The 288,358-nt window shown below is 38.3% G+C and overlaps 1 protein-coding gene across 1 annotated transcript; it reads left to right on the forward strand.

Annotated features, from left to right (window-relative positions):
• Positions 1-97,406: 97,406 nt before the first annotated feature.
• GRXCR1 (glutaredoxin and cysteine rich domain containing 1) lies at positions 97,407-226,843 on the forward strand (the record flags this gene model as incomplete). Its single annotated transcript, XM_079704255.1, has 4 exons — positions 97,407-97,790; positions 165,684-165,926; positions 217,752-217,817; positions 226,664-226,843. The coding sequence occupies 4 exons, from the start codon at positions 97,407-97,409 to the stop codon at positions 226,841-226,843; spliced, it is 873 nt and encodes a 290-aa protein (XP_079560381.1).
• Positions 226,844-288,358: the final 61,515 nt, after the last annotated feature.

Consider the following 288,358-nt stretch of genomic DNA (forward strand, 5'->3'; position numbering starts at 1 on the left):
TTCAACATATTAATTTTGGGGGGGCAGTGAGAAACAATGTTCAGACCGTAGGGTCTGTAGAGAAAGGACACTGTAAAGCCCAAAAGCATTATAAAGACTCTCTTTCAACTGCCTCATTTTCTCCCCTCCCTAAGGGGGACTTTATCTTGGCTCTGGTTGCTTCAAGGATGGTGGGTATGATGTAGCTCTGAGATACCTCCTCTCCAAACTCTTCTTAAAGTTCAGTTTCTCCATTTCATTAAAGGAGGAGGAGGAAGAGGGAGAGGAGGTAGCTACCTTAATTGGTCAGCAGTGATGTCCTTCTTTTGCTGCTTTTCTGACTAACAGTAATTTACAATCAATGTCCTTTCCATGGTGGGTGACCAAACACTGACTCCTCATGGGACACACATATAGGTTTGGGGGGAGGCTTTGGAGGATGACACTGCACATTTCCCTGCACTGTGAGCTCCAGTCTAGCCCTTCTCCTTGCACTCCCCCTTGACTCTGGCCAAAAGAAGCCATCTTTTAGCCTCTTATTGGTGGGATTCTGTCACAGGTGAACTGAGTTCTTGAGTGGGGTCCTGCCAAGATAGCTCAAGCCCAGCTGCCTTCTCTGTTGGTCACACGGCCTGTGGGAAACTCTGGCATCATTTCTAGGGTTGTCATGAACAACTCTGTCCGTGTCTTCAGGGACTTTGTGAGAATGTCTTTTGGACATACACCCAGGTACAGTATTTCTGGGTCATATGGGACATGCATTTATTTTGACTAGTGCCCAGTTGCTCTCCAGGAAGTTTGCACTGGTCTGTATTTTCACCAGCAGTGGACAAAGGTTCATATTTAACAACATCTCTGCCAATAGTTAGCATTATTCAGCTTTCCAATTTTTGCCAGCCTACAATAACTTAACTTGTATTTCTGTAATTGCCAGTTGTTTTGATTTGTCATCTGTTTGTCAGCATCTTGAGTTTCTTCTATATTGGATATTCATATTTCCGACTCATTTTTCTATTTGGGTTGTTGTCTTTCACTATACATTTGTAGGTGTTTCTTGTATATTCTAAACATTAATCCCTGGTTGGTTTTACACTTTGCAAATATCTTCTTCCATTCTGTCAACTATATATTAACTTTATCCATAGTATCTTTTATGGACCAGAAATTCTTCACTTTGATGTAAACAACTTAATTACTCCTTTTTCTTTGTTTGTGCTTTCAAAGTTTTGTTTAAGCAATCCTTCCTTCACCTCAGATCTATAGCTATTCCACATTTTATTCTATTAGCTTTCTAGTTTTATTCTTCATCTTTAGATATTTACTCCTTTGTAGTTTCCTTTGGTATGTAGGGTTAAGCTGGAATTCACTTTTTGAAAACCATTTTACTAAATAATTCATTGTTTCCCCATGAATTTGTGATGCTATCCTTATCTTATATAAAAGTGTCCCCTCTACATGGTTTATCCCTGAGCTTTCTATTGTGTTTTTTTGGTCCATATGATTGTTCTTATGACAATATCTTTTTTTTATTATTATCAGTTAAAAGTATGTATTTATATCTGGCAGCTTGCCCTTCTTTTTTTCATCTTTTTACAGTTTGGCTTCCTATTAAATAATAAAATTAATTTATTTAATTCTTTAAAAATCCAACTGGAAATGTGATTGGTATTACATTGAATTTATAGAATAATTAGGAATAGTGAATATCTTTGTAATGTTAAGTCATCTTATCTAAGAGAGTAAAATGTCTATTTAATTTTGTAAATCAACTAGTATGCCCTTTATTAGGGTTTTTATGTTTTCTCCATACCATGTGTTCTTATGTGTTCATGTTGTGTGTTCTTGGTTAAATTCATTACTAGATACTTTATAGCTTTTTTCCTTTTCTTTTTTTTTTGCTATTGTTATGTTTTCTAGTTGGTTATTGCTGGGGTAAGTTAGTGCTATTGATTTTCTAAGTTGTTATATTCAGGTAAATTTCTGAACTTTCTTATTTCTGATTGCTTCATTTGGTGATAATTCTGTGGTTTTATTCGGAGATGGTAACATCTAGTGCAAATAGTGATCATTTTTCTCTTTTTCTTAATTATTTTTCTTTCCTTTTAGTATTGGTAGGACTTCTAGTACTGTATCAATCAGTTGTCATTTATTGGGTATGGTTCTATAATTTGGAGGGTATGCTATCTGTGTTTTTCCACTAACTGTAGTGTTTGCTATAAGATTTTGGTATATAAGGTTTACCAATGAGAGGGAGTTCTCTTCTAGTCTTAGTTTGCTAAGATTTTTGAAAAAGATAAATAGGTCCTGAACTTTATTAAAATCTCTTTGCCTCATTTAAATAATAATATAATTGTTTCCACTCTACTAATAAGATAAATGGCATTGATGAGTTTCATGGAGTGTAACTAATTTTGCGCTTCTGGGATTAACCTCATTTGAGCATGATGTCAATTTTGGGTTTTTTTTTTTTTCAAATGAACTGTTGGATTCAATTAGCTGGCGGTATGACCTTGGGGAAGCCATATGACCCTTCTATGCCTAAATTCCTTATCAGTAACATGGAGATAATAGTCAAAGAGTTGTCTTTGAATTACATATGTTCAGGGCTTAGGCAAGTTCCTGACATAATAAAACCTATGTAAATGCTTATAATATAAATTTTTTTTTGCGATCAGTTAAATGAGCTTCTAATTTTCTTTTCTTCTGTACTATCTGATTTTGATAGCAAAATGATACTAATCCCCAAATGAGTTGGGCACCTTTGGACTTTTTCTTTTTTTTTAAATTAATTTTTATAGGAGTATAGTTGCTTTACAATGTTGTGTTAGTTTCTGCTGTATAGCAAAGTGAATCAGCTATATGTATATATATATCCCCTCTTTTTTGAATTTTCTTCCCATTTAGGTCACTATAGAGCATTGAGTAGAGTTCCCTGTGCTATACAATAGGTTCTCATTAATAATCTGCTTTATACATAGTAGTGTATATATGTTACTCCCGATCTCCCAATTCATCCCACCCCCCTTTTCCCCCCTTGGTATCCAAAGCAAGCACATTTAAATAGAGTGCTTACTTACCCTCCTGGTTTGAGAGGGTTTTTTCGCCCCTCTTTTTCAAAAAGACAATAATAACTATTGAATATGATGTTAGCTGTGGGTTTGTCATATATGGCCTTTATTATGTTGAGGTGTGTTTCCTCTGTGCCTACTTTCTGAAGAGTTTTTACCATAAATGGATGTTGAATTTTATCAAAAGCTTTTTTTGCATCTATTGAGATGATAATTATGGTTTTTATTCTTCAGTTTGTTAATGTGGTATATTACACTGATTGATTTGCGTATATTGAAAAATCCTTGCATTCCTGGGATAAATCCTACTTGATCATGGTGTATGATCCTTGTAATGTATTGGTGGAGTCAGTTTGTTAGCATTTTGTTGAAGATTTTTGCATCTATGTTCATCAGTGATATTGGCCTGTAATTTTCTTTTTTTGTGTGATATGTCTGTCTGGTTTTGGTATCAGGGTGATGGTGCCATCATAGAATGAGTTTGGAAGTGTCCCTTCCTCTGCAATTTTTTGGAATAGTTTCAGAGGGATAGGTGTTAACCCTTCTCTAAATGTTTGGTAGAATTCACCTGCGAAGTCATCTGATCCTGGCCTTTTGCTGGTTGAGAGTTTTTAAATTACTGGTTCAATTTCAGTCCTGGTAATTGGTATGTTCATATTTTCTATTACTTCCTGGTTCAGTCTTGGGAGATTGTACCTTTCTAAGAGTTTGTCCATTTCTTCTAGGTTATCCATTTTATTGGCATATAGTTGCTCGTAGTAGTCTCTTATGTTCCTTGTATTTCTGTGGTGTCAGTTGTAACTTCTCCTTTTTCATTTCTGATTTTATTGATTTGGGCCCTCTCCCTTTTTTCTTGATGAGTCTAGCTAAAGATTTATCAATTTTATCTTTTCAAAGAACCAGGCTTTAATTTCATTGATCTTTCCTATTGTTTTCTTAGTCTCTATTTCATTTATTTCTGCTCTGATCTTTATGATTTCTTTCCTTCTACTAACTTTGCATTTTGTAATGTGTATGGGGAAGGGTCAAAGACTAGGCCCTGATTCATGATCATCTTGGTGAGTTTAAGGAGAGGGGAGGATGTGATCTCCAGGTATGAAAAACTACTGCTGGTATCACTCCCATTTGCTATCACTTCACCAAGCAACTCAGAGTTTCACCTTTAAATTAATAGAGACATTATGCTAAATGAGATAAGTAAAATGGTGGTTACCAGGAGATGGGGATGGAGGGTTAGGACAGATGTTTGAACAACAAAAACAACCCTTAAACAGGGTACGGACCTATGAGTAGTAAATCTAGAGATCTAATGCACAGTACAGTGAATATAACCAACAGTGTTGTATTATAATCATCAAACTTACTAAGAGACTAGATCTTAGTTATTCCAGCCACTAAAAGGAAATGATAATGTCATGTTATAGAAGTGTCATGTTATAGTGTAGCTAATTATTGCTACAATGGCAATCACATTACAATATATAAATGTGTCAAATTATTGTGCTGTACACCTTAAATTTACACAATCTTGTATGTCAAATATATTTCAATAAAAATATTAGATCTAAGGGCTTCCCTGGTGCTGCAGTGGTTGAGAGTCCGCCTGCCAATGCAGGGGACACGGGTTCGTGCCCCGGTCCAGGAAGATCCCACATGCCGCCGAGCGGCTAGGCCCGTGAGCCATGGCTGCTGAGCCTGCGCGTCTGGAGCCTGTGCTCCGCAATGGGAGAGGCCACAACAGTGAGAGGCCCGCGTACCACACACACACACACACACACACACACACACACACACACTATATATATATATATATTCTTAAAAAATAAATACAATAAAAATTATTAAAAAAACAACAAAGAGAAGAACTAGCTTTGGAAAAACATGGTATCTTTTTAGGTTGAAAGCTAGCAGTCTAGGAGTTTGAGGGAAGAGGGGTTGGAGGAGTAGATTTTCCAATTCGTCCAGGTAGCTCACATGTTTTCATCTACTCTTCGCCCAGCAGAGATTTTGCAATGCTTTCACCAGGGCGACTGGAACTCATGTTGCTGATTTCTATAGTGGAAGGCCAGGCTTTGATCATCCCAGACTATTGTAGAGAGATGCGAGAACTGGCCTGGAAGGGTTTCTTCTCAAATGAGTGGTTTTGGCTCTCATTAGCCCCAGGCTGCAGTTTTCTACCTCTAACACCCACCCAGTAAGAAAAAGCATTCTGTCCCCAGGGTTTCATAAGCCTATGCATTTTGTTTGTGCATTAGTTCCTGTAACCCATACTTCTATATTGCTCTCAGACTGTGTAGAGGAACCCAATAGCCCATGCTCTTTGCCATCTGTTCTGGACTAGGACACCATGATTGTACTTTCACTTTGGTAGTGTGCTGATTTGACTTAGTAGTCCTGACATGTCCAGGGAGCATTGAGACTCAGAGAAGAACTTTTCATCTTTGGCACATTCTCAATGCTGTGACAAAGGACACAGCCTCAGGTGATTTCTCTGCTGGACTTTGACTGGGGGCCTTGTTATTAACTAACTTCAAATGAAATTTTAAAAAAAGGATATTTTTCACATTGGCATTTGAGAAATTGTGCTACAGGAAGCAGTACATACTTGTCCTTTCACTTGACAGAGAACACAAAGTACTTTGGATTGTTCATGGCTCCCTCAACGCATTTCAGCAAAAGAAAAGCTGACATTTTAAATTTATTGCCAATCCTAGAGAAGAGCTTACTAAATTCTTCACTCAGCTGAAATGTAGCCACGAAGCTACCATTAATTATATTAGTTATATAAGTAGACTCTAATCAGTCACTAAATTAAATTAAAACATCCTTCTGAATTTCTTTCATTCTGTTATATTTGGTTTAGACCTGAAGGGTATATGTAAAATATTGGTCATCATAGCCGCTAGCAGTTATCAAATGAAAACAATACATTATTTCACAGAGGGTCTTAGACCTTGTGTTGGGGTATGTATGGAAGTACAAAGCAAGTAGTATAATGCGGTTGCATTTCACATCGGCCTAATCTCTCTCAAGTATAGATATTAGAGTTTTATCTCTCATATAATCACCATTACTTTTGACATCAAGGACTCCATTTCGTATTTTGGGTGCTTTATGGTTCTGTTCATCACTGCACAGGGGAATCTGTCCATCTGAGGCAGTTGAGATTAAGTTTAACAAAGTCTCAGCTACAAATGGACATCACTTCTGCCTGCAATTGTTAAATGTGAAATTCAATCATTAAATGACTTATTCACACCAGTGAATACCCTCAGCAGATGACAAGAAGAACAGCTAACGTGGATCCTCAACAAAGATGACATTAAAATATTCTCTTAAACTTACTAACTTAATAGCACAACACATGTTTATTGAGCATCTTCTAGGTGTCAGGCACTTTTCTACACTCAAGGAAGATACTGCGGGGAACAAGTTAAGTCAAGTTCTTCCCCCATTATTAACAAGGAGACAAAAATTAACAAAGTATGAAGCAAAAGTAAGTTCTATAAACATACTAACAGTGTGAGATGTCACTGACTGGGGACCTACTTCTGCTTGGGTGGCAAAGGAAAGGCTTATGCAAAATGACATCTGAGCCAACGCCAGAGTGGTATGCAAAGATTTGGAGACAGAGCTTCCCAAGTGGAAAGAAGAGCAAATACAGAGGCTCAAAGGCTTGCATTTTCCTGAAGAGATCTAGGGTCAGTGTGGACTGAACTGGGTGATGGAGGGAGAGAGCAGTATGGAATAAGATTGAAGAGCTGGATAGAAGCCAGTTCATTCAGGGATTTTGAACCCTGACCAAGAGCTTGGATATTATTCTAAGGGTAATGGGAAGCACTTCCCATCCAATAGCAGTCCTGCCATCTATGCCTTTAAAATGTATTCAGAATGTGACCACTGCTCACCATTACACCAACACTTTCACTTATTTCCAGGAAAATGGCAGGATCAAATTCAAGTAAAAAAACAAACAGAACTCTGCTGTGTACAGAATGGTACAGAATGGATTGTGGAGAGGAAATTATTTTATGGTCCAGATGGGAGATAATACTGGCTTGGACTAAGGTGGCAGCAATGAAGATGGTAAAAAATGGACACATTTGGGGTAGATTTTGAAGGGGTAGTTTGACAGGGCTGCTGTTGGATTGGATATGGGACATGAGTGAAAGAAAGGAATAAAAGATAGCTTCTAGGTTTTGGAATGAGCGGTTAGGTGAATGGTGGAACAATTTACTGAGGTGGGAAGATTGGAGGAAGAACACATTTGGGATGGAGAGAGCCAGAGTTTTGGGTTTTTAAAAAAAATTTCTATTGGGGTATAGTTGATTTACAGTGTTGTGTTAATTTTGGGTGTACAGCAAAGTGAATCAGTTATACATATACATATATCCACTCTTTTTCAGATATTTTTCCCATATAAGTCATTACAGAGTATTGAGTAGAGTTCCTTGTGCTATACAATAGGTCCTTATTAGTTATCTATTTTATATATAGTAGTGTGTATATGTCAGTCCCAATCTTCCAGTTTATCCCACCCCCCGTAACTGTAAGTTTATTTTCTTCATCTGTAAAAGAGTTTTTTTCTGAGATACAAATTAAACATTCTGATGGTGTTGTCAAGAAAGCAGTTGGATATACAAGTCTGGACTCCACGGAGTTGAGAGCATATATGTGGTATTTAAAGCCATCTGAATAAATGATATAACCTATGGAGAGACTGCAGATAGGCTGGAGAGGACAGCCTGGGTACCAAACCCTCCCTTGGGAACTCCAATATTTAAAAGTTGAGCAGAAAAAGAGGATCTTGCAGAATAAACTGAGAAGGAGCATCCAGTGAGGTAAAAGAGAACAAGAAGAATGTTATGATCCAGACCCTAAGAGAGGAAAGTGCTTTAAGAATAAGAGAATAGGCAACTATGCCAAATACTCCTGAGAATTCATCGAAGTGATGACCCAGAAGTCCATTGGGTTTGGTAAGATGGAGAACGTTATTGACTTTGATAATAGTAAGTGGAGGAGAGAATGAAAGGTGAGAAAAAGGTGTTAGCAACTATAGAGAAATCTCATGAGTTTGCTGCAAATGGAACATACATTTAGGTGAGGGTTTCTTGTGTGTGCTTGCGTGCGCACGCGTGTGTGTTTTCCTTTTAAAGGAAGGGAATAGCAGAGCATGTTTGAGAATGATCCAGCAGAAAGAGGTCATGGTTACCAGGGTCTTTGAGAAGGCAATCAGGAATGGGATTCAGAAGAGCTGGCCTTGCCATTGGCAGGAAGAGTTTGTTCACTGTAACAATAGAGAAGGCAGGGTAGGTAGAGATGCAGGTAGCAGGTAGATTTGTTGGAAAACGAATGGAATTTCATTGTGGTCGTTTCTTCGTTCTCAATGAAATATGGGACAAGCTGAGAATGAGGAGGGGGAGAAATAGTTTTTGAGTGTTTGTACAAGCCATCACGCTACTGCTTTAAAGATGCCCATCACTGTGGTAGGAGAGAGGAGTTGAGGATATCTCAATTAGAGATGGAAAGATGTGGGTGAGGTTAGATACATTCCATATGAACCTCCACTGTCAGAAGTCACTGGGAGATGTGCTGTTCTCCCATGATAAAGCTTACGAACTCACTGAAAATAGCATGAGACCTAAACAGAAGTGTGAAGGAAAAAAATGAAGATTGCTTTAATCCCTCTATCCTTGTGTCTAAACTGCTCAGACCACATATACCAGGATCCCAGAGCTTTTACAGTTCCTCTCATTCTTTTGTTCCCTGACCTTAAAGCACTTATAGTCTATACAGGGAGACAGACACTAAATAATAAACACACAAAAATATAATTATAGCAGCCTGGATAGGAGGGGAGTTCGGGGGAGAACGGATACATGTATATGTATGGCTGAGTCACATTGCTGTGCACCTGAAACTATCATAATATTGTTAATCGGCTATACTCCAATATAAGATAAAACGTTTTAAAAAATGCAAAAAAATATAAGTTGTTCCAAGCATCATGAATGGAAAGAAGGAGTGCCATCGGAGAATCATGGAGTTTTAGAGGAGAGGCTTAATGTGAAGTGATGTTTATATGAGCATGAGAACGTTGAATAGGGCTTGGACAGGCAAAGAGTGGGAGGAAGAAAAGTGTAGGCAAAGGTCCTGAGGAAGCAGAAGGCCTGGTGTGTTAAGGAAGAGAAAGAAGCATGGTTTGCTTTAGGCAGATTGAGTGATGGGAGAGTGATGTGCTTGGTGAAGTTGGAAAGGTGGGCAAGGACCCAGGACTTGATTAGAAGTTGGGCTGTTATTCTAGGTGCAGCGGAGAAACCACTGAAGGGTGTTATGGTGGTGGTAGGGTTCTGACAGGTTCAGATTTATATTTTATAAAGATTAGTCTGAAAAGTAATCTTTTCCGAGAAAAGATTGAGCGGGTAGGGGCCCAGAGTGAAGGAGGTGAGAAACTACTTAGGAGATCACGGAAGGAAGAAAGCCAGAGAGGGTCATGCATTGGACCAAGGTACTGGCAATAGAGACTGAGAGAATTGGACACATTCATGACATAATTAAGGGCAGAGTTTTAAACCTTAACCCTATTGACATTTTGAGCTACGTGATTCTTTGTTGGAGCTTCTTGTTCATTGTAGGATATTTAGCAGTATCCCTGGCCTATTCATCTGCCAGGAGCACTCTCTGATCCCCACCCTCCCTCCACCCCCATTGTGAAAACCAAAAATGTCTACAGACAAAGCAGGTATCCCTTTGCCAAACATCCCTTGGAGGGCAAAATCTCCCTGATTGAGGACCAGTATTTAAGAGGGACAATTCATAGGAAAGGATAATGGATTAGATAAGGGATGAGAAGTTCATGAATGACATTCTTTTGAACAAGCAAGTAGATGGATGTTTAGCTTATGGAACTGCAATGACTTGAGGAGGAGACTATTTGGGGTGTGTATGTAAATGGCAGGAGTTCATTTTAGGCGTGGTAAATCTAGGTGCTTGGAAGACTTCAAGGGAAGTCAAGGGGAGAGATTTTGGCTGGAGATATGAAGAGCAATGGGGTTGGATGTGATCACTGATGGGGAGAATGCACATGAGAACCAAAGAGGCTGGGTTCTGAACAGAGAGGAAATCTAATACTTACAAAGAATAGGGGACCATGTTACAGAAAGGGGAAAAAAACCTCAGCATGTTTCGAGAAGTGGGTAGTAAACTATATTGAATAGTTCTAGTTATACGAGGTTAATAGTTCTAGTTCTATGAGGTTTGAAAAGTGTCCATGGGTGTTGTCAAAACTGAAGGTACTTGTAGGGGCTGAAGCCATAATCGAGTGGGCTGCAATGAGAATGGAAGTTGGAAGTTGGACCACACGTGCAGATAACTTTCACGATTTTTTTCAAGCATGGAGGGAAAAGCAGTTAACTAGAAGGTGTGAAATCAGGTGGGCCTTTGTGAAAGAAGGCACAATAGTAAACATGATTAAATGCTGCTGGAAAATCCATTAAAGAAGGAGAGAGGTGGAAGGTAAAGGAGAGAAAGGTATCGATACTGACAGATTCACCAAAGTCCTCTGGTGTGCAGGCCACTATTGGCCTTAACCAGGGAGAAAGTTAGTTTCTTCATTGTTACAGAGAGAATGAGAATATTATTGATGATGATGATGATGAAGGATGATGGCTGACATTTATCGAGGGCTTATTGTGTGCCAGACTTCTCACATGGATTATTTTATGAATTCTTCCAGCAAACATGTGAAGTAAATCCTGTTAGTATTCCCACTTGAGAGATAAGAAAACAGGATTAGACAGGTTAAGTAATATGTTCAAGTGGTAGAACTTAGAATGTAAGAGAACTCACTCTAGAACTCATGTTAAAACACTTACTCCAGAGCCTAAGCCCCTAACAGAAGCAGAAAAAGGAATCAAACCAATTAACCTACCAAAGAATTATTTAAATCAGTGAGCTCTTGGCTATTACCATAAAGTTTCAGACCCAGCTTGACTTGAATGAAGATTACCTCTCATAATGAAATACTCCATGGTTCCCTACACTTGACCCTATCCTGAAGCGGTGTTTTTGTTTCTTTTATTTTTATTTATTTATTAAATTTATTTATTCATTTTTAAGGAAATCTCATAGACTAATAGGGGTGCTGGTCTTGGCTCAGACAGGAAAGACTGAGCTTGGAGTGGAAAGAGCTACCAAGTTCTTGAATTGGCTTCTTTCCTCAAGCATCCTTTTTTGGACCAAGAGCAAATGTGTTTCCTGCTCTGGGCTCTAGGCTGTGCTTGCCAGACCAGCTGTGAACTCTCGTTACAGCCATACAGAGACTATTCACAGCATCCCTGTGATTGGTTGGTATAGAAGAAAATGCCATTGGCTTGCTTGACCCCACTCTTTTTGTTTTGATGATTCTGTCCTAATAAGCCCATGACACTGATATTTGAACATGGTACCAATCAGGGCCTGATTTATCTTGACTTTTGGTTTTCTTCTTCTTTTTTTATTCTTGAAGTATAATTGATTTACAATACTGTGTTAGTTTGAGGTGCACAGCAAAGTGATTCACTTATATACATACATATATATTCAGATTATTTTCCATTATAGGTTATTACAAGATATTGAATATTGTTCCCTGTGTTATACAATAAATCCTCGTTGCTTATCTGGTTTTCTTCTTAAGATTTGAATGAATGACCTGTGTGTGTGTGTGTGTGTGTGTGTGTGTGTGTGTAAATATATATGGTTGTGATCATAGTTTAAGGGTGCCTTCCTGACGTCCAAGACCTGTTATCACAAACTGTAACCCTTGGCCATTTTTTGAAGTTGGGTGAAAAGACGTAAAGAGTGAAAAAAAATAGAGCAAAGTTTTATTTGGACAAATAAATTTATAGTGGTTCCTTTTTATGTTATAACGTTCTGGATAATTTGGTTCCTTTTTTAGTTTTCAGAGTGATGACGCACAGATAAATTAGCATTTCTACCTCAGCTGCCTCTTTCAGCAAGAATAAAGGTACTCAGGTCAAGGTGAATAAAGAGGTAGGCTGGGACCCAGAGAGAGTGGAGAGATGGGAGCGAACTGTGCAATTTATCTGGACATGCTTGGCACTTCCCTTTTCATGTTAACAGCAACAAAAAAGAAAGACTAAGAAAAAGAAAAAAACATTGCTTCAACATGAACGTGAAAAAACAATTGTGTGGCTCAAATGTTAAGTACACAGAAGTACTTTTCACTAATACCTTTTCCGACCTAATCTGCTGAAGGATCTGAACTTTTGAGATATCCCAGACTCTGTTCATGTGTAAATGCAGCTGTAGGCTTCCAGAGGTGAGACCTTTCCTTTGTTTTGAGCTCCCTGCGAGAAACTCCAATTACTAGATCAGAAGAGAGAACAAGCAAAGTGAGAGAAGTATTTGGATGTTATGGGGTAGGTGGAATTGGGAGTTTCTCAAGTCTTGTTAGCTAAAAGGCTTCTATGTATAAATGCATATTTATATGTATCTGTATATATGTGTATATGTCTAGATACACACACCCCTGAGACTCTGCGGTCCCATTTACAGATCTGTTTTTTAATACTGAAGGAGATTGATCTGATCAGAGGGCTTTGCTTTCAGAAGCTGTCACAGGGCCCAGGTGACAGAGCCACTTGTCTGCCACGTGGCAGTTTCTGAGTACTGCAGCCACAACCCTGCATACAGCACCCCAGCCATTCAGAGCATGACGGCTCCGAGTCCCAGGAGAAAGCATTTCTCATTTGGTATTAAAACCTGATGACAAAGGTCATGAAGAACCTAGGGGTAAGACGGGAATAAAGACACAGACCTACTAGAGCAGGGACTTGAGGATATGGGGAGGGGGAAGGGTAAGCTGTGACAAAGTGAGAGAGTGGCATGGACATATATACACTACCAAACGTAAAATAGATAGCTAGTGGGAAGCAGCCGCATTGCACAGGGAGATCAGCTCGGTGGTTTGTGACCACCTAGAGGGGTGGGATAGGGAGGGTGGGAGGGAGGGAGACGCAAGAGGGAAGAGATATAGGAACATATGTATATGTATAACTGATTCACTTTGTTATAAAGCAGAAACTAAAACTAACACACCATTGTAAAGCAATTATACTCCAATAAAGATGTTAAAAAAATTAGATATATACAACACTATGTATAAAATAGATAACTAATGAGAACCTACTGTATAGCACAGGGAGCTCTACTCAATGATCTGGGAAGGAAATCCAAAAAAGGGGATATGTACACACATAACTGATTCAATTTACTGTACAGCAAAAACTAACACAACACTGTAAAGTAACTATATTCCAATAAAAATTAAAAAAAAACCTGATGACACACAAAAGGAGATGCACGATGTTTATAAAGCTGAATGTTTGGAAAACCCAGCGCTGCCACATCAAATGTTTGGAGACACCCAAGGAGGTGAAGAGTGAAGCATTGTGGCACATCCAATGTCGACCTTCCTTTCATTGGGAACCAGAGCTTTGCACCATGCTGAGCATTTTGATATCCATGAAATCCACGTTTGAATCAATCACTGGGAGCAGAGCCAGTTCAATCATGTGGCTCTCTAATGCCCAGCTGAGTGACGGACAGTAATATGTTTTGTAACAACCTAAGGAAACCCAGAAGACTGTTGACTAGCAGTGCATCCCGACATTATTAGCTTCCTTCTGATATGTCAGCGTTGCCAGTGAATTTTAATTTTCCCCAAGGTTCTTTCTGATCTTGAAGGCAACAATGGATGTGCTTCTGGACTCTCAGATTTGCACTGAATTCAACTGATATTTCTTTTTAAGACTTGAAAGGATCATAAGTTACAACAGGCTTTTTGGCCTCAGAGCAGTCATGGCCCTCAGCTGTGGCAAATGTGGGCAGTAAATATGCGCTTTGATGGACTAGACTTTTGTAACCGGCCCCCTCCCCTCCCCCCGTCTTGGAAGGAGTAAAAGGAAGCTTTATAGACATAAGGAGATAAAGAATATGCTTTATAAAATCAAAGTATCATTTATAAACAAGAAAAACATTCCAATAATTTGGGCTCAAGTCGGGACTTCCAGTTTAAAAAGTCTTAAATTTCATAGTGCTTTGATAGTGTTTTTGTAAAATTTCACATGATCCTCAGCATACAGTACCATTCCATTTGACCTCTATTTGCTCAGTGATAACATTTGATTGAAGTCCTGGAATTCTTGTCTCAACAGGTTTATTAACCTCAGTGTTCCAGGTCCTAACTCTTAACAGTTCCTATAATCAGTTGTTGCTACTACCAATTTAGCAATGTTCAAACTTTTATCACGTTAAGAAAATGACAGCGTAGTCAGAAAAGTATGTTAATGTTGGTTCTAAACAAGTTATTTAAATTCTCAGTGAAGTAGTGGAAGGAACACTGGCTAAGTTTGATGACATTAAGTGTTAAAATGTGGATTTTCCTGCAACAAGCTAGAGGACCTCGGACAAATTTTTTTAAACCTCTTTGATTCTCAATTTCAGCATCTGTGCATTGGGGATAAAAATATTAACCTTCTAGTGCATCATTTATTCACTCCAGAAATTTGCTGAGCAGCTACTCTGTGCTAGGCACCATTCTAAATGTTGGGATACAATGTTGAATAAGATACCCAAAGTCCCTGTCCTCATGAAGCTTGCCTTCTAGCTGGGGAAGACAAACAGTATGTAATTAAACAGCTCTGATAGTCTTAAGTGTTATGTAGGGTACACATCAGGATAATGTGGTAAGAATGCCTTGGCTGATGGGGCAGCCCAGCATCACACCAAGTGATCGGGGAAGGTGCCTCTGAGGACGTGAGATTGAGGATGACCTGAATGACAAAATGGCACTAGCCTTGTGAGGGGTCAGGGTAAGTGCATTCTATGGACAGGGAGTAGAAGTACAAAGGACTTAAAGTAGGTGCAAATGTGGAGTGTTTTAAGTACAGACAGAAGATGGGTCTAGAGGAAGGCAGGGGCCGGATCACGACATAATTCATTTCAATCATAGTAAGGATTTGGATAGTCTCTAAGGGCATTGTAAGTCACTGGAAACTTTTAAGAAATGTAATGCCATGGTTTGATTTGTATTTCAAAAAGTTGACTGCTGTGTAGAAAATGGACTATGGAGAAATTCCCTGGTGGTCCAGTGGTTAGTACTTGGCGCCTTCACTGCCGAGGGCCCGGGTTCAATCCCTGGTTGGGGAACTAAGATCCCACAAGCAGCACAGCCAAAAAAAAAAAAAGACTATGGGATAGATGTTAAGCATGGTAACAGGAAGAACAGTTAGGAATCTATTCTAGGTACGAGATGATGGTGGCCAGGACTAGTGAAGTAACAATGGAAATGGAAATGATGGATTGGGGATGTATTGTAGAGGAAGAAATGTCAAAACTTGCTGATGGATTGAATTTGACGGGTTTAAGAGAGAAGTCTGGGATAAGTCTTAGGTTTTTGGTTTGATGGAAAGAACCAACCAAATGGTGTAAGACTTGGGAAGAAACTGGTTTGGGCAAAGAAACTGAGAGTTCCGTTTTGCATATGTTAAGTTTAAGTTGTATTTTAGGCTCCAAGTAGGGATATCAAAGAGGTATCTAAAAATAAGAAGTACAATATGCAAACTAGAGCTCAGGGCAAAGCTCTGGGTTGGAGATATAAATTTGGGAATCATTAGCTTTGTTGATATTTAAAGCCATAGGCCCGGAAGAGGGCTCAAGGAGAAAGAATGAACAGAGATTAGGAGACCTGGGGCACTCCAGCATTTAGATGTCATATTCAAAAGAAAGAATCAGCTGAAGAGTTTGAAAAGGAGTAGCTTGCAGATGGAAAAACACAAGACAATGTTTTATGTCTAGGAAGGGGTTATTTGTATCTATTGCTGCTGAGAGGTAAGTGAGGATAGAGACGTGGCCTTTAGGTTTGTTCACAGTGACTCAAAACAAGTGCACTTGCATTGGAGTGATAGGGACAAAAGCCAGACTGGAATGGATTATTATGAGAATTATAATCAACACAAAGCACGTGTCTGGTACACAGTGTGTGCTTAACATATGGTAGGTATTATGGAGAAATTATAATTTGGTGACAGATTTTGTGGGTTGCCTATAGCAGCCATTCTCCTTGCCTCCTTCTTCCATCCCCTACTTCATTTTTCTGGCAGAGACCCCCACCTCAATTTGTTCAAGTTTTCCACTCTCCCGTATGCCTAGGGATGAGCCATTATTAGTCTGGGTCACTCTTGGTGGTCTCTTTCCTCTTGTCAGTGACCAGTTTTGGCACAGGAAGGCAACTCAATCCTGGCCAGTGGGATCTGAGAGAAGTCTGGCGAGGGCTTCTGGAAAAGGTGTTCTTTGCTAATAAAAGGATATTCATGGGAAGAAATGCCCCTCATCTTCACTGAATTACGTCTGTTGGGGATATCTGGAATTGTTGCAGCCATCTGCATAGCAACTGAGAGAGACAGGCTGTGGATGGCAGTGTGGAGATAAGGAAGGCCATCTTTGTAGACCTAGTGCTCAGTCTCGTGGGGGTAGTAAGGCACTCTTTAAGTCAGTGCTTCTCAGGATGTGAATCCCACAAAGCTCTGTACGATGCTGATTTTACTTATAAATTACCTAGTGCCAGACGGTCTAAGCTTTACTTAATATTTTATAGATGAGTAAATTGAGATCAAATGAAGTTAAGTGATTGGCCTGGGGGATTCAAACCTAGGTTCCCTACCTACCGTGTGAATGCTGTATCTCTGTAGGTCACAGTAAGTAAGTAGGGCGTCTGTAAATAAAGGTGTATTTATTTGGTATCTGTTTTTAAAATGATGGGTTGTTTTTAAATTTATTTTCTAATAGTGCCAACTGGTTTGAGACTGAGTTTCTCCTTTTGTCAACTAATGAGCCTGGAAATGCTGAGGAAATGTGTATCAGCAATCCTTGGTCCATGTATACATTGGGTGACAATGTTCTTGACTAGAGGTACCAGAATCCAAGTTTCCAAAGAGTAACTTGGTACAAATTAACAGTCGAGTTGTTTACATTGCTAATTTTAAAACACATATAAAATTTCAAAAAACTATTATTAATTTAAGGCTTAATATATGATCTATCTTATATTCAGTGCTTTAATTACATTGTTTCACCAAATCTTCACTGAATCTTGAGCTCCAAGAAAATACGATTTTCTGCATTTTTATGATTGAGGAAAGTAAACCGTGGAGAGTTTTAATGTATGTTGTTCCAAACTACTGGATTTTAATCCAGGTTTGTCTTATTCCAAAGGCCATGCTCTTAACAATCCAATGACTACATTAAATTTTAACTAAAATTGTGGCATAAATGTGTAGGCTACCTAGTACACTGAGGTAGCATGTTGTCCCTAAAAGGGTTTGTGCATAGAACAAGCCTGGGAGGAAGTAGATCAGATCAGCAATAGTTTTTTTTGCTGTTGGGAATTACAGTTAATTTTTATTCTCTTTGATAGATCACTGTTGTTAAAAGAAAAACTTGTATGTGCTGTTTTTAAAAAGTCAGGATTTTTAGTTTACAGACCTGATCACCAGATGCTGGACAGAGATGGATTTACCAAGGTAATGTGGGACCACTTTGCTACCAACCACCGGGCCAACTGGGCAGTTGTCCCTTTCTTTTTGTCTTTCATTCTAACTTTCACTGTAGTGCTAAGGGAAGAGACATCAGTCCTCTTTTTGTTCACCAAACTCTTTCACGCTTCTTTCTATAAACCACGGATGTCTTCTTTCCATCTCTCTGGGCAAGACTGAAAAGTCGGAGTTTTCATGTTCTAAAGACAAACAGAAACCAGTTGTCCAAATATTTATTTTGTGTTGGATTGATTGGTACTTTAGATAAGTGAAAGCAGTATTTTCTTTTCACATCATCTGTAGATAGAGGCTTTCTTATTGAGTCATTGGGGTTCCTTTTCTATTAACTCTAGCTAAAGCCACGTACTCAACCACAGGACAGTGGGTGATTACTTAGTAAATAACCCCGATCACCTCTGAGATTCCTCCTTCATCAATATATGTAGAGCAAACAGAACCTTGATAAGACCCTGGTTGATTGCAAAATGAGTTTCCTGTATATGTTGCCAACAATTTTTTTTCCTGACGGCTTAGTTATATTTTGCAGGTTTATATGCTTTTTAGAATTTGCGTTCTGCCACCTTCATATAAAACTTTGAGCGATATTTACAGAATGCTGTGTTAGTAATGTAAAATACAGGTGGCCAGGTTAGAATTGAAATAACTCTGCCAAAGATTGAGGAGAAAATTTTATAACTTAATAAGTATTTCAGCCAGGAAATGACAACCATTCTTGTGATAAGAACCGAAATACTGTCAAATTCAAGTGAGGTGTTATAAGAAGACATTAAAATTTCATGATATGTCATGAAATTTGAGTTATAAAGTAGATATGTAATGAATGACACTGTCCTTCACTGCCATCTGTCCTTCAGATTTACTCTGTTGTGTTAAATCCTTAAGCGCATAAATTTTTTTACAGTTAAATTCGAGCTCCAGTAACACATCGCCTATTTTCCTTCATCGATACATTGCCAATTTTGGTCGTTGCACTGCCTTCTTTCCCCATCTTTCAGTTTGTAGTACGACCACAGTGGCTTTCTGAATCACATGAGGAAGAGCGCTATCCTTTCTCTTCCTCTCCCAGATTTTAGGCCTAAATCATTTTCAAGGTGAAATGGTTAACAGAGAACTCGAACAGTTAGCTCTGTCTAAAGTGCCTGATTGGACTGCCTCACTCAGAGGCGATGACCTCGTTCTTCATCCCCTCAGGGAAGAAGGGAAATGCCTGCACATTATCCTACAGAGACAGTAGTATGATGCTGTGTGTAGGGGAATGTCTCAGAGTTTAGCTCAAATACTTATGTAAGTTCACTTTACATTGTGAAGGTAGAGAAATGAACTCTTGATTATGTGCACTAGTTTTACAGTGTCAGAAGTATTGCTGAACCTGTAGAAGACAAAAGAAATAGGCATATATCTATGTTAAACCAACAACAAAATCTTCAGTACTTAAAATTGTTGGTACATTTTCTTTCAAAAATATTTTATTCATATAAGCACACAAATATATCTATGTATGTAATTGAGGAATTTACTCTCTATAAAATTTTGTTTTCTTTTCCCTGCATGTAATGCTACTTTATAAACATTTCCTTATTTTATCAATAGATATTCGGAAATATTTTTAAATAGCCAATGTATTTAACTATTTATAAATTTTAGGGCATTTAGGTGTTCACAATTCTTTTTCTGTTATAAATAGTACTGCAATGTATACTTTGGTTCATAATCTGGCATTTGTATGGCACCAACTGAGTGCCAGGGACCTTTCTAACCACTTTATATGTACTAAGGATATGAATCCTTCCAACAGGCCTTAGAGATGGGTACTATTATGACATTCATTTTATAGTTGAGGAAACTGAGACATAGGGAAGCTAGTTTCCAAGACCACACACTGGCAACTGGTAGGGATACAATCCAGTCCAAGCAGTCTGACACCAAGATCTCCATAATCACCATGAGATTTTCGTTTCATTTCTTAATATTTTCTTAAGGGTAGACTTCTAGAAGTATAATGAATGGACTAAAGGGTATGAACTTGTTCAGGCTCTTAATTAGTTTATACAAAGGATGCACCAATCTGTATTTTCACATTGCTTTATGGGGAAGCTTGTTTTACTATGTTTTTATCAACATTGAGAAATATGAGCAAAAATCTTTGGTCAATCTGATAGGTGAAATTTAATATTTCATGTTGCTTTATTTGCATGTCTTTGTGCATAGTAGCATGGGCTCCAGTTTATCTGTGCTTGAATCCCAAGGGTATCTCTTTATAAGATGGTTGTGAGAATTAAAAGAATCAATACATGCAAGGCTCCTAGAACAGACCTTGTATACAGGAAGCAATAGATAGATGCTGGTTATATTAGTATTTATTTGGTAGTGATGGGGTTCAGAACATACTGCCCCCAAATATGGCATACTTAATATCTTAACCTGAAAGAATATAAGAAAACTGCAGGTCCTGGAAGGACTCTCTGACCTTCCCCTTCTCCCCTGAGCAGGTCATAAAACCCTCTTGTGAGTGGTGCCCTCCCTATACTGGAGGAAATGAATACCCATATCTCCAAAGATGAGGGACACCAATAGGAATGTGAACACACAGCCTTGCTAAGTTTCTCCCAGTTTATTACCTTAGCTCATAACTCTTTGTCCTATCATATCTTTCCATGACTTCCTTCATCAGACCTCGTATTAAAACGCTCAGGTTTAACCATTTCTTTGGGTTTTCATTTCCTTATGAAGGTTCCCATGTCAGGTAAAATTTATATTAAATAAACTTTTATGCTTTTCTCCTGTTAATCTGTCTTTGTCTGGCCAGTTATAGAGCCCCAGCTGGAGAACCTAGGAGGCTAGTAGGAAAAGGAATCTTTCCTCCCTTACCGCAGTAAAGGTGAACTTCTTTCTTGTGTTTCTTGGCCACTTGTGTTTTTCTTTTGCAAATATCCTATTCATGTACTTATTTTCAGAAAGTTCATAGAAAAAAGATTCCCTACAATATTCCTTTAAGATAGTATTGCAGTATTTTGTCTTTATTAAGGAAGGAAAAGAGACAGAGTATTGATTGAATCACACTTAACATTTGAATGAAACTCTTAAAATCTATAGAGTGCATTTAAGAAAAACAATACTGGGAGAGAACACCTTCTTTGGCTTCAGCAGTTGATGTGTAGACCAGAGCATGTATTGCTTTTGTAATTTATCAGTAAAAAGAAAGATAATGGAAAAAGCCAAGTTTCAGTGTAATAAGAAACACAACAAACACATTTCATTACAGAGCTCAGAGGACTATGCAGTAATTCATATCTTTGAATTACAGAATACATTTTGAGTTTGACATTTTGTGATGAGAACACTGAAATGTTGCAGCTAGTTTGGGGATAAATGGGCTTAGTGTATAATTAATGGAGACAAGCCATTACAGAGAACAAAAAAATAAAATTAAATAAGCATACGTGTCAACTGCTGGGGAGAGGTGGAATAAAGTGTGAATCATTGTATTTTGGATTAAAATAGCATGCTTTGATAATTGTAGTGTGGGGCTTTATATCCATTCTCCTGCGGTGCTAAGCATCCTCACTAAGTTAAGTAACATTAGCTGTGACATTAAAGCAATCAACAGAATTAGCATGAACCTAGAGCCAGAACATTTAAAGCAGAAAAAAAAAAAATAGCACAGATCTGTAGGTCTGCAGAATGCTCATGAAAGCTAGCAGGCTCACCAAATTCTTATTCTAGTTGGCACAAGTCCACTGGACTCACAGTGAGCAGGAAAGCCAAGGAATGGGAAAGGGTGCACTAACCCAGGTTATTAACGACATTAACAGCAATAGTCAGTGTTGAAGTGTATACTCTGTGCGTGCCCAGTGCAGGGCCCTTCGCATACAGCTCTTCATTTCATCACCACAACCCATTAGGGAGGGATTATGATCCTCACAAAAGCCTATAGCTGTTAAGGGGCATCGCTGATATTCAAAGCCAGGTCTCTTTCCAAAGCCCATGTTCTTATTCACCTGGAGATGCTGCCACAGTATCTCTTCCCTAACCCCATTAGTTTTTGCTGTTGTCTACTTCTGTCCCAATTTTTCGTTCATTCATGCATTATATATCAAATAGCAATGAGATTCTTAATATGCGCCCTGCCCTGTGCTAGATGCTCTCGATACAGCAGGGAAATCAATGCCTGTTTCTTCCATTCATGGAACTTACAGTTGATCAGAGGAAACTGAGAGTTACTAATCATCATCATCAAACAGCATTTATTAAGTACCTAGAAAGTGCAGTCTCTGTCATTTTTGCAGCAGTACTTTACTTTGGTGTTACCACCTCCACTTTACATATAAGGAAAGGGGCTCAGATACATTTGGCAGTTGGTTCAGATTTCAGCCAGCTGTGAAGTGTCTGGTCTGGGATTCCAGCCTTGGCCTGCAGGATGTTCTGTTGCTTCCTCACGACATCACCCTGCCTGATTACTATGCCTCTTGATTCTCCAACGCATTTCTCATAAGGAACATAAGTCCCTGTGCCACCATCTTTTGCATTTTTTGCCGCTACCATCTTGTCACCTTCCCTCTAAGTCACTTCCCTTGTCAGAATTTCCCACAGATAGGATCATTTCTGTACAAAGTAATGTGTTCAAAGTAATGTGCTAATACTGTCTCTAATAGTCTCTCCCATGAGAAACACACATGCACATGCACACACACACACACACACACACACACTTTAGCCATAGGGGCATATATTAAATGAACTAATATTCAACATGATAATTAAACATTTTCTGGAAAAGTCAGATTATAGTAGCTTTTTGCTTTTCAAGGCACAGGTAGTGCAAATTCAAAGCAAGTTTCAGCAGCAATCACATTAACCGTATTGCCTCTAAATCAGTCTTCTTTTAGGATGCTTCATAATCTTTGGTGATGTGACACGATTTAGACACATCATCCCAAATCATTTCAATCACTCCTATAAATGTGTCATAACCATATCCTAGCTCTGACAAAGTGATAAATCTCCCCCCTACTGTAAACTATCTGCTCTGACTTGTGGAAGTATGTCTAAGGAATACATGGGCTATAGGAAGCAGCTCTCTCTTTATATATTGGAAGTTCTTTGAAGAACATTAAAAGATTTCAACACAGAGTATCTTAATTAAATAAGTAATACAGGTGCCTTCAGGGCCCCTACCTTGGACTGTGATTGACGGATACCCTGTCCAGGTGTCACTACAGTTGACCTGCTGCTTACTGTATGGCAAGTTTTCAATCCCTCTGTTAGTCTAAGTTTACTTCTTTTTAGAGTTGGGATAATATCTGTAGTGGCTTTAAAACTGACCCAAAATTCTGTGACATACCTCCCATCAACAGGTTGGGTCTGTGTCCCCTCTCCTTGAAATGGGTGGGCTTGTGACTGCTTGACCAATAGAGTACACTGAGGTGATGCCATGTGACTTCCAAGCCTAGGTCATAAAGATCCTGCAGCTGCCATCTTGCTCAGGGAACACTTGCTCTTGGAACTTTATGCCTCCATGCCGTAGTCTTATTACCCAGAGTGCACCAAGCACTGCAGTTGACAGTCTCAGATGAGCCCAGCCTTCTAGCCATCTCCACTGAGGCACTAGACATGAAAGCAGGGTCATCTTGGGTCCTCTAGATCAGTACATCTGGCAGCCAAATAACACCAAGTGACTGTCATCGACATGATGTAGAAATTTCACCTCTCCAAGTCATGACTAAATTTCTTACGCACAAAATCATGAAACGTAATAAAATTGTCGTTGCTTTAACCCACTATGTTTGGGGTAGTTTGCTATGCAGCAATAGGTAAGTAAAACACTATCTCATTCATCGTGAAGGATGTAGCAAGACTCTTAGCTTAGGGCCTGACCTCTGGTAAGCACTCAGTGAATGCTATTTTTATTTCTTGAGCATCTACTATGGTCACAAACACATAAAATATTTTGAGGCATAGGAAAGAAGTGTAAGATATACTTTTTTCTTTTACAATTTTGGGAGTGGCAGTAAGGATGAATACACATGAAAAGATAATGTACATATTGTTAGAGTAATAAATGCTATAATTGCTGTTAAGTGTTTAAAGAAAGGACAGGTAAGTCGCTGTGAAGAAAGTGGTTCTTGAAATCTGAAGCCCCCATCTTCCGGAAGAGTAAGGGAATATTTGTTCCAGAGACTGTGCAAGATAATTGATCTGATTTTAATTAACGTTGCATAGATTAAAAGACAAGAGAGGTGATGCATATGTTTTGGTCACCTCTTATTCACCCTGTTGGTGAGGGAGGGATTCCTGCACTAGGGTTATGGGGATGGGGATGGCTGAATACAAGTCACTGGACAGTGGACAGATGAGATTGATAGCAGTTCAGTAGTTGCATATATCCACAGTGAGGGGAGGAAGACATTGTATGCGGCTATGCAGGGTCACACAGGTTTGTGCTCAGGAACAGAATGAACAACCAGGGGCTGTGGGGGGCAGGCTTTATAGAATCAGGAGGGTGGAGTGACCCCTGGTTTCCAGGTGAGGATGTGACTTGGCTTGAATACTTCTTAGGACTTGGAACTGAAACTCGATACTCAGGGATAAGTATCCTCTGCCTAGTCCTTTTGATGAAAAGTGTTGTCTGGGTAGGCAGCCTTACTCACAGAAATAGACTGAAAGGGAGACTTGCTGTCGGGCCCTTGGAGACCCTCCTGGTTTTATCAGTTACATACATAAAAAAGTAGCACATGATATTGAGCATTCATTTTTGGCCTTAAACTACATTATAATCTGCTCAAGATGGCAAAGCCAATGAAAAGTGCAGCTTGGTTTTGAATCTGAGTGTGTCTGGCCCAAAGTCCTTCATGAGCTCAATGTCTGTGCACTGGATACAAATGAAGGAGTGGACAAGTTCATGAATACCACTGAGTGTGTGTCATCCTCCTCTATTTCACTGAATTTAATCTAATCGCAAGGCACCCAATACCCTAACAATGTTCATGAGTATTTTATTACAGTTATAAAAGATGTCACCATTGGCAGAAGTGAGGTAAAGTGTACGCAGGGGTGTTTTTACAACTTCCTGGGAGTCAATAATTATTTCAAAACAAAATAACATTTAAAAATGCTCAGGGACCTAAGGTTCCTGGCTTTGGAGATGGTCACTGTAGTCACTATAGGGCAGCAGAGTCATGGTCAAGCTTGCCATCTACAAGCGCACTTTTCACTGTTTCTCACCCCACTTCATGTCCTTAGTCTCTCCATATCAAGCCTAATTCTAGGTAATTATTAAAATCACTCTCTTGCACTCACTCCCAGTTCCTTGTCTCTCTTGTTTCGGCTTCCTTGTGTTCATTGGCTAAACTGCAGCTCTGGTTAAATCCAGCTCTGCCTCCACTGTGTCTTTACCAGGAGACCTGGACCCTGCTGGAGAAGAGCACACAGCCAGGCTGACTGGTGTTTTTTTCTTACATCTCGTATCTTCAGTGCCAAGAATAGTGCCTGACACATAGTAAACATTTAATGTATATTTGTTCAATGAGTGAGTGAATAAAGGGTCATCTCTTGAGGGCTTCAGGCATCTAGGTAGCCATAAAGATGGCTGTATTAAGGACAGTAGACACATTCTCCCCTTCTCTTCTTTATCTTTTATTCTGTTTACAGTGTCTCCCAAATTCAGTCTGAGTAGAGCCAGCATTCAACAGGAAACTCTAAAGAGGGCTCTGATATTTATTAGTTACTGAATGAAGTCTTCTTATATGTCACTCTAAGAAGCGACATATAAGAAGGAGGAGACATTCATTATAGACATTATCTGATTTGAGGATACCTTCCACTTAGGTAGAGAATCCAATTGTGTAAGTGAAATGACAGAAAACAATGAAGATGCCTCTGTACAAATGTCTTGATTACTTTCTTAAAACTGAAATCCGAGAGACCTTCAGGGTGGTGGAGGAGTAAGACGTGGAGATCACCTTCTTCCCCACAAATACATCAGAAATACATTTGCTTGTGGAACAACTACAGAACACCTACCTAACGCTGGCAGAGACTTCAGACTTCCCAAAAGGCAAGAAACTCCCCACGTACCTGGGTAGAGCAAAAGAAAAAAGAAAAAACAGAGACAAAAGAATAGGGATGGGACCTGCACCTCTGGGAGGGAGCTGTGAAGGAGGAAAAGTTTCCACACACTAGGAAGCCCCTTCACTGGCGGAGATGAGGGCTTGCAGGGGGGAAGCTTTGGAGCCATGGAGAGTGCAGCAACAGGGGTGCAGAGGGCAAAGCGGAGAGATTCCCACACAGAGGATCGGTGCCGACCAGCACTCACCAGCCCGAGAGGCTTGTCTGCTCACCCACCAGGGTGGGTGGGGTCTGGGAGCTGAGGCTCGGGCTTCGGAGGTCAGATCCCAGGTAGAGGACTGGGGTTGGCTGCGTGAACACAGCCTGAAGGGGGCTAGTGCACCACAGCTAGCCGGGAGGGAGTCCAGGAAAATGTCTAAAACTGCCTAAGAGGCAAGAGACAATTGCTTTGGGGTGAGAGAGAAGAGGGGATTCAAAGTGCCGCTTAAAGGAGCTCCAGAAACAGGCGCAAGCCGCGGCTATCAGTGCAGACACCAGAGACGGGCATCAGACGCTAAGGCTGCTGCTACAGCCAGCAAGAAGCCTGTGTGCAAGCACAGGTCACTCTCCACACCTCCCCTCCCGGGAGCCTGTGCAGCCCGCCACTGCCAGGGCACTGTGATCCAGGGACAACTTCCCCAGGAGAACACACGGCGCGCCTCAGGCTGGTGCAACGTCACACTGACCTCTGCCGCCGCAGGCTCGCCCCACATCCGTACCCCTCCCTCCCCACTGCCTGAGTGAGCCAGAGCCCCTGAAGCAGCTGCTCCTTTAACCTCGTCCTGTCTGAGCAAAGAACAGACGCCCTCAGGCGACCTACAGGCAGAGGCAGGGCCAAATCCAAAGCTGAGCCCCGGGAGCTGTGCGAACAAAGAAGAGAAAGGGAAATCTCTCCCAGCAGCCTCAGGAGCAGCGGATTAAATCTCCACAATCTACTTGATGTACTCTGCATCTCTGGAATACCTGAATACACAACAAATCATCCCAAAATTGAGGCAGTGGACTTTGGGAGCAACTGTAGACTTGGGGTTTGCTTTCTGCATCTAATTTGTTTCTAGTTTTATGTTTATCTTAGTTTAGTATTTAGAGTTTATTATCATTGGTAGTTTTGTTTATTGATTTGGTTGCTCTCTTTTTTTAAAAAAAAATTTTATCTTTTTGTGACTGTGTATTTGTATGTTTCTTTATGTGATTTTGTCTATATAACTTTGCTTTTACCATTTGTCCTAGCGTTCTGACTGTCCGTTTTTTGTTTGTTTTTTATAGTTTTTAATGCTTATTAGCATTGGTGGATTTGTTTTTTGGTTTGGTTGCTCTCTTCTTTCTTTTTCTAAAAATTACTTTAAAATTATTTTTATTTTTAATAATTTTAATAATTTTTTATTTTAGTAACTATTTTATTTTATTTTATTTATTTATTTTTTCGTTCTTTGTCCCCTTTCTTCTGAGCCATGTGGCTGACAGGGTCTTGGTGCTCAGCCGGGTGTCAGGCCTGAGCTTCTGAGGTGGGAGAGCCAAGTTCAGGACATTGGTCCACCAGAGACCACCTGGCTCCACTTAATATCAAACAGCAAATGGGGATATATGTATATATATAGCTGATTCATTTTGATTTAAAGCAGAAACTAACAAACCATTGTAAAGCAATTATACTCCAATAAAGATGTTAAAAAAAAAAAAAGGGCAAAAGTTCTCCCAGAGATCTCCATCTCAATGCTAACAACCACCTCCACTCAACGACCAGCAAGCTACAGTGCTGGACACCCTATGCCAAACAACTAGCAAGACAGGAACACAATCCCACTGATTAGTAGAGACCCTGCCTAAAATCATAACAAGGTCACAGACACCCCAAAACACACCACCGGATGTGGTCCTGCCCATCAGAAAGACAAGATCCAGTCTCATCCACCAGAACACAGGCACCAGTCCGCTCCACCAGGAAGCCTACACAACCCACTGAACCAGGCTTAGCCACTGCAGGCAGACACCAAAAACAACAGGAACTACGAACCTGTAGCCTGTGAAAAGGAGACCCCAAACACAGTAAGTTAAGCAAAATGAGAACACAGAGAAATACACAGCAGATGAAGGAGCAAGGTGAAAACCCACCAGACCAAACAAATGAAGAGGAAATACTCAGGCTACCTGAAAAAGAATTCAGAGTAATGATAGTAAATATGATCCAAAATCTTTGAAATAGAATGGAGAAAATACAAGAAAAATTTAACAAGGACCTAGAAGAACTAAAGAGCAAACAAACAATGATGAACAACACAATAAATGAAATAAAAAATTCTCTAGAAGGAATCAATAGCAGAATAACTGAAGCAGAAGAAAGGATGGGTGACCTGAAAGATAAAATAGTGGAAATAACTACTGCAGAGCAAAATAAAGAAAAAAGAATGAAAAGAATTGAGGACAGTCTCAGAGACCTCTGGGACAAGATTGACCTCACCAACATTTCAATTATAGGGGTCCCAGAAGAAGAAGAGAAAAAGAAAGGGACTGATAAAATATTTGAAGAGATTATAGTTGAAAACTTCCCTAATATGGGAAAGGGAAGTCAATCAAGTCCAGGAAGCACAGAGAGTCCCATACAGGATAAATCTAAGGAGAAACACGCCAAGACACATATTAATCGAACTATCAAAAATTAAATACAAAGAAAAAATATTAAAAGCAGCAAGGGAAAAACAACAAATAACATACAAGGGAATCCCCATAAGCTTAACAGCTGATCTTTCAGCAGAAACTCTGAAAGCCAGAAGGGAGTGGCAGGACACATTTAAAGTGATGAAAGGGGAAAAACTACAACCAAGATTACTCTACCCAGCAAGGATCTCATTCAGATTTGATGGAGAAATTAAAACCTTTACAGACAAGCAAAAGCTAAGAGAATTCAGCATTACCAAACCAGGTATATAACAACTGCAAAAGGAACTTCTCTAGGCAGGAAACACAAGAGAAGGAAAAGACCTACAATAACAAACCCAAAACAATTAAGAAAATGGTAATAGGAACATACATATCTATAACTACCTTAAATGTAAATGGATTAAATGCTCCAACCAAAAGACATAGACTGGCTGAATGGACACAAAAACAAGACCTGTATATATGCAGTCTACAAGAGATCCACTTCAGACTTAGAGACACATACAGACAAAGTGAGGGGATGGATAAAGATATTCCATGCAAATGGAAATCAAAAGAGAGCTGGAGTAGCAATTCTCATATCAGACAAAATAGACTTTAAAATAAAGACTATTACGAGACAAAGAAGGACACTACATAATGATCAAGGGATAAATCCAAAAAGAAGATATAAAATTGTAAATATTTATGCACCCAACATAGGAGCACCTCAATACATAAGGCAAATGTTAACATCCATAAAAGGGGAAATTGACAGTAACACAATCATAGTAGGGGACTTTAACACCCCACTTTCACCAATGGACAGATTATCCAAAATGAAAATAAATAAGGACACACAAGGTTTAACTGATACATTAAACAAGATGGACTTAATTGATATTTATAGGACATTCCATCCAAAAACAACAGAATACACATTCTTCTCAAGTGCTCATGGAACATTCTCCAGGATAGATCATATCTTGGGTCACAAATCAAGCCTTGGTAAATTTAAGGAAATTGAAATCATACCAAGTATCTTTTTTGACCACAACACTATAAGACTAGATATCAATTACAGGAAAAAAAATCTGTAAAAAATAAAAACACATGGAAGCTAAACAATACACTACTTAACAGCCAAGAGATCACTGAGTAAATCAAAGAGGAAATCAAAAAATACCTAGAAATGACAATGAAAACACGACAGCCTGAAACGTATGGGATGCAGCGAAAGCAGTTCTAAGAAGGAAGTTCATAACAATACAATCATACCTCAAGAAACAGGAAACATCTCAAACGAACAAACTAACCTTACACCTAAAGCAATTAGAGAAAGAAGAACAAAAAAAAAAACACAAAGATAGCAGAAGGAAACAAATCATAGAGATCAGATCAGAAATAAATGAAAAAGAAAGGAAGGAGACGATAGCAAAGATCAATAAAACTAAAAGCTGGTTCTTTGAGAGGTAAACAAAATTGATAAACCATTAGCCACACTCATCAAGAAAAAAAGGGAGAAGACTGAAATCAATAGAATTAGAAATGAAAAAGGAGAAGTAACAACTGACACTACAGAAATACAAAGGATCATGAGAGATTACTACAAGCAACTCTAGGCCAATAAAATGGACAACCTGGAAGAAATGGACAAATTCTTAGAAAAGCACATCCTTCCATGACTGAACCAGGAAGAAATAGAAAATATAAAGAGATCAATCACAAGCACTGAAATTGAAATTGTGATTAAAAATCTTCCAACAAACAAAGGGCCAGGACCAGATGGCTTCACAGGCAAGTTTTATCAAACATTTAGAGAAGATCTAATACCTATCCTTCTCAAACTCTTCCAAAATATAGCAGAGAGAGTAACACTTCCAGCTCATTCTGCGAGGCCACCATCACCCTGATACTAAAATCAGACAAAGATGTCACAAAGAAAGAAAACTACAGGCCAGTATCACTGATGAACATAGATGCAAAAATCCTCAACAAAATACAACAAACAGAATCCAACAGCACATTAAAAGGATCATACACCATGATCAAGTGGGGTTTATCCCAGGAATGCAAGGATTCTTCAATTATACTCAAATGTGATAAATCACAATCAGTGTAATACACCATATTAACAAATTGAAGGATAAAAACCATATGATCACCTCAATAGATGCAGTTAAAGCTTTTGACAAAATTCAACACCGATTTATTATAAAAAACCCTCCAGAAAGAAGGCATAGAGGGAACTTACCTCAACATAATAAAGGCCATATATGATAAACCCACAGCCAACATCATTCTGAATGCTGAAAAACTGAAAATATTTCCTCCAAGATCAGGAACAAGAGAAGGTTGTCCACTCTCACCACTATTATTCAACATAGTTTTGGAAGTTTTAGCCGCAGCAATCAGATAAGAAAAAGAAATAAAAGGAATCCTTTCAGAAAAGAAGAAATAAAGCTGTCACTGCAGATGTCATGATACTATACATAGAGAATCCTAAACATGCTACCAGAAAACTATGAGAGCTAATCAATGAATTTGGTAAAGTAGCAGGATACAAAATTAACGTACAGAAATCTCTGGCATTCCTATACACTAATGATGAAAAATCTGAAAGAGAAATTAAGGTAACACTCCCATTTACCATTGCAACAAAAAGAATAAAATACCTAGGAATAAACCTACCTAAGGAGACAAAAGACCTGTATGCTGAAAACTACAAGACACTGATGAAAGAAATTAAAGATGATACAAACAGCTGGAGAGATATACTGTGTTCCTGGATTGGAAGAATCAACATTGTGAAAATGACTCTACTACCCAAAGCAATCTACAGATTCAATGCAATCCCTATCAAACTCCAGTGTCATTTTTCACAGAACTAGAACAAAAAATTTCACAGTTTGTATGGAAACACAAAAGACCCCGAATAGCCAAAGCAATGTTGAGAAAGTAAAACGTAGCTGGAGGAATCAGGCTCCCTGACTTCAGACTATACTACAAAGCTACAGTAATCAAGACAGTATGGTACTGGCACAAAAACAGAAAGATAGATCAATGGAACAGGATAGAAAGCCCAGAGATAAACCCACACACATATGGTCACCTTATTTTTGATAATGGAGGTAAGAATATACAATGGAGAAAAGACAGCCTCTTCAATAAGGTGTGCTGGGAAAACTAGAGAGCTGCATGTACAAGAATGAAATTAGAACACTCCCTAACACCATACACAAAAATAAACTCAAAATGGATGAAAGACCTAAATGTAACCCAGACACTATCAAACTCTTAGAGGAAAATATAGGCAGAACACTCTATGACATAAATCACAGCAAGATTCTTTTTTACCCACCTCCTAGAGAAATGGAAATAAAAACAAAAATAAACAAATGGGACCTAATGAAACTTCAAAGCTTTTGCACAGCAAAGGAAACCATAAACAAGACGAAAAGACAACCCTCAGAATGGGAGAAAATATTTACAAATAAAGCAACTGACAAAGGATTAATCTCCAAAATTTACAAGCAGCTCATGCAGCTCAATACCAAAAAAAGAAACAACCCAATCCAAAAATGGACAGAATACCTAGACATAGACATATCTCCAAAGAAGATATACAGATTGCCAACAAACACATGAAATGATGCTCAACATCATTAATCATTAGAGAAATGCAAATCAAAACTACAGTGAGGCATCACCTCACACCAGTCAGAATGGGCATCATCAAAAAATCTACAAACAATAAGTGCTGGAGAGGGTATGGAGAAAAGGGAGCCCTCTTGTATTGTTGGTGGGAATGTAAATTGATACAGCTCCTATGAGAACAGTATGGAGGTTCCTTAAAATGTAAAAATGTAACTACCATATGACCCAGCAATCCCACTACTGGGCATATACCCTGAGAAAACCATAATTCAAAAAGAGCCGTGTACCACAACGTTCATTGCAGCTCTATTTACAATAGCCAGGTCATGAAAGCAACCTAAGTGTTCATGGACAGATGAATGGATAAAGAAGATGTGTCACATATATACAATGGAATATTAGTCATGAAAAGAAACGAAATTATTTGCAGTGTGGTGGATGGACCTAGAGTCTGTCATACACAGTGAAGTTAAGTCAGAAAGAGAAAAACAAATAGTGTATGCTAATGCATATATATGGAATCTACAACAAAAAATTAGTTCTTAAGAACCTAGGGGCAGGACAGGAATAAAGACGCAGACGTAGAGAATGGACTTGAGGACACAGGGAGGGGGAAGTGTAAGCTGTGACGAAGTGAGAGAATGGCATGGACATATACAGACTACCAAATGTAAAATAGATAGCTATTGGGAAGCAGCTGCATAGCACAGGGAGATCAACTTGGTGCTTTCTGATCTCCTAGAGGGGTGGGATAGGGAGGGTGGGAGGGAGATGCAAGAGGGGGGAGATACGGGGTTATATGTATATGTGTAGCTGATTCACTTTGTTATAAAGCAGAAACTAACACAACATTGTAAAGCAATTATACTCCAATAAAGATGTTAAAAAAATAAATAAAAAGAAAATAAAAAAATAAATAAATCTTAAGAAAAAAAAACTGAAATCCACTAGCAATGATACATAAGCATTGCAATTTATGCTATAATTTAGTATCTGAAAATAAAACAAGCAATTAACAGTTATTTCCATACCTTTTTTTATGAGTTAATTTGAGTAATATTTCTATCCTTGTTTTTACTACATTTATTTTATTTTAACAACTTTAACACAGTGGTCTCTCTTAACAGATTGCCTTTTCTTCAAGGATAGTGAACACAGACTATTGCTTTGTACTTTGCTAGTGCTTAACACAGTGCCTTTGGGACTTCCCTGGCAGTCCAGGGGTTAAGACTTCACCTTCCAATTCAGGGGGTGCAGGTTCAATCCCTGGTCAGGGAGTTAAGATCCTACATGCCTCTTGGCCAAAAAAACCAACACATAAAGCAGAAGCAATATTGTAACAAATTCAATAACAACTTTAAAAATGGTCTGCATCGAACAAAAAAAAAAAACTTAAAAAAAAAAACCCACCACAGTGCCTGAAACATAAGAAGCAGTTCCTAAATGTTTCCTGGAGAAAATAAAGATGTGAATGAATTTGTACACAATCACATTTATCCCACAGTACTCTCAGCAATCCTCCTACATAGGCACATAGTAAACTTTGAGATGGGAGGAAGTTATGCCTTTTTTTGTATGGTGGGAGAAAGATGATTAATAGGAAGTGGGAAAAGATCCATCATGATAACTGGACCACAGTCATGTTCTCAGCACAATTTTCTTAGAATGTATATGGAAGTCAAGAATCTAGAAATTGATATTTTGTATTGTTGTTTAAATGTTTTATTGTGATAAGAAAATAACATGAAATCTGTCCTCCCAACAAATTTTGTATACATTATTGTTGATTGTAGGTGCAATGTTGTACAGCAGGTCTCTAGAGTTTATTCATCTTACTTAACTGAAACTTTATATCTGATGATTAATAACTCCACATTTCCAGCTTCTCTGCAGTCACTGGTAACTACCAGTCTGGTCTTAGATTTTATGAATTTGACTATTTTAGATACCTCTTATAAGTGGAATTATATAATGTGTTTATTTCTGTGCCTGGCTTTATTTTACTTAGCATGATGTCCTCAAGGTTCATCCATGTTGAATGTTAAAATAAATTTCTAGGCCCAAGATGGAGGCACTCCTGTTCAGGGTGCCATGTTAGCAACCCAAAACTTAGATAACGTCTGTGTACCTGTAAATGTTCCACTTGACTGGAAGCATAGTATATCCGTCAGCCAGTCCCCAAACACCAAGCCAACTCTGGGCTCTATACTTACCTCCTTATTCCTTGATCATTCTAAATAAGGTCATATGTGCAACCACAGCCAATCACCTTAAGCCCAATACTTCTTGTTTCCTGCTTGCCTTTTTCTATAAAAGCTTGCAGCCCTTTTCCCTTACTTTGTTGTTCTTGGAACTCTTGATGGTGGAACCTGCCTGCTTCAAGAAGTGTTAAATAAAGTTTGTTTGTATTACCTATATTATCTTATTTAATTATTTGACATGTTGCATATTGCAGAATTTTCTTCTTTTTTAAAGGCTGAATAGTATTTCATTGTATGTATATGCCACATAATTAATTTTTAACTTTTTAATATAATTTTTTATTGAGTTATATTTGATGCACAATTATATGATTACAGGTGTACAATATAGCAATTCACAATTTTTAAAGGTTATACTCCATTTGTAGTTATAATAAAATATTGGCTATATCCTCTGTGTTGTACAACATATCTTTTACCTTATTTTATACATAATAGTTCATACCTTTTAATCCCCTACTCCAGCTTGCCCCTACTCCATCTTGCCCCTCCCCCCATTCCCTCACCCACCTAGTAACCACTAGTTTGTTCTCTATATCTGAGTCTGTTTCTTTTTTGTTATATTTACTAGTTTGTTGTATTTTTTAGATTCTACACGTAAATCATGTCATAAGTATTTGTCTTTCTTTGTCTGACTTATTTCACTTTACATAATACCCACCAAGTCTATCCATATTGTTGCAAATGGCAAAATTTCCTTCTTTTTTATGGCTAAGTAGTATCCCATTTTATATACATACCACTTTCTTTTATCCATTTATCTGTCGATGGACACTTAGGTTGCTTCCATATCTTGGCAATTGTAAATAATGCTGCTATGAACATTGGGGTGCATGTATCTTTTTGAATTAGTGTTTTTGTTTTTTCTGGATATATACCCAGGAATGCAATTGCTGGTCCTAGGGTAGTTCTATTTTTAGTTTTTTGAGAAATCTCCATATTGTTTTTCACGGTGGCTGCACCAAGGTACATTAGTACCAACAGTGTGCAAAGGTCCCCTTTTCTCCACATCCTTGCCAACATTTGTTATTTGCGGTCTTTTTGATGATAGCCATTCTGACAGGTGTGAGGTGATATCTCATTGTGGTTTTGATTTGCATTTCCCTGATGATTAATGATGTTGAGTATGTTTTCATTTGCCTGTTGGCCATTTGCATTTCCTCTCTAGAAAAATATCTATTCAGATCTTCTGCCCACTTTTTAATTGGGCTATTCGGTTTTTTGATGTTGAGTTGTATGAGCCGTCTATATATTTTGAATATTAACCCCGTTGATCAGATCATTTGTAAATATTTTATCCCATTCAGTAGGCTTTTTGTTTTATCAATGGTTTCCTTTGCTGTGCAAAAGTTTTTAAGTTTAATTAGCTCCCATTAGTTTATTTTTGCTTTTATTTCCTTTGTTTTAGGAGACAGATCAAAAAAAATATTGCTATGATTTATGTCAGAATGTTCTGCCTATGTTTTCCTCTAGGGTTTTATAGTTTCTGGTCTTACATTTAGGTCTTTAATCCATTTTGAGTTTCTTTTTATGTATATGGTCTGAGAGAATGTTGTATGATGCCAGCATCACCCTGATGCTAAAACCAGACAAACATATCCCCCAAAAAGAAAATTACAGGTCAATATCACTGATGAACATAGATGCAAAAATCCCCAACAAAATATTAGCAAACAGAATCCAACGATACATTAAAAAGATTATACACCATAACCAAGTGGGATTTATCCCAGGGATGCAAGGATTTTTCAATATCTACAAATCAATCAGTGTTGATACATCACATTAACAAATTGAAGAATAAAAATCATATGATCATCTTAAAAGATGCAGAAAAAGCTTTTGACAAAATTCAACATCCATTTCTGGTAAACACTCTCCAGAAATTGAGCATAGAGGGACCTTACCTCAACATAATAAAGGCCATATATGACAAACCCACAGCTAACTTCATATGCAGTGGTGAAAAGCTGAAATCATTTCCTCTAAGATCAGGAATAAGACAAGTATGCCCACTCTCACCACTTTTATTCAACATAGTTTTGGAAGTCCTAACCATAGCAATCAGACAAGAAAAAGAAATAAAAGGAATTCAAATTGGAAAGAAGAGGTAAAACTGTCATTATTTGCAGATGACATGATACTATACATGTAAAATCCTAAAGATGCCACCAAAAAACTACTAGAGCTCATCAATGAATTTGGTAAAGTTTCAGGATACAAAATTAATATATAGAATTCTGTTGCATTTCTATACATGAACAACGAAATATCAGAATGGAAACAATCCCATTTACCATCACATCAAAAAGAATAAAGTACCTAGGAAAAAACCTACCTAAGAGGTAAAAGACCTGTACTCCAAAAACTACAAGATGCTGATGAAAGAAATTGAAGATGACACATACAGATGGAAAGATATACTATGTTCTTGGATTGGAAGAATTAACATTATTAAAATGACCATACTACCCAAGGCAATCTATAGATTCAGTGCAATCCCCATCAAAATACCAATGACATTTTTCACTGAACTAGAACAAATAATTTAAAAATTTGTATAGAAACTTAAAAGACCCCGAATAGCCAAAACAATCCTGAGGAAGAGGAACAGAGCTGGAAGAGTTATGCTTCCTGACTTCAGACTATACTACACAGCTATAGTCATCAAAAAGTATGGTACTGGCCCAAAAACAGGCACATAGATCAACAGAACAGAATAGAGAGCCCAGTAATAAACCCCTGCACTTATGGTCAATTAATCTATGACAGAGGAGACAAGAATACACAATGGAAAAAAGACAGTCTCTTCAATAAGTGGTGATAGGAAAACTAGACAGCTACATGTAAAAGAATGAAATTAGAACATTCTCAAATACCATATGTATATACCACATTTAGAAATTAATATTCTTAAAACTACCCATGCCCAGGTACCCATTGAAAAATGATCCTCCATTCTCAGGGCTATGATACACTAGGCCAAAGACTGCTCTCTAGAGGGTAAGCTCTGTAAGAGCTATCTTGGACACCACTAAATCCTCTGAACTTATCATAGTGCTGGACCCATAATAAGTACTCAAAAAACATTCATTGAATAAATAAATGAATGAGATAGGCCCATCACTGTTGTTGCTGTTTCTTCAAATCTTGCTTCTTAACTAAATCTGATGCCTGATTAAAAGCCACCTTCACTAACTCATCTTAATCCTGTTTATTTAAAAAATTTTTTTTGCCAAATCGCATTGTATGGGGCACAATAGGGACTCTTTATTGGTCTTAATGATCTAAATGTACTTAGGATAAGTCCACGTAAGTAGACTACCCACTAAAACATCCAGGACTTGGTTTTGCTGTTCTATATTTACTTGGATGACATGCTAGGAATTATTTTTCAATTAAAATTATCTTTTCTGTCTGCTTATAAATTCTTATTGTCTTAATGCCATCCATGGCTAATTCAAATAACCATTGAAAAAGAAAGTTCATACCACTCTTCCCCTTGAAAGGTTACTCTTTTTAGTTTAATTGCTATTGTATTTTAGCAAGGTATTGCTGCAAACAAAGCTAAGATTTTTTATAGTGTAACTTTTTTTTAAAGCTACAGCAACCTTATAATCTCAATTGGATTGTCACAAAATCATTTGTATTTATAATTAAATTTGAACATTATAGCCAGTACTTTGAGTCCGACTGATTTGAGATATATTTATTTAAGCTGACAAAATGAAATTATATTTAAGGCAGGACAAGAAATATTTAACGTAAAATTTTCTCTGCTGTTTGAGCCACTATCTGCTCCTCTTTAGTGTGCATTTTGCATCTGCATTGTACCTTAACTAGATCCCCTTAGAAAACACAGGAATGCCTGCTCACCAAAAAAAGCAATTAACTCCTGGTGCCAGCAAGATAACTCCTTAGGAGATAACATTCCTCCTCAATCCTGTAAGGGGTCACGATGACCTACTGCTCACCTTGTTGGACTCTGCAAGCTGTCATTATGTTACTTTGATGTATGACCCTTTGATGTGTAACCCTTTGTCTCGACCCTTTGATGTGTAACCCTTTGTCTCAAAAACTTATATAACTGTGCTTTGACTTCTAATGGGGAAATAGTCCTCGGTAGTTCCTGAAAGACTGTGTCCTGCGTTATAATCCTCAGGTTAGCCCGAATAAAATTCTCTATTTCTTTCTTAGATTGACTGTTGACTAAGTTTTTTTCATTGACAAAGCCTTCATACTATCTGAGGCATATTCAATTTTTCATTTAAAATAACTCTCTCAACATCATTTACCATTGACTGGGAACTTCTGAATTTGACTTGTTTCACTAATCCTGGCCTACTTTACAATGCATTCCAAGTAACTTTATTTTATACAGGTTACATGTAGTGAATGAAAAGCAAGTATGATTTATTTTTTTTTTAATTTTTTTATTTTATTTTATTTTATTTTTTTTTGCGTTACGCGGGCCTCTCACTGTTGTGGCCTCTCCCGTTGCGGAGCACAGGCTCCGGATGCGCAGGCTCAGCGGCCATGGCTCACGGGCCCAGCCACTCCGCGGCATGTGGGATCTTCCTGGACCGGGGCACGAACCCGTGTCCCCTGCATTGGCAGGCGGACTCTCAACCACTGCGCCACCAGGGAAGCCCGCAAGTATGATTTAATGCTTTGGGGGTAGAGAATATTTCAGAATATAAATATGTTTTCTTAATATGTGATTATAATGTCTTAAGGTATAAAGACAGTTGGTCTAACAAATGCTAATTTTTCTTAATGGAGGTAGCATGTAAAAGCAACATCATAAAAATACCTTAGATATGTGTGTATCCCATAATTCTACAGATTATGTTAACCTTAGAATTTCCACATAAAAATACTAATAGTGTTCATTTAGACTCAGGTCTCACTCACTATTTAGCAGGGCACTCATACCCAGATCTTTCCATTCAGACTGGGGTTTATGTGAGTTTTTCACCTGTGCTCTGAACACTCTCTTTCTAGACAGAGAATAGTATAAGAATACCCCCATTGAGAGGAAGGCAGAAAGAGAGGAACACATTCCTAGAAATGGGAGCATTCCCTGATCACTGCTGACACACCTATTCACTAATAAACATGCAGTGTCTTAGTAATACAATTGCTATTACTATTACCACCACGTATCTTACTTCTCTTCTGCTTCCCAATGACCCGCGGTTCACTCTTCAACTTTATTTTAAAGGGACATCATCCTATCCTGTATTTGGGGTCAGGCAGTGGTGGCGGCAGCTAGTGAAAGGTAGAGTTAGAAACTAGGAGCAGGCAGCAGGGGGAGCCAGGTTGCAAGAAGCCAGGTGAAAACTGGTGGAGAATGGTCAGTAACATGAAGGCCATAGAGCCAAAAAGTTCAAACCAGCAACAGGTTGTCCTGAAAACACAAAGCCTGAACGTGCCAAGGCAACACTTGGGAAGTAGGCAGAGATAGTGATATCCATGTTCTTCTGACCCTGTCTCCTGCCCTTTCTGGGACCATCCTCTTGAAGCTCTTCTTTTGTGCATCCGTGTCCTTTCCCCACCTGCAGTGTTCACGCCACCTCAGAGCGGCTTGTACTGTTCTGGTCCCTTTTTCTAGTATAGATTTTTCCTGCTCAGGGCTCTAAACCTTGAGGAATTTGTTCTAGGTGATCTGGTGACCAATATATGCCAAGGGGGTAGTAGGTGCTACAGTGTAACGTCACCTTTTCCAAATTAAGTTCGTGAAACTTACACTGATGCATCTAGAAGAAATAGGAATTTCAGGCAGATCAGAAAGGAAACAATTTGGCGGAATAATTTGCTCTTTGATGCCTCCAAAATTTCGTCTCCTAAGAGGTCTTTCTAAAGTGTTCAGCGTTCATAGATTTGCCTCAGAATCATAGGATTTTATAGCTAAGGAGGGATTATCTCTGCCGTTATTTCCTAATGGCTCCCAGGACAGGTCTCCACAATGGGTGCTCACACAGTGCTTGTCAATAAACAACATTAACAGAGAAATAAAAAACTTCTGTCCTATAATGACATCTGCTGTCACTATTTGTGACATGCACAAAATACAGTGGATGAAATCCATAATCGAAATATGAAAGCAGGTTTTCACAGATGTCCTGGTACTGAATTAATTGTTACAAGATAATGGCACTTCGATTGGTCTGTTTAATTCTAATGTGGTTGCTATAGGTGAAAGCAATTTTAGAGCAGTCTCTGTCTATGAATGGGAGAAGTAAATTGACTACTTCAGGGATTTTAAGGCTGCTGAAAAAGCCCTCTGCCATCTGCTCCCTAAAATATCTCCCTTGCTTTCTGTTGCCTGAAATTATGCAAATGGTGCTCCAGATTTTCCCTTCTGTTTCCTTTCTCCATGAAAATAAAATGACAAAATAGATTCACCCGGGGAGATACTAGAAAATTCCCCATGCTTGGACCTGACCCCCAGAGTGCCTGATTTTATTAGTCTGGATTAGGGGCTGGGTATTGGAATTGTTTTTAAAGGTCCCTGGTAATTTTAATATGCAGTCAGTGTCCATAAACACCGTTAGTGAAACACTAAAATGTACTCATTTGCACCTGAGTGTGGGCATTTTGTTCTTGTTTTCTTTTCAATCATATCTTCCTCAAAAACAGGTTACTAGAAGGGAGAAAGACAGTAAAGAAAACTGTGGATTCTAAAGGAAATTGATGGTCAAACTGGAGAGACTGGAGTGGAAGACCTGGGGATTCCAAAAACCTGCATTGTCCATTTCACAATGCTTGAAGGTTAGGCTTGCTAGGATTTATGACAAACAATGGGGAAAAGACAAGCTGTAGCCTCCCCTACCTTCCCCGGGGCATTTAAGGAGCCCTCCACAAGTAGGTCAGGGGAAATGGCACACACACTGATCTGTAGGCAGCAGGAGAAGTTTTAAGATGTTGCTGTCACAGTTGCTTCTGCCCTGCCAACCCATCAGGGAGCTGCATCGTCTCTCCTTTGAGTTGAAATTCCAGATTAATGGGCCTGAAAATTGGATTAGCTCAGTGACTGCTCAGAGATCCGTGGTGAAATGAAAACAAGTCAGAATAGAAACAATCTGTGGCTAGGTGCTACAGAATCTTTTCAGCTTGGCGTTTTCAGGGTTAAAGTGAATCTGAATTGGTAATACAACATGGGGAATCAAAGTTAGGGTTAGAGCGTTCTAAAATGTTCTCAGGTGTCAAAATGTCATAGGGTGAACAACCAATACATAGACATGTTTTCTTTCTGGCTATGAATCCTTTGCTTTTCTTTGCCTAGATGTTCCTCAGATTTTTCAAAGCAAAAACACTGGTCCAAGAGAATAAATAAATTAAAAGGGGCATAAAGGTAGTCTTTGTAAGGAGTTAACTTATCTTTTTGAACTTCTTGAGAATCCTAGAAGTATTTTGCCTCTTATAAACAAAAATGGAGGCATCTGATTAAGTTGGTTCCCTGGCATTGCTTTGGGGATGGATCTGTGCAGAGTTGGATTTCCTTCTAAGCTGAAGCCCCAGGGCCCCTCACTTGCACTAGCCCCATCTCAGACCCTGCAAGGAGGGACCCTAGCAGTGGGTTCTAATGGTCATATGTTTCATAAATTTGAAAAAATATATAATATTTTAATAGCAGTCAGTTAAGGCTATTTTCTCTACTCCAAATTTTCCTGTGACATGTTTTCTCTCATGGTATGTGGCCTTGGAGGGACCGTAGGCATTTTGGGGATATGGCTAAGGGATTTATGAGATAAGTTGTGTAGTTTGCAGTCACTTTAGTATACACCTAAGTAATTGCTAGATGTTCTAGTGTCCACATAGTTTACAGGGACACTCCTCTGCTCCCTATCTATATGCTCATCTGGCATCCTCACCTAAAGCTACAGTATCATGATATAAACTAGCTCCAGAAGTATGTTGGTAGGAAAAGGGGTGAAACAAAGCTTGGAATGTATGGAGCCAGAAACTAGTCCATGGAAAATTCTCTCAACTATCAGACATGTAAAATTATAAATGGAGAATTCAGTTCGTATTGATACCTAATTAAAGCAGAAGTTCTTTCTAGTCAGTAACACTCCATCTTTTTTTGTGTGTGTGGGATATACATGAAATAGAATTGATCAGAATTATTGTGTTTATAGGACACAGATCTATAGCAGTAGGGCCAACTGGTGAAGTTGCATATTTTATGTACTCCAGCACATCAGATGGCACCTTAGAATATCTGATATATCTTGCCTTAATAAAGTTGGCAGTTTCAGACCAAACTGCAGGTAAAATTGTCTGCAATAAAGTGAAGCAACCAACTGTGCTAGAAGAAAACAATGACTTATTCTGCTAGTCTCTGTATTGGAAAATGTGTCAAAATGATTATATGAAGAAGTGGTCAAAGAGTATGCAAAAAATGGAGGAAAATGTTATTATAGAGGTGTTTTTGATAGTTGATAAATGTTATCTTTTTGGTTTTGTAATGTTTTCATTTTTAGTATGCTTTTTTTAAAAAATAGATCTTTATTGGAGTATAATTGCTTCACAATACTGTGTTAGTTTCTGTTGTACAACAAAGTGAATCAGCCATATGCATACATATATCCCCATATACCCTACCTCTTGAGCCTCCCTCCCACCCTCCCTATCCCACCCCTCTAGGTGGTCACAAAGCACCGAGCTGATCTCCCTGTGCTATGCTGCTGCTTCCCACTAGCTAACTATTCTACATTCAGTAGTGTATATATGTCGATGCTACTCTCACTTTGTGCAAGCTTCCCCTTCCCCAGCTGTGTCCTCAAGTCCATTCTCTATGTCTACATCTTTATTCCTGACCTACCACTAGGTTTATCAGTACCATTTTTTTCTTTGTTTAGATTCCATATATATATATATGTTAGCATGCGGTATTTGTTTTTCTCTTTCTGACTTATTCAGTCTGTATGACAGACTGTAGGTCCATCCACTTCACTACAAATAACTCAGTTTCATTTCTTTTTATGGCTGAGTAATATTCCATTGTCTATATGTGCCACATCTTCTTTATCCATTCACCTGTCGATGGACATTTAGGTTGGTTCCATGTCCTGGCTATTGGAAATAGTGCTGCAATGAACATTGTGGTACATGTCTCTTTTTGGATTATGGTTTTCTCAGGGTATGTGCCCAGCAATGGGAATGCTGGGTCATGTGGTAGTTCTATTTTCAGTTTTTTAAAGTAAACTCTATACTGTTCTTCATGTTGGTTGTATCAATTTACATTCCCACCAACAGCGCAGGAGGGTTCCTTTTTCAGCACACCCTTTCCAGCATTTATTGTTTCTAGATTTTTTGATAATGGCCATTCTGACCAGTGTGAGTTGATACCTCACTGTAGTTTTGATTTGCATTTCTCTAACAATAGCAATGTTGAGCATCTTTTCACGTGCCTCTTGGCCATCTGTATGTTTTCTTTGGTGAAATAGCTATTTAGGTCTTCTGCCCATTTTTTAATTGAATTGTTTGTTTTTTTGATATTGAGCTCCATGAGGTCTTTGTATATTTTGGAGATTAATCCTTTGTCCATTGTTTCATTTGCAAATATTTTCTCCCATTCTGAGGGTTATCTTTTCTTCCTGTTTATGGCTTCCTTTGCTGTGCAAAAGCTTTGAAGTTTAATTAGGTCCCATTTGTTTATTTTTGTTTTTATTTCCATTACTCTTGGAGGTGGGTCAAAAAAGATCTTGCTGTGGTTTATGTCAAAGAGTGTTTTTCCTGTGTTTTCCTCTAAGAGTTTTATAGTGCCTGGTCTTACATTTAGGTCTTTAATTCATTTTAAGTTTATTTTTGTGTACGGTGTTAAGGAGTGTTCTAATTTCATTCTTTTACATGTAGCTGTCCAGTTCTCCCAGCATCACTTATTGAAGAGGCTGTCTTTTCTCCATTGTATGTTCTAGCCTCCTTTGTCATAAATTAGGTGACCATATGTGTGTGGGTTTACCTCTGGGCTTTCTATCCTGTACTGTTGATCTATATTTCTGTTATTGTGCCAGTACCATACTGTCTTGATTACTGTAGCTTTTCAGTATAGTTTGAAGTTGGGGAGCCTGATTCCTCCAGCTCCATTTATTTTTTTCTCAAGGTTGCTTTGGCTATTCAGGGTCTTTTGTGTTTCCATATGAATTGTAAAATTTTTGGTCCTAATTCTGTGAAAAATGCCACTGGTAGTTTGATAGGGATTGCATTGAATCTGTAGATTGCTTTGGGTAGTATAGTCATTTTCACAATATTGATTCTTCCAATCCAAGAACATGTTATATTTCTCTATCTGTTTATGTCGTCTTTGATTTCTTTTATCAGTGTTTTATAGTCTTCTGAATACAAGTCTTTTGCCTCCTTAGGTAGGTTTATTCCTAGATATTTTATTCTTTTTGTTGCAATGGTAAATGGGATTAGGGGATTTATCCCAGGGATACAAGGGTTCTTCAGTGTATGCAAATCAATCAATATGATACACCATATTAACAAATTAAGGAATAAAAACCATATGATCGTCTCAACAGATGCAGAAAATGGGCATAGAGGGAAACTCCCTCAACATAATAAAGGCCATATATGACAAAACCACAGCAAACATCATACTTAGTGGTGAGAAACTGAAAGCATTTCCACTAAGATCAGTAACAAGACACGGATGTCCACTCTCGCCACTTGTATTTAACATAGTTTTGGAAGTCCTAGCCACGGCAATCAGAGAAGAAAAAGAAATTAAAAATTGGAAAAGAAGAAGTAAAACTGTCATTGTTTGCAGATGACATGATACTATACATAGAAAATCCTAAAGATGTCACCAGAAAACTACTAGAACTAATCAATGAATTTGGTAAGGTTGCAGGATACAAAATTAATGCACAGAAATCTCTGGCATTCCTATACACTAACAACAAAAATCAGAAAGAGAAATTTAGGCTTTTTAAAACTTATAATTTGTTGTGACTTCTTTTCTCCTTCTAAATAAATAGCACTTTTATACCCTAATCTGATATTCTCAGTTTTGTATTCTTTTTTTTTAATACTTACTGAATAGATATTAAAGTCAGATTTTTTTTTAAGAAGATATTGGGGGTAGGAGTTTATTAATTAATTAATTAATTTTTGCTGTGTTGGGTCTTCGTTTCCATGTGAGGGCTGTCTCTAGTTGTGGCAAGTGGGGGTCACTCTTCATCACGTTGCACGAGCCTCTCACTATCGTGGCCTCTCTTGTTGCAGAGCACAGGCTCCAGACGTGCAGGCTCAGTAGTTGTGACTCACGGGCATAGTTGCTCCGTGGCATGTGGGATCCTCCCAGACCAGGGCTTGAACCCGTGTCCCCTGCATTAGCAGGCAGATTCTCAACCAGTGCGCCACCAGGGAAGCTCAGTTTTGTATTCTTATAGAGCTTCCAAATTAAGTGACAGGCTGCACAAAACTTGGATCTGGAGAGAAATTTTCACATTATGGACAAGTCATAAAGCATAATTGTCCAAGGGACTTGTGGACCTTGAGCTTCTATTTTTCTACTTGCTCAGGAGTCAGAAAGTTGGATTCTCTTCTGAATTTTGCCATTTATTGGCTGAGTGGTCAGACCCAGATCTCTGAGGAAGGGAAAAAGTGAGACTCATGCTATTTATTGGACATCCAGTAGTAAAATGCCATTAACATACCAGTGCTTTTCATCCCTGATCCCATTTAATCTTCACAACTGGTTTAAGAGATTGGAGGAAACTAAGATGAATGGATGAAGAGCTCACACCAAGTGAATGCACTGGAATTAGAATATGACTTTAGGGGCTATGATTTTTGTCATCACCTACAGATTTAAGACTCTCATATTTCTCAGTTATAAAATGGTGATAATTATGTCTTATTTACCTGTTTCCCAGGGTGGTGTCAGCCATCAAATGAGGGAGGCTGGGAGAAGGGACTTTAAATATTATTCTATAAACATGAAACAGTGCTTGTGGTGTGCAGCTCTGTATGCAGCCCATGTGATTTGGGGTATTAAATTATTTAACAATAACAGCTTTGAGATATTGCAGCAAATGGAGCTCCTCAAATGTGTTTCAAAAGTAGTGACCCTGCAGGCTTTCTGTGCTCTCTGGGTTAGTTGTTTTCTGCTTGGACCCCAATAGAGATATGTCTCTTTTTACCATAGGAGCTCTTGGCTCCACGCTGAGCAGATAACAGAAGCATAGAAGGATAATCACGATGGTAAAAAGAAACAAAGAGCTTAGAGCTAAGTTTGCAGAAAGAAATGACCTTTAATACAAAGCATATTAGAGAAAGTCATCATCCACCAAAAGCAGTTATTAAAGTTTTGTTCATTTCAGTGAACCTTGTGCTTTTGCAGAGTCTCAGAATAATATGTTAAATGTATTACAGGCTTAAATTACAAGGTTACTAGTAGAATTTGGAAGATGATAAATCCAGACGAGACCAACACAGAGTCTGTTCTCTTGGCCAGGCTGGGTAAGGGAGATTAATTTCTTATTGAGAAGGAACTTTTCGTTAATATCAGGATAAAGTTGTGGAATTATTTAGAGAAAGTTGTATATGTCAATTCAGGGTAAAATTGTAGAATTATTTAGAGACAGTTCAAGTTAACTGTATATTAATAAGTACAGTTTCTTCATTTCGAAGAATATGATTAGTAGTTCTCAATTAAGCCATTTTTTCCTTCAAATGATATGAATTTAAAAATAATTCTAGGTATTTTTATAGATAGGTACTTGAATGAGGTAGATCATACATTATTATTGTAGTCAAGATTCTCTTTTCTGGAAAAAGGTAAAACTGGGTTAGAAGAACTGCTTTAAAAAGGTTTATTAGTGAGGCTTCCCTGGTGGCGCAGTGGTTGGGAGTCTGCCTGCCGAAGCAGGGGAAACTGATTCGTGCCCCGGTCCGGGAAGATCCCACATGCCGCGGAGTGGCTATGCCCGTGAGCCATGGCCGCTGAGCCTGCGCGTCCGGAGCCTGTGCTCTGCAACGGGAGAGGCCGCAGCAGTGAGAGGCCCGCGTAACGCAAAAAAAAAGGTTTATTAGTGAATGGGCTACATGTAAGGCCACACTGAGATGTAGAATTTGATAGGCAGTTTAAAAACTTGATATTTTTCAGACAGAAATTTTAAAAATATATTTTAAACTTTTATACAGTGGAGGTGAGGAGAAACTTTTTTCTAAGAAGTTTTGACAGACAGAATCGTATACAGACATCCCATGGAAATATTGCAGGTTCAGTTCCAGACCACTGCAATGAAGTGAATATTGCAATAAAGCCAGTCAGATGAGTTTTTTCATTTCCTGGTGAATATAAAAGTTATGTTTACACTATACAGTTGCCTCCTAAGTGTACAGTAGCATTATGACTAAAAAAACAATTACATACCTTAATTAAAAAATACTTTATTGCTAAAAGATGCTAACCATCATCTGTGACTGTGCAGAGTTGCCATAAACCTTCAATTTGTAAAAAATGCAGTATCTTCAAAGCACAATATAGGAGGTAGGCATTAATACTATGCAAAATAATTGTCAAACTATTTTCTGTTTATCTAGTTCTTATCTTTGCATTTTTTTGTTATAATATTTTTAACTTGTAGATGCTATAGAGTTCCAAGACAACTTCTTAGAAGTACAGTTTTTAACTTTAGTAAACTGAACTACTCACCCTCATAAGCAGACCTAGGTCTGGCTTTAGTTGTTTTTAGAACCTCAGTTCACTTTGCTGACATCTAACTCACTAAAATTATATATGGGTAGGGAAAAAATATTCAAAAGATAAAGTAGTAAAGAGATCATATTTGTGGTTACCAGAAGTGAGGGGTTGGAGGAAGGAGAATTGGATGTAAGCAGTCAAAAGGTACGAACTTCCAGCTTTAAGATAAGTAAGTACCTGGGATGTAACTTATAGCATGATAAATATAACTAACATTGCTGTGTGTTATACATGAAAGTTGTTAAGAGAGTAAATCCCAAGAGTTCTCATCACAAGAAAAAATTTTTTTTCTTTTTCTTTTATTTTATATCTATATGAGATGATGGATGTTTGCTAAACTTATTGTGGAATTATTTCATGATGTATGTAAGTCAAATCATTATTCTGTATACCTTACAGTGCTGTATGTCAATTATATCTCAATAAAACTGGAAGGAAAAAAAGAGATAAAGTAGTACAGTAAGGGGTGTTTTGAATTTTAATTTCATTCTGTCTACTTTAATGGGAGTGGGACCAATTTACGTTGTGTGATTTTATTCCAGTGATGTTTTATTATTCATTAGACATCAGTGTCCCAAGCAGCCTCCTGGCTTATCTGTCCATTAATCCAGCTCAAGGTAAAAGTTACTTATTTTGTTTTTCCTTGTCTAGATCTCCTTTTCTAAGTTATGTTTTGCTTGGTTCTTATTTTTAATCTCTATTTACATTTTGCTGTTTTATTGCATATACTCTGCCATTAAGTCATATTAAATCTTTTGTGGAGAGTGATAAGGCATAAATCAAATAACATTGGCTGTTTCCATCTATCTTACCTGTCTCCTTTGTTTTCATCTCTTCCATCTGCCTCAAAGTGATCAGAATTCTGATGAGATGGTGGCCTGACACATCCACTCTCAACTCTAATCCAATTATTAACTCTGTGTCCATAGAGAAACAGGTGCTTAGGCTGCAGGGTGTGTGCAAACACTCTGACCTTTCCAGGGGCTGGATGTTTAGGATGGTTCTTGATTCTGGGCCTGGCAGTTGACCTGGGAGGAAAATCTGAATTCTTTTGTTCCTGAAGAAAGATTGTACCTCTGAGTTCTGTGGATCCCTCGGAGGAAGAGCCCTGTCATTCCATTCATTGTCATTCTAGGAAGACCTGCTGATTGTCAGATCTTTGGAGGGGCCTTGATTCTCCTTATGTCAGAGATCAGCAATCAAGCTTTTTCCTGTGTTTGCAGAAAGAACTGAAGCGTTTCCAGTTTCATGTCCCTGTATGTGAAGAGCAGTACTTCCTACCACTTGTGGGTTCCCATCACTCCCAGGTACCCTAGTAGCTTGTTATGTAAATAAGCTCATGGGTATGCTAAGGAAATCATCACAATCTAAGGGGACCCAGCAGCAGTGTCTTTGAGATAGAACAAGTAGAAAGAGAGAGAGAGACAACGAGAGAGAGAGAGAGAGAGAGAGAGAGAGAGAGAGAGAGAGAGAGAATGGATAAAAAGAATAGGAAAGCTTCTAGTATAGTAATAAAACTGTTAGAGGAGACAAATGACGATTAGAATAACCACAACAAAATGTTTTAAAAGAAGGCTCGAAGAGATTCTATTATAGCTTTATAAGACTTTCTGAAACTTAAAAATCTGATAATTTTTAAATTGAAAAACTGAGTGTATGAATTGAGGAGAGATTAGTCACTATAGAGATCATCCTAGAGGGTCAAGTAGAAGACACATTGTAAAACAACAAAAATACAAAGAGAATGAAATCATGGGGAAGAAGCCGCAAGATTTGGAGGCAGCATCGGGAGTTCTGAAACATGGAGAATAGAGATTCTAAAATGGCGAAAAAGGAACAGATAGAAAGAAACATAACCGTTGAAATAACCACTGGGAAAAACAAAATTGGATTGAAAAAAAGACTTGTATATTCATATTGGAAGTGCCCAGGCAGGATCGATTTCCATAGCTGAGGGCTGGAGATGAGAGAGAGAGAGAGCAAACAGGCTGTTGGATACTGACTTGGCTTTTCATTCTGCTCCCAGTGGTACCGCTTTGGGAAGAACATAATGCTGTTGTCATGTCATGTGATGGAGGAACCTTGATATTCTCTGATAACACCATATGGTCACACATTAAACTTCTCATGTGACATATCAGTTCTTGTTCCATTGGCTTCCATATCAACTACTGTTATCTAATGAATGAAAAAGTTGTGTATAAGCACCACTGCCATATAAGAGAGTGGTTCCCGTTACGGAAATTATTTTGAGTTGCTGTGCATGCTGGTCGGTTTGGATATACATAATGGGCCTGAGAACTAGGTTTGGGTTGGGAAATGAGGAGAGTGAATTTCTCTGCGATTAGGGAGAATTTGGAAAGTCAGAAACAATCTAGAAAGGAGGGGTGAGATTGCATGTGGCTGGGATTTTATCTGGTGTAAAGTATCCATGAAAAATCCCACAAGGAATTCATCCAAAGAAAGTAATAAAGATGTCCAAAGTCTAATGCCTAATGCTCAGTTTGAAATTGCCATAAACTTTTCATGACTCTGCCCCATCCCTCATATTCATTTAAATCTACTGTAAGTATGAATAACCCTCTATGTGTCTGAGGCAGAAAGAAGTTTACTTCCCCAAAATTGGTGCTTTAAATATAATTAGGCTTAAGGAAGCGAGCTAGGTTGGGTTTCAAGAAACATCTTTAGGAAGACAGCATCACTGTCCCACTAGGCAAGCCACTGAGTCTGAGGCCTCTAATGCAGCCTTGCTGGGAGCAAGAAGCCCCTGCTCTCACCAAACCCACCTCTCAATTCATGGAACCAGAGAATGGACACTGGAATGCTGGTGTAGGAAGAACGATCTTATATTTCCATGACTTTCTTGACAGCAGCCACAGCTGAGAGTTTCAGGAATATGGAGCTTACTGTATTTCTGCCTTTGGAATCTTATGAAAAGGGCTTTGACTCACAGAACCTAATTTGCTTCCAGACTATAGCACCTGGAAGATAGTTGGTGCAAAAGTCGAGAGAGACAAACCAAAGAATGAGGCACAAGGCTGATTTTCAAGAGCCAACAAAGTGGGGACAGAGATTGTTAGTATTAGTAGGACATTAGATAGTATGGGGGCAGGAAGATAATTCATAAACAAGAAATCAGGGGGAAGCAGGATCTAAGGGACAGAATAATCGTAACACCTCAATCTAGGTTACAGTTGTCTTTGGGGGACTTGGATTATCTTGCGTGCTTTATTGTGACTTAGAGCCAGGGTGATGGGTCATGTGATGACTAAACTACCTCTTATATCCCAGCTAATAGCAAACATTAAGAATCTACCATAACCTGCTATTTCCTGGGCATTAGAATTTTCAATTAAGCTGGTTAGTAATTCAATTTACCAATTGACTAGAGTTGGCACTAAGAGAGAAATGAAACCTATTTGCTACCCTGCTTGTCAATACTTGTGAAACAGGCTTAAGTAGTCCCACTTGCTGCATATCACAGAGCTGTTATTGTTTAAAACTTGATGACCAAAACCAGTGAGCTGTACACAGAGCTAGAGGCCGTACATGTTATTTCATTTTTATAAAATTAACAGGAGGCAGTGTCTATCTATGTATGTCTACTGTTAGAAAAGAGTAACCAAAAACCAAAAGATGCTAGGTAAGGGTGGCTGAGCATAAACTAGAGGGTCTGTAATTGAACCATTGGTTGAAGTGATTTAACCTTAGTATTTCTATCTAACTATTATATTGTTCCATATTGTTGATGGTCTTAAGAAACTTGTTTTCATCTTATGAAAACAGACACGAAGAAAGCAAATGTAAGTATGCTAATGAAATGCTAAAAACTTTCATATGTAGCAAGGTATATATATATGTCTGCTAGGGGTTTAATTGTGTCTCCCCAAAATTCATATGTCCTGACCCCAGTAGCTGAGAATGTGACCTTATTTGGAAATAGGTCATTGCAGATGTAATTAGATAAGATGAAGTCATTAGGGTGGGCCCTAATCTAAAGTGACTGGTATCCTTATAAAAAGGGGAAGTATGGGCACAGATACCCACACAGGGAGAACATCATGTGACAATGAAGGCAAAGATTGGGGTGGTGCTTATACAAGTCAAAGAATGCCAAAAATTACTGCAAACCACCAGAAGCTGGAGGAGAGGCATGGAACAGATGCTCCTTGACAGCTCCTAGAAAGAATAAACTCTGCTGACATCTTGATCTCAGACTTCTAGCCTCCAGAACTATGAGATAGAAACTATCTGTTGTGGGAATTCCCTGGTGGTCCAGTGGTTAGGACTCCATGCTTCCACTGCAGGGGGCACGGGTTCGAACCCTAGTCAGGGAACTAAGATCCCACAAGCCACATGGCATGGCCAAAAGCAACAACAACAAAAGCCTACGAAAACTACCTGTTGTTTGTGCCACCCAGGTTGTAGTACTTTGGTTGTTATGGCAGCCTTAGCAAACAAATACAAATTATAAGAATTTTAAAAAACATATAAAGAATATTGAATTAATAAAGTAAAAATTAAGAAAAATGAACATAATGACATTATGTAAACTGTTGCATACACTCAGGGGCTGATCAACACCTTTCCAGATGGTGGAAGCTTTGGCCACAAATCTCAGCATGACTGAACCAGCTATAAGAAAATTCTATGCTGTTATAAATCAATGAATTAAAAAAAGATATTTAGCCTCTTAGTAGTGATATGACAATTTTTGATTAGAAATGGAAACTTTGGAAGCATTCTTTACCAAAACAACATGAGGCAGTAAAGGAAGATGAATCAGAAATAGAAGGTTAGTGTCATTTCATAAACTGTATGTGGGTATATTGCTTCATTTCTGACCTAAAGTGTCCTCTGTGGTATTATAATAAAAAAGAGAATCAACTTTAGAGGAGTGTCGAGAATGAAAATTACCTAGACTTTTGACATTTAGATTTTCATGTGAAATGGGGCCTGCTTCCAAGTTGATATAAAAAATAGGCTTGTAAATAGATCTACTGGTGCATATAATTCAGTGATGTCTGCCCTAGAGAAGGTATAAAGTGGCCACATCACTAATTCCTCCTCCAGGGGAGCACACGTTCAGTCTTCTCTCTTTCTATCCATAACCAAGTCTTATACCCAAAGCCTATAGTGTTTTGTAGCAAGTCTAAATACAGGGGAAAGCATTTTTATTAATGTGTAAACCTCTAACAGTTATAACTAAAAAGGTTTTTTTTTTAAATTTTGTCCTTCTGGAGTCTGCACATTTCTGAATATTTTCTTTGTGTATTTTTTCTACTAGTGTTCATACTTAGTAAGAATCTGGCAATTTCAGAAATGAGAAGGCATTTTAACTTTCCCTATCACGCAGGAAAATCAAGATTATATCTCAACCCCTTGGGAGAGTTTACATACTGCTGAAAATGACCACTTCAGTGCAGTCAATAAAGGTTTATGTCTAAGTAGGAAATTATTATCTACAGAACAATATGAGGATGATTTTGCAATAAGGCCAAGATAGAAACCAAGAACTCTTGGTGTTAATTTGAACTAGGACTCAAAAATCTTTTGAAAAGTTAAGTATTTGTATGAAAATAGCTACTAGTAGCTATTATTTGTGGAATGTTTACCATGTGCCAAGCACTGTATTAATGCCTCATTCACCTATCATACATACAGGATTTTTGTGAGGACCAAAATTCTGTATGTGAAAAACTTTGGAAACTTGAAAGTTGCTGAGCTGGGTGAAGCTCAAACCCAGGGCTAGAGTCTGCTGTTCACCAAAACACATATCACAGGCTGTGCTCACATATTTGAAAGTCCTAACTCACCAATAAATACTATTATTAAGAAACCCTAAAAGGGTTTTATCTATTAAAATTAATTCATAATGGCAAACAATGAGAATTGCAATGTTCTGCTTTGGAATGTAAAAACGTTTAGTTTAGTTATTACAGAAATTGGGGCAGGTGGGCTCCTCAGTTCAGTTTAATTTAGGACTTAAATTTAGATGCGTTGTTTCAAAACCACAGGAACTTCCCTGGTGAAATGTGAAACTGTCTCCACCACCAACCCCGGAGGGCAAGGAGAGACTGAAGAAAGGGGCAGGCTACTCCAGACTGGCAGGTGGCAATTTTTTGCTTTTGTTTTTAATTAACATATATATTTATTTTTTAAATTGAAGTTTAGTTAATTTACAGTGTTGTGTTGGTTTCAAGTGTATAGCAAAGTGATTCAGTTACACACACACACATATTCTTTTTCAGATTCTTTTCCATTATAGGTTATTATAAGATATTGAGTATAGTTCCCTGTGCTATACAGTAGGTCCTTGTTGTTTACCTATTTTATATATAGTAGTATGTATATGTTAGTCCAAAACTCCTAATTTATCTCTCTCCCTGCCCTTGCTATCCCCTTTGGTAACAAATATTTTGTTTTCTATGTCTATGGGTCTATTTCTATTTTGTAAATAAGTTCATTGGTATCATTTTTTTTTAGATTCTACATATAAGTGATATCATATGCTATTTGTCTTTCTCTGTGTGACTTACTTCACTTAGTATGATCCATCCATCTAGGTCCATCCATGTTGCTGTTAATGGCATTATTTAGTTTTTTTTATGGCTGAGTAATATTCCATTGTGTATATATACCAGGTCTTCTTTATTCATTCATCTGTCATTGCTTCCATGCCTAGAAAAAATTTTTTTTAAATTTGTATGGAAACACAAAAGACCCTGAATAGCCAAAACAGTCTTGAGAAAGAAAAGCGGAGCTGGAGGAATCAGGCTCCCTGACTTCAGACTATACTACAAAGCTACAGTAATCAAAACAATATGGACTTCTTAATTTTTGCCAATCTAATGAGAATAAAATGATATATCATTTTGCTTTAAAAAAACCAATATGGCAGTGGCACAAAAACAGACACATAGATCAGTGGAACAAAATAGAAAGCCCAGAAGTAAACCCACATACTTATGGGCAATTAATCTACAACAAAGGAGACAAGAATATACAGTGGAGAAAGGCAGTCTCTTTAATGAATGGTGCTGGGAAAACTGAACAGCTACATGCAAAAGAACGAAATTAGAACATTCTCTAACACCATATACCAAAATAAACTCAAAATGGATTAAAGACCTAAATGTAAGACCTAAATGTAAGACTGGCTATAGAGGAAAACATAGACAGAGCAGTCTCTGACATAAATCACAGCAATATAATTTTGGATCCGTTTCCTAGAGCAATGGAAATAAAAGCAAAAATAAACAAATGGGACCTAATTAAACTTAAAAGCTTCTGCACAGCAAAGAAAATCATAAACAAAGTGAAAAGACAACCTACGGACTGGGAGAAAATATTTGCAAACAATGCTACAGACAAGGGATTAATTTCCAAAATATACAAACAGCTCATATAGCTTAATATCAAAAAACCCAAAAACCTAATCAAAAAATGGGCAGAAGACCTACATAGACATTTCTCCAAGGCAGGTGGCAGTTTTAATAAGCAAGGGAACTTACATATGAAACTTGTCTTGGGCAGCCCCAAGTTGAGTAGATCTCCATACGCACCCACCGGAATCTTAAAGATATATATAAAGGTTTTAACTGGGTTCAGTCAAGTATACCATCCAGATAGTCTCAACAATGTATTACTGTCTCAAGGCTGCATTTGAAATGACTCCAGCAGGGGAGGGGATGAGGAGCATCCAGTTGCCTGGGTCTAGCTCATGGGTCAGCTGACAGTCATGTTCTCTTGATGACCTCCTCCAACAAGATGACAAGTAGATAATCACAATGCATAAATGTGTGCAGACTATAAGAATATTAAATCATTATTTATTCCATTAGGTTTATATACATGTTTACTAAAAAAAAGAGGTGGCAACATAATCATTTTGAAATTCATTCCAAGTTGTTGATGTCTTGGTAGTTCATTCTTTTGCTACTGCCGAGTGGTTTTCCATTGTCTAGATAGATGAACCACAGTTTTTATATCCATGAACCCAGCGATGGACATTTGGATTATTTCCAGTTTTTAGCTATTACAAATAAAGCTGCTGTAAACATCCATCTATAAGTATTTTTATGTACATATACTTTTATTTCTTTGGGGTAAATACCCAGGATTGGAATGGCTGGGTTATCTAGTAAGTGTATGTTTAACTTAAGAAACTATCAAATGTTTTTTCAGAATAGTGTCAGTTTACATTCCCATCAGTGGCATTTATTCTCATAGCCCCCCAGTGCTTGGTATGACCAGTCTTTTTATTTTAGACATTCTAATGGGTGTGTAGTAGTATCACATTATGGTTTTTGTTTGCATTTCCTTAATGATGGATAATGCTGAGCATCGTTCATGTGCTTATCTGCCATTAGTAAACCTTTTTTGGCAAAATGTTCAAATCATTGACTCTTTTTTTTTTTTTGTGGTACGCGGGCCTCTCACTGTTGTGGCCTCTCCCGTTGCGGAGCGCAGGCTCTGGACGCGCAGGTTCAGTGGCCATGGCTCACGGGCCCAGCTGCTCCGCGGCATGCGGGATCTTCCCGGACCAGTGCACGAACCCGTGTCCCCTGCATCGGCAGGCAGACTCTCAACCACTGCAACACCAGGGAAGCCCTATTTACTCTTTTAAATTGTTTTTTACCTGTTATGTTCTAATAGTTCTCTTTGTATTTGGATAAAAGTCCTTTATCAGATATGAGATTTTCAAATATTTTCTCCCAGTCTGTGGTTTGGTCTTTTTTTTCTTTTAATGGTGTCTTTTGGAGAACAGAAGTTTTTCATTTTGTTGAAGTCCAAATTATTAATATTTTATTTTATGGATTGTGCTTTTGATATCTTATCTAAGAAATCTTGACCTAACATAAAGCACAGAAGTTTTTTCTTATGCTTTGCTTTATAAATTTTATAGTGTTATATTTTACATTTATATCTGTAATCCATTTCTGAGTTAATATTTGTCTATGGTGCAAAATTCAATTGAAGTATATATATATGTATATGTATATATGTATATGAATATCTGTTTGTTAAAAAGACTGTCCACTGAATTGTGTTTGAAGCTTTGTGGAAAATCGATTAATTATATATGTATTGGTATATTTCTGTACTATCTATTCTATTCCATAGATCAATCTACCTATTTTGGAGCCAATACTTGTATCTAGATTACTATAGTTTTATGCTAAATTTTTAACTAAGGCAGAAGAAATTTGTTCTTTTTCAAAGTTATTTTGGCTATTTTAGTTCCTTTGCATTTCCAAGTGAATTTTATAATTGTCAACTTCTACAAAAAAACTTTTGGGATTTTGATTGCAATTATTTGAATCTATACATCCATTTTAGAATAATGCCACCTTAATTAAGTCTTCTGATCCACAGACATGACGTTTTTCCCTATCCAGTTAGATCTTCTTAATTTCTCTTTTCAATATTTTGTAGTTTTCAGTGTCCATATTTTAACAGATTTATCCTTAAGTAGTTCATATTTTTACCCTATTATAAAAATATATTTTAATTGCAATTTTCAATGGTTGCTAATAGAAATACAGTTGATTTTCAAACATTGATCTTTTATCCTGAAACCTTGAAAACTCACTTGTTAGTCTTAGTAGCTAGATTTTCTGCATAGATAGATTATCAGGGCATCTGTGAATGACTAGTCATGTGTATGGGTGGTAGGATTATGGAGGAAATTTGGGATGACCATCATGTTTGATATCACTATCATTAATAAGGATTAGAAATGTAGAATTAATAATATGTTTTTCAAGAAAAAAATGATTAAATTTAATGCTAGATATGTTGAATTCTAGGGTCCCATGGGAATTCCAATGGAAACATTTATCTATTCTTAGGGGAGCAATCAGGAATGAAGATATGTATTTGGGAGTCATCACTATAGATGATGGTCTGCTTTGTAGAAATATATAAAATAAAAATAAAAATAAGAATATCAAGGATAGAACCATGGGGAGCATCATGTTTAGTTTAAGATGGAGAGACTTGGATATTTTCATGTGCTGAGATAAGAGAAAGGAAATTAATTTAGAAGGAGACTCTTTAATTTCCTTTTCCTTAGTGCTTTGTTCAGAATCACTAATATCTTTTTAAATCCAAGAGAAAGTATGTTGATTCCCATAAGGGGTCATATCTCTATCTCTGGCTTCTGTCTGGATTCAGGGTCCATGAAAATAAATTTGTTTCTCAGTCTGACATTGCATTTCTGAAATTGTAAATCTGAGAGACAGTTTCTATGTGATTGTGAGCCTGCCAGTATGACATAATTTTTTTAAAGGTTTTTAGTAGAATAACTTTTTTATAGTTACAGAAATAATGCAGATGCATTATAGAAAATTAGAACACAAAACGAGCAAAATAAAATGAAAACAAACATTACATTCCCACTCCCTTAGGGATCATCACCATTAATACCTTAGTACATATTAATATTGTACATCCTGTTTCATAAGCTGCTTTTCCTAGTCAATGATCCTCATCTTTCCTGTTCAGTAAATTTTTATCTCATCTAATACCCAGATCACATTCAAATTTCCACAATTGGCAAAAAAAGTCCTTTACAGTTGATTTATCTAAGTCAAGACCACACATTTCATTTGGTTATTATGTCTCTTAGTTTATTTTAATTTGGCACCATTGCTTTTTCTAATGATCCTGACTTATCAAAGAGGCTGCCATATATCAAACTCCTAAAGATTTAGTTTCTACAAAGCAGATAGCCTGTTTTCATAGAGCTGTTCATGGAAGAATACTGTCATAACAAAAATCAGTAATCTACTCATCAATTTACTAGTGTACCAGTCAGTACTTTGTCAAATCAGCCATAGTTATATAAGATGCAGGCAACAAGAGCCAATATGTATGATGGAATAATTAGGATTGTTTCTGTGGGATCACTGGGCCTGGAAGGGCAAGATCTAGATTCCCCTTCCATCCCTCTTTGTGATTCCAGCACATACCTCCAGCACTGGTCTTTATGGCTCTGACTCCACAGTCCTTGATCCTTGTAATATTAACTCTTTCTCTTCTCCCCGACAGAGGGATGGTAGCTCCTTCCTCTGTCTGGTGGTTTTTAAACATGTTCACAGATTCTCTGACCTTCCTCCCACTAAGAGATGGGGGCTATGTATTCTTCCCTTATATCTGGACCAAACTTACTGACTAATCAACCAACAGAATATGGCAGAAGTGACACTAAGTGATGTTTGAGTGTCAGTTTTAAGGGGATGGATTTTCTAACCTTTCTCTTGGATTACTTGCCATTGAAGTCTGAGCCATCAGTAAGAAGTCTGAGACTGTTATGTTGTAGGGAAGGCCAGGCCACACGGAAAAGCTCTATGTGGGTGTTCTAGCCAACAGCCCTTGCTGAGGTCCCAGCCAACAGCCAGCATCAACTATCACATGTGTGAGCAAGTAAGATTTCAAGGTGACTCTAACCTCCACCACCATCTGACTATAACTGCATGAAGGAATCCAAGTGAGAGTCACCTAACCGAGTGCCCCCCCTGCCCCCAGATCCTAGAACTGTGAAAGATAATGATTTAAAAAAAATGATTGTTTTGAGCTACTGAAGTTTGAGGTACTTTGATATGCAAAAACAGAGAAATGGAATACTCAGTTACTCGTTTCTGAGTTACCTCATCACCCCTGGTTTTCTCTCTTACCTCATCTATCATCTGTGTGTCCAATCCCCTCAATTAAATTTCCTCTCTTTGAAAAACCTAGAATTGTTTCTGTTCTCCTCACAAGAACCTTACTGATAACCCTCCCAGGCAGGGCCTGCACAAAACAGCCAGGAAAGATTGAAAAAAAAAATCCAGATCACATGTTGATCTTTTTTAGTTACATGGCTTATGATGTTTATTATCAAGTGGTTTGTAAAACCAGCATCCTAAAATGTTTCTGTTCTCTCAGAAATTATAAATGTAACCTTTTGAGCATGTGTAGAAACCTGCCCTATATTTGAATAAGTACAAGATAAGAATTTCAGAATTTGTTGAAGTTCTAAAAAAAAAAATGTGATTCTTAGTGGTATCTTTTTCCTTCACTACAACCAATTGCCTTTTATTTTTGTGCCTACCAACAAAAAGGGAGAGAGCTTTAAAAACACACCTTTAATTTTATTTTTATTTTAATGTCTTTTCCTTAGGAAAGTTATAATCTTTCTTTGTAATATGAGGAAGTATAGTGAAGACGATCCTGGCATAAAATGGCTTTCACTACTTAAAAGCTGGCTTTGCTTGTGAACTGCAGCACATGTAGTAAGAAGCCTGCTGCTCCCCAAGCATTGTAGGGTGCTTAAAACTAGGGACTTAGATTTATGTAGATGGAGGCGGTAACTCCAAAACTTCATGGGAATATTCCTCTCAGGGTGTCAGGCTCTTCTGGATACTCCAGGGAGTAATTCCAAAGTGAATCACAGGGAGTTACATTTTACAGCCTTGGAGTGTGTGGGTCCTGAGCTGGTCAGAGTCCAGGAAGCTAGCCTTTGGTGCCTGTTTCATGGAGAAGGAAACTTCCCAGAGCAGGCTTTGCCACAGTTTCAAAGATGTTTTTTAATGGACAGCAAGTCTGCTTCCGTAGTTAGTACTGCAATATTAGTTCTTCTCTCATGTTTCCCTTTACCATCAATTTCTTTGTCTCCTCTGATGTCATTCTGCATGCTACACATGGCCTGGGTCAGCTTCAGTTTTCTCTAGCTCAGCTTTGGGAACTGAGGTCTCACTCATTTTCTGACACAGTAGAGACTAAAGTAGGAGACTCCAATCTGTCAAGCAGTAGAAGAGAAGACAAGTTTTGCTGCCAAAAGCCACGAAACCAATGCTAGCCCCATGAGGCACTGAGCTTCAGCCTTTCCTTAGGATCTGCATTGCTGGTCCCCTCCACATGGCTGGGTTTCTACCTGTCTCTGTCTCATTGCATCAGGTCCTGCTGGCACTGGCCCTTAGTCCTCAACCCTTACATACTCCGATGGTTCTCTGACAACCTGCCCAGTTCTGACCTAGCTCTTTTGCTAGCTCTCTCTTTACCATCCATGGCTGAAAACTGTCTCACGTTTACTTGGGCAGGTGATGGCGTCTGTCCCCAGAGAATGATAACTCACAGCCCTGACCCAGTCCCCTCACCCACCTCACCTTAGCCTTGCACCGAAAGTGACCCCTACCTGGACTCTGCTGCTGCCATGCCCCAACTTCCCTACCACCCAATGAATTCAGGCACTCATCTGATTGGAAGGTGAGTTTGCCATACTCTTCTGGTTATGGATTATTCCTCTTGGTCTGTTTTCTTGTCCCTTGTTTGAGCCTGCCTGAATTATGACACTGTTCTTTGGTCTTGACCTTTCCCCTGGTCTCTATCAGCCTTCACTTTCATTCTTGTCATTCCAAATAAAAGCACATAAAAGGCTTCGCGTTGAAATTTGAGAGGGGAAGAAGACAAATGCCGAAGTAAATTTGTAAAGCCAGAGGCTGTGGAGCCCAACAGGTGTGGAATAGCAGGGAAAATAATGGAGAAGCAGGTGATCAGCACTTATCAGGAGAAACTCATAGGAAGGCGGATCCAAAACAATACTTATAGCCTCAGGTGGCTGTATGTTTAACAATGTACAGAGCATAACAATAAAGAAAGTGAACTTAAAACTCAACCCAAGAGTGTGAATATGATCTCTTAGGCATTATTGAGACCTGGTAGCATGGAACAGTGGTAATGGAACATTATCTCCACTGGAAGCCAGTCTTCATTTGGGTGAAGTCCCTAACTATCCATGTGACCACCCTGATTCTCTCCTTTGAAAACTGGTGAAATTGATGAAACTAAACTTTATCTCCAAGTTTCTTTCTTGGTTCTGACAGTCTGTGAGCATGGCCCACGGCCCATTCTCACAGTTGAGTCTATACATTATGGGTTCAGCCAAATGCTGTTTTCAGGTTCTTTAAATAGTTACACATGTCCCAGAAACAGAAGAAAAATTATAGTTGTTGGGAGATGATGGCATATGAACCCAGCTACATCAATTGTAAAACATGAGTCATTGTTGTGCAGTATTTAATTTTTGGTTTTATAACATTTTGACATCCAGTTCATGAAAGATCTATCACTGGTTACATGAGTTTATACTACCCTCTGGGGACATTTTTTTTTTCCCTCCCACTTGTTGCTTCTAAAAGGTTCTTAAGAGATATTTGAGTGAAACCTCTCTACTGTGCAGAGCCTGTGGGGATTACAGTCATAGAATGATGAAACTTTAAGGATAAGGAAGCTTTTGTATTTTCTGAACATGGAAGCAGGAACCCAATTTCAGCCAGAAATGTGAATGAAAGGAACATCAGTGAGTTGGTCTTTGCGTTCTGATACCATGATGTCTATAATATGAAATGCAAGGTTCAACCAGATTTGCATTTGAATCCCAGCTCTGCCTTAATGAGTAAGGTATTTAGTGTCTCCAAACGTCAGTTTTCTCAGTAAAATGGGGACAATATTACATATTTCATACACTTATTTTAAAGACTAAAAGAGGTAACATATGGAGTATTTTTTGGCACATAGGAAATACTTAGTAAATGTTACTTTTATCATTGTTATCTATTATTTATGAAGCATCCAAAATGGAGACTATCCAGTAGGAAGTACACCAATATAAGCTAAAATGAGTTTCTCACTTCAAATTACACTTTCTAAGTATCTGAATTCTTATTTTCAGTTAGACTTCACAATTTAAAATGAAAAAATTTGGTTTCTGAGAAATTAAGAAAAATGTAGTTCACAGATGAAAAAGCAAGAATATTTTGGCATTCAAGGCAGTAAACAATCTAAACCAACTAGATAGACCGTGACAATGGAATATGCTTTTGTACTTTCCAAGTATGAAAAGCAACTTCTCAGTTTCATGTTACAGTTATGATATTATTTTCAAAATAGCAAAAGAATTTGCAGAAACATTTCTATTTAAAGTATTAATTCTATTTTTTGAACAGCAAGTTACCACCACTGAGCTTTTTGTTTGCCCTCTCACTTTGTTTGAAAACTGAGTAGACAGTCAAAAGAAGTGGTGAAATCATGCCTTCAGATAAATAGTGTTTCTGAAAAAAAATTTTTTTTATAAATGTATTTTATTTATTTATTTATTTATTTTTGGCTGCGTTGGGTCTTCGTTGCTGCGCGCAGGCTTTTCTCTGGTTGCAACAAGTGGCGACTACTCTTCGTTGCGGTGCGCGGGCTTCTCATTGCAGTGGCTTCTCTTGTTGCAGAGCATGGGCTCTAGGCACGAGAGCTTCAGTAGTTGTGTGGCACGTGGGCTTAGTTGCTCTGTGGCATGTGGGATCTTCCCGGACCAGGGCTTGAACCCGTGTCCCCTGCATTGGCAGGTGGATTCTTAACCACTGTGCCACCAGGGAAGCACCCATGTAGTGCTTTTGGATACCCATGCTCTGAACTGTAGCTATTATACATATATATGTATATATGTATATGTGTGTGTATATATATATATATCTCCTTTTTATAAAGAAAGTGAGGAAAACCCAGGAAGCATCTGTGGATTGTTAAGAACTCTTGAATAGGAAATATTTGGGTAGGTTTTCTAATCTAAAGCCTAGTTTGGGAAAAAAAATAATAAAAATAATGACTTTAGAATTATATGATATTTTATAGGTATTCAATAAACCTGTATTTACAGGTGTTCTAAAAAACCATGTTTTTAAATGAAGGGACTGCTATCCATTTTTCCTTCCACTGAGGATGAAACTAACAAAGGAGTAAAAATTTTTTTCTTTAAATGTGCAAGCAATTATTTCTATTTCTATTTGACTTTACTGCATAAAGGCTTTTCTTCAACATTCTTGGGAATTGTAACAGCAGTAACTATTACTAATTTTTTGCAGAACCTCTCTCTGAACTTCTACATTGGAGACTAAGCATCCTTTCTCTCTGTATTCCTCTGTACTTCATTTATCTCTGTTGTACCGCTTGTCAGACTATACTGGAAATTCTTTGAGGGCAGGAGTTAAGAAACTTTGAATCCCTGCTGTTTGACATGACATTTGCTCAATCACATGGGTTGAATGAACAGTTGAAAAATTAACGGTACAAATGTCTTGGGGAAGGAGCGGGGTAATATGCAGGCCCACAGACAGAATTAACATCCATGAGATCAGGATTCCTATTTAGGTGGGACTAGCTGGGAAGGGAGGTATCTGAGAATTCTAGAGTATTAGAAGGACCTGGGTTAGGATTCAGTCCCTATTCCATCTATTTTCCAAATCCCCATAATACTAGTGTGGTTTGGGAGAAACTGAAGATAAATTAGTTCAGTGGTTCTTAGGCAAGGAAGTACTCCCCCGTAGGAGGCATTCTGGAAATTGTGAGGGAGTGTTTTGGGGTTGTTAAGTATTTGGGGATGGCTCTCTACTGTCATTTAATAAAGTTGGATCCAGGGATTCTAGTTGCCTTGCCATGTGTGGGAGAGCCCTGCGCAACAAACGTATACATATCCTGTGCACATTTCAAATTACCTTAGCCTGGAAATGAACTCCAGCTGACATGTGAACACAGGTGTTTTTTATGCAGTTTTAATATGCAGTTTATTTTCCAGGATATGCAACTGATGTGTAAATTGAGAAGAGTAGGGTATTTTGCTTTGTTTGGAAATTTCTCAAAAGTTATTCATCGTTTCAGAAAATTATGAAACTGTGTTGGTTGTGCATTTGAGTGGTTGACAGGACCCCCTGCCAGTTTGCATGTGTGTCTGTCATACCAGTGATGGATGCTTCTATGTCCTGGTGCAGGCACCAGACCACTTCAACACATCTTCTACTATGTCAGGTCTAAGGGCTTACATAATGAAGTATGTGTGGTTTCTTATCAGGTAACATCCTTTTATTTCTTATTCATGCTAGAGTTAGAGTGTTATATTGAGTTTTTGTGTGAAGGTAGGTTACATATAGTTCCAAAAGTCATTTTCTGAGTCTCTTAGCCAGAAGTGTTTTCAGTCTTTTTCAGATTTTAGTAAGCCAATGAAGTACATACACCCAATAACATGTGACACTCTTGGTGGATATGGGAGAGCCCCTGTAACCAAACACATTGATTTTGCTGTAGCAAATATTCATAATAGGCAGGACAAATAGAAATTTACTCTAATTAGTTCAGGTCAGGGGATGCAGGCATATGAGGTTAGGTGCCAAAATTTCAGATTTCAGAGCTTGTTGGTCTTTAGAATTATGGAGAAGAAACTGTGGAATGAATGCATTATTTCTGTATAGATGGATTATAGTGACTGTGTATTTTATTCCAGGACAATAAAAAGGGTATTAAAATATTAGGTGTAAAAGGAGATTTGGGGTGTGATGCAGTTAGGGATCATTGATGGAGCTGAAGAAACTCAGACTTCTAAATAACCATATGCAGTGAATCACTGACTGAGTTATGGCCTAGACTTGATTCTGAAATAGTTCCTTGAGGCTAGAGTCCATTCATAAAATATTGAAATGTACAAGCCAGGTTATTTATCTTTACCTGCTTTTACAACAAGGGATTGCACTCAGGACCACTGGTGCTTTGTTGATATGAGAATGTTATGTACTCCTGTGAAAAATGAAACATAAAGCAACAGTCAAAAAAGCCAGATGCGCTCTCCAGGTTGTTAAAAAGGGGTTTTGTCCTTTTCCATTTCCCATAAAAGCACAGCTGTGCCTTCTAAAATTGGAACTTATGTGCTCACCAGGTGCCAGTGCATAAAAATCAAAAGTGGAGAAAGCTGAAACAAGATATTTTTAAAATAGAAGCAGGAGATGAGAATAGGGAAAGAGGTAAATGAAAATAAAGTAAACGAAAAGGTAGAAAGGAAAGAAAAAATAGCTGTATGGAAACACGTTGATGGGGTAAAGTGCACATAGAATTTTATTAAACAGTGAATTTATTGGATAAGAAATGATCATTCATCCACCTAATTGTTTTAGTTGGGTTAGGTGCTTGGGCTCATCCATTCAAATTCTTTGGCTTATATTTTTTACATTTAAAAACACAGGATCCAAAGGCAGTTAGTAGAGAAGTTTGGAAGAAACCCAGACCTGCCAATTCTGAGTGCAGTTTTCTTTTCACACTAGAACTTGGGCTTAAGTGAAGACGCTTGAGAATGAGGAGAAAGGATAGACCTGGGGTATGTTTCGAAGGGAGCACAAGCAGTACTTATGGATTTGGAGACTTTGTAGAGAGAGACAAAGGAAGGAATTCCTTTTAAAAGGAATCTTTTAGAAAGAGGAGTGCTATCGGCAGAAGTGGAGATGATTAGAAAGAGGAGGATAGGAATAATGAAGTTCTATTTTAGATATTTTACACTTAAGTAACAGAATCACATTTTATTGAAAATGCCTAGTGGGCATTTGGAAATAAAGAAAAGTCATCAAGTGGCTTTGAACCATCAATATATTTTCGTTCAAATGCTCCATTTTCCGAAAGCCGAACTGTATACAAATCAGCTCCAGAGAGTTAAAGATGTCTGGAATTTTGGGTTCCAGGGAAGTGAACACCTGGGAGTTTTGGCCTGGATGGTATTTTGTAGTAATGAGAAGAGACAATTTTGGTGAATTCCCCCAGTGACTCGGGGTTGTTGGTTATAAGCAACATAAAGTAAACAGGTGGCTTAACTAAAGGTATACATGGCAGGACATTATGCCAGGCCTCTTGAGGAGGCAAGAGCTGGAAACCCCCAGGAATCCAGGGGGCTGCTTTCTCCACCTTCTCTGCTGGAAGCTCCTACAACTGTTGTGTTGTAATTCCAGGTAATGTGACTGGGCCAGCCAACGGACAGGGTCATATGACCTTCTGCTCACTTGGTAGAGCTGCTGGAACAGACACTCTGTATAGGGGCATGGCCACAGCAAACAATTTGAAAATATGCCTGCTAAATACCATTGGCCAAGCCCTTCACTGAGTATGCGGAGGGTGGTTCAGGAAGAGGGAATGCTTGACCATTCCGAAGACTTGGGTCATGGGCATTTATAATTTTAGAATTTTTAAAACTAGGAGAAGAGTGCACCATGGCATTGCCTACTCCAGGAATGACACCTCAAAGACCAGCAGTGTGAGGACTGGCTGACCTGTCCCGTCGGAGCCTGACCCCTGATACAGGTGACTGTCAGTGTTGGAGCAGAAGCATTGCTTGTGAGTTGGGAGCCCTTTCCACACTATGGTCACAGGAAGATGGCGTTATGGTGAGGCTGCTTTGTAGAAGGCTGGGCTCAATTTGTGGCTCTATTTTGAGAAGTCCTTACTGTCTGGAGACTTGTTGCAACCAAAGCCAGATGGCTGCTGTAGGATAAACCACTGCCTCTCTTTTCTGGGTGCACCCTTTGCCTCACACAGGGGCCTCTGCTTCTAGGTGTCCTCACAGAGCTTGGGCGCTCACCCTGCTTCTGTGGGCTGTCACAGTTCAGTTCCTTGAGCACCCTGCAGCTGTCTTCTTATTGCACCTGTTCTCCATGTGCCCTGCTCAGCTCAGTAAGGTCATATTCTGTCAAAAAACTACACTCTGGGGTTAGTAAGCCAGGGAGCCTAGCAGCTTGGGGAGGTTGGACCACTTATGCTGTATTAGCTTTTCCTTCTCTTCATAAAGTACCTATGGAAACAAAGATACTGTGCTGGATAACAGCAGCGACAGCACATTGAGATTAATAGCTGTTACTCATTGAGGCCAGATACTTTAAAAAACTGTTTTAAAATGTCAAATCTTGGGACTTCCCTGGTGGTTCAGTGGTTAAGAATCCGCCTTCCAATGCAGGCGACACGGGTTCGAGCCCTGGTCCGGGAAGATCCCACATGCCGTGGAGCAACTAAGCCCGTGCGCCACACTACTGAGCCTGGGCTCTAGAGCCCGTGAGCCACGACTACTGAGCCTGGGTGCCTACAGACCGTGCTCTGCAACAAGAGAAGCCACCGCAATGAGAAGTCCGTGCATTGCAATGAAGAGTAGCCCTCGCTCGCCACAACTAGAGAAAGCCCACGGACAGCAACGAAGACCCAACGCAGCCAAAAAAAAAAAAAAAAAAAAAAGACCCCCAAAACCCCCCCAAAACTCAAATCTTTACTCAACTATGAGACAGGTATAATACCGTTAAGTTTATCCATATGAAGTTATTTATACTTTATCATTTTGTCCTACAGAAATGACAGTTTCATCTGGTTAGACCTAAGGTTTTACAGGTAAAGAAAGGGAAGCTCAGGGAAGTTATAAAATGTTACTAAAGTCACACACCCTGATTCAGAGCTAGCATTTTAACACTAGGCAGTTGGCTTCTGGGTCATTGGTACTTGCACTGTGCCTGCCTGCCTGCTGGATCTTGTAAAAGGTACACTAACTGGTTCTTTCTTCGGAGAGCTTTCCGGATAGAACATACAGCTGCAGAGGGATTTGTAGAACCTCCAGAATCCCCTAATCCTGCAGAGCACTGACCCAGTGCTGGGATATTTGAACCTGAGAGTGAGACCCCAGTACCCAAACTCATGAATACTAAGATGGCACTGTGAGGTTAGAAGTTGAAAAGGGAAGTGGGCAAAATTGTCAACTCAGAAGGAGTCTGGATGGGAGGACCTGATAGGACATTGCTATGGTCTGAATATGAAACAGGAGGCTTCCGGAAGCCGAAAGGCAGAAGCCAGCACTGTTTCCCAGTGGGGTTCTACCAAGCCCACCAAGAGATATCTGGAGGCAAATAGTCTCGGAAACTGCATTCTCCTGTACACTCTCTAAGGAGGAGACCTGGTACAATAGGCAAATTGACAGGCTTGTTATAGCTGGTATTAAGCCAAATTGAGAAGCTAGCTAGAAGTTTGTTTTTATGCTTTTTTTTTTTTCTTTTCTGGTGTGTCTGTGCTCACTCCCGAATCTTCACAGCTTACCCCAATGTTGTAGTCTTCCTTCCCTCATCCCAAGCTTCCATGCCATAGGAGGCTGTGTTGGCCTGTTTCCATGCTCCCCTGAAGTTCCTTTGAAAATTTCCAGAAGAAAAATAAGTCAAACAAATGAGGGTATTGGTTCTAGTATAAGGTCTGTTCTGATCTTAGGTAATGTGAGAAGGAGTGGTTATAATCTGTAAACTTTTTTAAGGTATGAGCATATAAATTTAAAGAATAATCCCTTAAGATTTGTAAGAAAAGAAACATTTGGAGAGATATCATCAAGTCAGCCATCCCTTTTAGTCTAGGACTGTACCTGTTTTAGCACTGAAAGTCCCTGGCCCCAGGGAACCCCTCTTTCTTCCAGGCACACTGGGACTATTTGCCACCCTAGAAGTCCAATGAATGCCTTTTTTACCTTTCTAGAGTAGTTATCAAGGGTGAAGAAGCCTGTTTTTCTTCTCCTCCTCATAAAGTGATTGGGTTAATCCACACTGTTTATCTATACTAGCTAAAAAATTGTGTATTTCTTTGAGCTAAGTTTCAAGAAGCATCCAAATTTGACAGATGTGGATTTATTCCAGAAGGTATGGGTGTAAGAAATATTCTATACAAATATAAAAAATATTCTGTTTTACTTGTTCCACAGCAGCACTTCTCAAACTTGGATGTGCTTTGGAATCCCCTGGGGATCTTGTTAAAAGGCAGATTCTGAGTCAGTAGCTCTGGGTGGGGTCTGAGGGACTGCATTTCTAACAAGTTCTCGAGCCATGTGATACTAATGCTTTGAGGACTATCCATTGACTAGAAAGTTTCTAAATCATAAAATCTATTGTTCAGAACCCCCAGTTTTGGGTAGACAGAACTTCAGTTGGACTCTTACTTTGGGGTATCCCCCTCTTGAATTATATAAGAATTGTGAGGACTCATTTGGTGATTGGAAAATGGAGAGGTGGGCTTTGCTTACAGTTTCCCAAAGCAGTGGCAACAAAAGAGAAACTGATGTCTTTATACATTTTCCTGCATCACAAATATACCTCTTAGGCGTTCGATTTTAAACTTGTGTATTTTTAAAGCTGGAATTTGATGTACTATGCATATAGAACTTGCTGTGCTTCCGGTAATAGATGTCTGAGTTTGCAAATAATTACTGATGGAGTAGCTGACCTCTTTGGCTGCCAACATTAAAATTTTCTCTCACTAAGAAGCTATGTGGGTGATCATTTTGCAAAATCAGCTTCTTCAGATGCTATTTCTTTGATCTGATGTGTAAGACACAGCATGTGAGAGCCATTGGAAACTAAAGCACTGAACGAATGCAAAATCTTATTCTCATAGATTTTATCATGGGTTGAGTGCCAGCTTAGTAGGAATGCTTCTCAAGGTGTAAGCTTAGTAGAGATGCTTCTCAAGGTGTCCTTGGTCATCTTTTAGATTATAGATCATCACGTGATGATCTTTGCACATTTCTGATAGGAATAAGAAACCTGAGGAAGGAGTAAACATAGAAGTGCTAGTCCATTTTCTGTGCCCCCTAATTGATACTCCTTTGGAGTGTGCGTACAGTGCTGGCTGAGCCTGGGCAGACTTTGATCTATCATAAGCAGATGCCTGTAACAAAAAGTTAGCTGGGCTTTAGGGACGGCTAATGTCTCACAGGCTGCAGAGTGTTATTAAGGCTTGATTGCAATCTCTTGACATGATAAAACTGAATTGAAGAACAGGAACTAGCCGCTTGGCAGCTCTGATGGCAGTTGGAAAGCTCAGAGAAGACACAAACATTAAGGAAGAAAGAACGCTGACAGAAGCTGGGCAGGCAGACAGGGCTATTTAATTCAGAGGGGTGGGTGTTAATTAATTTATTTGAGTTGAAGGAGATCTGATTTCTAAGCCAGACTACAAGCTGTTGCCTGTCTAGCTGGGGACAATGTCCCCACAGCTATAGGAATATCATCCATCATCTGGGTGGCTGATCTCATACCATATCCATCTTCCTGGGTCCAGACTCACCATGCTGTGTCAGCTGGACGCCAGCAGCTCGTTTTTCTTACGCTTCAATGTTACTCTTACTGTGCGTGCCTGTCTAGCTGCTTGTCTCTGCTTCTCATTTCTCCCAGAACTCCCTTAGAGCCCCAAAATGATTCATGGCAGGTGGACAGAAGGAAACCAGGAGTGAGTTGGAAGTTATCACTCCTAAAATGGCATTATTTTAAATGTATGAAGTTTTTGGCTTCTTATACTTTTAAGATGGGTCAAATGTTATCCAGAAAAAAACGTTAGTCATTAAAATTCACTAAAGCAGATGGTGTCTTGATTTCCTGTCTGGTCTCTGCTTTCTCACTACCCAAAATTATTTTCTCTCAATTCCATTGTTTCACATAACAAAGGGCCTGTCTGATGATGTCCTCCCACATGCAGTTCTATGGAGGCGTTTATTATAGTAATTAATTTTTGAAGGCAAAAAATTGGTATGATGTATTATAAAGTGCAAACAGAAATCACTGAAAGTTTGGGGGTAAATTTTTAAAGTATTTTAATGTAGTGGAAAGAGCACTGGATTTGGGTCAGAGGGTCTGATTCAAGCAAGTCAATTAAGAATACAAGGAGCCCTGTACATGTTTGTCAAAATTCCTCAATCTGTGACATTAAAAGGGTGAAATTTATTGTATGTAAATTAAACCTGTGTAAATATAACTTGAAAAAATCTGAGGAATAACTATGCTTTATTTATTAAGTATGAAGGTAACACATGCTCATCTGAAAATATAGAAAAGCAAACACACACACACACATACAAACACTAGCCATAATATTTCAACCATGAGATGATCACATATCTATCTTCTGGTGACAGTGGGGTGAATTAATCATATCCTGCCATTCAGGGTACCTCTATCACCACTGGCCCATGCAAAGCCTCTCCTTCCCCCTTCATCCCCTCCTCCCATTTCGTTCCTCTATCTTGTGTGCACTTACAGAATATACTTTGTTTTATATCACCCTTATAAAATAAGCAGTGTTGTTTGTGCATACATTTGTTTTTATTCTATTTACATGATATGTTATGACAGCAGAACCCATTCTATTTCTGAATTAGTTTACGCAATACTTATGTATTAAAAATATATCGGGATTATGTGTAAATTTAGCTCATTGATCCCAATTTCTACAGAGCATTTACAGGGCTATTGTTTCTAGTGTCCCACAACCCCACACAATATTGAAATAAACCTCCTTAGACACGTACCCTCATGGATATGTGAGGTCATGTCTCTAGGTTATATACCTGTGAGTGGGTTTGCTGGATCATGGGATCCAGAATGTTTGTATCAGTGTATTCACCCACTAGTTATTTTAGTTATTTTTTCCACACATCCTCTAGCATTTATGTATTTAATTAGCTTTCTGAATATATTTTTTAAAAATGAAATTTTTTTGTCATATAATTTACTTTCAAAAGTGTTCTACGGTGGACATTTTTTTTCAGATTTAAAATAATATTCTAATGTTATATTCAAAGGTAGGCCTTAATTATTGGACTGTCATCATTTGTTTAACTGATACCCTATCTTGTGATATTCAGGAAAAATATGCTTCCAAGATAGGACATAAACAAGTCTACAGTTGAGGAAACATGATTATCAAATTAATAAATTGAATCACTGATCTTTGGACATGGGTAGGGACCTACTTCTTACCAACCTTGGAGTGTTGCTAAATGTAATATTTTGTTTAGAGGAAACTAATGAAATTTCGAAGGTATTAAGAGAAGTAATTCAATAAGTAAAAGGATAAACTGAAAAGAAATGAAAACCTGACTTCCAGAGCAATACTATCCATCATACACTCTTGACAATCAGGTTGCTATGCATGCAGTTAGTTAATGGAAATAAAAAAACAACTATGAGGTATACCATATCCCTTATGTAGAGGGATACCAAATCTAAGTGCCTAAACTCATTGGTGGGAATTACCTTAGGATAGAATGTAATTAAAAATAATAAAATTCCCCAGTTTTAACAATATACTGACTTTTCATATGCTAAACTTCCTTGCAAGTTTCCTTATGAAGTTGAGTAAAATTAAGCCAACATTTACGTTGCATTCTTCAGTGATGCAATATTTCGGGTGTTTGATGTACGTATTGATTATTCCTTCACCACCCCGACACCTACCATCTCTGATACAAATCTTCAAGTGTGTATTGAATGTTAGGATGATACTATGATACTTTGAGATCATCAGTGATTTGCCATGAACTGGTTTTGGAGAATTCAATATTGATATGTCGAGCAAGATATCTGAGAATAGAAGGGATTTATTTCAGCACACAAAAATTAAGTAGATCCACAGCCTTTGATTAAGATGCCTTCTTTGAGGGCTTCCCTGGTGGCGCAGTGGTTGAGAGTCCGCCTGCCGATGCAGGGGACGCAGGTTCGTGCCCCGGTCCAGGAAGATCCCACATGCCGCGGAGTGGCTAGGCCCGTGAGCCCTGGCCACTGAGCCTGTGCGTCCAGAGCCTGTGCTCTGCATCGGGAGAAGCCACAACAGTGAGAGGCCCGCGTACCGCAAAAAAAAAAAAAAAAAAAAAAAAAAGAAGTCTTTGAAAGAGAGTCGTCAACCTTTTCAACTAAGCATTTTTAGGCATAGAGTGTACAACGTGATATATGTAAAAGGAATTTCAGAATCCCTAGTGTAAGAAAAGGAAAAATGAGTGCTGATTGTGATTCTTTTCTAAAATGTAACACTCTGCATCTGTCTGACATTTAGTTAGACTTTTATGTAGGGGGTGAGGAAAACTGCTGAATAAAATGAAATAACCTTGCATGATGATGTTCTTTTTTGATGATAGGATGTTATTTACTATGCATTGTGCTTTATATCAGGACAGCATAATTTAAGTTACTTATTTATGAAGGGTAAATATATCCATACTAAGAGAGCTCAAAGCAGAATTTATACTAGGAAATGTCTCACTTTTTTTGTCTACTTACTTGGAGCAAAGAGAATTATTTTCTATGAAGAACACTATTTTTAGAACACTACCATTTTAAACACAAATAATTGCAGGTACCTTGGGAACTTTCGGAGGTTAAAATATTCATATTCAAATTGCTGTGTGTTGGTATTTGAACTGGATGACAAGTTGAAGAGGAAGAAGTAAAGCAAGTCACTTTCTGTATGAGTGAGGATTAGCCTTGTTCATATTTGCATGGGCAGGGCCAAAGCCAATGCTGGGTACATGAAACATGCTAAAAAGTATTTGCTGAATAAATTAATGAGTTGGGAAATAAAGCAATTGGGTTTGTAAGGGAAAAAAGTGAAAATATAAAGGTGGGGATTGACTTTCTGAAAGGTTCCTGGCATTCAACTTGAATTCACATGTTTCATTTACATAGGACACACAATTGTGGGATAAACAATGAACTAGGAATAATTTCATCTTGTGCCTCACTTTCTTCAGTCTGGAAAGTGGATATATTAATATTTTCTTCCAGTCTTTATTTTTCCTATGCTTCCCTTTTCGGAGTTGTTTTAAATTTATTTTATGTTGCTATATTGTATGCATTTCTGTAGGCTTCTTTTAGTCTCTATAAGAATTGGGTAGACATAAGTTGAAGTGATGATAGGTCTTTTGTTTAAAATCAAGTAAGAGCCCCTCTAAGGAAGGATTCAAAATTTCTTCATAAACAAGCATTTGTAAACATATATGAAGGATCATTTTAACACACACACTCTGCTTATCACTCTTCTAAGTAAAATATAGGATTATTTTCCCCCATGTCAGTCACCGCTAATGGGCTGCTCTAGCTCCAGAATCTATTGGCCCATGTGAGAGTTAGTGCTTGACTTACTATTTAGTCCCGTCCATAAAATGGATATTTCATAATCCCCTGTTCTCAGGAATGTTATGAGATTAAATAAGGTAACAGGCAGTGTTCTCTGTCTATTTAACCCAGTTCATTTCTCCCCATCCTCACCCTGCTGGCAGGAACTTCCCCTCCAGCAATAACAAGTTACATTTATGCCATAAGATGTGATCAATATGGGCAAGAGAAATCTTGGTGGTTTCAGAGATGCTCTATTCTGAAATATCTTAAAGACCCGAGACTGTCCCCATAGAGGAGTAAGAGGGGCCAGAGTCAGTGGCTTTGACCACATAGAGCAACACTCAAATGGAGCTTGGATCCTGGGAGGAGAGCAGAGAGGCAGAGGAGGAAGAGGGAAGGGAGGAGATGGAAATGGGGAGAAAGAAGTCTCGGATGCTCCTCTGAGGCTGACTTTATTGGTTAGAAAGTTGACCCTATGGAGATAGCAAATAAATGAATGGCCCATTTTCTGGATCCCAGTGTGTTCCTGACAGACCTCTAGTAAAACTACATATGTTCTGATAATGAAGTTCTTTTTTTTTTTTTTTTTTTTGCAGTACACGGGCCTCTCACTGTTGTGGACTCTCTCGTTGTGGAACACAGGCTCCGGACGCGCAGGCTCAGCGGCCATGGCTCATGGGCCCAGCCGCTCCGTGGCACGTGGGATCTTCCCGGACCGGGGCACGAACCCGTGTCCCCTGCATCGGTAGATGGACTCTCAACTACTGCACCACCAGGAAAGCCTGATAATGAAGTTCTTGTTGCCTATTCCTCTGGATGTTAAATAAAAGTTATATGTATATGAATATTGTGACATATGCTCATATTTCATTGACTCTAAGATGATATCAGCTGGAAGATGCATCTTTATTTTATGAGCCACTGGGAAAGGAAAAAAAGAGAACTGCTAATTTAACAATGGCACAATATTTTGTCACTTGAAATTTTTAGTTTAAACATATGGAAAAAGCTTTTAAAGATGTATTTACACATAGATTGCTCATATATATCACTCTTGAGCATACATATAAAGGCAAATAAATACAAAATAAATTGATTTGGGTGTTCCTAAATGCGTTCATACTCAGAGTTTAATTCTCATGAATCACCTTTCCACTCAGAGTCGTTGATATATGTGCTTTTTCACACAGGGCGGTTCGTTCTTCCTGCAATCAAGGGCACCGATGATGCAGTGTTTCTTAAAAGTGTGCTTTGCTATTGTCTTGGATTTTCTTCCAAGCTGGTGACACCAGTCAGCAAGTTTAATATGCAGGCAATGACGGGTACGTCATGACTGTCAGGGAGTGATCCGATGGTCAGATGCCCAACAATTTCAGATATGTTAACACATGTGAAAAGTGCATGTCTTAGAATGAATGAAATACTCTAATGTCCTAGGACCCTCAGGTCCATCTATAACTACCTGGAGGTTGAGCCATTCACATTTAGTGCACTGGCGAATATGTGTTGCAGCTTCCACAGCCTGAGGGAACACATGTTTCCTAAGTTACAGTGGCTCTAGAGTTCAACGGATGGATGGCTGGACCTTGAGGTCCCCAACTCCACAGCCCCCAGAATTATTTCAGAAAAGGGGGTTCAGTGAGTCTCACATGAAAAACTACACAACTGACTGTGAACCCAGCCCTATGTGGCATGTTTTCTCCCTTTGGCTTGTACTGATCAATACCCACTACACCTGAAGCTGCCTAAATATGCCTGACAAATGTCAACTGCTGCCCTGCCCTTTGTGAAGCCACAATGTCTATGCCCAAGGGTACTGTCTTCTAATGCTCCCAGTGATTTTTATCTCCAGGATGTCAGAGATGTAGGAGTTTTTGTGCATAGTGGTCCTTGTCTCATTTTATCCCCTGGGTGCCAAAGGAGTAAGGCTTATCCCTAGAGTCCATTGAGTCTTCCAAGAGACTCCCAGCTTCTGGTTGTCATCCTTGCAATATTAGGGCTTCAAACCATTCCAAGGTTCCAAGAGGGAGACAGATACCAAGATATCATTTCCATTGTTCCCTCGTATCCCTCACCTATACACTCTGTTGGGTTCCCTGCCAAGACAAAATACAGCAAATAATTATCACCCACCCATACTTCTTTTAGCCACAAATCAGGAATGAATTGCAATTGTGCATTGCACACTTGTGCAAAATAAAGAGACAGTGGAGGTATGATGATCCATATTGTATCACACTAGTTTTAGCCCAGTAGGAATGATGTTTTACTCTGTTTGCACACATATTCCCTTCTTTGTAATGAATTTAATTTTAATCGTAGTTTGTTCCTCTCAAGAACATGATAAACTCCTTGAGAGCAAGGATTATCTCAAATTTCCTTTGTGAATATCTTCTAGTGGTGGGCAGTAAATAGAAATGATTAATTATTTTTTTTTCAGTTTCTAATATGACATATATTCATACTGGAAAAATGTTCTATTTGCAAACCAAACAGAACAAAGCCCAAGTTAGCTAGATTATCTTAGAGTTTCAAGTTTATATATGCAAAACTCAAAAGCTTTGGAAACTGCAGTAACTCATTTTACAAAAGATGCTGCAAATATATGTCTGCAAATGCCGTCTCTTCAATGCGTAATTGGTACTTTGGGAGAGTTGACTGAACTCCGTGCTTTCTGGGGTGATGTGATTTTTCATCCACAGAGCTCACAATCCATATCCCATCATACCTTCTTTTCAGGGAAACTTTCTTGGTCTTTCCCGGACACCACTGAGTGCTCTTTAAAACTTTCTATTAGTTTACTTTTGGACTCAAAATTACAGTCTCACCAGAAACACAAAAACACCTCTAGATCTCTATGTGAACACAGATTTTTTTTCTGTCTTGCTGGCTCCTTGTTTTTCCTCTCCTTGTCAGTTTTAACCTTCATCTCAGACAGTAGAATCAACAGGCACCTGTTACCTTGGCAACGATGATAGGATAATAGAATTAGAATGTCCCAGTGCTTCATTCTAGCATCATGCTCCTGGAAGAAAAAGACAACACAATTATGAAATATAATTTGTGGTACTTCAAAGTGGCAGTGTCCATGCATTTTAAGTACATGCCATGTATTGATGAAAGGTACTGTATGTTGAAATTTCAGTGATTTAAAAACAATTCAACCACAAGAATAAGACAGGAAGTCTGTCTCAGGATAAGGATATCTTTTATATACTTTTTTTCAGTCAGCTTTGCATGTTTCTTTTGGCAATTCTACGTTTTCATCAATTTAAGAATAATGACCAAGAAATATTTATCAGCAGGGTAGACTTTGAGAGAGTTGCCATTTTATCTGAATAGATTTGAAAATTCTTGAGGCTCTTTATACTTCCTACAAGCACATTCTCACTATAGAAAAATAAATTGACACTCTGGGGATTTACACTACCAAGCTACCACATTCCGCACTGATACTCTCTTGAAATATGCTGCTGATTTGGAAAAGTAGCTTTTGCTGATGTTTCTAATACTGTGACTCTACTTCCCTGTTCTCCTGTTTCTATCCTGATTCTGGAAAATCTCAAACATAAACCTTGGTCTTTATGATACCAAGAATACCTTGAGTATTTCTGGGTCTGATTCAGTATTTTTTTATACTGACATATAGTTGATTTACAATGTTGTGTTAGTTTCAGATGTAGAGCAAAGTGATTCAGAACAATACATTATAGATATTATTTTTCAGATTCTTTTCCATTAGAGGTTATTACACAATATTGAATATAGTTCCCTGTGCTATAGAGTAGGTCCTTGTTGTAAATCTGTTTTATATGTAATAGCATGTATCTGTTAATCCCAAACTTCTCAAAACTCCTAATTTATCCCTTCCTCCCCTCCTTTCCCCTTTGGTAGCCATAAGTTTGTTTTCTATGTCTGTGAGTCTATTTCTGTTTTGTAAATAAGTTCATTTGTATTATTTTTTAAGATTCTACATATAAGTGATGTCATATATTTGTCTTTCTCTGATTTACTTCACTTAGCATGATAATCTCTAGGTCCATCCATGTTGCTGCAAATAACATTATTTCATTCTTTTTTATAGCTGAGTAATATTCCATTGTATGTATATACCAAAATTTCTCTACCCATTCATCTGTCCATAGGCATTTAGGTTGCTTCCATGTCTTGGTTATTGTAAATAGTGCTGCTGTGAGCATTGGGGTGCATGTATCTTTTTGAATTAGAGTTTTCATCTTTTTCAGATATATGCCCAGGAGTGGGATTGCTGGATCATATGATACCTCTATTTTCAATTTTTTAAGGAACCTCCATACTGTTCTCCATTGTGGCTGCACCAATTTACATTCCCACCAACAGTGTAGGAGGGTTCACTTTTCTCCACACTCTCTCTAACATTTATTATTTGCAGACTTTTTGATGATGACCATTCTGACTGGTGTGAGGTGCTACCTCATTGCGGTTTTGATTTGCATTTATCTAGTAATTAGTGATGTTGAGCATCTTTCAACGTGCCTGTTGGCCATCTGTGTGTCCTCTTTGGAGAAATGTCTATTTAGGTCTTCTGTGCATTTTTTGTTTGGATTGTTTGCTTTTTTGATATTGAGCTGTGTGAGCTGTTTATATATTTTGGAAATTAATCCCTTGTCAGTCGCATCATTTGCAAATATTTTCTCCCATTCTCTAGGTCATCTTTTCACTTTGTTTATGGTTTCTTTTGCTGCACAAAAGTTCGTAAGTTTAATTAGGTCCCATTTGTTTATTTTTGCTTTTATTTTCATTACTCTAGGAGACAGAACCAGAAAAATATTGCTATGATTTAGGTCAAAGAGTGTTCTGCCTGTTTTCCTCTATGAATTTTAATAGTATCTGGTCTTACATTTAGGTCTTTAATCCATTTTGAGTTTATTTTTGTATATGGTGTTAGAGAAGGTTCTACTTTCATTCTTTTACAAGTGGCTGTCCAGTTTTCACCACTTATGGAAGAGACTGTCTTTTCTCCATTGTATATTCTTGCCTCTTTTGTAATAGATTAATTGACCATAAGTATGTGGGTTTATTTCTGGGCTTTGTATCCTATTCTTTTGATTTATATGTCTGTTTTTGTGCCAGTACCATAATGTTTTGATGACTGGAGCTTTGTAGTATAGTCTGAAAACAGGGGGCCTGATTCCTCCAGCTCTGTTCTTCTTTCTCAAGATTGTTTTGGCTATTTAGGGTCTTTTAAGTTTTCATACAAATTTTTTAATTCTTTGTTCTAGTTCTGTGAAAAATGTCATTGGTAACTTGATAGGGATTGCATTGAATCTGAAGATTGCCTTGGGCAGTGTGGTCATTTTAACAATACTGAGTCTTCCAGTCCAAGAACACAATATATCTTTCCATTTGTTTGTGTCATCTTCAGTTTCTTTCATCAGTGTCTTATAGTTTTCAGGCCTTTTGCCTCCTTAGGTAGGTTTATTCCTAGGTATTTTATTCTTTTAGATGCAATGGTAAATGGGATTGTTTTCTTAATTTCTCTTTCTGATATTTCATTGTTAGTGTATATAAATGCAACAGATTTCTGTATGTTAATTTTGTATTCTGCAAATGTACAAAATTCATTGATGAGCTCTTTAATAGTTTTCTGGTAGCATCCTTAGAATTTTCTATGTATATTATCATGTCATCTGCAAACAAGATGGTTTTGCTTCTTCCTTTCCAATTTGGATTTCTTTTACTTGTCTGATTGCTGTGGCTAGGACTTCCAAAACAATGTGGAATAAAAGTGGTGAGAGTAGGCAACCTTGTCTTGTTCCTGATCTTAGAGGGAATGCTTTCAGCTTTTCAGCATTGAATATGAAGTTAGCTGTAGGTTCGTTATATGTGGCCTTTATTATGTTGAGGTAAGTTCCCTCTAAGCCAACTTTCTGGAGAATGATTATCATAAATGGATGTTGATTTTATCAAAACCTTTTTCTGTATCCCATATGGTTTTTATTTTTCAATTTGTTAATGTGGTATACCACATTGATTGATTTGTGGACACTGAAAAATCCTTGCATCCCTGGGATGAATCCCACTTGATTATGCTTATGATCCTTTTAATGTATTGTTAGTGTCGGTTTGCTAGTATTTTGTTGAGGATTTTTGCATCTATGTTCATCAGTGATACTGACCTGTAATTTTCTTTTTTTGTGGTAACTTTGTCTGCTTTTGGTATCAGGGTGATGGTGGCCTCACAGAATGAGTTTGGAAGTGTCCCTTCCTCTGCAATTTTTGGAATAGTTTCAGAAGGATAAATGTTAACTCTTCTCTAAAAGTTTGGTCAAATTCACCTATGAAGCCATCTGATCCTGGACTTTTGCTTGTTGGGAGTTTTAAAATTACTAATTCAATTTCAGTCCTGGTAATTGGTCTGTTCATATTTTCTATTTCTTCCTGGTTCAGTCATGGGATTGTACATTTCTAAGGATTTGTCCATTTCTTCTAGGTTGTCCATTTTATTGGCATGTAGTTGCTCATAGTAGGCTCTTATGATCCTTTGTATCCTGTGGTGTCAGTTGTAACTTCTTTTTCATTTCTGATTTTTTTTTTTTTTTTTTTTTTTGCGGTACGCGGGCCTCTCACTGCTGTGGCCTCTCCCGCTGTGGACCTCAGGCCCCAGATGCGCAGGCTCAGCAGCCGTGGCTCACGGGCCCAGCCGCTCCATGGCATGTGGGATCCTCCTGGACTGGGGCCCGAACCCGCATCCCCTGCATCGGCAGGCAGACTGTCAACCACTGCGCCACCAGGGAAGCCCTCATTTCTGACTTTATCTGTCTGTGTCTGTTACCTTTTTTTTCTTGATGAGTATGACTAAAGGTTTATCAATTTTGTTTACCTTTTCAAAGAACCAGCTTTCCGTTTCATTTACCTTTTTAATTTTTTTTAGTCTCTATTTCATTTATTTCTGCTCTGATTTTTATTTCTTTCCTTCTACTAACTTTGGGTTTTTTTTGTTCTTCTTTCTCTAGTTCCTTTAGGTGTAAGGTTAAGTTGTTTATTTGAGATTTTTCTTGTTTCTTAAGGAAAGTTTGTATTGCTATAAACTTCCCTCTTAGAACTGGTTTTGCTGTATCCCATAGGTTTTGGATTGTCATGTTTTCATTTTTGTTTGTCTGTATGTATTTTTTGATTCCTTCTTTGATTTCTTCAGTGATCCATTGGTTGTTTAGTAGCATATTGTTTAACCTTCATGTGTTTGTGTTTTCTGAAGTTTTTTTTCTTTAGGTGGTTTCTAATCTCATAGCGTTGTGGTCAGAAAAGATGATCGATAAGATTTCAGTTTTCTTAAATTTACTGAGGCTTAGTTTGTGACCTAGCATGTGATCTATCCTGGAGAATGTCCCATGTGCAGTTGAAAAGGATATGTATTCTGCTGCCTTCAGATTGAATGCTCTATATATGTCAATTAAGTCCATTTGGTCCAAAGTGTTACTTAAGGCCTGTGTTTCCTTACTGACTTTCTGTCTGGATGATCTGTCCATTGATGTAAGTGGGGAGTTAAAGTTCCCTACTATTATTGTGTTACTGTAGATTTCTCCTTTTATGTCTGTTAATATTTGCCTTATATATTGAGGTGCTTCTATGTTGGGTGCATATATATTTAAGATTGTTATATTTTCTTCTTGGATTGATCCCTTGATCATTATGTAGTGTCCTTCATTGTCACTTGTAAGAGTCTTTATTTTAGAGTCTATTTTGTCTGATATGAATATTCCTACTTCAGCTTTCTTTGGATTTCCATTTGCATGGAATACCTTTTTCCATCCGTTCACGTAAGTCTGAATGTGTCTCTAGATATGAAATGAATCTCTTGAAGGCAGCATATATACAGGTCCTTTTTTTGTATCCATTCAGCTACTCTATATCTTTTGCTTGGAACATTTAATCCATTTACATTTAAGGTAATTATTGATATGTTTTTTCTCATTGCAATTTTGTTAAATATTTTGGATTTGTTTTTGTAGATCTTTTTCTTCTCTTTCTTCTTTTGTTCTCTTCTCTTGTGATTTGATGTCTGTCTTTAGTGTTATGTTTGGATTCCTTTTTCTTTTTGTGTGCATATCACAGATCTTTTGTTTGTGGTCATGGTGAGATTTTTGTATAGCAGTCTATATAAACTCATGATTGTTTTAAGTTGCTGGTCTCTTAAATTAAAATGCATTTTAAAAACCCTGCATTTGTACTCTCCTCCCCTCATGATTACTATTTTTGATATCATATTTTACATCTAACTGTTTTCTATATCCCTTAACTCTATACAAATGATTTTACTACTTTTGTCTTTTAACCTCCCTATAGCTTTGTGTGAAAAATCAGCTGATAGCTTTATGGGAGTTCCTTTGTATGTTATTTGTTGCTTTTCCCTTGTTGCTTTTAATATTCTCTCTTTATCTTTAATTTTTGTCATTTTTATTACAATGTGTCTCAGTGTGTTCCTTTTTTTGGGTTAATCCTATATGGGACTCTCTGTGATTCCTGGACTTGGGTGACTGTTTCCTTTCCAGATTAAGGAAGTTTTCAGCTATTATCTCTTCAAATATTTTCTCAGGCCCTTTTTCTCTCTCTTCTCCTTCTGGGATTCTGAGACCCCTATAATGCAAATATTAGTGCCCTTGATGTTGTCCCAGAGGTCTCTTAAACTGTCCTCATCTCTTTTCTTTTTTCTGTTCAGTGGCAGTGATTTCCACTACTCTGTCTTCTAGCCCATTGATCCATTCTTCTGTATCATTTAGTCTACTATTGATTACTTCTAGTGTATTTTTCATTTTAGTTATTGTATTCTTTATCTCTCTTTTGTTGTTCTTTATATTTTCTAACTCTTTGTTAAAATCTTCTAACTTCTCACTCTGTGCATCTGTTCTCCCAAATTCTTTGATCATTTTTATGATCATTACTCTGAACTCTTTAATTGGGTAAGTTGCCTATCTCCACTTCACTTAGTTCTTCTGGTGTTTTATCTTGTTCCTTCATCTGAAACATATTTCTCTGCTGGCTCGTTTTGTCTAAGTTGCTATTTGTATTTTTATGTATGTGGTAAGTTAGTTATGTTTTTCGACCTTGGAGAAGTGGCCCTCTGTAGCAGATGTCCTATGCATCCCAGCCGTGCACTCCCCTCTTGTCACCCAAGCTATATGCTCTAGTGGTTCCCCCTAAATGGGTTTCTTGGGTCCCTCTGTTGTGGCAGGCTGTTATATGGGCAGTCTGGTAGACTTGGTTGGTCCCTGGTCCAGTTGGCTGCCAGGCTCTGCCTTATGAGGATGTTGCTTGCTGCTATTTAGTGTGGCCTGGTTATGAGGCAGCTGGTTGCAGAACCAGTGGCTCCCAGGGCCCTGGGCCTAGTGCTGGCTCACTGGTGAGTGGAGTCATGGTCCAAATACTCTAGGAATGTTGCCCACTCACTGGCAGGTGAAGCCAGATCTTGGAGTTAGTGCCAGTTACTGTCAGGCACAGCTGGTTCCTGGAATCTGACTGCAGGGCCCAGGGATCCCAGAGCTCATTTCAGATCATTAATGGAAGGGGGCAGTTCCTGACACAGTTGGTTATGGGGCCCAGTGTGTCCTGAAGGTTACTGTGGCCTGCTAGTGGGCAGCACTGGGGCCCACCTGGTCCCAGGGTAGGGTCTGGCTTGCTGTTGGTGGGCTTAGGCTGCAGGATCATAGTTTTCTTGCTTCTAGTGTTTGCCCCCTGGTGGGTGAAGCTTGTCCAGAGCCTAGTGCAGGCTTCCTGTTGGGAAGGGCCAGTGTCTTTCCAGTGGTGGGTGCAGCTGAGTCTTGGCCTTCTGGTAGGTAGGGCCATGTCTGGGGGCATGTCTAGAGGTGACTGTTGGCTCAGGAAGTCTTTCATCAGCCTGTCTGCTGTTGGGTGGGGCTGGGTCCCTGAACAATTAGTTTTTTGGTCTGAGGCTTTCCAGCATTGGTGCCTATAAATTGTTGGGTGTTGGCACTAATGAGCCAATATGGCAGTTGCCAGCAGCAGCGTTCACGTGTTTGACTGGTCTACAATATTTCTGCCACCAGTGTCTATGTCCCTAGGGTGAGCCTCAGCCTCCCCCCACCTCTCCATGAGACTCTCCAAGACCAGGAGGGATGTCTGGCCCAGGATCATATCAAATTACTGCTTTTTCCCTGGGTCCTGGTTCATGTGGAATTTTGTGTGTGCCCTTTAAGAGTGAAGTCTCTCTTCCCCCAAGTCCTGTGGGGCTCCTGCCATTAAGCTCAGCTGGCCTTTAAAGCCAAATGCTCTGAGGGCTCATCATCCTGGTGCCAGACCCCTGGGCTGGAGCCTGACGTGGGGCTTAGAACTCTCCCTCCCGTGGGAGAACCCCTGCAATATAATTATTCCTCAGTTTATGGGTTACCCACCCATGGGGTATGAGATTTGATTATATTGTGAGTCTGCCCCTCCTACCCATCTTGTTGTAGTTCCTTCTTTATGTCTTTAGTTGTTGAAGAGCTTTTCTGATAGGTTCCAGTCTTTTTTGTTGATGGTTGTTCTGCAGGTCATTGTGATTTTGGTGTTCTCATGAGAGGAGGTGAGCTCAGGGTCTTTCTACTCTGCCATCTTGGCTACTCCCCCCCAGTTCACTATTTTTGATGCTTTATTCATTAATTGTTTTTGAGTGCCATATTCATTCATCCTATCTGACCTTTTCTCCATCCTGGGGGGGGCAGTTGGATTTGTTTTTGTTATGGTTCCATGCAGAATTTTGAAAAGCATATGTCCCATGTGTAGGATAAATGTATACTTAATTTTATTCATTCATTTTTCTCTTTATTGGTAATTAAGAGATGTCAGATCCATACACCAATATCCTGAAGTAATAATGAAGGTAGTTCAAAATCTTTTTATTGATACTATAAGACATATTTATAAGTATTCTACATAGTGACAATATGAATGAACAAGGACATAAAAGTGATCTTTCTTCCTTCCAATTTGAAGAAACTTACTACAAAATACACAAGAAACTCCTATTCAAGAGAAAATAGCAAAATCCTCATTTCATGCTCGAGAATGAAGCTTGAGCTTGTAGCTACTTGCTGCTAAGTGGACTGGACGTTTGAATCTCTTGGCTTTTATAAGTTGAAGGCAGCCAAGTTAAGGTTTCAACACCTAAATAGGTAGACTTGATTCATTGCTCTTTGATTTCTTCTGGGACTTGGATTCTACAGTTAGAGTATACTGTTTACTCCATAGCATTCAACAATTTTTAATGTAGTGTAGATGTTGCCTTTAATGACACCAATAGCATTATATGACTTAGATTTTTGCCTGGAAAGTAAATAGACATTATATCCCACCTTGCATATAGACTGGAAGCAGGATAGAAAGAGATGAAAGTAATCACGTTAGTCGTTATTTACCTGTCTCCTAAATGTGAGGTCAGTTTGTTCTGACATTAAAATCTAATTTAGCTAATTTTAAATCAGCAAATATCTCTCTGGGTGCTATTTATATGCAAAACACTCTACAAAATACAGTAGTGAAATCAAAGATGAGAATTGAACTGTGAACGTCTATTTTGGGAAGCTGCTCCTCTGGGACCTCTTTATTGGTCCTCCTTCATTGGTGGCTATGTTAATTTTATAGTTGAGGTAATTATGTAACAGAAATGCTGGGTGCATGTTGAGTCCACAGTTGAGCAGCCCCGGGACTCTGAGACAACCATGCCCTCTCAGAATCCAAGGTGACAGGTATAAGCCAGCGCTGAAACCCCCTGCTCCCAGTACAGCACTTAGTATATAGTCAACAGTCCAGAGTGGTATAGAGCAGACAAGCTCGTGCAAACTGGAGCTCTTCTCCTAGGATCTAAGTGATGACAGACTGATTCAGCCTCCAAGCCCTCGAATCAGACCACAAACAAATTGCCTTGATTCTCTGTCAGTTAATTATGCTCACCTGGCTCCATTCTTCTCACTGTCCTCCAAAAGGTACAGTCGGCATTCCACATCCATGAGGTTCCACATCCATGGTTTCAAACAACCATGGATGGAAATATTTGAAAAAATTCTGGAAAGTTCCAAAGAACAAAACTTAAATTTGGCACACACTGGCAACAATTTAATAGCATTTACATTGTGTTAGGTATTATAAGAATCTAGAAATGATTTGAAGTATATGGGAGGATGTGTGTACCTTATATGCAAATACCATGACATTTTACTTTAATTCTTTCTTTAATAGATCTTTCTTGGAGTATAATTGCTTCACAATCCTGTGTTAGTTTCTGTTGTACAACAAAGTAAATCAGTCATATGCAAACATATATCCCCATATACTCTCCCTCTTGGGCCTCCCTCCCACCCTCCCTATCCCACGTCTCTAGGTCATTGCAAAGCACTGAGCTGATCTCCCTGTGCTATGCTGCTGTTTCCCACTAGCTAACTATTCAGTAGTTATATTCAGTAGTGTATACGTGTTGATGCTACTCTCACTTCGCCCCAGCTTCCCCTTCCCCCACTGTGTCCTCAAGTCCATTCTCTACGTCTATGTCTTTATTCCTGCCCTGCCACTAAGTTCATCAGTACCATGTATATTTTTTTTAGATTCCATATAAATGTGTTAGCATACAGTATTCGTTTTTCTCTTTCTTACTTAATTTACTCTGTATTACAGACTCTAGGTCCATCCACCTCACTGCAAATAACTCAATTTCGTTTCATTTTATGGCTGAGTAATATTCCATTGTATATATGTGCCACATCTTCTTTATCCATTCATCTGTCGATGGACACTTAGGTTGCTTCCATGTCCTGGCTATTGTAAATAGAGCTGCAATGAACATTGTGGTACATGACTCTTTTTGAATTATGGTTTTCTCAGGATATATGCCCAATAGTGGGATTGCTGGGTCATATGGTAGTTCTAATTTTAGTTTTTTAAGGAACCTTCATACTGTTCTCCATAGTGACTGTATCAATTTACATTCCCACCAACAATGCAGGAAGGTTCCTTTTTCAGCACACCCTTTTCAGCATTTATTGTTTCTAGATTTTTTGATAATGGCCATTCTGACTGGTGTGAGGTGATACCTCGTAGTTTTGATTTGCATTTCTCTAATAATTAGTGATGTTGAGCATCTTTTCATGTGTCTCTTGGTCATCTGTATGTCTTCTTTGGTGAAATGTCTAGGTCTTCTGCCCATTTTTTAATTGAATTGTTTGTTTTTTTGATATTGAGCTCCATGAGCTGCTTGTATATTTTGGAGATTAATCCTTTGTCCATTGTTTCATTTGCAAATATTTTCTCCCATTCTGAGGGTTATCTTTTCGTCCTGTTTACGGTTTCCTTTGCTGTGCAAAAGCTTTGAAATTTAATTAGGTCCCATTTGTTTATTTTTGTTTTTATTTCCATTACTCTTGGAGGTGGGTCAAAAAAGATCTTGCTGTGGTTTATGTCAGAGTGTTTTTCCTATGTTTTCCTCTAAGAGTTTTATAGTGTCTGGTCTTACATTTAGGTCTTTAATCCATTTTGAGTTTATTTATTTATTTATTTAGTTAGTTAGTTATTTGTTTGTTTTTGCGCTACGCGGGCCTCTCACTGCTGCGGCCTCTCCCGCTGCGGAGCACAGGCTCCGGATGCGCAGGCTCAGCGGCCATGGCTCACGGGCCCAGCCACTCTGCGGCATGTGGGATCTTCCCGGACCGGGGCACGAACCCGCGTCCCCTGCATCGGCAGGCGGACTCTCAACCACTGCGCCACCAGGAAAGCCCCATTTTGAGTTTATTTTTGTGTATGGTGTTAAGGAGTGTTCTAATTTCATTCTTTTACATGTTGCTGTCCAGTTTTCCAAGCACTGCTTATTGAAGAGGCTGTCTTTTCTCCATTGTATATTCTTGTCTCCTTTGTCGTAAATTAGGTGACCATATGTGCGTGGGTTTATCTCTGGGCTTTCTATCCTGTACCATTGATCTATATTGCTGTTTTTGTGCCAGTACCATACTATCTTGATTACTGTAGTTTTGTAGTCTACTTTGAAGTCAGGGAGCCTGATTCCTCCAGCTCCATTTTTATTTCTCAAGATTGTTTTGGCTATTTGGGGTCTTTTGTGTTTCATTATGAATTGTAAAATTTTTGGTTCTAATTCTGTGAAGAATGCCATTGGTAGTTTGATAGGGATTACATTGAATCTGTAGATTGCTTTGGGTAGTATAGTCATTTTCACAGTGTTGATTCTTCCAATCCAAGGACATGGTATATTCCTACATCTGTTTATTTCATCTTTGATATCTTTCATCAGTATTTTATAGTTTTCTGAGTACAAGTCTTTCACCTCCTTAGGTAGGTTTATTCCTAGGTATTTTATTCTTTTTGCTGCGATGGTAAATGGGATTGTTTCCTTAATTTCTCTTTCTGATTTTTTGTTGTTAGTGTATAGGAAAGCCAAAGATTTCTGTGCATTAATTTTGTATCCTGCAACATTACCAAATTCATTGATTAGTTCTAGTAGTTTTCTGGTGGCATCTTTAGGATTTTCTATGTATAGTATCTTCTCATCTGCAAACAGTGACAGTTTTACTTCTTCTTTTCCAATTTGTGTTCCTTTTACTTCTTTTCCTTCTCTGATTGCTGTGGTTAGGACTTCCAAAACTATGTTGAATGAGAGTGGCAAGAGTGGACACTGTGCTTCTCTGGTGGTGCAGTGGTTGAGAATCTGCCTGCCAATGCAGGGGACACGGGTTCGAGCCCTGGTCTGGGAAGATCCCACATGCCGCGGAGCAACTAGGCCTGTGAGCCACATCTACTGAGCCTGCACGTCTGGAGCCTCTGCTCCGCAACAAGAGAGGCCGCGACAGTGAGAGGCCCTTGCACCACGATGAAGAGTAGCCCCCGCTCGCTGCAACTTGAGAAAGCCATCTGGTCTTGGACTTTTGTTTGTTGGAATATTTTTAATTACAGTTTCAATTTCACTTGTGATAGGTCTGTTTATATTTTCTAATTCTTCCTGGTTCAGTCTTGGAAAAGATACCTTTCCAAGAATTTGTCCATTTTTTCGTGGTTGTCCATTTTATTCGCATATAGTTGTTTGTAGTAGTCTCTTATAATCCTTTGTATTTCTGCAGTGTCAGTTGTGATTTCTCCATTTCTAATTTTATTGATCTGCATCCTCTCCCTTTTTTTCTTGATGAGTCTGGCTAAGGGTTTATCAATTTTGTTTATCTTCTCAAAGAACCAGCTTTTAGTTTTATTGATCTTTTCTAGTTTTTTGTTCATTTCTATTTCATTTATTTCTGCTCTGATCTTTATGATTTCTTTCCTTCTACTGACTTTGGGTTTTCTTTGTTCTTCTTTCTCTAGTTGCTTTAGGTGTAGGGTTAGATTGTTTATTTGAGATTTTTCTTGTTTCTTGAGGTGAGATTGAATTGATATAAACTTCCCTCTTAGAACTGCTTTTGCTGTGTCAAATAGCTTTTGGGTCATTGTGTTTTCATTGTCATTTGTTTCTCTGTATTTTTTAATTTCTTCTTTGATTTCTTCAGTGATCTCGTGGTTATTTAGTAGCACACTGTTTAGCCTCCATGTATTTGTGGTTTTTACAGTTTTTTCCTGTAATTGATTTCCAATCTCATAGTGTTGTGGTCAGAAAAGGTCCTTGATGCAATTTAAATTTTATTAACTTTACTGAGGCTTGATTTGTGACCCAAGATGTGATCTATCCTGGAGAATGTTCCATGTGCACTTGAGAAGAAAGTGTATTCTGCCGCTTTCGGGTGGAATATTCTATAAATATCAGTTAAATCTATCTGGTCTGTTGTGTCATTTAAAGCTTGTGTTTCCTTATTTATTTTTTGTTTGGATGTTCTGTCCATTGGTGTAAGTGGGGTGGTAATGTTCCCTACTATTATTGTGTTACTGTAGATTTCCCCTTTCATGGTTGTTAGCATTTGCCTTATGTATTGAGGTACTCCTATGTTGGGTGCATAAACATTTATGTTGTATCTTCTTCTTGGATTGATCCCTTGATCATTATGTAGTGTCCTTCCTTATGTGTTATAACAGTCTTTATTTCAAAGTCTATTTTATCTGATATGAGTATTGCTACTCCAGCTTTCTTTTGATTTCCATTTGCATAGAATACCTTTTTCCATCCCTTCACTTTCAGTCTGTATGTGTCCCTGGGTCTGAAGTGGGTCTGTTGTAGACAGCATATATATGGGTGTTGTTTTTGTATCTGTTCAGCCAGTCTGTGTCTTTTGGTTGGGGCATTTAATCCATTTACATTCAAGGTTATTATTAATATGTATGTTCCTGTTACCATTTTATTAATTGTTTTGTGTTTGTTTTTGTGGGTCTTTTTCTTCTACTGTGTTTCCCGCCTAGAGAAGTTTCTTTAGCATTTGTTGTAAAGCTGGTTTTGTGCTGAATTCTCTTAGCTCTTGCTGGTCTGAAATGCTTTTGATTTCTCTGTTGAATCTGAATGAGATCCTTGCCAGGTAGAGTAATGTTGGTTGTAGTTTTTTCTCTTTCTTTACTTTATGTGTCTCCTGCCACTCCCTTCTGGACTGCAGAGTTTCTGCTGAAAAATCAGCTGATAACCTTATGGGGATTCCTTTGTATGTTATTTTTTTGTTTTTCACTTGCTGCTTTTAATATTTTTTCTTTGAATTTAATTTTTGTTAGTTAGATTAATATGTGTCTTGGTGTGTTTCTCCTAGGGTTTATCCTGTATGGGACTCTCTGCGCTTCCTGGATGTGGGTGACTATTTCCTTTCCCATGTTAGGGAAGTTTCCACTATAATCTCTTCAAATATTTTCTCAGACCCTTTCTTTTTCTCTTCTTTTTCTGGGACCCCTATAATTTGAATATTGGTGTGTTTAGTGTTGTCCCAGAGGTCTCTGAGACTGTCTTCAATTCTTTTCATTCTTTTTTCTTTATTCTGCTCCTTGGCAGATATTTCCACCATTTTGTCTTCCAGCTCACTTATTCATTCTTTTGCCTCAGTTATTCACTTATTGATTCCTTCTAGTGTAGTTTTCATTTCAGTTATTGTGTTGTTCATCTCTGTTTGTTTGTTCTTTAGCTCTTGTTGTTCTTTTTTAAACATTTCTGGCATTTTCTCAACCTGTGCCTCCATTCTATTTCTGAGATTCTGGATCATCTTTACTATCATTACTCTGAATTCTTTTTCAGGTAGATTGCCTATTTCCTCTTCATTTATTTGGTCTTTTAAGTTTTTACCTTGCTCCTTCATCTGTGACATACTTTTTTGCCATCTCATTTTTTTTTTCTTTTTTCTTGAGTGGTATTGTGTTCCTGTCTTAGGTTGTTTGGCCTAAGGCTTCCAGCGCTGCAGTTTGTAGGCTGTTGGGTAGAGCTGGGTCTTGGTGCTGAAGTGAGGACCTCCAGGAGACCTCACTCTGATGAATATTCCCTGGGGTCTGAGGTTATCTGTTAGTCCAGTGATTCGGACTTGGTGCTCCCACTGCAGGAGCTTTGGCTCTACTCCTGGCTGTGAACCAAGATCCTGCAAAACACATGGGGCGGCAAAAAAAAAAAAAAAAAAAAAAGGTGGAAAAGACCTTGGCTGTGGAGGGCATGGCCTATGCAAGGGTGAGGTTTGGGTGGTGGGCAGGGCCTATGCTTAATACTCACAGGGCTGGAAAAGGTGGGGTGGGGGGGCTTAGGCTCAACAGAACAGAAGTGACCCATGCCCAGACCAGAAGTGGCCTCTGGTCTCAGAGGGTGGGCAACCCCACCTGGGAGCCCAGCAGGCTTCCTGGGCTCGAGTGGGCAGGGCAAACACCCTCCACTCTTCTCCTGCTTCTCCTGTCCTGGAGACCCCCTCCTGCAAGTCTCCTGGCCTCCCTCCTATGTCCCCAGGACCCACTCAGCCTGTAGTGTGCTTCGGAGGGTGGGGATCTTCTTGGGAACTTAGCAGGCTCCCTGGGCCTGACTGAGTGGGGCAAACGCCCTCCACTCCTCTCCTGCTCCTTTCATCCTGGAGTGTCCCACCTACCTGCCTCTCCTGATCTCCCTGGCCTCCCTCCTATGCCCCCAGGACCCACGCAGCCTGAAGTGAGCTTTGGAGAGTGGGAGATTGACCTGAGAGCTTAGGGCCCCAGTGGGTGGAGCAAACGCCCTCCACTCCTCTCCCACTCCTCTGGTCCTGAAGGGCCCCTCCTGCCTGCCTCTCTTGTTCTCGCCCGGATTTCCTTCTATGCCCCCAGGACTAACCCAGCCCGGAGGGGACCTCTGAGGGCATAGGACCCGGCCTGAGAGCTGGCTGACTTCCCCGGCGGATTGGGTAGGGGAAATGCTGGGCCTGCTCCCCCCTGATCAGAGCCCCTGAGGGTCCCTCCAGGTGTAGGAACCCCTCCCCCACTCTCAGCCACCCTTCAGGCGTTGGTCCTGTCTAGCCTCCACTTCTCCTTCCCCCTCAGTCCCCCCACACCCTACTGGTTCGCCTGGGGGTTCTTCCTGTCTCCTTGGGCATTGGGGTCCCCCACCAGTGTCCAGCAGGCACCCTAGTTGTGGTGAGATGCGAACTCTGCATCTTCCCACACCGCCATCTTGACTCCTCTCCCCATGCCATTTAATAAGGGACTTGAGCATCCATGGATTTTAGTAACCATGGGGGTCCTGGAACCAATCTCCCAGGATACCTAGGGATGACTATATGTATGTTTAGCTATTTTAAGTAACTGTTGGGAATTTATAGCTACCCTCTCTCTGTTGATCAACATTTGAAGCACTTCATACATATCATTCTAGTCAATCTTGCCAAACATTCTATGCAATAAAAACTACTATTTGACAGATGAGGAAACTGAGGCTCAAGGTCACTTAGGGGTGGCATATCCAAGGTTTAAACCCAGCATTGTGTACACCCACAGCCCCCGTTCTTAACCACTAATCTATAAACTAAGAAATCATGCATCTTTCTTGTTACATAATAAAATAATAGTCCTGTTTTCAAAGAATATTTTCTTTAATGCACTCAGTTTCTTTTCTGATTAGAAGTTCTCTGCCCTTCAAATGAATAACTGAGCTGTGAATTTTGATTTGCAAATTCATGTTTGTTAAGAAAAGTTCAATATTCTATGAGCTGAAAAGTTTCAGGGATAGCTTGTTTTCCCCATTTTACTGATGGTTAGTAAATCTTTTTTTTCCCCTCTAATCACCAATGTAGTTAGAAAATAAAAATTGATAGGTACTTTCCTTCCAAACAAAAGTTCTGAGAACAACACTTGGGGAGTGAGTCATGATTTATTGCTTCTCTAGAGACAAGTGTTGCTGGAGAAAAGACCATTACCTTGCCAACGACTGGCAATATTTCTGCAAGACCAAAAAATAAAGTAGTGAATATGATAGCTGTAAAGTAGCAGCAAATGGAGACATTTTGCACATATTTACTGTGACCCAAGGGATTAAAAGCTTATGCTCCAAATGCTAGAAATGCTAGAAATATGGTTAAAATTACTTCTCACCATGCAGTGATAATCACACACAGAATAGTATGTGGGGCAGTATTTGGAGACAAGATGAGTAAAAGAATAATTATATTTTTATGTCATACTTTCTCTACAAATAAGGAAATAATTAGATATTCTGATTAAAAAACTAATGATGGGGCTTCCCTGGTGGTGCAGTGGTTGAGAGTCCGCCTGCCGATGCAGGGGACATGGGTTCGTGCCCCGGTCCGGGAGGATCCCGCATGCTGCAGAGCGGCTGGGCCCGTGGGCCATGGCCGCTGAGCCTGCGCATCCAGAGCCTGTGCTCTGCAACCAGGGAGGCCGCGACGGTGAGAGGCCCGTGTACCGCAAAAAAAAAAAAAACAAAAAACTAATGGCAACAAGAAATATCCAAGCCTAGGTATAGCTGCTAGGTTATTGTTTCTACTGGGAATTGAGCAAGGAGTATTTTTTTCTTTGAATACATCATTAATGGTAATTTCCAAAATAGTTCTAGTTTGGTTAATGAAACATTTGACCCTCTATAGCTTCTGGAATTTTTAACTTTCTATTTTAAATAAATAGATGCCCATTGGTAACAAACTTCAAATATTTCTGTATTGGTAATATGGTTTATCATGTTAATGGGGGTTTTGTTCACGTTTTGAGGGATTGCATAAATCAAGGGTTAGGTTAAGAAGGAAAGGTCTTGCTATTCTTACCCTCTTTTGAGAAGAGCTTTGTAGAATGGGAGTTATACTTGTCTTTGGCCACTCTGTCTTTTTTTAGTTCTTTCAACGAACCTATTGTTTTCTGCCTCAGGGCCTTTTCACTTGCCACTCAAGTTTAGGAACTATCTCCAGCTACTCCTCCCCACCTCAATCAATCTCTTCTAATTTTGCTAGATCCTTGTTTAATGTCTTCTCTTCAGAGAGGCTTACTGCGACTTTTCTAAATAGGCTCCCTTCTTATATCGTTTCTGATTATATCCACTTTTTTTCACTTGGTCATGCTTGTTACAGTTTTTATTTTTATCTTTATTTGTTTATTGAATGTTATCTGTCTAACTCTCAAGGCAGGGATCATGCCTAATACATTCACCTGCATAGATCCAGCAAGTTTTTGACATTTAGTAGGTGCCCAATAAATATTGTTAAATGAATAAATGATGGTAAGCATACCTCTGAAGGAAAAGAAGGAAATTCTTGCTCAAGGGAGGATGCTAGACTGGCAAAGCAATTATAATGTAGGGAATAATAAACTGATACTGGGAAAAGGTGGCAAGTGGAGTAGTTAGAAAGTGCTATGTTTACACTGAGCAGCTGGGAACAAATTGTAAACAGAATGATAGTGGAGAGTGTTGAGAATAACATTGGCATGTTTTATTGGCGATGACTAGAAATTTTGTTATTTCAAGAAAGAGGGATTCTGTATGTGCTTAAAATACACTGTGTTGAACTATAGCTATTTTGTCTAAGCATTATGTTACCAATGGAAGGTATGAGACATAATTTTATATATCTTTATATTAGCTATAGTCTCCAGCTATGTCTTACTCCTGGGTGGCACTCAGTAGATGGTTGTGGAATACTCATTGCCTGAATGAAAAATGAATTACAAAGATTTATCCACTGAAAAGAACAGCTTACTTTTTTATTTTAGCTTAAGACAGGTGTGTGAATTATAAATATCTAGGGCATACTATACATGAGGGCACATATCTTCTTACACTAGCATATACTTCCTTTTACTTGTAGTCCAATGCAGTGGTCGTGGCTGTGAGTTTCTCTGTGATTCTGACAAGCTCAGCATATGACAAGATTGCTGGGGCCGTCCAGGTAGCAGATGGGAAGAGAAATAGCATGGACAGGACACTGTCAACTGCCTTGGCCCACAAATGACACGTCACTTTTGCTCACATCCCCTCAGCAAAAGCTAAGCATTTGCTTCCTCTCCCTTAAACACAAGAGGCTGAGCAATGTAGTTATGTGTGCATCAGAGCATCTCACCTTCATACACACTGGAAGACCTTTCACAAAGTTACTAATGTCTCTAGTGACATTAGTTGTGACTTTTATTTTCAACTTTAAGCTGTTAAGTATTTTCTGAAGTAAGTATAAATTGAGCTTATAATCAGGTAAAGACTTATAAAGATAAAAAAAGCTTGAAGCTCAGTATGAGAGCCAGCTAAGTATCCTCTCTCTGGAGTTTCAGACAGGTTGGGGCACTTACTATGGTATAAGTTCCAATATGTCCTTGTATCTTAAGAACTTCAGGTGCTTGCCAAAGTGACAGAAAATCCACTGAGCACAGCGTAAGGAGGACCCTTCTCTATGCATGGGTGATTTGGATATGATATTTATCAATGCTTATCACCTGGATTGCTTTGGCAGATCTGGCTGGCTTGGAGGATTTTCCATTCTTCCCTCGCTGTTCCATGTTTCCTATCCAAAACCTTTCCCTTTGTCAAAGAGAGGAGTGTTTTCTGCTAGCAAAAGTGGGAAAGCAACAAAAGAAATGATATTCCTTGTTATAACCTGTTAAAAAGCTGTTCTTCAGTAAAACTACTTGTGCATGAAGATGAAGGTGTAGATTGAAAATTCATCATATGCAACATGGATGAAGTCTAACTGATGATTTAGTAAGAGCTAATATTGATAGCTCTATGCAGGCATGTAATATGTTCACTACCCTTTTTAAAGAGCATGAAAGACGGAAGGAATAAGCACTGTGAGAAGACTATGACACCTCCCATCCTACACATTTGATTCCATATTTTATCCCTGGTCTCCATTCTGAGCTGTTAGAGGTATTTCTGCTGCTAAGATCCTTTTCAACACTCACCACTGGCTTCAAAGTTCAAATCTTTAATTTCCTTGCCCCATACTTATTTTCTGTTTCATTGCATGCTACTTTCTTGCACTTGTCTTGTTAAAGCGTCCACCATGGCTATTTAATATTTAAAGGCTCGGATCACTTTGCAGGTTTTAGTTTAAAGGTAACCATAGCACACACACACACATTCATTATTAATAGCAGAGATGCACTGTAAGTTCTTGGGAATCTTCTTTCGTTTTGATGTTAGTTTCATATGAGTGCTGCTGTCACTAGAATTAAGCTCTGGTATTGTTATATGGAAAGTGGACTAATGCAGTAACCAGGGAACCAGAATTATGTGAACAGCTTATTATGTGGATGGGACCATGCTAAAAAGGGAGATGAAGCCAGAAAATGACAGGTCACGGAAAGTCCGGTTTCGGATCGCGTCCTCTCACAGTGGGCGAGTTCTGAAGGAGGTATATGAAGATGGGCGACCGGCAGGCTCTGTGGATTCTGAATGTGCCAGTGTCTGTGGCATAGATGGACTCAGTGAGTCTGATGGACAGCAGAATGGCCACATAGGATCGGAAGGGGACGAGCAGGAGAATGACCAGGATAACTTGCTGGTGTTAGCAAGGGCTGCCAGCGAGAAGGGGTTTGGTACAAGAAGAGTCAACATTTTAAGCAAAAATGGCACAGTAAGAGGTGTTAAATATAAAGTCAGTGCTGGACAAGCTCTATTTAACAATCTGACCAAAGTATTACAGGTAAGTCTCTGTACTTTGTACTTCCTCATCTTTGTTTCTAATTCACCATCTCAACACATCTCTGTTATCCAGTTTAAAGCAAACCTCTCTTATTCATGTTTCCTACATACTTCATGAGTCACTTCTACGTCGAGGATATTGTCTCAACAGTTATTGATTAAAAATAAGGTCATATGCTTAGCAAACTAGATTGACTTCTCAAAGCCAAATTCCTAACATTTAGGTAGTCATCTTCTAGGGTGTAATGACTAAAACAATATATCTGTTTCTTAGCCAAGGAAGGGAAGAAGACAGACTGTAGTCTTCAAAGCGTTTGAGCAAAGCTTAGGAGTTAATTTCTAGTTAATCATCCTTAAGACACCAGTTTAGCATTTATCATCACTTGTATAGATATTTAAACCAGAAAAGGCTGAGTACTGCATTCAGTGGAGTTGGATTCAGCTGGAATGTTATGCAGATATAAAGGCTTCCTCCCGTTCCTGGGGAGGTTGCAGATTTCATCTGAGGTGGATTTCTCCATTAATTTGCTTAAGAACTCTAGAGCAGCACTTGAAACAATTATTCTATAAATGTACAGATTGAGATCCAGATTTTATAGTAAAAAATTAGCCCTTAAGATATGATAGATTCTGCGCAGTAATGTAGGAATATATTATTCAGGTCCTGGGCCTTTGACAGTGATCTTATGTTAAGTTTTTGAAATTGCCTGGAAGCATTGGTGAAATGATTTTCTGTTAAAAACAGGCATCATTATTTCAGGAATGGAATTCATAATCACTACCATTAAGGTAGCAAGCCAGTATTTTTCATTGTAATATCATTTTATATTATTCTCAATATTTAAATAAAATAATCTCTTGTGATGAATTATTCAATGCCTTGACATTATATAACAACACGGGAGTGGTGGGGATTTTAACCAGACACTTATTTTTCATTTAAATGAAGTATTTGAAAAAGTCACATCATGAAGATTTAGAAAAGAAATCAAAGGATAAAAGCAGTTAAAAGCAAAGGATTTTTTCATTTATAGAATTTACCCATGAAGGATTTCACAGATTAGGGGAGGGGGTTGAGAACCAAAAATCAGAAACTGATGACTGCGTTTTACTAGGTTGGATGGAAGCAATCCTGTGTGGATTTCTAGTCATTGGGTTGAGTTCATCTTAGTGGCCTCTGTGTTTCACCCAATGCAGAAATTGTTATTGCTAAAGTGTAGACCAAGACTCTGTAACAATTGTTTAAAAATGTTTGCATTCTTGTAATTAATTTAGCTTGTCATGATTTCAATTGCTGTATGATTTGGAGGATTATTTACAAAACTGCTGTACCAATTTTAGTACTTAGATTTGAATTTGTTGTTCAAATCTCTCAAGAAACCTATCATTTATGAGTAAATACCTTAAATCTTCAAAGCCTATGAGAGAAGAGCTTTTCCTCCCTATGGCTTTATCCTGATACTGCTGTATATTCACAAGGAGGAAATAGAAGAACTTCCAAAGTCCAAATTTAGTACTAGATTAGGTTACAATATTTACTTATATTTTTATGCATAATTCCATCCCACCCTTTTTTGGAGAAGAAAAATCTGTCATTTTCTAATAATTTAACCACATCCCATTTACCCCATGCTTTAAGAAAACAATCATGGTTCCTAGCAGAGGTCCCTCAAAGTCTGATATTTAATCAATTTCTTTTGGTCATTCTTTTTTAAAAATAATTGTACAGTAATCAGCACATTGTAGGTATTCACAAATTTGGGCCATCGTCATTAGTTTCATCATCATTATCATTGCCATCATCATCATGGGAATATTCTCCCATCTCTCCAGGATAAAATGTTAAAGGAGCTCCTACCTTGGATCAGGCTGCCAGCTGCACTATTCTAAGGGGCTCCATTCACATCACTGTGTGAGCAGCACCGCTTAGAGTTGTGCAGTGCAATCTACACAGCGTTATGTTGAGAGCTGACTTGGATACTTGCTGCTTGCTAAGAGATGTGTATGTCATAACGGATGACAAATAACTTAGGCATATGTCTTAGGATGACTGAGTAGGTCACGCCCACAGGCATCCCACAATACAGTAGCAGAGAAGCCCCAGGGGGTAAAAGCAGAAGTTACCATTCAATTACTCCCCTAAGTGTGATATAGGGGCCAGATGTGACTCTTCCCTGGATCTCTGTATATTTTCCGAATTCCTTGGAAAGTAAGCAGCAAACTTAATTAGATGTAGCTGTAATGTAGCAATTTCTTTCAGTGAGGAAAAGTGAGGAGTCAGGAGTCATATCTTGGATATTTGATTAAGGTTCCAATGCACAGCCAATCTTATTGAAGAAAGGAACTGTGATTGAAGAAACAGTCAAGTTTTTCTTCCCTTTTTAGGTTATAAAATCTTAAAGCACTCAATCTGAAACTTGAGAGGGAGCCCTAAATACAAATAATATCTTTCAAAGACCCTGTAAATCACTTTGCTTCCTCTCTGTTAGTTTTCCATTATGTTATTGCTGTCTCATAAAACATTGGCATGTGCTTTGCAAAAATTTCAACTGTACAGAGAATAGCCATTGAAATTATTTGCTCCAAACGTTTACACTTCTTAGCAGCACTTATTTAGAAAGTTGTCTGTAAAAGAGACATTAGAACAAATTTTCATTTCGTTTGTCAATTAATTTACCCTATAGAATTCTGGGTAATTGAGAATATGCAGTATTAATCAAGGTTTTTAAGGGTACTGATGGGCCAGGAGAGAAAAGGTCACCTGGATGATCAGGTGGCCCTTATAGACTGTGGTTCGTTGGTGAATCACTTAAGAGCCTGGAGCTGGTCTAAGTTATGGCTTTTCAGATGCCTGACTTTTTCATTTCTCTCAGAGATGACAAGAATGTAATGCTTAAGAGAGGCCAATTTGGAAATCTGAAAACCTAGAATCTAGTCATGGCCTGGAAATGGGCATGTATTAGAAACTGTTTAGGTTGTTCTTACGTACAGTAAAGAGAATTATTGACCTAGATGTAAAAGGAAATTTTAATAAAAAATATTCCTTAGTGTTCTTTATGGCTTCAATGTTTAATGAGGAAAATGAAGAAGATATGTATTGATCTATGATTTTTTTTTTTCTGATCAGGTTAGATCACCAGGAGGGTATTTCCTGAGGCAAAGATAAATACAGGTATACTGATAGGCATGTTTCCTATTGGTATCCTAATTTATCCATCACTAGTTTGTTTAGAAACAGGCCTAGAAATCTTACCATTATTCTCTGATATAGGTGTTCTTTTTTAGTTCTCTTTAAGAAATTGTGCTGTAATGATGTTTCTATCTGATAATAACTTTACCCATTATTTGAAAATTTTAGAGAGATTATTTTTTATTTTAAAAAATTATTCCTTTTTATCTCATGCAAGGCAAATTGCAAAACAACTGCATAGCTCATAGCTCTCCACCCAGTTCACATGATTGAATTTGAGATACACCTTGCTCTTAGCAGCAACATTATTTCCAAAGTCTCTTAGGGTGGGTCAATGATACAGACAATTAAGGTCATTAATTTTTCTAATTTATTTTTACGAGATTACATTTCAGATGGTAATCTTTTCTTGACCTTATCCTCAAACTTTGTAAGCATACTCTGTTAGAATCACGTACTATAATTTCCATAATTTTAGTTCCCTCTTTTTCTACAAATTTAACATTACTGTATTAGAGAAAAATAGATGCAAAGAAGGAAGGTAATTACAGCACATACTATAATTTGCTGGCTCCTTTATAAGAACTTGAATTAGACATTAACCTCCATCTATGTATATACATGCATACCTCTGGCCATTGTGCTCATATTTATGAGCATTCTAACATTTCAAGAAAAATAAAATAAAAATAATAATGCACTTGCAGAACAATTTACATTATGCAAAGGGTTTTACAGACATTATTTTACTTAATTGTATCCAAAATTTTGTGAAATAAACAGGATATTATTATTATGATGATGTCTGTTTTAAAATAACTGAATATCAGAGAAATTAATTGTTTGGCCCAAAGCTAGAATTCTGCCTTTTGCTGTTTTGGCTTTGTTAGTTTTTAAAAGTATAATGCTCTATAAAATTCCCAACTTTACCTTTTGAAATGTTATAATAATAACGAATATGAAGATTTACAAGACTAAATATATCATGTTATGATATCATCTGGTCTTATGAAACTTCAGCATTTGGTTAGCAGCTTTGAAAATTTATCATTTATTGAATGTTCAACCTTCACCTAGGGGAGGTTTTTCTGCAGTTAAATAGCTTCCATCCAGTTTTAAATTATACTTTTAAAATTTATCAAAACATCATTTCTATAGCATCATTTGATTGAAGTGTCATGAGATTGGAGGAGTTGAGACTACAGGGGGATGGCTAGGTTCACTCAAGGAAGACAGCTGCTCAGCTTTGCTCACTGACCTTAGCATGCAGCCATTAATCTGTATTAACAGAAGTTTCAGGTCATACTTCTTATCCATCTCTGGTTCACTGAATCTAGCTTTGGTAATAAGATAATATTCCAGAAAAAAGGAAGTGATACTCTTGACTCTTTAGTCTCAGTGGTTTATGTGGACCACTCTGGAAAAACAACAGCAAGAATAATAGTAAACACTGCTTAAGTACTTCCTGAATGCCAGGCACTGTTCTCATTATTTATGTGCATTGACATATTTATTCCTCATAACAACTCTATAAGGTAGTATCGTTATTAATCAATTAACTACAATTTGAGCTCTTTTCTGTATATGAAACATTAAGTTGTAGGATTTAAAATCACATTTATCCAGGGAAATTCTTATGCAATAGTCTATCAAAGCAAGCATCTACTAATGGAATATTGCCTTCTTAGCTTAGTAGGCAAGAAATCCTAGGATTTTTTGATACAATTTCAAACGATGCAGAAAGCTACATTAAGAAATTAGGTGACATCATCCAAGAAGCAGAAAAAGAGCACCAAAAAATAAGTTGGTACTACTGCTATATTATTTGTGTACAATTAAAGAATTGTTGTAAACTACAGAGTACTGTGACCACCTTCCACATACCATCACTTTGCTACTCTTTATCACAGCATTTGACATTGACACTAATTAGGACCTCAATAAATATCCTTACTTTGAGTTAATGAATTCAGTGACATTCTCTTAGTGGTTATTTCCTTCTTTTCCATCTCTTTATCTTTGGAGATTTCCTGTATTGAATAGGAATAGAGTTTGCATGGTGAAGTATTGGTAGCTTGCTCCAATAAATTATTTCTGATGTGAGTTATCTTTAATATTCATTCAATCATTTATTTAATAACCATTTACTGCATATCTATTATGGAGCAGGCACTATGCTAGATAAGATGAGGAATAAAATCCAATTCCAGCCTTCATGGAATATTCAGTAGTGTATAATGAATGGTTGTGTAAAGTGATTCCTGGAAGAATTCAGATACTACACTTGACTTTGTTTCCCATCTCTAGAGGATTCCCCTCCTCTGTTTTCTTGTTGGCCTATCATAGCCTCTGCCACCCATTTTTCACTTCTCCAATGCTTATATTTTTCTCGGTTTTAGTCTTTCTCTTGTTAGACCATCATTATATTAGATTCCTTTCTTCAGCTTCTCTTGTTTTCTTTCTAATGTTGTTCTGATCTAGGCCCAAGAACTGAAGGGTAATCTGTTCCCAAGATTACCTAAAAGTCCCCTAAAGTCAGGAATGGTGACTCTGACTATTAGCACTCACTTATCCAAGTCTTGTGAATCTTATTAAAATTTTCTCTCCTTAGTGCAAGAAATATCTAAATTGGAATATCTCTCATTTTCATCAACTTATCAGAATTCTTGTATCATCGTGATATTTAAATTTGTGGAAGCTTTGTTTTAATTGCTGGAAGATAAATCCCATGAATCTATCTTAATTTTGACTTTAGAACAACATGCTGAGCAAACCCACAGATTCCACAAGATGACTTGAAACAACTTAATGAACTCTACTGGCAGACCATGGTTACCACATAATTAGGAAATTAGTACCCAGTGTTTCCAAACTTCATAAAAACAGTATAAGAGTAGGACTAGAAAAATATCATCTGCTGGCCTATTCATGCTTGCAGATTTCTGATCATTCTCCTAAATCCAGTATTCTGAATATTGTATAAAGCAATATAAACATTTAATAGTCTATAAATTGACACACTATAAAAATATATCAATCCTTCAGTCATTATTGCCAGGAAGGAATTTTCAAAATGATACAAAGAATAAAATACCATGCAAAAATTTTTGGTTAAGGAAATTTTATTTATGTGTACAAATCCATTCAACTAAGAATTTAGATCTCTTTACTTAATTTTATTTTTCTAATCATTCATTATCTCACCTAACTGCTGACAAATTTTTTTAATGTCTTTATGGGAGTATAACTGCTTTAAAATATTGTGTTAGTTGCTGCTGTATAACAAAGTGAATCAGCTATATGCATACATATATATCCCCATATCTCCTCCCTCTTGCATCTCCCTCCCACCCTCCCTATCCCACCCCTCTAGGTGGACACAAAGCACCGAGCTGATCTCCCCGTGCTATGCAGTTGCTTCCCACTAGCTATCTATTTTACATTTGGTAGTGGATATATGTCCATGCCACTCTCTCACTTCGTCCCAGCTTACCCTTCCCCCTCCCCATGTCCTCAAGTCCATTCTCTACGTCTGCATCATTATTCCTGTCCTGACCCTAGGTTCTTCAGAACAATTTTTTTTTTTTTTTTAGATTCCACATTTATGGGTTAGTATACGGTCTTTGTTTTTCTCTTTCTGACTTAATTCACTCTGTATGACAGTCTCTAGGTCCATCCACCTCATTACAAATAACTCAATATTGCTTCTTTTTATGGCTGAGTAATATTCCATTGTATATATGTGCCACGTCTTCTTTATCCATTCATCTGTCGATGGACACTTAGGTTGCTTCCATGTCCTGACTATTGTAAATAGTGCTGCAGTGAACATTGTGGTAGATGACTCTTTTTGAATTATGGTTTTCTCAGGGTATATGCCCAGTAGTGGGATTGCTGGGTCGTATGGTATTTCTATTTTTAGTTTTATAAGGAACCTCCATACTGTTCTCCTTAGTGGCTGTATCAGTTTACATTCCCACCAACAGTGCAAGAGGGTTCCCTTTTCTCCACACCCTCTCCAGGATTTATTGTTTGTAGACTTTTTGATGACAGCCATTCTGACCAGTGTGAGGTGGCACGTCATTGTAGTTTTGATTTACATTTCTCTAATGATTAATGATGTTGAGAGTTCTTTTGTGTGTTTGTTGGCAACCTGTATATTTTCTTTGGAGAAATGTCTATTTAGGTCTTCTGCCCATTTTTGGATTGGGTTGTTTGTTTTTTTGATATTGAGCTGCATGAGCTGCTTGTATATTTTAGAGATTAATCCTGTATCAGTTGCTTCATTTGCAAATATATTCTCACATTCTGAGGCTTGTCTTTTCATCTTGTTTATGTTTTCCTTTGCTGTGCAAAAGCTTTGAAGTTTCATTCAGTCCCATTTGTTTATATTTGTTTTTATTTCCATTTCTCTAGGAGGTGGGTCCAAAAGGATCTTGCTGTGATTTATGTCATAGAGTGTTCTGCCTATGTTTTCCTCTAAGAGTTTTATAGTGTCTGGTCTTACATTTAGGTCTTTAATCCGTTTTCAGTTTATTTTTGTGTATGCTGTTAGGGAGTGTTGTAATTTCATTCTTTTCCATGTAGCTGTCCAGTTTTCCCAGCACCACTTACTGAAGACGCTATCTTTTCTCCATTGTATATTTTTGCCTCCTTTATCAAAGATAAGGTGACCATATGTGTGTGGGTTTATCTCTGCATTTTCTATCCTGTTCCATTGATCTCTATTTCTGTTTTTGTGCCAATACCATACTATCTTGATTATTGTAGCTTTGTAGTACAGTCTGAAGACTGGGGGCCTAATTACTCCAGCTCTGTTTTTCTTTCTAAAGATTGCTTTGGCTATTTGGGGTCTTTTGTGTTTCCATACAAATTTTGAAATTTGTTGTTCTAGTTCTGGGAAAAATGCCATTGGTAGTTTGATAGAGATTGCATTGAATCTGTAGATTGCTTTGGGTAGTATAGTCATTTTCACAATATTGATTCTTCCAATCCAAGAACATGGTATATCTGTCCTGCTGTTTGTGTCATCTTTAATTTCTTTCATCAGTGTGTTATAGTATTCTGCATACAGGTCTTTTGTCTCCTTAGGTAGGTTCATTCCTAGGTATTTTATTCTTTTCCTTACAATAGTAAATGGAAGTGTTTCCTTAACTTCTCTATCAGATTTTTCATTATTAGTGTATAGGAATGCAAGAATTTTCTGTGCATTGATTTTGTATCCTGCTACTTTACCAAATTCATTGATTAGCTCTAGTAGTTTTCTGATAATGTCTTTAGGATTCTCTATGTATAGTGTCATGTCATCTGCAAGCAACGACAGCTTTACTTCTTTTCTGATTTGTATTCCTTTTATTTCTTTTTCATCTCTCATTGCTGTGGCTAACACTTCCAAAACTATGCTGAATAAGAGTCGTGAGATTGGGCAACCTTGTCTTGTTCCTGATCTTAGTGGAAATGGTTTCAGTTTTTCACCATTGAGAATGATGTTGGCTGTGGGTTTGTCATATATGGCCTTTATTATGTTGAGGTAAGTTCCCCCTATGCCTACTTTCTGGAGGTTTTTATCATAAATGGTGTTGAATTTTGTTGAATGCTTTTTCTGCATCTATTGAGGTGATCATATGGTTTTTCTCCTTCAGTTTGTTAATATGTTTCTCGTTGATTGATTTGCATGTATTGAAGAATCCTTGCATTCTTGGGATAAACCCCACTTGATCATGGTGTATGATTCTTTTAATGTGCTGTTGGATTCTATTTGCTAGTATTTTGTTGAGGATTTTTACATGTATGTTCATCAGTGATATTGGGCTGTAGGGTTCTTTTTTGTGACATGTCTGGTTTTGGTATCAGGGTGATGGTGGCCTCGTAGAATGAGTTTGGGAGTGTTCCTCCCTCCTTGTAGAATGAATGTGGGAGTGTTCCTCCCTCTGCTATATTTTGGAAGAGTTTGAGAAGGATAGATATTAGATCTTCTCTAAGTGTTTGGTAAAATTTGACTGTGAAGCTATCTGGTCCTTGGTTTTTGTTTGTTTTAAGATTTTTAATCACAGTTTCAATTTCAGTGCTTGTGACTGGTCTGTTTATATTTTCTATTTCTTCCTGGTTCAGTCATGGAAGGATGTGCTTTTCTAAGAATTTGTCCATTTCTTCCAGGTTGTCCATTTTTTTGACATATAGTTGCTTGTAGTAATCTCTCATGATCCTTTGTATTTCTGCAGTGTCAGTTGTTACTTCTCCTTTTTCATTTCTAATTCTATTGATTTGAGTCTTCTTCCTTTTTTTCTTGATGAGTGTGGCCAGTGGTTTATCACTTTTGTTTATCTTCTCAAAGAACCAGCTTTTAGTTTCATTGATCTTTGCTATTGTTTCCTTCCTTTTTCATTTATTTCTGATCTGATCTTTATGATTTCTTTCCTTTTCCCAACTTTGAGGTTTTTTTTTTCTTCTTTCTCTAATTGCTTTAGGTGTAAAGTTAAGTTGTTTATTTGAGACGTTTCTTGTTTCTTGAGGTAGGATTGTATTGCTATGTACTTCCCTCTTAGAATTGCTTTTGCTGCATCCCAGAGGTTTTGGGTCATTGTGTTTTCATTGTCATTTGTTTCTAGGTATTTTTTGATTTCCCCTTTGATTTCTTCAGTGATCTCTTGGTTATTTAATAGCAAAATGTTTAGCCTCCATGTGTTTGTATTTTTTACAGATTTTTTTTTCCTGTAATTGATATCTAGTCTCATAGCGTTGTGGTCAGAAAAGATACTTGATATGATTTCAATTTTCTTAAATTTGCCAAGGCTTGATTTGTGACCCAAGATATGATCTGTCCTGGAGAATGTTCCATGAGCACTTGAGAAGAAAGTGTATTCTGTTGTTTTGGGGTTGAGTGTCCAATAAATATCAATTAAGTCCATCTCGTTTAATGCATCATTTAAAGTTTGTGTTTCCTTATTCATTTTCATTTGGGATGTCTTTCCATTGGTGAGAGTGGGGTATTAAAGTCCTCTACTATGACTGTGTTACTGTCAATTTCCCCTTTTATGGCTGTTATCATTTGCCTGTGTATTGAGGTGCTCCTATGTTGGGTGAATAAATATTTACAATTTTTATATCTTCTTGTTGGATTGATCCCTTGATCATTATATACTGTACTTCTTTGTCTCATGTAATAGTCTTTATTTTAAAGTCTATTTTGTCTGATATGAGAATTGCTACTCCAGCTTTCTTTTGATTTCCATTTGCATGGAATATCTCTTTCCATACCCTCACTTTCAGTCTGTATGTGTCCCTAGGTCTGAATTGGGTCTCTTGTAGACAGCATATATATGGGTCTTGTTTTTGTGTCCATTCAGCCAGTCTGTCTTTTTTTTGGAGCATTTAATCCATTTACGTTTAAGGTAGTTATCGATATGTATGTTCCTATTACCATTTTCTTATTTGTTTTGGGTTTGTTATTGTAGGTCTTTCCCTTCTCTTGTGTTTCCTGCCTGGAGAAGTTACTTAAGCATTTGTTGTAATGCTGGTTTGGTGGTGCTGGATTCTCTTAGGTGTTGCTTTTCTGTAAAGATTTTAATTTCTCTCTCGAATCTGAATGAGATCCTTTCTGGGTAGAGTAATCTTGGTTGTAGGTTTTTGCCTTTCATCATGTTAAATATGTCCTGCCACCCCCTTCTGGCTTGCAGAATTTCTGCTGAAAGATCAGCTGTTAACCTTATGGGGATTCCCTTGTATGTTATTTGTTGCTTTTCCCTTGCTGCTTTCAATATTTTTTCTTTGTATTTAATTTTTGATAGTTTGATTCATATGTGTTTTGGTGTGTTTCTCCTTGGATGGGACTCTCTGTGCTTCCTGTAGTTGACTGACTATTTCCTTTCCCATATTAGGGAAGTTTTCAATTATAATCTCTTCAAATATTTTTTCAGTCCCTTTTTTTCTCTTCTTCTTCTGAGACCCTTATAATTCGAATGTTTGTGTGTTTAATGTGTCCCAGAGGTCTCTGAGACTGTCCTCAGTTCTTTTCATTCTTTTTTCTTTATTCTGCTCTGCAGTAGTTATTTCCACTATTTTATCTTTCAGGTCACTTATCCTTTCTTCTGCCTCAGTTATTCTGCTATTGATTCCTTCTAGAGAATTTTAAATTTCATTTATTGTGCTGTTCATCGTTGTTTCTTTGCTCTTTAGTTCCTCTAGGTCCTTGTTAAACATTTCTTATATTTTCTCCATTCTATTTCCAAGATTTTGGATCATGTTTACTATCAGTACTCTGAATTCTTTTTCAGGTAGACTGCATATTACCTCTTCATTTGTTTGGTCTAGTGGGTTTTTACCTTCTTCCTTCATCTGCTGTGTATTTCTCTGTCTTCTCATTTTGCTTAACTTAATGTGTTTGGGGTCTCCTTTTCGCAGGCTGCAGGTTTGTAGTTCCCAGTGTTTTTGGTGTCTGTCCCCAGTGGCTAAGGTTGGTTCAGTGGGTTGTATAGGCTTCCTGGTGGAGGGGACTGGTGCCTGCGTTCTGGTGGATGAGGCTGGATCTTGTCTTTCTGGTGAGCAGGACCATGTCTGGTGGTGTGTTTTGGGGTGTCTGTGAACTTATTATGATTTTGAACAGCCTCTCTACTAATGGGTGGGGTTGTGTTCCTGTGTTGCTAGTTGTTTGGCATAGGGCGTCCAGCACTATAGCTTGCTGGTCATTGAGTGGAGCTGGGTATTAGCGTTGAGATGGAGGTCTCTCAGAGAGCATTCACCATTTGATATTACATGGGACTGGGAGATCTCTGGCGGACCAATGCCCTGAACTCAGCTCTCCCACCTCAGAGACTCAGGCCTGACACCCGGCCAGAGCATGAAGACCCTGTCAGCCACACAGCTCAGAAGAAAAGGGAGAGAAAAAAAGAAAGAAAGAAAGAAAAAAGTAAAATAAAGTTATTAAAATTAAAAATTAAAAAATTTATTAAAAATTAAAAATAAATAGTAATTTAAAAAAGCAAGAGGAGAGCAACGAAACCAAAAGACAAATCCACCAATGATAAAAAGCACTAAAAACTATACAAAAAAAAAAAACGAGAATAAACTCCCAAACATACAAACAGAGAAAGAACGGACAGACAGAACCTTAGGACAAATGATAGTATCAAAGCTATACAGACAAAAATCACACAAAGAAGCATACACATACACACTCACAAAAAGAGAAAATGGAAAGAAAATAATATATATATATATATATATATATATATATATATATATAAAATTTAAAAAGGAAGAGAGCAGCCAAATCAATAAACAAATCTACCAATGATAATAAGCTCTAAATACTAAACTAAGATAAACATAAAACCAGAAACAAATTAGATGCAGAAAGCAAACCCTAAATCTACAGTTGCTCCCCAAGTCCACCACCTAAATTTTGGGATTTTTCATTGTCTATTCAGGTATTCCAGAGATGCAGGGTACATTAAATTGATTGTGGAGATTTAATCCGCTGCTTCTGAGGCTGCTTGGAGAGATTTCCCTTTCTCTTTTATGTTCGCACAGCTCCCGGGGTTCAGCTTTGGATTTGGACCCGCCTCTGCGTGTAGGTCGCCTGAGGGCATCTGTTCTCCGCTCATACAGGATAGAGTTAAAGTAGCAGCTGATTAAGGGGCTCTGGCTCACTCAGGCCGGGGGAGGAAGGGGTATGGAATGCGGGGCGAGCCTGCGGCGGCAGAGGCCGACGAGACATTGCACCAGCCTGAGGTGCGCCATTTGTTGTCCCTGGATCACAGGACCCTGGCAGTGGCGGGCTGCACAGACTCCTGGGAGGGGAGGTGTGGGTAGTGACCTGTGCTTGCACACAGGCTTCTGGTGGCTGCAGCAGCAGCAGCCTTAGCGTCTCATGCCTGTCTCTGGTGTCTGCGCTGATTGCCACGGCTCGCGCCCATCTCTGGAACTCGGTTAGGCAGTGCTCTGAATCCTCTCTCCTCATGCACCCCAAAACAATGGTCTCTTTCCTCTTAGGCAGGTCCAGAGTTTTTTCTGTACTCCCTCCCGGCTAGCTGTGGTGCACTAGCTTCCTTCAGGCTGAGTTCACGTAGCCAACCCCTGTCGTCTCCCTGGGATCCGACAGAGCCTCAGCTACCAGCCCCCGCCCGCCCCGGCGGGTAAGCAGACAAGCCTCTCAGGCTGGTGAGTGCCGGTGGGCACCGATCCTCTGTGCGGGAATCTCTCCGCTTTGCCCTCTGCACCCCTGTTGCTGCGCTCTCCTCCGTGGCTCCGAAGCTTCCCCCCTCCGCCACCTGCAGTCTCTACCCGTGAAGGGGCTTCCTAGTGTGTGGAAACTTCTCCTCCTTCACAGCTCCCTCCCAGAGGTGCAGGTCCTGTCCCTATTCTTTTGTCTCTGTTTTTTCTTTTTTTTTTTTTTTTTTGCCCTACCCAGGTACGTGGGGAGTTTCTTGCCTTTGGGAAGTCTGAGGTCTTCTGCCAGCCTTCAGTAGGTGTTCTATAGGAGTTTTTCCACATGTAGATGTATTTTTTATGTATTTGTGGGGAAGAAGGTGATCTCCACGTCTTACTTCTCTGCCATCTTGAAGGTTCCCCCTGACAAATTATTTATGTCTTAGAACCTTTCATTAGAAGGGAAGAAATAGATGTAATTTTTGTCCATGTAACTCTCCCCTATAGTTAATAGACCAAATTAGAGGAGTATTCCTTATTTTATTGATTCTTAAACAATAAAATTAGGCCATGAAAGAATTAAGTTGCTCCTTTATGTATCTTTTATGTAACTAATGATACGGAAATTAAATATCTTTATTATATGAAAACTCTGAAAGCTTGACTAGTCCACAGGTGGATAGAGGAATGAAAGCCAAGGTATTGATTTGCAAGAGACAGTCTGTGTTAGAAGAGTAGGCGCTGGCGAATTATGCTCTAACAGGTCAGTGGAAAGAGAATAGGGAGAAGTCACAGTCCCAAACCAGTGGAGACTAAATGAGGGTCATCTTAGGAAGGGGAGAAGAGGTGGATGGGCTATGACCTTAGAGGAAGTCAGTGGGTCTAGAGGTTGGGGGTTGGGGCTTCATGGATTAGAACTGGGTCAGCATGGAGAAGCTGCAGGCAACCCTGCTTACAGGGGCCCTAGAAGCAGCCCATGCTTGCAGAGCAGCTCTCCTCACCTGCATGGTGCTTTTGGTGTAGAGCCAGGTTCACATGTCCCTTTTGGCTGTCTCCTGAGCACCTTCCTTTGACAGCTATCAGCACATTGCTTATGGAGCATCTGGCAGAAGTGATGTCCTCTCATGTCCCAAGATTCTGCTGTACTTCTTCCAAACGGTCCCAAGTAAATACTTCCCTTTTCAATGACACAGGACTCATAATTTTCCTCTGAAATGAAAAGCAGGGCTTTTGACATCCAGATTAGTCATGCTGGTTATGTGAAAAATAAAGCCTGCAGTATCCATATTTAGGAAGGACTGAGCAATGATAATTACCTAATGTATTAGTTCCCTGTTGCTGTTGAAACAAATTGCTACAAACTTAGTGGCTTAAAACAACACAAGTTTATTGCTTTGCAGTTCTAGAGGTCAGAAGTCTGAAATGAGTCTTAGGGAGCTAAAATCAAGGTTTCAACTGGGCTATATTCCTTCTGGAGGCTTTAGGGGAGAATCCATTCCTTACCTTTTCCAGCTTTTGGAGGCTCACATTCCTTGGCTCGTGTGATGTCTGCTTCCACTGTTACATCTCTTTTCTAACTCTTCCACTTCCCTTTTTCTCTTATAAAGGTATTTATGATTATGTTGTGCTCTCCTGAGTAATCCAGGCTAATCTTTTTTTTTTTTTTTTTTTGCGGTACGCGGGCCTCTCACTGTTGCAGCCTCTCCCATTGAGGAGCACAGGCTCCGGACGCGCAGGGTTAGTGGCCATGGCTCACGGGCCTAGCTGCTCTGCGGCATGTGGGATCTTCCCGGACCGGGGCATGAACCCGCGTCCCCTGCATCTGCAGGTGGACTCTCAACCACTGTGCCACCAGGGAAGCCCCAGGCTAATCTTTTTATCTTAAGATCCTTAACATAGTCACTCTGAAAAATCTCTTTTGCCATTTATGGTAATGTATTCACAGATTGTGGGGATTAGGGCATGGTCATTTTGGGGTGGCTATTAGTCTGCCTACCACACCTCGTAGGTGTGGTAAGCTTATTTTGTCTATGAGAAAACTAGGGCTTTGTGGTAGATTAAATTATTGGCTGTTTTTTCCCTTTCCCTGTAGTACACTGACACACTTCTGCCATGGCTACCTGAAGACAGGAGTGACTTTAGTCTGGCCACATGACTCCCATTGGACAATGGGATGGTAACAGATGTAGCACATGCAGAGGCTTGAAATGTGCTTGCATTTTAGGGTTTGCCTCTTGCACTCCTTCCATCACCAAAAGAAGGACATGCTACAGGAGTCTGGCTGGTCCTAGAAGAGTGAGAGATACAAAGAACAGACCTGGACCCAACAACAGCTTGAAGCCAAGCCCTGCAGAGCTTAGCCTAGATCCTAGATTGTTAGTCCCCACTCAGACTCATGAGCAAGCAATAAGTGCTTATGTCTGTATTCCACTCAGTTTGGGGTGGTCTGTTAAGCTGCAGAAGCAAACTGGTCCAAGCTCATGGATATTGAGTACCTTCATCAAAGTCACAGGATGATAAGTGATATAACTACCAGAACGTTTGACTCCAGAGATTGAGCTCTTATCCACTGAGCAACTAGTGTCCAGCCTTTAGTCAGATGCCTGAATTTTCTCTATAATATTTCTGCAAAGAAGACCTTATCTTTTTGACTCACTTAATCATCTTTTCTCAATGAAAAGATTCATGAAGTTTAAGCTTTCAGTCCCATAAAACATGTATTTTTCATTTAATGTAATACTGTTTTGTTAGTTTCCTTTCTGTATATATGTACAAGACTCTACTTTCAACAGAATATAATTTTATTGTGTTAGTCCAGGCTGTTAAAATCCTTTTGGACTCTGGTGTTATACCACCACCACCCCCCACCCCCCCATATTTCAGTACCTTACTGAGTCAGCAGAACACAGTTTTGAGCATGGCACATTATCAGCATGGAGTAATATCAAGTGAGTGAAGAAATAAATTTAAAGAATATTAAGAATCCTTAATGAAGTGGCAAGTGTATTTTACTAAGTATTAGGAAGCAATAAAATTAAACTAGTAGTCTTAATCTAATATGAAAAGAAGAGAGAGACAAATGATGTATAAGTGTTTGTGACATAGACTATGTCAGCCTTAGAGGATGACTCCATGGGTTTCTTCTTATTACGTTTTTTAAAAATGATCCTTGTACATAACTCTTATAGTGCCAGAAACTTTTTATCAGTAGGGGAGTCATTTGTCCTGAAGAGGTCATGCATCCTAATTCCTATAATCTGAGGGCAGTAACTATGATCTCTGGGAAGGAGATAGCTTGTAGTCATGGTACAACATTGCATGTTGAATCCATTGAATTAATATTCAGCAGTACTGGGCTTTTAGAGTCATGAAGCTTCAAGCACAATTCAGATGCAGCAGTAGGAGCCTGAAGGCTGGAGTTTGCCTCTCTGAGTGCCTGGTGCTTTTACCTGTAGGTTTAGTGCATACAGTTATGCATATTTTTCAGTTAAAAAAGTATTAGGAAATCTGAGACTTCCCTGGTGGTCCAGTGATTAAGACTTTGCCTTCTAATGCAGGGTGTGTGGGTTTGACCCCTCTATTAATGGGTAAGAGCACTGTTCTCTGGAGGGAGATGGCCTGGTTTCTGATGCAAAGTCTGAATATCCTAGGCGGGTATTCTAGGGAAATTTACTTAACTTTTGTAAACCCTAGTTTCCTCATCAGTTAAGTGGGGGTAATGATAGTGACTAGTTCTTGTGAAATAAATGAACTATTGTGTATAAAGCATTTTATACAATGCCTGGCACATTGTAAGAGTTCAATAAAACTGTTATTATTTTTATTTTCCATCCCACAAACTGTGAGTCAATCGTTGTTAAGTACTTTCCTTGGCAATGAGGGCACAGATATGAATAAATCATGATTTCTGTCCTCAGAGGAACTAAATTCCTTCTCATGAGGAAGACAAACTCAGTTACTGTAAAATATGGTGAATTCTCAGGAGCTTACAAAGGGATAGAGGCAGGGCATCTGACCCAATTCTGTAAGTCTCATAGCCATCCTGTTCCCCTCATATAATATCTTTTAAAAGATGCATAGGACTTCCTGGCCCACTCCTGAAAAGACATCGTGGTACTGCAGGTTTTATTGGCTGCAGTCACTTCCCTTCAGAAAATCTCAACTGCTGCCTCTAAACTTGGCTTAGCCTCTGCTACACAAACCTGTTTTCCTGAGGCCAGTTCCTCTGTTGCAGCTCCTGTCCTGGCTCTGGCGCCTACCTGGTCCTTTTGTCTTTGACTCACTTGTTTTAACCTCCCGTGGCTGCTAGACCACATGGTTACCAGCCTGGCTGCGCACCTGTGAGCTCAGCCAGCTGCCTACATGCCTTGTGTTTGAGCATTCCTCTACAACACCTGTCATCCTAAAAGCTTGGCCCACTCCTTCCGGGTAGAGATGGACTCCATCTCTTCCTTAGTAGTAGCCTGGATTGACTTGTTATGCCTTTCAACACTAATCAGGGAATTATTTGTATTTTTATGGGATGCACTCTGCTGTAAGCCACAGAGTAGACTACTAGACATGGCTTAAAATACAGACATTTATTATTATCAGTTCAGAAGAAGTTTAGAAAAGGCTGTTTGTTGCTGAGGTTGTTTGTTGGTTGTTAAGGTGATAAACAACCCAGTTCCTGTTGTTCTGCTCTATCATCCTTGGCTTATTGGTGAAGTTCCCTCATGGATCCAAGATGGCTGCCAGGCCAGAGCCCAAAACAGAAAGGGAGGGGTGGCAAAAGAGAACGTTCTTTGTAGGTTTGCCTCTCCTATCAGAAAAGAAAAGAGAATTCCAGAAACTTCTCAGAAGCATTCTCTGACATTTAATGGCCAGAATAGGCTCTTATGGCCACTGTTTGCTATAATAGAAGGCTGGGAATGTGAGGTCATGGCATTGCCTCTATGGCAGAGGAGAGCTTGGAGCCTGGGGTTGGAAACAGCTGCTGGGTAAGCAAGCCACTGTGCCTGCCACACCATTATCCAAGAGCTTTGATGTGACTTAATTTTTATTTTATGCAATTTGACTCACAGTGGCCCATACAAAAGCATTTCAATAGTGATCTTATAGTATAATCTGTGTACCTTTTTCTTTTTTTGGCCTGTCCTTGTTTTTTTCCTGTCTTTCCAGGTTTACTTCTTTCTAATTTTTTTTTTTTTCAGTATTCATTCCTTTGGATTTCTGGATGCCATCCTTGTTTACTCAGGCCTGGAGCTTTTTACCGGATGGCTTTCATTATTCTAACACTAGAACTTCAGAAACCTCAAATAACATGAGGGATGGTAAACAATTTATTATTAACTAATAACAGTAAACGTGTAAGGATATTAGTTATCTATTATATCTAGAGTAGGGTCTAATTGTGTAATTTTAAAAAGGTGCGTGCCACACTTGACCTAGGCTGAGCCGTCTAAAACAGAAAAGGACTTCCCCCAAACAGTGCGTATTGCTTTATTTTTTTCCCTCCTGCTTGCCTACATTAAATCAAAAACAAAATAAAATACAAAACAGAGTGACTACGGAGTCACAGGGCTCCTTCCCACAGCTTCTTCCTCCACACCTGCCTTGGAAGCTGTCCCCTCAGGGCTCCGCAGGCAGTGAGGTGGAACTCATTTTCCATTTGAGGAGAACGATGATAAAGCAGCTCTCTGCATGCAGAGCAGGGCAGACCCTCTCTCAGCAAGCCTCTTAGCAATGCTGTTCCAGCTTTCCTGATTCTGCTAGTCATAAACAAGGTTTAAAAAATTATTTAAAGGAATACTATTAGTATTAGGAATAAGAGCAGCCCTTTTTGAATGCCTACACTGACAGAAATTAACTTAGGTACATTTCTTAGAAATACTGTTTCTTCGATCCTCACAGCAAATTTGCAAGGCGGATATTAATTTATTTTGTATGATATAAACTGACAACATCCCAGTTCGATGAAAGAACAATGAAAAAACAATTGTACCCAAATATTTTGACCTTCATTTTGATCTGCCATCTGAATTTTTTTCCCATTATTTTTCTTACTCCAGAGAGATCCTTTGTCCATTTTTCTTAAACGTTCTGTCTCTCCATTTATTTAGATCTCTTAAAATTTCTCTCATCAGCAAACTGTAGTTTTCAAAATACAAGTCCTGTATACGTTTTGTTAGATTTGTAAGTATTTCATGTCCTTTGGAGTGATTATAAGGGGTATTGTTTTTTTTTATTGAAGTATAGTTAATTTACAATGTTGTGTTAATTTCTGCTGTACAGCAAAGTGATTCAGTTATACATATGTACATATTCTTCTTTTTCATATTCTTTTCCATTATGGTTTATCATAGGATACTGAATATAGTTCTCTGTGTTATACAGTAGGACCTTGTGGTTCATCCATTCCATATAGAATAGCTTACATCTGCTCACCCCAGCCTCCCACTCCATCCCTCCCCCAACCCTCTCCCCCTTGGAAACCACAAATCTGTTCTCTATGTCCATGAGTCTGTTTCTGTTTCATAGATAGGTTCATTTGTGTCATATTTTAGATTCCACATATAAGTGATATCATACAGTATTGATATTTGTCTTTCTCTTTCTGACTTACTTCATTTAATATGATAATCTCTAGGTCCATCCATGTTGCTGCAAATGACATTATTTCATTCTTTTTTATGGTTGAGTAGTATTCCATTGTATGTATGTACCATATCCTCTAACAGAGACACAGATGTAGAGAACAAACATATGGATACCAAGGGGGAAAGGGAGGGGTGGGATGAATTGGGACATTGGGATTGATATGTATACACTATTGATACTGTGTATAAAATAGATAACTAATGAGAACCCACTAAATAGCACAGGGAACTCTACTCAGTGCTCTGTGGTGACCTAAATGGGAAGGAAATCCAAAAAATAGGGGATATATGTATACATATAGCTGATTCATTTTGCTTTACAGCAGAAACTAACACAACATTGTAAAGCAACTATACTCCAATAAAATTTTTTTTAAAAAAGAAACATATACCCCTATGTTCATAGTACCACTGTTCACATCAGCCAAGACATGGAGACAAATGTCCATTGACAAATGAATGGATAAAGAGCTCTTTTGTCTTAAGTCAAGTTCCCTAGAAGGAGAACCTGAGATTGGATTCTTGTGACAAGTGATTTATTGAGGGAGTACTCTCAGCAGAAAAGGGATGGAGGAAACAGGCTAGGATGGCAAGAAAGCTAAGCAAAGAAGTGACCTTGGCTAGAGACCAGCTTCAGCCTGGATACTTGGAATACAAATTGTACCATGGATTTGTTCCCATCTTGCAGGAAGGGGCTGGCATTTGTCACGCCTGTGTTAGTCTGTCTTTGGCCATTGGCAGTCTATGTGTGTGTGTTTATGTTTGTGTGTAACAAGGCGTCATCCATTCTGCTGAGACATTTATCCAGAGAAGGGGGAAGCTGTGAGTTTTTAGCAGCCAATATTCACAGTGGCTGGGGGCTTGGGTGAACCAACATTGTGGAGTGAGTGTGGAGCATCCACAACAGTCCACCTCTTGCACTGTTCAGATTTACTTGCTTCTCCCATAGAGTTTATTTCATCCAGGCACAGCCATGCCCCAGTTAGTGGGAGAGTTAGTGGGACAAATTATAGCCCGCACACTGCAGTTTGTCTTAAAGTGATTTTTGTTTTATCTCTCTCTTACTTTCCATTGTAGACCTCCTCCTCCTCACTAACCCTTCTGCTTGTCGAGGTGTCTTGCATGGTTGGGTGACCCATATTCTCAGTCCCTGTGGATTCTGAGCCTCTGGTCACTATGTGCTTATCAGGCAGTGATTGCTATACTTGCCCATTTACATTTAAAACCAAGTGAGTACCAAGAGCGGCATCTGAATACCAGACATATTTTTATCTGCCCCTAATATATAGTGGAAGTTTACCTCCTTGAGACAATCAGTGTTAGTTACTCCTGCCAGTGCGGTAGCTCCTTTTTATGCCACTTGGATCACTGTCATGATGAGCCCAAGGGGACCACATGTCAACTATAGCTTTAATTTTAGTGGGCCTCTTCCTGTGTTGCTTAGTGGAATATTCCTTTCTGGGAACACAGGAATTAGATTAATGATGTCTAAAATTGCAGGAATGGAAAACCCAACTCCCCAGGTGGGTCACTGGGAGTGATGGTGAATGGGATCATTCTTGCATCTCCCCATTGGTTCCTGGACCCATGAATTCTAGATATTGGCAATATAGCACCGTATGATGACTATTGGGTAAAGGTATAATTGGCATCCTGAAGAATGACACCCTTTCCCACAAGGTGCCATCACCAAACTGATTCATCATCTCTGCCTTCAAGCTGCTGCTCTACAGCTGTGTCAGGTGGCAGGTTCTGGATGATGTGGGACATGGTAGGGCCAGTGCTCCTTCTTATTCAAGTAGCTTACTTGAGCCCTGAAGCTACTTGAGCCTGTGGCTCAAGGTAAATCACTTTCATTTTAGGTAAATCACTTTACCTAAAGTGATTTACCTTTAGGTAAATTTACCTTTAGGTAAATCACTTTCATTTTAAGATGAATTATTGCTAGGTATACTTGACCTTATGACTTTGTGGATGTGACAGTATATATCTACAAAATATACATCCAGAGTAGTTCTGATGGTCTGGAAGGGTAAATACTCAGTCTCTACCAGGGCCCTGGCCATGCTGGAAGCTGCTTTTCAAATACTGTAGTTTCTCCTGCATACAGCATGGTCTTGAGCCCGAACCCTAGGGGTTGTTGCTATGTCTTTCTTACTGAGGCTGGCCAGAGATTTGACATAGTGCTCTTCTCCACTACAGGTAATTCTAGTAACATGGGATCTGTTGGGTTACATGAATCACACTTCAGGGCTGCTTGTGCCTCGGCCTGCAGCTGTTGCAAAGCCCTTCTTTTTGTGAGCCCTACTCTAAGACTGGCAACCTTCTGTGCCACTTGATAAATGGATGTGTGTCCTCTAACACCTGAAGAGGTCCATCCAGCACTGTGCTTTTTACTTAGAGATAGAAGGTGCAAAATAGAATAATTTGTCCTTTCCCTTTGAGGGGAAGTTCCAGCATGCCCCAGGCCACCAGACTCGTAAATAATTCACCAGGAGTTGCAAATTCTTGGGTCTTTGTGGGGTTTTTCTCCCACACTCTGAAGCAGATATGTCTTACCTCCAGGCATTTAGTATTCCTTGCTCATCAGGTCTTACTAAGATGAGTTATTAATACTGGTGGACCACTATGTGGTTCTGGGTAATGTCCATAATTGCCCTTCCTCCCTCCAGTCTCCTGGATGAAGGGAGTAATTCATTTCTGGATGAAGTCTTGATGAAGAGGCAGCTGAGAATGGTTAGCAGCCACCACCCATGACAACGGAGATAACGTACCAACCTGGTGAAGGGAAGGGAGGGGTGGGGACACACACCACAGCATCCACTACACCCTGGAAACACACAGTGATGTTATCTGGAGATAGAGGAGGAATGGTGCTGCGTGGGGAAGGGATCAAAATTCAGGATACTGGGATCTCTCACTAAAGCATCGCATTGAAAAGCAGTCCCGTTTTGATAGAAAGGAGATTTTGTTGGGAGAGCTCTGAGTGGCCAGGGACCTTTTGCTGTGGGAAGTGGCAGTGGTGTGATGGGGAGAGGATTTTTAAGTATTCATAAAATCTGCAAGTCAGTTGTCAAATCTTGGCAGTTCGAAATTGGCCATGGTGGGAGTATTCCTAGCACGGAGATCAACAAATACTACAAATTACAGCTTTTTTCTCTCCCTTGAAAGTAATTTACCAGCAGATCATAGCTACTAAAAAGGTTTTGAAAAGAATAGCAAAACAGGAGAAGGTGAATAGCAAGAGAGCCCAAAACATCAAACTCTAACTAATTAATATTTTTTCCTGGAGCCAGAGCTAGTCCCTGCACATTTTCCTTTTCCTAAAATGCAATCAGGAAGTGCCATCTAGTTAGCTATTTTTTAAAGGTCATTAACTGTTATTTTCTCATTAAAAAACTCATTTGCTTCTGGGGATTGCTTAGTGAGCTTATGTTGCAGTAGACATGAAGAAACTCTTCCTATTTCATTTTCCAGCCTCCAGGCTTACCTTTGGCTGATGCTTTCCTCATACAACTGAAAATCTTATCATGTTACTCCCCTGCTAAAAGCAAGCCAGTTGTTTTCTGTAGCATTTACATATAAAATCACACTTCTTAGTCTGGTATATAAGCCTGAGTTTCTCTCAAAATCAGAGTGTAAAATAAGGATCTGTGTGCAGGTGGTTTACTGGGGAGGTAATCTCAGGGCACGAGGAAAAGAGGGAGGAATGTGGAAGAGGGAAGGAATATTTCTTTTCTTGAAATGCTGCCACTTTTTTCTCTCAGTTAACTCAATCTTTTGCACTAATCTCAGATGTGACTCTTTCCTGGAAGCTTCCATGGTTCCCCCTAGTTAGTGTTAAATGCCCCTATAGCTCTTGAAACATCCTTATTATAGCCCTTATTACAACACATACTAGTTCTAACACACATATCTGTTTACTTCTAACACACAAATCCTCCACATAGGTTTATAAGGGGCTATATTTTAGATTTCCGTATCCTGAGTACCTAGCATAGTACTTGGCTGTATAAAAAATGTTCTGTAAATACTTGGGTATGAAAAGAATGAGTGCATTTTGATTTTGCAATGGCCTGCTTTTACCAAAAAAGAATATCTAATCTAAGCCCATTCCAAAGAAATTGAAACATGAATATATTTTGAAAGAAGTGTGCTAGGTATCCAAATAGGTCTCTGACTATATATATACTTGTGTGTGTATATACATACACATATATATATACATATTTAATCAACAAAGCAGTAACAATGGAATGTAAGGAAATCAAGCAATATATCAATAATAATGACCATGTGGCTCCTGCTCTCAAGAATTAGATAGGGAAGACATGAGCACATAATGAATAATAATAAACACATAATGAACATAATGAATAATAATAAAAAAGGGGAAAACAACACACTGAGATATAAAATATTATAAGATATTATGGGTGAATGGGGTAAATAACTAGTAGAAAATATATTTGCTATGATATCAGAGGATTCTGACATCTTCTGGGGATAGAAAGACAAGGGGGTTTCTAGGCAGCAGATAAGATTTGAATTAGGCAGTGTGTGTAGTGGTTTATAGCAGTGACTCTGGAAAAGAACTCTTAGGCTCAAACTCCTAAGTCACGTATACCTATTCCTGTGTAACTGTGGGCAAATTTTGTTGGTTCATCTATAAATCAGTAATTAATGTGGTTATTGGTAGGATTAAAGAATACTTAATACACATATAGAGATTAGAACAGTGCTTGGCATATAACTCTTCTGTTACATATGATATACTTACCTTAAAAAAATGAGGAGGTTAGTTCTTCGCAGAAACATAAGATACATTTGGGAACCAGAGAAAATACTAGTTTACTTGTAGCAGAGTATTTATGTGGAAAATGGTGGAAGATAAAACTGGAAAACTGTTTTGAATTCCTACTGAGGACCCAAAAAGTCAGCTATAGCCAGTAATGAGAACAAAGAAAGATAAGATGATTGTATGTTTTGGTTTCTCCTGGATAACTGTGGTTTAAGTATTGTCTTGAAATAGTTATAAGAGCACCTTTCACGCTCAAAAGTGTCTTGTTTGGGTTAAAGATACCCCAAAGTGATATTTTGACAAGGATCATGGGGATTTCTTGAGATTATCTGGCAAAAATGTGTAAAATGCACTGGAGAAAAGCAGTTTATAGGTTGGTAGCCACCCATGGTGTGTTTATATAAAATCATATTAGTTTCCATAAATTATAAAACTCAGTACTGAAAGGGACCTGGATATAATCTGTTAGACTTCATTTTTTATTTTTTATGTTGGCACATTGTGATTAGCTTTCAGTGTATTTGAAAATGTTCAAAGAAGCATGTAAAACTGAAATCTTTTTAATAAAAACAAAAATAAACAAAATACAAAAAAAAAATAGGGGAAACTCAAAATTCATTGCAAATAAACTACATACATACATGTGTTTAGGATGTCCTTTACTTCATTTTGAAATAACAGCCCTGAACTATTTTCATATGCTAGATTTGGAGTTGCATACATTAGTCAATAGTTTAGTTTGAACAGCGATGACACCATTATACAGCAGTGTTCGTGCAGTGAGTTCTTCTGCTTTTTGCCCTTATTATCTAATAAATGTAACTGGGAAATTGGGAAACAAAAGTACTGATACTAGTGATAATGAAACATAGATCTCATCGTTTTAATAAAGCAAAATTTGAAACCATTAGTTGTGCTCATAAAAGCATCTCAATCTAGTGTTAAGTGGACCTAAGTCCACTCCCTGGGCAGGGGTAAGAGGTGTGGGGCAGGCCTTTGGTGAACCCTGTTAGATTGCACCCTCTTGAAGTTGGTTAGAATTCATGCAAAGCTGGTATCCCAGCAGGGAATGGGGTATGAGAGATGTGAGGCCACGAGGATCTGAAGTGGTATGTGGGAGGCGTCTGAGGCAAAGTATTTTTCAGATTTCATTAGCAATTCATTTCACCTGTACTATTCTTCTTAGAGTTAATTTTTTTCACACATTTGGAATTAGGGTATGCAGGATCATCTTGAATGGAAGCATATTTTTTATTTTATTTTCTCCTCTTCCCTGTTTAATAGTTTCTTGTGCTGTCACTCAGTCTAAAACCACCTCTTAAATGGTGACTTACAACCTGTTCTCCGGTGATACTGGGTATATCTTAGATCCGATTTCAAAGCCAAGGGGATAGTTTGGCTCGGGTATTGTTTGCAAGGCTTGTTTGTTTCTTGCCATGTTTCCTATAAGTTGTATTTCCAGACAAAGAGGTTATTATTATTATTTTCCATGTACCTGTTAAAAGATGGGAGCCCTAGCCTAACCTCATTTCAAGCAGTGAGTCTGGCTTCAGTCTATTGCTGTGGGAGGTCTATGACTTCATCCCTGCCTACTACATTGTTTCTGTTCTATTTCTGTTCCTTAACATGAATATCTTGTTTCGATTTTTTAAAAATCTACTCTTTTTTGTTTTAATCCCCATACTCCTAGGAACATTGAGTTGGGGCACATCTAAACCTAAAGTTACAATGCCATCTTGACTGGACATCTCTTGGAAAAAAAAGATTTTGAACAGATAATTATACTCCCAGCCAAATCAAGTGTAAGTGTAGAACTAATCAAGTATAAGTGTAGAACAAAAATATTTCCTTATGTGTAAAGTTTCAAGAGAGTTTACCTTGCTCGCATCATTTCAGAAGAATAAAATTGCTTAAGCATGTACTTTTGTAAAAAAGAAAGGTACAAACCAAGAGATTTGGAATTTAGGAAACACTGGATCCAACTTAGGAGAGCAGTAAAGGAAGATTCCAGGATAAAAGTTTTTTTAGCAGACCTGGAAAGCAATTGGTCCAGATTAGATTAACAGAGTAAATGATAGTAAGAGGAAAGTCCCCCTGCTTCAAGAGGGCTACCTGAGATACACAGGTATATTAATCCAGAGAAAAGAAAGTAAACTATGAACACTGGGGAAAACCACAGAAGCTGAAAAATAGTCGTGATACAAATATGTAGCAAAAAATTTGTCATTTTTTTTTTTTTTTTTTTTTTTTTTTTTTTTGCGGTAGGCGGGCCTCTCACTGTTGTGGCCTCTCCCCTTGCGGAGCACAGGCTCCGGAGCACAGGCTCAGCGGCCACAGCTCACGGGCCCAGCCGCTCCGCGGCATGTGGGATCCTCCCAGACCGGGGCACGAACCCGCGTCCCCTGCATCGGCAGGCGGACTCCCAACCACTGCGCCACCAGGGAAGCCCAAAATTTGTCATTTTGGATATGATAGTTCCTCAAGCCTTTTTTGGTCTTTCATGCCACTGACATTTTGAAAAATATTGGCCAGTTACTTAATAGAATACCCCTTAATCTGGGTTTCTTTGATGTTTCCTCAGGATTAGAGCCAAGTTATGCATCTTTGGCTGTGATAATGTTATCATTCTGGGGGTATTGTATCTGAAGGTTCTTGGTATTCATTTGCTCCCTATTAGTGATATTAATTTTGATCACTTTATTATGGTGTTTTCTAATTTCTCCACTATTTAGTCATTTTCCCCACTTTAATTAATAAATAATTTGTTGAGAGATACTTGAGGCTGTGATTATCTTGTTCCTCATCAAACTTCTACACCCAAGATTAAGCACCCATTGATGATATTTGCCTGCATTAGTTTTTAGAATTATGTTTGCAAAATGATAATGTTTTTCCGTATGGTAATTAGTCAACATTTTCCCGTAAGGAAGATTCTTTGTTTCTCCTTTGTTTATGAATTCATTTATCCATCTATTTATATCAGTATGTAGACTCATGGATTCTTATCACTGAGTTATAATCCATCACTATTTTTATTTATTTTAAAATTTTAAATATTCCAGTTTTGGCCGGTGGGAGACCCTTACAGCTGGTGCTGGTGTCTTTTGACATATCTCCAGCAATTTTTTGAGCATTTCCTTACTTTGTGGCATAAGGTGTTCCAGGATCATCATATAGTTTTCCTGCACATCCCAAGGATCAACCATTTCTCCAAAGAGCTTTGGTACCTTTTGGTGCAGAATGGTACTAGGAAACCAAAATCTGGGTGGCGGGTTTGCTCACTGCTGCTGGCATGTTGGTCCTTTCAGTGGACAAAGCTGATGATAGTGGTAGAGAGAGGGAGAAATGTTGTAATCTGCATTTATTTTAAGCTCATGCTATTCTCTCCCTTCTAGTAATGCTCAAGACATGGGACACGTGTGGTTTTATTTTTGATTTTTGCGTGTGGTTTTATTTTTGCTTTTTGTTGATCTCATTTTGGTGGGGAGGATGTGTAGAGTGATTTGGATTCAGGAAACCACCATTATCTGAGTGCTGACAAGAACCTTTGAGATCCAAGATCTTCTGGTGTTTCGTATATCCAGGGTACTCTCAGTCTCCATGGTAATTAAAATTAAAGTAAAGATTTTCAATGAACCGGTGTATGTGCTGATGAAGACTGGGAGAATAGAAATTTCTGCTTTATCTCCATATGATCTTTCACTTTAATAGTGTGTGGTTGCTTTAGGGTCAAAGAAGGCAGCTTGAGAGGAAACCAAGCCAAGAATACTCCCTTAAAATGAACACTGATAGGAGGATGGCTTTTGTAATTTGCTTTTATGCCTTGCCTTCAGAAGCTGTTGATACATTTGCCAATTTTTCTTACATATTATATAAATCACATATAATATATATAGCCATGTTATATATATCATAGATACATATATGTATAGCCAAAAGTGTAACCCTTGGCATTTATAAAAGTCTAATCCGATTTTATTGCTGAAAGCAGAAATATCTGGAGAAGAAAAAAGTATCCTATTTCCTTCATTATTGATAGCACAAATGAGAGCTTAGTGTTTCATTCCAGTGAGCTTGTGGCTTTTATTAATCTCATGCTCACAGCTGATGAATGAAAATTGTTTTGTCGCCCTAGGCAGACTGCTCTTGCAGAGTAATTAATCCCAGATGAAGGGTTGGAACAACTGCCAATGAAAATGCTGTGTGTCTGCAACTCAGCTGGGACTCACCAGCGAGGACTTCACTGGCAGCGACTTCACTCATGACTTCACTCATGACTTTCTGATTCCTCTCACTTACATAGGGAGTGACAAATGGAGCCACTGACACTTGCTTTAATCAAATAGTCTCTGAGACAGGTGGCCAGTCAGGATGAAGGAGGTACAGAGGGCTTGTTAGATGAGAGCTTCTTAGGGTGAATGAATTTTACATTGAAAGAAGCTGTCCTGAGCAGAAAAGCTACCTTAGTATTTCTGGGTAGAACGGGATCAACTGGGATTATGAAGCATAAACCATAGTCCTCTCATAGGGAAACAAAATGAGAATTAGACATGATGATAGGAAGAAAGGAAACCCATGAAATATTCATCTTAATCTTTAGTTTGTCAATATTCTGAGATCTAATATGGAACCTAACAGGTGAATAGGCATTTTAAGACTCCAGCACAGCCAGCACTTACTTATATCTGAGTGTGCAGTGGTTTGAAATCAGTTTTATATGCATAAAATATTTCTCAAAACTCCTCTGGTGGGTGTCTCCCTTGCCACACCAGCCTCACTTTCATGAAGGGGTGAACCTAGAATCACAATCATGTATTTCTTGAGCAGCTCTATTTCTAACAAAGTTTTCTTTTTTTTCCCTGGGGCACTAAAATTCCCAGAAAGAGTCAAAAGCCTCCTTGCTTCTCAACATGCCATCTAAGAAACAGCAGCATCAGCATCACCTGGAAGTTTGTTAGAAACAGAGGATTTGGGGCCCAACCCAGACCTACTGAATTGGAATTGCATCTTAACAAGATGCCCAGGTGATTCCTTTGCAAATTACAGTTTGAGAAGCCACGCTGGTGAGGACTAGACCTCGCCATTGACCTTATGGTGTCCCTCCATTCTCCTCTACATTCCAGCTCCGTTTTCTGCCTCTGACTGTTGTTGAGGCTCCTGAACACACTCTGCCTCTGCCCCTGCAGGTGCCCATGGGGTCTGTGCTGATGCGCTCTGTGCTTTGAGGGAGTGGGTGACAACCCAAAAGATGCTTGCTTGTTCCCATCTCTGTGGCCTCGCATTGATTTTGTAACAAGTTCTTGTGTTTTGACCATCCCTCTTCTGTTACATGAGTTCTTTTCCAATAGGTGCCTCAGTTTACTCACATGAATAAAATGCTAGAGGACTCTCCCCTTTGGTCTACATACTAAATCCTAGAGTGAATCTATCTTAGGTTCAAGCTGGGAGCTCCACTGGCCATCATTTTAATAATAGCTAGCATAAGGATTTAATAATACTCTGGGTTAAAGAGAGCCTATATTAGCTTCTAATATTTTAAAATCAGGAGATTTTGCATAAATCTGTATCAGGGGCATCTCTTGACAAACCTGGGTCTGCATTTCCTCTTGTGATATCAGCTAGAGCTGTGTAGTGGCTGGACTGTCAGACAGGGTTACATCTTCCAATATGCCACTGTCTTTAATCCTTTTTATTATCTCCCTAACTCCAAGTCCAGGGGTCCTTGGTATTTATCCTCTTATCTACTCTGTTGTTTTCTCATGCCTGGCCCAAGTACCTCATGTTTACATTGCCTGTTTATCTCCCGTGGGCATTTGGATTTGGGACCATGAGCCAGCTTCTTAGTCTACTTTCTTAAACATGGTATTTTTAAAGTGTGCCATTTCCTTTTGTTTTCCATTTTATAAAGGTGCACTGTAAAATTTTCATACCTTTTTAGGGTAAATCTGGATTCCAAACATAGAACATAAATCTGTGATTCCAAACATAGGAAGATTTGGACCTCTCAGGTCAGTGCCTTCAGAATTGAGAGCTCAGCAGAATGTGAAATGAATATATTTGGATGATAAAGAAACTCAGCCATGTTTTCTGGTTGTTTTCACCGGACCCTTTAGAATACACTGCAGCAGTGGGCATAAGGCCATTTCCAAGAACATGTCACATACTGGGTAAAAAAAAAAAAAATTTCCAGAACTCATTTTTTGTTTTCTATCTGGAGCTTAAAATTTTAATTTCTGCCGATGTAAATTTCTATAAGAGTTCCTCTCCATTTATATTATTGATTTGGAAATCTACCAGCTGACTTCTATATCTGTCAAGGAGTCTGATGCATCCTACTATGTGGTTTGCTATAAAAGATATGGGAATGTGTAGAATTATGTATATCTCCAGCCTGCCTGCGGAGGGCCTGCTCTGTGCAAGGCACGGTGGTCTTTGTGGCACGAGGGAACGTGCCAGACCTGGCAGTCTGTGTCTGTGGCACAGACCTCAGAGAGGTAAGTAACAAGTCTGGCCCGTGTCTGAGGCGCAGGCTGGGAGTTTGCATTGCTGACCATCCAGTAGCAGAGCTTTTCCACAGTGTGTTCCTTCTGCATCACTAGCAGAGAATTTATCGTAGGACAGTGGACACACTGGCAAACTACTTCTAGAACTAGCTGCCTTTTGTGGAGTCAGCAATATTGGAAAGGTGAAGGGGGAGGATGGGGCAAAAGCACTGAACATCTCAACTAAAGAGAACTCTTTAACATGTCTAATCATGTACTTGCGCATTCGGCCAAGAAGCCTTTTACTTCATAACTTATGACGAATTAGTTTCTGAACTGATTTGCTACCCCTGCCGTCTGCAATTAATGCACATGTCAGGAATGATGGCTTTCAAAGCCAATTATGAAATTATGAAACATATGTTGGGACAGGGCATCACGTAGAAATAGCAAATAGCAGTGTAATGTGTGGGAAACACACCGAGAGGAGCTGGAAACCTAGAGCATGTGTCGACATGGTATGCGCCAAGCACCCATTAATAGGGCACAGAGGTTCTGCTTCATATCCCGGCTCTGTGCAGTGTGGGAGAGCGTTCCCCTCTGTCAAACTGGATAAATCCTGCAGGGTTTAAGACTCCGTTTCTTCCCTCTTCCCTCCTTCCTTCTCTCCTTTCCTTCTCCTTCTTTTTTTGTCCTTTTATATTTCTTAAAAAATTTCTTTAGAACATTTTCAGAAAATCAAATACTTTTCACTCTTCTCTCATTTCCCACACTGAGCTGTTACACTAATCTTGATAAAATGCTTATTTTGGTGCCCTTAATAGTTTTTCTCTTTGGTTTTTCTCCTTGAGTCTTCCTTAGTAAGCAGAGGCCAATAAATTATTCCTAGTTCACTTCACTATGGGCTTATCATTCACTATGGGGTTATAATAATTTCCTTTTAAATCTCTATCCCAGAAAATGAATGCTTTCAACACAAAGCTCATTTGTACGCACATCCCTACTTTTATCCATTTCTAGATTTTTTTCTAAAGATGTTTTTAATTTTGAAATTCAGAACTGCATCATGCTTCTGGTTACTGAAGACCCACACAGGGAAACACTGTGATGGAGGGTGGTGGGTAAATTTCTTCTGAGCATTTGGGGCAGGGTGTGTGGTGCCCAGAAAATCCTGTAGCTGCACACACATATACATACTCAGTCATCTCTAAACAGTCCATTGAATAGTCTGAATTTGATGAGATTCAAACAATAAATTGTTCTGCTTTTTTCAAATCACTGTTCTTAAACATGTTTCATCCAATCTCTTTTTTATTTCATCAACATCTCAGGCAAATCCCATAATGATTCCAATTTTTTCCATTCTTAAAACATTCTTTGTCCCACTCTATTCTAGGATTTTCTTTCCCCCATTGCTGTTGTGACTTAGGGCTGGAAAGACTTGGAGAGATGAGATGTATGGTCTGCTTGTAAAACATACCACATGCCTTCCTTTCCTTCGCCCCACTTCCTTTCCTAGGTCCCCATGCCTATTTTGCAGGAAGGAGAAAAGTGATTGAAGGTGACAAGTGTTTCTCGTTTATCTCATGGCTGACACTGGTTGGCTGCCCCAGGTAGTGCTCTGTTGCCAGGTACCCCTAATATTTTGGGGGCCTGGGGCATGAGTATGGATGGAAGCACAGACATCCTATGTCTAAATATTAAGAAGTTATATATCAAGCTAACAGAGTATTGAATAAATATACTACTCCATGTACTTATCTTGATAGATATATTTCATAATGACCTTCAAGGCCAGGATGGAATTTAGAGTCCTTGAACTCCTTGTAATTTTGTATGTTAACATGGTGGCATGGGATGAACTGTCCTTGCCCTCCTCCCCACCCATGGCCCAAGGCATACTCTCCTTATCTTTCCTGGATCTCACACTGATAGTGGCCTTGTACACCTGTGTGTAGTCACTGCAGTCAACAAATTCAAGCTCTGTTTTACCTCCTGTCACCTGCTGCAAATAGCCACCCCATGGCTACTTCTTGGGCATAGGGGTTTTGTTCCTCAGGAGAATGAGCCCAGGAAAGAAGTCTATGTAAGATCTGAAAACAGGCTTAGGAACATTTGGAGAAAGAATTCTAGATTACTCAGAGCATGATCTAGAAGAGGGTTCAGGCTTCAGACAGGCAGGTCCCTTCGCACCTCACCTTGCAGAGATGGACATGGCTATAGGAGGGTGAGAATGGGGTCCTCTAGAGAGCAGGCTAACAGCTACCTCCTCCAACGATTCTCTGCTCCCTTTTATCTCCTGCTGATATAAGGTAGGGGGGTGAAAGTGGGGTGGGGATGTAGTTGGAGGATAGCAGAGTTTATTTGTTTCTTTTTTTTTTTTTTTTTGCGGTACGTGGGCCTCTCCCGTTGTGGAGCACAGGCTCCGGACGTGCAGGCTCAGTGGCCATGGCTCACGGGCCCAGCCGCTCCGTGGCATGTGGGATCTTCCCGGACCGGGGCACGAACCCGTGTCCCCTGCATCGGCAGGCGGACTCTCAACCACTGTGCCACCAGGGAAGCCCTATTTGTTTCTTAATAAGCTCATGAAAAACTGTCGATCCCCCCATTATTAGGTAATTTATGCTCTGTGTTCGCAGCTTACAATCTGAGTAGCCCGTTCCAGAGGCAATAAGAATTGGCTCAATCCTCTCAATATCCTAATATACATGCAAACAAAATATGTCTCCTATTAGAGTAGGTAACTTTGTCAATTAAGAAGAAAGAGGACTATTTAGCCAAATATTTACCTTTGCTTTTTGTGTATAGAAATTTTCTTTTACTCTCAGCTATACAAATAGCATACTTGTGATTTGGCTTAAAAATGTGTTTGGGCAACATGCAAATTACCAATTTAATACCTTCTCTTTCTAGCTTCTCCCCACGCTTCTACGCCTCCACCTGTCACCAGGCTAGGCAATGCATATACACAGTATTCCCACAAATACCAATTCCATCAAAATTTCTAAAGGTGCTCCAACATTTTTTTCTTCTGAGACATAAATAATAGATATTGCTCACTTACCAAGCGTTGTTCCATGTGCAACAGGGAAGGTGATGTACAGCCTCTGATATGGTACCTTTATTCACTCACACATCCTCTCTCACCAAGGAGAACATTTCAGAATGCTAGTATGTGAGCATGAAGTTATTATGAGGATAACCTTGAACTCACTCTGTTCTATATTAAAAGATAAATCACTTATAAATAACATAGCTATTATCAGTAATAAATTACCTGCCACAAATTGCACAACTGACTGTGATAATAAAGTTGACAAGCAATTCCCTAGATGATTGAAAATACAAAAAGCAATAGAGAGCAGGATGTTATAACAAAGAGAGAGGATCTGATTCCTGAGAAGTACCCTAATTTATGGAAGGCCTTAGATACATGGACCAGGTTCTATAACTCACTTTCAGATTCATCAAGCACTCATTAGAGATGGACGTGCTTCTACATAGTTGTCATGCTTTTAGAAATATTTATGTGAAGGTAAGAGTTGTATATTAAACACGTGTGTGTGTATGTGTGTGTGTGCAGACACACATGTAATGAACCAGGAATAATAATTGATGGAGTGATGATTTTATCTTTATTATCACATTTAATCCTTAAAACAACTCTGTGGGAGAGATAAAGTCAATTCCATTTTATATATAAGGAAACAGATGCTCAGAGAACTTACATAATCTGCCCAAGTTCATACATGTAAGAATCAATGAACTGGTACAGGCACTATGGAGAACAGCATATTTTCCCCAAGAATTTAAAAATAAAACTACCATATGATACAGCAATTCCACTTCTGAGAACATATCCAAACGAAACAAAATCAGTATCTCAAAGAGATATCTGTACTCCCATGTTCAATGCAGCATTATTCTCAGTAGCCATGGTATAGAAAAAATCTAAGTGTCCATCCATGGATGAACGGATACATAAACTTAAATGTTCTCACTAAAGAAAAGGTAAATATGTGAGGTGATAGAATGTGTTAATTAACTCAATGAGGGGCATTCTTTCACAGTGTATACACAGATCAAATAATCATGTTGTACACCTTAGATATCTTACAGTTTTGTTTTTCGTCAATTATACCTTAATAAAGCTGGAATAAAAAGACAACCAATACAATAAAAACAGCAACAAAAGAAGCAATGAAGCTGTGTTGCAATTCAGGACCTTCTGACTCCAAGACCAATGTTCCTAACCACTATTTCCTTCCGTCCTTTTGATTTTTATTTCTTTCTTTTACTTAACAGAAATAAATGGAGCACCTGATATGTGCCAGGTATGTTTCTAGGAGCTGGGTATACAGCAGAGACAATACAAATTCCTGCCTTCCTGGAACTTACAATCTACTTGGAAAGGCAGGTTATAATCAAGCAAATAAATAACTAAATAAATACACAATGCACCTTCAGGTAGTGACAAATGCTATAAAAAGAAATCTCCAGAAGGTGAGGAGATTGAGAACGAGGGACGGGGTAACAGGTGGGAGCAGAGGCAGGGTGCTTTTTCAGGTATGGAGGTCAGGAAAGTCTAACAATTGACATGCTTCACAAGATACTGCCTGTTTTATTGAAGGATCTAAGTTCCACTGTGGCCCTGTAAAAAATATGCATTTGTTAGCAGAAACCCTTTGGTGCTTTCTACAATTTGTTTGTAGTTTATGGTTTGTTATGTAGTATTGGATACATTTGCTCTGAATATACCCAGTGAAAGAGAAAACTTTGTGAGCTCTTTCTAAAAGCAAGTTAAATGTCTGAGTATATTTAAAAACATTAAGTTTTTATATGGCAAGCAGATAGAGATCCTGTATTTAGGTTGGATGCCCCTTTAACTAGGACCAATATTACATGTTTTGGAAGGAGGAAGAAAATTAGACGGATGTGAAAGGGTGAGTGAGGAATTTGGGTGGGCGTTAGTAAGGACAAATTGCTAATGGAAGCAGAATGTGAAAACTATAGATCCATAAATGAAGCCTCACTTTTGTTTTACTCAAAGAATGGAAAAACCTTGGAGTAATTCAATCCTAGAAGCAAACAAAAAGTAAGTCATTTTACAAAGTGCATCAGCACGCTAATTAGAGGTTCATTTTAAGAATAAATCTCCAGACACTATAAAACTCTTAGAGGAAAACATAGGCAGAACACTCTATGACATAAATCACAGCAAGATCATTTTTGACCCACGTCCTAGAGAAGTGGAAATAAAAACAAAAATGAACAAATGGGACCTAATGAAACTTCAAAGCTTTTGCACAGCAAAGGAAACCATAAACAAGACCAAAGGACACCCCTCAGAATGGGAGAAAATATTTGCAAATGAAGCAACTGACAAAGGATTAATCTCCAAAATTTACAAGCAGCTCATGAAGCTCAATATGAAAAAAACAAACAACCAAATCCAAAAATGGGTAAAAGACCTAAATAGACATTTCTCCAAAGAAGATATACAGATTGCTAACAAACACATGAAAGGATGCTCAACATCACTAATCATTAGAGAAATACAAATCAAAACTACAATGAGATATCACCTCACACCAGTCAGAATGGCCATCATCAAAAAACCTACAAACAATAAATGCTGGAGAGGGTGTGGAGAAAAGGGAACCCTCTTGCACTGTTGGTGGGAATGTAAATTGATAGCAATCACTATGGAGAACAATATGGAGGTTCCTTAAAAAACTAAAAATAGAACTACCATACGACCCAGCAATCCCACTACTGGGCATATAGCCTGAGAAAACCATAATTCAAAAAGAGTCATGTACTACAATATTCATTGCAGCTCTATTTACAATAGCCAGGACATGGAAGCAACCTAAGTGTCCATTGACAGATGAATGGATAAAGAAGATGTGGCATATATATACAATGGAATATTACTCAGCCATAAAGAGAAACGAAATTGAGTTATTTGTAGTGAGGTGGATGGACCTAGAGTCTGTCATACAGAGTGAGGTGAGTCAGAAAGAGAAAAACAGGTACTGTATGCTAACACATATATATGCAATCTAAAAAAAAAAAAAAAAAAAAAAAAAAAAGAGTGGTTCTGAAGAACCTAGGGGCAGAACCGGAGTAGAGATGCAGACGTAGAGAATGGACTTGAGGACATGGGGAGGGGGAAGGGTAAGCTGGGACAAAGTGAGAGAGAGGCATGGACATATATACACTACCAAGTGTAAAGTAGATAGCTAGTGGGAAGCAGCTGCATAGCATAGGGAGATCAGCTCGGTGCTTTGTGACCACCTAGAGGGGTGGGATAGGGAGGGTGGGAGGGAGACGCAAGAGGGAAGAGATATGGGGATATATGAATATGTATAGCTGATTCACTTTGTTATAAAGCAGAAACTAACACACCATTGTAATGCAATTATACTCCAATAAAGATGTTAAAAAAAAGAATAAATCTCAGCAGACCAATTAACCAAATTTTGCCAATTTCAATCCCCTATTATTTTTTCCAGCAATTTGTTTATCATTGTAATTTATTTCAGCAATTTCCTTAATAACCTTCTCAGGATGGCACTCTCAGATATAACTGTCTGCAAAAAAATATGCTGAATCCATTCATGTAAAAAATTTACAGTCAATTTACTTCTTCATAGTTATAAATGAAATGGAATCATCTGGACTTGTGCCCTTCCACCATCTTTGCAGGGGGTTTAATGAGGTGGAGAAGAAGGGCAAGGTGGAGAGAAGAGAAAGCACTTGCTTTGATAGAGGCAAAAAGTGGAGGAGGAAGGGTTGTACTAAGAGACAGCTGATTCATTTTATCCCCTCATTTTCATCACCTCCAAAGATCAGACGCTGAAGCTGAGTTAGTTAGACACTTCTGAAAGTAGACAAGCAAGAACTTCTATATAGAATACCTCTGGGTGGGAGTTCAGCTCACTCTGACTCATTAATTTCTTCATTCAATACTGCCATAGGATAAACTGCTTTCATCTAACATTTCATATCTCCTTGAGAGAAAAGGTTTCTTTTATAAATGGGTTCCAAATTTCTCTTTCCACCTGAAGATACACTTTTATAACATTTAATTTATTTATTTTATTGAAATATAGTTGATTTACAATGTTGTGTTAATTTCTGCTGTACAGCAAAGTGATTCAGTTATACATATATATGCATATATATAATTTTTCATATTCTTTTCTGTTACGATTTATCACAGGGTATTGAATATAGTTCCCTGTGCTATACAGTAGGACCTTGTTGTGTATCCATTCTCCATATAATAGTTTGCATCTGCTAATCCCAAACTCCCACTCCATCCCTCCCCCAACCCCCTCCCCCTTGCCAACCACAAGTCTGTTCTCTATGTCTGTGAGTCTGTTTCTGCTTCATAGATAGGTTCATTTGTGTCATACTTTAGATTCCACATATAAGTAGTATCATGTGGAATTTGTCTTTCTCTTTCTGACTTACTTCACTTAGTATGATAATCTCCAGTTGCATCCATGTTGCTGCAAATGGCATTATTTTGTTCCTTTTTATGGCTGAGTAGTATTCCATTGTATATATGTACCACATCTTCTTGAAGATACATTCTTGATATTTTTTAATTATTCTAGCTGCCATACTGCTGCTCCTGAGGAAAGAGCAATTCAGCATGGCAGCACTCTATTCTAGGTTTTCATAAGTTCAAAAAAAGTGCAATTAGTTCTAGTGGAGAGTTAAACCTATTTTGATGTTCCCCTCGTTCTGAGTTTTTTTGAGCCCAACTTTGGGTAATTATGGGTGAAAATGCTCAAAGTGTCCACTAGAATGTTATCTCCATGGGGACAGAAATTATTTTTTGGTCTGTTTTATTCACCACTGAATCACCAGTTCCCAGAACACTGCTTGGCATATAGCAGATGCACTTTAAATACTTTTAAATAAATGGACAGTTGAGCTGGTATCACCCAATTTATGCTTTTGAAAGTCACCATTCCCAGATTTTGTGATTCTGCTTTGTTTTTGTTTTTGTTTAACTTTTGGAGAACAGTCACTTGACTAAGAGATAATATAAATTTTTCTGTTACATCCTAATGCTTCAGTATATTGTGCTGGGCAATTTTAGTATTCAAAATCAATGTTAGACATAGTTCATTTGTATTGTTTTGTAAAATTGTATATTATTTCTGATGCTTTGTTAGTTGAAGATCATTTTTGATGCCGAAACTTCTAGCCAATTGTTCTTTAATTGGAGTTATAGCTAAAATTGTGGTTAAAGATTTTTTTCCAGCTTTACTGAACTATAATTAAGAAATGAAGTTGTATGTATTTGAAGTGTAAAATGTGATGATTTGATATTTGTATACATTGTGAAGTCATTACCACAATCAAGTTAATTGCACATCCATCACCTCACATATTTACTTTGTTGTTGCTGTTGTTAAGAATGCTTAAGACCCACTCTCTTAGCAAATTTCAAGCATACAATGCAATATTATTAACTATAGCCACCAGGCTGTGCATTAGAGCCTCAGAACTTATTCATCTTATAAATGAAAGTTTGTACCTTTTGATAAATATCTCCCCATTTTCTCCACCACCCCCAGCCCCTGTCAACCACCATGCAATTCTCTGTTTCTATGAGTTTGACTTTTTTTTTAGATTCCACGTATAAGTGATACCATACAGTATTTGTCTTTCTCTGTCTGACTTTCACTTAGCATAATGCCCTTCATTTTTGTCCATATTGTCACAATTGGCATAGTTTCCTTCTTTTTCACTAGGTGAATTATATATATATCATATATATATATATATATAATCACATTATCTTTATCCATCTGTTTGTCAATGACACTTGATTGTTTCCATAACTTAGCTATTTTGAATAATGCTGCAATGAACATGGAACTACATATATCTCTTTGAGATAGTGACTTCATTTCTTTTGGATTTATAGCCAGAAGTAGGATTGCTGGATCATATGGTAGTATTATATTTTGTTTTTTGGAGGAAACTCCATACTGTTTTCCATAGTGGCTGTACCAATTACATTCCCACCAACAGTGTGCAAGGTTGTAAAACGGTTCCTTTTTCTCTACATGCATGCCAATACTTGTTATCCCTTATCTCTTTCATCATTGATATCCTAACAGATGTGAGGTGATATCTTATTGTGGTTTTGATTTGTATTTCTTGATGATTAGTGACGTTGAGCATCTTTTCATATACTTGTTGGCTAATGTTAGGAAAAATATCTATTCAGGTTCTCTGCCCATTTTTTTTTTTTTTTTTTTTTTTTTTTGTGGTACGCGGGCCTCTCACTGTTGTGGCCTCTCCTGTTGCGGAGCACAGGCTCTGGACGCACAGGCTCAGCGACCATGGCTCATGGGCCTAGCCGCTCCATGGCACGTGGGATCTTCCCGGACCAGGGCACAAACCCGTGTCCCCTGCATTGGCAGGCAGACTCTCAACCACTGCGCCACCAGGGAAGCCCCTCTGCCCATTTTAAAGTTGGATTATTTGTTTTTTGTTATTGAGTTATAAGATTTCCTTAAGTATTTTGGATATTAACCCTTTATCAGACATATGGTTTGCAAATATTTTCCCCCATTCTATAGGTTGCCTTTCGATTTGTTGATTGTTTCCTATGCTTAGCAGATTCTTTTTGGTTTGATGTAGACCTACTTATTTATTTTTGCTTTTGTTGCCTGTACTTTTGGTGTCAGATCCAAAAAATGACTGCCAAGACCAATGTTAAGGAGCTTTTCCCTTATGATTTCTTCTAGAAGTTTTATGATTTCCAGTCTTACAATTAAATATTTAATCAATTTTGAGTTGATTTTTGTGCATTGTGTAAGATAAGGGTGGTCTGGATATTTTAACAATATTAATTCTTCCAATCTATGAACATGGGATATCTTTCCATTTATTTGTGTCTTTTAAAATTTCTTTCATCTATGTTTTATAATTTTTAGCGTACAGATCGTTCCTCTCCTTGGTTAAAGTTATTTATTTTATTCTTTTTGATGCTATTATAAATGGGATTTTTTTTCTTAATTTCTTTTGTGGATAGTTTTTAGTGTATAGAAACACAGCTGATTTTTGTATGTTTATTTTGTATCCTGCAGCTTTACTGAATTTATTTATCAGTTCTAACAATTCTGATGGAGTCTTTGGACTTTCTATATGTAAGATCATGTCATCTGCAAACAGAGACAATTTTTCTATTTCCTTCTGGATTCAAAAGCCTTGTTTTTTTTGGGGAGGGAGGGGAGGCCAAATTGCTCTGGCTAGGACTTCCAGTACTATCTTGAATAGAAGTTGTGAGAGTGGGCATCCTTGTCTTTTTCCTGACCTAAGCTGAAAGCTTTTCTTCATTCAGTGTGGTGTTAGCTGTGGATTTGTCATATATGATCTTCATTATTTTGAGGTACATTTTAAATTTTCCATCAGAAAAACCAATCTCCAAATAACATATTTGTTTTCAATGATTTTCTTCTCTCCATTTCTCCTGGAGTTATTCTCCATTTATTAATTAATTCAACTCATGCTTATTGAGCATCTACTATGTTTTGCAGTACAGCTCTCATTTCTGCATGCAAAACTGATCCCTATATATATAGGCATTTGGGGGGAAACAGAAGATGTTTAATATTCAATTCCTTCCCTCAAATTCTTTACCTGTTACTTGGGAGTGACAAATATAGGTGAAACAATAGTAATAGCAAAATATGGTTTAAATGCCTGGATTCAGGGTAGAGACGGCTGCAAGTAAACAGAAAAAGAATGATTTTACTAAGATCTTTGGAAAGCTTGGAGACCTAAGATTACATTGCTTTGAAATCTAGGAGATGAAAATAGAATAAAAATGCGTTTGGGGAGAGGGGAATTTTCCCATCAAGGATAAGTATTTGTTTTAGAATGGGTTCCCCCGGCAAGGATTTGAATGTATGTAATGTATTTGGGAAATGATCTCAGGAAGCCCCAGTAGGAGAGACAGAGATGGCAGGAAGAAAATACAGGGTGATATTGAGGAGTTACTGCTATAGACAACTAGAGCTCAATCCTACAATACTGAACACACTTCAGAGGGGCAGGGAATCTGGGATATTCATCCTCCAACTCCCATTAATCACTGGCTGAGAGCTGCACCCAGGTGATGGTAAATGACTTAGAACTTCCAGCCAAAAGAAAACTAGCAGTTAGAGAGTCATAGGTGTGTATTGTAGGGTCTGTGGACCTGAACACTGTGGGGATATAGGCAGGTCTCCTATTCTTGGAGCTTGTAAACAGAAATAGTCCTGAAGAGGCTTGCAGGCTGGGCATTAAAAGCATCCTGATACTTCAGTCTATCAGAAGTTGAATTTGCTGCAATAAATGGAGAAGGTACACACTTGGTAAATGGCCCTGGAAGATATTGGGCCTGGGGATATTCAGGAAGCTTGGTTTCTTATGTCTCTCAATTTTCTTTCAAGAGATATGTGTATATTAGCAGCAATGTTCTTCTGCCTCCCTAGAGTGAGATCCTGTTGGGTAGAGACTTTCTACAACTTCTCTACCAGTAACTGTACTATTGTGTTTCAGATTCTTTTATGAGATCATCAGTCAAGTGTGGCCATAAGAGAAGTCAGAGGCTCAGGAAAAAAAAAAAGTTTATTATACTCACAGGTCCTCGAGACGGGAGCATGGTGAGCCATGCAGGGCCACCAGGAGGGACATGGGCAGAAGACAGGAATGAGGGGAGAGCTTGGGCTACAAACTTTAGTAGGGTTTTTGCAGGAAAGATAAGGCAGGACAGGTTAAACAGTTTAGGCCTGGCTAGTTTGAATAATTTTGGCAGGCTGTAAACTATGGAAGTGGTTCCTAGTTGCCTGGTACTGGGCATTGGGATGGTTAAGACAGAAGAATATTGCTTCTTGAGGTGCATAGACCAGATAGAGGAAGTAGGGCTCTAGATTGGTTAGCTTGCATATTAAAGACCTGCTCCTTGCTGAATCCTTTGCCATCTCTAAACATTGGCTAACACCAGAAGGGGTAGTCTCTCACTAGCCAGAAGGTTCTTTTTTTAAGATGCCCAAACATAATTTATAGGAAAAACAACAACAACAAACAAACAAACAAACAAAATTACACTCTGGAACTCCAGATACTACCTTATCTGGTTGCAGAAATTGCTCACCTAGATTTAATATCTAGGTTCCAGGTATAATTTTTTCCTGTGCCACCAGCACCCTCTGACCATATTGTCCATAGGTTATATAATAACAGGCACCTATCATGTATATGCAGGTACTTTGCAACTATGAAAATGATGACCACGCTGTGAGCAAGAGCTACCATTTTTGTCTTGGATGGCAAGGACTTAGAAGGATCCACCCCAGTAGGCAAGCACTTTCAGTGGGCACCAGTGAGTCTGAGCAACAGTGATTTCTTAGAGTTCTCAGCAGAAACCTTGTCAGTGGACAGGAGAGACAAGGAGAATCGTGGCAGGCTCAGAGCAGCTACTGGGAGAATTGTACTCATTAGCATATGTGAGTTCCCTTAGAAACTCCTAGATTTGTTTGAGGGGAAATTTGGAGGTTGGTTCTGTGTGTGTGTGTGTGGGGTGGATGTGGGGAGGTGAGTGTGTGGAGGTGCAAAGAAGAGAAATGCTATTTTTTACAGTAACAAAGAGTAGGCTGCCTGGACATCTCAAACTATCTGTATTATGTAGACTACATTTTCATACGGGATCCAAATAGAATGATTCAGCCCCCATCTAATGAATGGTAGGAAACCCAACTCCAACATAATCACCAATACAGTAGTAATAATAATAATAATAATAATAATAATAATAATAATAATAATAATGACAGTCACAACACCAGAACCACCAAAAGTGTTGCAGGCATTTTAATACTCTTTCTCCATATATTATCTCATATATTCTCATAGTAACTCCATGGAGTAAGTTCTATTATAATTTCCATTTTAGATGAAATGAAATTGAAATATAAAGAGGTCAAGTACTCATCTAAGACCACTGTTTTTGTCCATTTGGGCTGCTCTAACTGAGTGGCTTAAACAACAGCATTTATTTCTCACAGTTCTGGAAGCTGGGAAGTTCAAGATCAAGGTGCCAGCAGGTTTGGTGTCTGGTGAAAGCCCACTTACTGGTTCATAGACAGCCATCTTGTTACCATGATGTTGCCATATTGAACGCATAGTTTCTTCAAGCTACTCTATCAGCCTACCAGTTAAAATTTACAGAGTACCTGCTCCGAGACAAAAGTCTTCGAGAAGTAAAGATACAGTTATGTTGTGATATTCAGACAGCAGTCTAGTTCATTCTTTTAATTCTCCACTCCGTTTTGGAAGGTCAGCACCAAAGAGCTGGTAACCAATTCCTTCCTGATTCAGTATCACCTATGGAAGCTTCAGATGTGGTTAAGAACATCTCTAAATTGATAAAGACAAATTTAAATATAGCTTAAAGTCTCTTTCTGGATTGTAAAGCATCACACCAGGTGACCAACCTCAGGATGCAAGGACTGTGTCACCTTGTTAAGTATCAATACAAGTGGCTCTAGAATAACTACACGATTTTTTGTTTTTTTGAGTGGTGGCACAGGGCACTGCACTATGTGCAGGGCCTTAAAGAAATGTGAAGCGTCTCTGTCCTCATAGTTGTTTGCAGTCTATTTGTTGCAGTTCTTTTTGCCCTGGAATTACAACTAAGAGCAAAGCTAAACATAAATGGAGTTACATGCTCCTGAGTTTTGGAGAGCTGGAGCAGTTGGGCATACCTACCTCTCAGAAGGTTTACTGGGAGAACTTATTACTCTACTGGCCACTATCCTACCCCTTAAGGTGCACAGAGAATAAAGGGGGCTAGTGTTTCCTCTTTACTAAGCTAAGGAAGGTCAGTAGGGTCAGTGATGAGAGAATCATCTATGATTCTAGGGAGCCTCAAAGGAGGAGAGACAGCCGCCTTACTCAACCACTGGACGTGTGCTTCACGAGAGAGCCTTATAACCTGCCAAAGTGCATAGGAAAACATAGGAAAGAGAATTAGGGAGAGATGGCATGGTGAGAAATTCAAAAGCGGAGAGGAAGGCGGGACACATCCCATGTTTAGCTCTCAGTTTAAATAGGTATGGAAGAGTGACCCTCCTCATATGCCTTGCTACTGATACTGGTGATACTGATGGCTGCAGGTTTTCTGGAACCAGTGCTTTATGGGGGAAAAGAGGCACGTGAATCAGAGGGATGCTGCCTGAATCCTTGAGCTGCGGTCCACTGGAAGGATGGCCACATCTTCCAAGGGACCTGCCAAAGTCCAGGGGCACCACGCAGCTTGTCAGAGTCAGCGGTGGGCCCATCAGCCCATGGTCACGGAGCTAGGGGGACCGCCAGGGCCCTTCCCGGGGGACAGCGTGCTCACACAGCGAGGCGAGATGTTTGCCCCCGCCTCACCTCCAAGAACGAGGAACCTGTGCTCTGACGGGGGAAAAAAGGGAATTAAACAGCAGACCACACGGCGGCTCTACCTTCTTCTCCCAAGTGTGCTAGAAGCAAGGAGAGATGTAGCCGAACAGGGAGGAGGAGAGGAGAGCTCTGCTTCAGGTTTGAGACTGAAGTTTAAAAGTTAATAGTATTATTTTAAATATCCAAGCGAGGCAGTTCTAAATCAAAAAGGAGCAGATCAGTTATGGAATCCTTAAGGAGGCCTCTTTTCTTAGTGGGATTTGAGAAAGCACAGTTAGGGGCAGTTAACTGAAAAACGAAAACAGTTTCATGCTGTTTTATACCTGTTCTACATGTATGTTATATATCTATGAAATGACATCATACATATGACATCATAGATATATAAAATTACCCACAGAGTTTAGCATATCCTAAGTGATATTTTAGTAGTAAACAAGCAATGAAAAAGGGCAGAAGAGATACATTGGACAATTTGATAATGAAACAAATGGTAATTCAATTTAACACCTTGCCCCTGCACACCACACACACAAACACACACATGCACCCACAGAGTCTGTTTTTTTATGTCTGAACACATGGATTAGCACTTCTTTTCATAAAATTCGTGTAATTTCTTGAGAATGCTAATCTCCCGTAGCGAGAATTTTGAGGTTGCCCAAAAAGGAACAAATTCTTTCTCCATCTTAGCTAACAGATACCACACATTTTCCTAGTCACTTGCTCTGTCTCTCAGTAGAGTGTTTTTTACTTGACTTCTATTTGTTTTTTACCAAATATTTTCACTTATCTGTTGTATTAGACCCGCTATGTGAATAAACTTTGCAAGAATAAGAGTCACATATGTAACAGCTAAAACTAGTGCCTCATACAGATCCACGTACAGAGACTTGCATAAGAGCTGATTGTTGATAAGGTCCCATGAACGAGCTCAGTTAAAGCTCAGGAGCCTGGACAAAGATTACTCTTATGGTTAATGGCACTTTTCTTTGGGATATAATACATTTTGTTACGAATGTTTCCTCCCCAGGATCTGAGTGTGGGATTGTGATTCTGGTTAGAGATTGCAGTGAGGACTCAATACTCTTGTCTTCTGGTGAGGGGAGAAAGTTTCTTAAACAAGTTCCTTGAAGAAGCAGATTAGTTTGGAATGCCTGAAACCCTGACTGCTCAGGAACATGTCAAGGCAACAAGTATTTATTATTCTCCATATGTTCAACATGGCCATCAAATGATAGGTCACCATCAAATGAAAGACTTGTTTTCTACTGTCAAAGAATTACATAGAGAAAAAGACACACACGTGCATTCAGAGACACACAAACAATGGTAAAGTTTGTATTTTCTCCACGGAGGTAGATAGAGTTCTAGTACTAAGAGATGGTCAGGAAAAAAAAAACTGAATAAACACTGGGTGGTCCATGGGACACATTTGGAGAAGTGCTGAGTGAAGTACTTGGACATTGTGCAGTAAGCAGCAAAGTCAGCATCACAGAGAGTAGCAACTAGAAGAAGAAAGAAGAAAAGAATGGTCAAGGTCAGGGAAGACCAGGGAGGGCTTTGTGCAACAGTGTGATTTAAGCCGGGCTTTGGAAGATGGGTAGAATTTGGAGAGGAGGGAAGGGAGGAAGGAAGGAAAGAGGCATTTCAGATAGTCTGATAGGCACAGACTTAAGCAAGTCTCAGAAATGAAACTAATCTCCATGAAGAGAGAAGAGCTTTGTGAGAGCAGAGGTTCATGGTGAAGGAGTCTGAGATATGAGCTGGACATGCAGTGAAGGATAAATAGACTGTATGGTAGAGGGGCATGAATGCCAGGCAGAAGCATCTGGCATGATTAAGAAAGCCGTTTTATGTGGCTTTTCCAAATGTGACCTATTACAGAATTTTCTTCCATGCTATTTTCCCTGTCATTTATGTCATTCTATTCAAGAATCTCAGAGGGCAGTTTGTTTGCTCCATTGGGAGCCAGGTATTAACCACTCTTAAGAGCCTTATTTGAAGAAAGTAAGGGTCTACTTTATCATTCTGCTGATGGCAAAGAGTTTATATTTTGTTATCCTGATCTCCTAAACAGTGATTTTAAATTCAGGTGGTGAATAGATGCATCATGGTTGTCAGAGAACACACTAATAGAATTTACTTTTGCTTACTTTTATGAAATGGTCATATTCATCAAAATATATTTTCTAATAAAATAATATATTGTCACAGTAAAAAAGGAGGACATTTAAAATTATCTAAATGAAATTTCTTCTTCCTGAACAATCTGAATGCACTGTATTATTTGGAAGTCTAGTGTTCCTTCAGATGTTAACATGTGCTTTGTGAAAATTATACAATGGTCATATAAAGTGGGATAATATGTTTCTTTAAGACTTCCCGGTCTCTTACGTTAAAGTATACTGTGGTTCTTCAAGAGGAGACTGTAATATTTTATGTGAGAACTCCTATCCTACTTTTGTTTTCCCTGTGAGGAAAAATTTGTCATTTTATGGAATTCAGTCTGGAAAATGTTCCACCAGGTATTTACCTGCTCTTCTCTCGGGATTTGTAGTCCTGGCCTGTGTTAATTTGGGTGAGGGGAAGGAACAGGGTGACAAGTATCCTTCTTTGGCATGACTGTGCTTCTTTGTCAAATGATACAAATATTAGAAAATAGGATTTTCATTTTATTTTCTAATATCATTTCAATAAAAATTACAGTAGGTCAGAACTTGCTGATATTTAAGACCACATACTAAGCTGAAAATTGGTCTTTAATGAGGGAACAGCATCCAGTTCTCTAATTTTCATTAACAATTACCTGAGTTTTAGCAACTAGTGATATTTTTACATTAATTTGTAAGCTTTTCATTACTAGTGTTAGATTTTTTCACGTTTATCAGCCTTTGTTTTTTAAAAATTAAATGTTTTATTTTAGAATAGTTTTTGATTTACAGAAAAATTGTGAGAATAATAACAGAGTTCCCAAATATCGCACACCCAATTTCCCCTATTATTTACAGCTTTAAATTAGTATGGTGTGTTTGTCACAATTAGTAAACCAATGTTAATACATTATTATTTTTTTATTGAGGTATAGTTGATTTACAATATTATATTAATTTCAGGTGTACAGCATAACAATTCAGGAGTTTTACAGATTATACTCCATTAAAAGTTATTACAAGATAATGGCTATAAGTCCCTGTGCTATACAATATATCCTTGTTGCTTAACTATTTTATACATAGAAATTTGTATTTCTTAATCCCATACCCCTAATTTGTCCCTCCCTCCTTTCCTCCCCTCTTTGGTAACCACAAGTTTGTTTTCCATATCTGTGAATCTGCTTCTGTTTTTCATTACATTCATTTGTATTATTTTTCAGATTCCACATATAAGTGACATCGTACAATATTTGTCTTTCTCTGTCTGACTTATTTCACTGAGCATAATATTCTCTAGGTCCACCCATGTTACCACAAATGGCAGGATTTCATTCTTTTTTGTGGCTGAGTAATATCCCATTGTATGATATATACCACATCTTCTTAATGCATTCATCTGTTGATGGGCACTTGGGTTGTTTCCATATTTTAGCTCTTGTAAATAGTGCTGCTGTGAACATTGGGGTACATGTGTTTTTGTTTTTTCTGGATATATACCCAGGAGTGGAATTGCTAGATCATGTGGTAGTTCTGTTTTTAGTTTTTTAAGGAATATCCATACTGGTTTCCCCAGTGGCTGCACCAATTTACGTTCCCACCAACAGTGTACAAGTGTTCCCTTTTCTCCTTATCCTTGCCAACATTCATTATTTGTAAACTTGATGATTAAAGTCCATAGTTTATTCAGATTTCCTCCATGTTTACCTAATGTCTTTTTTCTGTTCTACAAACCCATGTAAGATAGCATATTACACTTAGTTTCTCAGACTTTCCTTGGTTTCGATGACCTTGATAATTTGGGGGTGTATTGCTCAGGTATTTTGAAGAATACCCCCAACTGGAATTTGTTTGATGTTTTTCTCATGACTAGACTGGAGTGATGTGTTTTGGGGAGGAAGATCACAGAGGTAAAGTGCTATTTTTACCACATCATATTCAGGGTATAGGCGATCAACCTGGCTTATCGCGGGTGAAGCTAAACTTGATCACCCGGCTGAGATGGTGCTTGTCAGGTTTCTCCATTGTACAGTTACTCTTTTCCCCTACTCTCCATCCTGTACTCTGTAGGAGGAGGTCCCTACGTGCAACCCACACTTAAGGAGTAAGGAATTAGCTCTGAGTGCATTTCACAGGGGTTACTCTTCCTTTCCTCCTGCCAGAGCCTGGGGCATCTTTCTTGGTTCTTCAGCGTGAGAATCTGTTGTAGTTCCTGCAAATAAAACCCATAAAAGTGTTGGGGCACCTCTAAAACAGCAGTCCCTTGTCTGTGTCATGCTAATCCACACTCCATCTCCATCAGTTTATCAAAATAACCATAGAAGTGTCCAAGGACCTGGGCTCCAGGTGAGCCGAGTTCAGCTATGTCTCTCTGAATGCATGTCTCCAGGTTTCAGGGTGCTGGTTTGTTCTGCGACCTTAGTTCTATGATGGACCCAAGAAAAGTCATTGATTTTAGTTTTGTCCAACTTTTTCTAGTTACAAGAAACAACGTCCAAACTCTTTACATGTTGGAGTTGAAACCAGAAATTAAAACTATTAAATTTTAAGGATTATCAATCTCATTTGGTATTTTGGATTAAAATAAATTGTTAATTCCTATGATTATATTGCAACTATAATATAGTCTAATAATTGGGTCAAGGAATAGTAATCATTGGTTCCTATAAACATTTTCTAGTTTTATTATTCTGAGTTGATGACTATATTAACTTTCAAATACATTGACACACCACTTTTTCTTTAATTTTAAAAATTATCAACATTTTAGAGAAATGACTTTTTATAAAAAAATTTTGCCTATTCTTACTCTCTAGCTTTCAATAACAATTAGTCCTCTAAGCATACAATGCTATTTCATTAATATAAAGACATTAAAAATAACTTTATTTGTTATTATTTTTAATGGAGTAGAACATTAAATAATGTTGGATATGAAATATTTCCTAACTTTTAAATATTACTTTTATCCTTCATTGAGTCTCTTGATTAAGGTTTATAACTTAAATATTTAATTAATTATGAAATTGATTAAACCTGGTTTGCTGCATTGTTTGGTGGTATTATAATTCTTATATATACAGAACTGTCAGTGGATTAGCTTGGACAAGTTATTTAAACTCCCCATGCCTCAATTTTTCCCTCTGGAAAAGAGGGATTATAATATACCTACCTCATTGTGGAGTTATGAGAATTAAAATGAGTTACTCTAAAGTCTTTGGCTAAGAGATTCACATATAGTAAGCACCAGATAAATGTTAACAATTATTATTATCTTGGTTATAAGGTGGTTTCAATTACCATTACTTGCTATTTTAGAATCACATATAGTTAGAGCTGGAAGGTACTTGGAAAACTATCTAGTTCAGGGATCTTAAGTAGCCTGTGGGCTGGATTTAACTTTCAGAGGTTTGGTTAACACAGTGTTTTAAAATTATTTTTAATTTAAATACTTTTTGAGAGAGCATAAAAATCCAATTTTTCATAATCCCTACTATTCCCTGTTGTCTTACATTACCATTTTGCATTCCACATTTGCTTTACCTGCTTGGCTTCTAAAAACATTTGAATATGTAGCCCTTGACCTAGTCCCTTCCTCTCATTTAATAGAGAAACAAATGATTTCCAGAAGGATATATAAAGGCCTCCAAGTTGTGACCAAACTGGAAATAAGATCCAAGACTTCTGATAAACCAATGTTATCCCCATTACACCACGCTGTGTGCTTTAGTTGGAATCACTTAGATCAGGTCTCTCTTGAATGACAATACACTGAAGGGCCTAAAATTGAGTTATCATCTTATAATACATGTCCGTGGGGAGAATGTGTAAATTCTTGAAGATAAAGTAACCCTCACAATTGAAAAACAAAAAACAAAACAGACTTAAGGTATGTGGCAATATCCCTCTTCCCTTTTTAAAATGATACAGATGGGTCAAGTTTGGAAACCACCAGGAGGCTTTTTTCACCCTATTAACTAGGCATAACTCCTAAACTAAAACAGCAGCTTGAGCACATCATTTCAAAATCTGCTCATGAGGTTTTCAATTCACAGTTTGTTCTTATGCTGTCTGTAAAAGAGGGAGTAAAGCTAAAATTATTTGTGTGGGACTAGAGCATCATAATAGGAAACTCTTCTGGTAGTGGGCACGGTAACAACAATGAAATCACTTCTACAAAATATAAGAGGAAGAAAATGATATCATTAATTTTGAACACTCTAAATCTGGTAAATTGGATGCAATGTGCAGCATATACAAATTGAAAAGTTAGGGAAGTTGAGGTTCATTTAAAATGAGATGAGTGCTTTGACAGTAAGTTGGATTTTTGTATAAGATTTCACTCTATCTTTTGTCCCATTTCCTTCACAAAATCAAGAAGGGAAATAAGACAGTGTAGGTACCTAAGCCTGACTCCCTGTCAGTTCAATGGGAGGTTTTAATTAGGAACTCTTCTTTCAGTAAGAATGAGAAAATGAAAAAAAGGTGACAAGTCTTATCAGTTGACAGTCATAAGAATTAGGCAAGTCTCCTATAGAATGTTTGTTTACTCTCCATGGGGACAAATAGAATATGCTGTTTAGAAATTCTGTCTTATGGCAAGTACATCAAGAGACTTTAGGTTTCAGTTATTTGCAATCTGTAGTCTGCATAAGAATCGTCTGGGGTTCTTACTGCAGGGACAGGGCTACTGCATTAGAATCTGTGGGGGTGGGGCTGAGGGGCTGGGACTGCATCCCAGGAGATTTGATGCAAGTTATTTATGGACCATACTTTGAGAAATGATGATAATGTGTCTTGTCTCCTATAAGAATTTTAAAAGAGTTCATATTGTTCTCTCCTTACTTCCTTTCCTCCCTACCTTCCTTTCTCCCCTTTTCTCTCCTTCCATCCTTCTCTCTCTCTCTCTCTCTCTCCTTTTTTACTCTCTCTGTATGCTCAACACTATTTTAGTAGCAGACAATAATGGAAGACTTGAAGGTCTGAACTTTGCCTCCAAGGTATTCATGACCTACTTGATAGATATAATGCCACTAATAAATGACATAAGAAAGCATAGATTGAAGCATAAGGGGCAAATAGGAAGATGCTTGAGTGCAAGAGGAAGCCACAGAGCCCATGATGGAAGGGCTGAGATGTGATCAATTAGTGATAAGCATTGCATTATCATTTTGGGAGGTAGAGTTACTAGGGGTCAATTCAATCACAATACAGTTGTGATTTTTCCACATCACAACTGTATAATCTAGGGCAAGACATTTTGTATCTCTGAGTCTCAGCTTCTACATCTTTCTAAAAAGGAAAAACATTCCATATATATATATATACATAGATAGATAAATATTTATATTGCATAATATATAGCTATATATTAAACATATATTTAATCAGTAATTTACTAGGAGGGAGGAAGTTTAGAAGAAGATTATTCTGACATTGGTAGAGAAGAGATATTGTTGGAGTTAGAAAATAGAATTAGGTTGGTTAGGCTATAGCAACCTAGGCAAAAGGTGGTGAGAGTTTGGTGTTGCATAGGGCAGTGAGAAGAGAGCAATACAGATATGAGAGGAGATTTATGAGGGCACTGCCCCAACAGAAACTGGTTTATGTTTGGGTCTGATCAATAGAAAGGAAGGATGGAGACTTCAGGACCCATTAGAAGATGGACAGACAAAAGCCACAGAGGGAAAATCAGAGAGATCATGGATTAGGGGAAAAGTCTGATTTTAGACTTGCTGATCTTGAGGTTATGTCAGGATTTAAAAAAGGAAATGTTCATTAGTCTAGCTCAGATTAGTAGAAAGGAAAAAAAGTATTGACTTGGGAGCCAGGAGCAGGAAGGTGGTAGTGAAGGCAGTCAAATAGGTTAGTCCTTCAAGAGAAGGAGTTTATAGAAAAGATATCAAAGGTTCAAGACTTAGCCTTGGGAAATATCAGTAATTAAGAGCAGTTACTTATGTATAGTTGTAAAAAGTATAGTAACGCTGTGCAATTTTTTTTTTGATCCTCACAAGAGCTGGGTGATGTAGATGCAAGAGGGTTTTACCTGTTTTACAAATGTGGGACTCAATCTGTTATAGGTCATTTTACTACAGACTAGCACAGATGGGAGTCACAACTTAGGTGTTATATCTCCAAATTCGGAATCTTGAAACCATGCAGTCAAGAGGAAGGAGATCAGCCAAGCATTCCTGGGGTCTTCAGTCCCTCATTCTGTTCAAGCCTAAGTGATATATGAGTGTAGAAATGGGCTATGTCCCACGCATGTGGAAACTGCTAAAAAGGCTGATTTTCTCTACAAAAGATTGTTTCTGGAAAGGATTTTATTTCTGGAAAGCAAGAATGTAATCACTAAAGTTTATGGAATCTGCTGAAATCTGGGGTGCTATAACAGTATCTTTGATCACAGCAGAAACATGACCAACTCAAACAAAAAACTCAGAAAGAGGAATTTATTTGTTGACTCGTGTAATAAACCGTGGTCATTTCACGGACGGAGATAGAAAGAAAAGTGGAAATACTGTCAAGAATCTTTCTTTCATCTCTGCTTCTTTCTTCCTTTCTTCTCCACATTTGGGGGCAATGGGAACCATGTTTGTCACCTTCTATACTTAGATTCTTAGAGCTTGGGAACCAGAGAGAAAGATGCTTTCTCTCTCCCGGGGCTGGCTGAGGATGTGACAGTGGAATGCAGGTTGGGGATTGTAAACTGGTCTCTTCAAAGGGCGGTTGTTTCTTAGATTACCATTTCAGTAGGTGCTACCAGGTAGACGGTGGATGTTGATGAAAGACCAACAGGCTAGACTTTCCTCAGGCATGGCTAACATCTGCACAGGCATTTAACCACATCTTACTGGAGAATAATGATGCTCTCTATTTTATTTTAAAGATGGTTATCGGTTTTTATCCTACCTCTTGCTTCACAAATATATATTTTGGAGTACCACTTCACAGAATCATCATTAACTTGAATAAAACTACATTATTTCATTTTAATTGTAAGTACTAGTCTTTTGGTCTTTTTCTCTTCCATATGTCATTAAAAACAATAAAATGAGGACAAGTGAAAGAGGCCTTTGGTGATTTGTTTGAATGTATCCAGTTGGCTGCTGTGCAACTCTCAACTTGCAGCTCTTGGCCTGGCAACGTAGTTTCAATTTAATCAGAGACAACCATTATTAAATCATTCTAGCCAGACTTATCTACACCTATTGAATGGCCAAGCAACAGCAACAACCTGCATTTTTGCTTTGGGCATTTTGCTAAGAACAAATTAGTCATTATTATGTCAAAAATTTGTTAATGAGATAGAAAAAATATACACTGTAAGTGTTCCCCTAAGTTACAATTAGTTTGATGATATTCTAGTGAGGTTTTATTGATTTGCCTATTTTAGATGAAAAGCATCCAATTTTTTTTTTCTTAATTTTCCCCTGTATTATGCTGTATTGTGTTATTATAGTAGGAAGTGCATAAGCTTTAGGATCTGACGGCCTTAAGTTCAAATTTTGGTTTGTTCTTCATTCAACAAGCATGTGCTTAGTACCTCTTAATAGACATTCTATTAAGCGTAAAGGATGTAAAATAACACAAACACTGATCCCAGCAAGTTCATAGCCTCATGGTAAAGGAGAAAGGGGTGGTGCAGAGTGCATGATGGGATGCAGAAGATGGGCAGCACCCAGCCTGTTGGAGGGAGGGGTGGGAGAGGCTCCCTAGAGAGATGCGGCTTGACCTGACTTGTGTTGGTTGAGAAGGAAGGTGGAACAATGGAGGAAAGTGTTCCATGCACAAGGACTACATAAGAGAACGAACATCAGGGGTACTAAAGAACATGGCGTGTTTTGGTGTGTTGGAGAATTTGGCACATAGTTGAAACTTATAAATATTAGTCAAATAATCAGTACAGGGCAAGGTGTGACATGGGAAAGGAGGCTAGGGGGAAGATAAGAGCTACAACACAGAGGGCTTTATAGGTGAGCATTTTGACCTTATCCTGAAAGCTATGGGAAGCAGTCATTTATTATTATTTTATGTCAAGAAATGACATGATCAGATTCTTCTATGCATTCTGGAGAATGGATAGAAAGGGCCTACTTTAGAGGCATGGAGACAAGTTAAGAGATTGTTGTAATCCAGGCGAGAATAGTGGAGTCCTGAGTTAAAACTGTAGGAGTGGGGACAGAGGGAAAGAGACAGGCTTGAAACATAAAAAGAAAGCATTGATACTTGATTTATAGAACACAGGGGGTGGTGAGGGAAAACGCTGGAGAAATCAGGACCTCCCCAGATTTTCAGCAGCTGGTTGAATAGGTTTAGTGGCAATGATGAAGTTAGCTTCAGGCATCCTCAAAGCAAGGTAGAGAGGGTGTGTTTCTCTGGGTGGAGATGTTACATTGATAACTGGACCTTCAATCTGGAATGCTGGAGTGCAATCTGAGCGGAGGATATACCCTTGGGAGTTCACAGACTTCAATTAACTATTGAAATTTTGGATGAGCTCATCCAGAGAGAAGGAGGTAGACCAAGCTGAGAGCCCATGAGAACCAGAATTCTTAGGGAAAGAGAGAACTTAGCTGAACATGGAGAAGGGATAACTAGACATATAAGAGGAAGTCTAGGAGAGAAGGATGTTATATATGCCAATGGAAAAGATTTTTGTGATTTTGTGCATTGAACAAGTTTGCAATCTCCCTGTGACTCATTTACTTTGTCAATGAAAATGGAATAATAATATCTATTGCATTGCATATTGTGATGATTATAGTGATAATAAATCCATTCATCTGCTATAAAGCCTGTAGCATGAAAATCATCAATGAATATTTTTTCTGCTTCCAATGTTGATTGAATTATGGATAAAATTTTTGATAATAAAATCTTCCACCTAATGAGACTTATTATTTCCTTCAGTAATTTAAGCAGATCTCTTTCCTAATGACTGAATCTCCAAAATCTAGTAATCAGCTCCAGTAAGGAGTTCTGGTGTCAAAGCCAGCAGTGTCTGGTGAAGAACATTTCCAGAAATATTTTTGTTTTCTTCCTTCTGCTAATACCGTGATCAATGTTGTTTAAAAACACCTGCATTTATTTCATATTTGAATATACAATCAATATGAAGTGTTAAACTTCCTTTACAAAATTACATTGATCATCCCAAACAGTACAGTATGTATTTGAAAAAATACGTTTTTTAAGGTTTTGAGTATTATTCTTCACATCTGCTTCTGTAGGTTTCATCTGCCTCATAATTTAGTTCCTTTTATTAAAGCAACCTAATCTGGGGAAATCTGAGAAGAGATGGGAAGGCAACGTTTTCTTGCTTTTGAAATCTTACGGTTATTCGTTTGTGCGCTTTGAAGTTGAACTGAAAGACTTAGCTAGATTCCTTTGTGGAGCACACAGACAAATTCAACCTCTGGCTTTATGCAGACATTTCAAACATTTTCATTTCTGTTTTCCTTTTCATGTAACACAAAGTACCTCCCTCATTTGATCATGCTTAGTGTCTGGTTTTCAGAGCAGTTTCTTAGGCTTGTTTGACATTTGGAGGCAAGGCATATTGCAAGGTAAGTGGTAGGAAAGAGTAGAAAAGAGAGATGAGACACACTAGATTGATTAAAGATCAGGCAAATCTTTCTTTTTTTTTTTGCGGTACGCGGGCCTCTCACTGCCGCGGCCTTTCCCGGTGTGGAGCACAGGCTCCGGACGCGTAAGCTCAGCGGCCATGGCTCACAGGCCCAGCTGCTCCGTGGCATGTGGGATCTTCCCAGACCGGGGCACGAACCCGTGTCCCCTGCATCGGCAGGCGGACTCTCAACCACTGCACCACCAGGGAAGCCCAGGCAAATCTTTCTTTAATGCACTTACTTCTTTTTATACTCTTTCCATTTCTTCAGCAGAAACCTGGAGAAGAGTCCTGCTCACAAGTGACTGTATCAAGGTCTTGAAAGAACAGTGTGTTTCATGCCTGCCTTACCCTCATTTTGTGTTTATAGGAAGTCAATAAGCACAATAGTCCAATTACCAGAGGTTTGAGTGTACTCTTGACACTGTCATACATTTGTTCAAGTTGGGCTAGATGATCTCCAAGTTTCTTGTCTGTTTTAAGATTGTGTAACCTGAAGTCCTTTAGCTCCTAAACCTGTGATCCATGACCTTAAGATTAATCTATCTCTATTTGTCTGTCTATCTATCTATGTATCTCTCTGTCTCTCTATAGGCTTGTCACCTACTTCTCTGTTTCCTCATCTGAAAAGCTAAGATAATGATAGTATCTATTTCCTTACAGAATTAAAGGACTTGATGCTCATAAAATACATGTATCAGCTTCATGTGCCAACTTCCAAGCTTCCCATCAGTGCTGTCTGGCAGCTTCTTCCCCTAAATACAGTGTTTAGAATCTGGAGTAGAGCATATTTAGCAGAGGTTGAGACTGACATTCAGGAGAGTCAGAGGGACATCAAGGCTTAAACCTGGAAACCTGAGGAGGAGGCAGGAATGAGGGATTTGCCTGAGGCTGGGTCCACTTTTCTCAACCTCTGAGTGTCCTCTGCCTTTGAAATAGACTCTCAGTCTACTCTGGGAGTTCCACAGAGACTGAGATCACTTCTCTTCATAACACTCTTCAAGAATTTGTGAAAGCATCAAGCTGAGATGAGATGCATGTATTTCAAAATCCAAAGTAGACTCTTATCACTTCCTAACCCACTAAAAGGGATTGACTACATTTAGCTAATTATTCAGGGATTTTCTTTGATGTAGAAAATCCGGAAAGATTTTAATCTTTTATTGTTTGATTTTTATTCATCATATGTATATATTTGGGAGAGTGGAAGAAAAAGGGCACCTTTCCCTTTAAGAAAGCACAAGGGTTTGTATAAAGTAAAAAGATGAAAGGTGTTATGAAAATGATCAAGGCAGAACTAAGCACTTATTATTCTGATGCTATTGTTTGACATTTTGGTCCAGTTTCTTCTGGTTTTGCAACTTGAATCTTTCATAGGATGAGAGGGAAAATATGTTTTTTCAATGCCTCCATTTGTAGGATGTTTCTGATTCATTTGCTGCCTGGTTTTTCACTGTGGTAAGTGCATCACTTTGGGATTGGATGCTCCTGAAATGATGATTTTGTTGTTCCCCTCAATATTAGTGTTATCTGCAGAGATGAGTAGAATTGCAAATGCCAGTAAATCGTGCTTGTGACAATTTCTATAGAAACCGAAGTATTCATATTGGAAGACAGATGCTTTTGTTTGGTAGGAAGGTGGTTTCCATGAGATCCTAGTTCCTCTTCTCCCAGCTGTGTGACTTTGGGGGATAATGATGGCTGGTGTGTTTGTAAAGTTTTATAATTTACAATGTCTTCAGGTGCATTTTACCTGTGATCCTACAACTCCCTTATGGGCTAGATTATAGCTACACTCATAAGAGAGAAGAGAAAAAAGTAGTCCCAGAAAATTAAACTGATTTTTCCAAACTTATGCAGCTCCTAAGTGCCAAAGCAATGGCTCCAGATGGATTTTCTTTCCACTGCAACATGTTGCTTCCTAAAAAAGTTTGATTCAAATACTTAAAATGTGAGTCTCAATTTCTTCCCCTATAAAGTGTGCATATGGACTAGATATGACATCACTAACTCAGATCTAAAGGGGCAATGCAGACAGTGTTAATGAGAGATGTTGTCTAGATATAAAGGAATGATATTAAATGTGGCAACAGGAGACATGTGTCATCTAAAGGGAGTTGTTGCTGTCAAGCTCCAGGTATTATTTTTGCAGAGGAATGCAATAAAACCAGTGTTATCAAGTTTTCTGCTTTTTAAAGAGAAGACAAAAATTTAGATGTTCAAGTGAAACCTCCCTGTACTTGAATAATGCTGAATTGACAGAACTGCGACCCTTTTCTAAGGTCTTCATGAGGTGGGGAAAACCTTCATTTCCAATTAAGTCTGATGTGGTGGAAAGTCAGTATTGTTTCAGTTTAACTTTCTGGAAAAATATATTTCTTTGGTCTGGAGGATTCATTAAGTTCATTAACTTTTCAATTAATGTCTAGGCCAACTCAGTAATTGATTTGGACAAATAGATAATTTCTAAAGCATGAAAGGAAATGAAATATAATGAATGATATAAAATGAAATCCATAATCTTGGAGCATTATGAAAACAGAATACTCTCTACAGAAATCTTTGCATGCAGAGATTATTACCCAAGTGTTTCTTTCATGCCACCCAGAGGGCAGCTGAACTTAGACAAAGAAGGATTTTTTCACATCTTATATGCATGGTCTACTCTATTGTTTTCACTCTCAGAATTGATGGCACATCCAAACAAATGTAAGTGGTAAGTTAAGTCATTAAAGAGATGTATTTTTTCATCATCCTGTAATTCTGAAGTTAAAATTTTCCATTCAGACTTCTGAGGTTGATAACGTGTGAATTTGGACTTGTTGGTTATAATCATAGTGGTGATAGTGCTGCTGCTGGTGTGTGTCCAAAATTTTGTACTAATGATATTAATAATAAAGAAATGGCATTTGTTGAGTGTTTATTATGCATCAGGCTTCATGTTAAGGGTTTTTCTATTCATGAAACCATTTAATCCACACAAATTCCCATGAAGTAAGCATTGATGTCTATTTTACAAATTAGAAAACTGCAACTTAAAGAGGTTAAGTAACTGGTCCAAGATTACTCTGTTACTAAGAGGCAGATTCAAACCAAGTTTTAATTAAATGTATGGAGAAGAGGTCAGGAGGTATTTCCTGAGCATCTACTATGTACCAGGCAATATTCTGGGTTCTTGTGTACAAAATGAATTCCTGCTTTATTTAGGTTATATTTTATTTTTGGAGATAGACAGTAAACCAATAAATGTACACAATAATGTCCAGCAGTACTAGGTATCCTAAAGAAAAGAACTGGGTTGGAGGATAGAGGGTCTGTTTTACATGGGGTGATGAGGGAAGGTCTGTCTGAGGGGTGACACGTAACCAGAAATATTAGAATAAAGTAGAGGGATGAACAATGGGAATTTCTAGGACAGTCCTTTTGACAGTCCCTCTGTGGTATACAATTCACTACTCAGGTCTGGAATGGTATGACCCATCAGTTGGTTGTATTTAAGAGGGTTATGTAGTATCTTCCTAAGGCACAAGCAAGGACTTAGGAGGCAGACCTAGGTTAAAATTCTGGTTCTGCCCCATTTTCCTCTGAGGTATTTAGACACCTTAAGTTTATCTTCAAGCTTTAGTTTCCTCATCTATAAAATTTGGATAATCTTATCTCAGGATAAGTGAACATTGCACACATAAAGGTCCCCTTTGCAGCCCCGGAACTACATATGTATATATGCAGGAGTTGTGCAACAAATAGTAGTTATTGTAATTATTTTTATAACCTGTGTCTTACAGAGGTACATGGAGAAGTTCTCTGTGGTGTTTTGTGGTCAATGTGTGGGAGGGAATAAGGCATAGAACAGGGGTCCCCAACCCCCGGACCACCAACCGGTACCAGTCCGTGGCCTGTTAGGAACCAGGCCGCACAGCTGGAGGTGAGCGGCAGCCCAGCGAGTGAAGCTGCATCTGCTTCTCCCCATCGCTCCCCATCGCTTGCATCACCGCCTGAACCATCACGCCCCCGCCCCCCGGTACCGTGGAAAAATTGTCTTCCACGAAACTGGTCCTTGGTACCAAAAAGCTTGGAGACTGCTGGTCTAGAAAATTACCATGTACTCTCAGAACTGAATAGGGAGTGTGGTCAGAATGGAATCAGATCCAGGAAATAAGCTAAGAGAGGAGCCTGGTATGGATAAAGTAGGTTTTCACATCACAGTAGTTAAGCGCAAGAATGAGAATTCAAAAGGCGATTTGAAAGCAACGGTGGGTGGAGGGTTATTTATTTATTTAAATTTAATATTAAGAAGCATCCCAGAATATGCATACGGCTACAGAAGTTTACAGTAGAGTAGCATGGAGAGGGAGAGAGAGAGAAAAAATTCCCGTCCTTTACAAAGCCCCACGGCCCTGCTTCCAAAGGCATGTGTCTTCTGTTTAAAATGGTGGTCCCTGGAGCCAATGGGTTGGCCCAATGCCTGATAATCAAGAAATAGGTCTAGTCCCGGTTTGCCTTCTGATATGCTGCATGGCTCTGAGCTAATCACTTCACCTCTTTGCCTTCAGTCAGCAGAGAAAAGCTCTCTATACTTTGTCCATTTCAAAGGTATCCTTTCAGACAGAAAAACATTTACAGTGTCCCTCCTGTAATGTTACTTTCTGTTAAATGTGGGTGCATAATTTAAGGCAAACCTCTTTAAATAGCCAACATTATCTCATGGGCACTGAATTAGGTCTACAGCAGTCTGTTTTGGCAACAACCTGATCCTGCGGCAGCGGTAGCAAAACAACCGTGTGGTTCAAGGGTTCTGCTTGACTCAGTAGAAACCCACAGACTTTGAAGGGTGTATATCTGGGCTCCAATTTTCTAACTTTGCTGTAATTTTAACTCTGTCACCTTGTCTAGGACACTTATCCCATCTGAGCCTAGGTTTCTAGATCTATAAGTAAAGACAGTTACAGCATGTAAGTTATTGGGAGGATTAAGTGAATGTAAAGTTATTAGCATTATGTCTGCCATCGCCATTTAAAAATGTCACTTTTTATTATACTTTTAAGTTTTGTTTAAGACCTGAATTCCTGAAATTGTCTGGAGGCCCAGATTTCAGGAGGCCTTGTCAAACTGGTACCAGGATGTACAGTCAAAGGGGTCAAGTGGAAGTAACCCACTGGATCTGGATCTGCTCCAGCCTGGGGAGCTGGGTCTGCACAGAGCTGATCCTCTGTCGGGGAGCCATAGGGACTAATCCTTGGCCTGAATCAGTGGCGGTTCCAGTGGATGTGAGGCCTCCAGAAGTGTTCCTGGATGCCTAGGTGACTACAGAACTTACTGTTTGACAGTGGCTATTGCCGGACAAGGTGCAAGCTGAGGACATACGTTGACAACAAAGTAATCCCTTAGTCTTTTTTTTTTTTAACATCTTTATTGGAGTATAATTGCCTTACAATGGTGTGTTAGTTTCTGCTTTATAACAAAGTAAATCAGTTATACATATCCATATATCCCCATATCTCTTCCCTCCTTAGTCTTGTTCAGAGCAATTTCTGTCCCTTACCAACACATCTACGTTTGCTGCAGGTTGTTGTGAGGCTTCGGGGCACCCCAAAGAGTCATCTTTTTTAATCAATGGAAAGGAAGAAACGGCTTGTCTTTATTAACATCTAGGTCGGCTCTCTCAGAACAAGTGGGCTGCAAATCCCAGTGGCTTCTTAGCGCTGTCTCAGATGCCTCCATCCTTCATTACGCTATTCCCATGGTAACTCTCAGGAAGGGAGAAGAGGGACAGCTAACTACTGAGGGGCTATTTTTAGATTTCTGGCCAAATGCTCTGACAAATCTGTTGAGGGAAAGAAAATGAGGCAAGTATAGAAGAGGATTACTTTTTCCAAAGACAATATCATTTAAAACTGATATTATGAAACTGGAAACAACCTTGAGGAATCATTTAACCCACTTCTACCTCTAGAAAGATCTACTTTCAAATCATATCAAAAAATTGTTCAGTAATATTATTTTTAGAAAATTTTACTTAATAGCTTATTCTACTAGATAAACTATATTTCCTACCTTGAATTTACCCTGGATTCAATCTCAGTTTTCAGGCCAAGGGAGTTGGGAATGAGACTGAGTATGATTGCTCAAGTTGTGGAATCACACAACCCTGGGGGCATCCTTCCTTTATTCTTTGCTAATAACGACAGTCTCTAGGTTTGTGCAGTGCACATCCTGTGCAACTATCTGCACTGGCCCTGCTTCACTTATTTATTATTATTATTATTATTTTTGCGGTACGCGGGCCTCTCACTGTTGTGGCCTCTCCCTTTGCGGAGCACAGGCTCCGGACGCGCAGGCTCAGCGGCCATGGCTCATGGGCCCAGCCACTCCGTGGCACGTGGGATCTTCCCGGACCGGGGCATGAACCCGTGTCCCCTGCATCGGCAGGCAGACTCTCAACCACTGAACCACCAGGGAAGCCCTGCTTCTCTAATTTTTAAAATATGTAAACCCCTCCCATCCTCCTTAAAAGCCTTCAGGAATTTCTCATTGCTCTTAGGTTAAAGGCCATAGAATGGCTATAAAATACAACATGAAATTGATCCTACATGCGTGTCCAGAATCATTCAGTATTATTATAATTCTCCTTTGTGTTTCAGCAAATACCTTCTTTCAGAGTCTCAAACATGCCATCTTCCTCCATCTCAACATCTTTGCACTTATCTGTGACTTTTTTCCCCATGCGCTCTGCCTAGTTAATGCCTGTAACTCTTTCTTATCCTTTAAATCAGAGCTCAAATATCAGAAAACGCTTTTTCGACCTCTAAAACAGAAAAGGCCCTTCTGCCATAGCCTCTTCTAACAACTTGTACATTTCCTTTGCATCACTTAACAGTTTGTAATTGTATATTGATTTATGTAACATTTTAGTTTTTTTATTACTTTAAACTATGAGCTCCAAGTCGTTAGGAATTATATTTTTTGCTCCCCATTAATATATAGTGCTTAGCATATGTTTGGCAAATTATTCTAATGACTGTATAAATGACTAGCAATTATTTTAAAAGGACATAAACCCAGTTTCTCTGACAAATCAAGCTGCCTCTGTGACTTCACTGGGGTTCCTCAAAAATATAATGTGCACCCAGATTTCCCAGAGAACTTGTTAAAGTGCAGATTCTGATTCAGTAGATCTGGGGTGAAGCTCATGATTCTGCATTTCCAACTGGTATCTAACTAGCTCTAGAACTTGGTTGCACATTGGAATTGCCAGAGGAGCTTTCAAAAAAAATCACCCTGGTGATTCTGATTTAACTGGTATGTGCTTGGCCTGCGCTTTGGGGATTTTTAAAGCTCCCTAGTTTATTCTAATATCCAATACTCTTGGAGAATCACTGATTCCAGGCAAAGCTCATCCTCAACAGTAGGCAAAGGGATATTTTTTGTTACCCTTTGCACTGGACAGCATTTAACATGGCCACTTGATAAGGGTTCATGTTATTACTATTTTTTAGATGTCTGTCTCTTAGAGATACACAGAAAAGTGGTACCAAGCATATGTTGTACGAGCAGAGAGAATCCTGTGTGAGAACAGAATGGTCCAATCTTAAATGTTTCCACTTCTTCATATGGGGAAATGTATTTCTTATAAAATACTTCAAAATTATGTGTACTATTGAAAAAAGTGGAACATTTTGGTAGAAATAAATGCAGTTATAGCAGTCTTTGCAGCCAGAGGAACAATGCATAATTACTCAGATAATATCAGGAAAAAGAGAAGTTTGGTGCTCTTCCAAAAGCTGCAACATTTACAGTGAGTTCCTTGATTCCCAGCTTGTTCATAATTGTGAATATGAAGAGGAACCAGAGGCTCTTGGGCATTTGGTTACTCTCTTTGAAGATCAATGCTTCTTAATCTAAAGCCTAGTAATAATCCTCTTTTCTTATCATTAATTACATTGATGTTTTCCATTGATTTATTTTTGCTTGTGGTTTTAATCTTAAAAATTCCACAATGTGGAGTGTAATATCTTTGCAGTGTATAACTCAGCACAGTACTATGTTTTAGGCCCTACACTAGTTGTTTTCTTAATCTTCTCAGCAAACCTATTAGGTAGCTACCACTACTATTATCACATTTTACAGATGAGAAAACTGAGGCTAAACAGCTCATTAGCTTCCCAAAGACAGAGATGGTCAGAGGCAGAGTCCAGGTATATCTGATATACCTCCCTGGGGCTCTCTCCTTTCCAATGTTATAAATTAGCAGTATATAGGCCAAATTCAGCTTTCAGATATATTGTCCAGGGGTCTCAATACATTTTTTAATGGGGTGCCACTATTTAGAATGCAGAAAATTTCCTATAAAAATCCAGATTTCAAGTTTATATTTACAGTAATCATATCTGACAACACTGAATGACATGCCTGAAATCCTGAAACTTGCCTGAAGCTGAGTTATGTTTTTCCCTTTCAAATGACACTCTCCCTGCTTCTCACTAATATCTCATTTACTCCTGGTCTGCTCCAGCATTTATGACACCTGCTTGACCCCTCCAGGCCTCTGGTTTTCAACTTAGCTTCTAAACTCTATTGAGGAAAGAAAAGATTCTTACGTCTCTAATACATTTTACCATTAGGAAAAAAAAAAATGTCCGGTCTCTCGGTGAAGTGGAGACCATTGCATAGCCATTTCCATCACTTCATATCTTTCTAGGACTATCTGTGTTTGCATCTGGCAGAGTGGTCTGATGATTTCTTTGAGGACAAAGTGGTGAAGCTTAGTATCTTACCTTCTGGTTCTAGTATTTAGCCATCTGGAGTGGCTTCAAATCAAAGTTTTGATTTCACAGGAGTTTATAAGTTGTGTGGTTGTCTTTCAACAATTGTAGAATTGTGGGGACTCACGTATCCCTTGATCTCATGGTATATAGTTGGGTTCTTTTCAGTCTCCTTCAAATAAGGCTATAATAAAGAGGAAGAGGGTGATGTCACCCTGGTGATGTCAGGACCTAGCTGATAAGCCCTTGCAGTGCTGGCAGGGTTTGAATGCAGTCACTGATTTCTGATGCAGCAGGAAACATAGACAAAAAAAGATTCTCTATTTAGGAGTCTTCACCTTGGTTTTGAGAGTTGCTTGTCTCCATTTTGAGAGTGTAAGCCTCCAATTGCTTACACTCCATTGCAGTGTACTGTTTCCTTGTTTCCTTTTTATTCCTGGCTTTGACCTGCTGCCCACCTTGATATTGGTTTCTATGCACTCTTTCTGAGCCACTATATCTTCTGTTTCTCACGGCAGAACCTTCTCACTGCACATGGGAGCCTGTCATTCAAGAGAGCTCATGCATACATTTTATGCCTCTTAAACCTCAGAACAATCCTATGATATAGATCTTGTTATTCCCAGTAAATTTTGGCTCAAAAAAGCTGTAAAATTTGGTAAGTTGATGAGTAGAAGAATTTTCAAATGGTTAAATACTAATCTTGTCTATTCTGTTCCATGTTTTGCTTTGGGTACAAGAGGCAGCTATTGTAGTTGAATGATGTCTAGAAAACATGATAAAAATAATTCAACCATTCCTTATTTCACCACATGGCATGCCATGTGAGGCATCATCAATTTTAAGATATGCCAATTACAATGGAATATTACTCAGCCATAAAAATAAATGAAATTGAGTTATTTGTAGTGAGGTGGATGGACCTAGAGTCTATCATACAGAGTGAAGTAAGTCAGAAAGAGAAAAACAAATACTGTATGCTAACACATATATATGGACTCTAAAAAAAGAAAATGGTTTTGAAGAACCTAGGGACAGGACAGGAATAAAGATGCAGACGTAGAGAACAGACTTAAGGACATGGGGAGGCGAAAGGGTAAGCTGGGATGAAGTGAGAGAGTGGCATTGACATATATACATTACCAAATGTAAAATAAATAGCTAGTGGGCAGCAGCTGCAAAGCACAGGGAGATCAGCTCAGTGTTTTGTGACCACCTAGAGTGGTGGGATAGGGAGGGTGGGAGGGAGATACAAGAAGGAGGGGATATGGGGATATATGGATATGTATAGCTGATTCACTTTGTTATACAGCAGCAACTAACACAACAATGTAAAGCAGTTATACCCCAATAAAGATGTTAAAAAAAAAAAGATATGCCATTGGGAACAGAAAAAATACTGTCAATTAAATTATGTCATTTAAATTATTTGATTGTCATCCTTATTGCAATTACAGATGTTCTAAAGTGTAAAGACATGTCTTAGAATTGACAAATATGGTGCTTATTCAACTTTTATTGCAGGCCTTTAATGTGTAAGACGTTGGCTGAAATGGTAATTGTCTTAAAATAAAGAGATGTAAAGAAAGCAAATGCCAAAATATTTACACTATAATGTTTTCCTTCAGCAACCATCAACGGAGCTAGAATTTGACCGCGTAGTGATTTATACCACTTGCCTTCGTGTGGTACGGACAACCTTTGAAAGGTGTGAACTGGTAAGAAAGATCTTCCAAAACCATCGGGTAAAATTTGAAGAGAAAAACATAGCTCTGAATGGTGACTATGGAAAAGAATTAGATGAACGATGCCGACGGGTTTCTGAAGCTCCTTCGCTTCCTGTCGTGTTCATTGATGGCCATTATCTTGGGGTGAGTATCTGCTAAGGAAAATCTTCTTTTTTATTGAACCCAACCAGTGTTGATAGAAAGCTATAAGGCTGTGACAAGGCAACTTGCATGATAGCTACCAGCATACTAGCTATTTTTTTGAGTTCAATCCAAAGGGTTTGAAGCACTTATTTCTATCCTAAATGATGTGTTGCCACAGTGTTCATCCCTACAGAGTCATGGTGAGATGAAATCAGCATGAAATTGCCTTTTTGAATAGAAATACATTTTTTAAATGTTTAGTTGACTTGAGTTTTGCATTGTGAAACTTGACATGTGGGATAAAAACTTTTTTTTTTTTTTTTTTAGTGCAGGCAAGAAAAATGGAATATATGAGATATGCATTTGTGAATTCTCCTATACCCCATTATCAAACACTCAGTTTCCTACTTAATGAAACTAAGCTGACAGTCGTGAAATGAAATCAATAAGAAATGGGGCCCGGAGCCAGAATTTTATCTGCTTGTTTAAAATGATTCTTGATTTTGGTAATGCAAGAACGTGAGACACAAATGCAGGCTTATGGGCGAGCAGAGAACTCCCAGAGCAGCAACAAAACATGACTGCTTCATTGCTCTTTGAATAGCACTGTTAGCATATTTAACCCCCACTGATCTATGAACAATCTTCATCAGTACGAAGCCCAAGAAAGGGGGCTTTGGAGAGTGCAGTTTGGAAAGAGAGAGAGCAAAGAGCCAAGGGACACCAGCAGTTGAGGGGGCTGGGGCTGACTACAAGGTCGCTGATCAGAGAACAAAAAGCGGCTGTCAACCACAGATGGATCCTTGCATCTTGGTTTCATTTCAAATCTGGTCTTAACCTTCAGCTTCTAGGGAAGATTAGAAAAAGCCAGAGCAGGAAATGCTCCTGTTTGTTTCAGGGAGCTTGTGTCCTGATATCCTGTCTAGAGCCATGGCTGTTAGAGGCCACCTGTCATCTTATGGAAAGATTAATGCAGAGAAGCCATGATTCAGTAGCTATGATGTTATGCAATCTTACTTTTAACCAGACCTGCACATAGATAGATTCTGAACTAGAAGTAGTTTGATTCAAGTATTGAGCCTCTTATCTTATACTTCAACATATACCCGGAGGTCCCAGAAACCCATAACAATGGCAGTGATAATAATGACAGAATGAATGAATAAATAAATAAATTTTAAAAAGTACTATACTATGCTCTCAGCTTATATGTGTCATCTCATCTAGTCCTCAGGCCCTAGAAATCAACTCTCTGGTGCACTGGTTAAGAGGCAAGACAGCTTTGAAGTTGGGCAGCATTGTTTCAAATTCCTGCTCTGCTTCTGATTCTGGGAAATTTATAAATCACTCTGTGCCTGATTTCCTCATTTGTAAAACGAGAATGATAATGATAATAGAACTTTTCTTAGGCTAATTTTGAGGATTTTACTGATATGTACACTGTATATAGTGTCTGTGTGTGTATATGTATATGTGTGTGTGTGTGTGTGTGTACATATATATATATATATATATATATATATATATATATATATAGACATAGCTGGGTAATTGGCAGGACTAGGTCTGTCCAATTCCCCAGACCCTTGCACTCTGACACATCACCTCAAGGAAAGTGATCTTTGCTAGTTTGTTTCCTGGTGGGTTCTTAGCACCTAGAACAGGGTTTGGCATAAAGTGCTCAAAAACATATGCTGAATGGATGTAGGAATGATGCTATATTGTCTCCTCATATTCTCTCCTTCTCTCCTAAGACATTCTTCCACAAGGAAAGAAAATCTCATAAACTCATCCACACTGCTGAGAAAATCACTGATAAGGGTTGTGGGTATTTGCATTGTAACCTGGGGGAAATTCTTCTGACAATGTAAGATATTTTTCATTGTGGAATTTTAAGTTCTGTGAAGCTACACAATTAATCTTAGTGGACGACTGCTTACTTACACAGGTACAAGGTGGGCCCCACCTGCTACTCTGCTCTTGACCAGGCTCATTTTCTTCCTTCTTTTCAATGTAACAGGCAAAATGCCTCTCTTGCTATTTGTCTTTCAGTTTCAGGGATAGAGGGAGAGTGCAACAGAGGAGGTAGGGTGCAGAGTTCTTTCTCGATTGCTTTGTCTCTGTGATCACTTTATTTACACACATGCCTAGAGGCAGAGGGATCACAGAGGTGCTACCTGCTGCTTCTGAAATTTGAAGCTAATTCCCCAAATCTGGAGAGAGGCCAGAGATGAGATTTTTTTTCCTTTTTTTTTTTCTTATGAAAGGGGAATTACTTCTAAATTTATAATTCAAAATGGAGATAAACACCCCAGAACAACTTATGTAACAAATTTCCCTACTACTACAGTAGCCCCTTTATTTAGATTCCAGTGCACAGTTGCAAATGGAGTACATTGCCAGATTATAGAGTCTTTTCCCTACAGTGTTTGCACAACTGAAATGGAAGGATGCCCTCTGCTGGGTTTTGGCATGTGGTGAAGCAAAATTTTGGGAGAGGAAAAGAAACTGATGTTGGTAGTTTCCTTAACATCTGTGATGCTTTAAACAGTTACATGAAACCATTTGATTTAGTTTAAATTTAAATAAATGAGAAAAATCAAGATGTGTGAATCATCTGCACAAATACAACTGTCTTTAAGGATGGAGAGAAAGAAATACACAAATAGAGCCAGAGAATGAAATAGAGACACAAACAGAGGCATATGGAGGCAGAGTTCGGGAGACAGTGAGATGGGATGGAGAGAGGATGAGGACATTTCACAGCTCCCTAATTTTACTGCCGTCACTGCCATCAGACCCAGGGTGGGTGGTGCCAAAGGAATTCAGTTATTTTCACTGAACGGAAGCTAATAGGACTCCTTCTATGGGCAAGAATGGAAGAATTGACAAGGATGCTCTTTTTGCCTGATGACTGTCTTCCCCAGCCAAACTAAAAACTCAAGATGGAAACATTGGAATAGTCAAAGGAAAGAAATTACTTTAGAAAACAAATCTACACTGCCCTGGGATGCTCAGTGGTGGAGGGGGAGAGATGGGGGGAGGAGCAAGTTCAGCTTGGAACTTACTTGGGCAAGTGCCCTATTGTTTTGGCATCAGAAAAGCTTTACACAAAAAGATTGTGTTCCAACAGTTTGGACATAAATAATCTTAGAAATACCCGTAGGAAATGAGTTAGAAATAGTATCTTGATTATGGACCAACCATAAAACTCTACAGTAAGAGTTCACAAAATCCACGTTGGAACTGAGCTATGAAACGTGTAGAATGAATCCAAGTGTGGACTCCAGTAACAGAGAGAGGAATGGAAAGGCTGGTGATCTAAAGGGGTCTCTTAAATTAGCTGATATTGAGTTGTGACTGCTTGATAATTCTATATCTATTTAAAGTACTGTTTTATTCAATTTAAGAATGAAGGAATTATTATTGAGCATAGCTAGTAGACACACTAGAAATACAGACTCTAGGCATGTTTCTAGGGACTACTTCAAAAATTTCTCCAATTTTCCAATGATTTCCAATTTTCCCAGAAATGGGACACCAAGGAAGCCTCTGCCACAATCTGGAGGTGGTCAGCTCCAGTAACTTGCTGTCTTTGCCATAGTCCACACCAGCAAAATGGATGACTTGTTCTCTGCCCTTCTTTCTACAAAATTCTCTTCCTAATAAAGTCTTGAGTGAGTGCATCTGTTTGTGGTTACTAAATAAGTCACATGTGAAAGCAGTGAGGGAAAATGGGAAATATGCTTTTTAGGTTTCTAGCCTCTCTACACTGCTATACACTCTATAGCACAGGAAGACATTCTAGAAAGAGACTGGATAGGTTACTGAATGAGACAAACCACAGTATCTGCCAGATATGCTGTTTTCATTTATTTTGTTTTGTTTTAACCAGCTTTATTGAGGTATAATTTACATATAATAAACTACACATTTAAATTATATAATTTGATGAGTTTTGACAGATGTGAACACCCATGAATCTACCAGTACACAAAATATAGAGCATTTCCATAAGCCCCCAAATATTCCTCATGTCATTTAGCAGTTAATCCCTTCCTCCAACCCCAGTCCCCTGGTAAACATTGATCTTTCTGTCAATATAGTTTTCCATTCTTCTAATGTCTTTGTCTGGTTTTGGTATTAGGGTAGTGATGACCTCATCAAGGGAGTTTGGAAGTACTCTACCCTCTGCAGTTTTAAGGTCTGGTTCTGTTTAATCCTTGGTGCAGAGCATCATATCCATTTGACATCAGTTTTCTTTTATGTGAAGGCCTTATTACATAGTACTATTGTAGTGTGGCTCTTCTGTGGATGAATTATTTCACGTCTGAAAAGTTTTTCCTTCATTTTTATTTTTAAAAGATATTTTTGCTGGGTATAGAGTTCTAGGTTGAAAGTTTATTTTTTCTTTCAGTACTTTAGAGATGTTGCTCCTCTATCTTCTCATTCACATTACTCTGATAAAAAATATGACCCCCTCCCTTATCTTTGTTTCTTTGGTTGTGACATGTCTTCTCTGCCATCCCGAACCCCACTACTTTTAAGATTTTCTCTTTAGCACCAGATTTGAGAACTTCAATTATGATATGTCTTGGCATACTTTTCTTCATGTTTCTTTTGCTAAGGGTTCATTGACATTCTTGGTTCAGTAGGTATATAGTTTTTTATCAAATTCAAAAAACTTTCAGCCATTACTTTTAAAATATTATTTATATCTTCCTTTCTTTCTCTTCTTTTCAGAGGCTTTAATTACATGCATATCAGGCTGTTTGAAGTAGCTCCATAGCTCACTTTATTTCATTTGGGATAGTTTCTATTGCTGTGTCTCCTGTACCCCTAATCTTTTCTTATATAATATCTAATCTTCTGTTAATCCCATCTCTGTATTTTTTATCTCAGATATTGTAATTTTTATCTTTAGACATTTGATTTCTTTTAAAAATGTATCTTCCATGTCTCTACTTAATATGTTCAATATTTCTTCTAGCTTTTTGATCATATAATAACTTTTAATCTCCTTGCGTGACACTTTCATTATCTGTGTCAGTTCTGGGTTGGTTTCAATTAATTGAAATTCTGAGTACTATTTTCCACTTCTTTGCCTTCCTGGTAATTTTGATTGAATTCCACATACCTGGTTGGATAAAAGTATTTGTTATTGGGATATTTTTGTATTCATATAAATATTCTTGGGCTTTTTGCTGAGATGCAGTCAAGTTACTTGGAAATCATTTGCTATTTTGGGTTTGTTATTAAGATTTTCCAGGCAGGGCCAGAATAGTGTTTAGTCCAAAGCTAAATATTCCCCAGAATGGGGACATGATCTTTTGAAAACTCTACTCAATGCCCCATGAATTATAAGATTTTCCAGTCTGGCTGATGGGAACAGGCAGTATTCCCAACTGTGCCCCAGACACTGTCCCTTTTCATCCTTTCATCCAGGTTCTTTTGCTGGCCTTGAGTAGTTTCCTCACATGCATGTAATGATCATTACTCTATTGAACACAAGCTGGACCCTCTGTCTATCTCCAGAATTCTCTGTAAAGCTGTTTACTTTCTGTCCTGTGAACTCTAGCTATCTTAGTTTCCTAGGCTCTCAGATCTATTTCCTTAACTCAGGGAATCTACCAGGTTCTGCTTTAAATTCCCCTTTCCTGTATATAGCTTGGAAAAGCTATCATGATAGTAAGCCTGGGAAACTGTAGAACTCAGCTCATTTACTTCCTTCCTCTCAGAGGTCACAGTTCTTCGTTGTCTAATGTTCACTATCATGCAGACTATCCATTAAAAATCATTACTGTTTATCAAAGTGAATCATCAAGTGGTCCACTTTTAGACAGTATAACAAAGTAAAGTGAAATTTTTCAGGCTGAGTGTGTATGGCATTTGTGAATTACATTTTTTTCTGAACAACAATGATTTATTTCTAAAAAAAAAAAAAATCCCTAAACAAACCACAACAAACCTTGAAGCCTTAAAAATTAAGGGTATTATCTTTTCTCACATTAAAAAATGTACAGGAAGATGCTCCTGGGAGGGTATAAAGTTCCATGATGTCACCCAGGACCACTTTCTATTTTATAGTTCTTAGCACATGTCTTCTACCTTGAAGGTCTCCTGGTGGACCTTATGATCCTAATAGTTGCTGAAAGTATTGACATCATGCCTGCATTCCAGGCAGGATGGGAATGAGAAAGAAAAGGAAAAAGAGAAGGGCATCCTAGCTAGAGGAGTGCCCTTGTAAAGAGTTCTTCCAGAAATCTTACCCAACTTTGCATTTTATTGTTCACATTTTGTTGCAAAGTAGACTGGGAATTGTGCTCTTCCAGAGGGACACATTGATATGTTGAAAAAAACCCAGGTTTTTCTTAGAATAAAAGAGGAATCATGGATATTGGGTAGGAAGTTAGTGTCTGCCACTCTGAACAAAACTCTTTTTGAGTAGTTGACTAGAATAAGCTCCTTCATGCTGTGTGATTTACACTAATTGTTTCCTTGCACCAGACAACTCCGTAGTATTCAGTCTGTTAATGAAGGCTGCAGAGATGGTGGGAGGACTAGTGGGAGGGAATCTATGGTAAATTTGGTGTTTCTTTATGGGAATGTGTTATATGAAATTATAACTATTGTCATAAACCATCAACATAAAGTTAAGTGTTTTGTTATGTCTTGAAACTACTCTGTCTCAAACCTCTTGAAAATATTTACCATATACTTGTGAGAAGTGGTTTTTAAATGTTGGAGTCATATGCTTCTTTGAAAATCTGTTGAAAGTTATAGACCTTCTCAGTGTACATAGACACAATCTTCTTTAAATATCGGGGCTTTCTGAGTATATATCCCTAGGTAATTAACTTTTCATTAAAAGGAGTACTTTGGAGATGGTGCCTACTGAAGTGTACCCCACTTCTTGGTTGCCTTTGAGGATTTGTCTGGCTATTGTAAATAGTGCTGCAATGAACATTGGGGTGCATGTGTCTTTTTTTTTAACATCTTTATTGCAGTATAATTGCTTTACAATGGTGTGTTACTTTCTGCTTTATAACAAAGTGAATCAGTTATACATATACATATGTTCCCCTATCTCTTCCCTCTTGCATCTCCCTCCCTCCGACCCTCCCTATCCCACCCCTCTAGGTGGTCACAAAGCACTGAGCTGATCTCCCTGTGCTATGCAGCTGCTTCCCACTAGCTATCTACTTTACACTTTGTAGTGTATATATATCCATGCCTCTCTCTCACTTCGTCCCAGCTTACTCTTCCCCCTCCCCATATCCTCAAGTCCATTCTCTAGAGGGTATGTGTCTTTATTCCCATCTTGCCCCTAGGTTCTTCATGACCTTTTTTTTTTTTTTTAGATTCCATATATATGTGTTAGCATATGGTATTTGTTTTTCTCTTTCCGACTTACTTCACTCTGTATGACAGACTCTAGGTCTATCCATCTTACTACAAATGACTTAATTTCATTTCTTTTTATGGCTGAGTAATATTCCATTCTATATATGTGCCATATCTTCTTTATCCATTCATCTGTTGATGGACACTTAGGATGCTTCCATGTCCTGGCTATTGTAAATAGAGCTACAATGAACATTTTGGTACATGACTCCTTTTGAATTATGGTTTTCTCAGTGTGTATGCCCAGTAGTGTGATTGCTGGGTCGTATGGTAGTTCTATTTTTAGTTTTTTAAGGAACCTCCATAGTGGCTGTATCAATTTACATTCCCATCAACAGTGAAAGAGTGTTCCCTTTTCTCCACACCCTCTCCAGCATTTATTGTTTCTAGATTTTTTGATGATGGCCATTCTGACTGGTGTGAGATGATATCTCATTGTAGTTTTGATTTGCATTTCTCTAATGATTAATGATGTTGAGCATTCTTTCATGTGCTGGTTGGCAATCTGTATATCTTCTTTGGAGAAAGGTCTATTTAGGTCTTCTGCCCATTTTTGGATTGGATTGTCTGTTTTTTTGATATTGAGCTGCATGAGCTGCTTGTAAATTTTGAAGATTAATCCTTTGTCAGTTGCTTCATTTGCAAATATTTTCTCCCATTCTGAGGGTTGTCTTTTGGTCTTGTTTATGGTTTCTTTGCTGTGCAAAAGCTTTAAAGTTTCATTAGGTCCCATTTGTTTATTTTTGTTTTTATTTCCATTTCTCTAGGAGGTGGGTCAAAAAGAATCTTGCTGTGATTTATGTCATAGAGTGTTCTTCCTATGTTTTCCTCTAAGAGTTTGACAGGGTCTGGCATTACATTTAGGTTTTTAATCCACTTTGAGCTTATTTTTGTGTATGGTGTTAGGGAGTGTTCTAATTTCATACTTTTACATGTACCTGTCCAGTTTCTCCAGCACACCTTATTGAAGAGGCTGTCTTTTTCTGCACTGTATATTCTTGCCTCCTTTATCAAAGATAAGGTGACCATATGTGCATGGGTTTATCTCTGGGGTTTCTATCCTGTTCCATTTATCTATAGTTCTGTTTTTGTGCCAGTACCATACTGTCTTCATTACTGTAGCTTTGTAGTGTACTGTGAAGTCAGGGAGCCTGATTCCTCCAGCTCCATTTTTCATTCTCAACATTGCTTTGGCTATTCGGGGTCTTTTGTGTTTCAATACAAATTATGAAATTTTTTGTTCTAGTCTCTGAAAAATGCCAGCGGTAGTTTCATAGGGATTGCATTAAATCTGTAGATTGCTTTGTGTAGTAGAGTCATTTTCACAATGTTGATTCTTCCAACCCAAGAACATAGTATATCTCTCCATCTATTTGTATCATCTTTAATTTCTTTCATCAGTGTCTTATAATTTTCTGCATACAGGTCTTTTGTCTCCTTCGGTAGGTTTATTCCTAGATATTTTATTCTTTTTGTTGCAATGGTAAATGGGAGTGTTTTCTTAATTTCACTTTCAGATTTTTCATGATTACTATATAGGAATGCCAGAGATTTCTGTGCATTAATTTTGTATTCTGCTACTTTACCAAATTCATTGATTAGCTCTAGTAGTTTTCTGGTAGCATCTTTAGGACTCTCTATGTATAGTATCATGTCATCTGCAAACAGTGACAGCTTTACTTCTTCTTTTCCAATTTGGATTCCTTTTATTTCTTTTTCTTCTCTGATTGCTGTGGCTAAAACCTCCAAAACTATGTTGAATAATAGTGGTGAGAGTGGGCAGCTTTATCTTGTTCCTGATCTTAGTGGAAATGGTTTCAGTTTTTCACCATTGAGGACGATTTGGCTGGGTTTTTCATATATGGCCTTTATTATGTTGAGGAAAATTCCCTCTATGCCTACTTCTGCAGGGTTTTTATCATAAATGGGTGTTGAATTTTGTCGAAAGTTTTCTCTGCATCTATTGAGATGATCATATGGTTTTTCTCCTTCAATTTTTTAATATGGTGTATCACATTGATTGATTTGCATATATTGGAGAGTCCTTGCATTCCTGGAATAAACCCCACTTGCTCATGGTGTGTGATCCTTTTAATGTGCTGTTGGATTCTGTTTGCTGGTACTTTGTTGAGGATTATTACATCTATGTTCATCAGTGATATTGGCCAGTAATTTTCTTTTTCTGTGACATCTTTGTCTGGTTTTGGTATCAGGGTGATGGTGACCTCATAGAATGAGTTTGGGAGTGTTCCTCCCTCTGCTATATTTTGGAAAAGTTTGAGAAAGACAGGTGTTAGCTCTTCCCTAAATGTTTGATCGAATTTGCCTGTGAAGCCATCTGGTCCTGGGCTTTTGTTTGTTGTAAGATTTTTAATCACAGTTTCAATTTCAGTGCTTGTGATTGGTCTGTTCATATTTTCTATTTCTTCCTGGTTCAGTCTCACCAGGTTGTGCATTTCTAAGAATTTCTCCATTTCTTCTAGGTTGTCCATTTTATTGGCATAGAGTAGCTTGTAGTAATCTCTCATGATCCTTTGTATTTCTGCAGTGTCAGTTGTTACTTCTCCTTTTTCATTTCTAATTCTATTGATTTGAGTCTTCTCCCTTTTTTTCTTGATGAGTCTGCTAATGGTTTATCAATTTTGTTTATCTTCTCAAAGAACCAGTTTTAGTTTTATTGATCTTTGCTATCGTTTCCTTCATTTGTTTTTCATTTATTTCTGATCTGATCTTTATGATTTCTTTCCTTCTGCTACCTTTGGGGTTTTTCTGTTCTTTTTCTCTAATTGCTTTAGGTGCAAGTTTAGGTTGTTTATTTGAGATGTTTCCTGTTTCTTAAGGTAGGATTGTATTGTTATAAACTTCCCTCTTAGAATTGCTTTTGCTGCATCCCATAGGTTTTGGGTCATCGTGTCTCCATTGTCATTTGTTTCTAGGTATTTTTTGATTTCCTCTTTGATTTCTTCAGTGATCACTTGGTAATTAAGTAGTGTATTGTTTAGCCTGTGTTTGTATTTTTTACTGATCTTTTCCTGTAATTGATATCTAGTCTCATAGCGTTGTGGTCGGAAAAGATACTTGATACAATTTCAATTTTCTTAAATTTACCAAGGCTTGATTTGTGACCCAAGATATGATCTATCCTGGAGAATGTTGCATGAGCACTTGAGAAGAAAGTGTATTCTGTTGTTTTTGGATGGAATGTCCCATAAATATCAATTAAGTCCATCTTGTTTAATGTATCATTTAAAGCATGTGTTTCCTTATTTATTTTCATTTTGGATGATCTGTCCATTGGTGAAAGTGGGATGTTGAAGTCCCCTACTATGAGTGTGTTACTGTCGATTTCCCCTTTTATGGCTGTTAGTATTTGCCTTCTGTATTGAGGTGCTCCTATGCTGGGTGCATGAATATTTACCATTGTTATATCTTCTTCTTGGATTGATCCCTTGATCATTACATACTGTCCTTCTTTGTCCCATGTAATAGTCTTTATTTTAAAGTCTATTTTGTCTGATATGAGAATTGCTACTCCAGCTTTCTTTTGATTTCCATTTGCATGGAATATATTTTTCCATCCCCTCATTTTCAGTCTGTATGTGTCCCGAGGTCTGAAGTGGGTCTCTTATAGACAGCATATATACGGGTCTTGTTTTTGTATCCATTCAGCAAGTCTGTGTCTTTTGGTGGGAGCATTTAATCCATTTACATTTAAGGTAATTAATGATATGTATGTTCCTATTCCCATTTTCTTAATTGTTTTGGGTTTGTTATTGTAGGTCTTTTCCTTCTCTTGTGTTTCCTGACTAGAGAAGTTCCTTTAGCATTTGTTGTAATGCTGGTTTGGTGGTGCTGAACTCTCTCAGCTTTTGCTTGTCTGTAAAGGTTTTAATTTCTCCATCAAATCTGAATGAGATCCTTGCTGGGAAGAGTGATCTTGGTTGTAGGTTTTTCTCCTTCATCACTTTAAAATGTCCTGCCACTCCCTTCTGGCTTGCAGAGTTTCTGCTGAATGTTCAGCTGTTAAACTTATGGGGATTCCCTTGTGTGTTATTTATTGTTTTTCCCTTGCTGCTTTTAATATGTTTTCTTTGTATTTAATTTTTGATAGTTTGATTAATATGTGTCTTGGCATGTTTCTCCTTGGATGTTTTCTGTATGGGACTCTCTGTGCCTCCTGGACTTGATTAACTATTTTCTTTCCTATATTAAGGAAGTTTTCAACTATAATCTCTTCAAATATTTTCTCAGTCCCTTTCTTTTTCTCCTCTTCTTCTGGGACCCCTATAATTCGAATGTTGGTTCATTTAATGTTGTCCCAGAGGTCTCTGAGACTGTCCTCAGTTGTTTTCATTCTTTTTTCTTTATTCTGCTCTGCAGTAGTTATTTCCACTATTTTATCTTCCAGGTCACTTATCCATTCTTTTGCCTCAGTTATTCTGTTTTTGATCCCTTCTAGAGAATTTTTAAATTCATTTATTTTGTTGTTCATCATTGTTTGTTAGCTCTTTAGTTCCTCTAGGTCCTTGTTAAACGTTTCTTGTATTTTCTGTTTTCTATTTCCAAGAATTTGGATCATCTTTACTATCATTATTCTGAATTCTTTTTCAGGTAGACTGCCCATTTCCTCTTCATTTATTAGGTCTGGTGGATTTTTACCTTGCTCCTTCATCTGCTGTGTGTTTTTCTGTCTTCCCATTTTGCTTAACTTACTGTGTTTGGGATCTCCTTTTCACAGGCTGCAGGTTCGTAGTTCCTGTTGTTTTTGGTGTCCGTCCCCAGTGGCTAAGGTTGGTTCAGTGGGTTGTGCAGGCTTCCTGGTGGAGGGGACTAGTGCCTATGTTCTGGTGGATGAGGCTAGATCTTGTCTTTCTGGTGGGCAGGTCCACGTCTGGTGATGTGTTTTGGGGTGTCTGTGGCCTTATTATCATTTTAGGCAGCCTCTCTGCTAATGGATGGGGCTGTGTTCCTGTCTTGCTAGTTGTTTGGCATAGGGTGTCCAGCACTGTAGCTTGCTGGTCGTTGAGTGAAGCTGGGTCTTGGCATTGAGATTGAGATCTCTGGGAGATATTCACCATTTGATATTACATGGAGCTGGGAGGTCTCTTGTGGACCAGTGTCCTGAAGTTGGCTCTCCCACCTGAGAGGTACAGCACTGACTCCTGGCTGGAGATCCAAGAGCCTTTCATCCACACAGCTCAGAATAAAAGAGAGAAAAAATAGAAAGAAAGAAAGAGGATAAAATAAAATAAAATAAAGTAAAATAAAATAAAGTTATTAAAAAAATAATTATTAAGAAAAAATATTTTTTAAGTAAAAAGAAAAACAAACAAACAAACAAATGGACAGACAGAACCCTAGGGCTAATGGTGAAAGCAAAGGTATACAGAAAAAATCACACACAGAAGCATACACATACACACTCACAAAAAGAGAAAAAGGGGAAAAAATAATATATCTTTGCTCCCAAAGTCCACCTCCTCAATTTGGGATGATTCGTTGTCTATTCAGGTATTCCACAGGAGCAAGGTACATCAAGTTGATTGTGGAGATTTAATCCGCTGCTCCTGAGGCTGCTGGGAGAGATTTCCCTTTCTCTTCTTTGTTCGCACAGCTCCCGGGGTTCAGCTTTGGATTTGGCCCCGCCTCTCCGTGTAGGTCGCCTGAGGGCGTCTGTTCTTCGCTCAGACAGTATGGGGTTAAAGGAGCAGCTGATTCGGGGGCTCTGGCTCACTCAGGCTGGGGGGAGGGAGGCATACGGATGCAGGGCGAGCCTGTGGCGGCAGAGGCCAGTGAGAAGTTGCACCAGCCTGAGGCGTGCCGTGCGTTCTCCCGGGGAAGTTGTCCCTGGATCCCGGGACCCTGGAAGTGGCGGGCTGCACAGGCTCCCGGGAGGGGAGGTGTGGAAAGTGACCTGTGCTCGCACACAGGCTTCTTGGTGGCGGCAGCAGCCTTAGCGTCTCATGCCCGTCTTTTGGGTCCACACTGATAGCCGCGGCTCGCGCCCGTCTCTGGAGCTTCTTTAAGCAGCATTCTTAATCCCTTCTCCACACGCACCAGGAAACAAAGAGGGAAGAAAAAGTCTCTTGCCTCCTCGGCAGGTCCAGACTTTTTCCCGGACTCCCTCCCGTCTAGCTGTGGCGCACTAACCCCTTCAGGCTGTGTTCACGCCGCCAGCTCCAGTCCTCTCCCTGGGATCCGCCCGAAACCCGAGCCTCAGCTCCCAGCCCCTCACGCCTCAGCGGGCGAGCAGACAAGCCTCTCAGGCTGGTGAGTGCAGGTCGGCACCGATCCTCTGTGCGGGAATCTCTCCGCTTTGCCCTCCGCACCCCTGTTGCTGCGCTTTCCTCCGTGGCTCCGAAGCTTCCCCCCTCCGCCACCCACAGTCTCCGCCCGCAAAGGGGCTTCCTAGTGTGTGGAAACCTTTCCTCCTTCACAGCTCCCTCCCACTGGTGCAGGTCCCGTCCCTATTCTTTTGTCTCTGTTTTTTCTTTTTTCTTTTGCCCTACCCAGGTACGTGGGGAGTTTTTGCCTTTTGGGAGGTCTGAGGTTTTCTGCCAGCGTTCAGTAGGTGTTCTATAGGAGCAGTTCCCCATGTAGATGTAGATGTATTTCTGATGTATCTGTGGGGAGGAAGGTGATCTGCGTGTCTTTCTCTTCCGCCATCTTGAAGCTCCCCTCTCGCATGTGTCTTTTTGAATTAGGGTTTTCTCTGGGTATATGCCCAATAGTGGCATTGCTGGGTCATATGGTAATTCAAGTTTTAGTTTTTTAAGGAATAGCATATGATTTTTAATGACTGTCACTCTCTTTCTCTAAGCAATTCATTCTGGTGCTAGTACCATTCCTTAGTTCAGGAAGCAATGAAGTTACCAGATATCTCATTCTTCCATCTCCAGAGAAATATGGTCATGAGACTGGAACAAACCATAGCCAAAGTTTGGGCACTATGATGGAAGTAGTTGTATCAGTTAGCTTTTCCTATGTAACGAACCAACCCAAAACTTAGTGGCTTTAAAGAACTGTTTTGTAGACTGCAGTGTTGCCTGGGCTTGGCTGTCTTTTGTGGTCTGCTGGTGGCTTGGCTAGAACTGGGTGGTCTAAGATGACTTCCGTTACATATCTGGAAACTGGCTTCTCAGATTTTCTCTTTTCTAGAAGACTAGCTGGGGAATGTTAAATGGTGGCAGTGGGGTTTCTAGCAATGAAAGAAGGCAAGCCCTAATGCTCAAGCACATTTCAAGCCTTGACTTGAATCATGTTTGCTTTTGTCCTGTTGACTAGAGCAGGTGACATGGTCAGGTTCAGATATAAGACTGTGAGAACAGACTCCACCTATTGATGGGAGAACCACCCACATCACATTGTAAAGGGTGTGCATAGAATGGGGCATGAACAAACTGGTGGCAGTTACCTTAGCAATCTACCAAAGTGCAGAACTTCAACATCATCTAACCCTGGCTTTTTCCCTAAGTCATGTGTGCTCACTGATATTTTCATGTTGGAGTACTGCATACTTTTGATATCCTAAAGCTAGTTAATTATGCTTTAGCACTCCATGTGCCCATGAAATATTTGTAGAGCAGTTTGGCATTCACTCACAGCTGTGTGGAACTAAATCAACATACCAAATCCCCTTCAAATTTCCAGAGTCACACACCATCATCTTGTTCCTTTAATAATCCTGTAGCCTCACCAGTAACACCTTGTGATGTCCTTGGTCCATTGACCAAATCTTTGCCTTTTGCCTCACTGATTTGTCTGTCACTTATTCTCACAGAAGAAATGCAGAAGTGCTATGATTATAATTTCTTCATCTCATATTTTGGTGCTGAAATTAATTCAATGACATGAAAAGTCATATAGTAGTAAGTACCTTGAAATATGTTTATGCACAATCAACTTTCACTCCAACACTTAGAATCAATTAAAGAGAGGGAAATTTTGAGGCATACTGGCACTAAGTATTCCTAAATTATAGGCCCAAGGAACAGCTTCATCCATACAGTCTTTTCTTAATACGTATCCTGGCTTTTATACTCAACCAAACTTGGGTCCACTCATCTGTGTGCAGTAAAGTCAACCTATTGACACTGAGTTGTGGTGAAGGAAAGTGCAGCATTTATTGCAAGGCCAAGCAAGGAGTATGGGCAGCTAATTCTCAGAAGACCTTGCCTCCCTGATAGCTTTCAGGGAAACATTTTTAAAGACAAAGTGAGGGAGAAGGTCATAGGATGCCTGATCAGCTTGTGGACATCCTTCTTTTGGTTGGTGGTGAGGTAACCAGGTGGTATTTCGAGAGTCAACATCACCAATCTTCTGGTTCCAGCCGATCTGGGGTCTACATGCTTGTGGCCAACAGGCAGTTGACTTCTTCCTGCCTGGTGCAGGTTTCAGTATCTGCAAAACAATTCAAAGATATGGCTCAGAATATAAATCTATAGTCCTGGAGGAGGAACTAAAGATCCTTGACTTTGTATTATGGCTAAACAACTATTATTTGTGTTGCTTGACTCTTTGCCTTTGTTTCTTCATTTTCATACTTCTCTGATTAAATTTGCCCTTTGGAACTCAGGGAAGGCCTAATTGAGGAAGTTTTTCTACAAACGAGAGGCAGGCAGAGGACATGGTGGGGTCTGTCCCGTGAAAGCTCCATAACATCCTGCTCAGTTACAGCTTTATCATTTTACAAATTTAAATCCATTGTCACATTTGCCTAAGACTTTGCCACTTCTAGTTTTTCCTGCTGTAATTCTCTGTGTGGCAGGATACTTATAAAGTGTCTGGTAGGTTCATCATTTAATTATTTGAATATGTCAGATCCTGAGTCTTAAATATGGTCCTTTGGACCGTGGCAGTATAAAAGTACAAAATAGTTGTGTCTATTTTCAACTTGGCCACAAGTTAAAAGAGGACACAGAACGTGCCACGAAAGGGCTCCAGGAGTCAATTTACCTACATCTCAATTTAGATCTGAATTGCTAACTATTCTCAATCTGATAGAAAAGAAAATGTATTTGTGCATAATCAGTGTTTTCTTATTTGGATTTAAAGATATAAACATTTAAGATTTTTTTTTAATTCTAGAAAATGCATAAAAATAAATTAATGTACCATTCTATGAGTAGCTGAAAGTTAATAGAAACTGTAATAAGTAACCATTTGTAATAGAACTTGAAATCAGTATCTCAGTAAGAAAGACTTTGGTTGATAATGAGCTCTATTTCTACTCTTATGCACTTAGAGACCTAGTATCTTCTCAACCACCAGAGGGCTCTCACGATATAAGAAAATATATTAAATATATAAGAAAATAAATGAAAATAGAAGTCATTTTTGATATACCTTTTTTTTTAGTGTTCAGTTAAAGTTAAATATCTTAAATATATGGATTAGATACACTATTTCTTTCTTTTTTTTTTTTTTTGCGGTATGCGGGCCCCTCACTGTTGTGGCCTCTCCCGTTGCGGAGCACAGGCTCCGAACGCGCAGGCTCAGCGGCCATGGCTCACGGGCCCAGCCGCTCCGCGGCATGTGGGATCCTCCCGGACCGGGGCACGAACCCGTATCCCCTGCATCGGCAGGCGGACTCTCAACCACTGCGCCACCAGGGAGGCCCTAGATACAATATTTCTAATCCAGATTTCCTGTCAGGAAAAGAGCGAAATTAGGAGGAACAGTTTAAACTTGACAATTCAAAAACTTAAAACAAACGTAATAACTATTTTACTATTTGGGGGCCTAAATCCTGAATCAAACGTTTATACCATTCATTTATGTTTTCACTGGAAAAAAAAGGAAAGTGCATATATTTTCTCTGAGAGTTTCTGGCCTTTAAGGCCTATTTTTCTGTAAACATCTAGTTTGTTACCTTGATATCATATATGATTACAGCTAAGCAAACATCTCACAAGGGATTTGACAAGGTAAATAGCTCCTGTGCCAAGTGGCAGGCTTCCTTAGGCTCAGGTAGGATTATGATACACTGTGTTGTAGTTTTATTTTTTTATTTTTATTTTTATTTTTATTTTTTGCGGTACGTGGGCCTCTCACTGTTGTGGCCTCTCCCATTGCGGAGCACAGGGCTCCGGTCACGCAGGCTCAGCTGCCATGGCTCACGGGCCCAGCCCCTCCGCAACATGTGGGATCCTCCCGGATCGGGGCACGAACCCGTGTCCCCTGCATCGGCAGGCGGACTCTCAACCACTGCGCCACCAGGGAAGCCCTTATTTTGTTTTTAATCACTCCTTGGACTCCCAGTTTGGTCGAGCTCAGCCCAAGATGCCTCTATGTCCCAAAACAAAAATTAAGCTAAAGATCTGACCATATGTTTGGTTCTGATGGTGTTTATTCTCTGGATTAGATTCAAAGAATGAATAGAGTGAATCAGTGAAGCAAACCACTTGTCCAGCAATGAGCCCTGAAATACTGAAGCGAGGGGCTCATCACAGGCTTCCTCTCTGGATTGTAATCAAGGTCAGCCTTGCAGGAAACCAGCAAGGTTCAGTGCCCCCAGGGGCCGGTGCTCATCCATTTTTTGCGAATTTTTGCACCTCTCTTAGACTCATGTGGCCTGTCTGAGGGACTGAGGAGACTGAACCAGAATTAGTGGTTATCAGATTGGTCTCTGTTGTTCCCTAGAGGTTCCTTTGACTTTTTCTTAGGGAACACCTGATGGGTGGTGTGAGTGGGAGGGATTTCAAGCTCTCTTCCAAACGCTAAACTAAACCCTCAGATGCACACATGTTACTGTATTCCACATACAGTTTCCCTTGAAAGATTTGAATAAACAAAAAGTTCAGCTGAAGGACTTGGGAAAACAAAGAAACAAATGTCTCAAGTTTTTTTCAGTAGTTTTATAATATTTCAATTTCTCTGGAACTTGGGGCCATATTGCTAAAATACAGGGTGGAAGTGGTGATCTACAATCAGGTGGGGCAGGTTTGGATATGTCTCTTTACACAGCCTCCAGGCTACAGTGAAAGTCATCACCCTGAAAAGCCTGGAAGGAACAAGGGGAACAGTCATGAAGCAACCATTGAGCACCCTCTGGGTTCAAAGCTTGGTGCAGTATTTAGGATTCAGAGATTTTACATACACAGTCTCTGCCTTCTAGGCTCAAAATTTAAGGGCCGTGTGTTGGGGGGAAGGGGAGTATGGGCACATATCACTCTAAGCTAGTTGTGCTAAGTGCTAAGTTAATGGTAAAACAATATTTATTTAGAAGGAAGAGAAGAGAGACACATTTCCATCAGGGTAATAAGGGAAGGTTCTAAGAAGGAGGCAGCATTTGCACTGTGCTTTGCAAAGTGAGTAGGATTTCAATAAGAAGTGGTGACAATGTGCTCCTAATTCAATGCCACATGTGTGCCTAGCATAAGAGATTTCTAGAGAGAAATTTAGTGCTATGCCTAACTTGTGAACATCTTTGATTCCTTCTAATGAGTTGTGATTCAACTGAGTTCTGGGAAAGATGTAGGTGATGAAATGCAGGGCAAAAGAACTCTAGGGACTCACTGAGGTTTCCTTGAAGAAATAACAGATCAACTTAGGTCTCTGTAAAATGTTAGTACCTGAGGAAAAAGTTATGAGCCTTCTCTGATATATAGCTTAGCTCCATACTGATTGCATCCAGTTTCCTTGTGATCTGTCTTTCTTTGAGGTTGCCAGGTAGAAAACCCCAAAGGCAATGGAGTCCCCCGAGGGCAAGAGAGTTCTTCCTTCTTCTTATTGGGGTCCTCAGATGTCACACATTTTTCGGAGTGTGCTGTGCTCTGGAGCTTGAAAGACCTTCGTCTGAGCTTCAGTCTTTTAGTTTTCCCTTGAGTCAGTCAAAAGAGTTTAAACATGTAGCCAAGGGTGTGGGAAGGTGGTTTGAAGGACCTGGGTGTAGGAGAATGCTGTCTCTGTAGTGGGGATGTTTGCTGAGAATCCTGGCTCCACTCTGTCTATTGTGTTTTGTCCCTGGGGTAAAAAGGGTAAGATCTACGTTCTCAGATTTTTTACAAGTAAAAAGGAGAAATAAATCAATTCCACTGACTGAGTCAATTCCATTGACTGACAGCAGTGATGCAGAATGACACCAAATCGTAGTTCTTTCTTAGACAAATGATACAATAAAAATAACAGTATGCTTTTTTCTTGAAGACTGTTAATCCAGTCTACTCTTTCACTTCGGGTAGTGCAGAACTCAGATTATTCACAATAAATATTCATTCAACGTCACTTTTTTCCTAGGTTCAAAAACATATATTTAAAATGCATTACAATTCATAGTATAATAAATTATTATAATATTAGGATTGAAAATATAAGTGAATGTTCAGTTATATTTTTATTTTGTAGAAAAAGACTTGATACATTTTCCTGAACTTCCCATCATTGACTAGTTGAGTACATTTGAAGTGACCAATTAATAAATGAGTGAGAACTTGTTATGTGCTGTGCTGGACCTTTTGGGGGATTTAGTAGCAATGTAAGCTGTAATGTTTGCAAACCAGAAACTTGTAGTAAGACTATGAAGACAAGAGTATATATATATATATAACGAGAGAGAACATATACATAGTTATTTTTTTTCTTTCAGATTATAAATGCTATAGGACATCAGAGGAGGAAAAGATTAATGAAAGGTGGAGTTATCTGGAAAGACTTCTTGTGCTCATAGAATTCCATTTTTTCCTAATCCACCTTTCTATAGATCTAACTCTGCTTTCCGATAGAGTGACCTTGAGCCTATTGATTTAGCACTCTTTCCAGAGGAACAATTGTATCTTCTTCACAGGATTGTTTTTTAGGTATTCTTTTAAACAGTGGAAATATAAAAATTATACCATCACAATTTCTGCCCACAAGGAACTCACAGTTAGTGTGAAGGTACACACAGAAATGAATATGTGTCTCACGGGATGAAAGCACAGTAAAGAAGTATGTACTAAGTCAGTACATTATGATATAAGAGTACCTCAAGAGTGACTGTGCCTGAGATACTCAGGGTAGGTTTCACAGAAGAGGAAATGCTTAGGTTTCACAGAAGGGGAAATGAGATACTCAGGGTAGGTTGCACAGAAGAGGAAATCTTGCTTGATTAGAAGTTTATAAAGTGGGCAGAGGCAGTAGCAAGGACAAAAAGTAGAATGTGCAAACTTGCAGGGATAGCCATCTCTGAGTAGCTTAGAGTAACTAGGGTATCAACCGTGTTTCAGTTATCAAATTCTTTGTAACAAGTCATCCCAATATTTAGTGATTTAAAACAATAATTTATTATTTCTCACAATCTCCTTTCATCATCAAATACTTATGGTGAACTATTATATTTTAGTTTTTATTAATTTGGATTCATATATTTAAATATAGAGAGATATATTCATGACTTTTCTAATAACCATCTTTGACAAATTAATGCTTTTTGGCTTGAATTCTTCTTTGTTTTATATTACTATTTACACAACCCACTCCATATCTCCCATGTTTTATTTATGTATTTTCTTTTAGTTTGCTTATATTTCTTTGCTTGTAATTTTGCTTTAGGTATCTCTTTTGTAAACAAAAACATAATTGAATTTATTTGACATAATCTGTGAATCTTTATGTTTCAGTAAGAGAATTTAACCTACTTAAATTTATTGTGCTTACTAGATTTGTTTTTCCTTAGTGTTATCATTTGATGTTTTGTGTATTTTGTTTTTGTTTCTTAAAAAACCTCCATCTTTTAAAAATGTACTGTGCTTTCTTTTCAGTCTAAGGAAAACAAAGAGGGAGATTGCATGTGAGCTATTTGCAGCAATACATTGCCTCTTCTAATGAGGCAGCTACTGGCCTTAATTGTGAGGCAGCTCACACTTATAGCTTGTGAGCCAAGTGTGCATGCCACCATCCCTGCTCAGTGTTTGTGTCAGAAGCCCTTTGCTATGTAGCTGATACTGTACAACAGTGTTTCTCAATCTTTTAATTTTTCGTTATTGACCCCTATCTGCTTGAGTACTATATGTACATCTGTGATTTATATACAAAAAGAGTAAGTTTTTGTTACTCTTTCTCACCCTTAAGAATCAATTTTCACCCACTTGGAGACAATACTGTGCTTACTGAGAATACATGTGGTACAGGGAGTTCCCCTGTCTGCCACTCACCTGTGAATGGGCAAGCGTTGGTCATGTGTTTGAAATTACTTCCCACTTTTCCCCCAGGCAGACGATTCCTCTTTATGGCAGAGTCCGTGGAACATTCAGTCCTGTCTGCCCTCCCTTTTGCAGCATTTCCTTTAAGCACCTGACACGTGGATATTACCTTGTTCTAGTTTTTAAGCACCAAACCAAATGCCTCCCCCCAGCTCTTATATTCCTTTTTCTTTTCAGGGGGAATTTGGTAGTGGAGGATAGAGGCGTTAGACTCATGGGCTTATGTCACCAGCTTACCCAGAAATCCATTTCGCTGTTTCCTAACAAAATTCTGGAATACAACCATAAGCTTGGTTTTAAAATGAAACTGAACAAATGTCCTTCTTCAGAGAGCTAAATAATTTATTATGATTGATAATTAATAGTCAGGAGAAAAGGGAGTGCTATAAGTCAAGGCTGGGATAATCATTTTATTGGAATGTCAATTTCTCTGCACATCACAAGTCACTCTTCAAATTGATTACAGCACAGATGACTAACTTAAGGTGATTTTGTGCTTTACATGTTATAATGTAAGCTGTATTATGCTGACTGCTATTTTTTCTACTTTGAAATTTGTCAACACTTTATTATCCAGATTCATAATTTTCATTTTTTTTCCTCTTGTCACAATTTCCCTGCTTAGATTCCACTATTAGTGTGGAAAAGAGTTGAAAATCAGATTTGTTTACATTATTTTCAGTCCATTCGTAGTGGATCGTGCTATTGCTTCAGTAACCTCAAAGCCCTTGTTTTTGTTTTCCTATTGGGATTCAGAAGCTCATAATATTTGGTAGCTTGATTCAGGCAAATAACGTGCTGAGAAAATGACTTTGCATCATTTATAGCTGTCAGTACAATCAGGATATTGAAGTGAGGTGATTGTGGGTGGGGGTAAAATTCACATGTTTTAGTGTAAGTACTTAAATTAAATTAATGAAATATAATTAAAATGGGTTTCTTAAAAAGATTTTAAAACATTTTTATAAAGATGTTAAGATTTTTGTAGTTCTTTTTGTTTATCTGTTTAAAAAATGTCTTACATTTCTTCATTATACTCCCAATTTGGAGAGAAAAATAAGAAAAATGTATCTGTTCTTTAAAGTTGTTTTTTAAATTCCTTTCCTTTCTTAGCAAACATTACACATACTACACTTTATTTCAGCTTTAAAAATGGCAAATGCTGCTTTAATCAATGGTGGGATTTCCCCTCCCTTCCTTCCTTCCTTCCTTTCTTCCTTCCTTCCTTCCTCCCTTCCTTCAAACTAAAGAGTGTTTTTCCTTTCACAGGCAAAACATACATGAAATTCAAGGAACAGCTGAAAATGTGCTCCTGGCCAGATAAGAGAAATTCACTTACATAATATCTCAGGAACACTCCCTTTATCTTCTTCACTGTCTCCTTCTTGCTTTTTCTGGACTCTGGGTTATTAATTCCTTGATGCATCTCTGCTTGAGCTGAAAAAGTGGGAAAATATAGTGAGGGTATAGACTTTTACCTTAGCCTATTGCGTCAACTTCTGAACCATAAGTTCTAGTTTTCAGTGACTTATTTTCAACTGAGAAACATTATTAGGATCCAAATAAGTATCAGTGATTGTGATGAATGCTGTGTATATTCTGAAGAGTAGAACAGACATGTTGTCTCTTGTTTATCTCTTTCATAAAGAAGCAAGTGCAGGAAGAAATCAACCAGAGCTCTGTGAGCATAAGCCTTTATTTGGTAATGCTGACCACGAGAAGGCTTGGAAGGAGCTCTCTTACTTGGGAAAGGAGGACAAAATGTTTTACAGGGCTGTAGCAAGAGTAGGTCAGTAGAAGTTCACCATGTCCAAGGAATAACTGACCAGGGATTGTTCTTTAAAGAGGCGCATTGTTCTTGTAGATTAGCAACAAGTGTTGGTCAATTTGGATTGTATCAAGAAGGATGGAGAGAACTAGTTAGGGGCTGGAGTCCTGTGCAAGAGAGTATGGGCAGAATCAGCTGCAGGAGATAAGGACAAAGGAGGACCAAGGGCAAAATCCTCATTCCTTCAATGTCTCTTATTCAAGATAATCTGAGGGGCTGATAAACAAGAGGAAATGAAAAGACAGAGATTCCTATGAACCACAGAGTCCTATGAATCACAGAGTACTAGGTAATTCTAAGATCGTCAAAATTCTTGTGGATTGGTGAAAATTGCCAAAATGAATGAAGGACCACAGCTATGCCTTGCTCTGGTCCAGCTCCTACTGCAGTGGGAACAGGAAGTTGTGCAAGTTAAATATCTTGTTCAGTATGTGCTGCTATTCAATATGTTCCATAAATTTTCTTGTGTGCGTCCTATATATACAGTCTTTCTCTCATAATCTAGTGGAAGACACAGACTAGCCATCACCCTAATGAGTGTATAATCACAAAGTGAGAGATTTGTTCTGAGGAAAAGGAATAGTGTCTTTGACAACACCTAATAAGATACCTTTACCCAGTCTAGGGGCTTAGGGAGGAGGAGATGAGTAGAAGTTGGAAAGACCTGATTAGATGGAGTTTTGAAAAGTTCATTATAGCTCATCCTTACATGTTACTCTGAAATAAATTTGCAATATAGACATTATCTTTAACATGTTTTATTGGGAAGATGAATGATTTTTAAACATTAAAAGATCTAATAACAGTGAAGATTTTTAGGGACAATACTCTGTATGATACTATGATAGATACATATCATTATACATTTATCTAAACTCATAGAATATACAACACCAAAAGTAAACCCTCATGTAAACTATGGACTTTGGTTGATAATGATGCATCAGTGTAAGTTCATCAATTGTAACAAATGTACCACTCTGGTGGAGGATGTTGATAACAGGGTAGGCTATGCATGTGAAGGTGTAGAGAGTATATGGGAAATCTCTGTACTTTCAATTTTGTTGTGAAACTAAAACTGCTCTAGAAAAATTGCCTTTAATAAAAGAAACATATAAAATTACTGCCTTAATACAATCATGTTCATTTTTTTATATTGCCTTCCAGTTTGTATATACATGAATATATGTACTTCTATGGTGGCATTCACAATAAATGGACCATTTTTACAGTATTTGTTAAGCATAATATTTTATCAAGAACATTTTTCATTTCTTCCCCTAGTACTTATAATTAAACTTGAGGATGATTTTATTATAAGTCATAGTGGTGACATATTTGAATTTGTTAAAATATTTACCTCTTGTTGGAAATTAAGCTTTCCAGTTTGGGGGTTTGCTTTATAGATTATGTGGATATAGACCTTTGTTCCTGTTGAAATATATTTTTCAGACAAAATTCCAGAGATGGGAGTATTGAGTTATTGTTACAGTCTAGCAATATCCATCAATAAATTTTAGTTTTCCTTCTTTGCATACTTTGCCATGTGCTTTTTATTATAAGGAATTTTAAAAATGTTTATTTCTACATGTATTTTGTTAGCATGTGCAGAAATGATCCACTTAAAAATATCTCTAATGGCAATAATCTTTTTATTTTGGAAGGGAAAGATTTTTGATTTTTTCCATTCTTTTTGACTTTGCTGGAAATATATATTTGCACAGTTATGTACCACCACTAGGAGTCACTAGTTTACCACATCCTCATTGTAAAGAGTATACGTACAATCCTATGTACACAACTGAATTGAGTGGCATTGAGGAAGGCCACATATGGTGCTAATCTTACTAAAATGCTAGCACATTTACTGCCTTAAAAAGAACATGAAGTATATGCATGCCACACTTTAGATCAATAAAATGAATTGGTAAATTAGGGAATGCTATTTTAAATTTTTAGTGGCTCTCTTCTAAGGTGATGTGCAGAGTAAACAGTTTTATCTTTGAAAAATTGGAGGGTCCACTCAGCTCAGGATAAGGTCTTCTTTAGTCTGAGAGCTTAGAAGTTGTTTAAAGCAAAACTATGGTATACTTGCTCAGGACAGATGTCAGACAATACCAGGCTTTACCTGCTACTGTTTAATCGTACCAGAGAACTCCTCAAATATAAACATCCGGAAGCTTTCAGATTTCTTCACCATTCTGCTTTATCATAGGCAGCATTTAATCAATAAAGAGTGTGTTTTTTTTTAGACTATTGATATTACTTTAGAAACCTGCAGAAAAATGTATGTATTTTTAAAATGTTCTTAAATTTGAAATTTAGGGTCAAAATAATTTCATTAGAAGAAAAATTATTATGGAAATGAAGTAGAAATTTAATTTGATTTATAAATCCTGCTTTATATGCAATGTCACAGAACTCTTTCTCTAACATAAATAAGAGTTATAGTCATCTGTCCTTGTGACTTGTGGTTTGCTCTGCTGTGGCTAATACTGTCTGATTAAAAATACACATTATGGCAGAGTAGAAATAGCTTTGGTTACAAAATGACAGGGAACAAAGCAAAGACATAAATTTACTCCATCCCGTGCTATTTTATAACTCTAATAAGTCATCTTTAACTTTGACATAAAGTTACTTGGATAATAAATCGTCTTAGTTTTTCCAACTTGTGCTTTTTGATATGTGGGCCCTTTGGTTTGCACAATGAAGAAATCTTGACTAATAATCTATGTATTTAGAAAATGTATTTTTATAACCCTAGTAAAATAACAGATTTGCCTGTGACCAAGCTTTTTTTCTTTAAAAATTGTCAAGTATTCTCTTTGTTGTGAATTTAGACAGCAAAACCATAAATCCTACACATTTAGATTTACTGTGGAGAGCTGTCGTCTTTAATTATTAGTGTTTTGAGGATGACTCTGTAATGTACCCTCAAAATTGAAATTATAAAAGATGGTAAAATAACATACTGACTGTATAAACAATAAACTCCAATAAATACTATAATTTTTATAAATTAATATATTAATAAAACAGACATATTAATAAAATATAAATATCTTACAATATGCATGTATATTCCCCTCTTTATCTCTTTCCTCGCAATAGGATGGTCACCCCTGGTTACAGTCTCTTGGCCACCAAGTAGCCTTGGTTCTTCTTCCTGAATATTATTTACTTCTGTTTCTTTTGCTTAATTCCCACTACATTAGTTCAGTCTCTTATCATGCTTAGTCTGTAGCCCTTCTGACAATTTGTTGAGCAAATGAATGACATACAAACTTCTCTGTATGTCTCTGGATATTTTAATTGATATATGTAGACATATTCTATATTAGTAGGAGATTATTACCCATAGGTATGATACCTCAGATATTTGGTGGTTATTTATTTATTTATATATTTTTAACATCTTTATTGGAGTATAATTGCTTTACAATGTTGTGTTAGTTTCTGCTGTATAACAAGGTGAATCAGCTATATGGGTTATTTATTTTTTAATTAAAAATATTGAAATATATTTGATGTATAACACTGTGTAAATTTAAGAGGTACAACATACTGTCTTGATACTTTTTTTGTTTTTGTTTTTTTTAAGATGTTCGGGGTAAGAGTATAGTAATTTATTTATTTATTTTTGCTGTGTTAGGTCTTCGTTTCTGTGCGAGGGCTTTCTCTAGTTGTGGCAAGCGGGGGCCACTCTTCATCGCGGTGCGCGGGCCTCTCACTATCATGGCCTCTCTTGTTGCGGAGCACAGGCTCCAGACGCGCAGGCTCAGTAGTTGTGGCTCATGGGCCTAGTTGCTCCGCGGCATGTGGGATCCTCCCAGACCAGGGCTCGGACCCGTGTCCCCTGAATTAGCAGGCAGATTCTCAACCACTGCGCCACCAGGGAAGCCCCATGTCTTGATACTTTTATGATAATGGTTATTGATCACAGAGTAGATCTGGAAATTGCAATTTTAATGAGCAGAAATATTGTGTGTCTGTTTACACAGGCCATATCCTGTCAAATGTTCAAACTCCTACTAAAATTTGTGGCAGAAGAGAATCATAAACGTGTGTAGCTGACACTGGAGGGAGTGCCCTTCCCAGGGATAACTAATTCCTAGAGATGGCAAACACTTTGCCCAGGAGTGATTCTTTGATATGCAAACCAACCGATCCAGAGCCACACCCTCATCTATCTTCTCTATCACACTCAGGGCCACTATCCCTCTTTCCTAGTCATCCTAGGGCTGGGTACCCAGCCACTAGAGACAGTCCCTTTACCCCAAAGCCCCCTAAGATTATTCAAATTAGCCAATTCTAAACTTTCTCATCCTGCCTTCCATTTCCTCTGGAAACTACAAGACAGGTTCTTGCCCACATTCTTTGGCCAAAGCCTGTGTTCCCAGTTTGGCCCATGCATGGCGTGGTGTGCCCCTTCTTTGTGGGAACTGTGAGTGTTAACAGCTATTAACAGCTATTTTTCAAGGGCAGTCATCTCCTGATCTGTTGGTCTCACCATATCTGAATATAAAACATATTTTAAAATAGGAAAGAGTTTAATACTTTTTAAAAATCTTACATTTACTGAGTCCTTTGTGACAGGCACAGTGGTAAATGCTTTACATGCAGGATCTCACTACATCCTGCCAGCTTTATGAGGTAGATGCTGTTATTACCCTCCTTTTAAAAATAAAAGGACTGAGTTTGTGAGAGATTAAGAAACCTACCCAAAGTTCCACATGGAAGTGGTAGCGCATAGTCTAGAGCAGGGCTTTCTGAATACAGAATCTGTATTCTCAGCCACCAACCTAGGATTATGCTTCCTTTCACTTGACTGTACTTTATCTAAAAAATTACCAAATTCCTCCCCTCCCTTTCTATTCATACATTTATTGATTCGTGGATTCCTTTCTTTTCTTTTCCTTTTTTAAAAAAATAAGTTTATTGATTGATTTTTGGCTGCGTTGGGTCTTCGATGCTGCACGTGGGCTTTCTCTAGTTGCAGTGAGCGGGGGCTACTCTTCGTTGTGGTGCGTGGGCTTCTCATTGTGGTGGCTTCTCTTGTTGCGGAGCACAGGCTCTAGGCATGTGGGCTTCAGTAGTTATGGTGCATGGGCTCAGTGGCTCCGTGGCATGTGGGATCCTCCCAGACTAGGGCTCGGACCTGTGTCCCCTGCACTGGCAGGCGGACTCTTAACCACTGTGCCACCAGGGAAGCCCCCTTTCTTTTCTTAACATGGAAATAAACTTGAAAGGAATATATACTGAAACTTCAACCTCATCAATAGAGAACTCCATACTTTTATTTACATAATCAATGTGCTCCACGTACATGTGACTAAGTAGAGCACAAAAACTATTTCAGCATATCTCAAAAACTGGAAAATATGAAAATCACAATTTCTGAAGGCAATATTACAGAACTACAAGTTAATGATAAATTGTAAAAATATAAGTGACTGAATAAAAAGTCATCAGAGTAGCCAGGTTTTATAAGGACAAGAAGAATCTGTTCATGCTCTTAAAAAGAAGCAAATACAACAGGTTCTGCATTAGAGCAGGCAAATCTTACTCCCACATTTATGGCATTTCCCCACAGGAAATCATTTGTTCTAAACATTACGTATTTCTTCTTTGTGTAGGTTCTTTCCTGCACCAGAGTCAGCCTTGATGTGAAATTCAGGCCTTTTCTGGTTTCTCTGTACATGATACCTACAGAGCACATGGGAGCAGAATTTACTGGAGACTCAGAGGAGTGCTGAGCAGAGAGGAGGAACTTGCTTTGCACTGAACAAACTTGTTTTGACAAAGCAGCTTCCGATTAAGCAGGAACTTCTTCAAAGTCCTTTTGGCCACACGACCCCTGCAAGTTTCTTCACCACAGGTCCTTAGATCACCCCGACTTATCACTGCACACCCTCCCCTCCTTGCCCTCTCTTCTGCCCTCTCCCCTTTCTTTGAAAGCAAAGAGATTCTGTGTCTCCTGCATAGCAGTGAGGCCATTCTCCTTTGCTCTTTCTGAGCTGCTATCCCTGTCCCACCCTTAGGCCCACTTTTTCCCTCAAGATACCCGCAAATCAGGACTTGTCCCCCAAACAGCTTTAACCCTTAAAAGGTATCTTGCTTGGAGCAACTTTTAGAAATTTTTAAAAACTTGTATAAAACTCATCATGCACAGAATTAAGAAACAACTTTAATTCACTAACACCTAAGAAGTAGACAAGCTCTTAAATTCATCCAAAGTATATGGTTGGCTCCTTAGTTTGTAGGCATCGGTTAGTAAACAATAAGCCCAGTAAATTCCTAAGCTGGTTTGATATCAGATGGTTGCGGGAGATTAACTTCTACTTAATGAACATTTTGTTACCTGTTGTGATATGTCAGCATATGCTGATTGTGTTATTACCAAAACATATCAGGGGAAGTGGACTATAAATCAATTCATATTTTTTTCAGCCATATACTAGGAACAATGTGTACAGTGGTAGGCATTTTTTTCCTCCTTCAATTCAACTCTTACATCTTTCTCAGAGATTATTGGATGCCTTTGTACTAACGTCAAATTTTCCTTCGTTGGTCATCAATCAACTGTGTTTGCAGTGAGCCTCTACTTTGTTTCTTTTGTTTTTCCCAAATACAATTGTCTTGTTTATTTATTTAGTTTTTGAATTCACCTTGAGCAAGGGCCGAGGCCCATCAGGACTTAGTGGATGATAGTTTGGCATGGGGCTTGATGCTAGACGTTGTGAAGTGTCCAGCTTATTCTCTTAATTGAGTTTTTGACTCTTGGAAGGTGTCCAATTTAAAACACTGAAGTCAGGAATCAGTGACAGTTATTTATTCTGCACTGTAAGGAAAGGTATCTGGATTTATGTGGAGTTTTTCTGGAGGAGAAATCTATTTATTTGTACTCTTCAAAATGTAGGTTCTTAGCAGTATATGCACCTCACTGAAAGCTTCCAAATGGTTTGCTTGTAATTGTTTGGACTTGTGTTGGATATCCTCCTTATATTTTAGCTGATTTTGTCCCTAAGTGCTGGGCTACAGGAACCAATGCTGTGCCTTTTCCCTGCTTCCTGTCCTCTTTTATCCTGCTTACAACTACTGGGACCAAAGAGATTATAGTTTATTTTGGTCTCACAGGAAAAGGAGGTACTGATACTTATGGTCTGAGAAAGGCGAGACCTGTATTGAGTGAGTTTAGTTTCTGAGGTTTTTCTCTTTAATTCACTTAAAATTTAATCTTAATTTAATTAAAATCTTTAATTTAAAAATATACCTGTGTGTTGTAGCAGCCTTTGAGAGGCTGATTGGGTACATTTTATTATTTGTAGCACATTCTTTAGCTTTAATTCTATGCTCCCTTTTTTTTTTTGTGGACCGATGTGTATTTATTATGTTGAACCATAATAAGTTCACATAATAATTGCACTGATGGCAATGACATGCTGTTCAACGTTATGTTGTTCAAGAACAAAGAGCCACTGCAGGAAGGGAGACTGTGACCAGATTGCAAATTATAGGCATCAAGGAGCCAGGCTGCAGCATCTCCTCTTTCTGTACTGAGTTATCCTAACACTAATATCTGTGGGAGGCAGTACATATGGGGCGTGAGATGCAGGACATGGGCGAAGGGCATGGAGACCAATCATTTTGCTTTCTGTTCCTTGGTTCTGATCTTGAGGATTTTTATCTATTAGCGAGGCCAAAGCTTTGAAAAAGAAGCCCACAGCATGGTCTTTCATTCAGCAAATATTTATGAGACACTGATGAGTCTGGCTCCATGCTAGGTGCCAATTATATACAGTGTTGAATTAAATAGCAGTTGTCTGTGCTCTCATGGAGCTTACATTCTATTGGAGGAGAGGAACAGGTAAATAAACAGGTACTAAATTACAGACTGAAGATTGCTATGAAGTTAACAGGATCTGAGATCTAGAGTAATTAGGAAAAGAGATTAATTAATATGGGTGATCAGAGAAGGTCTGTTTTAGGATCTGAGACTTGAAGCTAAGACTTGGGACATTACAATGAGGCCACCATAAAGGGACCCTGGGAGCTGTGAATTCCGACTTTAGAGCTTCTGTACATTCAAGCAGCTGCTGATGCTCTAAGGCAGGAAAGAGCTGGCATATTCTAGGAGCTGTAAGAAAATGGAAAGAAAGCCCAATGGGAAGATCATGAACTTGAGACAGACGTGAGGCTGTGAAGTAGGTTAGAGAGTTAGACGGGGCCATGCTGCACAGGATCCTATAGATCATGGTAAGAGGTCTGGCTTCTGGTATAAATGGAAGGCAAAAGTGTTCAATGTTTTTAATGAAGGGAATGGCAAATGAGGTGACCATTTTGACTTTGTAAAAGATTATTCTGATCTCTGCATGGAGTAGAGATTGGCGGTGAGCAGGAATAAAGCCAGGGAAATAATCTATCTAAGTAACTGGCCTTATAAGCCTGGAGAGTTTCCATATGAGGGTTTACACTTTAGGTCTTAGAGGCAGCCACATTTATACATTCTAATAAAATTCCTTGGCTTTTATTTTCACACTTTATAATGCCTTAACTGGTCAATTTTATATTTTCAAATAGTTTTTGTTTTATTCTAGAATGTTCTTGGGCTCTTTTTAACTTAATTTTCTTAGCCTGCTGTGACTTTGGTTATAATATTTTATTGCACTAGTATTTTTTCCCTAGTTTTTATTTACTAAGTTTTATCTAGCTTTCATTGATTATATTAAACTTATTCTTGGAATCTACTTTTGTATTTTACCTTTTACTGCTTTAGGTATGCTTTCATTTCTTAGTTTTTCAAATCTTTTTAGTATTTAGTATATTACCTTTTATCTGTGACTGTACTTTGCCTTATTAAGTGGATTGAAGATAAATGGTCATTTCATTGATTAGCCCACCCTTTAAACAAGAGACTATATATTTATTCTCTGGAGTCCCTGAAACAGACCTGCCTATGTCCTTTAACAAACGACCTCTATTTCCATCTATTTGCTTTTGTTCTTCACAGGAAGGAAAATAGAGATACACAAGTCAGAACTTTACAGCATAAGTTTGCCTACCCTGAGGGCATAAATGAAATGCCGAAACACTCTGTGAGGCATAAGAAATGCCAAGGTCTAAAATCTATGTTCTTTATTATCTACCATCAATTAACATTAAACAAAATGTATATTACTATCATAGTGTTTTAGTATAATAATAATAGTAATGGTAAGTATATCATTAATATTAACTGATACTATTATTAAGCACTTTCTATGTTCTATATTAAACAGTGACTTAACGTGTGTTAATATCATGCTATATTCTCATAGTGTCCCTTAAAAGTAGATATTACTTTAAAAACATATATCTATATCTATATCTATATCTATATCTATATCTATATCTATATCTATATTTATTTATAAGTTACAAAAAGTGAAGTTCGGTGAAGAAAAGCATAGACTTTAGAGCCAGGTAGACTTAGATTGCAATCTTGACCTTGCCAGCTGTTAGCTGCGGGGTGATCTTGAACAAGTACTCTTAAAATACTTTTACAATTTCTTTGACTCTTGGTTTCCCTATTTTTAAAACTAAGAATTTTACAAGACAACTTGTAGGGAAGCAGTGAAAAGTAAAAGAGTGATGCTTGGGCTTCCCTGGTGGCGCAGTGGTTAAGAATCCACATGCCAATGCAGGGGACACGGGTTCAAGACCTGGTCTGGGAAGATCCCACATGCTGGGGAGCAACTGGGCCCGTGAGCCACAACTACTGAGCCTGCACGTCTGGAGCCTGTGCTCCGCAGCAAGAGAGGCCACGATAGTGAGAGGCCTGCCCACCGCGACGAAGATTGGCCCCCACTTGCCGCAACTGGAGAAAGCCCTTGCACAGAAACGAAGACCCAACACAGCCAAAAATAAATATAAATAAAAAAAAATAAAAAAAAGAGTGCTGCTTGCAGAGCACGTGGTTAATGGTAGGTGCTCATTAAGCTTCTCCGTAGAGAATAGGCTTCTCCTAAGGTCTACTACTGTGTCACTGCTCTCACTCCTTCCTCCACAACTCTTAAGAACTGTCCTCCTGGTATTGTCCTACCCACTGAAACAGCCAAGAGAGGAATCACAGAAGCCTTGTACTCTGAGAAAATGCCAAGCTTGCTTTCTTTGGAGGCCACAGATACCAGGACAAAAGGAGATGATAAAGGAGTACCAAGCTTTATTCTCAATCCGGATTTAGAGACCTGAATTTATTCATCCTTCTTGAACCTGCCTACAAAATTAGTGCCTTGATTTGCTTTTCTGGAACAGGAGATAGTTCTGTCAAGGAGAGTCCCTGGAGAAATGGAGGAAAGTGTCCAAAAATAGCTAAAGGAAATCTCTCTGGATCAGGTTATTATTGTCACTCTGTTTTACTTTTTTCCTAAATCTTGTAGCTAAAAAAAAAAAATCTTAAATTTTGGGCAGTACCCAAGAGTTTGAGTTGGCCTCCAACTCACACTGTCTGATGTCATCCTCATCCTATCTCTTCATCTCTACCTCTGTCTCATCTCCACATAAATCCCCCCTCTCTCTCTCTCTCTCTCTCTCTATATATATATATATATATATATATACACATATATACCTATACATATATATATATATTTATACATACATACCTATACACCTGTATAAGTCTGTGTATCTATCTATTTTTCTATCCTCTTTGTGAATCGTGCATAGGTTATTGGTTTAAACAAGGTAGATATTTATTTGTCTCTCAAAGAAGTCTGAGTTGGAGGTGGTGCAGGGGTACAGATTGTCTCTTCTCCAAGAGTGATTCTTCTAACTTACTGCACCTCCCTTCAGGGTGAGTCCTCACTTCATGGTTCAGAAAAGCTCAATTCCATCACATTTTTTCCCAGCTTATTAAAAGGTAAAAAAAGGCAGTAAATATAGGATGATCTACCTGCTTTTAGGAGTATGGCTTGGAAGCTGAATGCATTACTTCTGCTCACATCTCACTGGCAAAGACTCAGTCATTTGGCTGAACCTAACCATACAGAGGCTGAGAAAAATAGGATTTCACTATATTCTCTGCCCAAAGAATTCTCAGGGGATTTTCTAACTAAAAAGGAGAATGGAGCATGAATGGTGATAGTGGAGCAGAGGTAATTAGTATTCTATCTACACTATTAATATAGAAGAAGGATAGTCCCCCTATGAGAAGGTCACTGCAGTTCATTTCAAAAAAGAAAGCAATTGACAATGAGTCTTTCCAAACACATCTTTGGAATTAAACTAAATGGAAAATACATTTCTTCTACTAGTGTGCTGAAAACAACAACAAGAAGAAACAAATATTCTCATTTCCAAGGCCTGACACAATGCTAAGCACGTAACAGGCATTATCTCATTTATTTCTTACAACCTACATGATAGAGATATTTTTCTCTTCATTTTATAGCTGAGAAAGCTGAGGTTTGGAGGGGTTAACTGCCCAAACTCACACACCAAATAAGTAGTAGAGACAGATTTTAATCAGTGGCTGAGCCCACTATTTTAACCCCAAAGCTACAGCCTTCCCAACATATTCTGTTACCTATATGATTTCCTTCCCCTTAGAATTAAAGGAAGATGATCATCATCCTTATTCTCTTGTTCTGAAGACACATAATAAATGGACTCTAATAGGGATCAACCCAAGTAGAATGAAAGGAATCATCTGATTCATTGCTGGATGGGTTCATTACTTTCTGTTTTCTTTTCCAGATTCATTCTCTCCCCTTCTCTAGCCTGCTCTAGGAAAACATTACAGACTGCACCATTCAAATGCCTTTGTCCTCTGACATCAGTCTGAGGGAGGCTAGAGCAGGATATCTGAGTGAGGCAGGATACAGAGGTATTTATTTTCTTTGGTCCCTTCATTCTGAGGTGCAGTTTGAGCAGACCCTGAGTTCCTCTTGGTTTCTTTCCCATGGCTACAACTTTTGTTGTGTTCTGTAATAATAACACCATCCTCATGAACATTAGACTCCAGTGTAGTAACAGCTTCCTGTTTTTGCCAGCACCTGGGTGCTTCATCAAACCTGTTGGTTTACTTAATGCTGCCCATGCTTCTGTAGTTGAGCCCTTCATTAAATGCCCTTCAATTAAACTCTTTGGACACTCCAGTTTCCTTCTGGGATCCTGAAAGATGCATTGGGTTATTCTTATGAATTAAACAAACAAAATTATTAGACAACCCCGTGACTCTTTTGCATTGTAGAACTTTATAAAAATGGGATATCTACTTTACTTCATGAACATGAACTTCACTGCAGAGAAGTCTTTATAGGTAGCAACTAGGTAGGGGTGGTGCCTCAATCTTTTGATAATTTTACTGAGATAGTAATATTTAAAATAAAGTAATTTGTATTGAATGTATAAGCTTCAGTGATGAGTCTTTAGTAACCTATCTGTGTCTAAACATCCTTGGATCCCATCTGGGATTAAGTCCCATTCAAGTAGTAGCTCCCTCCTATTTATGAACTTTTAATTGACATTTTGATCAACTAATTATGTTTCTCAATAACTCTCACCATATGAATCTTCCTCAAACATTTTTCCTGCTGAGTGATTAAATATCCATGTTGTCCCAGAAAAATAATCAACTCAATTTTCTTCAGCAGTGTTTTTCACTAACTCTCCTTCCTTTTTGACTCTTTAGAGTTCTAGTCGAAAGCTAGTTAAATCCCCCATAATAAAGAATACTTTAGCCATTCTACAACTTAACTGAGAACTTTTATGGTCTGGAAAGTCCTCAAACGTTGTATCACCTTTTCTTTTTAATAAGTTACACAATTCAGTCTTTCATCCCAGTGTTTTACATGAGCCCCCCTCCCTTTTATTACATTCTCTTTCGCTTTATGGTGACATTACCCCAAAACAATGTAAGACTCTTGTTGATTTACATTTACCTTTTATTATTTCTTGACTCTAGATGGAAAATGTTTGTGGACCAGATTTTGAGAGCTTGAAGTTGATTCTAAGTTATAAGTGTTCTCAGGGAGTTGAATAATAATAATAATAATAAATAAATAAACAACTACTATTTATTGAGCTCCTATCATGTATCATACAATGTTCTAGACTCATCATCTCATGTCATCTTTCTAACAATGCTGTACACATTTTTATACCCAATTTACAAATAAGGAAACTGAGTTTTAAAGAGTTTTTGTCCAAGTTAAATTAATTTGTAAGGGAGGCACTAGGATTTAATCTGGAGTCTTATTCAAAAAACCTTTGGTTGCAAAAATAGGCAAGTGGGACTACCTCAGACTAAAAAGCTTCTGCACAGAAAAGGAAACCATCAACAAAATGAAAAGTCAACCTACAGAATGGGAGGAAATATTTGCAAATCATACATCTAATAAGGGGTTAATATCCAAAATATAAAGAACTTACAGATTCAATAGTGAAAAGACAAATAGTCCAATTAAAAATGGGCAGAGGATCTGAATGGATGTTTTTCCAAAGAAGACTTAGAAATGGCCAATAGGTACATGAAAAGGTACTCAGCATTAGTAATCATCAGGGAAATGCAAATCAAAATCACGAGATATCACTTCACAACTGTTAGAATGGCTGTCATCAAAAAGACAAGAAATGGGCTTCCCTGGTGGCGCAGTGGTTGAGAGTCCGCCTGCCGATGCAGGGGACGCGGGTTCGTGCCCCGGTCTGGGAAGATCCCACATGCCGCGGAGCGGCTGGGCCCGTGAGCCATGGCCGCTGGGTCTGTGCGTCCGGAGCCTGTGCTCCGCAACGGGAGAGGCCACAACAGTGGGAGGCCCACATACCGCAAAAAAAAAAAAAAAAAAAAAAAAAAAAAAAAAAAAAAAAAAAGACAAGAAATAACAAGTGTTGGCAAGGATGTGAAGATAAGGGAACCCTTGTGCACTGTTGGTGGGAATGTAAATTGGTGCAGCCACTATGGAAAATAGTATGGAGGTTCCTCAAAAACTGAAAAATAGAACTACCATATGATCCAGCAGTTCCACTCCTGGGTGTTTATCTGAAGAAAACAAAAACACTAACCCAAAAAGATATATGCACCCCCAATGTTCATTTCAGCAATATTTACAATAGCCAAGATATAGAACAACCTAAGTGTCCATCAGTGGGTGAATGGTTAAAGAAAATGTGATATATTTATACCTATATGTGTATATATATATATATTTTCAACAATATAAAAGAAAAAAAGGACCATGGGTGCTCCTTTAAGGCATTGTGTTAAGTGAAATAAGTCAGACAGAGAAAGACAAATACAATATGATCTCACTTATATGTACAATCTAAAAAAAAAAAAAAACCCATGAAACAAAACCAAAAAAAATCCCCCAAACTCATAGATACAGAGAATATCAATGATTGCCAAAGGTGCAGGGGTGGTGCAGGGGGGAGTAAAATGGGTGAAGGGGGTCAAAAGGTACAAATTTCTAGTTATAAAATAAATAAGTCACAGGATATAATGTATGACAAGGTAACTGTCGTTAGTAGTACTGTATTGCATATTTGAAAGTTGCTGAGAGAGTAGATCTTAAAAGTTCTCATCACAAGAAAAAAATTGTAACTGTGTATGGTGATGGATGTTAACTAGACTTCGTGTGGTGATCATTTCACAATATATACAAATATCAAATCATAATGCTGGACACCTGAAACTAATAAAATGTTATATGTCAATTATATCTCAGTTAAAAATAAACCTTGGTGAGCTTAATCACTGCATTCTAAAACTCAATTTATGCAGAGAAAATTTTGTGACACAGTAGACAACAATCCTAAATCTATTAAATAACATAGTCTTCTGGCTTATTCTGCTCTACCTTCAATACTATCCTTTTTTTTTTTTAGCCTGGTGACTTGATATCATTTTTATATGATATGATATTAATTTTAAAGGAAAAGGAGAGATGACCTTCTGCCACAGGAAAGAAAATAATACATTTTGTCATGATCATCTATTTTGATGATATGGCTTTATTATTAAAAAAAATCAAGATTAGCCTCCATGGGAAGTTGTTCTTTATAACTACACTGAAAAACTTAATCACTGTCTTTACCAGGCATTTTCTAACACCAAAAGTCTGTTTTACATAATTGCACAAAACACATCAGCTAGTTTAGTTAATTTTACACTTAATTCTTCCTGCCAGGGACAGAGGAAAACTGTGCTTTTTAGAATAAGATTATCCACGGGAGCCTTTATTGTGTTTTTTAAGACACTGGTGGGATATTGCTACAGTTGCTTTGAACAGTTTCCAGGCCTAAGGGTCTGGTGTAGAATTCCAGGGTCTCAGTGGAGTTTGTTCATGTGCTGGAGAAGATCCAGAGCTAATTCCTGAAGTCAATCCTGCCTTTGTCACCTGGGCTCAGGTGACCCATCTCCAGGGTTGATGTAACCTTCCATTCTGGGGTGCATGGCACCCACAGAAATACATGTTTATTGAACATATCCTTTGGCAGGCATCCTGCTACATAATGGTTGGGCTCCTTAAACACCAGCTCTGCCATCTGCTCTCCTGATTACATAGCAGAAGGATCCTTTAGCAGACAGCACTAGACAGTCATAGCCTCCTGGTCTTCATCAGAGTTCAACCTCCAGTGGTTTGTTCTTTACTTTCCATCAGCTGAGAGAATTGATGATTAGGGGAAATCATTTACAATGTCTTCATTGCTCTCACTCCTCCAGGTATCTGGCATTCTATCTTGGTCCCTTGCATGATTACCTCCACCAAGGTGCATTTTGATTCATGACCTTTTTTAATGGCAATTATAAGAAACGGCCATTTTGGAATTTAATACTGCATTTACTACAAAAAGGTGGAAGACATAAATACAGCAAATATTTATTGAGTGTGTATAGTGCACCCCACAAAGTGCTGGTCCTTGAAGAAGCTGTACCTGTAATCACCACTGGACTCACTGTGCAGTGGGGCAAAGTGTGGTCTAATAGCACAGAGGAGGGAAGCACTGATTTTTGTCTTAGAAAATCAAAGAAATTTCATTGAGAAGGTAACATTTCAGTTCGGTTTGGAAGGATGTATAGGAGTTTTCCAGGAGAGGGTGGGAGGATAGAAGAAGCCTTGGGCAAAAGGATGGAGCATGTGCAAAGGCATATTGCCTCATGCAAGGACCTGCTGTGTCCAGGAGAAAGGGAGAAATTCAGAGTATCAGCATATGGTATTGCAGGACAGGGCTGGAAATGTTGGTCCAAAAAGATAGGGAAGGCCTTTGTAGACTGTGCTAAGGAGTTTAGGTTTCATCCCAGTCACTCAAAGATATAATAAAATATAGAGAGATAAATAAATGCAGGGAGGTATTTAAGTGAGAGGGAAAAGGAACCTGGTTTAAGCCAGCAGAAGAGATGAAAACCTGTACTGTTTGGTTCAAGAGCCATTTCTGTGATGGCATTTACCTGAAGACTATATATATATATATAAATTTTTTAACATCTTTACTGGAGTATAATTGCTTTACAATGGTATGTTAGTTTCTAGTTTCTGCTTTATAACAAAGTGAATCAGCTATACATATACATAATTCCCATATTTTTATAGTTAATAAAAAGGCAAAGATTATTTATTATATTAGCCAATTCATCTAAAATCTTATGTAAGGCATTGCATTATTTAGACTACTGTGCTAAGAAAGTCTTTGTTTTAGTGGAGGAGCTGGCTCAGAATCAAATCTAAGTCCCAATCATAACTATCATTTTGAGATTTACATAGGACATTTCCTATGTCGTGAATTCCTATTCAGTATTTATTATATTGTAAATTGGATCTTTTATTGCAAACGGATTTTTCAGTATGGTGAAGTGGTATATGATTAAATGTAAATAAAAATAAAAGATAATACTATAGATACTATATATGTATATACACACACACACCCCATATATATAATGTATATATACAGTTGTGCTTGGTTTTTGTTAATGAGAACATTTATGTTGTTGCTGTTCTTCCAGGCCCCTCAGAAATAAGGCCCTGATTTCAAATACTGGTTTCCATCTAAAATTCTAAAGCCTGGATATCAGCATGGAGATAGCTAATACCTGTATGTGCAATTTTACATAATTTTGTATTTGAGAGAAAAATACTTAGATGTTTGTATTTGTTTATTTTGCTTTTTTGATAATGGTGTTTGGAAACTCTTGACCTAGCAATTCTTTCCAGAGATCTAGAAGAGTGTGCTAAATCCAAGCTGGTTTATACCAATCTATTGTTTTCTTCAGCTTATAAAATATATTGCTTATGCTGTGGCCTGGTATCATACCTATATTTCCTCCAGGGCACCAAATCAAAATACAGTACAGAATCTCATAGAAAGTTTCACTGAATATAGCTTTTCTTATCTTGAACTGGAGAAAATGGTGACCCCAAGGGACATGTATATATAATGTTTGATAACCTTATTGTCCTGGAAATTAATATCATTCCTCCATTCTATCTCTGTGCTCAGTTAACTACCATTAAAGACAACAACTTAATCATTACTTTATGGAGAGAACTTTCCCTAACCTTCTTGAGTAGGTTAAAATCACCTTATTATATGCTTTCACAACATCTTGTGTCAATGTCTCTTTTGTAGTATTTATAACAGATAAATTTACATTTATTTGTGTGATCTTTTGTGTAATACCATCTCCTCCAGAGCTGTGAGTCTCTTCTTTGGTAATACATATATGAGGAAAGATTATATAAAGTCTTATCTTCGAGAAGCTTGTCACACGTAAAACAAAGTGGCTTGTTCACATGTCATAGCTCACTGCTCAGAATTTTAAGGTGGGAAGTGGTGACTAAGAATAGAGCTAACTTCATGTATTGAAGGTTAATGAAATAGGTCCTTTCTTGGCATATTGAAATAACTGAATAATGTGTGGTGCTGAGATTAAAAAAAAAAAAACAACTGGGATGTGCTGTAGCTTCTCTTTCTGTTTGGAGTCATTGCTGTGAAATCTCTCATTTGCTTGACCTTCTTGGGCACCTAGTCAGCAGAGAGGTGTACCCACAGATTGTCATGTTCCCCAGATGAGTAGTTATCATTTTCCCACTAATACAATTATGTTGTATCAGTGAGCAGGCAGTATGCTGGCACAATGGAAACAGTGTGGGTTTTGGAGTCAGCGTGACCTGAATTCAAGATCTGTCCAGGCCTTGTATTGATTAACTGAAAGGCCTGGGGTACCTTCCTTATTCTCTTCAAATTTTAGTTTTTTCTTTTCTTTTTTTTCTTTTAATTTTTATTGGATATAGTTGCTTTATAATATTGTGTTAGTTTATACTGCCAGCAAAGGGAATCAGCTATACATATACATATATCCCCTCTTTTTGGATTTCCTTCTCATTTAGGTCACCACAGAGCACTGAGTAGAGTTCCCTGTGCTATACAGTAGGTTCTCATTAGTTATCTATTTTATACATAGTATCAATAGTATACATGTCAATCCCAATCTCCCAATTCATCCCACCCCCACCTTCCCCCTTGGTATCCATATGTTTATTCTCTACATCTGTGTCTCTATTTCTGCTTTGTAAACAAGATCCTCTGTACCAATTTTTTTCAGACTCCACATATATGTGTTAATATACGATATTTGTTTTTCTGTTTCTGACTTACTTCACTCTGTTTGACAGTCTCTAGGTCCATCCATGTCTCTACAAGTGACCCAGTTTCGTTCCTTTTTATGGCCAAGTAATATTCCATTGTATATATAGAATATATATATTCCACATTATATATATATATATATATATATATATATATATATATATATATATATATATATATATCTATCACATCTTCTTTATCCATTCCTCTCTTGATGCACATTTAGGGTTGCTTCCATGACCTGGCTATTGTAGATAGTGCTGCAATGAACACTGGGGTGCATGTGTCTTTTTGATTTATGGTTTTCTCTGGGTATATGCCCAGTAGTGGGATTTCTGGGTCATATGGCAGTTTTATTTTTAGTTTATTATTTATTTATTTATTTATGTTTTTTGCAGTACGTGGGCCTCTCACTGTTGTGGCCTCTCCCGTTGCGGAGCACATGCTCCAGACGTGCAGGCTCAGCAGTCATGGCTCACGGGCCCAGCCGCTCTGCAGCATGTGGGATCTTCCTGGACCAGGGCACGAACCCATGTCCCCTGAATCGGCAGGCAGACTCTCAACCACTGCACCACCAGGGAAGCCCTATTTTTAGTTTTTTAAGGAATCTCCATACAGTTCTCCATAGTGACTGTATCAATTTACATTCCCACTAGCAGTGCATGGGGGTTCCCTTTTCTCCACACCCTCTCCAGCATTTATTGTTTGTAGATTTTTTGATTTTGGCCATTCTGACCGGTTTGAGGTGATACCTCGTTGTAGTTTTGATTTGCATTTCTTTAATAATTAGTGATGTTGAGCATCTTTTCATGTGTTTGTTGGCCATCTGTATGTCTTCTTTGAAGAAATGTAGTTTTTTCATTTCAAAAATTGTAATTATAATACTTAATTCTCACTGATGATTAAAAGAGCCAATGTCTGTAAACCACTTAACACATCACTATTATTCATTATTTTCAGGAAGGTATTAATTTTCAGAAAAAATGATTCTAAATTAATTGAAAAATATACTAGAAATATTTCCATAGATATCTTTTCAGTCTTGGTAAACTGTGCCAAGTAATAGAATGATTAATTAATTTCCACTTGCATGGAATTGGATGTGGAGTTATATTTTAAAAGTAACAAACTCATATGTGACATTCTTAGCCAAATACCAGCCAGGAAAATATTATTTCCTAAGAATGTTGATACTTAAGGAAATATACTCCCTTTTGTGGACACAAGAGTTTCATTATAGGCCAAGTAATAATTGGAAAGCTTTTGACAGAAAACTGCAGGGAATATGATCTTTGGAATATGTAAATGCAGTGCAGACAGGTCAGGTTGGGAGTTACCCTGGTAAACGTCTCAAGTCTCAGGATGGGAGGAATCCAAGTTTTCCCTAAAACTTTCCAACTAGGCTGAGATCCCCATCCTGCTGCTGCTCCCCAAGAGCAGAGAGGACACCATCTAATTTCCTTGTCCTCCCTGTAGGATCTCACACTTAGGTTAAGCAAGGACAAGATCAGGTGGAGGATGGGGATGTGGAACCCCATGGAGAAGCAAGGGATTTTGGCTATTGTATCTGCTCAGTCCGTAGCACAGGAACCAGAGGTCTCCTCCCAAGGAAACCAGCTGAGGGCCGGCCACGTGGACCTGTGGGTGGAAGCCACATTGAGTAGCCACAGTGAGAGGCATGGAGATACTCAGCTCCCAGTTCTTTGTTAGAGAGCAGAGTTTTTTCCCATCTTAAGCACTTGGTCCACCACCTGTGCACTCAGCACCCAGATGTCTCCAAGAGCATTGACTCTCAGGCCTTTAGTTACATTGCTTGATGTGAGCAGAGCCTGAGTTTCTCCTGAAGCATGGAATCTGCTCCCATAGTACTGATGGTGCTGGAATGATTTGGCTGAGGAGAGCAAATTTCATATATCTAGGGGTAGTGTGATAGTCCTTTCCTGGCCTGTGCATGGTATTCTAAACAGTGGACTAAGGCACCCTGCTAAGGTAAGAAAAGATCTGGAAAGAAGATGTATGATAGCTGCACTGGTACATTCATATTCTTTGGAGTCACTGAGGTACATTTTCTTTGAAGAAGAATGAGCCACATATTCTCCTTACTGCTTAGTTCATGTACCAAATTCCCTGAGGCTTCTCCCATTTTAGCTTAGCTAACTCATAAAAGAAATAGAATGTAACAAAAGTAAAATATTACCAGTTATTGTGCTTTAGGCTTTAATGTTTTGTTTTGGTGCTTTCCTTACTTTGTTCTCATGTCTGTATTCCTGGCAAAACCACCGACAAACGAAAGAATATAACTTGTCTCATAGGGCTACATGTGTTCTCTGTAACCCTGTGTATTCATTCACTGTACTTTGTTAATTTATCAAGTTGACATTCCTGATGGTGATTAAGATCATCTGAGTTATGTAAAATAAACTGAAGTAAATGAAACCCAGAACTAAAGGCTCCTGTACATCTCTGCCAGACTTGCCTACCCTTAGAAACCTCAATTAATCTTCAAGGTCCAGATCAAATGCTACCAACATTAGAAAGTCTTTTCCATAAGCAGATCTTTTTTCCTCCCTGCTGTGATCTCCTGGCTCATCTTTTCTGCATCATTAACATTTGGCAGTTATTTCCCATTCTACATTGTGGGTTACTTGGTTGTGTGTTTACATAAAAACATATTGTAATCTCCTAACACTAGGCCTTTTTATTTTTTAAATTAGTCTTTGTGTTTTCCACCCTACCCAGCACAAAGAGAAATCCAAGAAGTATTTTTTTATGTGATGATATTTCTATTTGTCTTGTTGATTGATCAAAAATGGATTCCACACCTATTTGCCAGGGATATCATGTGAAAAAGGCAGAGGTGGTCTCTGCCTTTGTTTAGAAATAATAACTTTGGGGAAATGAGCTGCGGACTGAAGTGGTGAGCAGCCTTGCTGAGCATCAGAAGAGTGAACTAATACAGCCAATCTGCAAGGACTGGAAAGTGAATTACAACAGGAGAAAATCAGACTTCTATGCAGTGATGCTTGATGCATTTTTATAAGCCTAAGCCGTGTGGCTGACAGGGTCTTCGTGCTTTGGCCAGATGTCAGACCTGAGGCTCTGAGGTGGGAGAGCTGGGTTTAGGACATTGGTCCACCAGAGACCTCCCAGCCCCATGCAATATCAAATGGTGAAAGCTCACCCAGAGATCCCCATCTCAATTATAGACCCAGCTCCACTCAACAACCAGCAAGCTACAATGCTGGACACCCTATGCCAAAGAACTAGTAAGACAGGAACACAACACCATCCATCAGCAGAGAGGCTGCCTAAAATTACATTAAGTTCACAGACACCCCAAAACACACCACCAGACGAAGTCCTGCCCACCAGAAAGAAAAGATCCAGCCTCATCCACCAGAACACAGGCACTTGACCTCTCACTAGGAAGACTACACAACCCACTGAATCAACCTTACCCACTGGGGGCAGACACCAAAAACAACGGGAACTACAAACCTGCAGCCTGTGAAAAGGAGACCCCCAAACACAGTAAGGTAAGCAAAATGAGAAAACAGAGAAATATACAGCAGATGAAGCAACAAGGTAAAAAATACACCAGACCAAACAAATGAAGAGGAAATAGGCAGTATACCAGAAAAAGAATTCAGAGTAACAATAGTAAAGAGGATCCAAAGTCTTGGAAATAGAATGGAGAAAATACAAGAAACATTTAACAAGGACCTAGAAGAACTAAAGAGCAAACAAACAATGATGAGAAACACAATAAATGAAATTAAAAATTCTCTAGAAGTAGTCAATAGCAGAATAACTGAGGCAGAAGAAAGGATAAGTGACCTGGAAGATAAAATAGTGGAAATAACTACCACAGGGCAGAATAAAAACAAAAAATGAAAAGAATTGAGGACAGTCTCAGAGACCTTTGGGACAACATTAAATGCACCAATATTCAAATTATAGGGGTCCCATAAGAAAAATAGAAAAACAAAGGGACTGAGAAAATATTTGAAGAGATTATAGTTGAAAACTTCCCTAATATGGGAAAGGAAATAGTCAATCAAGTCCAGGAAGTGCAGAGAGTCCCATAGAGGATAAATCCAAGGAGAAACATGCCAAGACACATATTAATCAAACTATCAAAAATTAAACACAAAGAACAAATATTAAAAGCAGCAAGGGAAAAGCAACAAATAACATACAAGGGAACCCCCATAAGGTTAACAGCTGATCTTTCAGCAGAAACTTTGCAAGCCTAAAGGGAGTGGCAGGACATATTTAAAGTGATGAAAAGCAGAAAAATACAACCAAGATTACTCTACCCAGCAAAGATCTCAGTGAGATTTGATGGAGAAATTAAAACCTTTACAAACAAGCAAAAGCTAAGAGAATTCAGCACCACCAAACCAGGTTTACAACAAATGCTAAAGGAAATTCTCTAGGCAGGAAACATAAGAGAAGAAAAAGAACTATGGTAACAAAGCCAAAACAACTAAGAAAATGGTAATAGGAACATACATATCAGTAATTACCTTAAATGTAAATGGAATAAATGCTCCAACCAAAAGACATAGACTGGCTGAATGGATATAAAAACAAGACCCGTATATATGTTGTCTACAAGAGACCCACATCAGACCTAGAGACACATACAGACTGAAAGTGAGGGAATGAAAAAATATATTCCATGTGAATGGAATTCAAAAGTAAGCTGGAGTAGCAATTCTCATACAGACAAAATAGACTTTAAAATAAAGACTATTACAACAGACAAAGAAGGACAGTACATAATGATCAAGGGATCAATCCAAGAAGAAGATATAGCAATCGTAAATATTTATACACCCAACATAGGAGCACCTCAATACATAAGGCAAATGCTAACAGCCATAAAAAGGGAAATCGACAGTAACACAGTAATAGTAGGGGACTTTAACATCCCACTTTCACCAATGGACAGATCACTCAAAATGAAAATAAATAAGGAAACACAAGGTTTAAATGACACATTAAACAAGATAAACTTAATTGATATTTATAGGACATTCCATCCAAAAACAACAGAATACACTTTCTTCTCAAGTGCTCATGGAACATTCTCCAGGATAGATCATACCTGGGGCACAAATCAAGCCTTGGTAAATTTAAGAAAATTGAAATTGTATCCAGTATCTTTCATGTCCACAATACTATAAGACTAGATATCAATTACAGAAAAAAAAATATGTAAAGAATAGAAACACATGGAGGCTAAACAATACACTACTAAAGAACAAAGAGGTCACTGAAGAAATCAAAGAGGAAATCAAAAAATACCTGGAAAAAAATGACAATGAAAACACGATGACCCAAAACCTATGGGATGCAGCAAAAACAGTTCTAAGAGGGAAGTTCATAGCAATACAATCCTACATCAAGAAACAAGAAAAATTTCAAATATGTCACCTAACCTTAAACCTAAAGCAATTAGAGAAAGAAGAATAAAACACCACCTAAGTTAGCAGAAGGAAAGAAATCATAAAGATCAGATCAGAAATAAATGAAAAAGAAATGAAGGAAATGATAGCAAAGATCAATAAAACTGAAAGCTGGTTCTTTGAGAAGATAAACAAAATTGATAAGCCATTAGCCAGACTCATCAAGAAAATAAATGAGAAGACTCAAACCAATAGAATTAGAAATGAAAAAGAAAAAGTACCAAGTGACACTGCAGAAATACAAAGGATCATGAGAGATTACTACAAGCAACTATTTGCTAATAAAATGGACAATTTGGAAGAAATGGACAAATTCTTAGACAAGCACAGCATTCTGAGGCTGAACCAGGAAGAAATAGAAAATATAAACAGACCAGTCACAAGCACTGAAGTTGAAACTGTGATTAAAAATCTTCCAACAAACAAAAGCCCTGGTCCAGATGGCTTCACAGGAAAATTCTATCAAACATTTAGAGAAGATCTAACACCTATCCTTCTCAAATTCTTCCAAAATATAGTAGAGGGAGGAACACTCCCAAACTCATTCTATGAGGCCACCATCACCCTGATACCAAAACCAGACAAATATGTCAGAAAGAAAGAATACTAGAGCCCAATGTCACTGATGAACATAGATGCAAAAATCCTCAACAGAATACTAGGAAACAGATTCCAACAGCACATTAAAAGGATCATACACCATGATTAAGTGAGGTTTATCTCAGGAATGCAAGGATTCTTCAATATATGCAAATCAATCAATGTGATACACCATATTAACAAACTGAAGGAGAAAAACCATATGATCATCTCAATAGATGCAGAAAAAGCTTTCAACAAAATTCGACACCGATTTATAATAAAAACCCTCCAGAAAGTAGGCATAGAGGGAACTTACCTCAATGTAATAAAGGCCATATATGACAAACCCACAGCCAACAGCATTCTCAATGGTGAAAAACTGAAACCATTTCCACTAAGATCAGGAAAAAGATAAGGTTGTCCACTCTCACCACTATTACTTAACGTAGTTTTGGAACTTTTAGCCACAGCAATCAGAGAAGAAAAAGAAATGGAAGGAATCCATATCAGAAAAGAAGTAAAACTGTCACTGTGTGCAGATGACATGATACTATACGTAGAAAATCCTAAAGATGCTACCAGAAAACTACTAGAGCTAATCAATGAATTTACTAAAGTAGCAGGATACAAAATTAATGCAGAGAAATCTCTTGCATTCCTATACACTAATGATGAAAAATCTGAAAGAGAAATTAAGGAAACACTCCCATTTACCATTGCAACAAAAAGAATAAAATACCTAGGAATAAACCTACCTAAGGAGACAAAAATCCTGTATGCAGAAAATTATGAGACACTGGTGAAAGAAATTAAAGATGATACAAACAGATGGAGAGATGTACCATGTTCTTGGATTGGAAGAAGCAACCTTGTGAAAATGACTATACTACCCAAAGCAATCTACAGATTCAATGCAATCCCTATCAGACTACCAGTGGCATTTTTCACAGAACAAGAACAAAACATTTCACAATTTGTATGGAAACATAATAGACCCTGAATAACCAAAGCAATTCTTGAGAAAGAAAAACAGAGCTGGAGTAATCAGGCTCCTGGACTTCAGACTATACTACCAAGCTATAGTAATCAAGACAGTATGGTACTGGCAGAAAAACAGAAATATAGATAAATGGAGCAGGATAGAAAGCCCAGAGATAAACCCATGCACCTATAGTCCACCTAATTTACAACAAAGGAGGCAAGAACGTACAATGGAGAAAAGACAGCCTCTTCAATAAGTGGTGCTGGGAAAACTGGACAGCTACATGTAAAAGAATGAAATTAGAACACTCCCTAACACCATACACAAAAATAAACTCAAAATGGATTAAAGACCTAAATGTAAGGCCAGACACTATAAAACTCTTAGAGGAAAACTTAGGAAGAACACTCTATAACATAAATCACAGCAAGATCCTTTTTTACCCACCTCCTAGAGTGAAAGAAATACAAACAAAAATAAACAAATGGGACCTAATGAAACTTAAAAGTTTGCACAGCAAAGGAAAGCACAAACAAGACGAAAAGGCAACCCTCAGAATGGGAGAAAATATTTGCAAACAGAACAACTGACAAAGGATTAATCTCCAAAATATACAAGCAGCTTATGCCGCTCAATATCAGAAAAACAAAAAATCCAATCCAAAAATGGGCAGAAGACCTAAATAGACATTTCTCCAAAGAAGATATACAGATTGCCAACAATCACATGAAAGGATGCTCAACATCACTAATCAGTGGAGAAATGCAAATGAAAACTACAATGAGGTATCACCTCACACCAGTCAGAATGGCCATCATCAAAATGTCTACAAACAATAAATGCTGGAGAGGGTGTGGAGAAAAGGGAACCCTCCTGCACTGTTGGTGGGAATGTAAATTGATACAGCCACTATGGAGAACAGTATGGAGGTTCCTTAAAAAACTGAAAATAGAACTACCATACGACCCAGCATTCCCACTCGTGGGCATATACCCTGAGAAAACCGTAATTCAAAAAGAGTCATGTACCACGATGTTCATTGCAACTCTATTTACAATAGCCAGGACATGGAAGCAACCTAAGTGTCCATCGACAGATGAATGGATAAAGAAGATGTGGCACATATATACAATGGAATATTACTCAGCCATAAAAAGAAATGGAATTGATTTATTTGTAGTGAGGTGGTTGGACCTAGAGTCTTTAATACATAGTTAATTAAGTCAGAAAGAGAAAAATAAATACCGTATGCTAACACATATATATGGCATCTAAAAAAAAAAGTTTCTGAAGAACCTAGGGGTAGAACAGGAATAAAGACTCAGATGTAGAGAATGGACTTGAGCACACGGGGAGGGGGAAGGGCCAGCTGGGATGAAGTGAGAGAGTGGCATGGACATATATACACTACCAAATGTAAAATAGATAGCTAGTGGGAAGCAGCGCATACACACAGGTGCTTTGTGACCACCTACAGGGGTGGGATAGGGAGGGTGAGAGGGAGATGCAAGAGGGAGGAGATATGGGGATACATGTATACCTATAGCGGATTCACTTTGTTATACAGTAGAAACTTACATACCACTGTAAAGCAATTATACCTCAATAAAGATGTTATAGAAAAAAAAAAAAAGAACCAGACCATGCTGGCACCCTAATCTTGGACTTCCCTCCTCTAGAACTGTGAAAAATAAATGTCTGTTTTCTTTAAAAAAAAAAAAAAAAGAAAGAATAACTTCTTCCCTCTATGGCCTGTATGGCTGCATGTTGAGAAGTAGAGTGGGAGAAGGTAAGAAGAGGCTGGAAAGGAAAGGAAAATGGGGTAGTTCAAAGAAACATGATTAGTTTGTTGGAAAGTGCGTACATCATCCCAGTTCTCATTTTCACAGTAAAGTTGTTTTTTTTTAAACATCTTTATTGAAGTATAATTGCATTAGAATGGTGTGTTAGTTTCTGCTTTATAACAAAGTGAATCAGCTATACGTATACATATATCCCCATATCTCCTCCCTCTTGCGTTTTTAGGTAAAGTTCTCATTTTTAAGTAGAGTTTTACTCCATTGACTCTGGAGTAATTCCCCATTTGTGTTCAAATTCCCTCTCTGCTTTCTCTCTGGGTGACCTTGCAATTGTTATTTAATCTCACTGAGGCTCAATTTCTACCATTAAGTGAGCCTAGCACATCAAATTAGATGATGTTGGATGCCTAGCTCCTAATATGTGCTTAATTACTGTGGGTGGTTATTAATTTTATTATTATCATTATTATTACCTGCTGTTATCTTAATAGCATTAAGGAGGGCATGTCCTTAAGGACATGGATTCTAAGGATTCTGAGGAGGGCATGTCCAGGACTGCCTGGAATAGGGCAGAGGCAGCCCAGGCTGGGGATTTGCTCAGAGGCTTCCTTTCCCAGGTGGCTGGCTTAGGCTCCCTGAACAGCTCTGAAGGGTGTGCTGGAACCTTCCATCTCTGGACTTCATCTGACAGGCATGGACTTCCCAGTGCTCACCTTCTGCTGGCAGTCCTCCTTTTGCCCACAATTAGCCTCACTAGATGGGAGAGTATGTGAAAGGAAAGAGAAATTTCCTCTCCTCTTTGGCCTCCTGGTTCTGAGTTTACTTAGATCTGAAGGGAAAAATCCTGTTCAGTATTTTGTGAGTTAAACTTTCCTGGATAGAACTTTGTTTTCTCAAATACTAACAAAATGGATTTTCTTTCTCCCCTACCCTCTCTTGTTAATAGGGTGCTGAGAAAATTTTGTCAATGAATGAATCAGGAGAACTGCAAGACCTCTTAACCAAAATTGAGGTAATTGTGCTTTTAGCAACTTATTTTTAGTAATCAAAACATTCAACACACTCTGATTGTAATTGAGTTTTCCTAATTGAATTTTTTCTCTGTGTTCTTACAAATATGTAACAGGATACATGTGGCGGTTTTAATTTGCTACCACCTATGGTGAGGTTTGCTCCAGCTAGAGTGACTTTAGTGCTAGTGTCTAACAACCTCGTAGTATTAGGTGAAAATTCCAGTCAGCTTTATTAGAGCCTAATTCTCTGTTATAGAGATGTTGATGAGGTGTTTCATGTCAGGCCATTATCTTGAAGCACATATAAAATTTTTTATTTAAATTATTTTATTTTTCCTACAGACCAGCTCATCATTTCTAAAGATTACAGAAAAAGTTATTTATCCAAAAGTGCACCTTTTAATTTTCTTCCTATATTTATAATGACAACATCTGAGAAATACTTATTCAAATATATGATGTTATCAAATCAATATGCAGCCAGGAAGCCCTTAATACCTCTCTGCTCCAGTGTTTTATCAGCCTACTTCTCTCTATATGTAGAATAAAAAATATATATATATTTTATAGTCTAAACTGGGACACCTTGAGAGTGAAAAGGGTGAATTAATAATTATTCTGGGGCAGTGAACCTGAACCCAGACTTTCCCAGGTGAACTATGCAATATGGTTACATGGTATCTATTGTGCCACGCCAGCTCTTTTTGGTCCAGTCTCCTTTGCTGACCTCATTTCTGATTCTCTACCATTCCTTCCACTTCGTGGTTTTTTACTACCATTCCTTCGTGCAAGCCTGCTATTGTTCCATTTCCTCATTCCCCTCCACCATCTTCAAGGCCCATCTGCAGTATCACCTCTTCCCCACATCATTCCTGATCTCTCACACTTCTGCATTCCTGTATCCCTCTTTTTCTTAGATGCTTATCAAAGTCTTTTAATTTTTGTATTACTTGTCTTTGGGCATTTAATTCATGTCCCAAATGAACTATATACTACTTGGTGTTAGGAATCATGTTTTATTCATATAGTAATTTTACCGAGAAAGACAAACACAATGAGGGTGTGTACTTGATAATCTAAAATTCCTCTCAGCTCTAAAATCTGTATGGGTGGGTTCATTTCTTTCCTTTTGTTCCTATACTCTACTCCAACTCCATGAAACCATCAATTTGGGTTAATATGTATGTTTTATTTAAGTGATTTAACTTGGTTAATATGTATTATTATTTTCTCTGCACGTTTCTACTCTTACAAATGATGTCATGTAATGTACCTAATTGTGTTTCAAATTATTTTCTTAGGCACTATGCTTTTAAGAACCATCTATATTGCTATGCGAACCTTTAATCCATTTCTTCTAACTGCTGAATACTTTCCCACAACAGCACTGTTGAATAGAACTTTCTTTGATGATGGAACTTTTTTATATCTGTACTATCCAAAATAGTAGTCACTGGCTGCATGTGGCTACTGAGTGCTTAAAATGTAGCTAGTGTGACTGAAGAACTGAATTTTTAATTTTATTTAACTTTACTTGATTTAAGATTGAATTCAAATCAAGTAAAATTAAATACACATTTTAAAATAAATAAAATAATTAACCATATCTGACTAATGGCTCCTATTTTGGACAATGCAGCTGCACGGAGCCCACCCAGTATTTTTTATCTACTTATTTTTTCCACTGATGTCCTCTAACTTCTCCCTCAAACAAACAGTGCTGCAAGGAACAACCTTGACCATGTTTGCTTGTGGATTTCTCTGAGTGTAGGAAGCGCTGGGTAATAGCTTATGCATATCCCCAGTTTTTCAGGTAGTGCCAGATGGCTCTCCATGATGCTTGCAGCATCCAACACTCCCTCCTGTGGAGAAAGAGGTTTCGTATGTTCCCACATTCCTGGCAATGTTTTATATTGTTCTCCAATTTTCTGTTCTCTAATTTTTGCCAGGGTAGTAGGTATAGAGAGATATTGCCTTATCATTTTAATGAATGTTTTTCTGATAACCATTGAGTTTGGGCATTTCCTTGTATAATTGTTAAATTTTTAAATTTCTTCTTCTGTAAGTTGTGTATTCTTATCCTTACCCATGAAAAGTGTTGGATTTGTCTTTTTTGTTGTTGTTGTTGATTCTCAGACGATCCTTCTATATTCTAGATATTAGCTTTTTTTTTTTTTGTGGTACACGGGCCTCTCACTGTTGTGGCCTCTCCCGTTGTGGAGCACAGGCTCCGGACGTGCAGGCTCAGCGGTCAAGGCTCACGGGCCCAGCCACTCAGTGGCATGTGGGATCTTCCCAGACCGGGGCATGAACCCGTGTCCCTTGCATCAGCAGGCAGACTCTCAACCACTGCACCACCAGGGAAGCCCTAGATATTAGCTTTTTGTTGGTTTTAGCCATTGTCAATATTTCCTTCCCTCTTTTTAGCTTCTTTCTTGGTGTCCTTCATCCAACAGAAATCTTTTGATATAATCAAATCCACTATTTTTCCTTATTTTTGTGCTTTTGAACTTTTATTTATGAAGTATCCTTCCATATTAAGGTCACAAAGATATTATCCTACGTTTTCTTCTATTAACTACATTTTCATCTATTAACATTTTCTTCTATTAACTTTATAAATTTTCACTCTAGTTCTTTCATTCATGTAGAATCATTTCCATTTTGGAGAGTTAGCTTTCCAACATCACCTATTAATAATCTATTATTTTTTTATAGCTTTATTGTGCCAATTTTTTTTTGTGTGTGTGGTACGCGGGCCTCTCACTGTTGTGGCCTCTCCCGTTGCGGAGCACAGGCTCCGGACGTGCAGGCTCAGCGGCCATGGCTCATGGGCCCAGCCACTCCATGGCATGTGGGATCTTCCCGGACCGGGGCACGAAACCGTGTCCCCTGCATCGGCAGGCAGACTCTCAACCACTGTGCCACCAGGGAAGCCCCCTGTGCCAATTTTTTATTACAGTAAATCCCCATATGTACCTGGGTCTTTGTCTGAGCTTTCTAATCTGTTCCATTGCTCTATTTGTTCCTGTTGTATCAATATCCTACTGTTGTTATTTCTGTGATTTAAAAGCATCTTTTAGAGTCTTATAAAGTGAATGTCCCTCATTACTCTTCATTTTAAAGGTTGACGATTGACTTAGCTATTCATGGACTTTATTCTTTTGAATCTATAATTCTTAATTCTGCAACTTGATTAACACCGCCATGCTATATATTAACATAACCTCTCTCTTTATCTCAGCTCAAAGAATTTTGAAAGAGGATTTTATGCTCTTCATTAAGTCTGTCTCAATTCTACAGATGACATAAATAAGCCAGAAACATTTAAAACTATTCTTAATGTTGAAATATATACAATAGTACGGTACTGGCTTCTACCGTTCATAGGATTTGTAAGGTGTTATAACTCTGTCGGGCTGCTTTGTCCATATAACAAAACTGGTAGAGAATTTGCAGCCATCCAGAAAGCCCTGAACTCTGCCTGTGAGGGGCCTGGGGTTTAAGACAAACTCACCCAGGCAAAGAGACTGGCCTTGGAGAAGCAGTTGGAAGAACCAGAAAAAGTGGATAAAGGACAAGATTAGATCCAAACCCATTCCATTCTTCTGGTTGGCTTTTGGCAATGAAACAGGAGTTTAATATTCCTGAGGTAGGAAACATTGGAGTCCTTACTAAGTAGCAAGTAATATTCTTGGTATTATATGTATTCAGTTATTGAAACCTTACAATAACTCTGCAAGGTGGGTTCTATTATTTTCCCTGTTTTACAGACAAGAGAATGGAGGCACAGAGGATTAAGTCACTTGCTCCAAACCTTACACATAGTGTTTGATTCATGATTTTAATAAGCCTGACTCCATAATCTTAACCATGAATCTATGCGGCCATCACTCTCAAATTAAGTATCATGTAGGTATCTGGGAAATCTGATCAAATGTGGCAGGACCCAAGGCCCAGATGAGAAGTTTACTGGGAGGTAGGCAGAGTACTAGGTCCAGGAAACAGACTGAATTTTAACACTTGGACCTTATGCTAATGTGGCATTGTGGAAGATGGGAAAATTGGCAATAACTTCAGAGAGAAAGCTCTGAAGAGACAGCTCCTACTAAGTTCTAATTTGCTGTTACTTGGGTGCTACATAACTCTTCACCCTGGTCTTTATAATTCAGGCCCCAGTTTTCAGCAGTTACCCCAGTAATGAAGAGGAAAGAGGCTTAGCATCTGCAGCTGGGTCATCAGAAACGGTGTCAGCAAATCAAATTTCAAGTTTTCTGGCCCAGGAATTCTAGCATACTTCCCATCTAAGTGAAAATTGCTCGGGGAACCTGAGGGGGCCTGATTCGCTGATGAAGACTTGTCAGTGGCCTCAAACATGAGGAGCTGGCCAAAGGCAGCAGAAGCAAGTGAAATATGGCAATAGCTGGTATGAGACTTGGATTTAATAAGGCTACCTGTACCAGTGCGGGTTCTGCTCCTAGGAGAGTTTGCAGGGGATCTTCCCATTAACATATGAGCTCTACGTGGACACAGATTCTTGTCTATTTTGTTCTGTTCTTTACCTCTAACGCCTAGAACAGGAATTGGAAAATAATGGGCACTCAATAATTATTTGTTGAGTGAATAGATGAATGAATCCTCTTTCATCCAAGGTTTTTTTGTCTGTTTTGTTTTTTGTTTTTGAGAAGGCAAAGCAGTTAATCAATGAAAAAGAAGAGAAAAAGAATTATTTTATGTAAGAGAATGCTTGGGTGAAAAAGATGAATAAAAACACCATTTGGGGGGTAAAATTTATTTATATATTTATGTATTTACTTACATTAATAAACAGGCCAAAGATCAAAAGCAAAGAGATGTCTAAGGATTTCCCCCAAACAATAACCGAGATGGATAGCTGATCCTGATGTTGCCCACACAGAGGAAGTCAGGGCATCCCTGAGATGATTAGCAATCACCTTGTTATGGCAGGTACTGGATTAAAGATCTCAGAGGGTAGAGAAGCTCTAAGTAAGCGTCGGCCTTGCTGTTTTTTTAAAGATATGGGCAAACATTTTGTTGTCATTGCTGGTGAGATTGCCAACATAGTGTCCACTTTTGTACATTTTTCCTTGTAAAGCCTGATTTGTTATTTATGAAGAACAGAGGTAAGATTCCCAGCTATACACTGAGGATGCTGGAAATGGCACAGGCTGTCTGTACAAGGCATTGGAGCTATCAAAGACTGGCCTGACACTCCCTGGAGAAGCACCATTCTGGGTAATGTTGCTTCTCCATGGGGTGGGTGGCCACAGCATGTTCAGAGACTACAGCAGCAGAGTACCACCTACTCACCTGGGAAATCAGGCCAAGTGCTCTGGCTGCCTCTCTCTGAAATTGGAACCTCTTTTTAAGTAGGGTTGTGGCAGTACATCTCATTGGGTAAAGAATCAGACTCATACATCTGGCTTATGCATTTGGGAATATAAGCAACAAATTTCCTCTGTGTCAGCATGTTGTTCAGGGGCTTCTTTCCCAGCTCTTTATTCAATAAACTATTGAATATAGTTTAAAACAAAATACATAGAAAAAGGTGAGTCATCCAGAGATGATTATATGCCAAGTGTTCATTCTTTGATAATCTGTTACATGGAGTGAGTCTGCTTCATAGACAACCTGGATGATGGGGTTTATGGTCGTGGAGACTCAGATCAGTTGTTTCCTCTTTGGTAAAATACTTAAGAGATTTTCTAGCTCTCCTAAAATAAGGTTAGATGATCTGAGTTCAGACATAAGAAGTGCATTCATTTCCTGATCTCGAAGAAAACAATGAGTACCCTTGATGTTAACATGCTGTTTCTATGTTATATAACAGCAAAAACTCTTTATATTTATGAAATTTGAGTTTGTGCTACAAAGAAAACCCATTTGACAGTCATTCATGAACTCCCCCCTTGTCCCCTTGGTCCTTTGTTAGAGACTAGGGAATGCTTGGGGGCTTCAATTCAGATGACTGCAGTATGGAGTGGACGTATTTGAAGACCACAAATAAATTTCCTAAAATAAAATTAATATATGAATGCAAAAAGCTACATCATCATTTTTAAATGGAATAACAAATAGACCAAGACCATCCTCAAATAATGTCATCAGAATCTCTGCAACGCTATGATGAGATCTGCCTTTTACTCAAAGGGTTGTTGAGAAGATTTAATGAGTGAATCATGTAAAGTGAATAGAATATTGCCTAGTCCGTATTAGCTACTCAATAAAATTAGTCATTATTAATCATTATTTCACTAATAAATCCTTATTTGTAGCTGAGAGCTACTACTAAGAGAACAGGGAGGTCTCTGGTTCACTGCTATATCCCCTACACCTTGCACAGTTCCTGGCAATGTGGACTTATTTGTGGAACGAGACCACTGAGTTTTATTTTTTAAAATTCCCTTGCCAAGAATATACGAACAGAAAGATGTAAAAGGGAGGATGATTTTGCACTCCTTTTTTCTTGAATTCCACCCCCAAGGGACATGCCTCTACCCAAACCACTATTCAGAAAAGGGGCACTCTGTAGATTTAGTACTCTTACTGGGTGCTATTCTCAACCAAGTCTGCCTGGTTTCCAGCTTTGCTGGGCTCCAGGACACTGAAGAGCTACTCTAGATTTCTTAATTGCTTGAAGGTCAAAGTGTCTCTTGTTAACCACTTCATTGAAAGTGGAAGTCTGTTTTGTTACTACCAATAATGACTATTGTTAACTTCAGTTATTCCTCCTTCCTCCAACCTGGAACACTGTTTAAATTTGGGGAATTTTTTAGCTCTTTTTCCATCTTGCACTGAGGACAAAGCTGTCTACTGAGGTATTGGACTTAGGACACAGGAACATGTAGTATACCATGTTCTGACTATTTTTTGGCCAACCTTGCACAAAGAAATAACAAAAACCCAGTTACAAAGAAACTAAGTTACTACATACAATCTAACTTTATAGAAGAGCTTTGGGTATCTACAAACTTGACAACATTCCTTGTTTGTGTCATTCAGACTGGCAATCACTACTTTCCATCAAAGTAATTCTGTGTTACTAAAAATAAGATATGACATGGATTTTGCCATCTTGATATAATAGCAAAGTCAAATGGTAACTGTAAACAAATCTTACTATATACAGAATATGCATCTCTGAAAAGTGTTCTGGGAATATATAAATTTTAAAGCAATCATATCCTGAATGCTTGTCTCCCAAAGTACATTCCACAGGGTACTGATTATTAGAAAATTATAGTTGTTTTCTGGGAAAAGGTTTCTTGCCGGGGACATGGTAGATTAAACCTAGTTAATCGGTTACCTTTTCAGTTGGATTTTTTGGAGACTTTATTAAGTACAGCTGTGAACTTCCAGGGAAAATCTGTATGTATGTCTAAGTATGTAAGGTATGTTTGAGTGTGATTGTGTGTGTGCATGTGTGTGTGTGTGTCTACATTTCTCAAGCTTACTTTAGCAATTACTCTTGTCACAAAGATGGGCTTTCAAACATTGCTTCAAATTCCTATTTTGCAAGTCAGAAGCTTGGTATTAACTCACGTTCTCTTTGTATTCATTCTGTAATCGATCCTAGACTCCCCGCAGGAAATGGATGCCGCTAGTAGACTCCAGTAAATGTCACATGCTCAAAAAAGCAAATAGAAATACGAATGGATAATTTTCAAAATATCCTTAACATCTTTGCTAGTTAATTTTTTTTTATTTGAAAACCTGTTTTATTTTTTATTTTTTAATTAGTTTCTGCTTTATAACAAAGTGAATCAGTCATACATATATATCTGTTCCCACATCCCTTCCCTCATGCATCTCCCTCCCTCCCACCCCCCCCATCCCACCCCTCCAGGCGGTCACAAAGCACCGAGCTGATCTCCCTGTGTTCTGCGGCTGCTTCCCAATATCTATCTACCTTACGTTTCATAGTGTATATATGTCCATGCCTCTCTTTCGCTTTGTCACAGCTTACACTTCCCCCTCCCCATATCCTCAAGTCCATTCTCAAGTAGGTCTGTGTCTTTATTCCCGTTTTACCCCTAGGTTCTTCCTGACATTTTTTTTTTTTTAAATTCCATATATATGTGTTAGCATACTTTCATGGATACTTTATTTTTACTTGAGGTAGAAAGGCTGATAGCTACTGTGGGTAATTTTACAGGCTTGGATAAATGTCTTAAGATTTCTATGCCTGTTTCTTTAAATATAAAATGAGGATAATCTTGCTTGAATTAACTGCTTTACAGAAGAAGGTGTCAGTGTGTGTGAAGGGTGGGATGAGGGAAGATTCTATATAGTAATGCATTTGAAAGTGCTTTTAAAAAAACAAAGCATTATTCACATGTGCAGTACGATGATGGATCTTCAGTTGACAGTGGCTCACCACTCCAGCTTTTAGTTTTCTGATTTTCCAGACTCACTATTAGTCCTACTATTCTATAAACAAAGATATAAAACTGTGATGTGATACTAAAGGGAAAGTTACAGTATTTTCCTTTAATGCAAATGACCATTTCCTGAACTGTTTGATTTGTAAACATGTGCTTTCATATGATGGATTTCTGGAAGTGTGTGCCCTTTAACCTAGAAGGTACCAGCCCTTACACACCAAGGTTATGCTATTGATGGCCATCAATGAGATAATGAAGGAGACTTCAGTTAGTGTTTCCCCTGCGTCTATTGTATATTAATGGTAGGTGATTTCAGGTCCCCAGCCATATTATGCCGATATTGTTTTATGACCATCCACAGTACAGAAAGACAGGAGGGCTGATGAGTTGTCATGCTAACACATGTTCTATCCTCTCTTGTCCCCCTGCCACCTATCCAGAGAGTGCAGCATCCACACGAGTGTCCCTCCTGTGGAGGCTTTGGCTTTCTTCCGTGCTCCGTCTGCCACGGGAGCAAAATGTCAGTGTTTCGAAACTGTTTTACGGACTCTTTCAAGGCCCTGAAGTGCACGGCTTGCAACGAGAATGGCCTTCAGCGCTGTAAGAGTTGTGTTGGTTAAACAGAGCTCCCATCCATGGGGCGCCTGGTTTCATTGACTGAAAGCAATAATTTGGTTTATACTTTTTTTTTAATGGCTATGTTTCTGGATTAATCAATAAACTTTGTTTATTATAATTTCCTTTGTTTGGAGCTTTTGCTGTGACCATTTTCATTGATGTATTAAATAAATGTTTATTCAACCGCTACTATGTGCCAAGCCCTGTGCTAGACCCTGGTTTCTAATTGGAATTAATGGAGGGCCTGATAAAATTCCAAGATATCCAAAGTCTGGTTCCTTACATGTGTTTGATTTTCTAAAGAAAATATACAATATATCCAATGGTGTCTATTGCAGTGCCACCCTATTGTTTAGGATGAGTTAATTCAGCTCTCTAGATGAATACATTTTATGTGAGCCTCAGCTGTAGGGAAGAAGAGAGCTCTGGGTAGTGGGAAAGAATATGATCTTACTTATACTTAAGGAGTAACTTATTTTTAAAGCTGTAAAATAGTCTTAGAGCTGATGATATTAATGATAAATTATTAATGTTATCTGATGAATTTCTTAGTGATGATAAAAAAGCTGCCAGAAGACTTATCTGGATTTATTGTTTTAAACATCTGCTTTGTGCTATTGTCCTTGAAAACCCTCCAGAAAGATGCTGTTATGGTTCTCTTGAGCTGGACACAAAATATTACATAGTTTGAAAACATAGTAGACAATATCAGCAAAGTGGACAAAAGGAATTTCTGCTATAATTATTAGCTGATGCCTACTTGTACATGTGTCTGTACTCTGATGGATTCCCTTATGAATGGTTTTAATAAATCACCTTCACTATATCTGTGATTAGGTAATTAGAACATTTTACATCTTGGTTTTGCAAAAAGCTATAAATATTTACTGAGTACTTTCTAATCATCCAGGCAGAGTAGAAGGCATGGTTTCTGCTTTCATGGAGCTCACACTCTAAGAAAGAAGGAAGTATTAAACAAATAATCATAAGCAAGATGAGTCTTATAAATACTACACAAATGGTACAGTGTGCTCTGGGAATGTGTAGCAGGAGGACCAACCTAGATGAGTTAGAAAACGGTAAGAATAGACTTTGTTGAGCAACTGATATTTAAACGGAGACATCATGGGTAATTGGTCAACTAATTAGTCACAGAACAAGGGGGATAATACTTCAGGTAGAGGAATAGCATATTTGAGGACTCTAAGGTCAGATAAAAGTTGTTTGTTTGAGGAACTGTAAGAACTCCAATATGGGTAGTTCCAGTCTGGTAAAAGTGGGGCAGGTTTTGGCAGACTAAGCCTCCTGCTATTAACACATTTACTTTGAACAAAATAAGGAAAAATGAACAGCTGTTGAAGACATTGGAAAGCAGCTAAAACCAGAAAGGAACTGGAAGGAATTCAATCACTGGAAGAAAGCAAACAAACAAAATAAACCCTACATTTATCCAGCTTACCTTCTGAGAATACTTCCCAGTTTGCACAGAATATAGCTTATAAAGAAACTACAAACTTACTGGTTTGAAAAAATAAAATTGGAATTTGGAGCTGCAGAGTACCTGGAATTGAATGGAAAATTCTAAGAAATGGGAAGACCAAAGAGAGGGGAGTCCCCAAGTCTGCTCATACATTCCACCCAAATCCTTGGCTGATTCCTAACCTACATACATAGAGGAAGGAAGTATCTGGGAGGTGAAAGAGTTGAGCAGAGATTTCAGCAGCTGCCTGTATTGCAAAGTCAGAATCTGGAGTTCAAGTGGTAAACAATAAATGTTTCCTTGAAATCTCAGAAGGGCACCATCTTAAGGCCAAGGAGTAAAGGCTATGTTGTAGAGCTAAGGGAAGAAAAAAAAAACAGACTTGCCCTTGGAAGGCCTAAAGCCAAACTTGCATGGTATTGTGGTATCTTTCAGTACGTGACTGTCTGCTAGAATAAAACTCAACACTCAAACAAGGAGTAGAAAGGAGCTTATTGAATATGAAAATCTAAGGCTAACTGCATACTTAATGGTAAAATATTAAATGCTTTCCCCCTAAGATCAGGAAGAGTTCATAAATGTTCACTTTTATCACTTCTATTCAACATTCTGATGAAGGTTCTGGCTAGTGAAATAAGGCAAGAAAAAGAAGTCATAAAAATTTGGAAAAAAAAATCTCATTATTTGTAAACAACGTGATTGTGATGTAGAAAATCTAAAGGAACTTACAAACTAGTAAATATCAAAGTAAAGTTAGCAAAATTGTTGGATTTGAAGTCTTTAGACACAAATTAGAAATACGATACACAGCAACAATTAGATTATAAATTAGATTATAAATTAATTATAAAATTAAAATAACACAATTTATAATAGTATCAGAAAACACCAAGTATGTGGAATACATTTTACAAAAGATGTGTAAAAATTCTACATTTAAAACTACAACATAGGGCTTCCCTGGTGGCGCAGTGGTTGAGAGTCCACCTGCCGATGCAGAGGACACAGGTTCGTGCCCTGGTCCGGGAGGATCCCACATGTCGCGGAGCGGCTGGGTCCGTGAGCCATGGCCGCTGAGCCTGCATGTCCGGAGCCTGTGCTCCACAACGGGAGAGGCCACAACAGTGAGAGGCCTGCATACCTCAAAAAAAAAAAAAAAAAAAAAAAACCAAAAAAACCAAAACTACAACATAGATTTGCTGAGAAATTGTAGACCCAAACACATGGAGAAATATACCATGTTTACGGACTGGAAAACAGCATTTTAAAGATTTCTATAGTTTCAATGCAATCTCAAAGAAAATCCCACCAGATGTTTTGTAGAATTGACCAATAATTCTAAATTTATATAAAAATGCAAACAATCTAGAGTATCCAAGAAATTTTGAGCAGAGTAAAAATAAGTATGGACAAATAGATAAATAGGATAGAATAGAGAATACAGGAATAGACACACACATTAACATCAAATTGATTTCAATTGATTTTTGCCAATTCAAGGCAATGGGGAATGGAAAGTCTTTTTAACAAATAGTGCTGGAACTACTGGATTCCTATATGGAAAAAATGACCTTGAAAACTACTACTACTACCACTGCTACCTACCACTAATGCTACTGCAACTAGGGGCTAGAGGCCAGGGTACTGCTAAACATCCCACAAAACACAGAACCACACCTCCCCTCAAAAAAAGGATTATCTAGTTCAGTCAATAGTGTCAAAATTGAGAAACTCTAACCTAAATGTTAAAGCTAAACCAGGAGAATATCTTCAGAATCTTGGGGTAGACAAAGATGCTTTTAACCAGTTACAAGCTGTCTAAGTATAAAAAATTATAAATTAGACTTAAAATTAAAATCTCATTAAAACACAGAGTTTTAAAAAAAATGAAGAGGGAAGCCACAATGAAGAGGGAAGTCACAACTATGAGAAAATATTCAAGGCAAAAATACCTGCCAAAGGACTTGTATCTAGGAGATACACACACACACACACACACACACACACACACACACATATGTATATATATATATATATATATATATATATAAGACAGCCTAATAAAGAGGTGGTTAATAAACACATCACAAAAAAGACACATGGATGGTTAAAAACAAAAGGAAAATGTGTGTCATTAGTCAGCAGGGGAATGCAAATTAAAACCACAATGGGATATTACTACATAATATTTAGAATGGCTAAAATTTAAAAAGACTGAAAATATAAAGCGTTGGTGTGGATATGGCATAACTTAAACTCTCATACATTGCTAATGAGAATGTTAAATGGTACAACCACTTAGGAAAACCATTTGATTGTTTCTAATAAAGGTAAACATATGCTAATTGTATGCTCAGCAATTTTACTCCTAGTTATTTATTCAAGAGAAATAAAAACATATGTCCATACTTTATAAGAGTTTCATGGAAGCTCTATTCATGATAGTAAAAAAGCAGAAAGATTTCAGATACCAATGACAAGAGAAATGATAAGCAAACTGTAGTATATTAATACAGGTACACACTTCCTAGTAGTAAAAAGGAACAAGCTATTGATTCTAGCAATAATATGGATGAATCTCAAAAACATTTTATGACTAAACTTAGCCAGATACAAAGGGTATGTACTATGTGATTCCATGTATATGAAGCTATGGAATAGGCAAAACTAATCTATAGAATGGCTGCCTCACAGTGGGGAGGGGACAGGAGGAGGAAATTAAATATGAACAGAACTAAGACAGTGGTAGAGTTATGGCTAGTTGAGAGTAGATTTCCTCTCTGTCAGGAAAAAATGAGTTTCTTGCATCAATGAACAGTTTCTCATCACAATTCCAATACGGTTCTGAGATTCTAGAATTAAGTAGTAAGGCCTATCCAAAAGATCCTGACTACTCAGGCCTTGGCTATGTTTCTGCAAATCCAACCATAGTCCCAGTGTCCTCTTGTCTGGGGGTACATTCAGGATGGAGAAATACAACAGTACAAGAAGTTCTAATTTTCAGGCCCCATCTTGGACTATGGGTTCAGAGGACAAAAACTCGCTGACTTTCAATTGTGTTCATGAGGAATTTGTTTTGCTTTCTATCTTTATTCATGTACTGACATGGAATTAAAGTGTTATGTTCTCTACTAGTTATTGGTGAACCTCTAAAGAAGAGCATTATGAAAGAGTAATGAAATTTAAAAGAAAGTCTTAGACATCTTGTAGAATTGCAGAAGTTAATGAGAGAAAGAGGCTCAGAAAATAAGCTCATAATAGGCTTATTTAAACATAAAGTTGTGTTAACTTTCAGAGAGAACTTGGTTTAGATGCTTCACATCTATCTGCTTCAGTCTTATAAAATGTAAATGCAAGGTAATTAAACCTGATATATTTATTCTGCACCATTGTTGTGTGGGATTAATTAGAATATATAGGAAACTACTTTAAAAACACAAAGCATTATATAGAGGCATAGAATAATTTCCTAATCACCATGAAAATTATGCAACTTCAATATATCCTTTTACTGACCAGATAAGGAAATGAACTCACATTCATTGGACACTTCTGTATGCTTGGCTTTTTGGAAGGAATCTCACTCATTCTTCACAATACTGTGAAGAAACTGAGATTCGGAATGTTAATTCACTTTTCTAAAGTCTTGAAGTTTATCCTAATTTGTTGTATCTTAAGTGTCCATGTGAGCTGCCTTTATCTCTGGTATAAAATGGGAAATCAGTCGAGAGCAAACAACAAAGTTGCTCAAAGATAAACACCTACATAAACAGTAGAGTCAAAGTGAAAAGAAAGGTCTGTCCTGTACTTCTGTGCTCTTATAAATTCTTCTCTGGAAGTATTCATTGATTTCAAAAGCCAGGAAATGCTGGCTGTTGGCAAAGGACACAGAGTAATGCAATCAGGCTGTGAATAATTTTTTAAAAAGATTAAGAAGAGGAAATCAGGAGATGATGCATACCTAATAATATAAATACATAGTAATTTTTTAATCTTCTTGTTGTCCCAGGGTCTTTTTTAAAGATAAATTATTGGTATATTGATTACAGTTTTGTCTGGTCTTTCATGCACAAACCTCACACATAGCAGAGCAGCTAGTCTGTAGTTCCTCAAAGCAGAGTGAAAAATTTAAACATTTTTGGAAAGCAATATGCATATAATATCCTTTTAGAATTCAGGTATTGTTTCTCCTGATTTTTTGTAGTTTCCTCACCTATAATAATTTGACAGTAATTTTTTTGCTTTTTTACTTGACTTCATGAAGTTATTTCTAAGGCATTAAACTTAGTTTCCATAGAATAAAACATATTTCTCTTTGTTCTTGAATTTAACCAGTCTGTGTAATATTTTGTTGTAATAAACTATTATACTCAATAAAAATTCGTATGTTATTTACTTATATAATTATACACATAATTGTATACCTAATTATAAGGCATCGATTTGGGAAGAAGCAAAACTGACTCTTGATAGATTCTGTTTGCTGGTAGCATAAATATGCAGGCAGAGAGGAGTGTTTCTCCTGGTTGCAAGCATTCAGCAGGCAGGAGACATCCGAAGGAATGGGGAGCGTCTGCCAACCTTGAAAGTCTGCAAAGTGGAAATTGACTATGAAAGCTTTAGCTAACTGATGTGATGGTAACAGTAACCAGGGGCATTTAATAATATGCTCAAGGTCATTCATCCTCACCTTCTGCCTTTCAGGTTCATCAGCAGCTGGTATTGCTCAGCTACCAGCATTTCAAAATGCAGCCTGTGTTTGACTTGCAGTGTTTGACTGGAGACTCAGTTACTTTGGAAGATAACTTGTTCGCCGCAAGGGTGAAACACTTCCACACCTGCTTCACTTAGAAAGAGACAGTTTCTCTCTGTGTCTGGCTTATTTCACTTCACACAATGTCCAGGGCATGATCTCACTTATGGAATTTAAAAAGTTGAATACATAGTAGCAAAGAGTAGAATAGTGGTTACAAGGGGTGGGGAGCAGGCAAACAGGGAGATATTAGTCAATGGGTACAACGTTGTAGTTCTATTGGATCAATAAGTTTTAGAAATCTAATGTACAGCATGATGACTAGAGTTAATAATGCTGTATTGAATACTGGAGATTTGCTAAGTGAGTAGATTTCTGGTGCTCTCATCACATATGCTTGCATACACACGCACACACACATGCACAGGAAAGGTAATGGTGAGGAGATATGTAAATTAACTTGACTCTAGTAATCATTTCACTATGTATATGCATATAAATCATCATGTTTTACCTCTCAAATATATAAAATTTATATTAAAAATAAAATAAAATTTAAAAGTTAAAAAAATAGACAGTCTCACTGAACATACTGACACTTTTTTGCTTTACTGGAAGCCATTGCAGGGATTCTTATCAGAAAGCACTCCTCTTTAGAGAACCATTGGAAATTCTTTGATGGGAGAAAAAGGTTTTTCAAGTATGGGGGAGTATCCATGTTTCAAAGCATAATTCCTCTAAGAAAAGGAAGAAGACCCATTCTGATGGAAACTTTTGTTCTATCCCTATTTGGAACTTTTTGAACTTTTTCATTGAACCTAGCATAGAACACATTGGAAAACTCAAAATGCATGATTCAGTAGCAAGGTGGCTTTGAAGGGAATATAACTTTCATAGAACATAAGATAGCCTAAAAACTTTGCTTATATGTAGCAAAACTGAAGCCGACTCTTAATACATATGTAGAAAATCCATATTGATTCTCTGCATTGTACATGGCTCATTTAGCAATCTCTGCTCTTAAGTAGTTACTTTTTTCCCCTGTTTTCTGTGATCTTAACCCTTTTCTTTCCATCCCCTTGTTAGAAAAATATCAATATAAATGTTATCTGAGTACCCAAAAGAGAGGTAGATAGATCAGCTACAAAGCAAAATATTTGCACCATCTAGAAAATGGTACTAGATGTGGTCCCTATTTTATACAATAAAAGAAAAATGTTAATACAAATGGAAAATAGTGATCTTTTAAATGTTTTTCTTATAAATTGCTAGTTGCTTTGGTCCATGTTTTGCATATTGTATATTTTTGTATACTGCCTTGCATTTGACAGATGAAGGCATTGTGAAGCCCGAAAAGCCCCCAGGAGAAGCATGGGTACCAAATCTAAGGTGCTGTTTCCTGGAAGACCAGATGCCACTCATTGCTGTGAAGTTTACATATTTGCTTTGACCCTTGGAGGTCTGTTTTGAGTGGTTTCCTGTTTGCTGTAGATTTTGCCTGGAAACAGAATTGTCAATATATTTTCTGTCACATTTTTTTTTCTGACTAGGAAATGTTATAGCATGTTTAATCCTAGGAAAGAGAAATATATCTGTTTTTCAGAACATTCTTCCCTAAGGTAAAATTGTACTCTGTATTTTTTCAGTAGTTGCTATGAATCCTTCACTGTTATAAATATGTGAACAGCTGTAGTAGTGTGTTACCCCCACTAGATGTGTCCTCTTCCCATTTTCTTCTCCTTCCATGTTTGTAGAAATGGGAATTGGGGAAGATCTTTGAGCCTATTTATAAAGTAGAAGTCTCTGAATAAAATATGTTTGTTAACAATGTTATTGTGTTAAGTAATTGTGTGTAGTAATTCCCTGAGTTTCTGGAATCAAAACTAAGCATGGGATTTTCAGTTAAGAAATGTACCAGGTATTGTGAGGGCTACAAAGATGAATATAATGTGACTTTGTCCCTAGCATGATTGGAGAGATGAGACAGGTTATAGTTAAATATAACACAAACTCTGTCATGTAGATTATTGGTTCTCAGATGTCTGGTAAAGATGCTGAATAACCTAAGATGCTCAAAAGGGCAGAATATATGAACATGGGAGCCTTCTTTGGGGGCTTAGCTTGAAGCAGTGCCTTTAATAATATCTAGAATTTCTATAGACAAAGATATGAATGGAAAGTCATGCCCAGCTCTGAACTCAGGCAGGTGGAAAACAAGGTGCTTAGCACAACGTCTGGCAGACGGCAAACATCCATTACAGGTTTCAAAAGATCCCAGAGATGATGATGATTCCAATGTGTCATTGTGATTAGGAGCACAAGCTCTGTATTTGAATTATTTGTTTTGAATCCCAGTTCTGCCGTTTGCCAGCTCTGTGACTTTAGGCAAGTTTCCTATATTTTCTGTGCCTCAATTTTCTTATCGGTAAAATGGGAGTAACACTAATACCTAACTTATAGAGTTATTGAGAGTATTAAATTATTACACTAAAGTACCTGTATGCTTCAGTACCTGCCACACTGGATTAGAGATAGTTTGGGACTAGATTGTAAAAGGTTTGAAAGCACAGGGCTTTGTATTCATCTTGTAAGCAATAAATGCCTTTTCAGTCAAGTTATGTATTCCATGAAAGATTGTTTCGGTAAATGAAATTAATGATATGTATCTATATAATTTTTGGCTGCACTGAGCATCATGTAGGATCGATCTTAGTTTACCAACCAGGGATGGAACCCGTGACCCCTGCAGTGGAAGTGCTGAGTCCTAACCACTGGAGCCCCAGGGAAGTCATGAAGTAATTATATATTAAAAGAAGTGAGGTACATATATGTATATGTATAACTGATTCACTTTGCTGTACACCTGAAACTAACACAATATTGTAAATCAACCATACACCAATAAATATTAAAAAAAAGAGATTCCATACTTTCATCCCTAGAGTCTGATTCAGAGAGAAAAAAAAGAAGAGAGGGACTCAGGAAGTAAAAACTTAAGCATTTAGAATGCAGTATGCACTCTTCACCAATGATATGTATAAGGCTGGTTTTTGCATAATCAGAATATATGAATCTGGAAACCAAGAGGAATGAATCCTCTAAGTATTACTCTTAGGTTTTGGCTCAAAATATTTTTGTTTCTTATTCCCATGATGCTAGGCTGTTGATATCTTATTATTCAAAGCAGGAATGATTCCATCGGGAACCAAAACAATGGTTTATTGAAATGAAAGTCTAGACATTTATAAGGTCATTTTTAGCTTCTGATGACACCAGACCTACAGAAAACAAGGTTACAGTTCGCCTGATTTATCCTGTTTGTCAATGGAAAATAATATTGGTGCTACACACATGTGTGCAGGCAGGAGGCTATCTAGAACCAGGCAGTTTCTCAGACATCTCCTAGTACTGCCACAGCCAGAGACGGAGGTTAATGGAAGACAATAGTCTCACAGTAAAAGCAGGGCAATCATAAGGTGAGGTAACCTGGAGAAAAAGATTTGGATCACCCTAGAGGAAGAAATTTGTAAATACAAACCATATTTTATGACCAGCTGTAGAAACACAGAGGAGAGTTGTGATCCACATATTATAACTTTCCCCATTATCTCTCCCCATTGTGTTTCTTTACGTGTATCAGTTAACCTCTGTACTTTCTCCCCCCTTACTTTCCCCTACTATTTTTCAGAGCATGGAGTTGGTAATTAACTTTATAAGTGAGTCTATATTTAACTTTAAATTCATATCAAAACTTCATCAACCATGTCAGTCATTGTCTCTATCTTTGGGTCAGCTTCATTCTTTCTCCAGTTCAGTCAGATATGTAGGGGCAACCTGGGCTAGAACCAAAGACTTATAGGTTCTTGTTGGTGGGGGAGATATTTTTCCAGCATATCATGTAGCTGATGAGAATAGTGTTTGTTTTTGTTTGTTTGTTTGTTTTTGCTTTTTTAACATTAAGCTAGTTTATCATTGTGCTTTGGAGAACAGTGCCTGGGAATGAGAGTGTGAACTAAAAACAATTATAGATCTGATTCCTTTACTGTGGCCTGGATGGGAATCTGGACGAGTAAGTGCATCCCAGTAAGAAGTGATAAGCACCAGTCATCAAACTGTGTATGACGTGTCTTTGACAATGACCTGTGACTGTAAAAATCATGCCACTATTGGAATAGTCAGATAATCAAAATGAATTAAAGACTTAGATGATCAGCTAATGCTCAGGAAAGCAGGGTCCCCCCAGAATTTTGGAAAATCCAAGGGCTTAGAAAACTCTCACCTGAGAGATATTTACTCACTACTAACTCCCTGCTAATAAGGAAGAGGTTGATCTGGGCAATTGTTGGAAAAATCAAAGTACAGTAGGTTTATGCCAGCACATTTTCTTCAAATATCTGAGTAGTTGGAGTGATCTTTGATGTCTACAATAACTTACTTCTGAATATTACATTTATACATGATTGCTATAGCTTTTTGTAAAATAAAGGGAAAAAAAGGAAAATCCTAGCACAATACACACTTTGATGTTGTTTCCTTCAGAATTTTTCACCTATATTTGTATGACCTGTGTAAATTTCGACCAGCCTTTTTTTCCAGCTTTATTGAAGTATAACTGACAATAAAAATTGGACACAACTACATTTTACAAAGTGATGTTTTGATATTTGTATGCATTGTGAAATGATTACCACAGTCATGTTAATTAACTGGTTTTAATCACCTCACATAGTTATCTTTGTGTGTGTGTATGGCAAAAACATTTAAGATCCAGCCTCCTAGCAGATTTCAAATATACAATATAATATTATTAATTATAGTCAGCATCCTGTACGTTAGATCTCTAGAATTTGATCATTCCATGTAACTGAAATTTTGTACCCTCTGACCGACATCTTCCCTACCCCTCCTCTCCTAGCAAACCACCATTTTACTCTCTGCTTTTATATGTATTCTAAATATAAATATAAATGTAAACTTTTTTGATTCTAAATATAAATGAGATCATGCAGTATTTGTCTTTCTGTGCCTGACATTTCACTGAGCATAATGTCCTCTAGGCCCACTCAGGTTGTCACAAGTGACAGGATTCCCTTCTTTTTTAAGGTTAAATAATATTTCATATATATATATATATATATATATATATATATATATATATATACCACATTTCCTTATCCATTCATCCATCAATGGACACCTGTTTATGCTCCACTGAGGGGCTGTAATCTCACCTGAAATCCTTCACTCCTGTGAAGGTATTTTTGTGCATGGATAGTTGCTCAAATTGATGTTTCTGTGAATAGAGGAGCACTTGAAACTCCTATTCTGCCATCTTGCTGACATCACTTTCTCTCTCTCTCTCTCTCTCTCTCTCTCTCTCTCTCTCTCTCTATATATATATATATATATATATATATATATATATATATATATAAGTGGTGATTCACTCCTAAATTTTCCTTCATGGTTGCAAACATTATTACTTTTCCAGATAGAGGTAGGACAATCACATTTCAGATTATAAATTAAAGTTTTTCTGAACACTAGTTAGAATTTCCTGTGCATGGGCATCAGTCTACAGAAAACGTGTTTTTGTTCCTCAGAGAGAGTTAATTCTCCCTCTTGTTTGTCAATAAACAATGTATCTTGTGTGGAAAAAATGAAGTGTGCCTCCTAAGTGCCACAAAGATGCTAAAAGGGAGCAAATGGATGAAACTCATTGGAATACTCATCTTGGAAGATTATTGAAAAATTAGGACAGAATTAGAGACTGTTAGATTACAAAACAAGAGAAACCACCTCCAAAGCCTTGGTGTATATGTTTTAAGTAGCACCAGAAGTACAGTTGTGATCTATGTATTTAGCAGTTTCTGAAGCTCTGGGTTACTATCTTTATACTAAAGCATATTCACTAATATCCCAGCTCCTCCGTTTTTCTCTCCAGGTGCTGGAAATTTTGGCACTGCTCAATAGAGGTCTTACCTCTAGAATACACAGAAGACACAAATCTTAAAAATAAAGAACTGGAGGGCTTCCCTGGTGGCACAGCGGTTGAGAGTCTGCCTGCCGATGCAGGGGACACGGGTTCGTGCCCCGGTCTGGGAGGATCCCACATGCCACGGAGCGGCTGGGCCCGTGAGCCATGGCCGCTGAGCCTGCACGTCCGGAGCCTGTGCTCCGCAACAGGAGAGGCCACATCAGTGAGAGACCCGCATACCACAAAAAAAAATAATAATAAAATAAAAAAATTTAAAGAACTGGAATGCCATTACTTTGTGCTTTTACACAAATATTTTACAATATCTAGTTGTATTTATTTAAAAAAAGTAACACAAGATTTAGGTATTACTTGGCAGAATGTATTAGTGTTGACTTTCTATCTGACGACGTTAAAAGAGGTTTTAAATTGAATTATTCAGTGATGTTTATGGGCTTAAATAATGATCCAATGAACAAATATGAACAAAAATTCATGACATGTATAAATATGACTTTCCCCCATACAATTTCCCTGACTGCATTTTCACAGTATTGTTCCAAAAAATTCTATCAATTCTTCCTTGCCCAGGCAGTCTTAACACAAAGGCTATTAGTATTTCTAGATTTTTTTGTGTGTACTTTTATGTGTGGCAGTATAGATTATGAGCTCAAACATAGAATGGAAGATTTGACATTCTGAGACCTGAAAAAAACTCACATGATTCAATGTTTTGGACAAGGAAACTGATGGTAACTTTTTAGTAAAATGTCCTCTGAGATCTAATGTAGGCATGGGCTCTCTTTTGAAATTTTTGCTGCCTCTTATATTTAGAGCTTGTATGCAGCTTGAGGGGGAGACACTCTAACTCTTTTTTAAAGGAAGTTTTATTTAACTTTCTCCGAGCAGATGACAGCCTCCTTCCATCTTCCTCCATTGCTCTTTTTTCTGCTCTTTCCTCTCCTTTGAAGATTAGTTTGCATGTGGGAATAGAAACCTCTTATTTTCTTTCATGTTTTCTTCTTCCTCAAATTGCTGTCTTAAGAAAAGCCAAGTGATGAACTAGAATTTTTGCTAAAAATGTGCTGCTTAATGATATATAGAAAATATACTAAATATTTCCCTAGTAATTTGAAAAGGAAAGTCTCTAAAAAGTCAAAATCTGGATTTTCACTAGGTGAACATGCTTTAGAATTTGAGGTACATCTGCCCAAGATATAGGAAAAATTGATTAAAAATCAAAATATGTAATTAGGTTCGTACCTTTTTTTTCCTACATAGTGAAGTTAATCAACACATGAAAATTAAATGTAATTGAAATAAAATGGTCAGTTTTTGTTTTTCAGTCTTACAGAAATTTTTCAAACTCTTGCCAAAATTGCAGATCTAGGTGAAATGTAGTGACAGTTTTCATGGTCTGAAAGAGGGTTGTAGATGCAGGTGAAATATGTGCTACCACTTTTCACTGCTTGACATACCACATCCTGGAAGTCTGTTTTGTTTTAATGTAGACATTGTTCTGAAATAAGGAAACAAGTTAAGGAAATTACTACCATATGAAAAACAAATTTTCACTTGAAACTCTAACTAGGGCTGTAACAGTGTAATACAACCAACTGCTGGGTGTCAAATTCTGCTGAAAGACTTTCAGAAAAACTTCGATAATTATAAATCTATCTTCACCAATGCCTTCCAATTAACTATAAACTTCATCTCATCACCTTCACAAATTCTAGCCCAGGAGAATAATCAACTATCCATAGACACGTGTATTTTAATGTGTGAAATTCATAGTAGAATCCAGTGCCTTTTGTTTCAAAGTGAAAAAGTGGGTTTCACCAGCTGTGTTTCAAAGACCATACAAATTGGAGCTGGATGGGCCACTGGAGTGTGAATGAAAGACTTATTGCCTTTGGCCTGCTCATTTGGAGCCCTTTTCGAGCTGTGCACATGTTTTCCCAAACCATTCATCTTGTATTGAATTTCTTGCAAACATACAGATACTTCTGCCCCATTGCACAGCCCACCTAATGCTTTATTCATTGGATTTGATTTATTTATATGGTGCTTATTTCTCCCAATGCTCTGATGTGAACTTAATACAAATTTTATCCAAGGCAAAGCCAGCAGCCAAAACTAGTTTTAATAAAAACAAATACCAGAAAAGTATGGAAAGATGAGTCATGTGGTATATGCTAGGGATCCTATCAGTAGGGAGAAATGAGGCTTCCAAAGGAGTTCCAAATGTGTTTCAAAGATAAAGATACTTGGCCTCTGAAAACTTTTAGGGAACACAATTGGGTTGGCAGTCACAACCAAAGTAGTACATGAGAGAGAAAGGTAGAAGTTTTGAAGGCAACTTTTTGATGATAACTGACATCAGTCTTTAAGACTAATTTATGACTCTTGCCAAGTTTTGTTCCCCCAGGCCTTCAGATATGTTCAGGGAAAATGATATTTTTGAAAGTAATGACATTATACTCTTCTAAAAAGAAATACAAGCAATGTTTTGTGGGACTTCTGCGTCTGAGAACTTTTGAAAAGTTTGGTCACCCTGTGTGAAAGTGATTAGACTCTGGATCATATATAGGCAGAAGTATTATTTAAGATGAACACAGTGCAACTGAGGACCTCAAATTTAATTTTAGAGTGACTGAGAACATAGACTCTGGAGGATTTTATATTTTATAGCCTATGAAAAACACAGCTGATAGCAGATTTCAATAACATTTTTATCAGAGCTGTGCAATCAAGAACACAGAGGCCACTCATGTATTCTAGGTATAAAAGATTTAATATATTAATGAAAGAGGTACCCAATTGTTGGAAGAGTTGGAGGTCCAGGGAACCACTGTTGAAGATCTCAGCCTGAAACCTCAAATAGATGGTTGTCAAGTCCTTATCTGGAATCTGCTGAAATTCTTAAGCATCTCCAGGAAGCTCCCAACAACATGCTAAGGTTTCAGTAGTCAGGCTGGTGGTTCTTGTGCTCCCTAGGAAGACTCTAGGTCTCATGTTTGTCCACACATCTGACGGCAATTGCTTCTGGAAAATAATGGCTTCATACAAATCTCATGCATATGCTTCTCATTTGCAAGTCCTAACCCAGCACCATGCAAAAGAGAAGGATGGTGGGAATTATAGAATATAGTCCTTACCTTTATGGTTCTTACCTGAAGCCTTGGAATTGACCTCAGAAGAGAATAGAAGACATGATAAACTGACAGTGAACTCTCCAGCCTAGTTTTTGAAGGCAATTTCAGGGAAGTACAGGAAATTGTGCTTCAGATATAAAAACCTCAAAAATACCAGTAAAGTAGACACTGGAGGGGGAAAATTAAACTCTCAACTTATAAAGTATATTCTACTCGTGTAGGCAAAATATAGAATTCCGGAAGTCTAACTTTTTACTGTTTGGTAAATTACTTTAAGAATGCCAGTTCTTAAAGAACATGACCTAAAAGACAATGGTGAATATATAGTAAGTATCTGTGCAGCTTACGAACCAGTAAACTCTCCTTTGCTAAGGAAACATATGACAACCCAAGTTCCCAAAGCCACATAATGAAATCCTTGTTCACAAGTTGCTTTGACCATGGGAATGCATTTGGCTCAGCAAGGCTGATAAGATTCTTCCTCCAGGGAATTTTAGGTGAGTCTGGGCTTTTCCTGAGCATACCAGATCTAACCTTGGGACATTGGGTTAGCCAAGGTCTGCAGGCCATGTGGACTGAGAAGCTGAGCTATGGAGAGAGAAACAAAGAGAAAGTTGAGAGCAGCAAGATGAGGGGTGAAGTGAGAGCTCTACAACTTTCCAGTTCCTTCTTGCAGTCTCTTTTGGAGACCTGGAGTTGCCACCCTTGGATTCTGCAAAATATCCCTGTGTCTATCTAGTAAATTCTACCCCCTCAGTCTGTCTCAGCTATATTTTTGTTTTTCCTTAATGTGTCTTGAGTTGGCTTCTGTTACTTGTGATCATAAACCACTAAAAAGGATGTTCACTGGATTTAAAGTACTATTCAATTCAGGAATATCTCAATTTAAGAGCATCTCTAATGAACAAAATAATGCCACTATTGCCTTCATATTCCCTTTTTGATTCATTTATTCATTTCCACATTCTTAGTTTTCCTACCATCCTGTGATTCTGGAACTTTTAACTGACCTTCTCTCTCCTTTCTCCCATCTCCCTAACTAATAAGAAGATGAGAAGAGAAATAAAATCTGAAACTCCAACCACGTGGTTTTAGACTTGCTAAAATTACTAGTAAATGAGAGACAATTAAATTTAATGACATAAATGAGGCTCTAACAAGCCTTCAAGGTAACCTCTTCCTAACCCTGTAGGGCAAGTAAAGCACAAGTTTATTTCTTAGCAATATAATCAAAGCTACACTCCTGAGAGAATGCACTGGATTTCACATCAAATGACAGATCACCAACTTCTCTTCAGCAAGGTAATTGGCCATGCTGGTAAGTATATTATTGCTAATATACAATATTGTAATAGGTAATAGGAAACCTGAATCAGCACTGGCAGATTTAGAAACGAATTAAAACTTTGGCAGAGGAACATTTATTGCAATTGACTTTCATATAAGGTAAAAGAGAGAGAGAAAGAGAGAGGGGTGAAGGGAGGGGGGAGCATTTCTTTTTGGCACAAGCCTTTACTGAAAAAAAAAGTAGGAAATATATATTATTAGCTGTATCTACTTCATCATTTTCATAAGAAAAAAACAGTGACAATTACTTCATGTATTATTTCTAACCATTGCTTTTGTATTATTGCATTAAAAGCTAATTTTATTCACTTAGGCCAAGACACAAAATGTGACCACAAAAGCATTCAACAGGAAACATTTATGCCCTAAATAATTCAGGCAGCAGAAGAATTTAGATAACTTAGTTTCCTTTAAATAATTTAGGGGTGGCACTTAAAGACACTGAATAATCTACCCATGAATTGAGGGGCAAAATTATAGTGCATAATTTTTGATATTTAAATCTTAGATGTCTTTTCTCTTTTATTCCATCATGGTCAATCTGAAAAGAACTGTTTTAAAAGGAATGGGTTATGATAGACTTTCAAAATATCAGCTCTTAGCAGCTCATCAGCACTTTTTTTTAATGTTTTGCAAGGAGCTAGAATATTATAGCCTAATCTAAGTCCCATCTAGTATAAAGCCTTGATATGTTTCTCTTGAATGACTCACTTTACACAAATCATTTTCCCTTTTATATATATTTCACACTATATGTTCCTTTTATAAAGAAGGACCACAGTCCCCTTGAATGTTTGGTATATTGCTCTTAAAAGACATTAGTCCTGTAGCAATTAAAAATACTTTCAGTTTTAGAATAGAATAAGGCGTGTTCAGGTACACCAGAGTCATGACAAAGGTTTTGGTACAAAACATTCCAAATACTTTATAGGAGATGTGGATAATGAAGTCACAGAGTTCCTTTCCTTGACCAAGCCAATCAAGCTATCTGCTTGCACCGTTACGTGAATTGAATTGTTTGGTGTTAAAACATTGTTTTAACAAAGCATAATTAAAGTTAAGCTATTAGGATAAAAAAAACTTTCAATAAATTTACATATTGAAGTGGTATGGTTTAGAAATTTTGTTTCTATAAAGGGATTTTATTAAATATGTAACATTAAAATTAAGTGAGATAAGCAAATTAAATACTTATAAGCTTATTACATCTGCTAGCTGATTAAATTTAAGTAAATAGGTAATTTACCTTTTCATGACTGCTTATTAAAAATGTTTCCAAAGAGAACAGTTGCAACTGGCTTTTTAAAATTTATTGCTTTTATTGATATTTTACTTGTTTTTCTTTTGTTACCATTTTTTTTTATATTGGCAATATTTTATTTTATTTTAAAATCAACTAAAATTGTGTATAATTGCATACAATAAAATTCAGATTTAGATTTTTGACAGCAGTGTACACCTGCCTAACTACTATCCCACAGCACATTTCCATCCTTCCAGAAAGTTCTGTGCCCATTTGCTGTCACTCACTCCTGATATCCCATCTTCCAAAATCAGGCAGGCCTGAATTCTATTATTATGGACAGTTTTGTGTGTTCTAGAATTTCTTATACAAAAAATCATACTGTAATTATTTTTGTGTGTCTGCCTTACTTCACTTAGCATATTGCCCATAAGATTCATCCCTGTTATTGCATGCATCAGCATTTCTTTGCATTTACTTATCTAACAGTATCATGTTGTATGAATGCATTACAACTTGTTTATCCATTTACCTTTGGACGGACATTGCAGTTGTCTCTAGCTTTTGGCTTTTGTGATATTACATTAAATTAAATTATTTATTAAAATAATTTAAATTCTGAAATAATTTCAAACTTAGAATAACACAAAGAATTTAGCTTTCCTCTAGCCATTTAAGAAGTAGTTGATGATATGATATTCCATCACCCCAAATACTTTGGTGTATAATTCCTATGAACAAGGACATTCTCCTACATAATCACAATGCAACCATCAAAATTAACATTGATATATTATCATCATTGAATCTATAGACCCTGTTTAAATTTCACCGGTTTTCCCAAGAGTTTAAACCAAGACTGCATGTTACAATCTCTTTAATGCCCTTCAATCAGAAACAGTTCCTCAGTCTGTCCTTGCCTTTCCTGATCTGAATAAGTTTTTAAGATTATTTTTTACAGTTACCTTGTAAAATGTTCCTCAGTTGGGATTTTACCTGATGATTTTCCATGATTAAATTCAGGTTATGCATTTTTTTGGCAAGACTATCAGAGAAAGAGTGTTGTGTTATTTTCATTGTATCTGATTAGGTGTTACACGATTTTAATTTATCTGGTTATTGGTGATGTTAACATTGATCATTTGATTAAGGTGGCGTCTGCTATGTTTCTCCATGTAAAATTACTCATGTGCCCTTTTGTGATTAATAAGTATTTTGTAGAGAGTTACTTTGAGACTATGTAAATTCCCATTGCTCATCAAACTTTCATCTGTTCATGTTAGCATCCACTGATATTTCTTGGGTAAATTAATATTTCTATGCCAAATTGTGATTTTCTACTTCTATCATTTATTTTACATTTATTAGTTGAAATTATGCCAAAAGAAAATGCTTTCTCTTATCAGCACTTATTTATTCATTTATATCAGTATGGATTCATGGATTCCTATTTTTTAAATGGCTTTTAATCTGCTACAGTCATTATTTATTTTGTTATTCAAATTGTTCTAAATATGGCCACATAGTCTTTTTCAGCTAAGTTTTTTGTTCTTTTAACATGTCTCCATCATTCTTTGAGCACTTTCTTCTTTCTAATACAAGATTTTCCAGGCTAATTTTTAAATTTTCCTTGCCTCATCTTTAAAATTGGCCATTTCATCAAAGAACCCTAGTTCCTTTTAATGGAGATATGTATTTAGAAACCAATATCTGGACACTAGGTGTGTTTATTGATATTAGGGTGTCACTGCTCCAGACTTTCTCAGAGGACAGAGTTAGGAGTTTATCTATCTGTTTATCTGTCTATCTATCTATCTAATCATATTGATACCTTCAATTCCAGTTTAGCAACAAAGCGTTCATTTTCATTCTCCCTTGTCCATATGCATAACTCTCTTCTCTGAAGGAATATAGAGTACAAAATCTTCAACATATTATTTGGTGAATTCATTCTTCCAGTATGTTTCCAATCTCCCATTGCCTCTGCCATCACCCCCTTACTCCTTATGCAGATGCTATCTCCCCCCACTGCTTAGGCTCTGTTGACAACCTGCCAGTGCCACCTGCCAGTGAGCAAACACACTCTTCATCTTACTTCAAATTGCCACCACTGTTCCCAGCCTGGACTGACACCTACCTTGCTTGCCTCCTCATAGTGGCTAATTATTCAGGGAGAAAGGAAGGAAGGAAAGAAGGAAACCAGGTAGCAGTTATATTTAAAGAGTTTATAATCTCAAACAAAAATTTTTTGAGTTATCTACCCAAACTGCTACTTCAGGATAACTAACCTGATAGAGAGAATGAACTGTGGCTTTTTAATTTTTATGTAAGGAGCACATTGATTAACCTATTATTCATTTGTAATGATTGAATTTAATAACTGTTGTATCAGAACTAAAAGAAAAAGAACTAAAAGAACTAAAACTAAAAGAAAAATTGGAATTCGTCATCCAAACCAGGTGGGATGGGATGACAGATGTGGAATGACATTCCCAAAGTCATATAATTAGGAGACATTAGAACATTTGCGTTTAGTTAAAAAAAAAAAAACAGAAAAAAATGTTTTCATATCTCTGATTTTTTCCCCCAAAATTTGTGTTTAATTTTTCATGAATGCCAGTAAGGACTTTTCAGAGTGGTTTATTATTTTTATTGTATAGGCAAAACCAGCAATAACCACCATTTGATGAGTGCCTACTATGTGGCATATATTGTATTAAAAGCTGTCCATAGATTTTTTTATTGATCATTTGTATTTTATTGTTTGTATATTACTCAAAAAACTGAATTGCAGAGAGATTAATTCACTTACCCAAAGTCAAACCATTCATAGTGGTAGAATTAGGATATAATACAGATGTGTATGATTCTAAATCTCTTCTGCTATGCTGGAGAACCTCTCTTTATTTTGGGCAGAGGTCCACATATCTGTTACTGTTAATGAAATGGACTTAATAAAAACAGTAACTTCTTATTAATTTCAGGCATAATTCAGAAGTATTATGGGTTCTGTTCCAGACCACTACAATAAAACAAAAATTTCAATAAAGCGAGTCACACGAGTTTTTGTTTTCCCAGTGCATGTAAAAGTTATGTTTACTATATACTGTAGTCTGTTAAGCATACAATAGCATATGTATAAAAAACAGTATACATACTTTAATGAAAAAATACTGCTAAAAATAATGCTAACAATCTTCTGAGCCTTTATCAGGTTGTAATCTTTCTGCTGGTTGCCTCATTATATTAAAATTAATTTTATTGAAGTATAGTTGATTTACAATGTTGTGTTAATTTCTGTTGTACAGCAAAGTGGTTCAGTTATACACACATATATATTCTTTTTCATGTTCTTTTCCATTTTGGTTTATTACAGGATATTGAATATAGTTCCCTGTGCTATACAGTAGGACCTTATTGTTTATCCATTTTATATATAATAACTTGCAGCTGCTAATCCCAATCTCCCACTCCATCCCTCCCTTCCCCTCCCCCTTGGCAACTACAAATATGTTCTCTATGTCCTTGAGTCTGTTTCTGTTTCATAGATAAATTCATTTGGGTCATATTTTATTTTATTTTTATTTTTAATATCTTTATTGGAGTATAATTGCTTTACAATGTTGTGTTAGTTTCTGTTGCACAACAAAGTGAATCCGCTGTATGTATACATATATCCCCATATCACCTCCCTCTTGAGCCTCCCTCCCACCCTCCCTACCTCACCCCTCTAGGTCATCACAAAGCATCGAAGTGATCTCCCTGTGCTATGCAGCCGCTTCCCATTAGCCATCCATTTTACATTTGGTAATGTCTATATGTCAATGTTACTCTCTCACTTTGTCCCAGCTTCCCCTTCCCCCTGTGTGTCCTCAAGTCTGTTCTCTACGTCTGTGTCTTTCTTCCTGCCCTGCCACAAGGTTCATCAGTACCATTTATTTAGATTCCATATATGTGTGTTAGCATACGGTATTTGTTTTTCTCTTTCTAACTTACTTCAGTCTGTATGACAGACTGGTTTATGGTTTCCTTTGCTGTGCAAAAGCTTTTAAGTTTCATTAAGTCCCATTTGTTTATTTTGTTTTTATTTCCATTTCTCTAGGACGTGGGTCAAAAAGGATCGTGCTGTGATTTATGTCATAGAGTGTTCTTCCTATGTTTTCCTCTAAGAGTTTTATAGTGTCTGGCCTTACATTTGGGTTTTAAATCAATTTTCAGTTTATTTTTGTGTATGGTGATAAGAAGTGTTCTAATTTCATTCTTTTACATGTAGCTGTCCAGTTTTCCCAGCACCACCTATTGAAGAGGCTGTCTTTTCTCCATTGTACGTTCTTGCCTCCTTTGTTGTAAATTAGGTGGACTATATGTGCATGGGTTTATCTCTGGGCTTTCTATCCTGTTACATTGATCTATATTTCTGTTTTTCTGCCAGTACCATACTATCTTGATTACTGTAGCTTTGTAGTATAGGTGTATCTATCTTTTTGAATTATAGTTCTGTCTGGATATATGCCCAGGAGTGGGATTGCTGGATCATATGTGGTTGCCTCATTGTTGATAATGGCTGCTGACTGATAAGGGTGGTGGTTGCTGAAGGTTGGGGTGACTGTGGCAATTTCTGAAAATAAGACAATGAAGTTTGCTGTATTGATCGATGCTTCCTTTCATAAACAATTTATGTGTAGCATGTAATGTTGTTTGATAGCATTTTGCCTACAGTAGAATTTGTTTCAAAATTGGAGTCAATGCTCTCAAACTCTGCTGCTGCTTTAGCAACTAAGTTTATGTAATATTCTCAATCCCTTGTTGTCATTTCAACAATCTTCACAGCATCTTTATGAGGAGTAGATTCCATCTCACGAAACCAATTTCTGTGCTCATTCATAAGAAGCAATTCTTCATCCACTAAAGTTTTATCAAAGATTGCAGTAATTTAGTCACATCTTCAGGCTCCACATCGAATTCTAGTTTTCTTGCTGTTTCTACCACACCTGCAATTACTGCCTCCACTGAAGTCTTGAATCCCTCAACGTCATCTATGAGGGTTGGAATCAAATTTTCCAAACACTTGTTAATGTTGATGTTTTGACCTCTTCTCATGAATCATGAATGTTCTTAATTGCATCTAGAATGGTGAATCCTTTCCAGAAAAATTTTAATTTACTTGTCCAGGTTCATCAGAGGAATCATTATCTATGGCAGCTGTAGCTTTACAAAATGTATTTCTTAAATAATAGAACTTGAAATTATGCTTTGATCCATGAGCTGCAGAATGGATGTTGTGTTAGCAGTAATCTTGCCCATCTCCATCAGAGCTCTTAGGTGACCAGGTGCGTTGTCAGTGAGCAGTAATATTTTGAAAGAAATCTCTTTTTGAGCAGTAGCTCTCAACAATGGGCTTCAAATATCAGAAAATCATGTTGTAAACAGATGTGCTGTCATCCTAGCTTTGTTGTTTTATTGATAGAGTACAGGTAGCATAGATTTAGCATAATTCTTAAAGGCTCTGATATTTTCAGAATGGTAAATGAGCATTGGCTTCAACTTAAAGTTGCCAGCTGCATTAGCCCCTAACAAGAGAGTCAGGCTGTCTTTTGAAACTTTGAAGCCAGGCTTTGATTTCTCCTCTCTAGCTATGAAAGTCTTAGTTGACATCTTCTTCCAGTGTAAAGCTGTTTCACCTACATTGAAAATCTGTTGTTTAATGTAGTCACCTTCACTCTTTATCTTGGCTAGATCTTCTGGATAACTTGCTGAAGCTTCTACACATCAGCACTTGCTGCTTCACCTTGCACTTTATGTTATGAAGATGGCTTTTTTTCCCTAAACCTCGTGAACCAAATTTAAACTTCTTTCCTGCAGCTACCTTACCTCTCTCAGCCTTCACAGAATTGAAGAGAGTTAGGGCTTTGTTTTGGATTAGACTTTGACTTAAGGGAATGTTATGACTGGTTTGATCTTCTATCCAGACCACTACAACTTTCTCCATATCAGCAATAAGCCTGTTTTGCTTTCTTATCATTTTTGTGTTCACAGGAGTAGTACTTTTAATTTCCTTCAAGAACTTTTCCTTTGCATCCACAATGTGGAAGTTTGGTACAAGAGACCTATCTTTTGTCCGATCTTGGCTTTTGGCATGCCTTCCTCACTAAGCTTAATTATTCTAGCTTGTGATTTAAAGTGAGAGATGTGTGACTATTCCTTTCACTTGGACATTAGAGGTCACTTTAGGGTTACTAATTGCCCTCATTTCAATATCTTTGTGTCTCAGAGACTGGGGAGACCCATGGAGAGGGAGAGATGGGGAATGGCTGGTCCATGGAGCAAGCAGAAGACACATAACATTTATCGATTAAGTTTGCTTTCTTTTTTTGTTTGTTTGTTTTGGTTTGGTTTTTTTTGCGGTATGCGGGCTTCTCACTGTTGTGGTCTTTTCCGCTGCGGAGCACAGGCTCCGGACGCTCAGCTCAGCAGCCATGGCTCATGGGCCTAGCCGCTCCGCGGCATGTGCGATCTTCCCACACCGGGGCACGAATCTGTGTCCCCTGTATCAGCCGGCGGACTCTCAACCACTGCGCCACCAGGGAAGCCCTCACTTTCTTATATGAATGCGGTTTATGGTGCCCCAAAACAACTGCAATGGTAACATCAAAGATCACTGATCACAGATCAGTATAACATATATAATAATAATGAAAGAGTTTGAAATATTGCAAGAACTACCAAATGTGACAAAGAGACACGAAGTGAGCAAATGTTTTTGGAAAAATAGCACCAATAGACTTGCTCTGTGCAGGGGAAACAGATGGAGTCTTTCCCTTCAGGAGTCCTAACAAAAGCTCCATCGTGTTTCACTGTTTTTCAGTATGTCATATGTCCATCCCTTGACTAATTACTGTGGCTAATTAGAGCTGTCTGCTGAAGCCAAATCTCCCAGATCCCCTGGCATGCCAGTAAAGTAGGCGGAAAGTAGCTTTCCACAGGAACTTTGGAGTATTATTTTATAAGAAGAAAACTAAAGGGATGTTAGTGGCATAAGCAAAGGATTTTACTAAATGTCATCATAAAGAATTATTATCCAGTAAAGCTCTGATTCTATTGTAGCTAACTGCCGTTTACACTGCCACAAAGGGCCAATGTACCTCACACAGGAGAGTTTTGAATGTGCCTGAGGTTTTATGGTCACATCATGACCAAGAACATGGGCATCCTGGGATTGAAAAAGGGGTCAGAGCACAAGGCTACATGTTCACCAGCCTCTCTAAAGCTTCTGCCAGTGTCTGGGCTGCAGATTTTTCTCATCCCCCCCACCCCAATCTTTCTTCATTCCCATAGTGTACTTTTAGCTTACTTCTTCACTTCTTCCATTTGGTATCTGCTGTCACTTAGTTCCTGATTTTTACCATATTTCTAATTTTCCCTTTCCTAAGCAGAGAATGAAATTTCAAACATGAAAAAAAAGTCAAGTCCTAAATTTCTCATATTCTTCCAATATTACCATTGAGAAGGACAAATGCATACATTAAACTTCATACGTCACATTTCTCCTCTTTGGGACTTTAGTAGGTACATGGTTTATGGTCTAGGAATAATCAGGTATATTTGTCTTCTCATTAAGTGAAAATCTGACACATTGTCCCAAAGCAGGTTTTGTCTTGTGAACTCCTGAATAGTTATCAAGCTGGGTGATTTTGTTCTAACGAAAATTATGAAAGCTAGAAATTTTAAAGTGTAAATTTGTGTGATTTCTTTTTAAATTCCATATTTAACATCAGAAAAGCATTAGATTAAGAATATGTTAAGGAAAACTAAATCGAATTATTTGTTAATTCACCTCATGCCAGGTTTTGAAGCCACTGTTTCCAGCATATTGCTGTTAATTGAATAACTTCTTTCCTGGGTATAATTCAGTCTTGTGACTTCTCCTTTTCAGTTAAAACATTTTTTTTTTCTTAAATGGTTACATCTTTAATGGTTAAGATTTGCTGAATTTGACCATACATGAAGATCAGACATTGACTTATTTTTGGATCTCAGAAGTGTAGTGGATATTTGAGAAGTTGGGAGTCACCCACGGGTCATTGTAGCTCACCTGTCCCAGAATGTGGCTGCCAGAATCTTAGCTAAATTTTCTTCTACCTAATTTGCATGTGTGAACCACTAGTCTAGGAGTTCCTGAGCACCAACTCATGAGTACTTTTTGGTCATAGTAACAGCAGATCAGTAAGTTACTCTAAGTGAAGAATATACAGTTACATATTTATGCTATTTACTTGATTTTTTCAAAGCTTAAAACATGATCTTAAAGCATTAGGAGAGATTATAATGTCTACAATATCCATTAGCACTTGACTGGTAATTTGTTTCCATTCAATGTGAAAATACCCAGGGTGAATCCCTTCAAATCACCATTAATAATAATAAACTTTTATGTACCAAGACACATCAGGATTCAGAATCGTGGGTTGTGCTAGTTAGTTAAAATAATAGAAATATTTTTTTAGGGGAAATTGCTTAACCTCCACATTCTGAAATGGATGCCACAGGTAGCTAAGAAGGTGTGATGAACTAAAGAAACGACCTGAAGGATTACTTGGAGAATGCATTGAAAAAGCATTTTATTTCTCCTTCATAGAGCTTGCTAGCTGGGGTCAGACTATCTGCCACTCCACATTCTAAAGTAAAACAATGTGAAAGCTCTTTTGAGAAAACAAACAAACAAATAAGAGAAAGCAAGCTGTATGCAGCCTTCAGTCAGTAAAAAGTCATAAGCTATAAGTGGCAAAAGTTCTTTCGAATGATGACCATGTTAGTACAGTAAATTGAATTTGTGTTTAGTCATGATATGAGAAAGTTTTTACAAGCCTTAGAAAAGCATTGATAATAATTATTGTTGAGAAATACTTCATGATATGCACTTCACAAACACCACCTTTCATTAGGTGCCCTTATTTTTGAAGAGCAGTTGGCAGTTATCTGTGACTACAGATCTAAGAGCTAACTCTGTAGGTGTCTGTCTATACCCCAGGACGTACTTTGCATTATGAATAAACAGGGCCACATATTGGCACTAGATTATAACCCGGTTTATTTTGTTTCCTTATCAGTATCTAACATATTACTTGGCACAAAGAAGGTGCTGAATAAAAGTTTGCTGATCACCCCACACTGAAGTTCTTACTGCACTGCAATGGGATGGCTTGTGTACTTTTTTTTTTAAACAAATGAAATAATGATTTTTATTTATTTATTTATTTATTTATTTATTTTTAACATCTTTGTTGGAGTATAATTGCCTTACAATGGTGTGTTAGTTTCTGCTTTATAACAAAGTGAATCAGTTATACATATACACATGTCCCCATATCTCTTCCCTCTTGTGTCTCCCTCCCTCCCACACTCCCTATCCCACCCCTCTAGGTGGTCACAAAGCACCAAGCTGATCTCCCTGTGCTATGTGACTGCTTCCCACTAGCTATCTATTTTACATTTGATAGTGTATACATGTCCATGCCACTCTCTCACTTTGTCCCAGCTTACCCTTCCCCCTCTCCGAATGATTTTATTTATATATTTTACAATGTAAAAAATGTTTTGCTTTGTTTTTACAATATCTCATTTGATGATTCTTCTTTTCTGCTTGTACCTTATTTTATTTTATTAAAAAATCTTTTTTACTGAAGTATAGTTGATTTACAGTATTGTGTTAGTTCCTGCTGTACAGCAAAGTGATCCAGTTATACATATGTATACATTCTTTTTTTTTTTTTTTTTTTTTTTTTTTTTTTTTGTGGTACGCGGGCCTCTCACTGTTGTGGCCTCTCCCGTTGCGGAGCACAGGCTCCGGATGCGCAGGCTCAGCAGCCATGGCTCACGGGCCCAGCCGCTCCGCGGCATATGGGATCCTCCCAGACCGGGGCACGAACCCGTATCCCCTGCATCGGCAGGCGGACTCTCAACCACTGCGCCACCAGGGAGGCCCCCTACATTCTTTTTAATATTCTTTTCCATTATGGTTTATCACAGGATGTTGAATATTGTTCCTTGTCCTCTACAGTAGGACGTTTTTTGATTATTTGAGTCATTCAAGGTAGATCCCTGTCTTTTCAACACTGAATCTTCATAGTTAAGCGTCAGGCTTAGCCCCTACCAAGAGTTCAGTAAATATCTGTTTCACAGACAAATGAAAGTTGAATTAATTATGATACCCTTGAATAGGACTAGGTGAGAAATGCCCCAAATGTGAGAGCTGAAGTCATTGAAACCAGAAGTTTATGGTGGATTTTCCCAAAGACAGGCAACAGATTATGGAGACTTGAACTCTTGAACTTAAGTACTTGGTTTCCTATTAGCATGGCTTATGAGCCCTACACATAAACCTGTTATGCCTGTCACTGTAAAATCAGAAGTGCTTAATCCCTCACCAGCAGCAATTGTTGAACAATAAACCATTAGCTTCCACTGCTGATCGCACCAGAATATTTTCTACAAACCAACTCCCCCTCCCTCCTATTAATATCTCCCAATAAAATAGAAAATGTTAGAGACATTTCAGTACCAAGGTAGTTTCTGTCTTACTATTTACATCCTTATTTTCTCTTACTTGATCTAGCTGTCCTTTTGAGGTTTTGATAGTTTCTTGTCACAAAATATCTCTCAAGCCTGTAAAATGTCCTTCATAGTTTCCTGAGTGTGAATAAAATTTGCAGCTTTTAATCCTTCACCTATAAATCATCTGTTTAGGTCTTTGACAGTGTGGAGCTGATGCAGCACAGGTGTGCTTGTCAGTATACTTTTCCTTAACTGAAATCACAGACATTTTCCTGCTCTCTGAAGATTCCCAGTGTCTCAAAGGGAGGCTTGTGATGTACCATGGCATGTGATGACACAAGCTTGTGGCACAGATATGGAAAAGACAGGGCTTAGTATATATATTACATGCTGTCAAGTTTTTCCATGTACAGAATTACATGTAGGGATACAGAGGAGATAATCGAAATAAAAGTATTTAAATTTATGAAATGCTTTAAAATATGTAATGATGGGAAAATACAGTTACAAGTTCTCTAAAATAAATGCTCTAGGAAAAAGAAGGGGAGGGGAATTTTTCCCCTTATTCTCAACAGGGAATTTTTAATGTTTATTTGTCCTTGCAATATCACTTTCTAATTTACACTATTCTCATTTTTAACATATCTGTCATTGCAGATACTGCCAGCACCTCTTCCATAGCCCCTCAAGCCCAATGTGGCTTCCACACACAGAACGTTGTTAACTGAACACCTTTGACTCTTGATTTGAGCGCTTTTGGCTCCAGAGAAAGGTAAGCTGTGTGCTAGAGACTTAATGCCCCCAGAGCAGCCTACAACCAATGATGGACAGGAAGTTCAGGAATGGATACTCTAACCTCTCTGCCCATTGATACAAATACCTCTGAAGTTCTTGTCTCTCTGCTTGCCAGTGGAATAAGTCTTTCTCAAAAGGTAAATTGCTTGATAATGCAACTTTCTGGCTCCCTTCACTTCCCTGTTTTGTTCCCCACTCCCTGTGGCTGTTTCCTGGGATTGCTTCCAGAATGAACTGCTTATGTTTAAATCCTTGCCTCAGGGCATCCTTCCGGTGGAAGCCATAGCCCATTCATACTGCAATAAAACGAGAACAGAGATTCCAACTGCTTTATCCATTCATCTCACATCATAGTGATAGCAGACTTGCACAGAGCTGGCATTCAATGCTGGTTGTGACTTTCTGAGTTTGCATAGTAATAAATTTTGCTAGGAACACAGATTGGTTTGTAATATTAGACAGTTCCCAAGAATCTTCAAGACATGCTATTAAGAACTAGGTAATAGTTATCATGTCTTGAGTATCTATAGTGGTTGCTAGATTCTGAGGTAGACATTTAGAAGGGACATCTTATTTTATCTTCATGGAAGGATCAATAACTGGTTAAGAAGGACATTGTTTCTGGGGTTAGGCTGCCTGGTTTCATGGTCCGTTGCAACCTTGGAAACCCCAGGAAAAGAATTTTCTTATCTATGCTCATTTCCTCTCCTATAAAATGGGATGAAATTACCTACCGTTTAGGTAGGTACGATAATACATGTAAAGAGTTGAACAAATGCCTCACATACTTAATAAATTTTAGCTATAAAAATGGTTAATGAGATATACCATTATGAGAAGAAATGACTCATCTTATTAAAGTTGTAGTAAGTGTGATGCAGGGAGTTCAAGGGAACTGCCCAAGGTTGTACAGTTAGAGTGTCCGTCTGGATTTGACACCTTGTCCTTCTGACCTTGAACTCCTCAATCCATCCTCCTCTTCCCATACATACTACTACTACCTTTGTCCCAGCCTCTATCATCCTTTACTTAGGTTTCTGCAAAATTCCCTTTTGTTCACTCTGTAGCCAGAGTGATCTTTCTGAAACATTTACAAATCTGAATGTATCACTTTCCTTGAAGGACTACTATTTTTTCTCAGGTTATAATCCAAACTTTTAAATATCCCCTACAGAATCTTTTCTGAATGAATCACTATTTCTGTAGTCAGTACCACTGCCCTATCCCTTCTTTCCTCACTCCATCTCTATCCACCTTCTGCTCAAACTTTGAGCAGTCTCGCCCTGAGACTTTGCATATCCTGATCTCTGAAATTTGAAACTTCTCCCCTATTCCAACCCTCCACTTCTTCACCCAAATTCACACTTCTTTTAAGCTTTAGCAGAGATTTTTATGCCCTCCACATAGTCTCTGTTGACCGCACACCCCCGAGTACGATGTTACTATTGGATTGTAGATGGCCACAAAATGTTTGACACCACTTCCTTTCAGGATATGTGATAGGCGTTTAACATATGCATCTCATTCAGTGCTACTGTGACCAAGACGTAGGTCTTAAGAGACTGGTAGTGTCCACTCCTTGTGTCTTGGAACACTCCCTCTTAAAGCACTGAACCTCCATATAAGAAGTCTTATTGCTGTGAGGAAACCAAAGTTAGCAATATGCAGAGGGTGGAGATAGAGATAGAGACAGACAGACAGAGACAGAGAGAAGTGTTTGGGTAGCCTCTGGCTGTTCCAGTCCCCAGCAACTTTAATTATTCTAGCTGAGATTCCAGGCATCATGGTGTAGGGATGAGCCATCCTCTCTGTGCTCTGCTCAAATTGCTGATCCATGGAATTATGAGATATAAAAATAACAAAACATTTTGAATTATGAGATATAAAACAACTAATTGTTTTAGCCACTATGTTTTGGGATAATTTGTAACATAGAAATAGATATCTGAAATTAGTACCTCTCATACATGCTTCCATAGCACCCTGTCTTTACCCTACTATAACACTTATCATAACATCTCATAATTGTTTCTTATTGTATATTTCTCCCATGGGCTTGCAAATACCTTACCTGCAGAGATAGTGTCTGGTTCACCATCATTTAATACATTCCCTAACATAGAGCAGGTGCTCCATAAATATTTGTTGAATTGAAACAGACCCCCCCAAAACTAAGTTTCTCTGCTGACTTTATGATTATTCTCTCTATCCAAAATTTTATTCCCTTTCCTGTCCTGCATCTGTTCCCCTCAAGACTGAGGAGTGTCAAAGAAAACAAGGCATTATAACTGAGCAGCACTTAATGGGGCCTTCCCAGGACAGAACCCCCCCCACCAATATCCTCTGTCTGTCTTTTATTTGTAGAAAAACTTTATCCTTATAGGCTTTCCCTAATTTCCAAAGAACAAACTTAATCAAAGAAGTGAGAAAATGCAGAAGCAAAGGAAAACAATCAAGCAAGACAAAATAATAATAGTTTAGCCATTAAACAAAGTCAAGAACATTTAATTCCTCCTCAAGTGCTGTAGATGATATTCTGAGCCATATCCTTGAGCTGTTTTTCAGATACTGAACCCCAGTTGTTGGAAGTTAACTGCATGCTGACAGCAGGCACAAAGACCCCAGACCAGTTGGAACCAGAATGTTGACTCCTAATTACCTCACCACCAAGCAATCAGAAGAATGTCCACTAGATGATCAGGCACCCTGCGACCCTTTCCCTCATCTTGTCTTTAAAAACCCTTCCCTGAAATCCATGGGGGAGTTAAGGTCTTTTGAACATTAGTTGCCTATACTCCTTGCTTCGCGCCCTGCAATAAATGCCTCACTTTCTTTCACCACAACTCGGCATCAGTAGATTAGCTTTACTTGGTGAGGGTGAGCAGACCAAGTTTGGTTATGTAACAGAAAGAATGAATTAGATATTATTTATTGATACAAAATTATGAGAAATAAAATAGTTTTCATTATTGCATTATTGATGATAATCGTTTTTATTTTTTTCTCACAAGGTTCCTGTTACCTCTATCATTTTTTCATCAAGTACTTATGGTATATATGATATATTCCAGACATCATGGTGAGTGTTGGGAATGTACAGGGAACAAGGGAAACATGGCTCTTGCCTTCATGGAATAGATTTTACAAGTTTGTAAGGGTGACAAACAAAAATTTGCATGACTAAAGATATAATCATAAACTATGGAAGTGTATGATTATATCAGCATTTACCAGGGAATCATAAGATTGCTTGAGAGGTCTGGAAAGCTTTCCTGAGGAAGTGACTTGAAGAATAAGTAGAAATTAGGCAAAGAATTGGGGGTGACCTGGGGTAGTGTAAGCATTCTAGGGAGAGGAAGCAGCTTATGGGAATTCTCCAAATAGCAAAAATCTTTGTGTGTTTAAGAAACTGGAATAAGGCCAGTGGAGCTGGATCTTTGTTTTTTTAAATTCTCAACATTCTAGAAAGGCTTACTTTCATTTTTTCAGCAATAGAGTTTCCCTGTCCTATCTTGTAGGTTTTTTTTTTTTTTTCAATATCAGAGCCCTCTTATTCACCTTCAGAAATCCAAGATTTAAAAAAAAATTAAATCTTAATAAAATAAAGTTAGTTCTTACTGACTCAGAGGTAATTTTTCAAAAGTTCTTGGGTTTAAATATTCTTTTGTCAGCTTAAATTTAATTTCAGGGGTTTTAGAAAAAGAATAATTATATGCTAATTCTGATCTCAAAATATCACTGAGAATAATTAACCAGAAAAGAGTATTGTATTTAAATATTTTCCACCAGGATAATATTTTTTAAAAAAAGGTCTTATTCTTCTGGATTTTGAGCACTATCTGTGTATGCCTCTGTTCATATTATTTAATATTTCTAAATATTTAAATAAAAATTTTAGGAGATTCTGGTGTTAACAGCTTTATGTGCAATAAAATTCATACCAATTTCTTTGATGTGGAGTATTATTAAAATATTTACTGGTTTACAATGTAAATATTTACAAAATAATAAGGTTGGCATAATAACAATAGTTTGATGTCTGAATGAAAAACATTGCCTGCCATATCAGTAAACAAAGGATGTGGCAGCCATCAAGCCATCATATTACAGCTGCCCCCAGAGGGCAAGCCCTAAGGAGACTCAGGATGAGAAAGCACAGGATACTGGCTCCAGATAGCTGAGGTGCATATCAAAGGAATGATTTCAGTGAGCCCAGACTCTTGAATCTCCCCATGCATAGAAAAGTGCTAAATTCCTTAACTTGAGATATTTGATTTTTTTAATTAACAGTAATCTTTTGATATTCTGACTATCTGGTCTTTGTTGCAAAAATTCCTATATATCCTGGCTTCCCTCCTTCCTCTTCGGAGCAGTCCTTCAGAGTTATCTGAGATGCTGTGTCCCAGGCTCAAGCCCTCTGTTTTGTCAACAAATAAAACATAATTCTTAACTTTTAAGTTGTGCTTTTTTTTTTCAGTAGACAGATGTTACGTATAAATAGAAAGGATGAGTTTAAAATCTTCTTGTTTTTAACTCATAATTTTGTGATAACATTTTTATCAGTTAAATTAAATGAGATAATCTGTATAAAATACTTAGAATACTACTTAGCACATAGTAGCATTAATTTTTTTATTGCTGCTTTGCTACATACCATCTCTATGTTTCTTTCCCAATACTTCCCTCCTATTCACCTACAAGAACCTTAACAACCTCTGAAAAGCAAATAAGTTTTTGTTTACTATCAATCACAAAGTAAGATTGACCCTAAAATATAATGGACCTGAAATCTCTCTTCTCCATAAGCAGAGCTCAGCATACATGATGACAAAATAGAAATCATTGGACCCCTTGTATCTGAGTAATTCAAGTCCAAAAATACTCTAGCTATTTCTTTCTCTTCCTTGCCATTATTTCTAAAAATCAGCCAATCCTACCATCATGAACACTTTAATGATAGAATAATAAATGATAGAACAATAAATAGACAACTCATCCACCTTGGAGCAGGAAGTGATTCTCACCTCCAGACCTATAAGAGAGAAGAGCATTTCCTCATTCATTTTACCCCTCCTTGCTGCAATCTGGGGTCTCAGTGCCTACGATGCCATGATTTTTTCACTGGCAGAGGGGTGGAGAGTTAGTCTCTGAATTACTTCTGTCAGAGCTCTCAGTTATCATCTTGTAGAGGTTGTGGTTGAATCCACAATCCAGGAAGATCATTAGTGATCTTATAAAAAAAGCAGGTTCAGGAAAGCTAGATACAAAAAAACAAAGTTACAATTTACTCCTTCATGGAGGGTGGGTAGAGTTAAGAGCTGTACATATAACACTGCTTAAGAGAGAGTGTTTGCAGACAACATTTTGCTAACCGTGAAGTCATGGAGAAAAAGGTTGACATGGGCTAGAGCCAGGTAAGACTCTTTGCTCATAAACTAACATGAAAGAGCACATCTCTTGGCTTGTTTGAATCAGTTTACTTTTTATTTATTTATTTATTTTTAACATCTTTATTGGAGTATAATTGCTTTACAATGCTGTGTTAGTTTCTGCTTCATAACAAAGTGAATCAGCTATACATATACATATATCTCCATATCTCCTCCCTCTTGCATCTCCCTCCCTCCCACCCTCTCTATCCCACCCCTCTAGGTGGTCACAAAACACCGAGCTGATCTCCCTGTGCTATGTGGCTGCTTCCCACTAGCTATCTATTTTACATTTGGTAGTAAATATAAGTCCATGCCACTCTCTCACTTTGTCCCAGCTTACCCTTCCCCCTCCCCATATCCTCAAGTTCATTCTCTATATCTGTGTCTTTATTCTTGTCCTGCCCCTAGTTTCTTCAGAACCCTTTTTTTTTTTTTTTAGATTCCATATATAATGTGCTAGCATATGGTATTTGTTTTTCTCTTTCTGATTTACTTCACTCTGTATGACAGACTCTAGGTCCACCCACCTCACTACAAATAACTCAATTTCGTTTCTTTTTATGGCTGAGTAACATTCCATTGTATATATGTGCCACATCTTCTTTATCCTTTCATCTGTTGATGGACACTTAGGTTGTTTCTATGTGCTGGCTATTGTAAATAGAGTTGCAATGAACATTGTGGTACATGACTCTTTTTGAGTTATGGTTTTCTCAGGGTATATACCCAGCAGTGGGATTGAATCAGCTTACTTTTAAGCTCTCTGCCTTTTCTTGGGGGGCAGGAGATCCAACTCCATCATTGCTGTGTCATGCTTTCTCCACAGAAGTGCAATGCACTGTGAATTTTACAACTAGTGTCCAGGTCCTGAGGACCCCTCCTTGTTATCTGTAAACTGTGGCACAATCACTACTGAGGCATTCAGGGATCCCACTGGTTCTGCCACTTCTAAAGCATACCTAAAGCATGAGGAACTTTGCGGAGGCTGGGGACCCCGTGGTGGCTGAAATCCCTAAACACACTGTGCACCAATTCCTTTTTGCAATCTGCCTCCTTCTTGAGGTCTGGTGCCTTTGAGGGCTATCTTCCCTCTCATTATGTGTTCCTCAGATGGACTCCTCTAGGTCAGATTTATTCTCTCTCTCTAGGAGACATACCTCAATCTCTTTAGTGTGTTTGGTTTTGGGAAACAGCAGCAAGGAAGGAGATTCTTTCAAGTAACTTTTGCTTTCAGTGCTGCTACAGTACCTCCATTAAGCAAAGATGTATAGCACAAATTAATACAGTTTAAATGAATGAAGAGATAGCAGAATGTACAAGAACAAAAGAATACTTCCAAAGCCTACCTGAAACATGGAAACAAAAGAAGCAGTAGTTAAGTGAATGCTTTGATAGTTGCTTTGATCATATTAGTGATAGAAGAAAATTAAATCGCATACAGGAATTAAAACAGTATTGTGTTTTATATATCTATATCTATCTATTTATCTATCTATCTAGGCTTTAAAGTTTTCTGACTGAGGAGTTTTTGAAGTGGAATTAGCTGTTTGGGACCAAATTTTAGCTGTAGCTCTTATCACCTGAACAATGGATTTAACATCCCCCAGAATACTGACCTCAATATTTCTCCAAAGAAGTACATCCCTTATGCTGACAAAGTAGTGAGCATAAGTGCTTCAGTCATCTTTCTCCCCCCTATTTTGACTCACTTGGCCCTTGAAGTTTCCTGAAAGAGCCTTACTGATGTCCTGTGAGATTGCCAGAACCCAAAGAGAGTTGTCTTTCAAATCCGCAAAGTTGTTCCAGAGCAACACTCCTTGTGCCTGGAGATCTACAAAGGCTTTCATAAAAACAGCTATTTCAGCTGCTCTCTTCTAACTCTTCTCGTTCACAAATACTAACATTTTACTGCCATATCCATCCCCTTCCATCCCACTCTTACAAGAATACAAAGTAATTTGGGTGAGTGCCTTATAAGTCTTAATTCATATACAGCCAAAATCAATCCCTCCATTTCAGTACCTCTCTAAAAACAATAATTTAAGGCAGAATAATGGTCCCTGAAAAGTCCATGTCCTAATCCTTGGAACTTGTAAATGTGTTGCCTTACACAGTAAAGGGGACTAAAGTTGCTGATCAGATGACCTGAAAATAGAGATAGTATCCTGGATTATCCATTGAACTCCACATAATCATGAGGATCCTTATAGTTGGAAGAAGGATGTAGAAGAAGAGGGTCAGAGGGAGATGTGATTACATAAGAATGGTTGGAGCACAGAAAATAAACCTTGAGATATAGACATGTGTTGTAAGGAATAATTACATTATTTTAACAAAGGGTTTTTTGATGATCAGTCTGGTGCAGACTTGAAATAACACCATGGCAAGGCACGTGAAAGTGGAATAGGTTTATTACACACACAGGTCCTAGAAGAGGGAGCACTCCATGTAGGGGACCATAACAGGAGAAGCTCCAAGAGGGTGGGCTCACTAAGCAGGTGGGGAGCTGAGAGAGACAGAGGGCCTGTGGGCGAGCACCCTGGGGGCCATGTAGAGTAGGCAAACAAAAGGCATGCAGGAACTTTATTGGTGTGTTTGAATGGCACGAAGTCACAGTCAAGGGAGGGAATGAAAGGGAACTGGGGGCAAAGACCAGCCTTATCACACTGGTGCACCTGGCCACCCAGACAGGACTCTCACAGCCTGTTTGTGGGGATGTTGAGACATCAAGAAAACAGGAAGTTTTTAAAATTTACAATATAATGTACCTGCTCCAATTGGATTGCCAGCTTTTTCAAAGCTCCTATGTCTCATTTCTCAGTGGTGAGTTAGAATATGCAGTGAAAAAGCAAAGCAGACAATGAGATACTTTTCATTCGAACTGGGATTTTGACCTAATGGAAGTTGACCCACAGATTGATAGTGGACTGAGGCTGCTCTTTGTTCTTCCATGTGTTTAATTCACTCCTTACTAGGAATGAGCATTTACCCAATCATTGGTCTCATATGCCCCAGAGAATAATTCAGGTTGAAAAAAATTATAACCTCACAATAAAAGCACTAACTCTGTAGACAGACTGAGTGGGTTCAAATCCTAGCCCTTTCATGAATTAGGTATGTATAATAGGTGAAGTTATTTAATCACTCTGCATCTTGATTTATTCACCAGTAAAATGTGGAATATTTCACATTTCAATTCACAGGGCTGTTGTAAGGATTAAAAGAGTTAATATACGTCAAGCACTTGGAAGAGTGGTGGCGTATACAAGGTATTTAATGAATATGAGCTATCATAATTTTATAGTTATTTATTATTTCCAAGGGAGAAATTCTAATGTAGTGAAGAACACTGAAATATCGGTCCGAAGACTTGAATTCTTGTCTATATTAACCATGTGAAAGTGACAGATACAAAAGTCAGGCTAGATTAAACAAAATAAAGAAGGAATTACTGGCTTATGAAACTTTTAAATTTCAAGAGTAAGCCTGGTTTTGGGCACAGCTAGATGGTACATTCAGGAATTCAAATGATGATCTCAAATATCTCTTCTCTCTCTTATTCTCTCTCTCTCTCTCTCTCTTTCTTGGCATTGCTCTCCTTTAATTGGGATTAATTGTTAGGCAGACATTTTCCATATGACATATGGTGATCTTTGGTAGATCTATGTTTCCAGCTAAGTATCTTATACAGACCCAGAAGAAAAGGAGATCACCTTTTCCTTGATAAATCTAGTAGGAGTTAAAAAACACACTCTGCACATATGAGTGGTGTTAGTCACTTTAAAACTTCATGATCTGAGAGAGGGAGAGTGGTGGTTTCCCCCAAACAAAATCAAGGTATTATTATTATTATTTTTTTTATTTTTTTTGTGGTACACGGGCCTCTCACTGTTGTGGCCTCTCCCGTTGCGGAGCACAGGCTCCGGACGCGCAGGCTCAGCGGCCATGGCTCACGGGCCTAGCTGCTCCGTGGCATGTGGGATTCTCCCGGACCGGGGCACGAACCCATGTCCCCTGCATCGGCAGGCGGACTCAACCACTGTGCCACCAGGGAAGCCCAAGGTATTATTTTTAGAATAGTTAACAGACGCTGAGCAGAAAAAAATACAGCAGATGTTCACTATAGACCCAGCTCTGAAATTTACTAGCTATATGACCTTGGACAAGTGACCCAAGCTTTCTGAATTTTGGTTCTTCAACTATATAATGGGAGTTAATGCCAGATTTGCCTACTTCATTATGTCAATAAGAGGGTTAAATGAAAGAATGTGAGAGCCCTTTGTAAACAGTTAGCCCTATAAGAGTATAAGGAAGCGATATTATCCTCTCCTTGATTTCTCTCGGGTTTAAAGCATCTGTTACCTCCACTATTTCCTATTTATTTAAATTGATGTGCTTTAAAAAATCTCCTTCTTGAATCCATTCAGTAAAATATTAAGCCAAATAAAAGGCAGCCTGGACTTCTATAGATTATATTAATCAAATCAGCCCAACTCAGCACACGTCATTTATCATTCCTCTTTGTTGATTACATGTCAGCCAGTCTTGAATCCATTTCATGGGAGCCCTACCAATACTAATTCATTCTAATTAGTGAGACTCTGCATCTCTGTGACAGAGCAGTAGACATTTTGCTCAAGAACACTTTTTCCCCGCAGTGTAGTGACTGCATTCCTTCTCTTTCCCCCCATTTTGCTGGTTGTACTTAAAATGGCTCTGAAGTTTACATGTTGCAATGTGCTTTACTACTCAGAGTACAGTCTCAGGTAAAAGTGACCTAATCTATTTTTTTCTTTAAATAGTATTTCATTTCATTATTTTGTCAGAAATGGAAATTATATGAGCACTGCTAGTTCTAAGGACTGTCCTCTTTGACATGTAAAGGATGTATTACAATACAAGCACCAGTAGCCTCTTCAGACCATCGCATCTTACTGCAACCGTAATCAAAGATGGATAGTGCTGTTTGCGAAAAATTGATTCTGCAAACCTCACTCACTGACTCCTCATCTAACAATCCCTGTGGGGTATTATAATCCCCATTATACAGATTAGGTGGATGAGGTTCTGAGAACAAACATGTTTAGCACAGCGTTACACAGTTTGGAAGTGGTCATAGAAGGACTCAGACACACACCTAACAGCAGAGATCCACTGCCTCACCCTGCATCCCAGATGAGAAGGGGTTGGGAAGTAAGTCATGCTGTCTACAGAACAGCCACCTCTGACTGGCATTTCTACTCATGGCAGGTTGTTGTGCTCAGAAACTGGAGTATATGGAGGTTTCAGTGGCAAGTGCAGAAAAGGGCATTTGTCGTGCTCTGGGAGCTTTGAATCAAGTCATGGCGAGTCAAGAGGGCTACCCTGACACCTGATGCACACTGCAGGTTGCTAAGTCTAGAATGGGTGGTTTTTAATTCTTTCTGTAATTTTGTCCTAAAAATATTTTTAGCAATTTTATGCAGGTACAATTGACATAATCAGCTGCAATATTTAAATTATACAATTTGGTAACTCTTGCCATATTTAGACACATAGGAAACCATCACCAAAATCAAGATAAGGAAAATGTTCTTCACTCCCTTTGTTCTTCTGTCTCTTGATAATTTCTTCCATTCTCTCCTCCTACACCACTCCCCCTACCTCCAGGCAACCAATGATCCACTTTCTGTCACTATAGATTAGTTTTCAATTTTCAGAACTTTTTGTAAATTAAATCCTATAATATATACTTCTTATTTTTCCCTCTGGCTTTTTTCACTCAGCATAATAATTTTGAGATACATCTAGGTTGTGACATGTATCTATAATTCTTTGTATGGATAGATCACAGTATCCATTCACTTCTTTTTAAAAAATTTTATTATAGTTGATTTACTGTACCTGTGTATATTAACACAACTATATGTTGTGTTAATTTCTGCTGCACAGCAAAGTGATTCGGTTATACATATATATATTCTTTTTTCATATTCTTTTCCATAATGATTTATCACAGGATATTGGATATAGTTCCATGTGCTGTACAGTAGGACCTTGTTGTTTATCCATCCTGTATATAATAGTTTGCATCTGCTAATCCCAAACTCGGATTGTGTGTTTAATTTTGTATATGAGAAATCTTTGCCTAACCCAAAGCTACAAAAAATATGTACATTAAAAAGTCTTGTACATGTATGTTCATAGTAGCTTTATGTGTAACAGTGAAAAACTAAAACCAACAATGTTCATCAACATGTGATTGGATTTGCAAATGTATTTTATCCATGCAATGGAATACTACTCAGCCATAAAAAATGAACTACTGAAACATGTTACAACATGGATGAATCTCAAAATAATTATGCTGAGTGAAAGACAGAAGACTTAAAAGATTACATGCTGTATGAGTCCATTTATATAATATCCTAGAAAATTCAAACTAATTTAAAGTCAGAAGCAAATCAGTAGTTGCTTGTAGATGAAAATTAAGGGTAGAAAGGGAGAGTGGGAAGGAATAAAATAGGATGTGATGAAACTTTGGGGAGTGATTTACTAACTTGATTGTGAGAACGGGTTTGAAAGACCATACTTACACTTTCCATAGCACAACTAATCAAATTGTTCACTTTAAATATATTCAGTTTATGGCATGTCAACTATTCCTCAATAAAGTTGTTAAAACAATTGAGTGGAATCTGACTGAGATTTCCTCCAGACTCAGAAGAAGAACATGCCAAGTCTAAATGGATGATTAGGGATAAAGAGTAGCATTGTTTTCTGAATGGATTCCAAGTATCTTGCTTATTCACTACATTGGTTACATACTTTAAAAACTGAAAATCTACATAAGACTCAGCAGAAAAGTAAAAACAAAAAATTATGGTTTATACATACTCTTTCAGCTTTTTACCTCTTATGGTTTTGCCAAGAAGAACTACTGGGCCACCTGGATGACACAGTCACACACTGATCAGATGGGAAGGAATCGAGTCAAATTAAAGCATAACTGAAAATTGTACAGCCACAATGAAAACAAATATGATGTGACAATTTGGTCGCACACCTGAAACAGTTATGCAGAATTTTGTAAATGGAGTGGAAAAAGAGCTGAGATACCTTATACAGAGAAGAAAACGGGGTAATTTGGCAAGAGTCTCTTGGGTGGTAATTCAAATTCACCATCCCTCCCAAATAACTATGCAATTTGACAGTACAAGTGATATTATAGATGAAAAGTGGTTTTAATGTACTGTTTTGGTGAAAGCTGGACAAAGCTTACTAATGGCCATTGAGATTGATTAATATCAACAGGGACAGAGTATTCCACAGTAGCCACGGTACTAGTTATGGCCCTGTTTATTTTCACATTAAACTAGATTCAAGTCTATGTCTTTACTTATTTGCTTGGCAAAAACCTAGTATCACACCCATGGGGTCCCCATTCTGGAATGATTAGGAACTCAAGGGACCTATATAATCCAAAGGAAGTTTCATATGGTTTCCCTTTCCATCAGGAAAAAGCCCTCATGCTCCCAAGTTTGTCACTGCCATGGGTGTCCTTGATTCTATCTGCCCCAAGACCATCTAATCAGACATTCCCAGTCTGCCCCTCACTGGGGCTTCAGGATGCAACAAAGTCTCTTTCCTGGACTCCATGTCCAAAGAGGGAGATGTCATAAGTTACAGTTTTCCCTCTGGATTGTCCAGACTTGGCCCTAATGGCTGCAGCTTTAGAGTCTGTCCTGGCAGCAACCTCCATTGTTCTTTTCCTTCAGTCCTCACCCCTCAGAGGCACTGGCCCTGGAGTAGGTTCAGGTATTCACCTGGTGAAACCAGCAGATACTGAAGCCTTGCCAATCCTAGGGTGTAGGAAGTGGATCAGTTTTATGCCAGGGGTTTAGATAATTTGCTTCAATTTCCTGAAACCTTCTGGTTTATTCTCTTTTCTAGCACTGCCACCAACTTTTTTTTTTTTTTTTTAAGCCACAAAGTTGAATGGCTTATCAGGAAAAGCCTATATTATAAAAACCTCAAGGCCTGTTATCCTTCCTGGAAGTGAGAGCACAGAATATTTTCCCTAACCCTGCCCCTCAATTCCCTCCCCTTTTCTCCAACCTTGACCTTTCTTGCCTTAACATTAAAGATATATAATTTAAAGAGTGCTTGATTTGATAGCCAATTAAAGAATATGGTAGAAAATTTAAAATGTGGGTTGAAAAATATGCTACTATGTCTAAGTGGTAGAAAAAGTGGGACTATACATTATACTTCTGCAACAAAAATAAGAGATGCATGGCAATTGTATCAGCAGAAAATGCTAACCCTTCTTCCTCTTACTTGTAAACTTACAGCTTTGGATCAGTGCAAGTGTGTCAAAAAGTATCCTGAGTGTGCTTCGTTGAAGCTTAGGGACTTCCATGAATAATCAGTCTAGAGTAGGATATTTCTGTCACAACTGAAAAAAGTCAGTGAAAAGAATGTATGTCTTTTAAATATTGACATTCACTCCTGAAGAATAAATATACCTTCTCTTCACAGGTGAAAATTCCCAATTTACCTTTTGTTTTTAGGCTTTGGTATCTCCAGGGATAGTCATACTATCACCTATGACAACCTGGTTACTTGCTCTGGTTAAATGGCCTTCCTGGCCAGTGGTCCATCTTACAGGTCTCCAGGAGCAGAAGCCATCAGGATGATTTGAAGCCATGTTTGGAAATTCCCTACCTACATCTCTTTGTTTCTTTTCCCACATCTGGCCGTGCATTTCCTCCTGCGTTGTGTGGTCTTGGGGCAGGGTGGGGAGGGCAGGTGTTAAGAGACTTTCTCATGGATTGGAGGAGAGAAAAGTAAATGAGAGAGAGTTCTGCAGCCCTTTGGAATGGTGGTTTAAGGTAAAATTAGCTGGACAGAGACACATAGTTATTCCCAGAACAAACTCAAATCAGGCAGAAATGCAACTTTGCATATTGCTTTGTTATTCTCCTCTTATTCTTCAGGTGGATGCATTTTGAAAGAGGTAATCCAAACTTAAAAGAGGGAAAGTGAATGCAGTTAATGGTATATATGACATTTATTGGCTCTTATGTAAAGTAATGGGGTTAGCAGGGAAGAAAAAGTTAAGAAGAGAGAAGTCAGCATATCTGCTGAGTGAATGCCCATCGTTTGGAGGAACCTAACATGTTTTTATTAAAGTTGCTTTGTCTTAACAAAATCATGTGAAAGAGATAGAATTAGAGACATTTTGCATGTGTGGAAATGGAGACTCAGAGAAGTAAGTAATGTTCCCAGATCAGAAATTGGGAATCTGAGGTCTACCCCTGGATGTCTCTGACTCCGAAACCCATGTTCTTGCCATGTTATTACAAAACATACTTCAAATGAGATTAAAGAGAAGTTGTAAAATTCAGAGTAGAGGAAGAAATGAATAAGAAATTCAGTGAATCTTCAGCCAACCAAAAACATTCTTAATGCCATTCCACTTTAGGCATAAAGAGAAATTAAAAAGTGTTTTCTAACACTAGTCGCTATTGCTAATTATAAAAAGGTGCAATAAGTTCATGTAAGTATTCCTTCAGGGAGGTTTCCATGTCCTATAATGTATATTATCTCAAATTTTTTGAAATTAAAAAAAATGCAAAAACATTACATTTTATATAGAATGTAAAAAAACTGTGTTACAGATGAAATGAAATATAAATATTAGAACGTTTTAGACAGAACAATGCTCTTTGCCTCGAAACCTGGAAATGTCTATTGACCTTCATTTGTTTTCACTACAGCATCATATTACAAGCCATATTTGGTTTCTAACCTTGGGAGAAGTCTTCATACTGTCTTCATTCTGAGCTCTTATTGAGCATTTAGCTTAAGCATGAGGAAATGGCAAAAATAGACTTTTTTTCTTTAATTCCCTTGTACTATATTTCATTTTGAAGTGTCCAGTAATAATTTACATCTCAACACAAAAATTTTGAAACGTTTTCTGCTGGATTGAAATGCATCATGCTTAAATGTGAGGTTAGGTTCATATTTTCCTATGGAATTTGGCAACCAGTTGTATACAAACAGAGTTCAAAGTTAGTCAAAAAATTGTCTTTTTTTTTGCTGTTATTATTCCATGAAAACTCAATTTGCAGAACTGCTCCATTAGTAGTATAGTTTTTTATGTCTTATGTAAAGGATTTGAATAATTAATTCTTGCAGGTTTTTTGGTAAAGTCATGTTTGACAATTAACAAGATGCTAGGAGTATAGTCTATTTCTAAAGATCATACAAAATAGAATTGTATAGATTGATGTCAAGTCAAAAAAAATCACATCAAGAATTTAACACAAAAAAAGAAAAAAAAAAGAATTTAACACCTAAAGGTGTAATTAATTAAATGCAGGGGGATGGTTGTACAAGAGATGGAATAATGATAAAGACAAATGGAGTGGTGAGACAGTCCAGAGATTAGCTATAACGAGGCCTGGACCATCTAAAGAGGGGGAAGAGGATGTTATTTGAACCCAAGTTTCTCCCACCCTCCCTACCAACCAGTAAGCTGGAGCCACAATAGACCATGAAGGAGATGCAGGGACGGGGAGAAGTACCCTGGTTTCTCTCTATCTCCCCATCTCCAAGAGGCCATCCATTGGCTGAACCATCTGCATGTCAGTGTCTGAGAAGCCTGTGAAATACATCCTGCAGAGATCAGATCCTTTGTGATAGGAGCAAAGGAAAAAAGAAGAGCCTGAGTAAGAAGAAGAGCCTGAGTAAGATTTCTCTAGACCAGGAGTTTGCAAACTTTTTCTGTACAGTGTCAGATAGTAAATATTTCAGTCTTTGGGGACCATAGAGTCTTGGTGTTAACTACTCAACCTTAACACTGTAGTGGAAAATCAGCTATAGACAAGATATAAATAAATGAGTATGGCTGTGTTCTAACAAAACTTTATTTCAAAAACGATGGAGGGCTGGAATTGGCTCACAGACTGTAGTTTCCAAACCTTGCTCTAGAAAAATTTCTATCAAAACATCATTTCTTCTAATTTTCACAGGTTAATTTAGAGACAGAAAAATAATTTTCATTTTCAGGTTTATGCAATGAGCTCTGGTTTCAGACCACTTTGCTTTGAATTCCAGTTCTGCCATTTGGCAGCTGTGGGAATTTTGGCAAGTTACTTAATCTCCCTGAGAAATGAGGGTCAGGATGGCACTGACCTCACAAGTTTGTTGTGGAAATTATGAGATTATACCTGGAAAGCACTTGAGATAATGCCAGCCATATAGAAAGAGCTATAGTTATATTTGTTGATCTTATCAATTCCAGCTTTCACTATTTCACAAATACGTTGTTTCAGTGGAATGGATTTATGTGACCTAATATGTATATTTAAACACCTTCATCACCAAAAAGTGAGGCAATACTTGATACTTACCCTAGCACTTAGTACTCATAAAGCTGTTGTGAACCTTTATTTATTTATTTATTTATGCATGTATGTATGTATGTATTTTTTTTTATTTTTTATTTTTTTTTGCTTTATAACAAATTTAATCAGTTATACATATACATATGTTCCCATATCCCCTCCCTTTTGCGTCTCCCTCCCACCCTCCCTATCCCACCCCTCCAGGCGGTCACAAAGCACCGACCTGATCTCCCTGTGCTATGCGGCTACTTCCCACTAGCTATCTACCTTACGTTTGGTAGTGTATATATGTCCATGCCGTTCTTTCACTTTGTCACAGCTTACCCTTCCCCCTCCCCATATCCTCAAGTCCATTCTCTAGTAGGACTGTGTCTTTATTCCTGTCTTACCCCTATGTTCTTCATGACATTTTTTTTTCTTAAATTCCATATATATGTGTCAGCATACAGTATTTGTCTTTCTCTTTCTGACTTACTTCACTCTGTATGACAGACTCTAGGTCCATCCACCTCATTACAAATAGCTCAATTTCGTTTCTTTTTATGGCTGAGGAATATTCCATTGTATATATGTGCCACATCTTCTTTACCCATTCATCCGATGATGGACACTTAGGTTGTTTCCATCTCCGGGCTATTGTAAATAGGGCTGCTATGAACATTTTGGTACATGACTCTTTTTGAAATATGGTTTTCTCAGGGTATATGCCCAGTAGTGGGATTGCTGGGTCATATGGTAGTTCTATTTGTAGTTTCTTAAGGAACCTCCATACCGTTCTCCATAGTGGCTGTACCAATTCACATTCCCACCAGCAGTGCAAGAGTGTTCCCTTTTCTCCACACCCTCTCCAGCATTTATTGTTTCTAGATTTTTTGATGATGGCCATTCTGACTGGTGTGAGATGATATCTCATTGTAGTTTTGATTTGCATTTCTCTAATGAGTAAAGATGTTGAGCATCCTTTCATGTGTTTGTTGGCAGTCTGTATATCTTCTGTGGAGAAATGTCTGTTTAGGTCTTGTGCCCATTTTTGGATTGGGCTGTTTGTTTTTTTGTTATTGAGCTGCATGAGCTGCTTATAAATTTTGGAGATTAATCCTTTGTCAGTTGCTTCATTTGCAAATATTTTCTCCCATTCTGAGGGTTGTCTTTTGGTCTTGTTTATGGTTTCCTTTGCTGTGCAAAAGCTTTTAAGTTTCATTAGGTCCCATGTGTTTATTTTTGTCTTTATTTCCATTACTCTAGGAGGTGGGTCAAAAAGGACCTTGCTGTGATTTATGTCATAGAGTGTTCTGCCTATGTTTTCCTCTAAGAGTTTGATAGTGTCTGGCCTTACATTTAGGTCTTTAATCCATTTTGAGCTTATTTTTGTGTCTGGTGTTAGGGAGAGATCTAATCTCATACTTTTACATGTCCCTATCCAGTTTTCCCAGCACCACTTATTGAAGAGACTGTCCTTTCTCCACTGTACATTCCTGCCTCCTTTATCAAAAATAAGGTGACCATATGTCCGTGGGTTTATCTCTGGGCTTTCTATCCTGTTCCAGTGATCTATCATTCTGTTTTTGTGCCAGTACCATACTGTCTTGATTACTGTAGCTTTGTAGTATAGTCTGAAGTCAGGGAGCCTGATTCCTCCAGCTCCATTTTTCGTTCTCAAGATTGCTTTGGAAGATGGCGGAAGAGTAAGACGCGGAGATCACCTTCCTCCTCACGGATACACCAGAAATACAGCTACACGTGGAACAACTCCTACAGAACACCTACTGAACGCTGGCAGAAGACCCCAGACCTCCCAAAAGGCAAGAAACTCCCCACATACCTGGGTAGGGCAAAGCGGAGAGATTCCCGCACAGAGGATCGGTGCCGAGCGGCACTCACCAGCCCGAGAGGCTTGTCTGCTCGCCCGCCGGGGCGGGCGGCGCTGGAAGCTGAGGCTCGGGCTTCGGTCAGAGCGCAGGGAGAGGACTGGGGCTGGCGGCGAGAACTCAGCCTGAAGGGGGCTTATGTGCCACAGCTAGCCGGGAGGGAGTCCGGGAAAACTCTGGAGCTGCCGAAGAGGCAAGAGACTTGTTCTTCCCTCTTGGTTTCCTGCTGCGCGAGGAGAGGGGATTAAGAGCGCTGCTTAAAGGGGCTCCACAGACGGGCGCGAGTCGCGACTGAAAGCGCGGAGCCCAGTGACGGGCGTGGGACGCTGGGGCTGCTGCTGCCGCCGCCAAGAAGCCCGTGTGCGAGCGCAGGTCACTGTCCACACCGCCCTTCCGGGAGCCTGAGCAGCCCGCCACTGCCGGGGTCCCGGGATCCAGGGGCGGCTTCCCTGGGAGAACGCACGGCGCGCCTCGGGCTGGTGCAACGTCACGCCGACCTCTGCCGCTGCAGGCTCGCCCCGCACTCCGTGCCCCTCCCTCCCGCCCGGCCTGAGTGAGCCAGAGTTCCCGAAGAGGCTGCTCCTTTAACCCTTTCCTGTCTGAGCGAAGAACAGACGCCCTCCGGCGACCTACACGCAGAGGCGGGGCCAAATCCAAAGCTGAGACCCGGGAGCTGTGAGAACAAAGAAGAGAAAGAGAAACCTCTCCCAGCAGCCTCAGAAGCAGCGGATTAAAGCTCCACAATCAACTTGATGTACCCTGCATCTGTGGAATACATGAATAGACAACAAATCATCCCAAATTGAGGAGCCAGGAGTCAGTACTGTGCCTCTGAGGTGGGAGAGCCAACTTCAGGACACTGGTCCACAAGAGACCTCCCAGCTCCACATAATATCAAACGGCGAAAATCTTCCAGAGATCTCCATCTCAACACCAGCACCCAGCTTCACTCAACGACCAGCAAGCTACAGTGCTGGACACCCTATGCCAAACAACTAGCAAGACAGGAACACAACGCCACCCATTAGCAGAGAGGTGGCCTAAAATCATAAAAAGTCTGCAGACACCCCAAAACACACCACCAGACGTGGACCTGCCCACCAGAAAGACAAGATCCAGCCTCATCCACCAGAACACAGGCACTAGTCCCCTCCACCAGGAAGCCTACACAACCCACTAAACCAACCTTAGCCACTGGGGACAGACACCAAAAACAACAGGAACTACGAACCTGCAGCCGGCAAAAAGGAGACCCCAAACACAGTAACATAAGCAAAATGAGAAGACAGAAAAACACACAGCAGGAGAAGGAGCAAGATAAAAACCCACCAGACCTAACAAATGAAGAGGTAATAGGCAGTCTATCTGAAAAAGAATTCAGAATAATGATAGTAAAGATGATCCAAAATCTTGGAAATAGAATAGACAAAATGCAAGAAACAGTTAACAAGGACCTAGTAGAACTAAAGATGAATCAAGCATCGATTAAAAACACAATAAATGAAATGAAAAATACTCTAGATGGGATCAATAGCAGAATAACTGAGGCAGAAGAACGGATAAGTGAGGTGGAAGATAAAATAGTGGAAATAACTAATGCAGAGCAAAATAAAGAAAAAAGAATGAAAAGAACAGAGGACAATATCAGAGACCTCTGGGACAACATTAAACGCACCAACATTCGAATTATAGGGGTTCCAGAAGAAGAAGAGAAAAAGAAAGGGACTGAGAAAATATTTGAAGAGATTATAGTTGAAAACTTCCCTAATATGGGAAAGGAAATAGTTAATCAAGTCCAAGAAGCACAGAGAGTCCCATACAGAATAAATCCAAGGAGAAATACGCCAAGACACATATTAATCAAACTGTCAAAAATTAAACACAAAGAAATCATATTAAAAGCAGCAAGGCAAAAACAACAAATAACACACAAGGGAATCCCCATCAGGATAACAGCTGATCTCTCAGCAGAAACTCTACAAGCCAGAAGGGAGTGGCAGGACATAATTAAAGTGATGAAGGAGAAAAACCTGCAACCAAGATTACTCTACCCAGCAAGGATCTCATTCAGATTTGATGGAGAAATTAAAACATTTACAGACAAGCAAAAGCTGAGAGAGTTCAGCACCACCAAACCAGCTTTACAACAAATGCTAAAGGAACTTCTCTAGGCAAGAAACACAACAGAAGGAAAAGACCTACAATAACGAACTCAAAACAATTAAGAAAATGGGAATAGGAACATACATATCGATAATTACCTTAAATGTAAATGGACTAAACGCTCCCACCAAAAGACACAGATTGGCTGAATGGATACAAAAACAAGACCCATATATATGCTGTCTACAAGAGACCCACTTCAGACCTAGAGACACATACAGACTGAAATTAAGGGGATGGAAAAAGATATTCCATGCAAATGGAAACCAAAAGAAAGCTGGAGTAGCAATTCTCATATCAGACAAAATAGACTTTAAAATAAAGACTACTAGAAGAGACAAAGAAGGACACTACATAATGATCAAGGGATCGATCCAAGAAGAAGATATAACAATTGTAAATATTTATGCACCCAACATAGGAGCACCTCAATACATAAGGCAAACACTAACAGCCATAAAAGGAGAAATCGACAGTAACACAATCATAGTAGGGGACTTTAACACCCCACTTTCACCAATGGACAGATCATCCAAAATGAAAATAAATAAGGAAACACAAGCTTTAAATGATACATTAAACAAGATGGACTTAATTGATATTTATAGGACATTCCATCCAAAAACAACAGAATACACATTTTTCTCAAGTGCTCATGGAACATTCTCCAGGATAGATCATATCTTGGGTCACAAATCAAGCCTTGGTAAATTTAAGAAAATTGAAATTGTATCAAGTATCTTTTCCGACCACAATGCTATGAGACTAGATATCAATTACAGGAAAAGAGCTATAAAAAATACAAACACATGGAGGCTAAACAATACATTACTTAATAACGAAGTGATCACTGAAGAAATCAAAGAGGAAATAAAAAAATACCTAGAAACAAATGACAATGGAGACACGACGACCCAAAACCTATGGGATGCAGCAAAAGCAGTTCTAAGAGGGAAGTTTATAGCAATACAATCCCACCTTAAGAAACAGGAAATATCTCGACTAAACAACCTAACCTTGCACCTAAAGCAATTAGAGAAAGAAGAACAAAAACATCCCAAAGTTAGCAGAAGGAAAGAAATCATAAAAATCAGATCAGAAATAAATGAAAAAGAAATGAAGGAAACAATAGCAAAGATCAATAAAACTAAAAGCTGGTTCTTTGAGAAGATAAACAAAATTGATAAACCATTAGCCAGACTCATCAAGAAAAAAAGGGAGAAGACTCAAATCAATAGAATTAGAAATGAAAAAGGAGAAGTAACAACTGACACTGCAGAAATACAAAAGATCGTGAGAGATTACTATAAGCAACTCTATGCCAATAAAATGGACAACCTGGAAGAAATGGACAAATTCTTAGAAATGCACAACCTGCCAAGACTGAATCAGGAAGAAATAGAACATATGAACAGACCAATCACAAGCACTGAAATTGAAACTGTGATAAAAAATCTTCCAACAAACAAAAGCCCAGGACCAGATGGCTTCACAGGCGAATTCTATCAAGCATTTAGAGAAGAGCTAACGCCTATCCTTCTCAAACTCTTCCAAAATATAGCAGAGGGAGGAACACTCCCAAACTCATTCTACGAGGCCACCATCACCTTGATACCAAAACCAGACAAGGATGTCACAAAGAAAGAAAACTACAGGCCAATATCACTGATGAACATAGATGCAAAAATCCTCAACAAAATACTAGCAAACAGAATCCAACAGCACATTAAAAGGATCATACACCATGATCAAGTGGGGTTTATCCCAGGAATGGAAGGATTCTTCAATATACGCAAATCAATCAACGTGATACACCATATTAACAAATTGAAGGAGAAAAACCATATGATCATCTCAATAGATGCAGAGAAAGCTTTCGACAAAATTCAACACCCATTCATGATAAAAACCCTGCAGAAAGTAGGCATAGAGGGAACTTTCCTCAACATAATAAAGGCCATATATGACAAACCCACAGCCAACATCGTCCTCAATGGTGAAAAACTGAAACCATTTCCACTAAGATCAGGAACAAGACAAGGTTGCCCACTCTCACCACTCTTATTCAACATAGTTTTGGAAGTTTTAGCCACAGCAATCAGAGAAGAAAAGCAAATAAAAGGAATCCAAATTGGAAAAGAAGAAGTAAAGCTGTCACTGTTTGCAGATGACATGATACTATACATAGAGAATCCTAAAGATGCTACCAGAAAACTACTAGAGGTAATCAATGAATTTGGTAAAGTTGCAGGATACAAAATTAATGCACAGAAATCTCTGGCATTCCTATATACTAATGATGAAAAATCTGAAAGTGAAATCAAGGAAACACTCCCATTTACCATTGCAACAAAAAGAATAAAATATCTAGGAATAAACCTACCTAAGGAGACAAAAGACCTGTATGCAGAAAATTATAAGACACTGATGAAAGAAATTAAAGATGATACAAATAGATGGAGAGATGTACCATGTTCTTGGATTGGAAGAATCAACATTGTGAAAATGACTCTACTACCCAAAGCAATCTACAGATTCAATGCAATCCCTATCAAAATACCACTGGCATTTTTCACAGAACTAGAACAAAAAATTTCAAAATTTGTTTGGAAAAACAAAAGACCCCGAATAGCCAAAGCAATCTTGAGAACGAAAAATGGAGCTGGAGGAATCAGGCTCCCTGACTTCAGACTATACTACAAAGCTGCAGTAATCAAGACAGTATGGTACTGGCACAGAAACAGAAAGATAGATCAATGGAACAGGATAGAAAGCCCAGAGATAAACCCACGGACATATGGTCACCTTATCTTTGATAAAGGAGGCAGGAATGTACAGTGGAGAAAGGACAGTCTCTTCAATAAGTGGTGTTGGGAAAACTGGACAGGGACATGTAAAAGTATGAGATTCGATCACTCCCTAACACCATACACAAAAATAAGCTCAAAATGGATTAAAGACCTAAATGTAAGGCCAGACACTATCAAACTCTTAGAGGACAACATAGGCAGAACACTCTATGACATAAATCACAGCAAGATCCTTTTTGACCCACCTCCTAGAGAAATGGAAATAAAGACAAAAATAAACACATGGGACCTAATGAAACTTAAAAGCTTTTGCACAGCAAAGGAAACCATAAACAAGACCAAAAGACAACCCTCAGAATGGGAGAAAATATTTGCAAATGAAGCAACTGACAAAGGATTAATCTCCAAAATTTATAAGCAGCTCATGCAGCTCAATAACAAAAAAACAAACAACCCAATCCAAAAATGGGCAGAAGACCTAAATAGACATTTCTCCACAGAAGATATACAGACTGCCAACAAACACATGAAAGGATGCTCAACATCTTTACTAATTAGAGAAATGCAAATCAAAACTACAATGAGATATCATCTCACACCAGTCAGAATGGCCATCATCAAAAAATCTAGAAACAATAAATGCTGGAGAGGGTGTGGAAAAAAGGGAACACTCTTGCACTGCTGGTGGGAATGTGAATTGGTACAGCCACTATGGAGAACGGTATGGAGGTTCCTTAAAAAACTACAAATAGAACTACCATATGACCCTGCAATCCCACTACTGGGCATATACCCTGAGAAAACCATAATTCAAAAAGAGACATGTACCAAAATGTTCATAGCAGCCCTATTTACAATAGCCCGGAGATGGAAACAACCTAAGTGTCCATCATCGGATGAATGGGTAAAGAAGATGTGGCACATACATACAATGGAATATTACTCAGCCATAAAAAGAAATGAAATTGAACTATTTGTAATGAGGTGGATGGACCTAGAGTCTGTCATACAGAGTGAAGTAAGTCAGAAAGAGAAAGACAAATACTGTATGCTGACACATATATATGGAATTTAAGAAAAAAAAAGGTCATGAAGAACATAGGGGTAAGACAGGAATAAAGACACAGACCTACTAGAGAATGGACTTGAGGATATGGGGAGGGGGAAGGGTAAGCTGTGACAAAGTGAAAGAGCGGCATGGACATATATACACTACCAAACGTAAGGTAGATAGCTAGTGGGAAGCAGCCGCATAGCACAGGGAGATCAGCTCGGTGCTTTGTGACCACCTGGAGGGGTGGGATAGGGAGGGTGGGAGGGAGACGCAAAAGGGAGGGGATATGGGAACATATGTATACATATAACTGATTAAATTTGTGATAAAGCAAAAAAAAAAAAAAAAAGAAAACTACCTCCTGGACATGGAAAAAAAAAAAAAAAAAGAATCCTAAAGATGCTACCAGAAAACTACTAGAGCTAATCAATGAATTTGGGAAAGTAGCAGGATACAAAATTAATGCACAGAAATCTCTGGCATTCCTATACACTAATGATGAAAAATCTGAAAGTGAAATTAAGAAAACACTCCCATTTACCATTGCAACAAAAAGAATAAAATATCTAGGAATAAACCTACCTAAGGAGACAAAAGACCTGTATGCAGAAAATTATAGGACACTGATGAAAGAAACTAAAGATGATACAAATAGATGAGAGATAAAGCATGTTCTTGGATTGGACGAATCAACATTGTGAAAATGACTATACTACCCAAAGCAATCTATAGATTTAATGCAATCCCTATCAAACTACCACTGACATTTTTTACAGAACTAGAACAAAAAATTTCACAATTTCTATGGAAATACAAGTAGATTTGTTCTCATTCTTCTTAATGATTGCATAGTATTCCATGGTATGGATTTTACATAATTTGTATAATCAAGTCCCTATATAATTAATTTCTTACTTACATGATTTGCTATACATATATATTTTCTTTTTTCCAAATGATCCATCATATCTTTCCTAACAAGCTTCATTCATTTTTCTCCCTAAAGGCTTTGCTTCTGAATCCCTCCATTCTTGGGTTTCTGTCTGCTGATTTCTCTCTGTGCTACATGTAATGTTGACACCCTGGCAGTACTGCTCACCTCTCTCCTGGAGTTCACTCTTCCCTAGATACTATAATTTGTTCCTCCTTTATTAACTCCTTCAGTTTGCTCTAGCACATTTTCCAATAGCTAACTTTAAAAGTGCATCTGGATATTTAGATGTCCAAGCTGTTTATTTTGCCTTTATATTTATTTTGGTTGAATATAGAATTTCATATAGAAAATATCTTTTGTCCTAATTTTGAAGGTTTTGCTCCTTCACTTGTAGCAACCAGAGCAGTTATTAGGAAAGCCAGGGCCCTTCAGAACCTAGTACATTGACACTTTTTCCCTTCTTGGTTAAGTCTGTGAACATATTTTACTGTTATCTACTTTCCAAAACTGTTTTGCAGTCATTTTCTAATGACATTTCATATTCTATTTTCTTTAATAGAGTTCATTTATTATCCTCAGTGAAACCTGGGGAAGAAGAGGCAATAAATACATGTGTCAATTCACCAAAAAAAAAAAAAAAAAAAAAAAAAAAAGATTGCTTTGGCTATTCGGGGTCTTTTGTGTTTCCATACAAATTGTGAAATTTTTTGCTCTAGTTCTGTGAAAAATGCCAGTGGTAGTTTGATAGGGATTACATTGAATCTACAGATTGCTTTGGATAGTAGAGTCATTTTCACAATGTTGATTCTTCCAATCCAAGAACATGGTACATCTCTCCATCTATTTGTATCATCTTTCATTTCTTTCATCAGTGTCTTATAATTTTCTGCATACAGGTCTTTTGTCTCCTTAGGTAGGTTTATTCCTAGATATTTTATTCTTTTTGTTGCAATGGTAAATGGGAGTGTTTCCTTGATTTCACTTTCAGATTTTTCATCATTAGTATATAGGAATGCCAGAGATTTCTGTGCATTAATTTTGTATCCTGCAACTTTACCAAATTCATTGATTACCTCTAGTAGTTTTCTGGTAGCATCTTTAGGATTCTCTATGTATAGTATCATGTCATCTGCAAACAGTGACAGCTTTACTTCTTCTTTTCCAATTTGGATTCCTTTTATTTCCTTTTCTTCTCTGCTCTGGCTAAAACTTCCAAAACTATGTTGAATAAGTGTGGTGAGAGTGGGCAACCTTGTCTTGTTCCTGATCTTAGTGGAAATGGTTTCAGTTTTTCACCATTGAGGACGATGTTGGCTGTGGGTTTGTAATATATGGCCTTTATTATGTTGAGGAAAGTTCCCTCTATGCCTACTTTCTGCAGGGTTTTTATCATAAATGGGTGTTGAATTTTGTCGAAAGCTTTCTCTGCATCTATTGAGATGATCATATGGTTTTTCTCCTTCAATTTGTTAATATGGTGTATCACGTTGATTGATTTGCGTATATTGAAGAATCTTTGCATTCCTGGAATAAACCCTATTTGATCATGGTGTATGATCCTTTTAATGTGCTGTTGGATTCTGTTTGCTAGTATTTTGTTGAGGATTTTTGCATCTATGTTCATCAGTGATATTGGCCTGTAGTTTTCTTTCTTTGTGACATCCTTGTCTGGTTTTGGTATCAAGGTGATGGTGGCCTCGTAGAATGAGTTTGGGAGTGTTCCTCCCTCTGCTATATTTTGGAAGAGTTTGAGAAGGATAGGTGTTAGCTCTTCTCTAAATGCTTGATAGAATTCGCCTGTGAAGCCATCTGGTCCTGGGCTTTTGTGTGTTGGAAGATTTTTTATCACAGTTTCAATTTCAGTGCTTGTGATTGGTCTGTTCATATTTTCTATTTCTTCCTGATTCAGTCTTGGCAGGTTGTGCATTTCTAAGAATTTGTCCATTTCTTCCAGGTTGTCCATTTTATTGGCATAGAGTTGCTTGTAGTAATCTCTCATGATCTTTTGTATTTCTGCAGTGTCAGTTGTTACTTCTCCTTTTTCATTTCTAATTCTATTGATTTGAGTCTTCTCCCTTTTTTTCTTGATGAGTCTGGCTAATGGTTTATCAATTTTGTTTATCTTCTCAAAGAACCAGGTTTTAGTTTTATTGATCTTTGCTATCATTTCCTTCATTTCTTTTTCATTTATTTCTGATCTGATTTTTATGATTTCTTTCCTTCTGCTAACTTTGGGATGTTTTTGTTTTTCTTTCTCTAATTGCTTTAGGTGCAAGGTTAGGTTGTTTATTCGAGTTGTTTCCTGTTTCTTAAGGTGGGATTGTATTGCTATAAACTTCCCTCTTAGAAGTGCTTTTGCTGCATCCCATATGTTTTGGGTCGTCGTGTCTCCATTGTCATTTGTTTCTAGGTATTTTTAAATTTCCTCTTTGATTTCTTCGGTGGTCACTTCGTTATTAAGTAATGTATTGTTTAGTCTCCATGTGTTTGTATTTCTTACAGTTCTTTTCCTGTAATTGATATCTAGTCTCATAGCATTGTGGTCGGAAAAGATACTTGATACAATTTCAATTTTCTTAAATTTACCAAGGCTTGATTTGTGACCCAAGATATGATCTATCCTGGAGAATGTTCCATGAGCACTTGAGAAAAATGTGTATTCTGTTGTTTTTGGATGGAATGTCCTATAAATATGAATTAAGTCCATCTTGTTTAATGTATCATTTAAAGCTTGTGTTTCCTTATTTATTTTCATTTTGGATGATCTGTCCATTGGTGAAAGTGGGGTGTTAAAGTCCCCTACTATGATTGTGTTACTGTCGATTTCTCCTTTTATGGCTGTTAGTATTTGCCTTATGTATTGAGGTGCTCCTATGTTGGGTGCATAAATATTTACAATTGTTATATCTTCTTCTTGGATCGACCCCTTGATCATTATGTAGTGTCCTTCTTTGTCTCTTCTAGTAGTCTTTATTTTAAAGTCTATTTTGTCTGATATGAGAATTGCTACTCCAGCTTTCTTTTGGTTTCCATTTGAATGGAATATCTTTTTCCATCCCCTTACTTTCAGTCTGTATGTGTCTCTAGGTCTGAAGTGGGTCTCTTGTAGACAGCATATATATTGGTCTTGTTTTTGTATCCATTCAGCCACTCTGTGTCTTTTGGTGGGAACATTTAGTCCATTTACATTTAAGGTAATTATCGATATGTATGTTCCTATTCCCATTTTCTTAATTGTTTTGAGTTCGTTATTGTAGGTCTTTTCCTTCTGTTGTGTTTCTTGCCTAGAGAAGTTCCTTTAGCATTTGTTGTAAAGCTGGTTTGGTGGTGCTGAACTCTCTCAGCTTTTGCTTGTCCGTAAACGTTTTAATTTCTCCATCAAATCTGAATGAGATCCTTGCTCGGTAGAGTAGTCTTGGTTGCATGTTTTTCTCCTTCATCACTTTAATTATGTCCTGCCACTCCCTTCTGGCTTGTAGAGTTTCTGCTGAGAGATCAGCTGTTAACCTGATGGGGATTCCCTTGTGTGTTACTTGTTGTTTTTGTCTTGCTGCTTTTAATATGATTTCTTTGTGTTTAATTTTTGACAGTTTGATTAATATGTGTCTTGGCATATTTCTCCTTGGATTTATTCTGTATGGGACTCTCTGTGCCTCCTGGACTTGATTAACTATTTCCTTTCCCATATTAGGGAAGTTTTCAACTATAATCTCTTCAAATATTTTCTCAGTCCCTTTCTTTTTCTCTTCTTCTTCTGGAACCCCTATAATTCGAATGTTGGTGCGTTTAATGTTGTCCCAGAGGTCTCTGAGACTGTCCTCTATTCTTTTCATTCTTTTTTCTTTATTTTGCTCTGCAGCAGTTATTTCCACTATTTTATCTTCCACCTCACTTATCCGTTCTTCTGCCTCAGTCGTTCTGCTATTGATCCCATCTAGAGTATTTTTTATTTCATTTATTGTGTTTTTAATTGATGCTTGATTCATCTTTAGTTCTTCTAGGTCCTTGTTAACTGTTTCTTGCATTTTGTCTATTGTATTTCCAAGATTTTGTATCTGGGAAATAGAATCTTGGATCATCTTTACCATCATTATTCTGAATTCTTTTTCAGGTAGACTGCCTATTTCCTCTTCATTTGTTAGGTCTGGTGGGTTTTTATCTTGCTCCTTCTCCTGCTGTGTGTTTTTCCGTCTTCTCATTTTGCTTATGTTACTGTGTTTGGGGTCTCCTTTTTGCAGGCTGCAGGTTCATAGTTCCCGTTGTTTTTGGTGTCTCTCCCCAGAGGCTAAGGTTGGTTTAGTGGGTTGTGTAGGCTTCCTGGTGGAGGGGACTAGTGCCTGTGTTCTGGTGGATGAGGCTGGATCTTGTCTTTCTGGTGGGCAGGTCCACGTCTTGTGGTGTGTTTTGGGGTGTCTGCGGACTTTTTATGATTTTAGGCCACCTCTCTGCTAATGGGTGGCGTTGTGTTCCTGTCTTGCTAGTTGTTTGGCATAGGGTGTCCAGCACTATAGCTTGCTGGTCGTTGAGTGAAGCTGGGTGCTGGTGTTGAGATGGAGATCTCTGGAAGATTTTCGCCGTTTGATATTATGTGGAGCTGGGAGGTCTCTTGTGGACCAGTGTCCTGAGGTTGGCTCTCCCACCTCAGAGGCACAGCACTGACTCCTGGCTCCTCAATTTGGGATGATTTGTTGTCTATTCATGTATTCCACAGATGCAGGGTACATCAAGTTGATTATGGAGCTTTAATCCGCTGCTTCTGAGGCTGCTGGGAGAGGTTTCCCTTTCTCTTCTTTGTTCTCACAGCTCCTGGGTCTCAGCTTTGGATTTGGCCCCGCCTCTGCGTGTAGGTCGCCAGAGGGCGTCTGTTCTTCGCTCAGACAGGACAGGGTTAAAGGAGCAGCCTCTTCGGGGACTCTGGCTCACTCAGGCTGGGCGGGAGGGAGGGGCACGGAGTGCGGGGCGAGCCTGCAGCGGCAGAGTTCGGCGTGACGTTTCACCAGCCCGAGGCGCGCCGTGCGTTCTCCCAGGGAAGCCGCCCCTGGATCCCGGGACCCCGGCAGTGGCGGGCTGCACAGGCTCCCGGATGGGCGGTGTGGACAGTGACCTGCGCTCGCACACAGGCTTCTTGGCGGCGGCAGCAGCAGCCCCAGCGTCCCACGCCCGTCACTGGGCTCCGCGCTTTCAGTCGTGACTCGCGCCCGTCTGTGGAGCCCCTTTAAGCAGCGCTCTTAATCCCCTCTCCTCGCGCACCAGGAAACCAAGAGGGAAGAACAAGTCTCTTGCCTCTTCGGCAGCTCCAGAGTTTTCCCGGACTCCCTTCCGGCTAGCTGTGGCACATTAGCCCCCTTCAGGCTGAGTTCTCGCCGCCAGCCCCAGTCCTCTCCCTGCGCTCTGACCAAAGCCCGAGCCTCAGCTTCCAGCGCCGCCCAACCCGGCGGGCGAGCAGACAAGCCTCTCGGGCTGGTGAGTGCCGCTCGGCACCGCTCCTCTGTGCGGGAATCTCTCCGCTTTGCCCTACCCAGGTATGTGGGGAGTTTCTTGCCTTTTGGGAGGTCTGGGGTCTTCTGCCAGCGTTCAGTAGGTGTTCTGTAGGAGTTGTTCCACGTGTAGCTGTATTTCTGGTGTATCCGTGGGGAGGAAGGTCTGTATGTATTTTTAATTGTTATTTTATATTGGAGTATAGTTGATTTACAATGTTGTGTTAGTTTCAGGTGTACAGCAAAGTGATTCAGTTACACACATGCAAATACCTGTTCTTTTTCAAATTCTTTTCCTATTTAGCTTATTACAGAATATTGAGCAGAGTTCCCTGCGCTATATGGTAGGTCTTTGTTGGTTATCTATTTTAAATATAGTAGTGTGTACATGTCAATCCCAAACTCCCAATCCATCCCACCCACCCCCATTTTCGCCCTGGTAACCATAAGTTTCTTCTCTAAATCTGTGAGTGTTTCTGCTTTGTAAGTAAGTTCATTTGTATCATTTTTGTTTAGATTTCACATATAAATAATATCATATTTATCATTCTCTACCTGACTTACTTCACTAAGTATGATAATCTCCAAGTCCATCTACGTTGCTGCAAATGGCATTACTTCGTTCTTTCTAATGGCCGAATAATATTCCATTGTCTATATGTACCACATTTTCTTTATCCATTTATCTGTCCATGGATGTTTAGGTTGTTTCCATGTCTTGGCTATTGTAAACAGCACTGCAATGAACACTGGGGTAAACGTATCCTTTCAAACCATGGTTTTTTCCACAAATATGCCCAGGAGTGGGATTGCTGGATCATATGGTAGCTCTATTTTTAGTTTTTAAGGAACCTCCATACTGGTCTTCATAGTGGCTGCACCAATTTACATTCCCACCAACAGTGTAGGAGGGTTGCCTTTTCTCCACACCCTCTCCAGCATTTGCTGTTTGTAGACTTTTTGATGATGGCCCTTCTGACTGCTGTGAGGTGATATCTCATGGTAGTTTTGATTTGCATATCTCTAACACTTAGTGATGTTGAGCATCTTTTCATGTGCCTCATGGCCATCTGTATCTCTTC

This window comes from Hyperoodon ampullatus (assembly GCF_949752795.1).
Source record: "Hyperoodon ampullatus genome assembly, chromosome: 1".
NCBI lineage: Eukaryota > Metazoa > Chordata > Mammalia > Artiodactyla > Ziphiidae > Hyperoodon > Hyperoodon ampullatus.